Raw genomic sequence first — 288,358 nt, 5'->3', positions numbered from 1 at the left:
TCTTGTGAACTAGGGGTTCACAAGTAAGTAGGTGGGAGAACGGGTATTGATCCCTATTTAGCAGACGAAGAGAAGTTAAGTGACTTGCCCAAGGTCACAGAGCAGGCACATGGAGGAGCCGGGTTTAGAACCCAGGACTTCTGATTCCCAGGCCTGTGCTCTTTCCACTAGGACTCACTGCTTCCCTTTCAGAGCAGTTACATCCCTTTGGGAGGAAGATTTCTCTCAGGCTCAAACTTGAAAGTGGTTGTGGGCTAGGCACCAGCCAATTCAACCCAGGCACTACAAGCAGCACTGGATGCCCTAGACCCAGACCAAAAGCAGTGTCCGGTAACAGGGAATATAAGAAAGACAGAGTTGCTAAAAAAAAAAAAAGGCAAGTTTGTGTTGTAGATCATTCAGTTACTCCATCGTTCATAAGCTGTTAGTCCCAGATCCATATGGAACCAGGATTAGTCAGAAATGGCTTGATGTTTCGTTGCTGCTAGTCAGAACAGTTAATTTGATATGAAATCTGATCGTCTCCCTTGCCCTCGGTCTATAAAAGGCGAAAGAATTCCTCCGCTTTCTCCCCTTCTCGTGTTTATTCACATGAAGTGGATGTGAGGCTTTTTCATAAATCATTTGGATCTTTCAAAGTAACATGGGAATGAGAACTGGCACCACTCTGTACTCAGAATAATAACGCCCTGGCATTGCCCCTGGCAATCACGGCCGAGGCCGTCCATCCTTTTGTTATGTTTCCAGCCAGAGGATTGGTGGTGAGGGCTCTGTCCAGCCTGGGCCCTGTTGGCAACCTGAGGCCCAGATCCACTCAGATACCGTGGGAAAACCCAAGCTTGGCTGCTGAACCACCTCCTCACATGCCCGACACTTGGGTTCCATCCCTGGCAATCTCGCCATCCTGGGTCTCTGGAGGGGTGACAGACTGGTGGCAGAGGTGGTAGTGGTGCTTGGGGGGCGGGGGGGGGGGGTGGTCTGTGCTCCTGCAGCTGTGTAAATTCATGTTCCTAATGGTATTAACTGAATGCTTACTATGGATAGGACACTGTACTAAGCACTTGGGAGAGTTCAGTACAGTGAAGTTAGTAAACAGATTCCCTGCCCACCTGGAGCTTACAGTCTGGGATAATAATAATAATAATGATGATGGCATTTGTTAAGCACTTACTATGTGCCAAGCACTGTTCTATGTGTTGGAACACTGTTCGAAGCTCTGGGTTGTCCAGATATCACCTTGATTATTGTTATTAAGTGCTGACTATGTGACAAGGACTGTTCTAAGAACTGGGGTAGATTCAAGTTAATCAGATTGAATGCAGAGGGAAGAAAAGCCTCTCTTCTTTCTGCTTCCTTTTTACATTTCTTACTTTTCTTTCCTGGCACCCTCCCCAACCTAACCTGAGAATGACTATGGATAATGAGCACGAGCAAACTAAGAAAGCATGTCTTAGTGCGTTTACTATGTTTGCATTCTACCTCATCACCCTGGGTAGTCTCTGGCCCGAGAATTTCACAGATCTGTTTCACCTTGAATAAAATTTTGATGGATTGTTTTCTGTTCTAGAATAAAACCCCTGAATAAAAGGGTGGAAACACTGAACTCTAAAGGGAAGTGTATCATTGATTTATGCTTCATTATCTCCCATCATTAGATTATAACCTCTTCAGGGGGTAGGAACTGTATCTTACTTCCATTGTGCTCTCCCAAATGCTTGGTGTGGTGCTCTGCCACAGCAAGTGCTCAGTAAGTGCCACTGATGATGGATGACTCTGGAAGGCTTCAGAATCTACCAGGAAATCAGCCAAAACACCAGGTCCCCTTTCTGGCAAGAAAAGTTTCTTAGCATCTCTTGGTCTCACTTTTCTTTAACAATAAAGTAGGAGTAATAATTTCTATATTTATTTATATTAATGCCTGTCTCCCCCTCTAGACTGTGAGCTTGTGCGGGCAGTAAATGTGTCTACCAACTCTGTTCTAACATCATGTCTCTGTGCCTCAGTTTCCTCAACTGTAATATGGGGATTCAATACCTGTTCTCCCTCCTACTTAGACTGTGAGCCCCATACAGGACAGGGACTGTGTCCAATCTAATTAACATGTACCTACCCCAATGCTTAGAACAATATTTGACACATGCTCAACAAATGCCATTAAAAAACCCCAAAACTAAATGAGTAACCAAGTAAATCCAGGTGTGCCTAAGAGGGATGGGTTATAGGAGAGCCTGACTAGGAAGGTTAGTTTATCCCAACTATCTGCAGCATGATATTTCTGGGATAATCCTTCATCTCACCCAATCCACCAGAGGTTTTGGTTTTAACGGATGTATCAGGCAGCTACAGATAGCCTCTCCCATTGGCCTCTCCCATTTAGCTGGCGTTGTGCTTTGGAGCAGCCAATGAGCTTGATCTTGTTCAATTTTGCCTGCCATCTAAAACTCAACATGTCCAAGACTGAGCTCCTTATCTTCCCTCCCAAACCCTGTCCTCTCCCTGACTTTTCTGTCACTTTAGACAGCACTACCATCCTTCCCATCTCACAAGCTCGCAACCTTGGTGTCATCCTTGATGCCACTCTCTTTTTCACCGCACACATCCAATCCGTCACCAAAACCGGCTGGTCTCACCTCCACAACATCACCAAGATCAGCTCTTTCCTCTCCATCCAAACCACTACCTTGCTGGTTCAATCTCTCATCCTATCCCAACTGGATTACTGCATCAGCCTCTTTTCTGATCTGCCATCCTCCAGTCTCTCCCCACTTCAGTCTATACTTCACTCTGCTGCCCGGATTATCTCTGTAAGAAACGCTCTGGGCATGTCACTTCTCTCCTCAAAAGTCTCCAGTGGTTGCCTGTCAGTCTTCAAATCCAGCAAAAACTCCTCACTGTGGGCATCAAAGCTCTCCATCACCTCGCCCCCTCCTACCTCACTTCCCTTCTCTTATTCTACAGTCCAGCCCGCACACTCCACTCCTCTGCCGCTAACCTCCTCTCTGTGCCTCATTCTCACCTGTCCCGCCTTCGACCCCCGGTCCACATCCTTCCTCTGGCCTGGAATGCCCAACCTCCACACATCTGCCAAACTAGGTCTCTTCCTCCCTTCAAAGCCCTACTGAGAGCTCACCTCCTCCAGGAGGCCTTCCCAGACTGAGCCCCCCCTTTCCTCCCCTCCTCCTTCTCCCCTCCACATCACTCTCCTCCCTCCCTCTACCCTACCCCCTTCCCTTCCCCACAGCACTTGTGTACATTTCTACATATTTATTACTCTATTTTATTTGTACATATTTGCCATATTTATTTTGTTAATTATGTTTATATAGCTATAATTCTATTTTTTTCTGATAGTATTGCCACCTGTCTGCTTGCTTTGTTACTTGTCTCCCCCTTCTAGACTGTGAGCCCATTGTTGGGTAGGGACCATCTTTGTATGTTGCCGATTTGTACTTCCCAAGTGCTTAGTACAGTCCTCTACACATAATAAGTGCTCAGTAAATACAAATGAAAGTATGAATGAATAAATTTTGTTAATTTTTTTGGTGCCCAGGCAGCCTGCCCATGGGAGCCGTGGTTTGAAGCGTATTGGATTAGTACCTTCCTCCTCTGGCTAGACTCCTCCCCTTATGTTATTTTGCCATCCTCTGCATTTAGCTTCTTCCATTCAGTGGGAGAAACACGCCACCTCCTTTCTCCAGATGGGGCATTTTGGCTTCATCTTTTGGTGTTTTCCTTGCCAGAGTTTCAATCTGGTTTCCCAGGCAAATTCTCCCCTTAACCTCCTACGCCAACAGTTTGCAATTGCTGAGGCTCACCCGGATTATGTCGAAAGACAGACAGACAGACAGACAGATGGACTCAGAGAAACAGGAAAAGAGACAGGGACACACAGAGAGAAACAGAGACAGAGAGTGCAAGAGGCAGAAAGACAGATGCACAGAGAGGAAAGGCAGACAGAAACAGAGAGACAGGAAGTGAGGTAGTCAGAGAAACAGCAAGAGACAGAGAGTGTGAACGAGAGACAGTCATGGAGAGGTAGGATGGGAATCAGAAAGAGACAAGGAGAGAGTGTTGCCATTTGGGGTTCTGATAATAGGGTTTTAGGGATTAAACTCTTTTCTCCTTTGGTTTTGGGAGCAATTTATATCAATTTCTGTAAAATCCTAAAGCCTTGAAGTTAACATCAATTGATCAATGGTATTTGTAGCAGTGTGGCTTAATATATAGAGCATGGGCCTGGGAGAGTCAGAAGGACCTGGTTTCTAATCCAGGCTCTGTCATGTAATAATAATAATAATAATAATTGTATGTGCTAAGTACTTACTATGTGCTAGACACTGTACTAAGCACTGGGGTAGGTCTGCTGTGTGACCTTGGGCTAGTCACTTAACTTCTTAGGGCCTCAGTTACCACATCTGCAAAATGGGGATTAGGAGTGAGAGCCCCATGTGGGACAGGGACTATGTCCAACCTGATTTACTTGTCTCTGCTCTAGTGCTTAGGACAGTGCTTGGCACATAGTAAGCACTTAACAAGTACCATTATTATTATTATTGTTATCACGTCACACTGCTCAAGCCATTCTCCTTCTTCTCCTCCTCCACCACCTTGAAGCCATGGCCAAAGCCTCTTCACAGCTGGCCCCTTTGACTTCTCTCCCACCCCACTGTGCTTACTTGCTTTTGCTCTGCCAGATTCTTATCCTGCCAGGAAACCGGTCTTGGTATTAGAAGGCCTCCTGCCTGGCATCCAGGTCTACTCTGCTGCTCCACCACTTCAGCAAAAGAGTCCCTTCCTTTACCTCAGGTGGTACAGAAAGTTTTGGTCTCTGTCCCCTTCTGGCTGGGGTCTTCCTGAGAGCAGGAGATGAGCTAAAGGGAAAAGAGAAGGCTTCATTGTGGGGGTTTGGGGAATGTTGGCAGTCCCCAGTGGAATTGGTTTTCCCCAGCAGGGAGTTCTGGTGGGTGTCTGTTGCTCACTAGAGTGAAAAACCTTGCTCGGGCCATGGGGACCAGGCCAGAGAGACAACGAGAACTTGTGAGCGAGACCTCACTGCCTAAAGCCCAGAGCCCTGGCTGTTCCTGCTCCCCATCTGCCCAGGACCTGCTCACTGGTAGATTTTACCAGACCTCGGGCAGGGGGAGGGGAGCTGGAGGGGATCCCACATCTATCCCTCACCTGCTGGCTTCTTCAGAGAAAAAATGGGCTCGACTCCCCCTTTTAGACTGTGAGCCCACTGTTGGGTAGGGACTGTCTCTATATGTTGCCAATTTGTACTTCCCAAGCGCTTAGTACAGTGCTCTGCACATAGTAAGCGCTCAATAAATACGATTGATGATGATGATGATGATGACTCTTGGGTTGCCCATTTCCTACCTGTCACCAGCTGGTGATGAATCACTTAAAAGTACGAGAAATGGCCACGTCAGTCAGTCAGTCAGTCAGTCGTATTTATTGAGCATTTACTGCATGCAGAGCACTGTACTAAGTGCTTGGAAGAGTCCAGTATAACAATATAGACACATTCCCTGCCCACAACGAGCTTACAGTCTAGAGGACTCAGCACCATACACTCTTAGAGTGGCTGGAAGGGAAGTGAGGCCCTGGGGAGCTGAAGGAGCAGCAGTAGGAAGTGCCCTCACTCATCGTTGCCACCCGCTCCCTCTTCTGAGCCCCAGGCGGCTGCCCTCTCTGTCCTCTCCAAAGCTCGGGGGCTCTAGTAGCCATTTTTCCTGGGTTATTTAGAGGATTGGTTGGGAGCTAAGGCAAACTTAGAATTGAACCAACCATTACACCTAGTTTTAGTCTTTTTTAAAAACTAATAATGTGAGAGAAAAACTAGAGAAGATTTTGCTGGCTGAAAGATTTTTTGAATCTATCTTCAAGGTTGGATCAATTACTAAGAAGTTTGAGTTTCTGGCAGAGGGGCAGGACAGGGGGTGGGCACAACTTTCTGGGAAGTTTGCTGCCTCCTCCACTCCCTCCATAGGCTCAGGAATGAATGCCCTTTGGAAGCCTGACATTCTGATGTGGACTAGACTGTGAGCCCACTGTTGGGTAGGGACTGTCTCTATATGTTGCCAATTTGTACTTCCCAAGCGCTTAGTACAGTGCTCTGCACATAGTAAGCGCTCAATAAATATGACTGATGATGATGATCCTTGCAATCTCTATTCCGTTAACTCCAGGCAGGCTTTCTTCAATCGTTCTAGGTGAAAATTTTTTCAACAGAAATTTAGAAGTTCTGAAGAAGATTTGGTAGGAAAATGTGCAATGACTTTTTAATTTTATAGGAAGCCAATGGATTAGAATAATTTATTGGAAGAACAGATTGCCAAAATGGCCTCTATTTAGCTAACGGATGCCAAGAACTTTCCTTGGAACTAATCCTGCTCAGGTATTACACAATTTCCTGGGGTAGGATGTTGACTGGATGAAGCAAGGGAACCGCACTATTTAAAATCCTTTATGGGGCTGCAGTGATATGAGTAGGGTTCTTGTTTCTGCAACTCCTGTGGTTCAGCACTTAATAATGGCTCTAGTGGAACTCACCATTCTCTGAGGCAGCACAGCACTTATGTACATATCTGTAATTTATTTATACATATTACTGTCTGTCTCCCACTCTAGATTGTGAGCTCCTTGTGGGCAGAGATTGTGTCTGTTTATTGTTATATTGTACTCTCCCAATCACTTAGTATAGTGCTTCACACACAGTAAGTGCTCAATAAATGCTATTGAATGAATGAAAGAATAAGTGGAGCACCCAGCCACCAATCAGGCTATTTCCTGGACAGTCAGGTGCAGCAGGAGAAGATAATCACATGGCTAAGAACCGCATTGTTCAATCCAACAATTATCAGTTGATCTGGAAAACTTATAGCAAAAAAAGAAACAATAACTGGAAATCTCCCTTCCGTTGAATTAAAAATGAGACCAGAAGAATTCCTAATTACTGTGTCTCATTCTCATCTCTCCTCCTGCTCACACTCTTCGTCCTGGTTGGAACTCCTTTTTCCTTCCCATTTGTCAGAACACTCACTGCTCTCCCCATCTTCAAGGCCCTTCTGAAATCACATCTCCTACAGGAGGCTTTCCCTGACTAATCTCTCATCTCTCTATCATTCACTCATTCAATCATATTTATTGGGCACTTACTGAGTGCAGAGCACTGTCAGCTGTGTGACTTTGGGCAAGTCACTTAACTTCTCTGGGCCTCAGTTTCCTCATCTGTAAAATGGGGATTAATGTGAGCCCCCCATGGGACTACCTGATCACCTTGTAACCTCCCCAGCGCTTAGAACAGTGCTTGGCACATAGTAAGCACTTAATAAATGCCATTATGATTATTATTATTATTATTATTACTAAGCGCTTGGAAAGTACAATTCAGCAATAAAGAGAAACAATCCCTGCTCACAACGGGCTTACTATCATAGCCCTCCCCCTCCAACTGCCACATCAGCACTTCAAGCATTAGGGTACTCACACCCACATCCCCCTAAGCATAATGTACACATCTTCAAACTCAATTACTTCCTCCTATCTGTAATTCATTTTAGCCTCTGTCTCTCCCATTACATCCTAAACTCCTTGAGGGCATGAAACAGTCTCTGCTAATTCTATCGCTCTATCTGCACACAATAGGCACTCAATAAATACTATTGATGGTTAGCTGATTGATGGATTTCCAAGGAAGACTTAGTTGGCCCTGTGTTTTCATGGCCATTCACATATGGTCAAGCCACAATTTATCCCCAGGAATGTTCAACACCATCGTGGATGCCAGTCATCCCAATCTCGAGTTGAGCTACTGCATGGTGGGGGCACTGCAGGACTCTATGGAATTACTTCCTGATTAGTTTCAACATCATCATCTAAAGCGCCATTAGCTGTAATAGTTCTTCCCAATCTGAATCCTTTTCCATGGTCCAGACCTCCTATTTGGGATGCTTGAGGTGCTATCTTCCTCCTGTGCTCACTATCCTGTCACCTTTCTTTGCTGCAGAGGTGAAAAAGATTGCTGGGTGGGCAAAGCAGGAATTGAAGTGAGCCCTTGCTCCTCTCAGATGTCGCCTCCTGCTCTCCATTCCATGCGCTCCTTCCCCTTGCCTGGTGACATTGGGAGAACCAATGCTGGGCTCCCCAAATAGCAATAATAATAATTCTGGTATTTGTTAAGTGCTTAATATGTGCCAGGCACTATACTAAACACTGGAGTGGGTCACAAATTGAACATAGTCCCTATCCCATGTAGGACTCACAGTATCAATCCCCATTTTACAGATGTGGTAACTGAGGTATAGAGAAGTTAAGTGACTTGCCCAAGGTCATACAGCAGACAAGTGGCAGAGCGGGATTAGATCCCTTGAACTTCCAATTTCCAGGCCCTTGCTCTACCCACTGCACCATGCTGCTTCCCATAGTGTGGTTGCTCCCTATAACTACCACGTATGCTGCACCCTGAGTGCTCCTTCCCACTCCCACCCCAAAGTTGCATTCAGCCTGCCTGCCATTATGACTGCCTAAAGCCCTGCTGACACAATTGGAATTCTCTCTTGACCCCTAAACTGGACCTGGAGTGGACATATGAGATACTCAAAACCCCAGGCTGCCACACCTGACTCCAAAAGTATTAGCAGGGATCGGTGTTCATCCCTTTCATTTTCTTGCCTCTCTGGACCTGATCACGTTTAATGTGGGGCTTTATCTGACATGGTGGTGAATAGGGAGCCTGTGACATTTTTGAAATGTGGTGTTGGACGGACTGTACAGACCAAGTGAAAAAGCCTCTTTGCATTTCCCAGAGTTTCAAGTGCATTTCTCATTTAGACTGGGAGGCCATTAAAAAAGGTGTGAAAAAGGAATGAAGATGCCTGTTTAGCATCTCACAACAAAGGCTGCATATACCTTAACTCTTATGGCCACGGAGCACAAAAGAAACAACAGTTCTTAGCTGCTGGTTCGTTGAATTTACCATAAGAAAATCATGTCAGTTCTTTTATGCCCCAGATGTAACATGTTTTTGAAAATGCACTAGCAGAAAATAAGCTTTCAGATCTGTGGGTTTTGAAAAAAACAGCTTTCCATCCCTGACTGGCTTTTAAGGAAGCTGTGCAGGTCTTATTTTTCAGGCTCTACACACGGCGGCAGCATGGTCTTAAAATCACCCAAACACTTAAACTCCAAGTCAGGAAACCTGGGCTCTAGAGTCCTACCCACGATGGTAGAGTCACTCTCTGTTTAACCTTCTCCATTGATACGCAGGGGATTGGAACGCTGATTCCTTTGCTCCTAAGGAGATTGTGGGATTGGAGGAGATTAGGTCCAAAAGCACTGAGTACCTGGGAAGAAAAATGAGGTTATTACTAGCTTGTCTTTCCTTCTGGTTCAGAAGTTTTTGAACCAATTAATCATATTGATTCAACTGAATCAATCAATCATAGTTATTGAGCACTTACTGTGTGCAGAGCACTGAACCAAGTGCTTGGGAGAGTATAATATAACCGAGCCATTCCCTGCTCACAATCTACAGTCCTGTGCACACAAGAGACCTTTGTGAAAGGGAATGCCATGACATGGCGGAACAAAGAGTTAAGGTTATTTCTGGGCAACTTGCATGGAGAAACTCAAGTTCACATAATTCTTTTTTGGAGAAAGGACAAAAGATAGAGACAGAAATAAGGGCCAGCCTTATAACAGCTGAGTTGATCTTAGTGAAGAAAATTGATTTATTTCTACTTTTAACTGGAATTCCAATTCTGGAGATTGATTTCTACAACAAAATCATCCACACTGATTTAAGGACTGTGTAAGGGTCCAGGAAACCCTTCAGGTCATAGAACTACCTGTCTGCTGCCTTGTGTTTACTTGATATAAAATTAATTTAGACATGAGCAAGCTGACTGTGAAATAACAAACTTCTAAATTTAAGATGTGATTGAAATTTGATAAAATGTTTTTTTCCTGGTTCTGAGTGTCTCAGAAACTCTGGGCTTTAGGCAGGTTGTAAGTGCTAGCAGTAAGTAGCATATCAGCACATAGAACAGTGCTTTGCACATAGTAAGTGCTTAACAAATACCATCATTATTTAGTGATTTTACTATTTATTGAGCACCATCTTGGTGTAGATGCTTGGCAAGTACATTCTCAGTCCATAGGGAGCTTCCACTCAGACATATAAGTATTTCAAACTAGAACAGTTAAAATAAATAATTGAGGAATCATGTCTGCCTATTCTACTATAATTCCTCAAGCATCCTCAGTCTACAGTAATCAATAAATGCCAGGGATTGATTGGTTGGATGTACAGTGGTACAAACTTATATATACAAGAGTGCTGAGAATGGATATAAATAAGTTTGTAAGTGTTAGAACTGGCTCATGGTTTATTCATCTAAGGGTGATGAGTGATTAATTGGCGAAGGCTTGTTGGAGGAGATGGGATCCTAGGAGGGTTTTGAAAACTGCGGGAACAGCTGTGGTCTGTTAGATTTTGGGGAGAGAGTTGGTGGCACCAGCATTACACCTGCAATCACAAAACAAACCCACTGTATTTACGGGGATGGTATAATGGAAAAGGCTGCAGCTTGCTCCCCACTTTTTCCTCCTTGCAACGCACAGAGAAACTGCTCACGATCACTATAATAATAATAATAATAATAATAATAATGATGATGGCATTTATTAAGTGCTTACTGGGTGCAAAACACTGCTCTAAGTGCTGGGGAGGTTACAAAGTGATGCGGTTGTCCCACGGGGGGCTCACAGTCTTAATCCCCATTTTACAGATGAGGGAACTGAGGCCCAGAGAAGTTAAGTGACTTGTCCAAAGTCACACAGCTGACACACAAAGTCACACAAAGTCAAACTGTCACACAGCTGACAGTTGGTGGAGCTGGGATTTGAACCCATGACCTCTGACTCCAAAGCCCACTCTCTTTCCACTGAGCCAAGCTGCTTCTCATAAAACCAGCAATATCTGCACTTATATCAAAGCCTATATCTATATTTGCTCCTTTCTTTATCATTTCAGTGAATTTGGATCCATCTTTGTTATCTCCCTATAGATTGACTTCTCAAATTCACATATCTGAGAGGCCTTCCCCAAATAAGTCCCTCCCTCTCTACATTCTCCAAGCTAGCTCTCTTCCTCCCTTCAAAGCCCTACTGAGAGCTCACCTCCTCCAGGAGGCCTTCCCAGACTGAGCCCCTTCTTTCCTCTCCCTCTCAATCCCCTCCGCCCTACCTCCTTCCCCTCCCCACAGCACCTGTATTTATGTTTGTCCAGCTTTATTACTCTATTTATTTTACTTGTACATATTTACTATTCTATTTATTTTGTTAATGATGTTCATCTAGCTTTACTACTGTTTATTCTGACGACTTGACACCTGTCCACATGTTTTGTTTTGTTGCCTGTCTCCCCCCTCTAGACTGTGAGCCTGTTGTTGGGTAGGGACTGTCTCTATATGTTGCCATCTTGTACTTCCCAAGCGCTTAGTACAGTGCTCTGCACACAGTAAGCGCTCAATAAATACAATTGAATGAAGGAATGAAGTCCTCATTTCCCCTACTTCCTCTCCCTTCTGTGTTACCCTTTCATTTGGATTTGTAGCCTTTATTCACCCCACAATCAGCCCCACAACACCTCTACCAATTGTCAGCTGTGTGACTTTGGGTAAGTCTCTGTGCCTCAGTTACCTCATCTGTAAAATGGGGATTAAGACTGTGTGCCCCCGTGGGACAACCCGATCACCTTGTAACCTCCCCAGCACTTAGAACAGTGCTTTGCACATAGTAAGCGCTTAATGAATGCCATTATTATTATTAAATACATATACCCACATACTCATACTCCCAGGCCTATGTTCTTTCCAATAGGCCACACTGTTTCTTCCTACAGTGCTCTGCACACAGTAAGAGCTTAATAAATATGATTGAATGAATGAATGAATGACAACATGAGCCTGATTAGGTTCAGCGAGTCAGGTTATTGGAAGAAATTGCTTGTGCGCCTGCATGGGACATAAAGCAGTGTGGCTCAATGGAAAAGAGCACAGGCTTTGGAGTCAGAGGTCATGGGTTCAAATCCCAGCTCTGCCAATTGTCAGCTGTGTGGCTTTGGGCAAGTCACTTAACTTCTGTGTGCCTCAGTTATCTCATCTGTAAAATGGGGATTAAGACTGTGAGCCCCCCGTGGGACAACCTGATCACCTTGTAACCTCCCCAGTGCTTAGAACAGTGCTTTGCACATTGTATGTGCTTAATAAATGCCATCATCATTATTATTACTACAGTGGGAATGTGTCAATGTGAGATTTTACAAGAATGCAACTCTCACGTTATAGGAAATTTGAGAGTACATTAACAAAAAAATTACTATTCTTCGGTTTGATAAAGACAATCATCTCCTCCAGTTCTGACTCTCCTCCCTCACCCTTCACCAGAGTAACTCTTCGGCTGCTTTGGGAGAGCCCCTTTGGGACCCATCTCCACTGACCCCTCTTTGAACCAGTGATTCTCTCTTTCTCCAAGTGCGTGTGACTGATGAGAATAGACCTGGCTAAGAAAAGCATGCAATTCCTCTTAAATACACGCTGCTCTAGCATTTTCATAGCCTAATTTGAACAATTCTCTTCAGAACCCGTTTTCAGCACAGTTTAGTCTGAATTGGAGAATATTTGATTGTATCCTATTGTTCTTGAGGAGACAATCAATCATTCAAGAGAAGCAGTGTGGATGAGAGGAAAGAGCATGGGCCTTGGGGGCAGAGGAGCTGGGTTCTAATTCTGACTCAGCCACGTGTTTGCTGTGTGACCTTGGGTAAGTCATTTCACTTCTCTGTGCCTCAGTCACCTCATATGTAAAATGGAGATTAAGAATGTGAGGCTCCCATGGAACATGGACTGTGTCCCACCTGATTAGCTCGCACCTACTCCAGTACTTAGTACTGTGCCTTGCACATAGTAAGTGCTTAACAAATGCCATTAAAAAAATCAATCAATGGTATTGAGTGGTGTCAGAGAACAGAGCACTGTACTAAGCACGAGTCCAAGAGTATTTCAAGTACAACTATGGGGCCATTAGAAGTCGATCCTTTCTCAGCGTGAGATCTTAGAGCTGAAAGCAGAACTGCCAGTGCTGCTGTCTTTCACTGAAAGCATTGAAAAAAGGGATTTTTGGCTTGATTTGCAAACCATCCCTGGTGTAAAACTAGCAGAACGTGAGAGTGGAGCAGTGCTGCCGCCTTCAAAGTGGCAGGCTGACAGTTCCAATTTAGCAAATCATTTTCATAGAGATCGAAACAGCAACATCAACAATGAAAAACCTCGAGCATTTGTTGGTACAGCAAGTATGAAATGTTTGTAATTGAGAAGCAACTTAACCAACACCAGGGGAAACAATTGTGACAATATCCATACCAAATATTGATATTAACATATTTCAGTTTGGGTGAAAATATGGTCCCTCCTTATGGAATATCAAGCTGTAAGAAACAGAAGAACAAGCAACACATTGAAGAAATGCTAAATGAAGAACTGCTTTTTGCATCCCAAGCATTTTCATTCAGTTTCTTTTCAAGAAGATTCACCATGGCGGCCAAAGTTCATTTGTAGCCATGGAGAGCAAAATTCCTTTTTAGATCTAATGAGAGATTTTCATACATTGGCTGCAGGTGAAAATTATTGTGTTTAGGGCAGGTAATGTAAGATTAATCAGCTCACATAGCACATTCTGGAAAATTCCAAATGGGTAGTACTTTTTTGGGAAATTGATTTTAGGGGAAGCAGAAAGACCTCATGGATAGAGCATGGACTTGGGAATCAGAGGACCTGGTTTCTAATCCTGGCTCAGCCACTTTCTTGCTGTGTGACCTTGAGCAAATCACTTAACTTCTCTGTGCTAGTTTCCTCATCTGTAAAATGTGGATTAAATAACTGTGGATTATATAACTCCCTCTGCTGTAGATTGCGAGCCTCACGTGGGACAGGGATCATGTCAGACCTGATTAACTTGTATCTACCCCAGAGCTTAGTACAGTGCTTGGCACAGAGGATGCCCTTAACAAATGCCATAATTACTAATATTACAAGTTTTACAAGCATCAGATATTGGTCTTCTGAAGCTCTTCTCCTTTTGGCTAACCAAGGGCAAAATTGTGAGCTCCTCATTGCCAGTACAACCTCTGTGCCCAGTAAGTGCTTAATAAATACGATTAATGAATGAATGAATGCATGAATGAACACTTGATCTACACTCAAAATGGAATTTTGATCATATTTTCAAGACTTCTGAGTCAGAGAGTAAATAACTCACTTTCCCCCGATAGCTGCTTAGCATAACCTTAGAGTACAGAATAGCCCAGGTGTATGAGTTGATGTTTTCTGAAAAGAGAGTTTGATTACTGATCTCAAAGAATAATTTGCTTTTCTTTTCAGGTATCACAATTATTACAAGTCAAATTGGAAGTCAGAGGGGAAGTGCTAGAGAAATGAAAAAAAAAAACACGTCTATCTGTTTCTGAGGAAGTCAGAAATTTCTTTTCCAGTCATTTCACTTCTGGCTTTGGATATGAAAGTCTGAAGTCATTAAATGGAATCCTAAATTATGAAAAGGCCTGGATTTACCCAACCCACTGGCCAAGGGGATGCAAGTGGTGGGAAAGAGAGAGGGGAATCAAAGATTCAGAGCACACAGTCTGGCAACTACGATTGAGACCTCGGCCTGTCACATCACGTTGTTCTAGTCAGATGAGATCTGACAATAAAATTACAGATCCCTTCCAGCCATGGGCACCTACACCCAGGAACTCTGTTTATTCTCACTCCATATCGGGACTATCATGTCAGGAGGGTGATGATGAGAAGAAACTCAAGATTCAGAATCCTTAAAGTTCACTCCTCTCTTAGGGAAAGGGAAAACAACTGACATTTAAACTGATTTTCAAATAAAGACTCACTTTCTATGGCAGGCATGCAGACCATACTGGATCTCCAAAAGTTCCGGAGACAATGTGTTTTCCAAGCTGCAATTGAAAAGTGCTTAACCAAAGTCTCGGAAAGACTTTTCACTTCATCCCAGCATTACTCATCGTTATGGGAGAGTAATGGCTTCTTGATGCTCAGATTAGAAGGTAGTTTTGAAGAGAATAAAAGTTGGCCTGGATAAAATATATGCATTTCCAAATCCTGATGTTTTTTTCTTTTCTTTTTTGGACCATGCAGCTATGAAAAAAATGTTCCTGGTAGATTCAAAGGGTTTTTTTGGGTTTTTTTTTTTTTTACCACTTTCTAGGTTTAAAATAGCTCTCTGTTAATAAAATAAATAGAATGAAATCTGGCAAGCATTCAGTCCTAAGCACTGACTGATTTATCTTATCTACCCATGCTGTATGCTTCTACATCCTACATTATATGCTTAGTTGATTGCCTATGAGCTTAGTCTTTATCAAGATCTCTTTAATGAACACAGTGAACTTTTGTCCTATGCTCTTATAAAGCAATAGTTGATATTCTTTATTTTCACACTTTGGAAAATATTCTTCTTAGATCACCAGGCATATTGCTGAATGTCCACCTTCTAGACTACAACCTTGTTGTGGGCAGGGTACGTGTCTACCAACTCTGATACATTGTCCTTCCCAAGCATTCAGTATAATGTTCTACACCCAGTAAGAGGTCAATAAATGTGATTGATTGATTGAGTGATTGAGGTCCTCTAAGGTAGTCTGACTTTCTTAAGGCATGGTAAAATTTTAAATCTATGAGGCAATCTTTTTGAGTACAGTGCTCTGCACAAAGTGAACGCTCAATAGATACCATTGATTGATTGAAGAAACAGATGTTTTTGTGCCAATTGGCAACTTCCCATTGAAATGTAATTAGCATTATTTGACCACTCTGTCTAGATTGACTAGTGGGTTAGGAAATTTTGATAGCATTTGCTGACCTCATCTAAAAATAGGTTGTCTCTATTTCAGTCAATACTATGGGGTAGGGATTGTCTCTGTTGCCAGATTGTACTTTCCAAGTGCTTAGTTCAGTGCACTGCACACATTAAGTGCTCAATAAATACGAATGAATGAATGAATGAGTCATTGTTGCTTAATTGCTCTTCTATATTATTATCAATGATCGGTTTCCTCAATGATATTGTAAGATCCTTGATGGCAGGATCATCTCTACTAACTCTATTTTCCTTTCAACATGTTTACTTGTGCTCTGAACGGAGTAAGCACTCAATAAGTACTCTCAATTAATTGGTTGAAAAACATTTATTAAAAGTTTGCCTTTGTATAATCCCTGTTTAGATGTAGTACAAATTAAACAGACATAGACCCTGCATTCAAGGAGTTTATAATCTAGGCTAGGCAACTGATAACTGCTATCAGACATATAAAGACAGGTGACAAACATTAAAGAAATAGTACATTAAAATGACAAAGTACATGCAGTTCTATTACAACGTGCATTTTCATTATGCACTTTGGCTAGAATGCTGTTAGGGAATTAGAAAATGTTAATCTGATGTGAGCCTGTTTTAGATATAGCATCATGTGGTGTCAGAAGAATCACTTATGTGTCTGCACGTTGGATCAGACCCCAGAAGTGCTACAGCATGAATTTCCCTTATCATTATTGATAATAATAATGGGGCATTTTAGTAAAGCATGCACTATGCCCAAAGTGCTGGGGGTAGATAGAAAGTTATGAGATAACAGTAATAACAACTGTGATATTTGTTAAGCACTTACTATGTGCCAGGCACTGAACTAAGCGCTGGAGTGGATACAAGCAAATCAGGTCAGACACAGTCCCTGTCGCACATGGGGCTCACAGCCTTGATCCCTATTTTCCAGATGAGGTAAATGAGGCACAGAGAAGTGGAGTGAGTTGCTCAAGTTCACACAGCAGACAAGCGGTGGAGCCGGGATTAGAACTCAGGTCTTTCCAACTCCCAGGACCGTATCCTATCCACTAGGCCACACTGCTTCTCTGAGAGATGAAACCCAGTCCTTGTCTCACAAGGTGTGTTTAGTCCGTATCGTTCCCATTTTACAGGTGAAGAAACTGAACCTCAGAGGGGTTGAATGGTGAATGACTTCCCCAGGATCACCCTTAAGGTCAGCGACAGAACTGGGCCTTAAACCCAGGTCTCTTGGCCTCCTGGTCAGTACTCTTTCCAATAGGCATAATGTAGGGTTTGCATAGATGCAGTCCCCACCTTAAAAGATAACTGTGTGAAATCATATTACACAATTTCGAGTGGTGAGTGGAATAGAAGCCATGGGGTTGCATTTTTTTTTTTGGATGGGGGTGAAAAGAGGGTTGTTCACACATTTATGGAGCTGAGCAAGAATAGGGCATTCACTCATTCATTCAATCATATTTATTGAGCATCTTACAGTGTACAGAGCACCTGTGGAGAGAGCGGAGTCGAGGATGACACCAAGGTTGCGGCTTGTGAGATGGGAAGGATGGATGGTAGTGCCATCAACAGTGATGGGAAAGTCAGGGAGAGGGCAGGGTTTGGGAGGGAAGATGAGGAGTGTTTTAGTGTCAGCTTTGTGACTTTGGTTAAGTCACTTAACTTCTCTGGGCCTCAGTTACCTCATCTGTAAAATGAGGATGAAGACTGTGAGATCCCTGTGGGACAACTTGATCACCTTGTAAATGCCCCCCAATGCTTAGAACAGTGCTTTGCACATAGTAAGCGCTTAATAAATGCCATTATTAATTAATTCCAGGACAGAGGCATTATGTGGGCAAGGGGCTGGGTAGTGCAGCATTCTAGTGATGGGCTTTGGGTTCTAGAGAAGGGCTGCAGAGTGGCTCCACCTTGAAAATGAAAACATTTGAAGTCCAATACAGGACGATTCATTCATTCATTCAGTCGTATTTATTGAGCGATTACTGTGTGCCGAGCACTGACTAAGCACTTGGGAAGTACAAGTTGGCAACATATAGAGATGGTCCCTACACAATAGCGGGCTCACAGTCTAGAAGGGGGAGACAGACAACAAGACAAAGCATATTAACAAAATAAAATAAATAAAATAGTAAATATATACAAGTAAAATAAATAGAGTAATAAATATGTACAAACATATATACAGGTGCTGTGGGGAGGGGAAGGAGGTCAGGCAGAGGGGAGGGGGAGAGGAAGGAGGGGGCTCAGTCTGGGAAGACCTCCTGGAGGAGGTGAGCTGTCAGTAGGGCTTTGAAGGGAGGAAGAGAGCTAGCTTGGCGGATGTGCGGAGGGAGGGTATTCCGGGCCAGGGGGAGGACGTGGGCCAGGGGTCGATGGCAGGACAGGCAAGAATGAGGCCAGGTTCCAGGAATGGACTGGACTCAAGACATTCCTGCCCCTTTTCTCTTATTGGAAGGGAAAGGAGAAGTCAAGTGTGAACTCCCAGAATCAGAGATAAGGTAAGATGCAAATGAAGTACACTAGGCATAGTATACTTCAATTAAGCAGCTGTCCTGATTACTTTAGTTTTCAATTTAGCATGGAAGGGGCACCGAGACCACAGACATCCTTCCTCGTTGGGACACAAGGCCTACACAGATGTGGATTTGGATTTGGCAGTGCTACAAGGAGCAAGCCCCTGAGCTCCCCGCCTGAGGCTCATCATAAGATATTTTCAAATGGCTAACTGATGCTTACATTTTCACATCCCAGTCGGCACCAACTACCTTAAAAGCAAAATCCCATCCCAACAAGTCTCCTCAGGAAAAAAGACTCAACAATTTGTTTTTCTCTGTGCCTGTTGATGGAGGACTGCTATTTATTTTCCCCGGGATAGAATAGGTCACTCTTCCACCTCCCTTGGATGGACTGTGGTCCCTCCACATTGGGTTCAGTCTCTGCCTCACACCCTGGACATGGGCAGGGCCAACTGAGAGCAACACATATCACCCAGAGACCTTTCCTGGAGTCGTGATGCTCTGCGGTCCTGGTGCCTAATCCAAATAATCCGGCTGAAGTGGATATCCTTTAGAGCAGAGGAAACATCCATTGTGACCTTTCATTGTGTATTCTGACCATTCATAAAACCCTCACTGTGCTGAGAGTGACCGAAGATGGCCCTGAGCCAGAGGAAGGGAAGTGTCACCATATTGTTGTCAGAGTGGATAAGCAGCAGAGCTCATGAAAGGGAAGTGCTCCAGGTTTTCTGGACCAGCCAGGCTCCAAAGGGGCTCTGCTCCCTAGTGACCTACCAGCAACTGAAGGAAGCACTAATAACTTCATTTTACTAGTGACTCCGGGGAGCAGAATCTGGGAGAGAAGCCTGCTGGGAGATAAACCAACTGGAGCCACCTTTGGAACAAATGTTGCTGTCTCCCTTTAAGGTTCAGTGTATCTCAAGAGCAGGTACCTCGCTGATAAAAGATGACAAGGGAAATGCCAGATGACTGCATGTTGTTCTACACTAGTATTTTTTAGGATATGCTTTTGTTTCAAAGAATTTTCCAGTTCACTAAATAAGCTGATATTTTTACATGCTATGAAACTGCATTCAGAAAAAGAATATAATTGAGGCATTTGTTAAGCACTTATTATGTGCCAAACGCTATACTGAGCACTGAGATATAATGCAACCAGGTCATACACAGTCCCTGTCCCACATGGGGCTCACAATCTAATGGGGAGGGAGAATAGGTATTTAATCTCCATTTTATAGATGAGGAAACTGAGACAGAGCAGTTAAGTGACTTGCTCAAAGTCACATCAATCAATCAATTGCATTTATTGAGCGCTTACTTTGTGCAGAGCACTGTACTAAGCACTTGGGAAGTACAAGTTGACAACATGTAGAGACGGTCCCTACCCAACAGTGGGCTCACAGTCTAGAAGGGGGAGACAGAGAACAAAACATATTAACAAAATAAAATAAGTAGAATAGATATGTACAAGTAAAATAAATAGAGTAACATTTACTGTATTTATACACATTTATACACTCTATAATAATACTCTATTTATATACATTTATACACTCTGTAATATACATGGCAGGCAAGGTGTCCCACAGAGTCATCTTACAGTAATGAACTTGTTTGGAATAATGCTATCAGGTCATTCTTCAAAAAATTTCAGTAAGGGGGGATTGAATCGTAGGGCCTGATTGTGCCTCCTCCAACCCCATGTTGGCCATAAAAATCCAGACAGCCAAGGCTCTTCTAAAGGCTGTTCTTCTCCTCTCCATTTCTACCTCCTCTCCCACATTTCTTTTATATCCCCTGGTTTCGTTTCATCATTTCCATCTTTGCATTTGTCAGATCAGTTTAATAAGCTTAGAAGAGCTTCCTTTAATATTTTTATGTTTGTGTGCCTCACTGGAGTGTAAGTTCTTTCTAGGCAGGGAACATGCCACTCTGTTGTTCCGTCCTTTCCAAGTGCTGAGTACAGTACACTACACCCCGTGTTATTGTTATTGCTACTATTACCTGACAAATTACCCCCAATTTCCTCTATGATCACTGTCTTGGAAAATATAGGGAAGCAACTTAGCCTAGTGGATAGAGCATGGGCCTTGAAGTCAGACGAACCTGGGTTCTAATCCCAGGGCTATCCCTTCTCTGCTGTGTGACCTTGGGCAAGTCACTTAACTTCTGTGTGCCTCGGTTTCCTCATCTGTAAAAGAGGGATTTAATACTGCAAGCCCCTTCGGGACTCAGACTGTATCCAACCCGATTAGTTTGTATCTACTCCAGAGCTTAATACAGGGCCTGGCACGTAGTAAGTACATAAAAATGCCATTATATACATATATATGATATTTTAAACATATGTAGTAATGCAGCATGGTGTAGTGGACAGCGCACGGCCTGGGTGTCAGAAGGTTGTGGGTTCTAATCCCGGCTCTGCCACTTGTCTGCTGTGTGACCTTGGGCAAGTCACTTCACTTCTCTGTGCCTCAGTTTCCTCATCTGTAAAATGAAGATTAAGACTATGAGCCCCATGTGGGACAGGGACTGTGTCCAATCTGATTTGCTTGAATCTACCCCAGCACTTAGTACAGTGTCTGGCACACAGTAAGTGCTTAACAAATACCAGAATTATTACTATTATTATTATTACATACACATACACACACATATAAGATCCAATTCTTGCATGAAGTTGGGCTAGGCCCTGTTGTTGTTTTCTTATGTTGTACAGTCATCTCCGACCCATAGCGACTCCATGGACACATCACTTCCAGAACGCTCCACCTTCACCTGCAATTGTTCTGGTAGTGTTTTCTTGGTAAAAATATGGAAGTGGTTTACCACTGCCTCCTTCCACGCAGTAAAGTCTCCTCCCTCGACTCTTTCCCATGCCTCTGCTGCCCAGCCCTGCTGAGTTTTGACTTGTAGCAGATTGCCTTCCACTCTCTAGACACTGCTATGGAATGGGTATGCTTTCTTGACTCTCCCTCCCATAGTGAAGACTGGTAGAGTACTGGAAACTCTCCAGGTACAACCCTGAGAGGGGGTTAGGCCCTGAACAAGACCATATTACCAGAATTCAGCCTTAAGAAGGGTTTCTTTGGGAAAACCCGACAAAAATTAGAAATGCTGAGATCAGTCTGGCAGGTTGGCAAAAAAATTAATGGGCCCAGAGGTTTTCAGAAGCTCCTCTAAAGCCTACCACCTTGCCAGAGTTTCCTCTATGTATTGTAGTATTACCAGGACCAGAAAGAAGCAGTTAATTAGTTTCATATTAGGGTTGCAGCTTCACTGTGCAGTTAATTCATATGCCACCCTGCATTTGCACTAACCCTGACAGTTGGTTTTACACCTTTTATGCACCTCTCCCTCTGTTCCACAGCTCTTATGTATGTATCCGTAATTTATTTATTTATGTCTGTCTCCCACTAAAGCTAGACTGTAAGCTCGTTGTAGGAAAAGAATGTGTCGACCAACTCTGTTATATTCTATTCTCCCAAACTCTTAGTATCCTCTGTGTAAGTGCTCAATAAATATGATTGATTGATTAATTGCCACCTAATTTACCTTTTTCCCATGATTTTATATTGTTGCACTTTCCTGAACACAGAGGGTCCTCACGCTAAACAACTATTATCCCATCCATTTGATTTTTCATTTTAACTGCACAAGCCAGTTGGAATTGTAAATTCTTTTATTATTATAATGTGCCAGCCAGTCGTTTCTGATTCATAGCAACTCCATGGATATACTTTCTTCAGAATGTCCTGCCCTCTGCCATAATCCGTAACCTTTCTAACGGTTCTTCTGTTATCATTGTTATGGTCTCTATGAATCGCGCTGTTGGTCTACCTCTTCCACATTTTCCCTGGACTTTTCCTAGCATTAGTGTCTTCTCCAGAGAATTAGTTCTCCTGATTATGTGTCCAAAATATGCTAATCTAAGCTGAGTTATTTGGCCTTCCAAAGACTGCTTTGGTTTAATTTGCTCTAAAATCCATTTGTTTGTTTTTTGAGCATTCCATGGCATTCACAAAAACCTTCTCCAACACCACGTTTCAAAAGAATCGATGTTCTTTCTATCTTGTTTTTTCATTGTCCAGCTTTTGGATCCATACATTGTCATTGAAAACACCAGAGAGTTGATGAGGAGCCGTATGCGAATAATCACAAAAGCTTGCTTCGATGGCCCGCAAAATAGTAGTCCATTATCACTTAATCCTTTCAATCTCAGTTTCAAGCACCTGTCTCCCCACTACCTACATCAGGTATCAGGCAAAAGTCTGAGAAGACAATATATTGTCCTTGCCTTGAGGCCAACAGGCTCTGGTGACCTAAGCAAAGGTTTAAGAACTCTGCCAAGTCTTTCCTGGCCCCAGCTATTGGGGGTGTCCCACTAATCTCCTCTGTAAGGAAAAAAGACAATTAGGACCCCAGACAGGCCAGCTTTTTGAGGTATATACCCGGAACTGGGATATGTCTCTCTGACAACTCCATGCCGGAGTCCGATTCAACCAGGCCAAGCATCATCCTTCTAGAGGAAATGTGGCTTTCTTTGGTGGCTGTTCAAACCATGAGAGTTAGTTAGAAGCCAAGCAATCGACTTCTCCAAACTGTTTTGGTTGGGCAGGGAACTAGCACTGTATTCTCATTTTGGAAGTCATGTGACCCTGTGACAACGTGATCGATGCCTGTCTACTTGTTTTGCTTTGTTGTCTGTCTCCCTGCATCTAGACTGAGAGCCCACTGTCGGGTAGGGATTGCTTCTATTCGTTACCAAATTGCACTTTCCAAGAGTTTAGTACAGTACTCTGCATACAGTAAGCGCTCAATAAATATGAATGAATGAATGAATGACTCCCGAGCCTTACTGAAGGCACATCTCTTCCAAGAGGTCTTCCCTGACTAAGCCCTCCTTTCCTCTTCTCCCACTCCCTTCTGCATTGCCCTAACTTGCTCCCTTTAGTCATCCCCCCCTTCCAGCCCCACAGCACTTAGGTACATGTCTGTAATTTATTTATTTATATTCATGTCTGTCTCCCCCTCTAGACAGTGAGCTCCTTAGGGGCAGGGAATGTTTATGTTTATTATATTGTATTTTCCCAAGTGCTTGGTGCAATGCTCTGCACACAGTAAATTCTCAATAAATACTACTGAATGAGTGAATGAATGAAATTCAGGTTCAGAGGAGTTGGAGGCCAGAGAAGCAGAGGGCAGAAAGAGCTCTGCTTCCTCTCAATTTGAATGATGCTTCTGCAGAGAATCACTGCATCCCCTGTCTCTTCATCACTCTGCATTTCTGGCAAACTCTTGGGATTTTGGAATGGCATGCTCCAGCTCTGGGTAAGATTTGCCTGCCTCAAATAGCCTGGTGAACCACCTGAAAATTGGAAGTCTAATAACCATTATTATTACTACTTCTTTACCGGCCCATATGCTTTAACTCTGTTTTCTGTCTCGGTTCTGCTTTTCTAGCATTTGTCAACATTCCCCACCCTTTGGGACCATCTCTTATCCTTTTCTTGCCCTTCCTGGTCCCCTTGGTCTTCCCAGCCCCACTCTTAGTCTTCTCAGACCCTCAACATTCTGGATATCCAACTCTTCCAACCTCCCCCTCTTCTGGGACCCCATTTTCTGTTTTTTGGGCCCTGGCCTTTTTCTCAGCTCTATTTAATTTGCTCTGAGCTCTGGTTCAAACCAAACATACTCAGTTAATAATGTTTGTCAATTCCGTGTCCATCCTTATTATCTTATATCCACCCCGCTGTTTACTACAGTGCCTGGCACCTAGTAATCAAGTAACAAATATTGCTAAAAGAACAAAATCCCTCACCCCTGAACCTTCATCAGCTGCTGATGTGTACATCAAATTTCTGTCAGATAATTTTAGGAATAATGATCATCAATCAATCAATGGCATTTATTGTGTGCCTAGTGTATACAGAGCACTCTACTAAGCACTTGGGAGAGTATAATACAACAGAGCTGTACAGTGCTTAGTACAGTGCTCTACACACAGTAAACACTCCATCAACATGATTGAATGAATGGACACGTTCCCTGCTCACAAGGAGCTTACAGTCTAGAGGACTCCTGAAAGTATCTATCAGGATGACTCCATGAGGACAACTCAGGCTCTTCTTGTTGCCATTGTGGCAAAACAAATGCACTGATTTGAAAAGTCAAAGAATTTCAACCCCTGAGCCTAGTAATTAGGGGTGGGGATCATAAGTAATAATAATAATAATGATGATGGTATTTGTTAAGCGCTTACTATGTGTGAAGCACTGTTCTACCAACTCTATCGGGGTTTGAGGGGGCAATGGCTCTTCACAACTTTTTGAATTGGGCTCCCTGTCTCTTTCCCAGGACTCTGATAAGACTTGGTAGCTTTCTGGTCTGCTAGCCAGAAGCTTTAAAGTAAGAAGTAGTGTAGCCGAATAGATAAAGCACGGAACTGCATGAGGAAACCCAGCTTCAAATCTTGAATCTGCTATTTGTGTATTGTGTTACCTTGGCCAAGTCATTTAAGTTCTCTCTGTGCCTTAGTTTCCTCATCTGTAAAATGGGGATTAAATACCTCGCTCCCTCCTTAGACTTTGAATCCTGTGAGGGACAGGGACTATATCAGATATGATTATCATTGTATCTACCCTAGCATAGAGCACAAAGCTTGGCACATAGTAAGTAAGCTTCTAGAGAACAGGGATCATGTCTACCAACTCTACTGTGCTCTTTGAAATGCTTAGTACAGTATTCACACATACCACTGATTCACAACTACTGCGTGTTATTATTGTTACTGGTATTGTTACTGTCTCTATAGGTTGCCAACTTGTACTTCCCAAGGGCTTAGTACAGTGCTCTGCACACAGTAAGCGCTCAATAAATACGATTGATTGATTGATTGATTTTGGAAGTCTGTCTACTCCCAGTCCCTATCCTCCCTAAAACCCTTGCCCTCTTTTCACCTCCACATTCAAAATGAGAAGTTTATAACTTCGGTTGTGATTGAAAAAGATGTGCAACTCTACCTTGGAAATATGAAGTAGGGGGAAAGGAAACAGGAAAAAATGAAGAAAAGTGACACCGAATGATGTTTTCATTGCTTCCCTTTCTCTTTCCCTGAGGACCTAATAAACACACCCTTGAAACTACAACTAATTGGAGTCTTAGGACAAAATTCATATTTTGATAGAATTAAATGTAGCATCACATTTGACAAATCTTTTGTTTAGTCAATGGCATTTATTGAGCACTTAACTGCCTTTAGGCAGTTGTACTAAACACTTAGAAGAGTACAACTATGGTAACAAGTTACATGTTCCCTGCCTTCAGGGAACTTACAATCTAAAGAGACAGACAAAAATTGCTTAGAGATAGAGGAAGAACAAATATAAAGCAGGAAGCAGTCCAAAGACATCAAGATGAAACAGCCAAACAAATGGAATATAGACAAATATGTACATTTTATATCCATAAAATATAAAAATATTAAAAAGCTGAAAAAATTCAGTTTGGGACATATTTAGTTTGAAGTGTCAGCTGGACATCCATATGGCTACGTCCTGGAAGTGGGAAGAAATAATAACAATAATAATGGGAAGTAGCATGGCTCAGTGGAAGAGCCCGGGCTTGGGAGCCAGAGGTCATGGGTTCAAATTCCGGCTCTGCCACTCATCAGCTGTGTGACTTTTGGCAAGTCACTTCTCATCTGTAAAATGGGGATTAAGACTATGAGCCCCGCGTGGGTCAACCTGATCACCTTATATCCTCCCCAGCGCTTAGAACAGTACTTTGCACATAGCAAGCACTTAACAAATACCATCATTGTTACTATTACTTGTTGAGCACTTATTTTGAGTCAAGCACTGCTCTAACTGCTGGGGTGGATACAAGATAATCAGGTTAGACACAGGTCCATAGCACTTATGTATATATCTGTAATTTTATTTATTTGTTTTGATGTCCATTTATGAGTAATGATGTCTTGTTTCCCCCCCTCTAGACTGTCAGCTCGTTGTGGGCAGGGATTGTCACTCTAGAAAAGCAGCGTAGCTCCATGGAAAGAGCCTGGGCTTTGGAGTCAGAGGTCATGGGTTCAAATCCCAGCTCCACCAATTGTCAGCTGTGTGACTTTGGACAAGTCACTTCACTTTTCTGGGCCTCAGTTCCCTCATCTGTAAAATGGGGATTAAGACCGTGAGCCCCACATGGGACAATCTGGTCACCTTGTATCCTCCCCAGCGCTTAGAACAGTGCTTTGCACATACTCAGGGCTTAATAAATGTCATTATTATTATTATTATTATTATTGTGTTGTATTTTCCCAAGCACTTAGTACAGTGCACACGGTAAGCACTTAATAAATACGATTGAATGAATGACCCAGCAGTTAGTAGAGTGCTTGGCACATAGTCAGCATTTAACAAATACCAAAATCACTATTGAAAGCAGAGAGGAAGGAGCCATTTGAGAGTGAGAGGCTGAAGATAGCAGTAAGGGAGGGGTCTCTGCAGATTTCTGAGGTGGTGAAGAGGAGGAGTGAATGGCCCTGGACCAGGTCAAAGATGAAGAGTGATTATCCTAAGATATAGCAGAGGATTCTATTAACCACAATGAAGCTGTGTCATGAAAGGGGAGGGTGGGAATGCAAGAGACAGGGGGGACTTGGGGGAAAGGATGTTTAGAGGGTGGAGAGTAGAACATGGTTGTGGAAAAGGGGAATCCCGGCTCCGCCATCTGTCAGCTGTGTGACTTTGGGCAAGTCACTTAACTTCTCTGGGCCTCATTCATTCATTCATCCATTCAGTCGTATTTATTGAGTGCTTACTGTGTGCCGAGCACTGTACTAAGCGCTTGGGAAGTACAAGTTGGCACATAGAGAGACGGTCCCTACCCAACAGTGGGCTCACAGTCTAGAAGCCTCAATTACCTCATCTGTAAAATGGGGATTAAAACTGTGAGCCCCCCCGCCCGGACAACCTGATCACCTTGTAACCTCCCCAGCGCTTAGAACAGTGCCTTGCACATAGTAAGCGCTCAACAAATACCATCATCATCATTATTATTATGGAGAGGACATGTTTGGGAGGGCAAATCCTTAGGTGCATGATTTTCCCTCAGGGCAATGCACAGCTGTGAGCCTACATTCTGAACATCCTAAAGGGTAGTTCGCAGGTGGGTGGGATTCAAATCAGTTCATCACCATGACAATGTCCTGTCGGGCCACGTGGTACTGAAGGTCAAGTGGTTGGGGTTTAGCTTAGAGTCACCAGGCCCTTAAGGCTGCATCACAGGTGGGAGGGAATCGCTCAGCTGGTCTCCATGACAGTTGATTTTCTGCCGGGGCCACGAGGTTCTGAAACTCAAGAATCCTTGAATAGTTGCAGTTTCCTGTTTGCCTTTATAGACAGACCTTCGGGTGTCTTTTTGATTTAAGATGGTAGCACTAGGAGCATCTTGAGCTATAGAACTGGCTCCCACCAAGACAGTCCTCAAGATATAAGCTTGAATAGCTCCATTAAAGAGCCCATTCAGGGGCTGTGAGCAATGCCCGAGTTCCTTCCCTGGTTTCTTTTTCTATATGGGAAATGTATTCCCAGAAAATAGGCCCCGCCACCTCAGGAATCTATAGTCATGGGTGTAGGAATTCCAAGGAGCATAGAAATCCAGCGTTTTAGTTATTCCTTGAAAAATGTTCTGTAACATTCGGAAGCACAGTTAATAGGCATGCTGTAGTGGAGGTAGTCTTCGTGTCCTCTTCTCTTGGAGACCTTCCAACTCAGGAAGCCACAGAACAGGTATTCTTCCACTTCTGTGAGAGGATGGAGTTTATAAAATAAATGCATCTATACTCTGTTAAAGAAGTTTTTGACCTCTAAATAGCAAGTATCACAAATGTGTTCTGGTGATGCAACCAACAACACTTAATTATCAGTTCTGCAAGCAAAGTAGGTGAGAAAATTATTTGCTTTTTTATATTTTATTTGTAAAAGAAATTTAATGCTATTTCTTGTATTGCCCCAGCATATTCCTCATGAATTTCTTGTCTATCTTATTTTTATTTTAGCCATCATTCCATAGGGTCTCCATAATTGGGTGTCTAATGCAATTACTTTATATCTATCCCAGCACTTAGAACAGTGCCTTGCACATAGAAAGTGCTTAGCAAATACTGTTATTATTGTAGATTTGTTTCACTTTATTAGTCCCTTGTGTATGGATGTGTAATAGGGGAATTTGTGCACTATTTTTTTTTTTTAGAAAAACCTACTGGCTATGTCTGAAAGTTGGAGAAAAAACAGATTGCGGTATTGATAGTTGTAGCCTCAGGGATGAACTAATAATCTTTCTCCCTGCAGTGAGAAGTAGTGAGTCCTACAGGATAGATTACAAGTCTGGGAGTCAGAAGGACCTGGGTTTTAATTCTGGCTCTGCCACTTGTCTGCTATGGGACCTTGGGCAAATCACTTGACTTTTCTGTGCCTCAGTTACCTCACTTGCAAAATGGGGATTAAGACTGTGAGCCCCATGTTGGGCATGGACTGTGTCCAACGCAATTAGCTGGAATCTACCCCAGTGCTTAATACAGTGTCTAGCACACAGTAAGTGCTTAACAAATGCCATAAGAACAAAAAGCATCTGTGCTCCTAATGCCCAGGATTCCATAGTTATGATTATTTCTAGGCTGTAGGCATTTTGTCAGCATACAGTTTATCAGGGCCAGCCTGAGGATTATGTGGGATATGTCCAATCACAAGCCCCTGAGGTCCATCAGGGAGTGATGTCTCCCTCCCAAGACAGTAGTCCCTGATGCTACATGGAACCAGACCTGAAAATAACTCTGTGGAACATGCAGTGTAAATGAATGAATGTTCTGTGTCCCATATCAAACTTGGTTCAGTGTTTGAGAGATGCCCAAAACTGTGGGAACAGAGGATTTACCTTACATCCATTATAGCCATGATGGGAAGGCAGGGTGGGAAGATTAATCAGGGGTGCTGTCACAGAGCTGAATGTGCCCATTTCTTGCCTCTGCTCCCCCTTGCAACTTCCCCAACCCAAGAAGGGTTAAGCCTGCTCATCACCAACTGCACATTTTATTCCTCTGAAGCCAGCTAGCCGGCTTCCTAGAGTCATCTAGGCTTCTGCAGAGGTTGGCTCTGCCAGGCTGGGTTCTAGAGCTGTGAGACCTGATCTATTCCTTTCCTGAGCAGATAGAACAAGACCCGGGGCGGGGCGGGGGGATGTCCAATCCCTTGAGGGGTGATGCTGCAGTGCACGTAGAGGGCAGTTACTTCATGCACGCATGGTGGTATCTCTGGACTGTCCTGTATTTTAATTCCAGCAGCTCGTGAGCAGGGGCTGGTGATGGCCCAGATATTGGTTCATGGACCCCCGCCAAGATCCAAAGACAGAAAGGGGAGGGCAGGCAAGACCCCCCAGTCCCCAGGCTGGATACCTGACAGAATGATCTTTGGTTCAGCCAATGTGGCTAGGAGCCTATGCTGGTTTATTTTGGGTCTGCAAGATCTTTATAATTTGTGGTTTTTACTGGGTTCTCATTGTGTGCAGAGCACCGTACTAAGTGTCTTGCAGCCCTGATTGCTGTGGGCATGTCCCGGCTTCTGCTCTGGGCCTGACCTTATTGGTGACTCCCAAGCTCTCCTGTCTATGAACCACATGGAGCCACTGCCAGTGAGAGGGGAGAATAACCTTCCCCACCTCCAGATGGTAAAAGGGCCCTGCAAGCCAGAATCACTGGGGGCCTCACTCGGAACAGGGCCTCCTGGAATGAGATCATGGGTTCAAATCCCAGCTCTGCTACATGTCTGCTGTGTGACCTTGGGCAAGTCACTTAACTTCTCTGAGCCTCAGTTACCTCATCTGTAAAACTGGGGTGAAGACTGCAAGCCCCACGTGGAACAACCTGATCACCTTGTATCTCCCCTGTGCTTAGAACAGTGCTTTACATATAGTGCTTAACAATGCCAATATTATTATTATTGTTATTATTATTGTTATGTGTTCTGGCCTATGCTGATCCCAGCAGTGTGGCCACAGTTTGAAGAGAAACATTTTGTTGTGCTTTTCAAGGCATTATTTCTGACAGCTGTGCCTTCTGGTCCTTACTCTCCTGAAACCAGAGATCATTCAGAACTGTACAGGGAGCTTTGTGAGGATACTCACAAGTGAGAGCTCATTGGGTACTTATGACTGCCCAATTTCCTTCTTCATTTTCCATTCTGGAAGTGGAGAAGAACACAAGGATATTTGCTTTTAGGCACTTCTGGCTGCCCCTTCATAGGGGGCCCCCACAGAATGAGCATAAAGGATTTCCATCCCTACAAAACCCTTCAACACAAATCTTGCTCTAATTTCCTTGGGTTCAGCAGCTCTTGACCTTGGTTGTAGCTGAGCATAAGGCATTAATTACATGCCACTCCAAAAAGAGGAATTTGATTTCTGGTTCAAGGAGGGAGAGAAGTTGCTTCAGCTTTTTTGTTCTGGGTAGGGCTAGAGAATCCTTCCTACCCTCTTGCATTTAGCTTCACCATCCTGTGGCCACCAAATTCATGACATTTATCATAGCAGGTCTGAGCCATTCATTTGACAATTATACATCCTCTGGGGGCAAGCTCTGGGCTTTGGTATTTGTATTTGTTGTTTTTTGTTCCAATGTGTAACCCTTTGTTTTCCTTAGTGCTTACAAACTGCTGTTATAAGGTGGCTGCTCTGAGGTATACAAGTTAATCTGTTCCAAAAGAATCTAAATTCAGGTGCCTCTAGCAAGGACACACAATGGAGAAGCAACATGGCTTAGTGGCTAGAGCACGGGCCTGAGAGTCAGAAGCACCTGGGTTCTAATCCTGGCTCTTCCAAATGCTTGCTGCGTGACCTTGGGCAAGTCACTTAACTTCTCCATGCTTCAGTTCCCCTTTTCTCCCTCCTACTTAAACTGTGAGCCCCATGTGGTACAGGGACTCTGTCCAATCTAATTCACATAAAACAGTGTTTGACACATAGTAGGCTCTTAACAAATACGCTAAAAAAACCCCAAATAGTTGTGCCCTCTGGTCCTTACTCCTTCCTGAAACTGAGGAGATAATTCAGAGCTACAGGGAACTTTGTAGGATACTCACAACTGGGAGCCCATTAGGCACTTAACTGCTGCCCTGTTTCCTTCCTCAGTTCCGACAGTGGAAATGGAGAACACAGGGATGTTTTCTTTTTGGAACTGAGGAGGGAAAGAGGTTCAAATATAGGGTTTGAGCACCACCAATTTAATAGCATGGGTAGGTAGAAGGGAAATAACCTCTCTTTCTTTTAAAACCACCTCAATTGCTTGCAAGACAAGAGACCAAGTCAGGTGCTCTACCTGAGCCAACCTGCCATCCTAATGTCCTCCTAGCAACTTAAAGAACTGTAAAGCCTATGAAGACAGTTAGGTGTATTTGTCCTGGAGAAGATAAAGGAAAGAATAAGCCACTCTTAGAAGAGTTATACAGAAGACAGGACAAGAAGAAAGGGGCTTTGGTTGGGAGAGAAGATGAGACACAAGAATAATGTAGAAACTTATAAGGAGTTGTAACATTCTGAACAGGTTAAATGATTGGATCTTTAGCATTATTCTATCAATCAGTTATGTTTGAGCACCTATTGTATGTAGACCACTGTATTAAGTGCTTGGAAGAGTACAATATAACAGAGTTGATAGATATGGTCTCTGCCCACAAGGAGCTTACAGTTTACAGAATTTTTAGTGGCCCAGGACCAGATTACACCCTCTCACTCCTCTCCCTGTGGAATTGGATTGTTCAGCTTCTCCTTTACCTTCCTTCAACACTCCCCTCCTTTAATCTTCCCCTTCTTTTGCTCCGCCCCTTTCTCCTATGAGGTTGAGGGTTGGGTAGGTATCAAGTGCTCAAAGGGTCAGATCCAAATGCATAGGCAATGCAGAAAGGGGAGGGAGTAGGAGTAAAGAGGGCTTAACTGGGAAAGGCCTCTTGAAGGAGATGTGACATTAATAAGGCTTTGAAAGTGGCCAGAGTGGTGGTCTGGCATCTATGGAGGAGGAAGTAGTTCCAGGCCAGAAGGAAGATGTAACAAAAGCGTCAGTGGTTAGATAGATGAGATAATAATAGCAATAATAATAATATCATCATCATGCTTATCAGTAATATGATAAAAGTGGTTGTGACAAAGATCCAGTAAATAATGTAATCATAAGTCTATTCATTTGGCTTTTCTCCGTTTCTGGGAGTTCCCACTCTTCACTGTCTTTGGTCTCTTGACCATCAGATTATCTTCCTATAGAAATGTTCTGGACATGTCACTTCCCTCCTCAAAAGTCTCCAGTGGTTGCCTATCAACCTCCGTATCAAGCAAAAACTCCTCACTATTGGCTTCAAAGATCTCCATCACCTTGCCCTCTCCTACCTCACCTCCCTTTTTTCCTTCTACATCCCAGCCCACATACTCCACTCTTCTGGTGCTAACCTTCTTATTGTGCCTTGTTCTCGCCTGTCCCACCGTCGACCCCTGGCCCATGTCCTACCTCCAGCCTGGAATGCCCTCCCTCCTCAAATAGGGATCATCTCTATAGGTTGCTGACTTGTACTTCCCAAGCGCTTAGTACAATGCTCTGCACACAGTAAGCTCTCAATAAATGCGATTGAATGAATGAATGAATCGGCCAAATAATCACACTTCCCGCCTTCAAAGCCCTACTGAAGGCTCACCTCCTCCAAGAGGCTTTCCAAAATTCAGCCCCCCTTTTCCTCAGCTCCCCCTCCCCTCTCCATCACCCCAACTCTCTCCCTTTGCTCTACCCCCCTCCCTGCCCCACAGCACTTGTGTATATACATACATATCTATAATTCTATTTATATTAATGCCTGTTTACTTGTTTCAATGTCTGTCTCTCCCCTTCTAGACTGTAAGCCCGCTGTGGGTAGGAATTGTCTCTATTGCTGAATTGTACTTTCCAAGTGCTTAGTACAGTCCTCTGCACATAGTAAACACTCAATGAATAAGATTGAATGAATGAATTAATGAATGAATCCCCCTTCTCTGTAGACTGTGAGCTCCTCCTCTAAGCTTCTTGTGGGTAGGGAAAATTTCTGTCAGCAATGTTGTTTTGTACTCTACCAAGTGCTTAGTACAGTGCTCTGCACAGAGTAAGCATTTCAGAACTACAACTGATGGTGCTAATGCTCTCCTTTTGAGGTACCTGAGTGCTCCTTAATTCCTGAGATGTCACCACAGTCCTTGTCTCCTGACCTGCCACTCTTTTCAGCCTGTTAATAGATTTTGTTTAATGTTCTATGGATGGCGTGAGACCAGCCCATGTCCATTTGATGTTCAATTTTAGACAGTTCTTATATTGCCGCCCAAGCCTTTGACTTCAGTAATCCTCCAGCTTCATTCATTCAATCAATCGTATTTATTGAGCACTTACTGTGTGCAGAGCACTGTATTAAGCACTTGGGAAGTACAAGTTGGCAACATATAGAGACGGTCCCCACCCGACAATGGGCTCAGCATCACGTTTAGCTAGCTATGGTGTCTGTTGTCATGTTATGGATTTCCATCTCCTCCCTGGAATCTTAGTGACATTATGGAGGTGAAGTATTGTAATGGTTTTCACCCTCCATAAACACCAAAGCCTGCTCAACAACTCACAGCTTTTGCAACTCCAGCCTTGGAAGCCAGTTTATACGGATTGTCAACATTTCTTCTGCCCTCTCTTTCTTGCTTAATGTATATCTCTGTGGTTTGTTAAAAATGCCTGTTCACAACCATTAAATATTCTCTTATAACAAACATCTAGAGGGCATGTTTGTTAGGCTTGTTTTGTCTAGTGTCCAGCACAAGACCATATGTCTGTGTTCTCAATTATTACTTGATGATGAAGCTGATGATCAGCCCATTTAAGATCAGAAACTAACCAAAAAAAATCCATTATGGGTTAGTTTGTACATTTCTGAATATTCCTGCCACATCTTCTAGTCAGAGCATCTCATTATGCTTCCGACATGTATTTTTAAGGAGTTCATTCCCATGTTTTGCCCTGTGAATATTAAAATAAACAGTCAATCATCTCTATTTACCTGATAATAAGATAGCAAGCACCGTTTGAAACTGCCCAATGGAAAATGTCAAACTCTGCTCCTTGTCATCTGCCCCCGAATTCAATTCCAGCAGCGCCACAACCGCTATTTGCAGTGGAAACAGCCTCCCCAGTTTCTGTCTCATGGTCTGGGAACCACTCTCATCCAACACTGCCTGAAGGTGTGGAATGTTGATTGAAGCATGTTATCTCCGAGGCCCGTGTCAAGGACGATATGTCAGTAAACCACCCTTGAATCACCATTTGAGAAACACTTTGAAATAGTGGCCTAATTATGAATAAATGTGCAGTTGCATTACTAAAGGGAACTCATTTGATAATCTCATAGCGAATGCTGACATGTAGAGATTCTCTAACAGAGCATTCACTAACAGAGCATTCAACCAAAAGGATTTAAAGCATAGATCTGGTACCCAAAGGGACATCAACAATAATAACTCCTTATTAAACCCAATATTGATTAAATACCACCCATGTCCTGGGTCCATAGTGAGATCTCTCCAATAGCTAAACTTTCCGAGTGATGTTTCTCACCCATGGAAACATTCACCTAAGAAGAAAGCAACCTGGACCCCTCACCCCCTTGCCACATCAAATGTGAAGTCCTTCAATTAGGCTAGTGATGCCCGGTCTAATGGATAGAGCACGGTCCTGGGCATCAGAAGTTCATGGGTTCTAATCCAGGCTCTGCCACTTGTCTGCTGTGTGACGTTGGGCAAGCCATTTTACTTCTCTTGGCTTCAGCTACCTCATCTGTCAAATGGGGAGTGAGATTGTGAGCACCACATGGGACAGGGACTGTGTCCAACCCAATTTGCTTATATCCGCTTAGTATAATAATGATGGTGTTTATTAAGTGCTTACTATGTGCAAAGCACTGTTCTAAGTGCTGGGGGGGATACAAGGTGACCAGGTTGTCCCACGTGGGGCTCACAGTCTTAATACCCATTTTACATTCATTCATTCATTCAATCGTATTTATTGAGCACTTTCTGTGTGCAGAGCACTGTACTAAGCGCTTGGGAAGTACAAGTTGACAACATATAGAGATGGTCCCTATCCAACAACGGGCTCACAGTCTAGAAGGGGGAGACAGACAACAAAACAAAACATGTGTACCGGTGTCAAGTCATCAGAACAAATAGAGATGAGGTAACTGAGGCTCAGAGAAGTTAAGTGACTTGCCCAAGGTCACACAGCAGACATGTGGTGGAGCCAGAATTAGAACTCATGACCTCGGACTCCCAAGCCCGTGCTCTTTCTACTGGTGCTTGGCACATAGAAAGTGCTTTACAAATATCACAATTATTAATATTATTATTATTAGGTGAAGAAGCAGGCCTGATTCTGGACAGCTTTCAGATGGCTCTACAATCTGAGCTTCGAAGCCCTCCGTTAGATGGCTCTTTCTTACCTCATTTCTCACTTCTTCCGCTTCAGGCCTGGTTGTGCTCTTCTTTCTTCCCATGCAAAACTTCCAGCTGCCCTCACACTTGACTCTCCCATCTCTGATCTCTTCCTTATGTCTGTCTTCAGATTGGAATGCCCTCCCTCCTCAGCTTCACCATACCACATCTCTCCTTTCCTTGAAAGTGGTCCAGGGAATGCTCCCTGTATATTCCCTGAGTAAGCTCCTCTCCTTCTGGGTCATGTCCACCAACCAGCCATCATATTATTTGTGGATTCATCTATTTATTTAATAATATCAATAGCTACAATAATAGAATCTGTTAAGTGCCTACTATGTGTCAAGTACTGTTCTAAATGCAGGGAAGATATGAGTTACAGTCCCTGTCCCATGTGGGGCCCCCAGTCTAAGAGAACAGGTATTGAATCCCCATTTTACAGTTGAGGAAACTGAGACACAGGAAAGTTGTGACTTGCTCAAAGTCACTCAGCAGATGTGTGGCAGAGTTGATATTAGAATCCAGGTCCTCTCACTCTTAAGCCTGGGCTCTTTCCACTAGCCACACTGCTCCTAACTTCTGGTGGGTGAATATCTATGGTGTGTTTATTTGCTTGTTTATGTATGGCATCCTCCATTTGAGCTGTTTGCACTGTCAGATGCAAGATTCCTCTGATGCTCCCTTTCCATCCTGTCCATTTCAGCCTCCTCTTGGAGGGAAAGAAACACTCTGACCATCTGTGGGGGAAAGAAGAAGGAACTGGGTATAAGAATGATCCTTGTTAGGGGTGCAACAGTGCCTTGTCTCAGTCATCTGCAGCCACGAACCAAACCCTACAACTTCCCATGCTGCTCCACTACTTCATTCAATCATATTTATTGAGTGCTTACTGTGTACAGAGCACTGTACTAAGTGCTTGGGAAGTACAAGTTGGCTCCCTTCTCTCCTTCTACAGCCCAGCCTGCACCCTCTGCTCCTATGTTGCTAACCTCCTCATTGTGCCTTGTTCTCGCCTGTCCCGCCATCAACCCCCGGGCCCACGTCTTTCCCCTGTCCTGGAATGCCCTCCCTCCACACATCCGCCAAGCTAACTCTCTTCCTCCCTTCAAAGCCCTACTGAGAGCTCACCTCCTCCAAGAGGCCTTCCCCCTCCTTCTCGTCCCCCTCTCCATCCCCCGCATCTTACCTCCTTCCCTTCCCCACAGCACCTGTATATATGTATATATGTTTGTACATATTTATTACTCTATTTTATTTTACTTGTACATATCTATTCTATTTATTTTGTTAGTATGTTTGGTTTTGTTCTCTGTCTCCCACTGTTGGGTAGGGACTGTCTCTGTATGTTGCCAACTTGTACTTCCCAAGCGCTTAGTACAGTGCTCTACACACAGTAAGTGCTCAATAAATACGATTGATTGATTCCCAGACTGAGCTCCCTTTCTCCTCTCCTCCTCCCCATCTCCCCCGCCCTACCTCATTCCCCTCCCCATAACACTTGTGTATATTTGTACAGATTTATTGCTCTATTTATTTTACTTGTACATATTTACTTCCTAAGTTAGCTTTTGGAGTGGAGTGGTTGCAGGAAGATAAATAATACCTACATGGGAAGAAATAGCCGGAGACAAACGCCGGGCGATCTAAATGGTAGCTCTCCCTCTCAGACTGTCTGCCTCAGTGCCCTGTGTTCCCTGCAGAGTTGGGCTCAGTCAAACTGGCAGTTCTTCTTCTGGTTATATCCTGGCTGTCTTTGAATTTGTTTCATATTTGAGTTTTCCTGTTTTACCACCTGTGAAAGGAGGGCACTTGCACTCATGTGATTGTATAAAATAGAGGAACTAATACTACAGATGAGGCCCATTTGGGGGTATGACAATAATAATAATTGTGGTATTTAAGTGCTTACTAGAGCTGGGGTGGGTACAAGTAAATTGGGTTCCCTGAGTATAATTTATATACATAAATCCAGTGCCACCATTCATTTTGGAGGAAAGCCAAGGCTGAGCTTGCGACTGTGATTTGATTTCTCTGTTTGTCCAGGATGTTTCCACACTCAAAATATTATTATTACTGAATATTTCTTGTGAAACTCCTGAGAATATTGACCGAAGACAAATGGAGGATTTATCAAAATGCCATAGAAAATAGCAGCCCTTTTACATGCAATTCTCTGAATTTGTGATCACCTCATGGTTCCTGGCATTTTCACAAATCTTCAGTCCACCAGGATTGGAATCGTCCAAGACAACTGGAGAGCCTGCCTGCTGTGGCCTCTGATCGCTGTTGACCTTCCAATACAAAGAATTTTGGGTTCCTCTAAACTCAGAAATCACCTCTGCTCCACGTCATCAAGGCAGTGTCCAGGCTGCTGTTTGCATCTTCTCCGCAGATACTGGCCCTATCAATCAGTGGCATTTTTTGAGTGCTTACTGTGTGCAGAGCACTGTAATAGGCATTCATTCATTCAATTGTATTTTTTGAGCGCTTATTTTGTGCAGAGCACGGTACTAAGTGCTTGGAAAGTACAATTCGGCAACAGATAGAGACAATCCCTATCCAACAATGGGCTCACAGTCTAGAAGGCGGCAGAGGGGTACGGGGGCCACTTGGGAGAATACAATACAGTAGAATTGGTAGGCATGTTCCCTGCCCACAACAAGCTCACAGTCTAGAGGGGGAGGCAGACAATAAAATAAAGTAATTATGGATGTGTACATAAGTGCTGGTGGTGGGGTGAATACCAAGAGCTTCAAGAGTATGGATCTAAGGGAGAGGGAGCTGGGGAAAAGAGGTATTAATTGGGGAAGGCCTCTTGGAGGAGATGTGATTTTTAATAAGGCTTTGAAAGTGGGTAGAGTGGTGGTCTGTTGTATATGGAGGAGGAAGGGGGTTCCAGGACAGAGGGAAGATGTGGGTAAGGGGTCAGCAGGCAAGATAGAAAACATAGAGGTACAGTGAGTAAGTTGGCATTAGAAGAACAAACTGTATGGACTGGATTGTAGTAGGAAATCAAAGAGGTAAAGTTGGAGGAGGTGAGCTGATTGAGTAGTAAGGAGTTCCTGTTTGTTATGAAGTTGGATGGACAACCCCTGGAGGTTCTTGAGGAGTGGGGAGACATATCCTGAACTTTTTTTAGAAAAATGATCTGGGCAGCAGAGTGAAGGACCAGGGTGGGGAGAGACAGGAGGCAGGGAGGTCAGCAAGGAGGCTGATGGTTGCACACATACCAATAAAATGTCTTGCCCAAAGTCACAGAGCAAGCAAATGGGGGAAGCTGGATTAGAACCCAGATCTCTTGACTCCCAGTCCTGTTCTCCTTCCACCAGGTGACAATGTCTATTGTTGAAAGTCAGAGCAAGCTGGAGAAGTAGACATTTACAAGCAGACAGAGGTCAATCAAGTTGTAATTGGCTTTAAATGTCCCAAGGGCTTTTTATTTTACCTGCTAGTGGCACTTAAAAAGGTGTGAATCTTTCCCTGAGTTTGAAACACAAAATACATCTAAGTTAACCTCATCTTGGAAGCAGAAAATCCATCTGAACAGGATCACTCAGGCCTTAAGGAATAGCTTTTTGGGGAAAAATATTCATCTAAGAAAGTTTAAACTTTCTCTCCTGAAATTGATAGTTATAAATGATTTCTTCTGTGTTTTTCCAATCGTTCTTTGCAGCAGTCACCTCTTCGGAAGAAACCAGCAACAGAATTATTGATTATATTCGATCCAATTTTTTTCTTTTCTGATCAGAAAATAGCAGAGAACAACTATAATAGTGGATTTTTCAGTCTTATTGGCCAAGCTGCACTCAGAGGCTATCTCAAAATTTCGAATACCCAAAACTTCCATTTTAATTTCCTTCAGCAATTTAGCGCCTCTTTGCAAGTCACACATAAAGAAGAACAGAAAGATATCTTAACACCCCTTTGGCAAGTCATTTGGAGAGAATCACCACAGAACTTTTTATTTTCAGGATTCTGAGCAAACTATTCTCAAAGAAAAAAGCACAGACTCCAAAATCAAAGTATAATATTGATTTTTTTCTAATTCCTTTTAGTGGCAAACACCTATGGGCAAGGTGCCTTGCAAAGAACCAAATACATTTAAAATTATTTTACAGAAACACGAATATGAGGAAATGTATATTGGAAATAGTACTGGTTAATAATGCATCGTACTGGATGCAGTATACAGTTTAGTTTTCTAATAATAATGATGACATTTGTTAAGCGCTTACTATGTGCCATCACTGTTCTAAGCGCTGGGGGGATACAAGGTAATGAGGTTGTCCCACAAGGGGCTCACTGTCTTAGTCCCCATTTTACAGATGAGGTAACGGAGGCCCAGAGAAGTTAAGTGACTTTCCCAAAATCACACAGCAGACAAGTGGCAGAGTCAGGATTAGAACCCATGACCTCTGACTCCCAAGCCCGCCACTGAGCCCCAGCTTCCCAGGGCTTTGCTCTCTTGCGTCCATAATGTTCTTTGGAAAAGATAAACAATCCGAGTCTTTGGGAGAGTAAAATAGAAGTCATGACTGCTACTCTCAAGGACCTTATAAATCTAGTGCAAGAGGTAGACACTAAAATAAATTAAAGGTAGGGGGAAGCAACAACACGTAAAGATGTGCACCTGTGTACTGTGAGGTACAAGAGGAGATAATCCAAGTGCTTAGTGGGTGAGGCCTCGGTACATAGTTGATGCAATGGGTGGGGAGATGAGGGAGTAATCAGGGAAGACTTCGTGGAGGAGAAGTGATTTTTAGAAAGGCTTTGAATATGGAGAGAAGAGACTGGTGGTCAGCCGGATGTGAATTGGGAGGGAGACCCAGGCTGGAGGGAGGATGTGAAGAGGGGGTCGAGAGCAAGGCATAGTGAGTAAGTTGGTATCAGAGGAGAAAAGTGTGCTGGCTGGGTTGAAATGGTTCATTCATTCAGTCGTATTTATTGAGCGCTTACTGTGTGCAGAGCACTGTACTAAGCACCTGGGAAGTACAAGTTGGCAACATATAGCGATGGTCCCTACCCAACAGTGGGCTCACAGTCTAGAAGAGACTTGAGGAGAGGAGAGAGCTGATTAACTGCCTTAAAGCTGACTCGGTGGAGTTTCTGCTTGATGTGGAGAGTAGATTGAGGTTTCAAAGAGTAGCTCTGCTCATGCCACCCCCCCACAGGTGCTCAAAGCCCCTCTCGGACCCTCATCAGGTCATCAGGATCAACTCTCTTGGGGAATTCATTCATTCAGTTTTATTTATTGAGCACTTACTGTGTGCAGAGCACTGTACTAAGCACTTGGGAAGTACAAGTCGGCAATAGAGACGGTCCCTACCCAACAACGGGCTCACAGCCTAGAAGGGGAAGACAGACAACGAAACATGTAAACAGGTGTCAAAACTGTCAGAATAAATAGAATTACAGCTATATGCATATCATTAACAAAATAATTAGAATAGTAAATATGTACAAGTAAAATAGAGTAAAAAATCTGTGCAAATATATATACAGGTGCTGTGGGGAGGGGAAGGAGGTAGGGCGGGGGGATGGGGAGGAGGAGAGGAAAAAGGGGGCTCAGTCTGGGAAGGCCTCCTGGAGGATATGAGCTCTCAGTAGGGCTTTGAAGGGAGGAAGAGAGATAGCTTGGAGGTTGTGTGGATGGAGGACATTTCAGACCGAGAGAAGAACGTGGGTCAGGGGATGACAGCGGGACAGATGAGAATGAGGCACAGTGAGGAGGTTAGCGGCAGAGGAGCGGATGGTGTGGGCTGGGCTGTAGAAGGAATCTTACTCCTAGTTCCTCCCACCTCTTTTTCCTTATCCTCTAATTGTGGGGCAAGGAGAGAGATTCTGTAGAGATACAATGTGTTCTCATATGCATGTCTTTTCTTGGTGTCTGTGCCTAGACAGTATAGTTATATTCTTTAGTTTTTGATAGGTGCAAGTTGATATTCTGAAGATTTACAGTCTTTTTGGAATCTTCCCAGTGTTTCCAGATTTGAGCCTTGAACAAAGCTTTTGTGTGGATGTGTGTGCTTCTACAGCTGTCCTTATAAATGGGATTTCTGGGTAAAGAAAAGACAGTGAAAGTTTGACAATGAGATTTTTATAAGATTAATTTAATTCCCATCTCTTCCCCTTTCATCTCGCCATCACCCCCATGTGAGGGTGGGGGACAGACCACATAAATCAATAATCAGTGGTATTTATTAGAGAAGCAGCATGGCTCAGTGGAAAGAGCCCGGGCTTTGGAGTCAGAGGTCATGGGTTCGAATCCCAGCTCCTCCACGTGTCTGCTGTGTGACCTTGGGAAAGTCACTTAACCTCTGCCCCTCAGTTACCTCATCTGTAAAATGGGGATTAAGACTGTGAGCCCCACGTGGGACAACCTGATTACCTTGCATCCCCCCAGCGCTTAGAACAATGCTTTGCACATAGTAAGTGCTTAACAAATGCCCTCATTATTATTATTATTATTATTCAGCACTTACTATGTGCTGAGCACTATACTAAGGGTTTGGGAGAGTACAACAGAGGTGGTAGGCATCATCCCTGCCCAGATCAAAAATAAAACCCATACAAAGTAAGTTGGATTTAATACCTGACAGAGCTACATGTAAATCACATCTGTCACCAATGATGGAAATGCAAGTCTGTATAATACAGAGACATTGATGAGTGTTGGAGATTCCTGGAGTGATTGGTGTGATTAGAATCAAGTGGATTTTCATAAATCAAATTTGGTTAGCTTTGATCTCCAGCTTCCTGCCAAACAGCCAAGTGGGGTAACCAGATGGTGAGTTTCCTTGCTGCCAAACTCCTTTGGCATCCCTCTGCTCCATCCTAACCACTGAAATGACGACAGAGTTGGCTCTCCTTTCATTCGATCACTAAATTTCTTTTTAAAATCCAAATGCAATTTCACAAAAGCTTGGATTCAAAGGAGGCAGCAAATGCCTCGGGAGACCCCCTGAACAGCCCCAGCATCAGAGTAAGTGAGACCCAAACTTGTTAAAAATTACCACCCCTGGTCACATCAACAGGCTCCTTAGTTATTTTGAAATATGTGGGTCAGTTTGAGAGCTGAAATGTTTGCTGAGAAAGTTCCTACCATACATAGGGAAAGCAGCAATTTCTGTTTGTCCCCCCACCCCCCCCACAACATGGGCTTTAATCCCAGAGACACACACACACGGGCCTCTTTCATTTCTCTCACCTTCTCTTCCTTCCAGAGACTTTTTCTGCCAAACAGCACAAATGTGAACTGTGCTCAAACCTCCTTGTCTTGTGATTCACTCAGGTCCTGGACATGTACCATAAAACAAAAGGGGCTTCAGTTGTGTGAAAGCCTGACTTGCATCATCATTCGGCTTAATCGTAACCAAGCCATATTCTAGATACAGCCTGAAATCACACTGGATAATTAAATTATAGGCTCAAGAATCTTTGAGCTGGAAGAGATGTCAAAAGGTAATCAATCAATCAGATGGACCGAGCTTTTTCTCTGGGCAGAGAATTGTACTAAGCGTTCAGGAGAACACAGTAGAGTTAGACATGATCCCCTGCCTCAAGGTGTTTACAGTCTCATGGGTGAGACAGATGCTAAAATAAATTACAGGTTGGTGGAGCCAATTTAGTATAAAAATATGTACATAAGTGTTTAGGAGGTGAGAACACAAGTGCAAAGGTAATGCAGTATTGGGGGAAATGAAAGATTAGTCAGGGAAGGCCTCCTGGAGAAGATGTGATTTTAGGAGGGCTTTGAAGATGGGGAGAGTGGTGGTCTGCCAGAGAAGGAGTGCCAGGTGGCAGGGAAGTCGGCAGCAAAAGATCATGAGGGAGAAAGATGAGATTGAGTAATGGTGAGTAGTTTGTCATTAGAGGTGTGAAGATTAATAGTAATAACAATAATTATAACAATAATAATAATAACAATAATGGACAGCTTCAAGGCTGTCCATCACCTCGCCCCCTCCTACCTCACCTCCCTTCTCTCCTTCTACTTCCCAGCCCGCACCCTCCGCTCCTCCACCGCTGATCTCCTCACCGTACCTCGCTCTCGCCTGTCCCGCCATTGACCCCCGGCCCACGTCCTCCCCCTGGCCTGGAATGCCCTCCCTCTGCCCATCCGCCAAGCTAGCTCTCTTCCTCCCTTCAAGGCCCTACTGAGAGCTCACCTCCTCCAGGAGGCCTTCCCAGACTGAGCCCCTTCCTTCCTCTCCCCCTCGTTCCCCTCTCCATCCCCCCATCTTACCTCCTTCCCTTCCCCACAACACCTGTATATATGTATATATGTATGTACATATTTATTACTCTATTTTACTTGTACATATCTATTCTATTTATTTTATTTTGTTAGTATGTTTGGTTTTGTCTCCCCCTTTTAGACGGTGAGCCCACTGTTGGGTAGGGACTGTCTCTATATGTTGTCAATTTGTACTTTCCAAGCGCTTAGTACAGTGCTCTGCACACAGTAAGCGCTCAATAAATACAATTGATGATGATGATGATGATAATGGCATTTGTTAAGCACTTACTATGTGCCAAGCACTATTCTAAGCGCTGGGGGCGGGGGGGGATATAAGGTAATTAGGTTGTCCCACATGGGGCTCACAGTCTTAATCACCATTTAACAGATTAGGTAACTGAGGCCCAGAGAAGTTAAGTGACTTGCCCAAAGTCACACAGCTGACACGTGGCAGAGTCAGGATTAGAACCCACAAACTCTGACTCCCAAACCCATGCTGTTTCCACTGAGCCACGCTGCTTCTCTAGATTAGAGGAGAGCAAATCGAGTGCCTTGAAGTCTATGGTGAGGAGTTTCTACTTGATATGGCGGTGGATTGGCAATGATAGGAAGTTTCTGAGGAGTGGGGAGAAGAGCACAGAACAATGTTTTAGAAAAATGGTCCTGGCAGAGGAATGAAGTATGGCCTGGAAAGGGAAGAGCCTGGAGTCGGGCAGGTTAGTGAGCTTCACGCGTAGGGCCGTTCAGGTTGCCAGGTGACTAACATAGATTCCCCAAGATATGCTTCTTTTCTAAGGTCATGTTGCTTGTTTATACTACTTGATCAATTTTCCATTAACTTTAGAAAACGTTTTTCCAAGTCAATTGTGAGCACCGGGGCATGGAGTTCATTCAATCGTATTCATTAAGCAGTTACTATGTGCAGAGCAGAATACTAAGCGTTGGGAAAGTACAATACAACAATAAAGAGTGACAGTCGCTGCCCACAGCAAGATCAAAGTCTAGAGTGGGGAAGACAGACATCAGTACAAATAAATAAAATTACAGATGCATACATGATCTGATCACCTTGTATCTCGTCTGGAGCTTAGCACAGTGCTTGGCTCGCAAGTACGTAGTAAATGTCATTATTCAGGGTAGTTCCCCTGTTAGCCTATTTGTTTCTCAGAATGCAGGCGAGAGGAAATAGGACTAAGCATACGTGATAGAGCTTGATTAGACACAAAAGAGAAGTTGCTGACTACATGAGTACCTAAACTGGAACAGATTATACTGAGAGAGTTCTTGGAATTTCCCCCCATCATTGGAGAAATTGGCCTCAAACATGATGACAGAGTCTCCAGTCTCACCCTGGGAAGTGGCGTGGTCTAATGGAAAGAGTGTGGGCCTGGGAAGTCAGAGGAGAAGGTTGGATCAGGTGGCCTTTGGAGGTGCCTTCTTGGTTCAAGTTTCTATGAAAACACCGATGAAGACATCATCCCCTGGAGGCGTGTAGGATCTCTGGGAGAGGAGTATGTCTCCTGCTTCTGTTCTTCTTTCCCAAACACTTGATAATGCGCCTGGCACCCAGGGGGCGCTCAATAAATAGCAATATTATTACTTCTGGTATGTTTTTCCCTCCCATCTCTTATTTATCCTGTACATATCTATTCTATTTATTTTATTTTGTTAGGATGTTTGATTTTGTTCTCTCTCTCCCCCTTCTAGACTGTGAGCCCGCTGTTGGGTAGGGACTGTCTCTATATGTTGCCAACTTGCACTTCCCAAGCGCTTAATACAGTGCTCTGCACACAGTGAGCGCTCAGTAAATACGATTGATTGATTTTCCCCATTTACTTGATTCCCTACCAAAAAGCCCCCCAGGTTTCTGTTGGGAAAATGGACTTCTAGTTCACCCTGAACCTCTTCCCCTCTCCCTAGAGAGGAGGAAACCTCACAAACAACCTCATCCTCCTCTGCTGTGGAAGCTAAGAAGAACGGAGCTCTGCCGGTGTCTGAATTCATTCAATCATATTTATTGAGCACTTACTGTGTGCAGAACACTGTACTAAGTGCTTACTGAATCCCGAGGAACTGGGGCCCACTGGCTTCCGTGTCAGTGATGCCTCTTGCCGTAGCATAATGAAGCTTCTCCTGGTTGGGTAGACATTAGATTAGATCAGATCAGATTTGGTTAGATCAGAATTAATTCAGGAGGGTTGCCTTATCTCTGTCTCTCCCTCGCTCTGGCTCTCGCCAGGACCATCACTTGGTGCTGCTGTTGGAGACAGCCCAAAACATCTTGTACTTGTGTAAAGCAGAAATACATTTGCATCCCTTTCCCTATTTGCAATTTTGTTGTTTAAAGATTTAAGAGGTGTCAGAGAAGTGAATCCAAATTAACTCCTTGGTCGTGACAAATGAATTACCAAAGCAGTTGGAAGTGCTAAATGACAGTGTCACATGGAAAACGGGGAGAATGCTAAGGCCAAAAGAATAAAGCCTGAATAAGTAAATACTGCAAGCTTTGTGCTTCTGCCAGGGGAACACCTTTAAACATCACCACCCTCCCCTCTGGTCCCAGAAAACCTTCACCTGCTGCCCCAGACCTTTAGCAATAGAATGTTCTTAACCTGGAAAAGTTGCTCTCTTCCTGGTAAATATGATGTTAGCTCAATATAAAATTCAGGGATCATCCCTGCACCATGATTAACATTTCCTGCTTGTTAACATTGTGTACATCGAGGGCTGAATGATTACACAGCAGATTCTGGCTTTATTAGTTCTCTCCCCATCTTTCCTCTGCTTAATTTCATATTTTGTGTATTTTAGTTTTCTACAAGAACGGCAGTCATTTAAAATTAGATTATATGCTTCCATTTTTGTTTAGGCTCTGAGAGTCCCTGTTAGACTTGTAAGCTCCTTGAGGGTAGGGATGGAGTCTACCAATTCTACTGTGCTCCCAAGCACTTAATACAGTGCTCTGCACCAAGGAAGTGCTCAATAAATACTAATGCTTGAAGAAGTGATTGAATTATGGAGTGAAACAGAAGAGAAGCATTTGTGACAAGTGGCCCTGATTATTTTCTGCACCAACCATTCCCTCTTATCCTCAAATTGAGCTTCTGCCCAAGCTGAATAGGACAGGAGGAAGGGGATGAGAGGAGGAAAAGGAGAGATGATTGTTTTTAAAGCTGTGGAGAAAAGATGGCAGCCAAACTTTTTTCTGCTTCCTTTAAAGCTTTTCCTAGAAAAGACTGGAAATCTTCTAGCCCAATTAGGCTCGACTCTATATGAGATGGTAAAATTTAGTTCATAGTAGGGAAATGTCGGAGGTATGGAGCATCCCAACTTGCTGGTTTTGTCAATTTAAAAAAAAAAGGTATTTAAGCGCTTATGTACCAGACACTGTACTAAGCACTAGGATAGATACAAGATAATCAGGTTGGACACAATCTCTGTCCCACATGGGGCTTACAGTCTTAATCCCCATTTTACTGTTGAGGTAACTAAGGCAGAGAGAAGTGAGGTAACTAGCCCAAGGTCACATGACAGACAAAGCTGGGTTTTTAACCCAGGTCCTTCTGAGTCCTAGGTCCAACGCTGTATCCACTAGACCATGCTACTGAAGTACTACTACCAATAATAATAATTGTGGTGTATGTTAAAACCTTACTATGAGCCAAGCTCTGGGGTAAATATAAACAGGTCAAACACAGTCCCCCCGCCCTTCTTACTAAGCATTTACTATGTGTCAGACATTGTACTAAGTGCTGGGGTGATACAAGACAATCAGGTTGGACATGGGTCACGTAGCACAATGGGGCTCACAGTCGCAATACCCATTTCCCAGATGAGGAAACTGAGGCACAAAGAAGTGAAGGTGACTTGCCCAAGATCACACAGCAGGCAAGTGTCAGATATGCGGTTAGAACCCAGGCCCGTGCTCTTTCCACAAGCTATGCTGCCTTCTACATGCTCAGTACAGTGGTTTATGCATTATCAGCACTCAGTAATTAAAAAGCTGATCCTGGTATTCTAAACTTCCTTCCAAACACTTCATCATCATCATCACCAGTATTTTCTGGATGCCAGGAATGAATATCCCAAGGAACTATTTCTTGTTTCTTTGCAAATTTCCCTTCCAATGACTAAAGTGGGTCTATCCCTTCTATGAAGGAAGCCCTTTACGCAGTAGGTGCCAACTCCTAGGGGCCAGGACAGCAACTGGCCCAGTGAGCTAAGTTCCAGACACTGTACTAAGCTCTGGGGTGGATACAAGTAAATCCAGTTGGACACAGTCCCTGTCCCACATGGGGCTCACAGTCTCAATCCCCATTTTACAGTTGAGGTCACTGAGGCACAGGGAAGCAGCATGGCTCAGTGGAAAGAGCACGGGCTTTGGAGTCAGAGGTCATGGGTTCAAATCCCGGCTCCGCCAACTGTCAGCTGTGTGATTTTGGGCAAGTCACTTCACTTCTCTGTGCCTCAGTTCCCTCATCAGTAAAAGGGGGGATTAAGACTGTGAGCCCCCCCGTGGGGCAACCTGATCACCTTGTAACCTCCCCAGTGCTTAGAACAGTGCTTTGCACATAGTGAGCGCTTAATAAATGCCATTTAGAAAAAGTGAAGTGACTTGCCCAAGGTCACACAGCAGAGAAGTGGCAGAGTCAGGATCAGAACCCATGACCTTCTGACCTCCAGGCCCGTGCTCTATTCACTAAATCAAGCTGCTTCCCAAGTGCTTAATGGGGAAGCAGCACGGCTTAGTGGATAGCGCACGGGCCTGGGGGTCAGAAGGACCTGTGTTCTAATCCCACTCTGCCACATGTCTGCTGTGTGACCTTGGGCTAGTCACTTCACAGAGTAACAGCTTAACAAGTACCATAATTATTATTGTTATTATTGAATCTTGCCTTGAAGGTGCTGAGCTTCTGGCAGAGAGGCGGGACGGGGGTGGGCACAACTTTCTGGGAAGTTTGCCGCCTCCACCTCTCCCTCCATAGGGCATCTGTCCCTGGCTCAGGAATGAATGCCCTTTGGAAGCCTGACATTCTGATGTGGACTAGACTGTGAGCCCACTGTTGGGTAGGGACTGTCTCTATATGTTGCCAATTTGTACTTCCCAAGTGCTTAGTACAGTGCTCTGCACATAGTAAGCGCTCAATAAATACGATTGATGATGATGATGATGATGACCGTCTCTATATGTTGCCAACTTGTACTTCCCAAGCGCTTAGTACAGTGCTCTGCACACAGTAAGTGCTCAAATACGATTGATTGATTGACTGCCTGCAGACTTCCTTCTAAGCCCACTTCACCCAGTTACTTCACACTGGCCCCCAGGAAACACAGTGGATCACTCTCTATCCCGCAGGGGGTTGCTTGTTAAGCACTTACTATGTGCCAAACACGGTTCTCAGCACTGGGTTAAATACACGTTAATCAGGTTGGACACATTCCCTGTCCCACGTGGGGCTCACACTGTTATCCCCATTTTACAGATGAGGTAATTGAAGCAAATGAAGTGACTCACCCAAGGTCACACAGCAGACAGGTGGCAGAGCCGGGATTAGAACCCAGCTCCTTCTGACTTCCCAGCTCGTGTTCTATCCAGGGAAAACTCCTATTGAAGCCTCAGCTTCCTCTCTGAGAGACTTCTCTCTCTTACTTCCAATATAGGCAGCAGGGAAGTGAGCACTGGGGAAGAGATAGAGTTGGGTAGGAAAATGGTGATTTCTTTTTTTCCATCTGTAAGTCTGGTTGAGACCTGAAGCATGTTCATGACGCACAGTCAAAGTATTTCAGAGGGTGACAAGTCGGATTGGTGGGTGTCACCCTCAGTGTATTAGTTGACAGTTCTTCGTCTAGCACTCCAGTGTTCAAGAAGAGGATACTAGTCAATCTGGCGGAAAGGAAAGGAAGAGCGCAATTAACCTTGGCAAAATCCCTATGAAAAGAAGTGAAAGACGAGTGTGTGGCCTATATCAAATAGGTACCTATTTAATCCAAGTGATGGAGTTTCTGGAAAAATCCTAAACTAGGGCAAGAATCAAGAGGCGCTGATTGAGTAGATTATTTTGCAATCAGCCTATCAGTCCATCACTTGGTCTACAAGCAGTTAGCGTGATCATTTCCAGGTAATGGATCCTCCACAAATACACACAGTTTTGCTGTTTCCCCTGCCCCAATCCGACTTGGAACAAGTACGTTATTAGCCTGGGTTTGCTATAAGGGCGGGACTCCTGGGCAGTGGTACCAGTGTAATAATAATAATTGTGGCATTTATTAAGACCTTATTATGTGCCAAGCACTTTATTAAGTGTGGGGCAGATACAAGATAATCAGGTTGGACACAGTGCCTGCCTCACCTGGGTCTCACAGTCTGAGTAGGAGGGCGATTACCTATTGAATCCCCATTGTACAGATGAGGGAACAGAGGCCCAGAGAAGTTAAGTGATTTGCCCAAGATCACACAGCAGGCACGTCTACATGTTTTGTTTTGTTGCCCGTCTTCCCCTTCTAGACTGTGGGCCCGTTGTTGGATAGGGACCGTCTCTATACGTTGCCGACTTGTATTTTCGAAGCACTTAGTACAGTGCTCTGCACACAGTAAGCGCTCAATAAATATGATTGAATGAATGAAAGTGGCAGAGACAGGATTAGAACCCAAGTCCTCTGACTCCTGGGCACAGACTCTTTTCTCTAGGCCACACTGCTTCTCAGCTAGGCATCCAGGGTCTTATGGTGGCCCCGAACCACACAGGAGGGTGTGGACAGTTCCTTGCTGCTGGGATGCTGAGAAGGGTGGCCTATTTGAATGAGCACGGGCCTTTGAGTCGGAAGGACCCGGGTTTGAATTCTGGCTCTGCCACTTGTCTGCTGTGTGACCTTGGCCCAGTCATTTTATTTCTCTGTAACTCCCTTAGCTCATCTACAAAATGAGGATTAAGACTGTGAGCCTTATGCAGGACAGGAACTGTGTCCAACCTGATTTGCTAGTATCCACCCCAACACGTAGTACCGTGCCTGGCACATAGTATTTTACAAGTATTTTGCTTGTATATATTTATTCTATTTATTTTATTTTGTTAATGTGTTTCATTTTGTTGTCTGTCTCCCCCTTCTAGGCTCAATAAATACAATTGATTGATTGATATGTATATATGTTTGTACGTATTTATTACTCTATTTTATTTGTACATATTTATTATATTTATTTTGTTAATATGTTTTGTTTTGTTCTCTGTCCCTTCTAGACTGTGAGCCCGCTGTCGGGTAGGGACCGTGTCTATATGTTGCCAACTTTCATTCATTCATTCATTCAATCGTATTTATTGAGCACTTACTGTGTGCAGAGCACTTTACTAAGCGCTTGGGAAGTACAAGTTGGCAACATATAGAGACGGTCCCTACCCAACAGTGCGCTCACAGTCTAGAAGGGGGAGACAGACAACAAAATAAAACATATTAAAATAAATATAATAAATATGTACAAATAAAATAGAGTAATAAATACGTGCAAACATATATACATATCAATCAATCAATTGTATTTTTTGAGCTCTTACTGTGTGCAGAGCACTGTACTAAGCACTTGGGAAGTACAAGTCGGCAACATATAGGGACGGTCTCTACCCGACAGTGGGCTCACAGTCTAGAAGGGGGAGACAGAGAACAAAACAAAACATATTAACAAAATAAAATAAATAGAATAGATATGTACAAGTAAAATAAATGGAGTAAAAATATATATACAGGTGCTATGGGGAGGGGAAGGAGGTAAGGCAGGGAGATGGGGAGGGGGAGAGGAAGGAGGGGGATTGTACTTCCCAAGCACTTAGTAAAGTGCTCTGCACACAGTAAGTGCTCAATAAACACAATTGAGTGAATGAAGTGCTTAGCAAATACCACAATTATTATTATTATTATTATCGTTACTTTTGGGTGCTTGTGGATGAAGGAATGGGTGACTTGTGTTGGGTCCCTCAGTCTCTTCTAGGGATCCTGCTGACTGGCCTAGGCTGCTGAGTTTAACCTGAAGTCCAGAAGAGATCTGGAATATTTAAGAGAGTAGGCTGAGAGAGAATTTGTTTTGTTATCTGTCTCCCCCTTCTAGACTGTGAGCCCGCTGTTGGGTAGGGACCGTCTCTATGTGTTGCCAACTTGTACTTCCCAAGCACTTAGTACAGTGCTCTGCACACAGTAAGCGCTCAATAAATACGATTGAATGAATGAATGAATCAATGGAGCCAGCTATGCAGAGCTGAGCCAGACCGATTCCAAGATAGAGCCACTTAAATAGGACTGTGTCCTTTTGCTGTCAGAATTTGAAGTTTCCCTTTCTATTTTTCAACCTTGTTACATTTCTTATGATACCCAAGACCCAAATATCTATTGAAAAAATGAGAAAAACAGAATCCTCAGAGTTTTCACTCATTTCTCATAACGTGTGGCACAGGTTCCTCAGATTCCGTGATTTCCAGTATCTGATTGATGTTGGGAAGGCATTTTACATTTTTCTGATACTGAGACGTAAAAAGTAAATTTGGTGCCCTAAGGAATTAAAAAACGGAGAAGAAAAAGAAAGAATTTTTCAATTTCATTTCTTCATGAATCAATCAATCAATCAATCAATCGTATTTATTGAGTAATGAAGTAAATGAAGTAAATGAGTATCAGTAATGTACTAGAGTTTCGTGAGTACCCATTTGTGGGCAATGCACTGTATTAAATGCTTGGGAGGTAATAACAAAGGGACATGTTTCTCTCCCCACAAACAGCTATGCTGTAGCAGAGGAGGCAGACACAAATCCATTTATAACCAAAGCATTCAAGATCAATAACGGTTTGTACAGTTGAATCAGTTTCCATACAAAAATGCTAAGGGTGGGTATTTTTTTTTTACAAGTGCTAGAGATGGCTGATAGAGTTAACAGCAGGGACGAATGGCAGACTATTTGTCTTGTATTCCAATAGTCTTCCCACTGAGTGAGCTCCTTGTAGGTCAGGGCAATCTCTAATATTTTCTCAGCATATCCCCATATGCTTAGCTCAGGGGCTGTGCTGTCAGGGCACTTAGTGAATAACTTGGATGATGATGATGGGGGTAGTAGTGATGCTGCAAGCCATGTCAAAGCATTGCATCTTTGGAAGGTAAGTGTGGAGGAGCTGGATAGAACTTTGTGTGTGTGGCCATTTTTAACCCTAGGAAGCTCATGTAAGTAAGTTCATGTGAGTAGGCTCCCTGTTCACATCTCGATCCTTCTTTTCTGGGCCCACAGCTGAAGAGTGGTGAAAGTTCCCAATTTGGGGTTGTTTTGTATATATGTATATATGTTTGTACTTATTTATTACTCTATTTATTTATTTTACTTGTACATATCTATTCTATTTATTTTATTTTGTTAGTATGTTTGGTTTTGTTCTCTGTCTCCCCCTTTTAGACTGTGAGCCCACTGTTGGGTAGGGACTGTCTCTATATGTTGCCAACTTGTACTTCCCAAGCGCTTAGTACAGTGCTCTGCACACAGTAAGCGCTCAATAAATACGATTGATTGACTGATTGATTTTGCATCAGCCTTGTAGAACCTTGCCCCAAAACCATCCAACTCACCAACATGGGCAATGGCTTGATGTTCTCGGAACTGCTGTTGCCCCCGGACTGACCCAGAATTCATTGAGTGGCACTCTATTTTGCAGCATACACCTAGCAGAGGGGAGTGGAAGGTGATGTAGTGATGCTCCTTATTCCTGTAGTCGACAAACAGAATTGCAGGGAAAGCACAACCCCCCCTTCAGAAGACTCCATAGAGGAAATTAAAGGCAGCCTGGTGGAAGGTTTGGGAGTCCAAGGATCGTGAGCAAGAGGTTTTTTTACAAGGATGTTTGCACTTTGGAGGTAGAACCCATGAGCAATAGTAGGCTCATCTCTCATGATAAGAGCTGCTGTCTCCCATGAAATCCTAGGCAACAACAGGAAGGACACAAAAACCAAAACAAAATCTCAGTTCGGGCCTTTTAGGAGGATTACAGTCAGTCCTGGTTACTACTTCCTAGGAACAACGTGATAGAATTGAAGAAGTTACTGAGAAAAGGAATCAAGACCTTCGTTGGGAGGGAGGAGGAGACTGCAGACATAAAGACTCTTCAGTCTGGATGATGATGGCTAAGAAGAGACCTGGTTGAAGTTTTCAAACCCAGGAAGCTGTGGGCAAGGTGAATATGAAATTATTCAGTGCACCAAACGCCGGAGTGTCAGGATAAGGGAGCAACTCTGAAGCTTGTAGAGGGTAAGTTCAAAACAAACAAAAGGAAGGAAGCACTTTTTCACACAGTGGGTCAGCATATGAAATGTGATATTACAGGAAATGGTTCAGGCAGAAAAAAATCAAGCGGTTCGAGAAGGGTTTGGATAAATTTGGGAAGTAGATGTCCTAGTGGAATGAGCACAGGTCTGGAAATAAGAAAACCTGAGTTCTACATCTGGCTCCATAACGTGTCTGTTGTGTGACCTCGGGGAAGTCACTTAATTTCATCTTCATCTGTAAAATGGAATTGTGAATGAGAGCCCCATTTGGGTCAAGAACTGCATCCAACCTGATTATCTTGTATCTACCCCAGTGCTCAGTACAGTGCCTGGCACATAGCGAGCACTTAACAAATATCACCAAAAACAAGGATGAGTGGTCCATAATGGGCATCCTTTTACCAGAATGGTGAATGGTTGTCTTGGATAGGGATGGGGGTGATGTTGAAGAGTGGCAGAGAGCAGGCATATTTGGGGGATGGCATTTCTGGGGATTCCTGTGGAGAAGAGGAGAGTGAGCATCAGCGATGAGAGACAGGTGGGGAAGGGTCCAGGGGCAGGACCTTAGTGTGGGGTGGGCAGCTGAAGCCCCTCCATCTCTTTGGTTCATGTGGAGCCGCTGCTGCCACTGTGGCAAAAACATTTTCATACCAGATGGCTGTTCTGACTATTTTCATTTTCCTGGAAATGAGGTATGATCTGTTCAGGTTTATTTCCTCTCCTGGTCAGAAGGAGAGAATAAAAACAAGCCTGAGAAAGAAGAATCTCATAGTTTCTCCTTTTCCCTCCCCTTATCTTCCTCTTCTTAATCCATATTTTCCAATCTCAGGACAGCCTAGAGGGTGATATTAATTCTTGGCAATGGAAAGAAATGTCAAAAATGCTGCCTTGTTGGCTGATTCCAGAACGTGCTCTAGAGACCCTCAATTGAAACATGTTGGCTTGACCGGCTGACGGACTGAATGGTGGCTGTGGAAAAACTAGCTGGCCAGTCTTCTGTGTGTGTGTGTGGCTGGCTTGGAACAAGAACGATGCAGAGCTGATTTGTGGACCAGTATATCTGACTGATGTGGTTTTCACCTAACCGCTACAGAAATTCATAGTTTGCCTTGGCCCCGGGCTGCTCTATAGCTTCTCACAGTCTGTCTGTAGAAAGACATTTTGCTGCATGTTTAAAGTGTGTGTACGTGTGTTTGTATGTGGTGTGTTTGTGTGAATGAGGTGGGAGGAGAGCTACATCAAAATGGACACTTGTGTGAGAGGCGAGGCACGCAGCACTAAGGCAGTGATCAGCATCCATACTTGCGGGTGACAGACAAGGTCAATCTCCTTGGGACCCCAGCCTTGGATCCTTGCTCAACCTCCTGATTACTCTTTCCTGACGCCCCCTCTGCCTCACCTCCTAATAGGTGGCAGGGGCCAGGAGGGGCCATTCAATCTATTCATTCATTTGATTGTATTTATTGAGCACTTACTGTGTGCAGAGCACTATACCAAGAGCTTGGGATTAAACAGACACATTCCCTGCCCACAATGACCTAGAGAGGAGGAGACAGACATAAATCTATATAAATAATTACTGATATTGTAAGTAAGAGAGGGCTGGAGAGGGCAACGCAGAAAGGAGTGGAAGAAGAGGAAATGGGTTAGGCAGGGAAGGCCTCCTGGAGGAGATGTGCCTTCCATGAGTGGGACTGTCTGTCAGATTTGAGGAGGGAGGGCGTTCCGGGCCAAAGGCAGGACATGGGTGAGGGGTCGGCAGTGAGATAGATGAGATCGAGGCACAGTGAGAAGATTAGCATTAGAGGAACGAAGTATGCCGGCTGGGTTGTAGGAGGGGGCAAGGTGATGGAGTGCTTTAAGGCCAATGGTGAGGAGTTTTTGTTTGAGGAGTGGGGTGACATGTCCTGAATATTTTTGTAGAAAATTGATCCATGCAGCAGTGAAATATGGACTGGAGTGGGGGGAGACAGGAGACTAGGGGTTCAGGAAGGAGGCTGTTGCAGTAGTACAGGTGCGATAGGATGAGTGATTGTATTAACGTAGTATCAGTTTGGATGGAGAGGAAAGGGCAGATTTTAGCGACGTTGTGAAGATGGGACTGACAGGATTTGGTGACAGGTTGACTATGTGGGTTGAATGAGAGAGAGGAGTCAAGGATAACCCCAAGGTTACAGGCTTATGAGACAGGAAGGATGGTGGTGCCATCTACAGTGATGGGAAAGACCGGGGCAGGACAGGGATTAAGTGGGAAGACAGGGAGCCCTGTTTTGGACATGGTAAGCTTGAGGTGACGGGAGGATATCCGAGTAGAGATGTCTTGTAGGCAAGAAGAAATTCAAGACTGCAGAGAGGGAGAGAGGTCAGGGTCTGAATCCAGAAGAGTCATTGTCAGCAGTGAATCAGTGGTATTTACTGAGCACTTTACTAAGCACTTGGGAGAGTACAGTACAATAGAGTTGGAAGACACAGTCCCTGTTCTCAAGGAGCTAACAAGAAGACAGGGGCTAGGGAAGCTGCAGAGTGTAAAGATGTGGATATAAGTGCTGTGGGTTGGGGATAATCATCATCATGCAGAACACTGTACTTAGAGCTTCGGAGAGTACAGTACAAGAGTTGGTGGACACATTCCTTGCCTTGCCTTGTAAGTGCTTAGGGGGTATAGATGTGGAAGAAAAGAAGGGTAAGGTTGAGAAATGAAGGGCTAGAGTCTGGAAAGCTTACCGGAGGAGAAATAATTTTCGTAGCGCTTTGAAGATAAGAAGAGTGGTGGTCGCCAACATATATCCCTCTCCTCCTCACCTCTAGAGAGGCCTGGTGACTGGAAAAGGTTACTGATGCCTGCCCTTCAGGAAGCTCCTCTGTCTTGGTTCTGCCAGAGCAGGGCATCGGAACCACAGCAGAGCCTAGCAGCACGACTAAAACATCTCATCTTTGAGGATGATGTTAGTGCTTGTTATTGCTCTCTAAGTGTACAGTTTGTCAGAAAGGGCCAATGAGTGATCAACACTCCCTCCTATGTTGGGTATATACTTAGTCTTTTGGTCTAGCTGCAGGTGCAATAAGATATCTTCTACCCTGTTTCTTAAGTTCACCATCTACCCAAAACATCTGCTTGAAAAGCAAGCTCTTCCATATTCCTGAGTGCAGTGCCCCAGCTGGGTTTATCTGCCACTGTTATCTTCCAGAAGTTCATATGAGAAGCAGTGTGGCTCAGTGGAAAGAGCCTGGGCTTTGGAGTCAGAGGTCACAGGTTCAAATCCTGGCTCTGCCAATTGTCAGCTGTGTGACTTTGGGCAAGTCACTTCACTTCTCTGTGTCTCAGTTCCCTCATCCGTAAAATGGGGATTAAGACTGGGAGCCCCCCGTGGGACAACCTGATCACCTTGTCACCTCCCCAGCACTTAGAACAGTGCTTTGCACATAATAAGCACTTAATAAATGCCATTATTATTATTATTATATGAGTCTGAGAATCACTAAAGATAGTGATTATCGTTAAATGATATCATTAGTGATATCATTAAAGATAGACTTTCCTCCCAATACCTAGTGAGGGCCTAAAACCCAAAAGGGACTCATTCATTCCTTCATTTATTATTATTATTAGTAGTACTAATAATGATAACAGTAATAATGGTATTTGTTAAGCACTTACTATGGGCCAAGCACTGTTCTAAGTGCTGGGGTAGATACAAGGTAATCAGGTTGTCCCACGTGGGGCTCACAGTCTTAATCCTCATTTTACAGGTAGGGTAACTGAAGCACAGAGAAGTGAAGTGACTTGACCAAAGTCACACAGCTGACAGGTGGCAGAGCCGGGATTAGAACCCAGGACCTCTGACTCCCAAGCCTATGTTCTTGCCACTAGACCAAGCTGATAGTCTTTATTGAGAACCTGCTATGCGCAAAGCACTAGTGCGCACTTGGGAGAGTCCCTGCCTTATATAATCGAATGGGAGAGACAGGCAGATTTAACTTACAAATAGAGTGAGCAGGAGAACAAAGATATAATAGCTCCGTGAGTTATTTATTATCATTTTTATATACTTTTGAACAAAAGGTGTCAAAGTAGACTATGTTGCTGGAGTGTATGGAATTTTGTTTGGGTTAATAACCTCCCCACTCATTCCAAGATCTTAAAGTTCTGGACTTACAGACAGCAGGTCTTGGAGACAGTAAGAAGTGTGTAATTGAAAATAGCATAGGCAAGCACAGAATTGATTATAAGACCCTTAGGCACGAGTTCTCCTGGGCCTAAGGCTGGTTCTGACCTAGGTTCTAGTGCAAGAAATAGAAAAGAAGATGTACTTGGCAGGTATTTTTTCTCCATGGTACCTAGGACCTGGTTTCTAACTTCAGCTTTTCAGGGACTATATCTGACCTGATTAACTTGTGTCTACCTCAGCACTTAAAACAATGCTTGATTAATAGTAAGTGCTTAAAGCATTCTATATATGTGTGTGTGTGTGTGTGTGTGTGTGTATACACAAAGTCTGTATTAGAACTTAGTAAATAAGTTGGGAAAGTAAAGATTGACCCTTCTGCTCAGGGCCTAAAATTCATACAGTGGATCTAATAGCAACTTAACATAATTAGGCTTTTTCTTTCCATTTTCTTTTTGTTTTGTTCCAGCGGTATCCTCAGAGGAGCTCTCCTCCCTCCTCTCAAGTGCTACTCCGGCCACCTGTGTTTCTGACCCCATTCCCTCTCATCTCATGAAATCTCTCGCTCCATCCCTTCTCCCCTCCTTAACTTCCATCTTCAACCACTCACTCTCTACTGGTTCCTTCCCCTCTGCCTTCAAACATGCCCATGTCTCCCCCATCCTAAAAAAACCCTCTCTTGACCCCACCTCACCTGCTAGTTATCGTCCCATATCCCTCCTACCATTCCTTTCCAAACTCCTTGAACGAGTTGTCTACACGTGCTGCCTAGAATTCCTCAACAACAACTCTCTCCTCGACCCCCTCCAGTCTGGCTTCCGTCCCCTTCATTCCACGGAAACTGCCCTCTCAAAGGTCACCAATGACCTCCTGCTTGCCAAATCCAACAGCTCATACTCCATCCTAATCCTCCTCGACCTCTCAGCTGCCTTTGACACTGTGGACCACCCCCTTCTCCTCAACACGCTATCTGACCTTGGCTTCACAGACTCCGTCCTCTCCTGGTTCTCCTCTTATCTCTCCGGTCGTTCTTTCTCAGTCTCTTTTGCAGGCTCCTCCTCCCCCTCCCATCCTCTTACTGTGGGGGTTCCCCAAGGTTCAGTGCTTGGTCCCCTTCTGTTCTCAATCTACATGCACTCCCTTGGTGACCTCATTTGCTCCCACGGATTCACCTATCATCTCTACGCTGATGACACCCAGATCTACATCTCTGCCCCTGCTCTCTCCCCCTCTCTCCACCAGCCTTCTCTCTGATCTCCCATCCTCGTGTCTCTCTCCACTTCAATCCATACTTCGTGCTGCTGCCTGGATTATCTTTGTCCAGAAACGCTCTGGGCATATTACTCCCCTCCTCAAAAACCTCCAATGGCTACCAATCAATCTGCGCATCAGGCAGAAACTCCTCACCCTGGGCTTCAAGGCTCTCCATCACCGCGCCCCCTCCTACCTCACCTCCCTTCTCTCCTTCTACTGCCCAGCCCGCACCCTCCGCTCCTCCGCCGCTAATCTCCTCACCGTACCGCGTTCTCGCCTGTCCCGCCATCGACCCCCGGCCCACGTCATCCCCCGGGCCTGGAATGCCCTCCCTCTGCCCATCCGCCAAGCTAGCTCTCTTCCTCCCTTCAAGACCCTGCTGCGAGCTCACCTCCTCCAGAAGGCCTTCCCAGACTGAGCCCCTTCCTTCCTCTCCCCCTCGTCCTCCTCTCCACCTCCCCATCTTACCTCCTTCCCTTCCCCACAGCACCTGTATATATGTATATATCATTGTACATATTTATTACTCTATTTATTTATTTATTTATTTATTTTGCTTGTACATATCTATCCTATTTTATTTTGTTAGTATGTTTGGTTTTGTTCTCTGTCTCCCCCTTTTAGACTGTGAGCCCACTGTTGGGTAGGGACTGTCTCTATATGTTGCCAATTTGTACTTCCCAAGCGCTTAGTACAGTGCTCTGCACATAGTAAGCGCTCAATAAATATGACTGATGATGAAGAGTTCTGTTGCAGGGGCATTCAGGATTTTAGCAAAGGGCTGAATGTGTGAGCAACAGTGGGAATCAATCTATTTAATATATTTGAGTGTTTGAGAGAGGACAACAGAGTTGGTAGACATGTTCCCTACCCAGAAAGAGTTTATAGTCTAGAGGGGGAGACAAACATTAAAATAAATAATTATTGATAGTCACCCCAGCTTTGGAGAGGTTAAGATGGTCAATCAGTCAATCAATCAATTGTATTTATTGAGTGCATATTGTGTGCAGTGCACTGTACTTAATCCTTTGGAGAACAGAGTTGGTAGATGTATTCTCTGCCCACAAGAAGATTTTGTTGCATTCTCCCAACCTCCTCTCATACTGCCCTTGCCCCTTATTCATCTGCAAAATGGGGATTTGATGTTTGTTCCCCCTCTTTTTTAGACTGTGTGAACCTCAGGCCCCTCCCCATTTTAATTTAGGCTCAACTCAGGACAATGATCTGAGAGTTACTGAACCAGTACGATTATCACAAAACCACTTTATATGCAGAGGCATTTTCAGGAATCAGCGTGGTCAGGGGAAGGAGTGTGGTCTAGTGGACAGAGCATGGACTTGGGCATCAGAAGGACCTGAGTTCTAATCCCAGCTCTGCCGTGAATCTGCTGTGTGTTCTTGGTCAAATCACTTCACTTCTCTGTGTCCCAATTACCTCATTTGTAAAATGGGGATTAAGACTGTGAGCCCAATGCGGGACAGGGACTGCGTCCGACCCGATTACCTTGTATCTACCCCAGCGCTTAGTAAAGTGTCTGGCACATAGTAAGTGCTTAACAAATACAATTATAATTATTATTGTTATTAAGGAAGTGATTTCTATGCCAAATAAATAGGGAATTATTTTTCTCTTCCTAAAATTTCAGAGCCCAAATTAAGAGTGACTGTGGTATTTGTTAAGTGCCTACTATGTGCTAAGTATGATAGCAGAATGGCCTAATGGGTAGAGCCTAGGCCTGGGGGTCAGAAGGTCATGGGTTCTAATCTCGGCTTCAGGCTTGACTGCCATGACACCTTAGGCAAGTCACTTCACTTCTCTGTGCTTCAGTTCCCTAATCTGTAAAATGGGGATGAATACTGTTAGCCTCATGTTGGTCAGGGTTTGTGTCCAGCACGATTATCTTGTATCTACCTCAGCGCTTAGAATAGTGCCTGGCACTGAGTAACAAATACCATAGAAAAAATAATTATAATTACTATTACTAAGTATTGGGGAGAGGCACTATAAGCAGTTTGGACACAACTCCTGTTAGAAATGGGCTCCTAGCATGAGGAAGGGAGAACAGATATTTAATTGCCATTTTTCAAATGAGGAAACTGATGCACAGAGAAGTGAAATGCCTTGCCCAGGGTCACAAGGCAGGAAAGTGTGGAGCTGTGATTAGAACCCAGGCCCCCCGACTCCCAGTCCTATGCTCTTTTTTTTTACTAGGCCACGCTGTTTCTTGAAGGCTCATTGCTTCATAAGTCCACATTTTTCTCTATTGCCCACAACATTCATTTGATCAAGCACATTATTTAAAATGACCAAAGCAGTTTTTTTAAATTTTGTATTTCCACAACAATGTTTTTTCAGTCACGCAACCTAAGGAACTATACAAATAATATAATAATAATAAAAAATTATGGTATTTGTTAAGCACTTACTACGTGCCGAGCACTGTTCTAAGCACTGGGGTATATACAGGGTGATCAGGTTGTACCACTTGAGGCTCACAGTCTTAATCCCCATTTTACAAATGAGGTAACTGAGGCACAGAGAAGTTAAATGGCTTGCCCAAGGTCACACAGCAGACAAGTGGCGGAGCTGCGATTAGAACCTAGTCCTCTGACTTTCCACTAAGCCACGCTGCTTCTGTATTTATTAAGGGCCTACTAGGTGGAAAACACTGTACTAAGCGCTTGGGAGAGTACAACACAACAGAGTCAGCAGACACTATCCCTGCCCATAACGGGTTTACAGTCTAGAGGACAAGCTTACAGAGCCAAATTCTAAAAACCAGAAAGCAGACAAAATGCTCAGCTTTCTTGACTAGACTTCAGTAAATGGCCCTAGTTCTCTAGACTGAAAGCTCTTTGTGGGCAGGGAATGTTTCTGTTTATTGTTGTATTGTACTCTCCCAAGTGCTTAATACAGTGGTCCACACGCAAAGTAAACGCTCAATAAATACGATCGAATGAATAACCAGAGGCTCTACAAATAACCCTTATCCATTGTTGTCTGGGAATGATTCAGCATTTTTAGTCCACAGCTCCAAAATAATTGGATGGAATATATTTGAACATTTTTCTACAAAAACTTCCAGTCCATGTTTCCCCATTCCTCAAGAACCTCCAGTGTTTGCCCATCCACCTCTGCTCAAGCAAATTCTCCTCTTAATTGGCTTTAAAGCACTCAATCACCTTGCCCGCCCCTACCTCACCTTGCTGCTCTCCTATTTACAGCCCAGCCCACATACTCTCCTCTTCTAATGCTAACCTTCCCACTGGACCTCGATCTCCCTGCTGACTTCTTGCCCACCTCCTACTGTGGCCTGGAATGCCCTTCCTCTTTATTTCCACCAGACAATTACTCTTCCCCACCTTCAAAGCCTTACTGAAGGCACATCTCCTCCAAGAGGACTTCCCTGGCTAAGCCCTCATTTCCTTTTCTGCCACTCCCTTCTGCTTTGCCCTGACTTTTTTTTAAAATTGTATTTGTTAAGCATTTACTATGTGCCTGACACTGTTCTAAGCACTGGGGTAGACACAAGCTAATCAGGTTGGACCCAGTCCCAGCCCCTTGAAGGGCTCACAGTCTTAATCCCCATTTCACAGATGAGGTAACTGAGTCACAGAGAAGTGAAATGACTCACCCAAGGTCACACAGCAGACAAGTGGCAGAGCTGGGATTAGAACCCAGGTCCTTCTGAGCCCCAGGCCCGTGCTCTATCCACTAGGCCAAGCTGCTCCCTTTATTCACTCCAGCCCCACAGCACTTATATACATCTCCTCCAAGAAGCCTTCCCAGACTTAGCCCCCCATTCCTCTTCTACCATTCCCTTCTGCATCACCCTGATTTGCTTCCTTTGTTCATCCCCACCTCCCAGCCCCACAGCATTTATGTGCATATCTGTAATTTATTTGTGTTGATGTTTGTCTCCCCACCTCCAGATAGTAAGCTCCTTGTGGGCAGGAAATGTCTGTTTACTGTTGTATTCTCCCAAGTGCTTAGTACAGTGCTCTGCACACAGTAAGTGCTCAATAAATACAATTGAATGAATGAATGTACATATCTGTAATTTATTTATTTATATTAATGTATGTTTATTATTTATTTAATATTATTTACCAATATTATTAATATCTGCTATTTATTTATATTAATATCTTTAATAATAATAATAATAATGGCATTTGTTAAGCACCTACTATGTGCCAAGCACTGTTCTCCGCGCTGGGGGGATACAAGGTAATCACGTTGTCCCACATGGGGCTCACAGTCTTAATCCCCATTTTCCAGAGGAGGGAACTGAGGCACAGAGAAGTTAAGTGACTTGCCCAAAGTCACACAGCTGACGGCAGAGCCGGGATTAGAACCCATGATCTCTGACTCCCAAGTCCGTGCTCTGTCCTTTGAGCCATGGTCACTGTGGGCAGGGAATGTGACTGCTATACTGTACTCTCCCAAGTGCTTAGTAAAGTGCTCCGCACACAATAAGGGCTCAATAAATAAGATTAATTGATTAAGCATATGTGGTTAAATGCATGTAAACTTTATTTTCTTTGGCCTTCGTGGCCTTCATCTACAGAGAACCCTATCCCAGGCTTGAAAAATAGTAGTTTCATTTCTGATGGTAGTTTCATTTCTCTATGTGAGCGTGACTGGAAAGATTCTATACCAGTGAGTTAAATTACGAGATCAGGTTTTGCTGCAGTCCTAAAATAGGTGTCATGGTTAGTCCATAGAGTGTCATGTAAAAGTTGCTGATATTGAAAAAGAGTGGTTAGGCACTATGAAACATGAAAACACAAACCAGCACTGAAGTGAATCTTTAATTCTCCTGGTATGCAACAATAATAATGATAGTTCTGGTACTTGCTCAGAGAAGCAGCATGGCTCAGCGGAAAAAGCCCGAGCTTGGGAGTCAGAGGTCAATCAATCAATCGTATTTATTGAGCGCTTACTGTGTGCAGAGCACTGTACTAAGCGCTTGGGAAGTACAAGTCGGCAACATATAGAGACAGTCCCTACCCAACAGCGGGCTCACAGTCTAGAAGGGGGAGACAGAGAACAAAACCAAACATACTAACAAAATAAAATAAATAGATATGTACGAGTAAGATAAATAGAGTAATAAATATGTACAAACATACATACATATATATAGGTGCTGTGGGGAAGGGAAGGAGGTAAGATGCGGGGGATGGAGGGGGGATGAGGGGGAGAGGAAGGAAGGGGCTCAGTCTGGGAAGGCCTCCTGGAGGAGGTGAGCTCTCAGTAGGGCCTTGAAGGGAGGAAGAGAGCTAGCTTGGCGGATGGGCAGAGGGAGGGCGTTCCAGGCCCCGGGGGATGACGTGGGCCGGGGGTCAATGGCGGGACAGGCAAGAACGAGGTACAGTGAGGAGATTAGCGGCAGAGGAGCGGAGGGTGCGGGCTGGGCTGGAGAAGGAGAGAAGGGAGGTGAGGTAGGAGGGGGCGAGGTGATGGACAGCCTTGAAGCCCAGGGTGAGGAGTTTCTGCCTGATGCACAGATTGATTGGTAGCCACTGGAGATTTTTGAGGAGGGGAGTAACGTGCCCAGAGCGTTTCTGGACCAAGACAATCAGGGGAGCAGCATGAAGTATGGATTGAAGTGGGGAGAGACACGAGGATGGGAGATCAGAGAGAAGGTGGATGCAGTAGTCCAGACGGGATAGGATGAGAGCTTGAACGAGCAGGGTAGCGGTTTGGATGGAGAGGAAAGGGCGGATCTTGGCAATGTTGCGGAGCTGAGACCGGCAGGTTTTGGTGACGGCTTGGATGTGAGGGGTGAATGAGAGAGCGGAGTCGAGGATGACACCAAGGTTGCGGGCTTGTGAGACGGGTAGGATGGTAGTGCTGTCAACAGAGATGGGAAAGTCATGGAGAGGGCAGGGTTTGGGAGGGAAGACAAGGAGTTCAGTTTTGGACATGTTGAGTTTTAGGTGGCAGGCAGACATCCAGATGGAGATGTCCTGAAGGCAGGAGGAGATGCGAGCCTGGAGAGAGGGGGAGAGAGCAGGGGTCATGGGTTCTAATTCCGGCTCTGCCACTTGTCAGCTGTGTAACTTTGAGCAAGTCACTTAATTTCTCTGTGCCTCAGTGACCTCATCTGTAAAATGGGGATTAAGACTGTGAGTCCCCCGTGGGACAACCTGATCACCTTGTCTCTACCCCAGCACTTAGAACAGTGCTTGGCACACAGTAAGCGCTTAACAAATACCATTATTATTAATATTATTATGGGCCAAGCATTGTATTGAGTGCTGGGGTAGGTACAGATTGATCAGTTTGGATACACAGTTCCTCTCCCACATGGGGCTCACAATCTCAGTAGGGGGGGAGTAGGATTTAATTCCCATTTTACAGTTGAAGAAACTGAGGCCCAGAAAAGTTAAACCCCAGGTCACACAGCAGACCAGTGGTAGAGCTGGGATTAGGCCCTAGGTCTTCTGAATCCCAGACCCATGCTTTTACCACTAGGTCAAACTGCTCGATCTTGATTCTTTTTAAGCAGATTTTCCCATTGGCAGTCAACAGTACCAGCTGAGTTGATAGAAAGTATGGGCAAAGGAAGGAACTGGCTTCTCAGAATCCCTCTCTCCTCCTCCACTGTAAAATTGTGTCCTCCTTGTGCCCTTTTCTTGGTGCTCGCTCTCTTCCACCACTGCCCTGCCTGGCCCTCCGGGAGCAGACGAGGTAGAACTGAGCGCTTAGAACAGTGCTTTGCACATAGTAAGCTCTTAATAAATGCCATTATCATTATTATTATTAACTGAGGAGAAAAGACAGGTCCGCTGTCAGTGACCCTGCCAAGGTGACCTGTGTCTACCCCAGTACTTAATATAGTGCCTGGCACATAGTATGTGCTCAACAAATATGAGTATTATTGTTATTATTGCTACTAATAATAAGCCAGTGTCCTCTAGGTCTGAACCCCTAGAAAGAGTGATGAGCTGATAAGTATTTATGCAGTGCAGAGGGAAAATTATCAGTCTAATCAATCAGTGGTATTAAGCAGCTATTGTGTCCAGAGCTTTGTACTAAGGGCTTGGGAGAATACAATAAGATTAGTTGATGGGATCCCTGACCTCAGGCATTTTTATAATCTAGTGGTGGGGGCCAGCATTAACACAATTTACAGGTAGAGGGATGTAATAAAGTAATCAGTGGTATTTACTGAGTGCTCACCATGTGCAGAACACTGTACTAAGTGCTTGGGAGAGTATAATACAACAAGTTGGTAGATGCCTTTCCTGCCCACAGCAAGAGAAGCAGCCTGGCCTATTGGAAAGAGCACAGGCCTGGGAGTAAGAGGACCTGCGTTCTAATCCTGGCTCTGCCACATCCTCTGTATGATCTTGGGCAAGTCACTTCACTTCTCTGTGCCTCAGTTCCCTCATCTGTACAATGGGGATTAAGATTGTGAGCCCCATGTGGGACATGGACTATGTCCAACCTGATTATCTTGTATCTACCCCAGAGCTTAGTACAGTGCCTGGAACATAGTAAGTGCTTAACAACAACAACAAAAAAACCCAAACTAGCTTAAAGTCTAGCTTATGTAAGATATGTGAGTAAGCGATTTAGGGACTGTTGTGACTGTTCAAGTGCTCACAGGGTGCTGAAGTGGCAGTCGGAGAATATGAAGAAGGGAGATGAGAGAACAGGGGCCTCTAGAGGAGAGCACTTCATACTCTGAAAAATCTCTAATTTCCCCATCTTATCCCTCACCTGCCACTTCAGCCCTTGTGACCTTAGAGGAGATAGCGGATGCTAGGATGACCTACTTCCTAGGATGAGTTAACCTACATGCCCTTTGATGGCCCCTGGACTATATTCAAGGCCCGGTAGATCTTAAGACTGGACTGTAGGTTCCTTGTGGGCAAGGATTGCGACCACCAACTCTGTGGTACCGTACTTTCCCAAGAGTGTAAGACAGTACCATGCACCAAAGTAAGCACTTTATAAATACCACTGATTGATTGTGGAGATGGGATCCCACTTCTTAGCTCGTATATTTGGTTTAAGGATTAATTGAACTGTTGGTAAATCATTTTGTAAATGTATACAAGAGATCAATATAAGTAATAAATATTTTGTATTTTTGTACATATTCAGTGCCGTACCCTTGCAAAGCACTGATCTCCTGTAGGAGCACTTTTGGCTTTTGTTAAAGGTTGAGGAAGCTTCCTCTGCCTCCTTCCTTGTTCCCCACCTAAGCCAGTTGCTTCTATTGACTCATTGTGTGGGCAGCAGTATCCTGCTTCACCACCCGCCCTGCAGGCCATTTTGAGGGGGGCCTTGGTAACTTCCAGGAAAAGCTCACGGATGCTTCCCCTGGGACCCTCCTCCACTGACGTCTGCTGCTCACTTTCCCCCTAAGCAGGAAGGAGAAAGACTGGTTCAACATTACGGTTGGTTTTCAATAATGGTCAAGATGATAAAGCACGCAGCAGTGAAAAGAACAAAAATAACGTGTAGGCAGTGAAATCATCCTGCACCCTTTTTAGATGGCTCTATTTTCTCTTCTTCACTATCTCTTTCAGTAATTTGAAGTGGAGGGTCCATCTCAGAGGATTTTTAATATAAGTGGTATTTCCACAGCTTGTTAGGCTGGATTTTTTTTTCGATGAAAGGAAACCTATGTTTGATCTCCACATCTCACCTACTCATAACCTTTTTTAGGTGCCCCAGTGAAAGCACATGTGAAAATTCAGTAGTGTGAAACCCCCACCGAACAACCCACATGTGTTTTCCCTCCAACTCTGCTTCATCTTTTGGAGACAGTTTTTCACTGGTTTTGTCTTTCATACTTTGGCTGTCTGTCACATTTTGTGTATTAGGACTCTTTGAGTTTCTTGCTGCTTTTTTCCAGAGTATGGAAAGAAGGATAGAGTACCATAAGCAGGTCTTTCCTTCAAAGGGCCCAAAGAGACAGACAAACTCTTAGATATGTTAATCGCTCTAAAGCGGTCCTGTGGGTCTTTAGGTCAATAATGGCCCCTGGGGCTCCCCTCTCTTTGGTCGTCACCTGAAAAAAGCATTTATAGAGTGTACCTAAAGGCTGGCATTTCCTCCTTTATCTTCAACAGATCTCTGTTGCCTATGGAAGATATGTACAAACACCCAATCAGTTGTATTTACTGTGTGCAGAGCACTGTACTAAGCACCTGGGAGCATACAATACAAAAGAGTCGGTAGATATGTTACCTGATCTCAAGGACCTTACAGTATAGAACAAGAAGCTTACAGCCTGGTCTTAATGAGCTGCGACTGGCACCATTCTCCTGTTTAAGAATCCTGGGAGTGCAGTAACCTCGCTTAGGTGCTCTACTCACTAGTTGTGGAAATTATCAATAGATGACGGGCAAAAAGTCACAACAAATTAAAAAGGGTTAAATTTCTCGTTGCAAGATGTTTTATCCATCAATCCGTGGCATTTATTGAGTGCTTACTATGTGCAGAGCACTGTACTAAGAACCTGAGGGAAAGTACAATACAACAGAGCTGGTAGACAAGTTCCCTGCCCACAGGGAGCTTACAGTCTAAAATGATGCATTAGAAATGTATTATCGCCTCATTGTCCTTTTCTCTAATATTATGAGAATTTACAAATTGTGAAGTGAAGGAATATATTACATGGTTCTTGTTCTCCTAATCAGTCACTTCTGTAAGTGGGGTCATCACGTCTCCTGCCAACACATGTGTGTGTATGTGTGTGTGTGTGTGTGTGTGTGTGTGAGAGAGAGAGAGAGAGAGAGAGAGAGAGAGAGAAGAGAACAGCATGCAGTTTTATAGAAACTCACATAAGACCCCTACAACAAACCAAAATAATTCCCACTTCCTGCTTTACATCTCCCAACTGAACATGAGCAAGAGGGTACTAAAACATTTCCCCCTTGATTTGCAACATATGAAAAAAATATTAAACAGTTGAGAGGTACGAAGGATGAAGCTGTCAGGGCTATTTGCTTACTGGAAAGTACGCTCTGTTCTTTAATGGTTTGGCTTGTCTTAATTCCTTGTGCACTAAGTCACTCCCTTGGTAACATAGTCATCCCTTCTAGGCTCCTAAATTAAAATCCAGGGTATACAGCTTGGGGAAATCTACTAAAGCCCCCTTGGCCTGCAAGAGATGTACATGGTCATCTGCCTTGATAAGCCTTTCCCCTCATCCTCAGGCAAGAAGCATCACATGCTTTGAAGTTTCCGTTTTCCACATATCTTCCTGGGCACTTATGCACTGTTTTGGCATTTTCCTTATTCCTCTTCGTGTTAGAGAGTGTACTTGGAATTCCCTCCATCAGGCAGGGAATACTGCAAAGTCATAATTTCCGCTTGAGGTTCTTTCCAAAGGTTTCCTTAAGATGCCAGAGCTATGCTTCTCTCATTGACATCACCATCATACCATTATATCCAACATCCTCTATTTGGATGACATATTTATGGAGAGTCTCACCAGTAGGCCTGCTCTATTTTAGGACAGTTTAAAGGAACTTCTTTCAGGCTTTTTTTTCTTTCCTCCCCTCAACCCGCTGGCTGATGGAGAGGCAATGTAATTATTAAACTTGTGCCGCAGAGAATTTTTTTTTAAATCCTTCTTGTCACTAATTTGCTCTTTGATTTTCGGTATTTTTCAGCTTCTTTAGGCCTCAGCATCATGATCTGTAAAATAGATGTTGCAGTGAAGCTCTGTCTGGATTTTCCAGGGAATACTAATAAAAAATGAACATCTTTGGGGCCTATATGATCCTAAAAACCTCACTCTATGCCAGACTAAAAAAAATGGAAAAACTCTCCTTAATCTTTAGTACTATTTTTTTTTCAGTCACTCTTTCTTCTCTTCCTCTGGGGGAAAACTTCCTTCAGAGAAGCTTTAGAGGTGAAAGAAAAAGAAACACCCTTTCACAAAAAGACTACAAACATATTTCCTGTAGCATTCACAACCAACTTTGATGATGGGAAAACAAGTTATTACCCATTTCCTAACTGCCCTTCATCCTGAAGGAGCCCAGAGCACTTTAAAAAACTCCAGCAGGGATCACCCCCACCCAGCAGATCACTCCAGCAGCCATTGAGATGCAGCGGAGGTCCTAGTGAAATGTAACAACTGTTAAACAAGGCCTAGAGATGCAGCAGCCCGGAGCAGGAAATGAAGAATCTCCTTATCTAATTAAAGCTGCAGCGGTGGTTATTGCGGGGTGGGGGTGGGAGGGGGAGAGAAGGAGAATGTGAAGTCAGGAAATCCAGTGGGCCTGACTAGAGTTGTCTTATTCTTAGAGGTCTGTAGTCCGAGACCCTCAAACCATCCAACTTTCCATGTCTCACGCTCTCCTGAGACTGTTGCTAGCAAAGACAAAAAAAGAAAAAGAAAATCCCTGAAGATTTCCCCAAGTAGTCTAGAGGCTAGACTCTCCATTCACATTCCAAGAGTGGTCAAAATCTAGCTACATGTTACTGTTTGGCAGTTACTGAGACTCAGGAAAGTTGTCTGCCACCCCCTGGGGCTCACCTGAATGCTGATTCAAGTAAGGGATTTATTCCTTTATTCACCCCTCCCTTAGCCCCACAGCACTTATGCACATATCCACAATTTACTTATATTAATGTCTGTCTCCCCCTCTAGATGCAAATAATGTGTCTACCAACTCTGTTGTATTGTACTCTCCCAAGTGCTTAGTACAGTGCTCTGCAGTAAACACTCAAAATACTATTGTTTGGTTGATTGATCGACAGGGGAAAGGTATCCAAAAGCCTGGCACAATGATTCCAAGAACCACCTCGGCGGGAAATGTTGCTTTCATCCGCAGATCTGGGTTGCAGCAGCAAAACCAGAAACCTCATGTCAGTGTCCGTAAAGCAGAGACAAACGGCTTTGGCTGCCTGCTGGAATAAGTAAAGTTCTTTGGACTTTTCAGAAAAGAACGAAGACATAGTTTTCTGAGTAATATATGAATATGCATGGTAATAAGGCAGCATCTTGAAATACAAAGTTCCTGTTTATTGTTGTAGTGTACTCTCCCAAATAGTTCAGTGCTCTGCACACAGTAAGCACTCAATAAATATGATTGAATGAACAATGCACAAACACTATATATACATATACATACATGTACATACATACACTGTGCCTCGTTCTCGCCTGTCCCGCCGTCAACCCCTGGCCCACGTCGTTCCCCTGGCCTGGAATGCCCTCCCTCCACACATCCAGCACACACATCCTCCTTCAAAGCCCTACTGAGAGCTCACCTCCTCCAGAAGGCCTTCCCAGACTGAGCCCCCTTTTTCTTCTCCTCTTCCCCATCCCCCCCGCCCTACCTCCTTCCCCCCACCACAGCACCTGTATATATGTTTGTACAGATTTATTACTCTATTTTACTTGTACATATTTACTATTCTATTTATTTTGTTAATGATGTGCATCCTACGGCTTTAACTATCACCTCTATGCTGATGGCACCCAAAGCTACATCTCCGCCCTTGCTCTGTCTCCCTCCCTCCGGGCTTGTATCTCCTCCTGCCTTCAGGACATCTCCATCTGGATGTCTACCCCCCATCTAAAATTCAGTGTGTCCAAGACTGAACTCCTTATCTTCACTCCCAAGCCCTGTCCTCTCCCAGACTTTCCCATCACTGTAGACAGCACTACCATCCTTCCCATCTCACAAGCCCGCAACCTTGGTGCCATCCTCGACTCTGCTCTCTTGTTCACCCCACACATCCAATTCATCACCAAAACCTGCTGGTCTCACCTGCACAACATTGCCAAGATCCACCCTTTCCTCTCCACCCAAACTGCTACCCTGCTGGTTCAATCTCTCATCCTATCCCGACTGGATTACTGCATCAGCCTCCTCTCTGATCTCCCAAACTCCTGTCTCTCCCTGCTTCAGTCTATACTTCACTCTGCGGCCTGGATTATCTTTGTACAGAAACACTCTGGGCATGTTATCCCCCTCCTCAAAAATCTCCAGTGGCTGCCTGTCAACCTATGAATCAAGCAAAAACTCCTCACTCTTGGCTTCAAGGCTCTCCATCACCTCGCCCCATCCTACCTCACCTCCCTTCTCTCCTTCTACAGCCCAGCCTACACCCTCCACTCCTCTGCCGCTACCCTCCTCACTGTGCCTTCTTCTCACCTGCCCTTCTGTCGACCCCCGGCCCACATCCTACCTCTGTCCTGAATGCTCTCCCTCCACACATCTGCCAAACTAGCTCTCTTCCTCCCTACAAAGCCCTACTGAGAGCTCACCTCCTCCAGGAGGCCTTCCCAGACTGAGCCCCCTTTTTCCTCTCCTCCTCCCCATCCCCCCAGCCCTACCTCCTTCCCCTCCCCACAGCACTTGTATATATTTGTACAGATTTATTACTGTATTTATTTTACTTGCACATATTTACTATTCTATTTATTTTGTTAATGATGTGCGTATAGCTTTAATTCTATTTGTTCTGACAATTTTGACACCTGTCTACATGTTTTGTTGTCTGTCTCCCCCTTCTAGACTATGAGCCCACTGTTGGGTAGGGACCATCTCTATATGTTGCCGACTTGTACTTTCTAAGTGCTTAGTACAGTGCTCTGAACATAGTAAGCCCTCAATAAATATGACTGAATGAATTGAATGAATGACTATAACTATAATTCTATTTGTTCTAACGATTTCAACGTCTGTCTACTTGCTTAGTTTTGTTGTCTGTCTTCCCCTTCTAGACTGTGAGCCTGTTGTTGGGTAGAGACCATCTCTGTTGCCAACTTGTACTTCCCAGGTGCTTAGTACAGTGCTCTGCACACAGTAAACACTCAAATTTGATTGGATGAATGAATATATATATACATATATGTACACAGAGAGAGGGAGAGAATATAACTGGTTTATATGTTGCCAACTTGTATTTCCCAAGCACGTAATACAATGCTCTGCATACAGTAAGCGCTCAATAAATATGATTGATTAAATGAATGGTTTATTGTTGCTATGCTATATGTTGCATATATAAAACCTTACTTAGTGTTACTATACACAGTTATCCAGGAATTTGCAAATTCATTGACACCCACTTGGCCTATACTATATATAATAATAATAATGGTATTTGTTAAGTGCTTACTATGTGCAAAGCACTGTTCTAAGCACTGGGGGGATACAAGGTGATCATGTTATCCCACGTGGGGCTCACAGTCTTATTCCCCATTTTACCGATGAGGTAACTGAGGCTCAGAGAAGTTAAGTGACTTGCCCAAGGTCACACAGCAGACATGTGGGGGAGCCAGAATTAGAAGCCATGACCTCTGACTCCCAAGCCTGTGCTATTTCCACTGAGCCACGCTGCTTCTCTATATAATCCACTACACCCACCCATCAAATACCCTAATAAGCAAATAGCAACAACATCACAGATGTTACAAAACCCCAGAACTCCACAGTGATCAAATTAAAAATTTTAACCCACTTCCACCTGTGGAAACTTTGCTTCATTCTTAAACAACATTTGATTATAGTAATCATTTCTATTTGATTCTTTAACTTTTCTAAGTCAGAAGGAAACAAAAGCAACCATAACCACAGTGCACCTGCTTCAGGGTATTAAAAAAAAATCAACACAAAGCCCACAAAAGCCAAGAGAAGCAGTTAGAGCTGAAAATCTGGCTTAACACTTAGTCCTTAACTCGCACCCTGGCACCTCTGTCTCTTGTCTTTTTTTAAAAAAAACTGCAGAGTGCCAGCCTAGAATTTTTAATGCTTAACTCTGAATTTCTTGAGTCTGTGGGTTTAAGATAGACTGTGTTACTATTTTGAAGGCGCTTTCAGTCGGGAGAGTAGAGGGAGAAGACAGGTTTCACTCATCTGAGCTGGGCAGAAGCTGCAAAGCCCTGGTTGCCTCTCTGTTAAAAAAAAAAAAAAAATCTGCTGACTTGAGAGGGATTTCTGCCTTAGTGTCTATTTCTCATCAATATGACCAAGACCCACTATGGTAACACTCTCTCAGTTTTCACTGGTTGGTTCCTTGAAAAACATCACCTGAGAGGAAGTCAAGGGATTAAAAATGGAAATTATGCCCAGCTGGTCATGGCCCAAAGGAAAATGCAGATGTGGGGGAGGTAACAAAGGAGATAGAGAATGCCCAGACTCAGCTCTATCACCCCTCAGCCGGTCAGTCACTTCCCCCACAGTTTTGCATAGATTCCCAGTGCCAATGGGCACTGACTTGTTTTGCCCCAGTAAGCGTTGGAGGGCATGGCTCAGGGACCAGAGGAATAAAATGCAGCAGTAGCAGCAGAGTTTACTGAATACATACTAGGTGCAGTATGCTACGCTAAACTTGATGCTTGGGAAGGACAGAATAATTAAGTGTCACATTTCCTGCCCACAAGGAGCTTACACATTTACAGAAAGCACCAGCAAATAAAGTGACTTGCCTAAAGTCAGCTGGCAGGGATCAGCCTTCCCAATTTCTCAGTTCTTACACCATTGATTGACCAGGTCTCTCTACTGTGATGTCCAGATTCCCAAGGCACCAGTGGTTCATCTGGGCTGTGGTGACTTTTTCCAAGAATCCGTGTCTTTCTTGATCTTCGCCATCTAGTTTCCCATCTTTGGGAGCTCTGTCTGCAGCCTCTTGTCTGTGCTTTCCCAAGTTTTGAAAGAGTTGGGGAAGCTACCTAGAGAAAGTTCTGTACTGTTGTACTCTTCTAAGCATATATTTACTACAATACATGGCCTTCAGTAGGAACTCAATAAATGCCATTACTACTACAACCATTAGAAGGAAGAATTCTTCTGGGTTTCCCCTGCTTTCATGCTATGTATTAGGAAATATCTGTAATTAAGGAAGCCATGGTTATTGGTAATAATAATAATAATAATCGTGGTATTTGTTAAGCACCTGCTTTGTGCCAAGCACTGTACTAAGCGCTGGGGTGCTTACAAGAAAATCGAATTGGACACAGTCTCTGTCCCAATAAATATGATTGAATGACTGACTGAATGAATATTCCACATGGGGCTCACATTCTTAATCTCCATTTTACAGAAGAGGGAACTGAGGCACAGAGAAGTGAAGTGACTTGCCCAAGACCACCCAGCAGACAAGTGGCAGAGCTGGGATTAGAACCCATGACCTTCTGACTCCCAGGGCATGCTTTATCCACTGAGGTAAGCCTAGGACCTCAAAGTAAACATTCCAGTCAATTAGCTTACTATTTTATTGGGCTCTCCTATTCTTCTTTTTATTGGGTTCTCCTATTCTACTTATTTCAGTCTTCTGGTGTTCCCTGGCATCAAATGCATTTTCTCTCTGACCCAGGGTAGTTGGTAGGAAAAACTGCAGTAATTTTGCAATCTGGCAAAATTCTTACCCTCCCTGAAGATTGCTGTCCTGGGCATCTTTCTAGTTTTGCCACCCATCCTCTTTATTTGCTGTCTGTTCAGTCTGGCCCCAGCTTCAGGGGATAAAGGGCTGATGGGAGGAGCCCTGCCTTAGGGTTCTGGCTTGGAAATGCAGTAGCCGGAGAAGAAGATCGTTGGGTTCTGCAGTATTTCAGACCTTGGGGGGGAGGATGGGAGCCCTGGCTCCAACCCCCTCCTTTTCCTTGCCACTGCTGTCCAGCAGCAAGGCAAAGCTGTAGAAAACAAGGGAAGTCAATGTGTACTAACCTCTTCTGCCCCTTCCATCCCCTGTACATCCTAAACGAGCTCGATCTCCTGAGGGGCAGAGTCAGCCTCCTCTGGCCACAGCCTTCCTTCTCCCACATCTCCCCCTGCAGCCTAGATGTGTGGGGCCATGTTCCTGCCCACCCATCTTGGGTCCTCTCAGCCCCCGCTTTCGATAGCTTCACTTATCTCACATAGAGTGGCAGGGCTTGTGGCTGGTAATAGACTAAGGAACGGTGGGGTGTGGGGCCTTGGGAATGAGGCATGATCGTCTGGTGCCACACGTATCATCAGCCTGTGCTGCCTTGTACTAAAACAATATCAAGATGTGTCCATCAGTATGGTCCTCACTACAGGCCTTCTGGGAGCCAGGGATTCCTATGAACATGTCAGTTCCTCTTCTCTTCTCTAACTCCTCTTCCCTACTTCCAGAATGGAGAGGGTGATACTCTCGTGTGAGCATTCTACCTTTCCTTTCCTTTTCTTTTTCCCTTTCCCTTTTCCTTCCTTCCAGATTTTCTGTCTGCTTGACTCCATTCTGCTGGCTTAGCAGCATGCGAAATAAGCAATTCTGGCCTCGTCGGTTTTTGCACTACAAAATTACAACCTGTGTCAGAGACCAGTCTCGAGTCTGAGCTGTGGTTTTCTCAAGAACCCAGGAGGACTCCGACGAGTCACAGATAGTGATTGGGCAGGGAATGTGTCTACCAACTTTGTTATATTGTACTATCTCAAGCGCTTTGTATAGTGCTCAGAACACAGAAAACACTAAATAGATACCATTGATGGATTGATACTTGGCTATGGAAGGGCGGGACAGGATAAGGAAATCTAGGTGACCCAGCCGACCTCTTTGTAGTTGTACATCTCACATCTGGGAGTTGAGCTCCTCGGTTAGCTTAGCTCTCATTTCCAGGGCCCCTTGGAAGACTATGTAGGAGAAAGTTGCCTCAGGACCGACCTTTCTTACCTGACCAGAATAATGGCACACACCTGGGTTCTGAAAAGGTTGAGCAGAGATTTCCATTTTTTCCCCCTGTCTTCTGAGCACCAAGAAGAGATGGGAGGAAAATGGGAGAGGACGGGAGGGGAGGTGGGTGCTGTTTACGTTGTCGATACTTGAACAGTCTTCCGGTTGGTTCCTTGGCAGCTGAGCAACTTGGTTGGCTGTCGGAGGAATGGGGGCTGGGGAGAGGACAACAGGCATTTCCCATCGCTTCCACCTGACACCCAGATAAGCTGTTGAAACAATTTTTTTCTTTTCTCACCCCATCCTCCCCCTGCCTTCCCAACTCTCCCACCTCCCAACCTCGTGAGTCTGGTCCCATCCTTGCTCTGTGGTTAGAGAGATTCCATCAGCCTGGACCAGAAGGAAACCACATGGTGATGAGGGAGGAAAATGTTTCAGAAAGGCACAGTGGGGCTGGGGCTTTAAGGCATAGGGTCAAAACAGCCCAGTGTAGCAGTGTGGTCAGAGAGCTGCAGGGACTGAAGATAAATAAAGGAGGTGGGGGGCAAGGGATGACAGGCAGACAGAGTTTGAATGGCTCACCTGGAGACAGTTGGTTGGGTAGAGAGCCTTTACATTGAGTTTACCAGAGGCAGCCAGTTAAGAACCTGTCTGTCACTTAAGTTTTGATTTCCTTCCTCTCTCTGTAGCCACTCTCCAGTCCATTGGTGGTCACTGTGGGAAGGTCGGTGGATTTGTTCTAGTGATGAGCAGCCTTAATTGCCAATTTGTATCTAAAGTAAGCAATCTGGGTGTTTTCTTTGATCCTGAACTTACCTTTGTTTCTCACATTTCCTGCCTTGGTAAATCTGCTTATTATCACTTTCTCTGTATGGCCCCATATTCAACACTGTCTCATCACACTTCTGCTGAAAATCTTATTCACACTTTTGTCTCCGCCTGTCTTGATTAGAGCAATTTTCTATTTCTACCACCTCCCTGCCTTTGCTTTCTTTTGAACCCCTGCAAAAAATCATGTCAAAACCTCTAGCAACCTCCCCTCTCCACACCCGCCAGAGCACCCTGAGGAGGGGATGGGGCACTAAGAGACTTGACTTTTCTTCACTTCTTCCCTAGCTTCTACAGCCCCTTTGCCTGAGAGCTCCCAGCCCTCAGAGTCATGAGTGAAGAAGCTTCTTATCCACTCCAGGATGAAGTCAGTGATAGAGTTTTCAGAGCAGTAATCTGAGGTCCAAAGAGGCGAGAGAGCCATCTGGCAACACTGCCAGTGCCACAGTTGGGAATAGGCACTAGAAGTCAATCAATCAATTGTATTTATTGAGCACCTAATGTGTGCAGGCAACCTCCTAAGCTCTGCAGAGAATACAAACAGAAGACAATAAAGATATCCCTGCCCAAAGGGAGTTTACAATCTACCTAGGGAGACAGACCTAAAGTACTTTGCAAATAGGATGCAGACGGGCTATTTTAAAAGGATATGTACAAAATTACAATGAGAAGCAGTGAATACAAAAGAGTTAAGAGGTGGAAATGGAGTCAGATGGTAGTAGGGAGAATGTGCCTGGGGAGTAATAATAATAATGGTATTAAGTGCTTGCTGTGTGTAAAGCACTGTTCCAAGCACTGAGGTAGATACAAGCTAATCAGGTTGGACACAGTCCCTGTCCCACATGGGGCTCACAGTCTTAGGATGTGGCTATTTTACAGATGAGGTAACTGAGACACAGAGAAGTTAAGTGATTTGTTCAAGGTCACACATCCTCATTTTATGGATGAGGAAATCGAGGCACAGCAGACAAGTGGCAGAGCCAGGATTAGAACCCAGGTCCTTCCAACTCCCAGAGCCGGGCTCTGGAGCCCAGGCCTGCCAGAGCCCAGGCTTAAGAAGAAAAATTAATTGGAGTAAGTCTTTGGAGATGTGATTTCAGAAGGGTCTTGAAGATGAGGAGAGCTGTGGTCTGGCAGGTAGGAAGTGGAAGGAAGAGTGATTCAGGGACCTGAGACGGGAGATTGAAGGATGAGGAACAATGAGAAGGTGAGCCGGGGTGTAGAAGGAGAAGAAGACTGTGGGTAATTAGGAGAGAGGGAACTGATGGAGTGACTTAAAGCCTTTCCTAAATTTTGAGTCATGTCTGTCCAAGTCTATTCTGCATTCCTGAGTTCACTTCCCTCCTTTCCTCTTCCAGTGTGGGAATGAGGCTTCTGTCCCACAGTTCCTTCTTTTTTTTTTTCCAAAATGACGTTTGTTAAAACCGCTTACTATGTGCCAGACACTGTACTAAGCATGGGGTGTAAACACGATAATCAGGTTGAACACAGTCCCTGTCCCAAATTCATTCATTCATTCATTCAAATGTATTTATTGAGCGTTTACTGTGTGCAGAGCACTGTACTAAGCACTTGGGAAGTACAAATTGGCAACATATAGAGATGGTCCCTACCCAACAACGGGCTCATTTATTCATTCAATCGTATTTATTGAGTGCTTACTGTGTACAGAGCACTGTACTAAGCGCTTGGAAGTACAAGTTGGCAACATATAGAGATGGTCCCTACCCAACAGCGGGCTCACAGTCTAGAAGGGGGAGAATGGGGCTCACAATCTAAGAGGAAGGGGGAACAGGACTCCTCATTTTATGGATGAGGAAATTGAAGCACAGGGGATTGTAATTGTAGCATTTTTTGAGTGCTTGCTTACTGTAAGTGTCAAGCACTGTACGAAGCTTGTACTAGATACAAGATTAGCAGGTCCCATATGGAGCTCATTGACTAAATAGGAGGGAGAATGGGTACTGGATCCCCATTTTGCAGATGAGAGAACTAAAGCACAAAGAAATTAAGTGACTTGCCCAAGGTCATTTAGCAGGTATGTGGTGGAGTAGGGATTAGAACCCAGATCCTCTGACTCCCTGTGATCTTTCCACTAGGCCAGGCTGCTGCCCTAAACCCTGCCATTATTTATTTGTATATTTTATTTGTACATATTTATTCTATTTATTTTATTTTGTTAATATGTTTTGTTTTGTTCTCCGTCTCCCCCTTCTAGACTGTGAGCCCACTGTTGGGTAGGGACCGTCTCTATATGTTGCCAACTTGTACTTCCCAAGCGCTTAGTACAGTGATCTGCACACAGTAAGCGCTCAATAAATACAATTGAATGAATGAATGCCATCTAAAACATTGTCCAGAACATTTCTGCTCCTTAATCTTTGCTTCTCCTTCTCACTCTAATTTTATTGATTGGATTGTTTGCCAAGTGGCTGGCTAGGCTCCTGCTAGACTCTAGGGGGTTTTGAAAAAGTTGAGGAGGGAAAGGAGTCCCTGATATTCGGCTGGGTTTTTAGCTGACAATAAAGCTAGTACACTGGACAGACGGACACACCGTCTCCTCTCCAGGCCCTATTAATAAAAAGGAGAATTTGTCATGGGCCAAAACACCTTCTATCTGTGAAGAAATGGAGGGGCAGACATTAAATTTGAGTATGGTCAGGGTTCCATCCGTCCTGACTCCTGCCAAATGAGGGCAGTAGCAGCCCCAAGAAATCCTAAACTACCCCACTTGGAGCAAATCAACAATAGCAGGGAGAATTACGTTTTTAATTCCTTTGTGTATGCCCAGAGAATAGGAAAGCCATCTTATGCACTGTCTAACGGTGTTGTCTCTGCATTTGGATCTGGACCCTTTGGGCACTTGGCATTCACCGCCCCCTCAGCACTTATTCATTCATTCAATCGTATTTATTGAGCACTTACTGTGTGCAGAGCACTGTACTAAGCGCTTGGGAAGTACAAGTTGGCAACATCTAGAGACGGTCCCTACCCAACAGCGGGCTCATTGTCTAGAAGGGAGAGACCGACAACAAAACAAAACATATTAACAAAATAAAATAAATGGAATAAATATGCATTACCTCCTTCCCCTCCCCACAGCACCAGTATATATGTATATATGTTTGTACGTATTTATTACTCTATTTTATTTGTACATATTTATTCTATTTTATTTTGTTAATATGTTTTGTTTTGTTCTCTGTCTCCCTCTTCTAGACTGTGAGCCCACTGTTGGGTGGGGACCGTCTCTATATGTTGCCAACTTGTACTTCCCAAGTGCTTAGTACAGTGCTCTGCACACAGTAAGTGCTCAATAAATACGATTGAATGAATGAATAAATATGTACAAATTAAATAAATAGAGTAATAAATACGTACAAACATATATACATGTGCTGTGGGGAGGGGAAGGAGGTAAAGGCGAGGAGGAGGGGGAGAGAAAGTAGGGGGCTCAGTGTGGGAAGGCCTCCTGGAGGAGGTGAGCTCTCAGTAGGGCTTTGAAGGGAGGAAGAGAGCTAGCTTGGCTGATGTGCAGAGGGAGGGCATTCCAGGCCAGGGGGAGGACGTGGGCCGGGGGTCGACAGCGGGACAGGAGAGAACGAGGCACAGTGAGGAGGTTAGAGGCAGAGGAGCAGAGGGTGTGGGCTGGGCTGGAGAAGGAGAGACGGGAGGGGAGGTAGGAGGAGGCGAGGTGATGGAGAGCCTTGAAGCCGAGAGTGAGGAGTTTCTGCCTGATGCATAGGTTGATTGGTAGCCACTGGAGATTTTTGAGGAGGGGAGTAACATGCCCAGAGAGTTTCTGCACAAAGACGATCCGGGCAGCGATGTGAAGTATGGATTGAAGTGGGGAGAGACAGGAGGATGGGAGATCAGAAAGGAAGCTGATGCAGTAATCCACTTATGTACATAGTCACAATTTATTTTTATTAATGTCAGTCTTTCCCTCTAGACTGTAAGCTCACCTTGGGCAGGGACTGTGTCTACCGAGGCTGTTGTATTATAGAGCTTACTGGCTTGGGAGTCAGAGGGTGTGAGTTCTAATACTGACTCCACCACGCATCTGCTGTGTGACCTGGACAAGTCACTTCACTTCTCTCTGGGCCTCGATGACCTCATCTGTAAAATGGTGATTAAGATTATTGAGCCCCTTGTGGGTCATGGACTGTGTCCAGTCTGATTAGCTCGTATCTACACCAGAGCTTAGTATGTTCCTGGCAGTAGTAAGTGCTTAACAAATACCATTAAAAAGCAAGCACTCAGTAAGTACCATTGATTTATTGATTGATTGAGGAAGAGGTGAGAGATCCTAGGGGAGGAGAAGCAAAAGGAAGGACTGTTGACAATCCATTGTCTCACTGCTACCTGTGGGGTCCTCGCCCCTAGACCTCAGAGTTGAGGGGACACGAAGGCCTGGAGAATTCCCCAAGTTTGTGCTGGAAGTCAATGACTCCCACCACAGGGGAGACCTCAAGATTCTTGACCTAAACTCATGGGTCTCAGTTTCCCCTTTCATTTTGGAGACACTGCCCCAGCAAGGTCATCTGGCATCTCGAGGTACCGGTCCTAAATCCTGCAACCTTTTTGCTAGTGTAGCAGGGTGACTTTGAGGTCTGTTGCATAGATACGCAGCGTGGCTCAGTGGAAAGAGCCCGGGCTTTGGAGTCAGAGGTCATGGGTTCAAATCCCAGCTCTGCCAATTGTCAGCTGTGTGACTTTGGGCAACTCACTTACCTTCTCTGTGTCTCAGTTACCTCATCTGTAAAAATGGGGAGTAAGACTGTGAGCCCCCCATGGGACAACCTGATCACCTTGTAACCTCCCCAGTGCTTAGAACAGTGCTTTGCACCTGGTAAGCACTCAATAAATGCCATCATTATTATTATTATAGATGTCAGGATCGTATTTCATGAAGGATAACACTTTGCAGAAGTGAGAGCAACTCCAAACCCCAGGAGCAGAAAAAGTTTATATTCTCACCTCAGCGATGGTTACAAATAAAACAGAAAAAGGAGGGTGAGGGAGGGGAGGGGAGATGGTAGTATTAACCTCCCTAGGCTACTGTGCAGACAACTGGGGTAAGATGTAGCTTTCTCTCCAGAAATCTGCAAAAGGTGCGAGACATCTTGACTCTGCAGATAGGGGAGTGTCTGCTCAGCGCCTCTCTCCTTTTCCCGTTCCTTTCCCCTCTATTTTTGTTTCTTAGAGGAGAACAAGAAAAGATGTCTGAAAAAGAAATAACCTGAAGCAGCAGGCTGTACCTGGTGTCATGGAAGTCCTGCAACAGGGCTCAGACAGGCACCTCCTCTTTAATCACAGCTTCAGCTCTCCACCTTGGATGTTAAAAAAAGAAACAGAAAGTTGCTTTTACTCTGTAAAATGAAGGCTGCAGAAATAACTTTTGGGGCTTGAAATCTCAGAAACTGAGCAGATTGTCGTAGTTCATTCATTCATTCATTCAAGCATATTTATTGAGCACTTACTGTGTGCAGAGCACTGTACTAAGCGCTTGGGAAGTACAAGTTGGCAACATATAGAGGCGGTCTCTACCCAACAACGGGCTCACAGTCTAGAAGGGGGAGACAGACAACAAAACAAAACATGTGGACAGGTGTCAAGTCACCAGAATAAATAAAAATAAAGCTAGGTGCACATCATTAACAAAATAAATAGAATAGAATAGAAGAATCCTTTCTTCTGTGTCTCTGTCTAGCCTTTGCCAGATACTTAGGACACATCTTAAAAACAAATGCCCAGCAAATTTGGAGCAGTCAAATTTGCTTTACTCACATGAATTATGAAAGAAGAAAAAATATTTTTTTCAAAGGTATTTGTTAAGCGCTTACTATGTGCCAGGCAATGTTCTAAGAGCTGGGGTGGATACAAGATAATCAGACTGGACACAGTCCATGTCCCACATGGGGCTCACAGTCTTAATCCCCATTTTACAGATGAGGTAACTGGGGCACAGAGGAGTGAAGTGATTTGCCCAAGGTCTCACAGCAGTCAGGTGGAGGAGCTAGGACTAGAACACAGGTCCTTCTGACTCTCAATCCACTCGGCCACTCTCCTTCGGATTTGGAACTTTATTAATAGATACTACCAGAAGAACACACTGGGTTGCCCAAGCACATTTTTCTTCCATGTGTGAATGCACCTTTATTACTAACAAAATCAAGTCTGCTCCATGTCTATCTTCCTTTGTCTCCCTCCCCAAACCAGAGCCTGCCCATTCCACATCATCTGTTCTCCAGGACCATTTCCCAAGAGTGCACATACAACCCTCACAGGGTATTTTAGTGCCCCAGGCATGGTGCTGTTGGGGCACCAAATGTCTTTTTGCACAACTGCCCAGGTGGGCAATGGTTTGCTTAGTGGGGTAATTGTTGTCTCAAAAGATATATTGAGTCTTCTCTTCCTCAGCATACGTGAGTACACTTGCTGCTCACAATAAAAAGATCAATGGTCTTTTCTGAGGGCTATACTGTGCAGAGCACTTGTTTGGCAGAGTACAATATGATGTAGCTGGAAGATGCATTCCCACAAAACTTTCAGAATGCCTTTTACAATGCTGTTTCGGGTTCTCATCTGCCCAGCTGATGGGGGGCAAGCTCAGAATTCATGGTAATAATAATAATAATAATGGCATTTATTAAGCGCTTACTGTGTGCAAAGCACTGTTCTAAGCCCTGGGGAGGTTACAAGGTGATCAGGTTGTCCCACGGGGGGCTTACAGTCTTAATCCCCATTTTACAGATGAGGTAACTGAGGCACAGAGAAGTTAAGTGAGTTGCCCAAAGTCACACAGCTGACAATTGGCAGAGCAGGGATTTGAACCCATGACCTCTGACTCCAAAGCCCGTTATCTTTCCACTGAGCCAGAGTCCTGCACACCCACAAACAATCTGACCTGGCCCACGGTACCCACAGCAGTTGTGGGTCAGAGCAAATAATTAGGGTTAGAATCAATCAATCGATCAATGGTCTTTATTGAGGGCTTACTCTGTGCAGAGCACTGTACTAAGTGCTTGGGAGAATGATAATGATGACATTTGTTAAGTAAGCGCTTGCTATGTTCCAAGCACTGTACTAAACATTGGGGAAGATACATGATAATCAGAACAGACCCTTTACCATGTCCCACAGGCTGAGAGGGAGGAGAATAAGTATTGAATATACTACAGTAGAGTTAGTAGACACAATCCCTGCCCTCAAGAAGCTTACAATCTACCCAGGGGAGACAAGTGCTAAAATAAACTACAGATCCAGGGAAGCAACCGTGTTTAAAGATACGTATGTGAGTGCTGTGCATACTTAAAGGGGGAGAACTGAAGTGCACAGGTGATGCTGCAGAGGGAAAGGGAGATGAGTGATCAGTCAGGAGAGGTTCAATCAATCATTGTTGTATTTATTGAGCGTTTCCTGTGCCGAGCACTGCACTAAGCACTTGGGAGAGTACAATAGAGTTGATAGACACATTCCCTGCGCACAGCGAGCTTACAGTCTAGAGGGAGAGACAGACATTTGCATAAAGAAATAAATTACAGATGTGTATATAAGTGCCGTGGGGTTGCAGGCATAAGCTGAGTGCTTCCCTTCAAAGCCCTACTGAGAGCTCACCTCCTTCAGGAGGCCTTCCCAGACTGAGCCCCCTCCTCTCCCTCCCCATCCCCCCGCCTTACCTCCTTTCCCTCCCCACAGCACCTGTATATATGTATATATGTTTGTACATATTTATTACTCTATTTTATTTGTACATATTTATTCTATTTATTTTATTTTGTTAATATGTTTTGTTTTGTTGTCTGTCTCCCCCTTCTAGACTGTGAGCCTGCTGTTGGGAAGGGACCGCCTCTATATGTTGCCAACTTGTACTTCCCTAGTGCTTAGTACAGTGCTCTGCACACAGTAAGCGTTCAATAAATACGATTGAATGAATGAATGGATGGATGAGCAGTAGCCTCTGCCCCATTGCTTCCAGTGAAGGCCCAGGAGAAACCATGGCTAGGACTGCGTCATGGCCTACCCTGAGAGAGATCTGCCTCTCCTCTCTTTCTTCCCCTTCTTCCTCTTCTTCCTCCCCATCCTGATCTGGGCCTGGCCCATACCACTCTGTCCCAGAGAGGGCAACAAGGATGGCAAAGTGGCCACCCAGTTCAGGAGAAGGGACAAGTGCACAGTGGCCATCCCATCCACCTTTCCTTAGAAGATCTGCAGTTGCAGCAATTTACCCAACCCTACTGCAGGTACCCACCAGAGTTTTGAGCAGGGCCACGTTGGTGGGTAGTCTCCTTCTGCCTTGACTGGGCCCCTCATCATTATCCTGAGAAGCTGGTAGAGATGGAGGAAACGGTTTTATCCTGACCTGGAGGGTGCCGCCAATGTGACCAAACCTTGGATTGGTTCTGGATTGTCAGTCCCCAGGGCTGCAATGGTGGAAGTGTCAAAGAGACCTGGACCTTGACAGTGAGTCTGGTGGGCTGGAAAGCAGGGTTCTCTAGAGCCTGTGTACATATTTGTAATTTATCTGTAATTTCTTATTTATTCATATTACTGTCTGTCTCCCCCTCTAGACTGTAAGCTTATTGTAGACAGGGAATGTGTCTGTTTATTGGTATATTGTACTCTCCCAAGCATTTAGTACAGTGCCTAAGAGAAGCAGCATGGCTCAGTGGAAAGAGCCTGGGCTTTGGAGTCAGAGGTCATGGGTTCAAATCCCGGCTCCACCAATTGTCAGCTGTGTGACTTTGGGCAAGTCACTTCACTTCTCTGTGCCTCAGTTACCTCATCTGTAAAATGGGGATTAAGACTGTGAGCACCCCATGGGACAACCTGATCACCTTGTAGCCTCTCCAGCGCTTAGAACAGTGTTTTGCACATAGTAAGCACTTAATAAATGCCATTATTATTATTATTATTACACACAGTCAGTGCTCAATAAATGTGATTGAATGAATGAATGAATGAGTGAATGAAGCAAGTGCCTAGGCTTTCCCTCAATGGCTTCCCGGGGTGGGGGAGATGAACAGTTGGGCAACAGTGTGAAAGGGAAATGTAGGGAGACAGTGTGGCTGTAGGTCAACTGAAGTTCCCAATGTGCCTGGGAACTCAAGCCTTAGAAATGCCACCAGAGAGATGGCAGAAGGCCGCCCATTGATGTGGCAATGTGATGAGACATGACCAGGGAAGCTGTTAAAGCTGCATCATCTCTGAATCACTGAGAGTAGCTCCCGGCCACAAGCTGGAGAAGGGGTCCCTTTGAACATTTTGTTTTAAAATGGATATATGAGGCACCCGAGTTCAACCGGATTCACCTCCGCAGACCACCGAAGGAGCTCGGCACTAGTACCCTTAAATGTAATTTAGTTATTTCTGGTGCTCTTAACCTGTCCGGTGAAATCATGTTGAGTATTTTCTGTGACCCATCTGGTTTCATTGTTGATGTTGGTTTTTTTTCCTTGAACAAAAGCTCTTTCGGTTTTACCTTTAACCCACTTCTTTACCAGAAGTCATGAGAACACTGTAAAGGTCACCTTTGAAATTTCTCCTGTGGTGGTTTGTGGTCCTGTTATCAATTAACCTACAACCTTGAATCTTTGTCTGATTTCAGGTGGCCTGCTCTCCACTTTGGGGGTCTTTGCTGTGTCTTGTCTCCAAATGCAAAATGCAGCCACTCCAACTTGGGGGGAAGAGGGGCCTCTGGGTCTCTTTGGACCTGATACTTGGTCAGTGTGCTTATCCAGAAAGGACTTGGCTCTTGTTCAAAGAGGGGCTGAGCCTGGCTTGGCCTTAGAGGAGGAGGGATGGGGAGGGAAGCGAGGGAAGGAAAGGGAGTGGGGAGGAAGAGGAGAAGGTGAGGAAATTGGGGAATATTCAGGATTCCCTCAAATGGGGGAGGAACTAGAAAAGCCGTTATTTTTGACTCATCTGTCTAATTCAATCTGCACATTCAATGTCATGAAATCCTGTCAGTTCTTCCTTCACAAATCTCTAAAGTTCATCCTTTCCTCTCCATCCACACTACTATTACAGTGATCCAAGGACTTATTCCCACCTTGACTACATCATCAGCCTCCTCTCTGCCTTTTATCTCTCCCCTCTCCAGTCCATACTTCACCCTGCTACCCAGGTTGTTTTTCAGAAAAATGGTTCAGTCCGTATTTCCCTATTCCTCAAAAACATCCAGAGATTGCCCATCCACCTCCACATCAAACAGAAACCCTATACCAGTAGTTTTAAGGCACTCAATCAGCTCTCTCCCGACTTACCTTACCTCACTACCACCCAGTTCACACACTTTGCTCTTTTAATGCCAACCTATTCTCTGTACCTTGTTCTTATCTATCTCACCTCCGACTCCTTGTTCATGTCCTCCCTCAGGCCTGGAATCCCTCCTTTTTCATACCCGCTAGTCTACCACTCTGCCTATCTTCAAAACTTTCCTAAAATCACAGCGCCTCCTCCTCCCTAAGTCCCTATTTCCCTATTTGCCCTTCCCTCAGTGTCAACTCTGCATTTGGCAGTGTATCCCTTAAGCACGGTGGTAGTCACCCCAACCTACAGCACTTTTATACCTGCCCTTATTCTCTATTTCCCCTGTCTAATTTATTTTAATGTCTGTCTCTCCTGTAGACTGTAGGCTCCTTTTGGGTGGAGACTGAGTCTACTAGCTCTATTGAACTGTACTCTCCCAAGCCCTTAGTACAGTGCTGTGCACACAGTAAACACTCATTAAATACTGTTTTTAATGTTATTTGTTAAGCGCTAAGCACTGGGGTAGATACAAAGTAATCAGGTTGGTCACCGTCCAGGTCCCACATGGAGCTCACAGTCATAATCCCCATTTTACAGCTGAGGGAACTGAGGCACAGAGTTGTTTGATTATAATGTATATCCACGTTGAAGTGTCACAAGTAGGTTGTGTAATGTCCTATCAGGTTATGCAAACTCAGCAACATTTCTTGGATGTTGATTGGTGCCACAACATTTATTCGTAACCTAGAAATACAGTTCAAGTCAGACGGTCTTTAAAGAGGGTAATGTGTCCAAATCACCGTGGAAGGGTATTGAGAAGACAGACAGGAGAATGCTCTTCACCCAGAGGGAGCCCACTAAATACCGATGATGATGAGGGTAGTGGTGGACTCCATCCTTACTAATTCCGGGCCTCTGTTAAAACCCGAGCACTTCTAAGCTGGTTGAAGAGAGCCAGGGGCTTTTGAATGGGACTCAGAGACCAACAGTTGGCTCTTTAGAGTTATCTGCCACTCCCAAGCCTCATCCTGTTTGTTCCCTCCTGAAGAGAGCTTCTGAAAAAAGCTCCCCCTTTGCCCCTGAACTTAAAAATGAAAAGCTGGCAGCCGGCCCATATGTCACTGACTCACCAAGACCTTTGGGCAGCTTGAGGTAAACTAAATCAAGAGATTCATATTCTGCAGCAGGTGAAGTCTGTTTCCTGTTGCCCCTATCCTCTGCACAGCTGGAAAGCAGTCCATTTCTTCTTCTATTTAATAGTCTTTCACTGATGGTATTTGTAAACTTATTAAGGTGCCATTTTGTCATCTCTTCGTGGCTCAAGTTGCCCCAAGGCCTCTGGAACTAGCAAATCAGTCCTAAATCACATTTCTCACCTACGACTCCCCCTCTCACACCGTTTCCCTACTCCCCTGCTAAAAAACTTTCACTACTCCACTCTAAAGTTCAAATTAGTCACAGTGAGGTTTAAGATTCTCCACCTACTTCTATTACATCTGTAATCTCCTCCTGTTCGCCTGTCACTGCCCACTCCCTGGTACCAGCCCAACACGCGCTGTCTCTTGCTTCCCTTTCGATGCCTTCACCCTCACAGACCCTCATCCTGAAACAGCTTCCCACTTCTTATCCACCCACCCATGTCAGGGTGCTTTTTCAAAACTGGGGCTCCAGGCTGGCTCGGGGACGTGTGGACATAGCCCCCGGTCCTTGGCCTCAAGGACAGGTTTCCAGGATACCAGTTCATTCTCCCTCAGCTCCCTCTTCCCTCCCTTGCCACTCCTTCCAATGGCCCAGATGGGTGTGCGTCGTAGAAACGACCGTTTATTTTCTGGCTTTTAGGAGACATGACTGTGTCTCCTAATTCAGGAGATGGGGTGGGGCCCAGAGTTTGGGCCCTGTCCTGATGACACTGGGAGTTTGGCTCATTTCATTCCTGAGTCTCTCTTGAGCTGGATTTCCTCAGTGAACACAACTGTGCCCATGGTCACAGTCCCGGGTGTTCCAGGAAATGCGGTTTCTATCTTGACTTTGTTGGGAGAGCCACCATGTCTCCTGTATGACCTTGGGCAAGTCACTTAACTTCTCTGGGCCTCAGTTACCTCACCACTAATATGAGGATTATGGGTGTGAGCCGCATGTGGGATAGGGAATACGTCCAACCTGAATGACTTGCATCTACCCAGTGCTTAGAGCCATGTTTGGCATATAGTAAGCTCTTAACAAGTACCATAATTATTATATCATATCATAAGTGGGTTTTGTACTTGGAGTTCTTGTGTCCGCATTACCACAGTGGGCTCCCTCCCTACCCACTGGTTGGATCCTCAACCCGGCAGGGGTGAGGTTATCCAGCGGGTGTTGAGCAAGCCTCTGGCACTATAATAAATCAGTCAGTCAGTGGCATTTATTGAGTGCTTACTATGTGTGGAGCACTGTATTAAGTGCTTGGGAGAGCACAATACAACAGAATTAGCAGACACACTCCCTACCCATTGAGAGCTTACAGTCTAGAGACGAGCTTACAGTCACACGGATTCTTGGGCCAGAAATCATCATGACTGGATTGGAGCTCAGCCACTGTTCATGACGGGAACAGTGTTGCCGACTTGTACTTCCCAAGCGCTTAGTCCAGTGCTCTGCACACAGTAAGTGCCCAATAAATACGATTGAATGAATGCATGAATGAGATGCCAGCACCAGGTTTCTGAAGTGTGAGACAGGTGGGATCACCGGGGCTGTAGAGCGATCAATCATTAGTATTTATTGAGAGCTCACTGTGTGCAGAATTCCGTACCAAGCTCTTGGGAGAGTACAAGGACGGCAGTTACTTCATCTGTAAAATGGGGATTGAGACTGTGGGTCCCTCCTGGGCTGTGCCGAACTCAATTTGCTTGTGCCCCACGTCGAACGGATAGGATTTAGTAATGGATTGAATATGTGGGTTGAGAGAGAGGAGTCAAAGATAAACCAAGCTTACTGGCTTGTGAGACAGGAAGGATGGTGGTGCTCTCTAGACTGATGGAAAAGTCAGGGGGAGGACAGGGTTTGGGTGGGAAGATGAGTTCTGTTTTGGAAGTGTTTAATTTGAGATGACCGCGGGATATTCAAGACATCTCTATGAAGGCAGGAGAAAATGCGAGACAGCGGAGAGGGAGATCAGGGTTAGAGACATAGATCTGAGAATCATCCACAGAGAGGTGGCAGCAAATAATAATGATGGTATTTGTTAAGCGCTTACTATGTACAAAGAACTGTTCTAAGCTCTGGGATAGAGGCTGTTGGATTGGTCAAGAAGGAAATCATTTGTGATCTTTGAGAGGGTGGTTTCTGTAGAGTGAAGGGAATAGAGGTCAGATTTGAGGGGGTCAAGGAGAGAATTGTAGCAGAGATCCTCTGACTCTAAGGCCCGTGCTCTTTCCAGTAGGCAATATCGCTTCACTAATTAATGAATGGTATTTATTGAATGCTTAGAGAAGCAGCGTGGCTCAGTAGAAGGAGCACGGGCTTGGGAGCCAGAGGTCATGGGTTCTAATCCCGGCTCGGCCACTTGTCAGCTGTGTGACTTTGGGCAAGTCACTTCACTGTGCCTCAATTCCCGCATCTGTAAAACGGGGTCTACAATTGTGAGCCCCATGTGGGACAACCTGATTAACTTGTATCTACCCCAGCAATTAGAACAGTTCTTGGCACACAGTAAGGGCTTAACAAATGCCATTATTATTATTACTATTACTAGGTGCAGAGCACTGTACTAAGTGTTTTGGTGAATACACTGTAACAGATTTGGAAGGTATGTTCCCTGCCCATCCCCTTGAAGGGCACCGTGTCTCTTGGGATTGCTCAAACAGCGTTTCCCTGCCAGTGATACAATTATCGATCTCTTCAGGGGAGACACTATTTCCCTTAGATTTGGGATTTGGAGCAGAAAGGAAAGCTGCAGGTTCTGCAGTGGCAGTAATGAGGGGTGTCAAGTCAAGCACATGCATTTTTCCTGACACTTTGTAACAATAATAATAATAATAATAATAATTCTAGACTGTGAGCCCGCCGTTGGACAGGGACCGTCTCTATATGTTGCCAACTTGTACTTCCCAAGCGCTTAGTACAGTGCTCCGCACACCGTAAGTGCTCAATAAATATGATTGAATGAACTGAATGAATAATAGTGATGGCATTTGTTAAGCACTAACTATGTGCCAATCACTGTTCTAAACACTGGGGTAGATACAAGGTAATCAGCTTGTCCCACGTGGGGCTCACAGACTTAATCCCCATTTTGCAGATGAGTTAACTAAGGCACAGAGATGTGAAGTGACTTGCCCAAAATCACACAGCTGACAAGTGGCAGAGAACAGTGCTTTGCACATAGTAAGCACTTAACAAATGCCATCATTAATATTAGAACCCACAACCTCTGACTCCCAAGACAGTGCTGTTTCCACTAAGCCACACTGCTTCTCACATGCTTCTCACTGGTGCTTTGTAGGCAAGCAAGCAATCTCATTAGTATTCATTGAGCTTCCAATTGGTTTCAGAGCAGTCCTAGATTTAAGAAAGATGATCCCTGACCACAAGGGATAGTGGAACTGGGAGGGCTGTTTTCTTATCTAAATGTAAAACCAGCCGACTTTGGTGAACTCTCTTTGCATTCATACTTCTGCGAGAGCAATCTTCAACTGGTTATAACTTTAAGGTTAAAAGACCTGTCATTTTAGTTTTTATTTCTGCTTTTGCTTCAAGATTAACTTTTTTGAGCTATTATCTGTCTTCAACTTGCTTTCATATCCTCCTATTCTATTTCCCCTACCTGTAATCATTTTAATGTCTCTACTCCTGAAGGGTGTAAGCTTGTTTTGGGCGAGGATCGTGTATATCAACTCTATTGTTTTCTACTTTCCCAAATGCTTAGTACAGTGCTCTGCACAAAGTAAGTGCTCAGTAAGTACCACTGATTGATTGCAGGTTGAAGGAAAAAGGACATCCGCCAAGCTAGCTCTCTTCCTCCCTTCAAAGCCCCACTGAGAGTTCACCTCCTCCAGGAGGCCTTCCCAGATTGAGCCCCATTTTTCTTCTCCTCCTCCCTACCCCCCGCCCTACCTCTTTCCCCTCCTCACTGCACCTGTATATATGTTTATACAGATTTATTACTCTATTTTACTTGTACATATTTACTATTCTATTTAATAATGATGTGAATCTAGCTTTACTTCTATTTGTTCTGACAACTTGACACCTGTCCACATGTTTTGTTTTGTTGTCTGTCTCTCCCTTTTAGACTGTGAGCCCGTTGTTGGGTAGGGACCGTCTCTATATGTTGCCAACTTGTACTTCCCAAGCACTTAGTACAGTGCTGTGCACACAGTAAGCGCTCAATAACTACGATTGAATGAATAATACTAATAATGGTATTTGTTAAGCGCTTACTATGTGCAAAGCACTGTGCTAAGCGCTGGGGAGGTTACAAGGTGATCAGTTTGTCCCACGTTGGGCTCACAGTCTTCATCCCCTTTTTACAGATGAGGGAACTGGGGAAAAGAGAATAATGATGGCATTTATTAAGTGCTTACTATGTGCAAAGCACTGTTCTAAGCGCTGGGGAGTTTACAAGGTGATCAGATTGTCCCACGGGGGGGCTCACAGTCTTAATCCCCATTTTACAGATGAGGGAACTGAGGCCCAGAGAAGTTAAGTAACTTGCCCAAAGTCACACAGCTGACAATTGGCGAAGCAGGGATTTGAACCCATGATCTCTGACTCCAAAGCCCGGGCTCTTTCCGCCGAGCCACGCTGCTTCTCTGAATGAATGAATAAAGATTATTGAGTACTAGAATAATAGGATAGGAAGCTGATTAGTAGTTCAGAAGTGCTGCGGCGTAGGGAGGAGGTGGGAAGGGGATCTGTGTGTAGATAACTGCTGATGTGATGAAAAAGTGCCCAGAAGGGAGTTGAAGGATATAACCTAGGGTGGAGGAGGTAGATTTCCTTAAACAGCCCTCCCCATTCTTAGAAGCTTCCAAGCTCCTCTCCCACTCCCAGCCTTTTCTGCCAACTCCGTGGACTCCATGCTCCCTATTCTATGGCACAGCGGACGGAGCACGTGCCTGGGAGTTGGAAGGGCATGTCCTAATCCTGGCTCTGCCACTTTTCTGCTGTGTGACCATGGGCAAATCACTTGACTTCTCTATGCCTCAGCTAACTCATCTGTAAAATGGAGATTGAGACTGTGAGCCCTGTCCTAGGACATAGGACATAGGACAGGGACTGTGTCCAATGTGATTTGCTTGTACCCACCCCAGTGCTTAGTACAGTGTCACATAGTAAGTGCTTAGCTAATGCCATTATTATTATTACTATATTTTAAGCCGATATTCATCCATATATTTTTCTTTTTTCCTACGGGTGCAATACATCATCATCATCATCAATCGTATTTATTGAGCGCTTACTATGTGCAGAGCAATGTACTAAGCACTTGGGAAGTACAAATTGGCAACATATAGAGACAGTCCCTACCCAACAGTGGGCTCACAGTCTAAAAGGGGGAGACAGAGAACAAAACCAAACATACTAACAAAATAAAATAAATGGAATAGATATGTACAAGTAAAATAAATAAATAAATGAATAGAGTAATAAATATGTACAAACATATATACAGGTGCTGTGGGGAAGGGAAGGAGGTAAGATGAGGGGGATGGAGAGGGGGACGAGGGGGAGAGGAAGGAAGGGGCTCAGTCTGGGAAGGCCTCCTAATACAGTGGCTCTCATTGTTGATACCAGTGCTTAGAACAGTGTTTTGCACATAGTAAGCGCTTAATAAATGTCATCATCATTATTATTATGATACCTGGCCCTTCCAGATCCAGCAGTCGTCAACCACTGGGGCTGCGGAGTTGGGAGGTTGGTGCTGGGGCAGAGCTGGGACGGCCAGAGAAGGAGCAGACAGACAGGGAGCTCAGAGGAAGAGGCCCAGGGCCGGAAGCGGTGGCCACCAGCAGTAGGTGAGAGAGATTGCTCTTCCTCCCTCTCTGGCATCCCCGTTGCTGCCGCTGCCCACTCTCTGGATGTAGCAGTGGTGGGGAGGGCAAGAGACAGTCTGAGCTCACAGCCCAGGTGAGAGGGGCTGGCAGACTAGGAGTAATGTTGCCCTTACTGCCACAGTTGCCTGCTCTTGGAGAGCAAAGGCTTTTGGGGTTGTGGTGGTGGGGCTGGGGCAGGTTGGGAGGGGGTGGGGGGCCAAGGCATGGAGAATAATAATGATAATAATAATAATGTTGGTATTTGTGAAGCGCTTACTGTGTACCAAGCACTGTTCTAAGCATTGGGGTAGATACAAGGTAATCAGGTTGTCCCATGTGGGGCTCACAGTCTTAATCCCCATTTTACAGATGAGGGAACTGAGCCCCAGAGAAGTGAAGTGACTTGCCCAAAGTCACACAGCTGACAAGTGGCAGAGCCGGGATTTGTACCCCTGACCTCTGACTCCAAAGCCCGTGCTCTTTCCACTGAGCCACACTGCTTCCCCAATAATTGTTAATTGATAATCAATTGATAATTGTTGCTAAGTGCATACTATGTGCCAAGCCCTGACGATTTTGACACCTGTCTACATGTTTTGTTTTGTTGTCTGTCTTCCCCTTCTAGACTGTGAGCCTGTTGTTGGGTAGGGACCGTCTCTATATGTTGACAACTTGTACTTCCCAAGAGCTTAGTACAGTGCTCTGCACACAATAAGTGCTCAATAAATACAATTGATTGATTGATTGATTCCCTAAAGCAGTTCCAAGGCTGGTGGTGGAGAATGGGAGAGTGACACACATAAAGGAGTCTCCTCTCTTTCCCCCCACAATGGAGTGGCAACAACAGCAGAATGCCAAAGAAGATGGGCTAGAAGGCAGGAATTACACTGCGCTCGGACACAGCTATCTTTAACTAGTTCCTCAGTCCTCTAGACTGTAAGCTCATAGTGGGGAGCAGGGAACATGTCTACCAACTCTGTTACATTGTACTCTCCCACGGTGCTTAGTACAGTGCTCTGCGCACAGTAAGCACTCAATAAATACGATTGACCGATTGATCGATCCGCAGGAATTGGATCGAATACATTATTTTTGAGGCTCCCTACGAGAAACATTTGCTACTGTGATGTTTAGCTGGTAGGAAGACAGCTGGCTGCAGGAATGGGTGCGATTGTGCTGAAGGAACAGAATGCTCTGGAAGGGGCTTTTCCAAATGGAGGCCCTTCCCTGCTGAGTCTTGGGGCTCCAGCTCGAGTCTCCGAAGCAACAGAGCTTGGAACTCCCTTCCCTGGACAGCCCCTCCCATCATTTTCTAAACGATGAAAACACTTTCTGACCAGCTTCAATGCGATATTAAATCTGTGGGTATGACCTAAATGCAGCCCAGTGAAGCCGTGGCACTGCCATGGGCCGGAACAGCTGAGGTCCTTGACTCAGCGAATCGGCACCCAGGCTCACAGCAGCTTCCTTTCTCGGGCAAGGGCCGCTCGGTGCCACTGCACGGCAAACATGAACGTTGTTGGGGTATTCACTACCTAATTGACTTGCTTTTGGGAAAAGAAGTGAGGCAAGGCACTGCATCGTTCTTCGGCCTTGGCGATACCATTACTAGGAAACTCGGAGAAATGGTCTGGAGGCTCTGCTTGGACTTCATGGCGCTTGGAGAACTACAGCTGCAGACAGTAGAGAAGAGAGGGACTAATATCAGGGTTTGCAGGCAACAGCCCTGCAGAATAAATGGATTCCAGCAGAGAGTAGTGTGAACTTCACCCCACCCCCACAATTAACCTCAAAGAGGTGCTAACTTCACAGCCCAACTGAGGACCATTTTGTGACAGGCAGTGCAACATACAAGCATTTCTTTTTCATTCTCTGCACCATTGGTTTTCCCAGGAACAAACAGGAGGCAGCTCTCCCTTCCTCCAGCTTCCTGTGTCGCCTGTTCACTAGATGAAACTGCCGTGGGGGCCAGCTCCACATCAGGGTGAGTGCAACGGTATGCACACAAGTACACAAACACACACATGCAGCTCAGTGGATGATGGTTACCGATAGGTTCAGAATTTTGCCTGGAAGAAGGACTCACCAACGTCTCCTTCTGGGCCTCTCATCCCAAGGCCTCATTTTTCCCTTCACCCCTTGAACAGGCCCTCCGCCCCCCACCCCACTTGCAAGTTTTGGTCATTGAGAACCAGAATGCCCAAATGGAAAGAACACACAGGTCTGATAAATACGATTGATTGATTGGGAGTCAAAGGACCTGGGTTCTAATCCCATCTCTGCCATTTGTCTGCTCTGTGACCTTGGACCAGTCACTAAACTTTTCTGTGCCTCAGTTTCCTCAACTGTAAAATAACATTAAATCCTACTCCCCCCTACTTTGACTTTGAGCCCCATGGAGGAGAGGGACTATTTCTGATCTGATTATCTCATATCTACCCCGGTACTTATTACAGGTCTTGGCACATAGTTAGTGCTTATCAAGTGCCATTAAAAAAAAACATGCTTGTGGAAGGCCAAGAGATGGCTCTGTTTCTACTATGAATTTCCAGTCTGAATCCTTGAGTAGCAGGAACCCAGTTCACCTGGGTTGAATGGAGATGGATATTAAGAGTATTAACCCCTTTCCATTTACAGTAGTCCTGGTTTCTTAGCTTTCATCCTCTGGCCCTGCCTGTGAAACAGGAGCTTGCCCTGAGTAACAATGGTTCTTTTGGAGAAATGTGTGGAAAAGCTTGATTCTCCTCAGCTCTCCTGAGCAATCTGGAAGATTCCGGAAGATAGCACCTTTCACTACTGAACTGTGTCAGCTGGAATCTCCCCCAATCACTGGTTCCCCAAACAATCATACTTCATTCTTATTCCTTTCATCTTCATTTTCACTCTTGGCTACACAGATTTTTCACATCAATTTAGAGGAAAGAATTCATCTTGTTTAGCTGCCACACGTGTTCAATTAATTATGGAGAAGCAGGGTGGCCTAGTGGATAGAGTACAGGACTGTGAGTCAGAAGGACCTGGGTTCTAGTCCCGGCTCCTCCACCTGTCTGCTGTGGGACATTGGGCAAGTCACTTAACTTCTCTGGGTCTAAGTTACATCATCTGTAAAGTGGGAATTAAGTCTGTGAGCCCCATGTGGGACATGGAGTCTGTCTAACCTGATTATCTTGTATCTACGCCAGCGCTTAGAAGAGCGCCTGGCACAGAGCATACATTAAAAAAAAAAGGTATTTCTTGAGCCCTTACTGTGTGCAGTAAGCACTTCATCAAAGACCAAAGTCTTGACTGCCATGGTAGTGTTACCGCATGTTGAACTATCCTAAGCGCTTAGTACAGTGCTTTGCATACAGTAAGTGTTCAATAAATACAATTAAATGAGTGAATTAATTGCCTGGAGCAATTACTCTGGAGCTTCCGAACCACAGTTAATAGTCTGACTGTGCACTGGACTCTGGTATTTCCTCCCATTGGCTCTGCCCTTTACTAAGTGAAGAAACAAAATTATTGGGCATCCTCTGTCCCTTTCAGCTGTAAAATGCAGGCTGGAAACAGGATTCAGAGCAGCTTGTTTGAGCCAGCCCCAGTGGGTCATAATTTCAGGTCACGGTGGAGACGTAGTCAGCGGTTTTAATAGTGCCTCTCTTTCCAGGGCCTCTATTCCTCAGAGTTGTGCTGAGGGTATATGCCAACCACAGGGAGGAGATCAAAGAGGTAAGCTCGATGCGGGCAGGGAACCTGTCTACTAACTCTGTTGCATTGTACTTTCCCAAGCATTTAGTACAGTGCTCTGCACACGGTAAACATCATCATCATCAGTGATGTTTATTAAGTGCTTACTGTGAGCAGGGCACTGTACTAAGTGCTTGGGAGAGTGCAATACCACAGAGCTGGTAGACGTGTTCTCTGCCCACAATGAGCTTATCGTTTAGAGGGGGAGACAGACATTAGTATAAATAGATAATTTATAGTAATTATCTATATTTTATAGAGAAGCAGCATGGCTTAGTGGAAAGAGCACGGGCTTGGGAGTCAGAGGTCAGTGGTTCTAATCCCGGCTCCACCACTTGTCTGCTGTGTGACCGTGGGTAAGTCACTTCACTTCTCTGGGCCTCAGTTCCCTCATCTGTAAAATGGGGATTAAGACTGTGAGCCCCGTGTGGGACAACCTGATTACCATGTATCTATCCCAGCACTTAGAACAGTGCTTGGCACATAGTAAGCACTTAACAAATACCATTATTATTATTATTATTATAGTATATAATTTCTAGATACATGCATAAGCGCTGTGGGATGAATATCAAATGCCCAAAGGTCAGAGATCCAAGTGCATAGACAGTGCAGAAGAGAAGCTCTCAATAAATCCCATTGATTGATTGACTGATTGGAGGGAGGAGGGGTGTGTGTGTGTATTTGTGTGTGAGAGAGAGATGCTTCTGTGCACTGACACAGTTCTTCATCCTATCAGCTCTCTTGCCTCTGTCACACAGCTGGAAGTCAGTCAAGCAGCTGCAGAAAAACTGGATTCTTGGAATATTTGCCCTATAGGTGAAAACTGCAGGTTATTTGTCTACCAAATGAGTGTTTAATAACTACTGAATTCATTGCCTTAGTTGTTAATTGCTGGAAAGACAGTGGAAAGCAAAGAGAGGACAGATAATAAAATGGCAAGGAAAATTTGTAGTGGAAAGAGCACAGGCCTGGGTTCTAATCCCCCGCTCTGCCTCTTGCCCGCTGAGAAGCAGCGTGGCTTAGTGGATAGAGCAAGGGCCTGGGAGACAGGAGGTCATGGGTTCTAATCCCGGATCTGCCACATGTCTGCTGTGTGACCTTGGGCCAGTCACTTGAGTTCTTTGGGCCTCAGTTACCTCATCTGTAAAATGAGGTTTAAGAATGTAAGCCCTGTGTGGGACAGGGACTGTGTCCAACCTAACTGGAGTATCTACTCCAGTGCTTAGACCAGTGCTTGGCACACAGTAAGTGCTTAACAAGTACCATAGTTTTTATTATTCTCCAGCCTACATAGTCTGTGAGCCTCATGTTGGAAGAGACTATATCTGACCTCATAATGTTGTATCTACTTCAGTGCTTGGGACGTAGTAAGCATTCAGGAAATACCACGATTATATCACATCTCCTCCAGAATGCCTTTCCTGATTAATCTCTTATCTCCCCCGCCTAGGTTTGCTCTCCAAAGGCCATTTCAGCACTTCCTCATAGCTAAGCCCTTGGTACTCCACTTATGTACATATATTTATATGCCGCTTCTTCCTCCTACCTCTAATTTATTTTGATGTCTGCCTTTCCCAGTAGACTGTAAGTTCCTTGAGAGCAGAGTTTTTGTCTACTTACTCTAGAGTACTCTCTCAGGTACTCAGTACAACACTCTGCAAACAATGGATGCTTAATACATTGAAATTCCTTGGATAGGGGTCAAAACATGATGATGATTATCATCAAACATTTATTGAGATCCTAGTAATAGTAACTGTGGCATTTGTTAGGTGCTTACTATGTGCCATACTAAATAGTGAGGTAGTTACAGGATAATCAGGAAAATCCCTCTCCCACCGGGGGCTCACAGACTAAATTGGAGGGAGAACAGCTATTTCAGCTCTATTTCCTCTATGAGGAAACTGAGGCACAGAGAAGTCAAATGCCTTGCCAAGGTCATTCAGCAGGCAAGTAGCAGAGCTGGGATTGGAACCCGGATCCCCTTATTCCCAGGCCCAAGCTCTTCCACTAGGCCTCGCTGCTTCTCTTCCAGGTATGCTGACATTTCGAATAATAGTAATTACCGTATTTGTTAAGCACTTACTATGTGTGCCAGGCACTGAACTAACTGCTGGGGTGGATACAAGCAAATCGGGTTGGACACAGTCCCTTTCCCATGTGGAGCTCACAGTCTCAATCCCCATTTTACAGATGAGGTAACTGAGGCCCAGAGAAGGGAAGTGACTTGTCCAAGGCCACACAGCAGACAAGTGGCAGAGCCCGAATTAGAACTCATGACCTCTCGACGCCCAGGCCTGTGCTCCATCCACTACGGTATTCAAGGTTTAGGCACGGGCCCTGATCTAACACTTTTGAAGGGCATACAAAAGGAGCAAAATCTGATGCAATTCAAGGAATAAACAAATTTCATGGCTAAGATAATATTTTGACAACCCTAATTACAAAAAGATATAGATAGTTCTTCACACAAACACGGGGAGGAGGGCCTGGATTCAGTGCCATAAAATGGTTAAGGTTGAATCTGGTTAAGGCTTCCTGGAGGAAGTGAATTTTCATTTTTTTTAAAGGACTGGAGTAAAGTGGGATCAGTTGGTCAGCAATATCAACTGAGTGCCTCCTGGGAACAGAGCCCTGTACTAAGTGCTTGGGAGAATACAATAAAGGTAGAGGACACAAAGCCATGGGATGGTAATGAGGAAGTGCCGTGTTGTTGAAGACATGGGGACCGTTTGAGTAAGCAAAGCAGGAGGGGAGAGTCATACGCAGGAGGCTTGTGTGAGTGATCGAGAAGCGGCGTGGCTTACTGAGAAGCAGCTTGGCTTAGTGGAAAGAGCACGGCCTTGGGAGTCAGAGGATGTGGGCTCTGCCACTTGTCTGCTGTCTGACCTTGGTCAAACCGCTTAACTTCTCTGTGCCTCAGTTAACTGATCTGTAAAATGGGGACTGTGAGCCCCACGTGGAACAACCTGATTACCTTGTATCTACCCCATCACTTACAGCAGTGCTTGGCACATAGTAAGTGCTTAACAAATACCATAATTAGTTGTTATTGGAAAAGAGGGGAAGGGAGGGCTTTATCTGAAGAAAAGTATAGTTAGAAGGGGTAGGCAATAGAGCTGAGGGGCTCTGAAGCCTTTGGTTGTGAACTTTTACCTGATCCCATGATTGGGTCTGGGTGAAGTGCGGCTGGTTTAAAAATAACACAACTCCCTCCACCCTGCTGTCGACACATTTCAAAGCAGCGCAATCAGTCCAGCTTTATTTTCCAGGGATCAGATGGGGATTTACAGTTCATTTATTTGGTCAGTATGCTTCAGAATCAGCTGAGAGCCATTTGATTGCATGGGAACAGGCTGGGAGTTATGGCTGCGAACTTCCCAACGGGCCTCCCACCTGCCCTGGCATCCACCCGATTGATAACCGTTGTCTTGGGCCGTTGCTCCTCTCACCCTGCTGCCAAGTTGTCTGTACTCTCCGAGCGGACAGGTTGGTCGACCAGGGGGCGGGTTAGGGTCTGGATTTCTGGAGTGGCCTGGGAGGAGGGAACTAGTGGTCAGGCAGGGCTTAATGGGTCTCAGGGTAGGGGCAAGGCCCCTAAGTGCCAGCCCTTCTTCTGTCGCCCTCATCCTGGGCATGGTGGCCTGATGGGAATGGCCAAGAGACATTGTTGCCTCAGGTCAGTGCAGGGCTGGAGGTGCTGTTGCTGTGTTTCCAGATGCTGGGTCTGACACCCGACCAGGCCTAGATCAAGTGAAGCCTGAGGGCGGGCCCACAGCGTTACCCACTTCTCCACAGTGTTTGTCCCACGAAGCTTAGTGGTTCAGCTGGTTAGCATTTGTAAATCACCAGAAGCCTGATATTCTGCTCCTTTAGCCACAGCACCCTACTGACTTCTGCCATTTTTGAGTTTTATTGTTTCATTGCTCCCGTTGTGCCTGTCTCCAGTCTTCTCCCCGACCTATATTCCTAGATTGTGAGAGACAGCGTCTGTGTCTAATTCCTACCCGTGAACTCTTTCCCAGTGCTTAATACAGTGCTCTGCCTCCAGTAAGCACTTAATAAATGAAACAATTATAATAATAATAATGATGGCATTTATTAAACACTTATTATGTGCAAAGCACTGTTCTAAGTGCTGGGGAGGTTACAAGGTGATCAGGTTGTCCCACAGGGGCACACAGTCTTAATCCCCATTTTCCAGATGAGGGAACCGAGGCCCAGAGAAGTGAAGTGACTTGCCCAAAGTCACACAGCTGACAGTTGGCAGAGCCAGAATTTGAACCCATGACCTCTGACTCCGAAGCCCGGGCTCTTTCCACTGAGCCACACTGCTTCTCTACTACTAAGCCCCGAGATCACTGGATATGACACAGACCTTTCCCCACAAAGGGCTCATGACCCGAGAGGGAGAGGCAGGTATTTCTCCCCATTTTACAGATGCAGAAACTGAGGCTCAGAGAGACTAATTGACTGTAAGCTCCTTGAGGGCTGGGATCCCATCTAACAACTCTATTGTGTTATACTCTTCAAGCCATTTAATACAGAGCTCTGAACATGGTAAGTGCTCAATAAATACCACTGATTGATGATTGATTGATTGATTGACTTGCTTAAGGTTTTTTTTTAATGGTGCTTGTTAAGCACCTACTACGTGCCAAGTAAGCCATCCGTGGGGAAAAGAAACGACCCTTTCCTAAAGTGCTGAGCACTGCACTGAGAGCTTGGGAGAGTAGAATACAACACGATACAAAATAGGCATAAGCAGGAAATGGTGTGTTTATGGCTAAATCTGGCTGCAGGGAGCCTGGGGGTCTGAAATGGGCAGATTCCATAAGGAAGAGAATCTTTTGTTAAGGATCCATCTTCTCTTTGGTCCCTAGAGCTGAGACCAGTTCATTTCCTTGTCTGAATGCCAGGACCTTTAGAGGTTGGTGTCCCCCACTAAAACTAAGCATACTTCTCTCCATTCAATTCCTAAATTTAAAGCTTTCTAAACCTCAGCAAGTGTTGATTTATGAGGCCAGAAAGTAAAGGGCAACAAATGGATTGGCCAAGATGATAGCAGTGATGCCCGAGGTGGTAGAAAACAAATTTCTCCACCTTGAATTTCTCCAGTGGGTCCCCAGAAATCCCAGAAGCTCTTGGGGAGTCCTCATAGGCATCTAAAGCAGTGAAAGGAAAACTCACGTCTGTGCAGCTCAGCAGGATGGCTTTGGGTTCTGAACCTCGCTTGGCAACTTTCAGGAGCTCCCAACAGTGGACAAACAAGAAAGGAGGCATATGAAAATCCTTTAAGTGAGTGCTGTTTTCGGGCAGGCCATCCACCCGGCCCAGGCAAGCCCCAGGTGACTTTGGTAGTCACAGCCGGAGAGGCCACACAGGTCTCTGATGATTTGGAGCCGCATTTCCAGGACAAAAGCCGCTCCAGGCTTGGGAAAACTCTGACAGGGTTTGGCCTGCTTGGATGAAACCCAAACGGAGGGGACAGGAAGGCGAACCGAGCCCCTTAATCAGACCCTGCAGTAGAAGTTGTGTCTGCAACACAGGAAGCGTCTTACAGGCGAACTGAGAACTCCCAAGTTCAAAGAGGGCTAGCACAATCTGGGGAGTCTGTTCAGGCATCTTTCACAGATGCGAAAGAAAAGCTTTCTGTGTTTCAGTTTCCCTACCTTGGTTGACCTAAACTCTCTACAGGCCTTAGTGCTTAGTTTAGTGCAGCTAATCCCGGTGGAGCTAAATCAACCAGTGGTATTTATTGAGCGCTTACTATGTGCAGAGCACTCTACTAAGAGCTGGGGAGAGTACAATACAACAGAATTAGCAGTGGATAAGTGATGGTGGTGTGGATGATAACAGTCCAACAGATGCCTAAACAGGTCACTAGTGGACCCCTGGGGGGCTGATGGGCTGCTGTGTTTTCTGTCTGCAATATGCCCCTACACTTGTGGGTTTTTTTGAACGAAAAAGTGATCTGAGGTCATATGCCAAAGAAGGACTCAGTACCCAATGGAAGGGGCCCATTTCCTGACTGGAGAAAGCTCCCGATTAGCATCCGGATAGGGGCAACTTGGGGGTGGGGGGCGGATTCCTCTGACACTGGGGTGACTGACCGCAGTGGGTGTTCTGGGTTTCTGGGATCTTAAGGCAGCAGCTGACAATCTGGTGTACTCCCAGGCTAACTAGGAGATTCTCAAGAATATACAATCCCATCCAAAAAAATGCTCCATCTGCACAGACTGGGTTATTCTGAAGGAAAAAAAAAGTTGTAAGACCCATTTTTGCTGGATTGAAAATGAGGATTGCTTTCATTTGTACGTTTGTCAAAGAACATATTGTTTAGGGATTTTAAATTTAACAGTAGTTGCAGTAGTAGTAGTAGTAGTAGTAGTAGTAGTAGTAGTCGTAGTCGTAGTCGTAGTAGTAGTAGTAGTAATAATATTATGTTGAATTTGTAGGTTGTTTTTGTTCCTCCAAAGCACTTTCACATCAATTACCCTACAGTAGCCTAACCATAGCACTATGCAATAGGGGCAGATATTAGATATTAGATTATATTAGATATTAGAGAAACAGTGTGGCCCAGTAGAAAGAGCCCAGGCTTTGGAATCAGAGGTCATGGGTTCAAATATCGCTCCAACAATTGTCAGCTGTGTGACTTTGGGCAAGTCACTTAACTTCTCTATGCCTCAGTTACCTCATCTGTAAAATGGGGATTAAGACTGTGAGCCCCCCGTGGGACAACCTGATCACCTTGTAACCTCCCCAGCACTTAGAACAGTGCTTTGCACATAGTAAGCGCTTAATAAATGTCATTATTATTATTATTATTATTTATTATTATATTAATATCTCTATTTACAGAGGAGGCAACTGAGGCCAGAAAGGTTAAGTGACTTGCCCAAGGTCACACAGCAGGCAGTGGGAGAGCTGGGGCTAGAACCCAGGTCTTCTGGCATCAAGGCCCTTGCTTTTTCCTCTGAACCACATCTCCTGCTCCATTCCATAATGTTTCCCTTTCAGCTTGTAATTTTACCTGATTTATTACAGCTTAAAGGAAACTTGTTTTTGGAAAAGGGAGAAGATTGGATTTACTCATTTATGAAGTAAGTATTTTCTTATGAAAAACGTTCAAACAATTTGGTGCTCAAACAATTTACAATATATAAAGCTCGAAACACAGGGCCAAAGTGTGATCATTACCACCTTCATCACCAGAAATAAAAATCCCTTCTAATGCCAGGACTTCAAGGATTAGAAAATAAAACCCCCCAAAATGTATGTGGTTCTTTTTCCCCTCCATACCAGGCTAAGATACATTTCCCAGAATCTCTTCCCCATGCTCACTAAAAAAGTTCTGAGTTTTAAAAATAAAAAGCAAAATCAAACAAAAAACCCCAACTCAAATCGTTTTGAGACTCTGCACTAGATAAATCGCCCAGCACTTAGAACAGTGCTTTGCACATAGTAAGCACTTAATAAATGCCATTATTATTATTATTAATCACAAGTTATTGTCATGTAGCATTCCAAAGAGTAAGGAGATCATTTGAATTATGAGAAGACATAGATAAAACATTCCACTTAGCAAAACTCATGTAATCACCTCTCCTTTTGGAAGGGCTCCAAACCAATCTTATTTCTGGTTCCAGGTGATTTGTAATATCATCATCATTATCATCAATTGTATTTATTGAGCGCTTACTGTTTGCAGAGTACTGTACTAAGCGCTTGGGGAGTACAAGTTGGCAACATATAGAGACAGTCCCTACCCAACAGTGGGCTCACAGTCTAAAAGGGGGAGACAGAGGACAAAACCAAACATACTAACAAAATAAAATAAATAGAATAGATATGTACAAGTAAAATAAATAAATAAATAGAGTAATAAATATGTACAAACATACAGGTGCTGTGGGGAAGGGAAGGAGGTAAGATGGGGGATGGAGAGGGGGACAAGGGGGAGAGGAAGGAAGGGGCTCAGTCTGGGAAGGCCTCCTGGAGTAGGTGAGCTCTCAGTAGGGGCTTGAAGGGAGGAAGAACTTCCTATCATTGTGGTGTGTGCATCAACATATGAGGGATGTAGAAATGAGGCAGAGAGTTTTCTGAGTCCCCTTGCGTGGCTGTGTGTCCTGTTTTATACTGGACAGTCCAGCTGGCAACTCGTCGGTCCCTTGTCCAGTGTGGATGTGATCTGAAGGGCCGTGGCTCTGAAGTGAGTGGGGGATGAGACTAGAGGGTGGGAGTCAGGGTCGCTTGGAGAACCCATTGCATAAGACATTAGTACATCTCACCGTCTTCCCGGCGTGACTCAGATGGTGGTGTTTGTGTCTCATCGTCCGGTTTTTTGACCTCCACGGGCCGCGGGGGCCCATCGCTTGGGCCGGCCGGCCACAGAAACTAACGGGGGTCCGACACGTCTCTAATCCCTTCAGAAAGAAGGGCTGCTAAACATTTTTTGAGAAACTTTTTAAAGTACCACATTCCCACAAACATGAAAGAAATATATTATTCACACATACCTATAACGTGCTAAGTGAAGAGACGGAAGGGAAATGAGTCTGCATGAAATGATGTGCAGAGTTTTTACTGTGAATCAGCAAGGGCTGGCTTGCATAGGTTCCCTAGTTTACAGGGTGAATTTCCACCCAGTTCACATAGCTAAGCCATCTCTCTGCTGCAGCACATGCAGCAATTTGGGGTTCAGTAAGGAAAGGGAGTAATTTCTGGATTCCTTAGTCCAGCCCCTCAGAGCTGGTGTTGGGGGTGGTGGAGAGTGCCCCCCACTTTGCTCACCCCACGCTGATTGTTGTGGGAGGCCAACGATCAGGGAAAAAAATCCAAGCCAAACCCCCACAAAAAAAAGGTCTGGATTGGGATGGATCTGGAAAGGAGGAGCCTGTACCTGCAGAGGAGGAGGAGGAAAAGGAGGAGCAGTCTGCTCCTTAAATACCCACCCCCACCCCCCGTAGGTGAGGGAGGGCCAGAAATCCCCCCTTGCTCAGGGCCCACCCTGTAGCTGGCTTTGGAGTCTGGTATCTTCAAAAAACAAAGGACATCACTCTCTTTCTCCTCCTGCTCCTCCCATAATAATAATTGTGGTATTTACTAAGGACTTACTCTGTGTCGAACACTCTATTAAGTGCTGCAGTGATACAAGATAATAAGTTTGGACACAATCCCTGTCCGACAAAGGGGCTCACACTCATAGTCTAAGTAGAAAGGAGAACAGACATTTAATCCCCAATTTACAGATGAGGAAACTGAGGCACAGAAAAGTTATATAACTTGCCCGAGGCCACACAGCAGACAAGTGGTGGAGCTTGTTTTAGAACCCAGATCTTCTGACTCCCGGGTCTAACTCTCCGACTCACAAAGAGGGCCTGTGTAGTCAAATCAATCAATCAGTGGTATTTATTGAGCACTTACTCGCTGCACAGCACTATACTAAGTGCTTTGGATAGTACAATAGAGTTGGTAGACAGGATCCCTGCCCTCAAGGAGTTTACTATCTAATGGGGGAGACAGAATCTAAAATAAATTGCAAGCAGGGGGAACCATAGAATTGCAAACTCCTCATTGGATTGTAAGTTCCTTGAGGGCAGGGAAGCAGAGTGGTCTAGTGGAAAGAATACTGGTGAGGGAAGTCAAAGGACCTGGGTTCTAATCCTGCCTCTGCCACTTGCCTGTTGTGTGACTTGGGGCAAATCACTTAACTTCTCCAGACCTCAGTTCCCTCATCTGTAAAATGGAGCTTCAAAACCCCTTCTCCCTCCTGCTTTCACTGTGGGGCCTGATGATCTTGTATGTACCCAAGTGCTTGATACAGAGTAAGTGCTTAACACATACCACAATTATTATTAATTATCATTAGCAATTCTATTGTATTCTCGCAAGTCCTTAGAACAGTGCTGTGCACACGGCAAGCATGCAATAAATATCACTGATTGATTGATGGACATATTTGCAACTGGGGGAAGGGCAGTTGTCAGAGGACTTAAATGACAGGTGCCGAAGTGGCTGAAGGGAGGGACATGGGGTGGGGAGATGGGAGAGTAATGGGGGAAAGCCTTCAGGAGGAGACATGATTTCAGAATCACGAGAAGCAGCGTGGTCCAGTGGAAAGAGCATGGGCTTTGGAGTCAGAGGTCATGGGTTCAAATCCCGGCTCCGCCAATTGTCAGCTAGTCACTTAACTTCTCTGGGCCTCAGTTCCCTCATCTGTAAAATGGGCATTAAGACTGTGAGCCCCCCGTGGGACAACTGGATCACTTTGTAACCTCCCCAGCACTTAGTGCTTTACACATAGTAAGCGCTTAATAAATGCCATCATCATTATTATTATTATTATGCAGAAGGGCTTTCAGAAGGAACGTGAATTGGAAACAAAGAGAAATCAAACAGCAGTGTTATAAAGACTGTGACTGTGAGCCTGCTGTTGGGTAGGGACCGTCTCTATATGTTGCCAACTTGTACTTCCCAAGCGCTTAGTCCAGTGCTCTGCACACAGTAAGTGCTCAATAAATATGATTGAGTGAATGAATGAATAAAGAAATTAGTCGGGTGCCTAAGAGGGAAATCAGTGTCGTCAGGAGAATCTGTTGTCTTAAGTTTGCTTGTCTGAACTAGTTAAAGGTGGCCATTCAGTTCTGGGCTCCAGCTGTGTAGACAAAGTCTCTTAGGCTTGTGTCATGCACTGACTGTAACATAAAGTCATCACCTTTCCCCTGCTCGTGAATTTAGGGCGAACAAGGAGCTTGCCCATGGATGTTTTAGGCCCAAACTCTTCAATTATGGGCATGGAAGCTCACAGAAGAGGCTGGAAACTCTAGGCCGCTTTAAAATCTTGTCTCCCAGTCACACACCTCACATTTGAAGGGTCTGTGCCGTGAGAGGGGGGATGCTGTAGGAGTATTTTCTGCAAGGGGGTCGGTTTGGTTTTGACAAAGGTGGGCTAGAAATTTCCCTGGAAATCTTGACTCAGATGTTTTTGTGGGTACAGGACACAGTTAGCTTCGCACCTAGGAAACTCTCTGATGCCACAGCACAGCTTGGTTAAATCGATGACTCAGAAGTGTGAAGATTCATATTTTAACACTTGGCAATCAGAAACAGCATTAAACCATTTAAAAATGAATACTGATGAAAACTAAGAATTTTACAAGTGCTCTAGGCCATGGCATACATACATTAGAATCCTGATGGCACACGAATGACTTAATTGCTTTCTATTTCATCTTTGACTAGTAGTGGAGAAATACAGAGGCAACTGTACTGTGGCAAAGGGGATTTTTATTTGGTCCTTTTAGGAGAGTCTATCTGAGGTCACTTTCTTTATGGCACAGTGGCCTGGTGTCCCTTAGAGGGGCAATCCTTCTCTGGATGTAGAAATAATAATAATGATAGCATTTGTTAAGCGCTTACTATGTGCAAAGCACTGTTCTAAGCGCTGGGGGGATACAAGGTGATCAGGTTGTTCCACGTGGGGCTCACAGTCTTAATCCTCATTTTACAGATGAGGTAACTGAGGCTCAGAGAAGTTAAGTGACTTGCCCAAGGTCACACTGCAGACATGTGGTGGAGAAATAGTCCTCAGAAATCAAGAAACTTGATTAAAAAAAAAAACCCACAGCATCCAAGCCTGGCTAATTTAGGAGATGAACATGATAAGAAAAATGATAATAATAAGGGCATTTATTAAGTGCTTACTGTGTGTTAAGCACCGGCGTAGGTACGAGTTAATTAGGTTGGACAAAGTCCCTGTCCCACATGGGGCTCACAGTTGCAGTAAGAGGGAGAACAGGCCTTTAATCCCCATTTTACAGATGAGGAAACTGAAACACAGAGAAGTTACATGACTTGCGCAAAGTCACACAGCAGAAAAGTGACGGAGCTGGGATTACTTCCCAAGTGCTTAGTACAGTGCTCAGCACGCAGTAAGTGCTCAATAAATATAACTGAATGATTAGAACCCAGATCATCTAATTCCCAGCCCTGTGCTCTTTCCACGTGGCCACTTGGCTACTTCAAGTGACTTTTGTACTAACGTTCTAATCCCGGCTCCCCCACATGTCTGATGTGTGACCTTGGGCAACTCACTTAACTTCCCGGAGCCTAGTCACCTCATCTGTAAAAATGGGCATTAAGACTGTGAGTCCCAGTGCTTTGCACGTAGTAAGTGCTTAGCAAATGCCATCATCATTATTATTAGAGAAGCAGCGTGGCTCAGTGGAAAGAGCCCGGGCTTTGGAGTCAGAGGTCATGGGTTCGAATCCCGACTCTGCCACATCTGCTGTGTGACCTTGGGCAAGTCACTTAACTTCTCTGAGCCTCAGTTACCTCATCTGTAAAATGGGGATTAAGACTGTGAGCCTTTATTTGGTTTATACGTTTTGTTTTGTTGTCTGTCTCCCCCTTCTAGACTGTGAGCCGGCTGTTAGGTAGGGACTGTCTCTATATGTTGCCAGCTTGTACTTCCCAAGCGCTTAGTACAGTGCTCTGCACACAGTAAGTGCTCAATAAATATGATTGAATGAATGAATGAATGAATATTTATTTATTTATTTTACTTGTGTATATTTCTTCTATTTGTTTTATTTGGTTTATATGTTTTGTTTTGTTGTCTGTCTTCCCCTTCTAGACTGTGAGCCCGCTGTTGGGTAGGGACCGTCTCTATATGTTGCCAGCTTGTACTTCCCAAGTGCTCCCAAGTACAGTGCACAGTAAGTGCTCAATAAATACAATTGAATGAATGAATGACAACCTGATCACCTTGTATCCCCCAGTGCTTAGAACAGTGCTTTGCACATAATAAGCGCTTAACAAATGCCATTATTATTATTATTATTATTACTAAGGTGGCTTTTGCAGAGATTGAGTTCAAAGAATGAGAGATAAACACAGGTGTTACCTATGATCCTCCACAACTCCCTCTGGCTCTTTTCAACCCCCTTCTTTGGAGACTCTTGGCCAGGTCCAAACTTCATTAGGTACATTAGGAACACTTTATTTTCAACAGTTCCAGAAGTAGCATGGCCTAGTGACTAGAATTTGGGCTTGGGAGTCAGGGGACCTGAGTTAGAATCTCCGCTCCACCACTTATCTGCTCTGTGACTCTGGGTAAGTCGCTTATCTACTCTGTGCCTCAGTTACCTCATCTGTAAAATGGGGATGAAGACTGGGAGCCCCAGGTAGGACATGGATTGGGTCCAACCTGATTATCTTATATTTAGCCCAGCACTTAGTACGGTACCTAGCACATAGGCGTTTAATAAATACCATTAAAAAAAAGTTCGAAAAAGCTCGGTTTGACTGCTAAAATAGATTGCAACAAAGTCTCAGAGCTAGGAAGTGAAGATGGATCCTTTAATTACAGCGCTCTTCCTCAAGTACTTCTCCGTTTATCCCCCCTTTCCATTCCACTGGCCCTCTTTACTGAGATAACGAGATTAAAGGAAGACCATTTACTTCTGTTTGACCTCTTGGTTACTCTGTGAATGGGAAAGGAGATAAGCAATGAATGTCAATGGCAGCAGAAAGAGAGGAAAGTCCTCCTCCTCCCCACCCCAGTTTATTCTGTAGCCCCAACCTCAATGGGGCCTTATTTATCTCTCCACCTCGCTCCCCACCCTCTGGTCCTAATCAGTCAATCAATAGCATTTATTTGGCCCTTACTCTGTGCAAAGCACTGTACTAAGTACTTGGGAGAGTGCAATAGGGTTGATGGACATGACCCCTGACCTAAATGAGTTGACAATCTAGGCCGGTAAAATAGGCAATCTAGGTAAAATAAATTACAGGCAGACTGAAGCAGCCTCTTGGAAAGAGCAGGGGCCCTGGGAGTCAGGGGACCTGGGTTCTAATTCCGGCTCTGCCACTCACCTGCTGCGTGATCTTGGGCAAGTCATTTCACTTCTCTGTGCCTCAGTTACCTCATCTGTAAAATGGGGACTAGGACTGTGAGCCCCATGTGAGACAGGGACTGTGTCCCACCTGGTTATCTCAGATCTACCCCAGAGCTTAGTAGTGTTTGGCACAAAATAAGCACTTAATAAAAACCATAACCTCCCCCCCGACAAAACTGTTGACTGAGAATGAGAATCAGCAGAAACTGTGTTTTCACTAACTGTGCTGATAGGATGGCAAGTACATCATATGGGAGCCTCTTACCACTGAGGGCCAACTCAACAGTAGAATGCATTCATTCGATCATATTTATTAAGCGCTTACTGTGTGCAGAGCACTGTACTAAGCGCTTGGGAAGTACAAATTGGCAACTTATAGAGGCAGTCCTTTCCCAACAATGGTCTCACAGTCTAGAAGCGGGGAGACGGACAAAAAAACAAAACAAGTACATAGGTGTCAGAGACCTGGATTGTTATGACCCGCAGCCCACTGAAACTAGGTACCGGGTCCCAATAATGATGAGGAGCAGTTCAGTGGGGAGGGACGAGGAAAGAGAGTCCACTGTGGTAGGAGCCTTGGTAGGGGTGGTTGTCCCAGTGGGAATACTGCTGAGCCACCATCCGGAATGTCCCAGATTGTCCTCCTTCTGACCACCTATTCCTGGCCCTGACTTTAATTGGTTGTGATATTTGTTAAGTACCTGATTCATGGCAAGCACTTCCCTAAGCCCAAGGGTAGATACAATACAGTCATCATCATCATCATCAATCGTATTTATTGAGCGCTTACTGTGTGCAGAGCACTGTACTGAGCGCTTGGGAAGTACAAGTTGGCAACACATAGAGACAGTCCCTACCCAACAGTCAAGATCAGACTCTGTCCCTGACCCCCAGTGGGGCTCACAGTCCAAGAGGAAGACAGGTCAGGGATTGAATCCCCATTTTACAGATGAGAAAAGTGAGACACAGAGAAGTTAATTGACTTGCCCATGATCAGCCAGCAAATAAGTGACCGAGCCAGGATTAAAAACTGGGATTGATGATGCCCAGTCCTCTGCTCTTCCCACTAGGTCACCCCATTTCTCCTTTAGGAAGTCCCACACATATACAGTTGTTTTGGCTAACCAACATCCATCCTGCATTCATGTACTAAACATTTCCCTCCAGAGACCAGAATTTTCAGGTTGGCTGGGGATTTGGGGGTTAGGGTCACTGTAGGACAGGAATTTGACCGTTATGTTGTATTCTCCCAAGCACTTAGTACAGTGCTTTGCACATGTTAAGCAATCAATCAATCGTATTTATTGAGCGCTTACTGTGTGCAGAGCACTGTACTAAGCGCTTAATAAATACGATTGATTAGGGGTCACTTTTATGAGGACTATCCTCGTGCACCACCACTATGGGCTTGGGAGTCAGAGGATGTGGGTTCTAATCCCAGCTCCATCACTTGTCTGCTGTGTGACCTTGGGCAAGTCACTTCACTTCTCTGCGCCTCAGTTGCCTCCTCTGTAAAATGGGGATTAAGACTGTGAGCCCCACGTTGGACAACCTGATTACCTTGTACATACCTCAGTGCTTAGAACTGTGCTTGGCACATAGTAAGCACTTTAACAAATGCCATAATTATTATTATCACTGATGCCATATTACCCAAACAGCTCTGACTTTGCATTTCCTGCCGATAAGGTATTTCACAGACCCTGCAACTTCATCTCCCCCTTCTAGACTGTGAGCCCACTGTTGGGTAGGGACTGTCTCTATGTGTTGCCGGCCTGTACTTCCCAAGCGCTTAGTACAGTGCTCTGCACACAGTAAGCGCTCAATAAGTACAATTGATTGATTGATTGATTGATTGATTGATTTCCATGATCATGTGATCACATGATTAAAAAGTCAAAAGCCACTAGAATATTGTGGCCAGGGTAGGAGGATCTTGACGACTTAGTCATGTGATCATACGATCATGAAAACACAGTACAGTGCAGTACAATGTGGTGGCTAGGCTCATGTTGGCCAGAGATGAGAATAATAATAATAATAATAATAATAATAATAATGGCATTTGTTAAGCACTTACTATGTGCAAAACACTGTTCTAAGCGCTGGGCAGGGTATACAAGGTGGTCAAGCTGTCCCACATGGGGCTCTCAGTCTTAATCCCCATTTTACAGATGAGGTAACTGAGGCTCAGAGAAGTTAAGTGACTCGCTCAAGGTCACACAGCAGACATGTGGGGGAGCTGGGATTAGAACCTGTGACCTCTGACTCCCAAGCCCGTGCTCTTTCCATTGAGACACACTGCAGCTTTGGTCACTTGGTAGAGAAGCAGTGTTGCTCAGTGGAAAGAGCACGGGCTTTGGAGTCAGAGGTCATGGGTTCAAATTCCGGCTCCACCAACCGTCCGCTGTGTGACTTTGGACAAGCCACTTCACTTCTCTGGGCCTCAGTTACCTCATCTGGGAAATGGGGATTAAGACTGTGAACCCCCCGTGGGACAACCTGATCACCTTGTATCCCCCCAGTGCTTAGAACAGCGCTTTGCACATAGTAAGCACTTAACAAATACCATCATTATTATTATTGTTAGTGAAAAAGTTCAGCCACTGCAGACTACTCTCCAGATAAAGGAGAATGAAAGTCATGATTTGATTTTCATATATATTTAGTGTGATCAGGGGCAGAAGGGGAACGGAGTGATATTCAGTGTCCTTTCTGGATTGAGAGAGGACTGTTAACCTTTGTCCATAAACATTCAAGGCTCTTTCTGGATTGAGAGAAGACTGCTAATCTCTGTCTACTCTTATTATTGATTTTCCTCTCCAAAAATACACCCAATCATTTCATGTAGTTCAGTAATAATGATAGCATTTATTAAGCACTTACTATGTGCAAAGCACTGTTCTAAGCGCTGGGGAGGTTGCAAGGTGATCAGGTTGTCCCACGGGGGGCTCACACTCTTAATCCTCATTGTACAGATGAGATAACTGAGGCACAGAGAAATGAAGTGACTTGCCCAAAGTCACACAGCTGGCAATTGGCGGAGCCAGGATTTGAACCCATGACCTCTGACTCCAAAGCTCCAACTCTTTCCACTGAGCCACGCTGCTTCTCTGCAGTAGGACCATAAACCCAAAGGAGAGGTTGAATGTGGGTTCATTAATCTTTATTGGCATCACTTCTCATTGGAAAGAAGTCTCAATTTGAATTTGGCAACAACATTGAACACTGTTTTCCTCATTACACCCCCATTCAGTGGATTTATTGCTGTTTGACACACCATGGAAAGAGAGCATGTTGAAAATAATTATTTGGTTAAGTAATAGTGCAACAATAAATGTTGTACGTCAGAAAACAGAAGTGACATGGCCTACTGGAAAAAGCATAGGCGTGAGAATCTGAAGAACTGAGTTCTAATCCCAGCTGTGCTACTTGTCTGCTGTGTGACTTTGGGCAAGTCACTTAATGTCTTTGTGCTTCAGTTTCCTCATTTGTGAAATGGGGATTCAGTACCTGTTTTCCCTCTTACTTAAAGAGTGATCCTCATGTGGGATAGGGACTGTATCAGGTGGAGCTAGTGTGGTGCTTGGCACATAGTAAGCACTTAACAAATTCCACAGCTATTATTACTCTTAGTCTTACAGTTGTTCTCATCATCATTCATTCTAGACTGTGAGCCCATTGTTGGGTAGGTATTGCCTCTATTTGTTGTTGAATTGTACTTTCCAATACATTCATTCAATCAGTTCATTCAATCGTATTTATTGAGCCCTTACTGTGTACAGAGGAACAGAGACAATCCCTGCCCACAAAGATGTCTCAGTCTAGAAGAGGGGAGATAGACATCTAAACAAGTAAACAGGCATCGATAGCATCAATATAAATAAATAGAATTAAAGATATATACACATTAGAACAAATAATGATAATAATGATAATGATGGTATTAAGCGCTTACTATGTGTCACACACTGTTCTAAGCGCTGACTAATAATTATGACATTTGTTAAGCACTTACTGTGTGCCAGGCACTATACTAAGTGCTGGGGTGGATACAAGCAAATTGGGCTGGACACAGTCCCCTGTCCCACGTGGGGCTCACAGTCTTAATCTCCATTTTACAGATGAGGTAACCAAGGCACAGGAAAGTTAAATGACTTATCCAAGGCCCCACGGCAGACAAGTGGCAGAGCCTGGATTAGAACCCATGAACTTCCCATTCCCAGACCCATGCTCTATCCACTACGACGTGCTGCTTCCCCTGTCTGCTGTGTGACATTGGGCAAGTCACTTAACTTCTCTGGGCCTCAGTTCCCTCTTCTGTAAAATGGGAATGAAGACTGCGAGCCCCATATGGGACATGGACTCTGTCCAACCCTCAGACCCTTGAGAAAACTCAACCTCTTGGATGGAGAAAGGCTGGCAGGGCCTGACAAACACTCACTGCCATAATAAATAATGCAGGACAAGTTGAAGGAAAGCATGAGCTGTGGGAAATGTGATAGCTCAATTCTGGGACCCAGGTGGACTGGTATGGCAGCCTGGGATGGAAACAGAATAAGTGTGAGAAATCATTCATCCCTAATAAATAGTAGTTTCATAGATCTTGCTGGTCGTGAGAAGCATTCAGCCTCCACAAGTTATAGACAACAAAATGTGCATTTTTTCACTTCAGAGGGTTTTAGTCAGTTGATTAAATACAAAAAGAAGGAGTTGGGTGGGTTAAAGGTCCGGCTAGCACTTCAGGGAATTCAGGTTGAACCCTCCATGAAATGCGTTCATGTGTCAGCTCTGGGTCTCTCGTGGATAATAGCTCACATCACAAAACCACTGAAAAGCCCAAGAGGGCATGGTGGATGGGCCAAAAGAGGGGTGAGGAGTTTAGGATAGGAAAAGCATTTAGTCCTCTTCTTCTTACAGAAACTGTAACTCCTAAAATCAAGGTAGGGTGTTTAAGGAATGAAGGAATGCTGGACTCACCCTGCCTAGAAATCACCCAGTACTCATGAGAACAACAGTGATAATAAGACTGAACACTTACTGCTATTCAAAGCCAAGACTGATGAGACGACCATGTATGCGTATGTGACTGAGTTTATTCCTCCATTTTCTCTCTCTCTCTCCCCTTCCCTCTTCTGCTCCCACTTTCTCTCCCGGAAAACAGAATAAAGGCAATATATTTTGGCAAAAGCCAGATGCTGACATGTGGATGGTTGAGGCAAATAAGCCATTTTTAACCTCCACTGGGCTTAGCAATTTACCCTTAACTCAATTTTCAGTGGTCTGATTTGTTAAGTCTGTCAGTTTAGACAAACCAGACCATTGGTCAGTTTGTCTAAGGAAGTCATGAAATGCCATGCAGTAATTTCCAGTTTGAAGTTACAGCCATTATGATATTGGTCAGTAAGTTCCAAAGTGTACTAACATAACTTAGTTGCCAATCAGTGAAAAATAAGAAACTAGTTTTAAAGATTCTTTAAAAAACCAATAAAGAGAGAAAAAACCACCCAAACCACATTGTTACGGGCATCGACAGGCCAACCCGAGAGTGAGCAGAGGACTCTGTCCTCCCTCTCTCCACTCCCTGTCCAAGAATTCCCTCGGGGAACTCTGAAGAGAAAGTCTTATTAAAAGCACATCTCCTCCAAGAGGCCTTCCCTGACTAAGTCCTCATTTCCTCTTCTTCCACTCCTTTCTTTGTTGCCCTTGCACTTGGATTTGTGTGTTTATTCACCCCTCCCTCAGCCCTACAGAACATAAGCACATATCTGTAATTTATTTACTTGTATTAATGTCTGTATCCCCCTCTAGACTGTAAGCTCGTTGTGGGTGGGGCAGGGTGTCTGCCAACGCTGTTATATTGTATGCTCCCAAGTGCTTAGTACAGTGCTCTGCACACAGTAAGTGCTCAATAAATATGACTGATTGATTGCTTTTGATTGAACGTGCCAGCCTGATAGCATTTGTAGTTTTTCCAAGTCCTCCATGGCAGTTCTGAGAGTCCAGGGAGGTTGGCAGAGGTGAGTGGAACAGAGCAGAGGTCCTTGCACTCCCAGGCGGCACCTGCCAATCAGGCTGACTCACAGACCTGAAGGGAGGACACCCAAAAGAAAGCATTCCAATAACTAAAGTCCTGATCAGCCCAGCCTAAAACAAATGGCTTTCAGCCAACCCCAAAATATTACGGCAAAATCGACAAAAGCCAATCTTCCTGTGGATGGATTGAAAACAAAACTGGAAATGTTTTGTATTATTAAGGAATATGTGGGTTTATTGTCGTCTCATCAGAATGGCTTTGAACTTGTACTTCCCAAGTGCTTAGTACAGTGCTCTGCACACAGTAAGCGCTCAATAAATATGATTGAATGAATGAAAAAGTAAGTGTTCAGTCTTATTATCACTGTTGTTCTTGCGAGTATTGGGTGATTTCTAGGCAGGGTGAGTCCAGCATTCCTTCATTCTCCAAACACCCTACCTTGATTTTAGAACCTCCACTTTCTGTAAGAAGAAGAGGACTAAATGTTTTCCCCATCCTAAACTCCCCACCCTTCTTTCAGCCCATCCACCAGGTCCTTCACAGGCCTGAAAGGAGGACTCACAAAAGGAAGCATCCCAGTGACTAAAGTCCCTATCAGTCCAGCCTAAAATAAATGGCTATCAGCCAACCCCAAAATATTTTGGCAAAATTGACTAAAGCCAATCTCCCTGCAGATGGATTGGAAACAAAACTGGAAATGTTTTGTATTATTAAGGAATATGTGGGTTTATTGTATTGTACTCTCCCAAATGCTTAGTTCAGGGCTTTGCACAAGCATGCAGTAAGCACTCAATAAATACGATTGGATAAATGAATGAAGAATGAATATGAGAGGTCCCTTTATTCATTCTCCCTCCCAGTTCCATGGCAGTTATGTACATATCTGTAATTTATTTATATATTTATATTAATGTCTGTCACTCCATCTAGACTGTAAGCTCATAGTGGGCAGGAAATGTATCTGTTCATTGTTATATCATACTCCCCCAAGCACTTAGTACATGCAGGGTTTTGTACACAGTAAGCGCTCAATAAATATGATCGAATGAATGGGGAAAGTCCACTAATAGGGGTCACTCTGGAGCCCGCTTGAGGTCTAAACCTTTTTTTTAATGGTATTTGTTAAGTGTTTACTATGTGCAGAAACACTGAGATATATGCAAGCTAATCAGGTTGGACAGAATCCACGTCCCACACGGGGCTCAGAGTCTTCTTCCCCATTTTACAGTTGAGGCAACTGAGTCACAGAGAAGTTAAATGACTTGCCTAGGGTCACATCGCAGACAAGTAGCGGAGCTGCATTTAGAATCCCAGTCCTTCTGATTCCCAGGCCCGTGCACTATCCAATTGGGCGTGCTCCTTTTCAACTTCTTAAGTCAGAGTCTTTGTTCCAGAAATTTGGGATTCCCCGGGAGCTAGAACCCAAGAGAAAGCTTCTTAACCACAGTCCCTAGTGCGACTAACTTCCACTGTGTTTTTCCCCTCGGTCGCATTTATAGTGTTGTAATCAGAAAGAAGCCGGCTCCATAAGAATGGACACCCCTGAGCAGTCTTTGAACTTCTGATATCTGATAGACCCATCACCTGACAGACTTGTTATCCAACTCTAACACAACAAATAAGTAGGGCAAGTATTCCTCAATTTGCAGTGGAGATACAGAATGAGAAAAGTCAGTGTAAAGCGAACCCGGAATGATAGTGTACAAGAGAGATTATGTTCTTGACCAGGGACATCATGTGAAAGTGAATCAGTGTAAAAAGAACCCAATCCTTTTAATGTGTGGGACACCTGAACTTAAGTAGCAGATCTGGTGCACTGAGTTACAAATGAGTTTACGAATCTGGGATCCTCTGTTATAGAATTTTTGGTTATTATTGTTATTAATAATAAGAAATATAATAATTTGGGTAGTTGTGCAGTGCTTACTATATGCTAAGCACTATACTAAGCACTGGGGTAAATACAAGATAGTCTGGTTTCATGTGGGACTCACAGTCTAAGTAAAAAGGAGAGCAGGTATTCAATCCCCATTGATACTATGGAAAGACCTGCAACTGCCAATGAGCTCCACATATGAGGATTATTTTTTAATTAAAAAAACTATTTCAGTAAATTTCCTTAAGGCGTTACCCTACTTTAGCCAGCCAGGAGAGGGTTATAGTGGCTGAATCCTGCCTCTGGCCAGGATGGGGAAAGAGAAGGGAAGAGGGTGAATTGTTTGCAGTGCATTATATGTGTGTAATGTGTATACATATATATATCCACTAAGTGGTGGGCAAGAAAAAAAAGTGAGAAAAAAACCATCAAGATAAATGTCATTCTGGAAATGCTAACTAAATACTCAAACCTCTCACAAGGAAGACTTTAGAAGGCCTCATACTAAAACGCAACTTTGGTGGTGTTTTTGAGGTTTGGTTTTATATTGCTGTTACCCTGCACACACAAAATGTCTTATTAACTACTACAATTTAGTTTCAGTTTTGGCTTCTGATAAAAATATTAAGTTGACTGGTGAAAATATTGGTGTATTTGAATGTTCTGAGTGATATTTGACTGGAAGTCGGGAGCCTGTGAATCGGGGTGAGTCACTTCATCTCTCAGCACTTCATTTCCCTCATTCGGAAAATGGGGGAGAATCAGCGTCTGCTTCTCACTGTGAGGTGTAGTGAGGACAAGTGAGAATACATGTGAAGTGCTCTGAGAAAATGACAGAGGAACTTTACAGATGAGGTAACTGAGGCCCAGAGAAGTCAAGTGACTTGCCCAAAGTCAACAGCAGACAAGTCGGGGAGACATGAATAGAACCCACGATCTTCTTACTCCCGGGCCCATGCTCTAGCCAGAAAGTTCCTCTGTCATTTTTTCTGCCTTTATGCACAGCTATAGCTGTCTTTTTCGGGGGAATCTTAGGACAGGCCTCAGGGGATTCTACTATGCTTCTAAGATAGGCATCCTGGGAGAAATGAGATAGAAACTTCAGGGGAGCTCAAAGGAAAGCCATGTCCGGAAGCCTGACCTAGAACCCAATTTGGTGAACTCATTCGCTCCCACGGCTTCAACTATCAACTGTACGTTGATGACACCCAAATCTACATCTCCTCCCTTGTTCTCCCTCCCTCCCTCCAGGCTCATATCTCCTCCCGCCTTCAGGACATCTCCATCTGGATGTCTGCCCGCCATCTAAAACTCAACACGTCCAAGACTGAGCTCCTTATCTTCCCTCCCAAACCCTGTCCTCTCCCTGACTTTCCCGTCACTGTGGATGGCACTACCAATCTTCCCATCTTGCAAGCCAGCAACCTTGGTATCATCCTTGACTCCGCTCTCTCATTCATTCATTCATTCATTAATTCATTCAGTCATATTTATTGAGCGCTTACTGTGTGCACAGCACTGTACTAAGCGCTTGGGAAGTACAAGTTGGTAACATATAGAGACGGTCCCTACCCAATAGCGGGCTCACAGTCTAGAAAGGGGAGCAGACAACAAAACAACACATATTAACAAAATAAAATAAATAGAATAGTAAATATGTACAAGTAAAATAGATTAATACATCTGTACAAACATCTATACAGGTGCTGTGGGGAGGGGAAGGAGGTAGGGTTGGGGGGATGGGGAGGGGGATGAGGGGGAGAGGAAGGAGGAGGCTCAGTGTGGGAAGGCCTCTTGGAGGAGGTGAGCTCTCAGTAGGGCTTTGAAGGGAGGAAGAACGCTAGCTTGGCGGATGTGCGGAGGGAGGGCATTCCAGGCCAGTGGGAGGACGTGGGCCGGGGGTCGATCGTGGGACAGGCGAGAACGAGGCACAATGAGGAGGTTAGCGGCAGAGGAGCAGAGGGTGCGGGCTGGGCTGGAGAAGGAGAGAAGGGAGGTGAGGTAGAAGGGGGCGAGGTGATGGAGAGCCTTGAAGCCGAGAGTGAGGAGTTTTTGCCTGATGCGTAGGTTGATTGGGAGCCACTGGAGATTTTTGAGGAGGGGAGTAACATGCCCAGAGTGTTTCTGCACAAAGATGATCTGGGCTGCAGTGTGAAGTATAGATTGAAGTGGGACTCACAGAGAAGGGTAGGGAAGGGTCGCTTTACTTCTCTGGGCCTCAGATCCCTCATCTGTAAAATGGGGATTGAGACTGTGAGCCCCACGTGGGACAGGGACTGTGCCCAACCCGATTAGCTTGTATCCACCCCAGGGGTTAGTACAGTACATATTCTTTTTATGTAACTCAATTATTGGTCAAATCCACTCCCTTCACCAACTCACAGAAAAACACAGAATATTAAATCCAAGTGTTTTGAGTGTGTCGTTCATGCCACACATCCAATCCATCACCAAAACCTGTCGGTCTCACCTCCACAACATTGCCAAGATCCACCCTTTCCTCTCCATCCACCTGCATCCGATTGCTGGTTCAATCTTTCATCCTATCCCGACTGGATTACTGCATCAGCCTCCTTTCTGATCTCCCATCCTCCTGCCTCTCCCCGCTTCAGTCTATACTTCACTCTGCTTTCCGGATTATCTTTCTACAGAAACGCTCTGGGTATGTCATTCCCCTCCTCAAAAATCTCCAGTGGTTGCCTATCAACCTTTGCATGAAGCAAAAACTCCTCACTATGGGCTTCAAAGCTTTCCATCACCTCACCTCCCCCCACCCCCCCGCCTCACCTCCCTTCTCTCCTTCTACAGCCCAGCCTGTACACCTCCTTCTCTGCTGCTAACCTCCTCACTGTGCCTCCTTTCACCTGTCCTGCCATCAAATCCTGGCCCAAGTCCTACCTCTGGCCTGGAATGCCCTCCCTCCACACATATGCCAAACTAGCTCTCTTCCTCCCTAAAAAGCCCTACTGAGAGCTCACCTCCTCCAAGAGGCCTTCCCAGACTGAGCCCCCCCTTATCCTCTTCTCCTCCTCCCCTCCCCATCACCCCCACTCCCTCCCTCTGTCCTACACCCTTCCCCTCCCCAAAGCACTCATATAAATTTCTACATATTTATTACTCTATTAATTTTATTAATGATGTGTATAGCTCTATAATTCTATTTATTTTGATAGTATTGACACCTGTCTACTTGTTCTGTTTTGCTGTTTGTCTCCCCCTTCTAGACTGTGAGCCCATTATTGGGTAGGGACTGTCACTATTTGTTGCCGAATTGTACTTTCCAAGTGCTTAGTACAGTGCTCTGCACACAGTAAGCGCTCAATAAATGCGATTGACTGAATAAATATGATTGAATTAATTTTAGAATGGAAGATTCCATGTAATTTGGAAAGTGATATTTTAAAATTCAATATATACCCATATAATATATAGCAGAGGGGAAGGCAGCTCCCTACTCATTTTTAGAGACTGGAGTTTCCCTGGGTAACTGCCTCATGGGTACCAATTGCACAGAATCTCAGTCTCAGTCATTCTAGGTTTTCAACCAGACCTGAGCAGAATTAGAGCGTTTCGGGTTGCAGGGGTGGTTATAAATGGGTTCTTCTGACCCATTAGTTCTTCTAAGCCCATCTGTCATCATTATCATCCTCATCAGTGGTATTTATTGAGCGCTTACTATGTGCAGAGCACTGTACTAAGAGCTTAGGAGAGTACAATACAGCAGAGTTGGCCGACATTAGAGAAGAAGCGTGGCTCAGTAGAAAGAGCACGGGCTTTGGAGTCAGAAGTCATGGGTTCAGATTCTGGCTCTGCCAACTGTCAGCTGTGTGACTTTGGGCAAGTCACTTAACTTCTCTGGGCCTCAGTTCCCTCATCTGTAAAATGGGAATTAAGACTGTGAGACCCACGTGGGACAACCTGATCACCTTGTATGTCCCCAGCACTTAGAACAGTCTTCTAGACTGTGAGTCCACTGTTGGGTAGGGACCGTCTCTGTATGTTGCCAACTTGTACTTCCCAAGCGCTTAGTACAGTGCTCTGCACACAGTAAGTGCTCAAAAAATGCGATTGAATGAATGAATGAACAGTGCTTTGCACACAGTAAGCGCTTAACAAATATCATCATTTATTATTTATTTATTGCCCACAACAAGTTTACATTTGTCCCATTCTTTTTGCTCCCCATGACACACAAAGTAGCCCGGCCACCTCTTCTAGCTCTCCCTCAAAATGGAGAGTTGGCATGCATGGTTAAAAAAAACCTGGTGCCTAGACTCTATTTTTGATTGTCTCCTGTAACAGTGAGGCAGCTGGGTTCAGTGGAACGCATGTCAGGTCAGGAGGATGCAGGTTCTGGTCTTACCTCTGCTTTGCCTGTTGCGTGGCTTTGGACAAGTCACTTGACCACTTCATGCCTCAGTTTAACCATCTTCAAAATGGGGATAATAATAATAGCAATACTTAGTAATTACTTTGACTGTGAGCTCCATGTGGGACAGGGACTGATTAACTTGTATCTACCTCAGCACTTAGAACAGTGTTTGACACATAGTAAGTGCAGCATGGCATAGTAGAGCTTGGGCAGGGCAGTTAGAAGGTCATGGGTTCCATTCCTGGTTCCCCCATTTGTCTGCTATGTGACCTCGGGCAAGTCACTTTACTTCTCTGGGCCTCAGTTCCCTCATCTGTAAAATGGGGATTGAGACTGTGAGCCCCACGTGGGACAGGGACTGTGCCCAACCTGATTAGCTTGTATCCACCCCAGGGGTTAGTACAGTACATATTCTTTTTATGTAACTCAATTATTGGTCAAATCCACTCCCTTCACCAACTTACAGAAAAACACAGAATATTAAATCCAAGTGTATTTTTTTTTTGTTTTTTTTTAGTGTTCATCAGCTATAATAATTCAACTCAGTGCAACTTTCAGCCCCTCAGTGATGAGTGGTAACATGACCAAGTCAAAAGAGCATGGGATTGGGACTCATGAAACTCAGGTTCCATTTCTGCCACTGACCTGTTGGGTGACCTTGGGCAAATCACTTAACCTCTCTGGGCTTTGGTTCCTTCACCTGTAGATGAAGACAAGATACCTGCTCTCCTCCCTCTTCTACTGTAATCCCTGTGAGGGACAGAGACTGTTTCCGATCTGCTTATCTTGAACTCCTTCAACACTTAATACATAGTACACACTGAGGAAATGCCCTTAATAAACCAAAGTCAAGTTTATATTCTAGACCTCCTAGAGAGGGTGTGTTGTAGTTGCATATTGGAACATTCATTCAATCAATCAGTGGGATTTATTGAGTACTTACTACATGGAAAGTACTGTACTAAGCATTTGGGAGATTACAATACAACAGAATTAGCAGACTCGTTCTCTGCCCATAATGCACTTATAGTCTAGAAGGGGATACAGACAATATAAATTAATTTTTAATATATAATTTAAAGATTTGTACATAAGTGCTGGTTCTCTGCCCATAATGGACTTATAGTCTAGAAGGGCATACAGACCATATAAATTAATTTTTAATATATAATTTAAAGATTTGTACATAAGTGTTGTGGGGTTGCGGGTGGGGTGAATATCAAATGCCCAAAGGTCACAGATCCAAGCACATAGATGACACAAGAGGGAGAGGGAGCCAGAGGAAAGAGGGCTTAATTGGGGAAGGCCTCTTGGGGGAGATGTGACCCTTAGGAATGCTTTGAAGGTGGGAAAGTGGTGGTCTGGCATATGTGGAGGGGGAGGGAGTTCCAGACCAGGGGGAGGATGTGGGAAAGGGGTCAGTGCTAAGATAGAGGAGATTGGGCACAGTGAGTAAACTGGCACTAGAAGAGCCAAATGTGTGGGCTGTAGTAAGAGATCAAGGAGTTGAGGTAGGATGGGGGTGAGTTGACTGAGTGCTTTAAAGAATTCACCGTTTCACGCTGATAAACCTAAGCAGAAAAGTCAAGCAGAGTAATCCTGGTGTTGCAGCTCAAAATACTCAACAAGGATATTTGAGAAGCAGCATGGCCTAGTGGAAAGAGCACAGGCCTGGGAGTGAGAGGGCCTGGGTTCTAATCCTGGCTCTGCCACTTTTCTGCTGTGTAACCCCGGGCAAGTCACTTGACTTCTCTGTGCTTCAGTTACCTCATCTGTAAAATGGGGGTTAAGACATGAGCCCCATGTGGGACTGGGACTATGTCCACCTGATTATATTGTACAAAGCCTGGAACAGAGTAAGCACTTAACAAATACCATAAAAAAGGATGAAAGAATCAGTATAAATGGTACATTGGAGGTACCTCTGTCCTCAGGTGATGGTGGTAGCATACAATGCCCCAGAACTGGAAAGGAAAATGCAAGAAATTTATTTGTCATCAGTTATTGCTCCATTTCCCTCCTACCATTCCTCTCCAGTCCACTTCCTCTCCTCCAATTCTCTCTTTGACCTAATCCCACAACCTCTAGTCTCTCATGGGGAATAGGAAGACAATTAATCAATAGCACTTTATTTTTTAATGGCATTTAAGCACTTACTACGTGCCAGACACCATACTAAGTGCTGGGATGGGTACAAACTAATCAGGTTGGACACATGAAGTTCGCAGTCTTAATCCCTATTTTAACAGATGCAGTAACTGAGGCACAGTGAAGTTAAATGATTTGCCCAAGGTCACACAGAAGGCAACTGGCAGAGTCAGAATTAGAACCCAGGTGCTTCTTTTCTTCCTTTTTTCCATATTTTTTCTCACCTCCTTACTCAGAGCTCCATCCTTCAGTGTCCCACCCAACGTTTATTCCAGAACTCAAAGTGAAAAAGGTGGAGCCTTTGAGAATGCATTCAAAACAAAGGAATTAGGAAATTAACAGGTGTTGTAGATACTGGGCTAGCTATATAAGAATAATAATAATTACGGTATTTGTTAAGTGCTTACTATGTGCCAGGCACTGTTCTAAGCGCTGGGGTAAATACAAGGTATTCAGGTTGCCCCATATGGGGCTCACAGTCTCAATCCCCATTTTACAGATGAGATAACAGACACAGAGAAGTGAAGTGACTTGCCCAAAGTCACAGAGCAGACAAGTGGTGGAACCGGGATTAGAATCCATGAGCTCTGACTCCCAAGCCTGTGCTTTATGAGGATTATGTGCTTAATGAAGCACAATGAGAATGGGTGGGCTAGGCAACTCATGGTGGGGGAGCAACAGATGGACCTCCCATTTAACAGAATAGACCCTAAAAAGCTGACGGTGCCTGGGTGAAAAATTGAGAGGTGGGTGAAAAATTGAGATGTGCTAAGCTGACCCAACGGAAAAACCTTTTTAACAGAGTTTGAAGCAATAATTTTGAAATAGAATTGAATTGTATGTTGTCGTCTTGTACCTGTAGAAATGAATGAGGATGAGCAGGATAAATTAATATGCAGGAAACTGCTTTTCGAAAGGAAAATTAAATGTGACCTAAATATAATAGGGTACCGTTGTTCACAACACAATCAAACCAAGTATGACTAAAGGAAGGCGTAAGAAAGACATTTTCACTCAAATCGCATTCATTCGTTGTCTTTTTTTCCCTCTGAGATGATCAGCCATAATAATAATAATAATAATGGTATTTGTTAAGCGCTTACTATGTGCAAAGCACTCTTCTAAGCCCTTGGAGGATACAATGTGATCAGGTTGTCCCGCATGGGGCTCACAGTCTTAATCCCCATTTTACAGATGAGGTAACTGAGGCACAGAGAAGTTAAGTGACTTGCCCAAGGTCACACAGCTGACAAGTGGCGGAGCCGGGATCTATCTGAATGTTGAGAAGCGGAGAGTGGAGGGTCTCTGTTTTTGGCCAGTGAGGAGTGCAAAGATGTGAGCCCACTGTGGGCAGGGATTGTCTCTCTCTGTTGCTGAATTGTACTTTCCAAGTGCTTAGTACAGTGCTCTGCACACAGTAAGTGCTCAATAAATATGATTGAATGAATGAATGAATGGAGTTCCAGCTTAGAATTTAAAGAGCCAGAGAGCAGATTGGGTGCTCATTTTGCAGCCATTTCCTAGCAACTGCTGATTAACTGAGGTAAATTCTCCAGTGAGTGGATTATCCGAATCTTTGCTCCTCTTCCTCCTCATTCTCCCCTCCAATCTTTTGGCTGCTTCTTTGCTCATTAGCACTAGCACCAGAGGAGAGGGAAGGGCTGGGAGAGGTTGTGAAACTAGTCAGGTGAAGAACTGTTACAGTTTTGTCCTTAGTAGCTCTTGCAGAGGTTTATTGGAGGGACCGTTAGAAGCGGCGTGGCCTACTGGGTAGAACATGAGCCTGTGAGTCAGAAGGGCTTTGGTCCTCATCCCGGCTCTGCCACTTGCCTGCTGTGTGACTTTGGGCAAGATACTTCACTTCTCTGTGCCTCAGTTCTCTCATCTGTGAAATGGGGATTAAGACTGTGAGCCCCATGTCGGACAGGGACTATGTCCAACAGGATTAGTTTGTATCTATCACAGTGCCTGGCACATAGTAAGCGCTTAATAAAAATGATGGTATTTGTTAAATGCTTACTATGTGTCAAGCACTGTTCTAAGAGCTGGGGTAGATACAAGATAATCAGGTTGGACACAGTCCTGTGAGCCTGTTGTTGGGTAGGGACTGTCTCTGTCTGTTTGTGAATTGTACTTTCCAAGTGCTTAGTACAGTGCTGTGTACACCGTAAGTGCTCAATAAGTACAAGGCCCTAATGAGAGCTCACCTCCTCCAGGAGGCCTTCCCAGACTGAGCCCCTTCCTTCCTCTCCCCCTCGTCCCCCTCTCCATCCCTCCATCTTACCTCCTTCCCTTCCCTACAACACCTATATATAGGTATATATGCTTGTACATATTTATTACTCTATTTATTTTACTTGTACATATCTATTCTATTTATTTTATTTTGTTAATATGTTTGGTTTTGTTCTCTGTCTCCCCCTTTTAGACTGTGAGTCCACTGTTGGGTAGGGACTGTCTCTATATGTTGCCAACTTGTACTTCCCAAGCGCTTAGTACAGTGCTCTGCACACAGTAAGCGCTCAATAAATATGATTGATGATGATGATGATGATGAAGTACAATTGAATGAATGAATTTAGGGCTCACAGTCTGAATCCCCATTTTACAGATGAGGGAACTGAGGCACAGAGGAAGTGAGTGACTTGTCCAAGGTCACACAGCAGACATGTCGGGGAGCCGGGAATAGAACCCAGGTCCTTCTGACTCCCAGGCCCATTCTCTATAATAATAATGATGGCATTTATTAAGCGCTTACTATGTGCAAAGCACTGTTCTAAGCTCTGGGGAGGTTACAAGGTGATCAGGTTGTCCCTTGGGGGGCTCACAATCTTAATCCCCATTTTACAGATGAGAAAACTGAGGCACAGAGAAGTTAAGTGACTTGCCCAAAGTCACACAGCTGACAATTGGCGGAGCCGGGGTTTGAACCCATGACCTCTGACTCCAAAGCCCATGCTCTTTCCACTAGGTCATGCTGTTTTTTAAATACCTTAATAAATACCTCAACAAATACCTTAAAAAATGGTGAAAAAATGGTTTGAGGATTATCTGATTGCTCTGAGCAGCCACTTAGGACCCCATCCCAAGATTTCCAAAATATTTGGAAACATGCATGGTGTACAGTGTGGACTTTCCAGAACTCTTTTTCTTCCTGACCCCAGGAAGCAGGAATTTCAGCTATTCAACAGCCCGCTGTGGTCTGCTCCAGGAGAATCCCTTTGCCAACCCAGATAGCTTCCAATCTGACTCTGAATCTGATCAAATATGAAATTTGGGATTTGATAGAAAGTGACAGTTTTTCTCACCTGGAGAATGAGCTTTCATTTTCTTGAAAAGTTCAAGAGGAGAAAGGAGAAAGGCCGTGGTTTCGGGGGGAAACTCCTGGAAACGTGATGCCCGCTGGTTTAGCTGGCGGAGAGAACCTTTAGTGAAGTCTTAGCCTTAGATCCAAATTAAAACCTTCAGACTGTGCTGATTGTGATGTGGCCATAGCATTTCACCACATTAAATGTGTGATAACTTTGTGCTGGCGGGTAATGTGATCTGACAACATTCGTTGTGGGAGGGAATGGCCATGGCTAAATTCCTTCTCTGAATTCCAACATTTTGATATTCACCCCCAAACTTCCCCTGATCTAAGCATAAACCAAGGTGAAAAAATGCTCGGGGGTAAGCTTAGAATTCATGTCCTGGCTTCCTCCCTTCACTCTGACAATGGTAATTTTAAAAATGGTTGTATAGCATCCATTCTGTGCTATTCTGGGCCTGAAGGTTGAAAAAGACAGAAAAAGATAGCCCTGGCCTCCAAGAAGCTTATTCAGTTGTGTTTCAATCATATTTATTGAGTGCTTACCATGTTCAAAGCCCTGTACCAAGTGCTGGGGAGAGTATAATATAACAATAAACAGACACATTCCCTACCCACAACAAGCTTACAGTCTAGAGACAAGCTTAGAGTCTAGGGCTCAGACTGTAAATTTGGGGCACCATAAACATGGATGCAAAATAGCAGACCCCTCTGCACAGATGCAAAGAAATAAATGAATAGGGTTAGACACACAAATGTAGAGCACCCTGGCCCCAGAAACCTAAAACCCCAATGGGAAGAGAAGGGGAAGAGTAATTTATTGGGGGCAGATCCAAGGGGAGGAGGTATCCCAAAGCTGCACGTTGCAATGAAGCAGTCTTGCTCTGGGATGAACCTTTGCTAACTTGGTTCCCATGAAACTGATTTCCTGTTTTCTGGGCTAGTTCTCACCTTGGGGGTCGACACCTGTAATTTGAGGTTGGGGACGAGACATGGGCAGGATCATTGATCTTTCCTTCTGCATTGGCTATGCACCTGGCTGGGTGCCTCTTAAGCATTTTGGTACCCCAACCCCACAGCACTTAAGTACATATCCTTTTATACTAGTATCTCCTCTATCTGCAATTTATTTTAACGACCATCTCCCTCTTTAGACTGTAAAATCCCATGGGCAGGGATCGCATCTATCAACTGTATTATATTATACTTTTTTCAAGTGCTTAGTATAGTGTTCTACATACAGGACGTGCTCAATAAATACCACTGATTGATTGAACTGGGCCTGAGGGATGGGGAAAGAGAAAGTACCAGTTCTGTAAAAATACATTCCAGGGAAGCAATCAGTCAATCAATACATGGCATTTATTGAGTGCTTACTATATGCAGAGCACAGTTCGAAGCTCTTGGGAGAGTACAATACAACTGAATTAGCAGATATATTCCCTGCCCATAATGAGCTTACAGTCTAGAGGAGGAGACAGACGTTATTATGAATAAATCATTTATAATAAATAATTTTAAGATATGCACATAAGTGCTGTGGAGTTGGGTTGAATATTAAATGTCCAAAGGACACAGAACCAAGTACAGAGGTGACGCAGAAGGGAGAGCGAGCTGGGGAAAAGGGGGCTAAGTCGGGGAAGGTCTCTTGGAAAAATATGACTTGGAGAGAACGGTGGCCTGGGATATATAGAGGGAGAGTGAATTCCAGCTAGGAAAGGGATCAGCGTCAAGAGAGATGAGATCGCGGCACAGTAAACTGGCGCTAGAGGGGTGGTGCATGTGGGCTGGGCTGTAGTGGAAGATTAGGGAAGGAAGAACATGGGAAATAGTAAGGATGCTCACTTGGGAGGAGATGCAGCTTCTGTTGGGTTGAGTTAGTGGCTTTGTTCAGGGCCAAATTAGCCATTGGGTACTCGATACATTACCTAGCAGGGCCTAGCACCTTCAGGGTCCCCTGAGACTGAAAGCGGAAGTCACCGCAGTTAAGCAACACTTCACTCCCACATTCCCGTTCCATCTTTTTTGTGCTATTGCTCCAATCTGAAAATAGCTCCTGAACAGCTGGAGAAGGGCAGAAATGCTCAAGGAATAAGGGTGAACTGTGGAGAAGGCCCTGGGCACACCAGCCTGTTTCAACTGTCCCTATGTTGCCAACGTGTACTTCCCAAGCGCTTAGTACAGTGCTTTGCACACAGTAAGCGCTCAATAAATACGATTGAATGAATGAATGAAAGGTTGTGGTTGATGCATCACCCAGCAGCTGCTTGGAGATCCTGCTGTCGTCCATCCTCCTTCCACAGCCTATCTAATGCAGTGTGTGCCTGTGAGCATTATGTGCCATGGCTTCTTCCACTCTTATTTGCCCATGATTTAGAGGAAGGCAAAAATGTCATCTAGTACTTGACATCTGGCTCGAAGCGTGCCACACAAAGACATATCCCCACAAAGATAACCCAGATGGTTTTTCTTTCTTTCTTTTTTTTTTACTTCACGGTAGTGGCACTGCTTCTGATGACCAGCATAATGCCACTGCTACACTAATAGGGGGGTAAGGGCCCCTCAGGTTGGCAGTTACTCCACGGTTGTGTTATGAAGGTTGACATCTTATAAATAATTATTTTAAAAATCTGTTCATTTCTTTTTCCCTGACCCCAGATGGGCAGAGCAGTAAACAAAGATGTTCATTCAAAATGCCAAGGAAACACCACATTTTTAAAAAGGCTGGATTTTATCCTGATTCAGAAATAGGTTAGCAGCATAATATTTGTGGGGATAATGTAAAACCTCTCTCCCCTTCTCTGTCCTGCACTCAATTGCACATCACCACTTTCCCCATCTTCAAAGCCCTGCTGAAATAATATCTCCTTCAGGAAGCCTTATTAATAATAATAATTATAACAATATTTTTCAGTGCTTACTACTAAATGCTGGGATAGATATAAGAAAATCCGATTCCACATGGGGCTCCCAGTTTAAGTGGGAGAGAGAATAGCTTTATTTGTTCTGACGACTTGACACCGGTCCACATGCTTCGTTTAGCTGTCTGTCTCCCCCTTCTAGACTGTGAGCCCATTGTTGGGTAGGGACCGTCTCTATATGTTGCCAACTTGTACTTTCCAAGAGCTTAGTACAGTGCTCTGCACACAGTAAGCACTCAATAAATACGATTGAATGAAATGAATGTATGAATGAATCCCCATTTTGTAGATGAGGGAACTGAGGCCCAGAGAAGTTACATTCATTCATTCAATTGTATTATTGAGCACTTACTCAATGCAGTGTGTAAAACACTGTACTAAGCACACAATACAACAAAAAATGGACACATTCCCTGCCACAGTGAGCTCACAGTCTAGAGGCAGAGAGACAGACGTTGACATAAATAAATGAATTATAGATATGTACATAAGTGTTGTAGGGCTGGGTGGACGGGGATGAACAAAGGGAGCAAGTCAAGGTGACGCAGAAGGGAGTGGGAGAAGAAGAAAGGAGGATTTAGTCAGGGAAGGCTTCTTGGAGGAAATGTGCATGGTGTAGTGACAAGACCACGGGTTTGGGAATCAGAGGACGTGTGTTCTAATCCCAGTTCCACCATCTGTCTGCTGTGTGACCTTGGGCAAGTCACTTCACTGCTCTGTGCCTCAGTTACCTCATCTGCAAAATGGGGACTAAGACTGTAAGCCCCACATAGGACAACCTGATTACCTTGTATCTACCCCAGCACTTAGATTAGTGCTTGACACATAGTAAGTGCTTAACAAATACTATGATGATGGTTATTATTATCATCGTTATGTGCCCTCAGTAAGGCTTTGAAGTGGGGGAGAGTAATTGTCTGTCAGTTTTGAGAAGGGCATGGATCCAGACCAGAGGTAGGATGTGGGTGAGGGGGTGGGAGCGAGATAGACGAAATCTAGGAACAGTGAGAAGGTTAGCATTAGAGGAGCGAAGTTTTCAGATTGGGTTGTAGTAGGAGAGAAGCGAGGTGAGGTAGGAGCGGGCAAAGTGCCCAAGGTCACCCAGCAGACAAGCGGCGGAGCCTAGATTAGAACCCAGGTCCTCTGACCCCCAGCCCCGTGCTCTTTTCCACTAGGCCGTGCTGCTTCCCTGATTAACCTCTCATCTTCCCACCCTATTCACCCTTCCTTCTGCATTGCCTAAGCATTTGGGTCAGTATCCTCTAAGCACTTTGATATTTACTCCATCTCCTCAACACTACCTACCCCTCCTTCCATTCTGTTTGCTTCCCCCACATAATTTACCTAATGTCTGTCTTCTCCAACTAGATTGTAAACTCTTAGAGGACAGACATTGTGTCTACCAGAGAAGCAGCGTGGCTCAGTGGAAAGAGCACAGGCTTTGGAGTCAGAGGTCACAGGTTTAAATCCCAGCTCCACCAATTGTCAGCTGTGTGACTTTGGGCAAGTCACTTAATTCCTCTGGGCCTCAGTTCTCTCATCTGTAAAATGGGGATTAAGACTGTGAGGCCCCCATGGGACAACCTGATCACCTTGTAACCTCCCCAGCACCTAGAACAGTGCTTTGCCATCATTATTATTACCAACTCTATTGTATGCCAGTCTTCCAAGCACTTAGGACAATGCTCTGCACTCAGTAAGGGCTCAAGAAATACCACTAATAGATTGACTGATCATCACATAAAGAGGGGTTAACATTAACTAGCAATGATGTCAATAGATTTTCAGATTTTGAGGAGGTGGGTTCTCTAGCTTGGCCATTATCTGTGGCTCCCTAAAGATGGAATAAGCTTCCCTGTTTCAGGGGGACCAGAAATGGTCTTTGGGACCCATCCAGTACTCAGGGAATCATTCCAGTTTCCTCCCTCACCAACAGGAGAATTGTTACTCTGGTGGGATTGTCGGGGGGATATCTGGCCCTCTCCCTCCCCACCTCGTGGGGCCCCAAGGCCGAGCTAGTCCCTGGGGGTGTGAGGACACCCTGACTCTTATTCCCAGAAGCACAGGCAAGGCAGTTTCATTGTTAGGGAGGGCAGCAGGAACTCACGTGGTTTTGCTGCCTGGCAATACCATGCTTCTGGGGTCACAATGGAGGGAAGGAACCCAAGATGACCCCATCTTAAAGGGAATGAGCCGGACCCCAGGCAGCCTGAGGTAATACATCAGGTGAAATGACTAACAAAAACTATTTGTGCTGAAGACATGTGGGATTATAACTTTATTTAATCCAAGACTGATATCAAGTATATTGTAACATTAATCAGTCAATCATATATAATAATAATACTGATACTAATTATGGTACTCGTTAAGCCCTTACTATGTACCAAGCCCTGTTCTAAGCACTGGAGTAGATAAAAGTCAATCTGGTTGGACACAGTCCCTGTCCCACATAGGACTCACAGTCTTAATTCCCATTTTACAGATGAGGTAACGGAGGCCCCGAGAAGCTAAGTGACTTGCTGCCTGGCAATACCATGCTTCTGGGGTCACATTGGAGGGAAGGAACCCAAGATGGGGTGGCTTAAAGGGAATAAGCCGGACCCCAGGCAGCCTGAGGTAATACATCAGGTGAAATGACTAACAAAAAGTATTTGTGCTGAAGACATGTGGGATTATAACTTTATTTAATCCAAGACTGATATCAAGTATATTGTAACATTAATCAGTCAATCATATATAATAATAATACTAATACTAATTATGGTACTCGTTAAGCCCTTACTATGTACCAAGCCCTGTTCTAAGCACTGGAGTAGATAAAAGTCAGTCTGGTTGGACACAGTCCCTGCCTCACATAGGACTCACAGTCTTAATTCCCATTTTACCGATGAGGTAACGGAGGCCCCGAGAAGCTAAGTGACTTGCCTAAGGTCACATAGCAGACACGTGGCAGAGCCGGGATTAGAACCTAGGTCCTTCTGATCCCAGGCCCTTGCTCTATCCACTAGGCCATGATGCACTTTGAGTGCTTAGTGTGTGCAGAGCACTGTACTAAATCCTCAGGAGATTACAAAATAATAGAGTTATAGACACGATTGGTACCCTCTAGGGGCTTGCGGTCAAGAGGACCCAGAGCATAATACAGGGGGGGGTGCAGGAGCGTGATGGGATACTTTCCTTTGCATGTAGGGAATCACTGGGCTGGGGATGGGCGAGGGTCCAGTCAGCCTTCGTGGTGACTGCCGCTGCCCCACTCCCATCATGACGCTTTCTCAGGGCCGCTGAGAGGGCTCTCCTGGGATGGAACAGAATGGGTTGCTGACAGACCACCATTGCTCAGTCACTCCTCTTACCCCTCTGAAGCAGAAGGAGGGAGGCTGCTCTCGCCTCGGGGACTCCTGGAGGGGCCTGGCTGTGGGCCTTGGCAGCCTCAGATGAGAGTCAAGATCAACACGGATTACAGTTGAGCACAACTCTTCTTCCTTGCCTAGGGGAAGTGCGGGCTCTTGTCAGACCTCGGACAGATGCCTCATGAACTTGAGTCATTAGGGGAGGACGTGTCTTCCCTACTGCCCTGGGCTAGCCTCTCCAAAGTTTCCCTTTTCCTTTCGCAGTCTTGTTTCTTGAGGCTCTTTTAATGCTGTTATTGTCAAAGCAAAACTGGGACTCTACTAAACCCACTTGTTACATTCAGAAATTTAAATTAGGACATGCATCCTGGCACAGCTTTTGTTTTTTATCACACCATAGTGAACTCATTTGTCCTCCTCCTCCTCCTCAAGATGACAGTCAAGGGAGCCAGAGGCCAACCTGTGGAAAATGGTTTCTGGAGGTAGCATCTGCCTCCTCCCACAAGTCCTGAGGCGGTAGCTAAGGATTGGAGGCCTCACAGCTCCCTCTGGCTCTGACGTGCCGTTATTTAGTCACTCTGTGGGCTCTCCCAGCTGTCCTGACTTCCTCAATACCAGCCTGCTTGGATCTAACTTCTGAGCATGGTTCTTTTGGCTCTTCTTAATTCTTTTGTAAACTGGAAACACCCAGAGATAGAAGGATTTTCCACTCCTTCCCGCCCCCACACGCCAGCCGGCCTCCTAAACTTTCTGGGTCAAGCGGGAGGTTTGGGCCTGAGACAGATCAAAGCTTGAAGGATACGATCAGAGTGTCTTTCAAATGTGCCTTTCGGAGCAGGTCCCAACCTCTACTCTTTCCAAAGCTGCTCCACAGACTGAACTTTAAACTCCAGGCGAGGTGAAAGTTTGGACCAAGATTAGCAGAGAAACAGTAGAGAAGCAGCGTGGCTCAGCGGAAGGAGCATGGGCTTTGGAGTCAGAGGTCATGGCTTCAAAACCTGGCTCCGCCACTTGTCATCTGTGTGACTTTGGGAAAGTCACTTAACTTCTCTGTGCCTCAGTTACCTCATCTGTAAAATGGGGATTAAGACTGTGAGCCGCACGTGGGACAACATGATCACCTTGTAACCTCCCCAGCGCTTAGAACAGTGCTTTGCACATAGTAAGTGCTTAATAAATGCCATTATTATTATTATTATTATAAGCACTTCACATCTTAAATTCTACTCAGGGTGGGTAATTGGGTCGGGGAAGAGCACTATCTGTTAGAGCTGTGAATGGGAATGGAAATAAAAACAAGGAGGGATAGTTAAATAAACATATGCACAGGCCCTTTCTTCCCTTCCCCCTTGCAGATGGTAAGTGAAGAATTCTCATTAATTGGGTTCCAGTCAGACGCTTTAGTATCAGTCCCTGGGATTCTCTGACCCTGGTCCTAGCTCAGTCTCTAATCTGGAACCATCCCCCTCCATACCCTCACTCACTCTTTCAGTCCCCAAATCCATCAGACCACTGCTCTCTTCATCTTTAAAGCCCGTCTAAAAAATTCTGCCTCCTCCAGGAAGCCTTCCTGATCAAGTCACATCACCTTAGTCACGCTAATCCAGCGTGCTAACCCTTAGCATTTACCTATTGAATTCCCAGTCTCGGAATTTGAGTCACATAGATATTCATTCATTCAATCATATTTATTGAGCACTTATTGTGTGCAGCGCACTGTACTAAGCGTTTGGGAAGTACAAGTTGGCAACATATAGAGACGGTCCCTACCCAACAACAGGATATCAATTTGCATATTTAATTACTTCTTCAGCTATTTCATCTTAGCCAGCACCTACTGCGTGCAGAAAACAATCCTGCCTGAAGGAGCTTACAATCAAATGGGGAGACAGACATAAAGTAATATTCGAAGAGGAGGAAGTGATAAAATAGTCGTATGCAAACATATAAAGTGCAGCAAAAATTAGTGTGAAAGTGTTGAGATGAGCTTTTAAGGAGGATGTTACAGCATTTTTCTTACTCCTGTTCCCTCTCATTGTAAATGCTTTGTATCTCTTTCCCCCATTAGACTATAAGCTCCTTGAGGAAAGAGAATAAGTGCTTTTCTTCTGTTGAACTCTTCCAAGTGCTGAGTTTAAAGCTGGGTGCTCAATTCTTAGTAGTGATTAATTGCTGTATCCAATGTAGTTGCTCAACAAATATTAGTGATAGAAATAGACTTACATATACTGTCGTTGAAGACAATTATTAAATCATCTTCAGTTTCTCTTTAGGTCTATTACTCTGATAATTCTTAAGGGAGTATTAGCGGATCCCATGCAAAACTAGCCATACATTACAATGAAATCAGGAACTTGGATTGTGTCTAAAGTGATCAGCTGTCCCTCTCTCAGTAAGACCATTTACAAATTCTGTGGCTTTGCCTCTCATTTCCCAGGGGCACCAGAAAATATTCTACTTTTCCATGGGACAGGAAGCTGAGTTGCTGGGAGGGGCCGGACAGGGCTGGGTCTACATTTGAACTGTTTCTCCTGACAGGGCCTGCTGGAAACTATCTTCCCCAAGCCCCCTTCCCTGTTGACCTCCTCTCCCCACTTTTCAGAATGGCCAAGCCTAATGCACTCCTTCCTTGGAAGCTTGTCAAGGGGGCAGGGTGTGTTTGTGAGCATGGTTGTATTTGTGTCTTCCTTGCCTCCGTGTCGGGCGCCATCTCTCTCCCCAGGTCTGGCTCTTCCATAGAAACAAACGATGGTTGGAGGCTCCTTTTTTCGCTTTACGACTTCTGTTTCTCACCTTGTGAGAAGCAGTGAGGCTTAGTGGAAAGAGCACAGATATGGGAGTCATAGGACCTGGGTTCTAATCCCAGCTCTGCTACTTATAATACTAATATTACTACTACTACTAATAATAATAATAGTATTTGTTAAGCTCTTACTATGTGCCAGGCACTGTTCTTGCCTGCTGTGTAACTTTGGGCAAGTCACTTAACTTCTCTATGCCTCAATTACCTCATCTGCAAATGGGGATTCAATACCTGTTCCCTACTCAGACTGTGAGCTCCCTGTGCAAGGGGCACCTGAAAGAAAATGGTGATTCTAGCCAGAGGGGCTCAGCCTCAGAACAAGTTACTCTGTTTATTTGTGACAAGTGTGAAAATGATCATCATCATCATCACCAATCGTATTTATTGAGCACTTACTATGTGCAGAGCACTGTACTAAGTGCTTGGGAAGTACAAATTGGCAACATATAGAGACAGTCCCTACCCAACAGTGGGCTCACAGTCTAAAAGGGGGAGACAGAGAACAAAACCAAACATACTAACAAAATAAAATGAATAGATATGTACAAATAAAATAAATAAATAAATAAATAGAGTAATAAATATGTACAAACATATATACATATATACAGGTGCTGTGGGGAAGGGAAGGAGGTAAGATGGGGGTAAAATGATCCCTAGCCCCCTCCCCTGCTGAATAGGGGCTTCCCTTAAACCAGTGCTCGAAGCCCGACTTGGATAGTCAGTCTCGTGGATGAGACTGAGATGGTACCATCTGCTGGCTTCCTGAAAATGCTTCAGCACTGAGCCATGGTAATAATAATAATAATAATAATAATAATAATAATAATAATGGCATTTATTAAGCACTTACTATGTGCAAAGCACTGCTGTAAGCGCTGGGGATGTTACAAGGTGATCAGGTTGCCCCACGGGGGGCTCACAGTCTTAATCCCCATTTTACAGATGAGGTAACTGAGACACAGAGAAGTTAAGTGACTTGCCCAAAGTCACACAGCAATGATCTACCTTCACCCTTATTCTAGCTGGCTGGAGGAGGGGCTTAAGCACGAGGAAATACTGGAGCTCTGCTTTGCCCCTTTCTTTTTCTGTTGGTGGGGGAAGAGGTCCCAGGTGGGAGACACCTATACTCCCATGGAGAGGGGAGTTCAAGTGGACAGACTGGCCCGTCCTACTTTCTGGTCCCTCTTCATTCCAGCTACCCACTGAGCAGTGTCTTCTCAGCTCTGGCAGGTGGTAGGATGGGAGCAGGTGCAGGCCTGGTGTATTTCAGTTCTCTGTTATCCCATTAAGTCCCCTTAGTTTGCTCTTCTCTTCTCCTAACCTTGCCAGTTCCCTTTGTGTTGGCTTGGGTTGGCCCAACTTGAGGTAAAGGAAAATTTGGATTGGAGTGAATACTTTTGGGGACTTGGTTTCATTGCTGAAGACTGTTTGAGGGCCAGGGCAAGAAGCTGCTGATTTGGAGGGAGGAGACTACATGAACAGATGAGGAGTCCAGTTTGCTCTTCTCTTCTCCTAACCTTGCCAGTTCCCTTTGTGTTGGCTTGGGTTGGCCCAACTTGAGGTAAAGGAAAATTTGGATTGGAGCGAATACTTTTGGGGACTTGGTTTCATTGCTGAAGACTGTTTGAGGGCCAGGGCAAGAAGCTGCTGATTTGGAGGGAGGAGACTACATGAACAGATGAGGAGTCCAGCATAGGAAAAAATGGTAGTGGGAGTCAGGGATCTGCCTGGATTTTCTGTCCTTGTCCCAGGGGCAGAAAGAACAGCTTGGCCTAGTGGAGTCAGCGGTCCTGATTTCTAATTCTGACTCTGCCACTTGTGTGCTATGTGAACTTGGGCAAGTCACTTAACTTCTCTGGGCCTCAGTTTCCTCACCTGTAAAATGGGGATTCAATACTGTTCTCCCTCCTACCTAGACTGTGAGCCCCATTTGGGACAGGGGCTGTGCCCAACCTGATTGCCCTGTATCTACCTCAGCACTTATAACAGTGCTTGACCCATAGTAAGCACTTACCAAATATAATGATGACAATAATGGTAACAATAATCTCCATTTTTACAGCTGTTCCCCTTTACCTTCACTCTTTTCTCTCATTTCTACAGCCCACGTGGGCAATGGTTGTGGCAGTATCTGGTGAAGACTTTCATGGATTCAACTAAGGGTTTAAATGTACCTATTTCTAAAGTCATTTTGCAGAATCAAATCATCATCAGTGTTTACTGAGCACCTATGTGCAGAGTACTGAACAAGAATAATAACAATACTATTTAATAATAATTATGGTATTTGTTAAGTGCTTACTATGTGCCAAGCACTGTTCTGAGCACTGGGGTAGATACAAGATAATCAGGTTGTCCCACGTGGGGCTCACAGTCTTCATCCCCATTTTCCAGATGAGGTAACTGAGGCAAAGAGAAGTTAAGTGGCTTGCCCAAGGTCACACAGCAGACAAGTGGTGGAACTGGGAGCCCTGGCTAGAACCCTGGAGCTCTTCTCCGAAAGAGCTTGCATGCTACTGGAGTACCTTAGTGCTGTGACACTTCCGTACTAGTCCTGCTTATATTTGGAATCCAAAATGGGACAACAAAAAGGTTGCCAGTACAGATCGCCAACCAGTAGTTTGTTCATTCAATTGTATTTATTGAGCGCTTACTGTGTGCAGAGCACTCTACTAAGCACTTGGGAAGTACAAGTTGGCAACATAAAGAGACGGTCCCTACCCAACAGTGGGCTCACAGTCTAGAGTGTTGTTATAATAACAGTAGTTATTATTGCTTCAGACTGGAGACCCCCTTCTGTACAATATGCTTATAATTGATCATCTATGAAAAACATTCACATTTTGGGACCATTTTTCTGGTGTCCCGTGAAATTCGAGATTTAGGGCTTACCGTCAAAGGTACACTCCCAAGTTAGTACCAAAAGCCTGAGGGGGCCACATCACCTCAAAATGACTGACATCCCAAATGTCTAACCTCCTCTCTTTAGGTCATCTTTTCATTGAACTTACTGTCAGGGCTGGCTTCAATCAATCAATCGTATTTATTGAGCGCTTACTGTGTGCAGAGCACTGTACTAAGCTCTTGGGAAGTACAAGTTGGCAACATATAGAGATGGTCCCTACCCAACAGTGGGCTCACTGTCTGGTCTAGGCTTCAGTCGGTAGGTGAGGGAAGCCCAGTCCTTCTTGAAGATGGTGTCTACATGGCTGCTCCCAAAGATGGTGCCAGGACAGATGTAACTCATGGAGGTGAAACCAGGGTGCTTGGTTGAGGGCTGGACAAATGCTCTTCCATGACATGTTCTTCATGACATCACTATGCTATGGTATGTGTGCAGCAGTGTGTTATGGCTTCAAACAGAACATGGGGATGGCTGAGTGGGTGAATAATAATTAATAACACCACTAATAACTGTGGGATTTGTTAACCGCTTACTACATACCAAGCACTGTACTTACCGCTGGGGCAGATTCCAGATGATCAGGTTGGACACAATCCCTGTTTCCCTGGAGCTCACAGTTCCAGTAAGAGGGAGAACAGATATTAAATAATCAATCAATCAATATCATTTATTGAGCATTTACTGGGTGAAGAGCACAGTACTAAGCACTTGAGAGAGTACAATATAACAAAGTTGATAGACAACTTCCCTGCCCACAGCAAGCCTACAGTCTAGAGGGGTAGACAGACTAATATAAATAAATGAATTACAGATATGTACATAAGCGCTGTGGAGCTGAGGGAGGGGTGAATAAAGGGAGCAAATCAGGGTGTTAAAGAAGGGAATGGGAAAAGAGAGAATGAGGATTGAGGGAAGGCCTCTTGGAAGAGATATGCAGCTTTGAAGGTGGGGAGAGTAACAATGTCATATATGAAGAGGGAAGGCATTCCAGGTCAGAGGTTTGCCGTGCAGAGAGGTTGACGGCGAGATAGACGAGATCGGGGTACCGTGAGCAGGTTGGCATTAGAAGGGCAGAGTAGGCTGCATTGTAGTAGAAGAGCAGTTTGCAGATGAGGAAACTGAGGCACAGAGAAGTTAAGTGACTTGCCCAAGGTCACCCAGCAGGTAAGTGGCAGAGCCTAGATTATAACTCAGGTCCTCTGACTCCTGGTCCCGCGCTCTCTTCTACAACAAGCCACACTGCTTCCAGTTGAAACCAGGTCTGCTTTGAAAAGAATGGGTATGTTGGTTGCTCTATAAAATATTCATCCCTCTGACTATTTCACAATCCATAGTTTTCAAAGAAACGGAACAAGCTCTTTTGGTTACTGATCTTGATTACTGACCATATACTTAATCATTTAACCATGCACGAGAAACAGTGTGGCCTCATGGAAAGCACACACACTTGGATGTCAGAGGACCTGAGTTCTAATGCTGACTCCAGTGCTTGTCTTCTGGGTCACCTTGGGCAAGTCACTTAATTTCTTGGTTTCTGAGTTCCTTTGTCTGTAAAATGGGGATTCAATACCTGTTCTCCCACCTACTAAGACTGTGATCCCCACGTGGGGCCTAATTATCTTGGATTAAGCTACCTCAATGCTTGGCAGATAGTAAGTACATACATACCAAAGCACGTACATACCACAATTATTATTATTATTATTATTACTGGATTCTATTCAATACAATTATATTTATTGAGCACTTACCATGTGCAGAGCACTGTACCAAGTGCTTGGGAGAGTACAATACAATAATAAACACATTCCCTGCCCACAGTGAGTTTACAGCCTAGAGGGGGAGACTGTCATTAATATAAAGAAATTACAGATGGGTACATAAGCATCCAACATACCAGTGAAAAGCTCAGCTCCCACCAGAACAGAAGTGGTATGTTCCTCCAGAAATATTATGATAATATGATGGTTACTTGCAAGGAATTAAATAAGCTGCTGGGAAAGGGAATAAGAACATAAGAAGACAAAGCGAAGGCGAGTACTTCTTGCGGGAATCGGCTGCCCGCAGCCTTCGGATTGGTGTTAAATCCTGAACTTTAGTGAGCAGGAGATGAGCGGGGTTCACCGGACACCAACAAACATGAGATAGCTGCAGGGCCTTTCACCCTGGTTAAATACCAGATGAATTAAAGGCCGGGGCAGGCAGCTGTGACGACTTTCCTTAGGATGCGGTCTGATTGCTCGCCGACTGCGATGAGTGAAGTATGTCGGCTCCTTCTCCGTTAAGGTCAGAGTACATTCCTAATGGTTCAGCTGCTCGGCTTCGCTGGAGGCACCGACACGAGCACAGGTGCCGGAAAACGTTTCTCCCATGGAACACGGATCGGAGCAGGAGGGGCCACCCACTGTCAGGGGCGATATCGCCCGGCCAGGGAGGGCTCGTAAATCTGGGCTACGCAGGCAGCCGGCCCCGGAAGGGTCGGGTCTGAGTGTGACTTACTTTGGCAAGAGGGTCTGTTTTTTGGCCTTTATTCACCTGGGGACTCCCTGCACGGCCAGGCAGCCTTTAGAAAAAGGTGTGAGAAATCCTCTCTCCTCACCTGCCCAAGGCCTCTCTCAGGCGTGAGTGTTTTCAGGACTACTGACTTGGTTTGGCCGAAGGCAGGGAGGGTGCCCTTTCCTTAGCCTGTTGATCCATTTCCCTGGGTTACATTCATTTCAGTCCAGTGGCCTGCTGGCTTAGCCCTGCCCTATCCCACCCTGCCCCACTGAGAGGTTGAGCGAAGTTCACCTACTCAGGCCCGCCCAATTCGATGACCCACCCGTTCCCTCCCCGTCTGCTCAAACACCACTGAAAGAGGAACGATTCGTCCTTCCCTAGGTTCGACCCCAAGGTCAACTTCCTTCAATTCCACATGATGGACCAAGGCCTATTTCTTTCTTTTCAGAGGAAGATGGGGAGGTGGAATGGGATTCTGCGCCTGTTTGGATTAGGTTCAGTTTTAGAAAAAAGACCTAGAGGCAATCTAAAAGAAAAGCTGTGGTGCTGCTGAAATAGTGACAAGGCAAGAGCTCCCTGGAGAAGAGAGAAGCCGGGAAAGGCCACTTTTTGGCGATCGGGTGATCTCGAACCAGGAGGGCACAGCCTCTGCTCAAAGACAGTGGGGGAGGTCTAAGATTTAACAAACATCACAGTGGATCAGGTGAGGGGCAAAGGCCCCTTTATAGGCAAATTGCTGAGTTACGAATTTCCAGAAGGGGAAACCTGTAACTATCACCAGAACAACCTGATGAAACTTAATGTGCTTTTTGCCTGGTCGAATGCTTTAGCCTGTGGAGAAGTTCTGGCTGAAAGAGAAGCTTTTCAATCCATCTCTTCATGTTAGGCAGGAATTCCAACGAACTGGAGTTGAACACAGGAAGCACATTCTAGTCAATAAGGAAGTTTCCAGAATCTCTAAAGTAAGTGGATATAAAAAATACAGTTGGGAATTGGCAGAAAACACTAATGGTATTGCCCTCCCCTGAGCGCTTAGTATAGTGTTGTGCTCACATTAAGCATTCAGTGAGAAGCAGCGTGGCTTAGTGGAAAGAGCACAGGCCTAGGAGTCAAAGGACCTGGGTTCTAGTCCCAGCACTGTCATTTTTTTAATGGCATTTGTTAAGCGCTTACTCTGCATCATGCATTGTTCTAAGCCCTGGGGTTAGATAAATGATAATCAGGTTGGACACAGTCCATGTCCCACCTGGGGCTCTCAGTCTTAATCCCCATTCTACAGATGAGGTAACTGAGGCACAGAGAAGTGAAGTGACTTGTCCAAGGCCACACAGCAGACAAGTGGCCAAGCCAGACGAGAACCCAGATCCTTCTGAGTCCCAGACTTCATCCACCAGGTCATGCTGCTTTCATAAGCAGTGAAGAGACAAGGACAAGAGATAATATCATCAACAAGTCACACTTGTCTACTGTATGTTCTTGGGCACAACTGCCCTAGTGTTTAGCACAGTGCCTGGCATATAGTAAGTGCTTAACAAATATCATTAAAAAACGAATACCACTGACAGATTCTAAATTGACTGACCATTCAGTCATTCATTCAATTGTATTTATTGAGTGGTTACTGTGTGCAGAGCCCTGTACTAAGTGCTTGGGAAGTCCAAGTTGGCAACATATAGAGACGGTCCCTATCCAACAGCGGGCTCACAGTCTAGAAGGGGGAGACAGACGACAAAACAAAACATATTAACAAAATAAAATAAATAGAATAAATATGTACAAGTAAAATAAATAGAATAATAAATATGTACAAACATACAGGTGCTGTGAGGAGGGGAAGAGGTGAGGAGGGGGAGAGGAAGGAGGGGGCTTAGTCTGGGAAGGCCTCTAGAGAGATGGGGAGACCACTGAAAGGTGTTTTGGCGAAAAGATGAAAAATCCTTACAGCCAAGTCTATGTTGCATGTTCATGGTTCTCCCTGAAGTGGGGAAGGAAGGTGGTCTGGGTATCTTCTGGAAATCTTCATTATCCTACTGATTTTACAGTCGTTGGACAAGCTGGTTTAAAGCATAATCAAATCCTTATTTTGTTTTAAATATCAAACCAACAGTTTTCTAATGACATGCCCAAAGCAATCAAACAGAAGGAAATGCCTGGGTATCAGCTGAAAGCCATTTATTTGAGCCTTTGAAGGCAGGTTATTGGCTAGCTGTTGGGTCCTCAGGTGTACTTCTTTGTTAGCATAAGAGCCTGTCCCATTAAAAGCTTCTGGTGGGAGGAGTGACTATCTTTTTGAAGCCAAAATCACCCCAGCAGCTTGCCTGGCCTTTGGGCCCTGCTATGGGCTTCCCTGAGATGGCACTCCTGCCTGCTTTCTGGATGCCAGTTGTCTATAGCTGGTGGTTGTACTGCATCAGAATACCCGGGGGCTGGTCTTAAGGTAGGTGGGATTATGGTTTGTAGCTGTAAAAACACTGGTTTGGGCTGTTCCTAAGAGTTCACGTGTTTGGCATCTGAGTTCTGGTCTTATATTTAGGTCAGAAGTGTATGTGTCTACTTAACAGTGGCAAAATAGTCTTCAAAAATATACTTGCTCCATGTGGATTTGGCCATGGACTCTCTTGTGTCTGATTACAGCAGGAATTCACTGGGTGATGGGGCATATCTTTGACATATTATAAATGACTTGTTACATCTGTCTCCTTCTCTAGACTTTAAGCTTGTTGTGGGCAGGGAATGTGTCTGTGAAGCAGCATGGCTTAGTGGATAGAGCACGCGCCTGGGTGTTAGAAGGACCTGGGCTCTAATCCCGGCTCCACCATATGTCTGCTGTGTGACCTTGGGCAAGTCACTTAACTTCTCTGGGCCTTAGTTACCTCATCTGTAAATTGGGGATTAAGACTGTGAGCCTCATGTGGGAAAGGGGCTGTGTCCAAACTGATTAACTTTTGTATCTATCCCAGTGCTTGGTATAGTGTTTGGCACATAGTCAGCACTTAACAAGTGCAACAATAATCATAATAATAACGATGATTACTATTAACGCGTGGTATTCTTTCAAGTGCTTAATACAGTGCTCTGCACATAGTGAGCACTTAATAAATACCATTGGCTGGTTGACTGTCTTTCTAAGGAAGATCTATGGCACACTTGGTATGCTCCACCCCTTCGTTGCCCAATGAGATTGAAAGTTTCTTGGGACCTGTGAAGACGGTGTTTTTTCCTTCCACCGTTTGTCCCAAATTACCTAGAATAGTGTTTTCCCCTTAGTAGGGATCAGTCAGTGCTGCTGCAGATGCAACAGGGGCTTATTCCCATCACCACCAAATTATTTTTTGCTGACTCAAACCAAAAGCGGTTCATCATAATTAGGGGAAGGTCAAAGTTCATACTTGCTGGCATGACTCACTCTTCAGAGTAATCCTATTTGTGGGATTACCACCAGCCTCATGAAATGAGAGGTGTTGGGACAGAGAATGAATTTATGTAACTATTAGTGGAAGACTTGAACCAAAACAAGACCTCCTAAGGACCAAAATGAGGTCTTGTGTGTTCAGATTTGCTAGAGGGGGAACCAGATAAATTTTTACCATTCAAACAGAGGGGGGAAAATTATTATTAAGAGTTTGAGCCCTGTGTGGGACAGGGACTGTGCCCAGCCTAAGTTGTATCTACTACAAGTGGCAGATGTGCACCAACATCTACCAGAATTTTTAAAATATTTGCTTTTTTCTGGTATTTAGGAGCTTATTACGTGCCAGGCACTGTAGTAAGGGCTGTCGTAGATGCAAGCTAATCAGGTTAGACACAATCCCTATCCCACATTCTCTATTTCTGCACTGCCATTTGTCAGCCATGTGACCTTGGGCAAGTCACTTCACTTCTCTGTGCCTCAGTTTCCTCATCTGTACAATGGAGATTTAGACTGTGAGCTCCATGTGGGGCAGGGACTGTGTCCAACCTGATTAACCTGTGTCTACCCCAGTGCTTAGAACAGCGCTTGGGACATAGCGCTTAACAAGTTCCATAATTATTATTATTATTGTTCTTAATAATAATAGCAGAAGTAGAGGACTTCCGCATAGGTGCTGTCATTTCAGACAGAATGTACATCTAGATTAAAAACTCCTGGGGGGCAGGGCCTGCATCCTGCTTCTGTTCTAAGTGCTTAGTATGGTGCAGGCAGTCAGGAGCTCAGTAAATTCCTCTGAATGTTTTTTCCAAACCTTTTTTTTTTAAATGACATTTGTTAAGCGCTTACCTTGTGTCATTTGCTGTTCTAAGCACTGGGGTATATACAAATGAATCATGTCAGTGGTATTAAGTGCTGACTGTATGCAGAACACTGGACTGCTCTGGATAGAACATAATGGCAGAGGTAGGGTTAGGGAGTGTTTTTCCAACTATGGGCCTGAGTCTGAATGCAGCATGTTGGAAGAAGTGGTTGGTTGCATGAATGTGGCATTGGACACGAGGTGAGTACTAGAAGAGTTTCCTTAGCTGGAGGTTCTACAAAGATCAACCCCTGTCTGTTTCAGAAGATCTGGGAGTGTTTGCAAGGAGTCTTTCACCCCCGCCTTTTCTTCCTTTAATTTCATGCTAGGTGCTTTGGGCGTTAAAATTGCTTAATGCTCAAGCCTGTGCCCTGTCCCTTCTCCCTTAAGCAAAGTGTCAACATTAGTTGACTAATCGATGAAGCTGCTTTGAGTTGTTCTGAACAAGACACCAAGTGGAATTTCAGAGTGAAAAGTCCCTGTTCTTGAGGAGCCCCCAATCTGGTGGCAGAGTGAGGATAAAGACAAACTTACAAGCAAGAATATAGGAACCCAAAAGCGGGACAGAGATATAAGCATTCAGCAGAGCTGCATTTTTCAGGTGCTGAAGAGTTTAACAGAATAACTGCCCTGCTCCCCAGGAGTTTACAATCTAGATGCACATTCTTTCAGAAATGACAGCACCTATGTGATTAATAATAATTATGGTGCTTTTGGAGCTTTCAAGGATGAGGTTTCTGGGGATTGGTGACATTGGATGTTTCACAGGTGGTGCTGCTGGTCTTTGACCCTTTCCTCCATATCTGTCCACTCTTGCCCAGCCTTTGGAATGTGCCTCTCATCCGCGAGGCTGCCAAGGAAAGGCTTGCTGGTCCGCAGGGATAGTTGATTTTTGGACAACCAGAGAAGAGAAAATGCAAAAAGTGACTTGTATTTTTCACTTGAAAAGTGTCTGAGGTTAGATTACCTGTAGTCCTATGATAGGCCACAAACCTCTGAACTTGGGTGATGGGAAATGGAGATGCATGATATATAGCAAAAGGGGCTTGGTGCTCATTAATGCAATGGTGGAACGTACTTTGGAGATATGGACTCTCTTGGATTGATCCCACAGGTCAAAAGTGAGTGAGGACCTTCCTCCCAAGAGGTGGCCAAGTCTTACTGAGAACGATAAGATCTTGAGAGAAGATGAAAAAGTGTGTTGCTACACTCCCCCAGGGATGAGCCTAGGAGTCACATATTGAAGCAAATAACTTACAAGTTCAAGGCTCCGCCCTGCCCCAAACCATGGGAAAGATTTAGGGATGTTGACCAGTTATTGATTCTCCCGCAGTTCAGTGAGTGGATTGGGGAAATTGGTTGTCCATGGTCAACAGCAATTCTGCAGATGAGTCGAGTGAAAATAATAATAAGAATTGGGTTATTGTTAAGCACTCTATTCTAAGCACTGGGGTCGATAGACACTAACCAGGTTGGACACAGTCCCTGTCCCACATTGGGCTTACAGTTGAAGTAGGAGGAGGACCAGGTATTGAATTCAGCTTCAAAGCTCTCCATCACCTTGCCCCCTCCTACCTCACCTCCCTTGTCTCCTTCTACAGCCCAGTCTGCACACTTCAATCCTCTGCCGCTAACCTCCTCACTGGGCCTCGTTCTCACCTGTCCCGCCTTCAACCCCTGGCCCACATCCTCCCCCTGGCCAGGAGTGCCCCCCCCGGCACACATCCACCAAACTAGCTCTCTTCTTCCCTTCAAAGCCCTGCTTAGAGCTCACCTCCTCCAGAAGGCCTTCCCAGACTGAGCTCCCCCCTTTTCCTCTGCTCCTCCTCCCCTCCCCATCGCCCCCACTCCCTCCCTCTACCCTACCCTCTCCCCCTCCCCGCAGCACTTGTGTATATTTGTTCATATTTATTACTCTATTTTATTAATGATGTGTACATAGCTATAATTCTATTTATCTGTTCTGATGGTATTGACATCTGTCTGCTTGATTTGTTTTAATAATAATGGCATTTGTTAAGCACTTACTATGTACAGAACACTGTTCTAAGCACTGGGGGAAATACAAGGTGGTCAGGATGTCCCACGTGGGGCTCACAGTCTTCATCCCCATTTTCCAGATGAGGTAACTGAGGCTCAGAAGTTAAGTGACTTGCCCAAGGTCACTTAACAGCAGACAGGTGGCAGAGCCGGGATTCGAAGATGAGGAGTTAAGATTTGGAATGATCTGATCTTGGCCGTGACCATCATTCCAGCGGCTCTGGATAGATTAATCTCACACTTTTGCTATAGCCCATTTTACCTGTGCCCAAAATGACTCAAGTCATACTAAGTAAATCTCTTTTATGAGCTAATAATGAAACTCATTTCCCCTTCTCTGATTTTGATTAGCGTATCTGCAAGAGCTCAATTTGGTTTCGTGTTTCCAATGTCCATGGAAAGTATCCATCTTCCTATAGCGGGCAGTTTATACGTCATCAACTGTGCCCTGGCCAAATCAGACTCTGTCATTGTTGTCGATTAGAATTTTTTAAGCACCCTCCAAGTGCTGGCACACTCCTAAGGCTGTTGGTTAAAACGGTCTCTACAGTGCCTGCCAGCTTTTTGTGTCTGTCTGCCTTCAAATCTTTTGGTATATCCCCTACTTCTATGGGGAATTACATTTAAAATTAACCACTAAAGTGAAAATAAGAACTTATTTAGAAAATAAGAAATGAAATTAATGGACTTTGGGGGAAGTTTAAAGAACAATTTTGTTTGGGAGAGCTGAAATCCTTTTCTGTTTCAGTGTGAAAGCTCCCAACACACCATCTTGTTAAATGTCACATCCGATCAATTGGTGGTATTTATTGAACACTTACTGTGTGCGGAACACTGTATTAAACATTTGGGAGAGTACAATATAAGAGTTGGTAGACACATTTCCTGCGCACCACAAGCTTACAGTCTAGATGCGTAGTGAATAGATGCATTCTATTGAAAAATGCTTCCATTGTGTCCTGTAGGGTCTAGGAACCCTGAGCTCTATTACCATCAGGGCTCTTTGAAATTTACAGGCCTAATACTCCTTGCATTAACCCACCAACTGATTGGACTATATTAGTTACAGCAGGGTCTGACAGTTCTGCCTGAACTTCAAAAAGTGTCATTCTGTTTTCCCCTGATGCTAAGGAAATAACTTAGACATCTGCATTTCTCCACCATGGGAGGTTAGGGCTGGAGAGGGTCGATGACAACTGCTAGTCATTGCATTTCGCCTGCTGTTGCAAATGTTGACGTCTAAGTTAATTACACTAACGAAGGAACACTGAAAGGAGGAATGGGGCTGCTTGCAATCAGAGGAGAAACTGTACTTTTTGATGTATTCATACTGCATCTTTTTCATTTGCTTCTGGCAACTGTGAATTTGGCTCAGGCAGTTGAGTTGTAGGTAAGCATTTTCTCCCCTGACCAAATGGGAGGGAAAGGAAGTCTTGCTTCCATGGCAGAAGAGCTGGGAGAAAATCCCATCTCTGATAACAAATTAAGGAATCTCCTCTGAGTTTTCAGACATCAAGCCTTGAGCTGCCACAGGATCAATTGCAGATATCGAGAAAAGAAGATGCATTTGAGAGGGAGGGGAAATGAGGAAGCAGCGTGGCTCAGTGGAAAGAACACTCGCTTTGGAGTCAGAGGTCATTGGTTCAACTCCCAGTTCTACCACATGTCAGCTGTGTGACTCTGGGCAAGTCACTTAACTTCTCTGTGCCTCAGGTACCTCATCTGTGAAATGGGGATTAAGACTTTGAACCCCACGTGGGACAACCTGATCACCTTGTAAACTCCCCAGCGCTTAGAACAGTGCTTTGCACATAGTAAGCACTTAATAAATGCCATTATTATTATTATCTCGTTAGAACCAGAAAGGAACATTGTGCAAGTGCTCTTCTTGACTCTTTCCAACTTGCCACATTTAATCTAATACTTAATAAGCATAGTGCTGCGCACTGTTCTAAGCACTGCAGTAGACACAAGAATCAAGTCACATACCTTTTCCCTCATGAGGTTCATAATCTAAGAGGGAGAACAGGTATTTCCCATTTTACAGATGAGGAAGCTGAGGTACAGATAAATTGAGCGACTTGCCCAAGGCCACAGAGCATTAACTCATTCAATTGTACTTATTGGGCGCTTACTGTGTGCAAAGCACGCGCACACATATACACACATTAGTGAGCTAGATTTGAGAAGAGGACAAAGCAACACCTTTGGAAAGCTCTAATTCTCAACACTATTAATGATAGAACAAGATGGCAAAGACCCCAGGCTCTTCACTCGAGACATCCCTCTCTCCTCCTTCGATTTGAATCATTTTGCCAAGGAAGGGAGAAATCATTGCAGCAGCTCCCAGTGGCTTAGTCCCGACAGCCAACACCTTTGCCCTTCCAGGCAGAGAACTATCTGGGACAGAGACTATGAAACACAGAGAATTGTACAGACTGTGAAATATCACTTCCTATTAAGGGTATAGGGATGTTCAGACTACTTCACAAACAATAACTCCAATAATCCATCGTTACGAATCTTCTGCCATTTGTTCAGTTTCCGTAACGCTGAGAGATGAGAGCCACACGGAAGAAAACAACATGCATGTTATTTGTGAAGTTTCAGGAGTGCTCTGTTTTTCCCAGCTGTTAGGATACGAATGGGTAGTCGCAAGCCAACGTTTTGTCAATATTTTTTGGTAAATGGGAAAGTCATACCAAGCTTGTTAGTACTGTTATCTGTGAGTGGAAATGAGTCATTTGGAGGTGTTGGAAGGAGCCATAGTTGTGCAAAAATCCATCGCAGAATGAGTATGTAGGTTATCAAAACTTCCACTCAAATCCAGAGCCCCTCTGTTTAGCTAGCTAAAATGAGAATGGTGAATGTATTAATCCAAGTGTCATCATCCTTACCTTCTGAAAGAATAATGCCACTGAAAAATTGGAAGGCAGTGTGTCTTAGGGGACCTGGATTCTAATTGTGGCTCTGCCACTTGCTGTATTATGACCTTTGACGAGTCTCTTAACTTCTTTAGGTCTCAGTTTCCACATCTATAAAATGGGCAGAAAATGTCTATTTTTCTTCCCTCTTAGACTGTGAGCCTCATATGGGATGGGCTGTGTCCATTCAGTTACATTTGAGCGCTTGCTTTGTGCTCCCGAGAATGCAACATAATAGGGTTGATGAACATGCTTCCTGCCCACAACGAGCTTACAGCCTAATAAATGCCATTATTATTATTACTAGCACATGGCCATCTGGATGGAAAGGAGGGGGGTGGACCCTGGGAATGTGGAGGAAAAGGACCTGGGTTCTAATCACAGATCTTCCACTTTTCTGCTATGTATATGTGTGCGCACGTGTGCATATATGTATGTATCTGAAACTTATATATGTGTATTTATCTTTCTATATCAATGACTGTCTCCCCCTCTAGACTGTGAGCTTGTTGTGGGCAGGAATGCATCTGTTGTACTTGCCCACGTGCCTAGTACAGTGCTTTGCACACAGTAAACGCTCAATACAGTGAATAAATTAATGCTACGTGACGTTGGGCCAGTCACTTAACTTGTCTCTACCTCAGTTTCCTCATCTGTAAAATGGGAAATATCTGTTCTCCCTCTTAATTAGATTATGAGCCCCATGGGGGGAAAGGAATTTGACCTGATTCTTGTGTCTATTGCAGTGCTTAGAACAGTGTGCAGAATTGTTCTTAATTATTAGATTGAATGTGGCAATAGTTGGAGAGGAAAGAGTCAAGTTTGTGTGTTTCAGAGCCTGGGGAGGATGATGGGGATGTTGCCTGTGATAAGCAAGTTATGTGTGAGAGAGGCTTTGGGAGGGATGAAGGTTGAGTTTGATAGACACTGAGCTTCAGGTGCCAGCAGGACATCTATGCAGAGAGGGAGGCTGGTAGACATATGCAGAAAGGAAGAGGCGAGGGGCTGTTAAGGTAGATTTGGGAGGCACCCAAAAAGAGGCGGTGGTTGAAATGGAGGTTGATTTTTTTCCCCAAAGAAATGAGCATAAATAATAATTATGGTATTAGTTAAGCGCTTACTCTGTGCCAAACACCGTTCTAAGCACCAGGGTAGATACAAGGTAATCAGGTTGGACACAGTCCCTGTCATTCATTCATCAGCATTTATGGAGCTCTTACTGTGTGCAGAGCACCAAGTGCTTAGCTAAATACAGTAGCTAAGCTGTAAGTAGCTGTACTAAGCTAAGTGCCGTTCCACATGGGGCTCACTGTCTCAATCCCTGTTTTATAGATAAGGTAACTGAGGCCCAGAGAAGTAAAATGTCTTAACGTTGCACAGCAGACATGTGGCGGAGCCGGGATTAGAACCCACGACCTCTGACTCCCAAGTCTGTGTTCCTGCCGCTAGGCCATGCTGCTGACCGACAGAACTTTGAGGAACCCCCCAGTTGGAGATAGGGAGATGGAAAATGAGCCAGTGAAAGAGATCAAAGAGTGGAAAGAGAGGCACAAGGAGAACAAAAAGAGAACTGGGTTAGTAAAACCAAGGCTAGCTAGCATTTTCGGGAGAATGGGGTGATTTTTAAGTAAGCGCTCAATAAATACGATTGAATGAATTTATCCTGTTGAAAGCAACTGAGAGGTGGTGGAGGATTGGGACAGTCTACTAGATAAGGGTTGAGAACATAGGTATTAAAACTCTGTTATTTTAATCGTTGTTTAATGAATGGATTGTTTGAAGCAATTCCTATATGAGCAGGGATAATCCCATTACACTTCTTTCCTTTCCTTGATGCCCACATGTTTTTCATCTCCATCTTTCCACTGGCTTTAATGAAAATGGATTTGCCAATGTTTCTGCCTTTTTTTTTTTTCTTTTTAAAGAAAAAAATTAGGCAGCAATTGCCAGGAGGGTTTTTCCCAGCTTGAGAAATAATGCAGCGTTCCTCAGAATAAGCAAGTGTGTTGCAAGAATTGGAAGCCAAAAGATGGGGGGGAAAAATTCAAACATCTGCTTAGGTACCCACTGATTCACAAGAGATAAAATCGAAACTCAAATCTGTTATATTTGGCCAGACTTTAAACTACAGCACTTAGGGGCATTAGGTATTGATGATCCCGGCTCAGGGACCATGAGGGACCAAGGTTGTGGCAGGTATGGGGAAGTTACCAGACTGCATCAAACTTATAATAATATTTAAGTGCAAACAATGCATCAAGCACTGTTCTAAGTGCTGGGGTAGGTAGAAGATCATCAGGTTAGACACAGTCCATGTCCCACTTGGGACTCAGTCTTAATTGTTTTGTTGTCTGTCTCCCCCTTCTAGACTCTGAGCCCATTGTTGGGTAGGGATCGTCTCTATATGTTGCCGACTTGTACTTCCCAAGTGCTTAGTACAGTGCTCTGCACACATGCTGCTTCCCTAGTCAGGAAAACATGGTGGTGGTGTCCATTCTTTCTAATTTCATGGCTTCTGCAAAACTCTTCTCCTGGGGAAAGCTATATGAACAAAAAATGAAAGATTGCAGACTTTGGCCTTTCCAGACATAATCATTCTCTTGGAAAGCAGCATCTTCAGCAGTGGAAACTTCAGACAGTGCAAAATAGAACTGATGAGACCAAGAAAGACAGCTCACTTGTTGATAGAGCCTGCCAATCTAAACCCAGCTAAGCAGAATTCATCACTTGTATTTGAGGGCTTACTGTATGCAGAGCTCTGTATTAAGCTCATGGGAGAGTACAATACAATAGAATTGGTAGACACATTCCCTGCCTACAATGAGTTTATAGTCTGGAGGGGAAGACAGATACTTAGGTACATATCTGTAATTTATTTGAGTGCTGTGGGGCTGAGGGGTGAAGTTAAATAAAGGGAACAAAGCGGTGTGATGTAAAAGGGAGTGGAAGAAGAGGAAATGAGGGCTTAGGAAAGATCTCTTGGAGAAGATGTGCCTTCAGTAAGGCTTTGAAGATGGGGAAAGTAATTGTCGAATATGAAGAGGGAAGGCATTCTAGACCAGAGACAGGATGTGGGCGAGAGGCCAGTGGCAAGGTAGATGAGATTGAGGTACAGTGAGTAGGATAGCATTGGAGGAGCAAAATATGTGGGTAAGGTTGTAGTAACAGAGAAGCGAGGTGAGGTAGAAGGGGGCAAGGTGATTGCGATCTTTAAAGTCGATTTTGTAAGGAGATTAAACAGTGATATTTATTGAGCACTTGCTGTGTTGCACAGCACTGTACTAAGTTTTTGAGAAAGTAGAGTACAATGGAGTTGATAGATGCGATCCCTGCCCACAAATAATTTACAAGTTACAGGGGGAGACCGACATGGAAGTAGAATATAAGACTATTTACATAAGTACTGTGGGGCTGGGGTGAGTATAAGAGTGCTTCAGGGGTACACAGTCAAGATCATAGTTGATACAGAGGGGAGGATAGATAGGAGAAATAAAGGGGCTTAGTATGGGAAGGCCTCTTGGAGGAGATGTGACTTTTATTTATTCATTCAATCATATTTATTGAGCACTTACTGTGTGCAGAGCACTGTACTAAGCGCTTGGGAAGTACAAGTTGGCAACATATGTTGTGGGCAGAGAAGGTGTATACCAACAGCATTGTGTTGTACTCTTTCAAGTACTTAGTACAGTGCTCTGCACATAGTAAGTGCTCAATAAGTACTTCGGATTGATTTAGGAGGGTTTTGAAGATGGAAAAGTAGTGGACTGTTGGTTATGAATCGGGAGAGAGTTCCAGAGTAGAGGGAGGGTACTCTGGAGATTGGGATTCAGATTCAGAGAGTAGGTGGTTGTTAGCAGAATGGAGTATGTGGGTTGAGTTTTAGTAGATCAGTTAAGTAGGAGGGAGAGAGCTAACTGAGTGCCTTAAAACTAATGGTAAGGCTCCTTTATTTGCAGAGGAGGGTGGACGATGATTGGAGGATTTTGAGGAATGGGGATCTATTGTAACTGGTTTTTCAGAAAAGTGGTCCAGGCCGCAGAGTGAAATATGGATCGGAGAGGGGATAGATAGGAGGCAGCGAGAGAGCTGTTGTAGTATTCAAGGTGGGAAATAAAGCCCTTTGAACAGCATGGTGGCACTTTGGATGGAGAGGAAAGGTAGATTTTAACGATATTGTGAAGGTAGAACCGACAGGATTTCGTGACAGATTTGTAATGGAAGAGGTAGGTTTATATTATCACAACATCCTTTTCCAAAAGCTCCCATGTTCTTCCTGAACCTGCCAGTTAATTGTCACCCCATGTACGAGTGACTGTCCCATCCAGTCCAAATGGGCATTATTACAAATAAGTAATTGCATTGCCTTTCATCACTCCCCTAAATCATTAGAGCACAAGATTATTAAACCAAGGCCCCATCAATTCAGCTCCTCCTGGATGGAGTTTATTAGACCATCTGCTACCTTAATACTGAGCAAAGCCGGTCCATGGCAACTCTATAGGTAACATCTATGATAACGGCAGAACAATTCTTCAAGCTTATCCATATAGCAAAAAATGTGTTCTTTGTATTTTTTTGGGGGGGAATGGAGGGAGGGGAATGTGGGAGAGAAGGGCTTTTCACTGGTGATTGTTTGGACTTTTTTGTTGTTGGTTCTTTGTAGTTGATAACTTCAGATAACAAGCCATGTCCACAAGATCTTTTAAAAAGGACTGTCAGAAAGTCATCTTACATTTAGGGTTATTTCACATTTAGATTGTTCTGGCTAGATTATTTAAAGCCTATTTTCAGGAACTCAGGAGAGTTTCTAAAATGCAGAGTTATATTCTCCATTTCCTTCGCACTTCAAGGATCTCTCAGGATACAGAAGCTCCATTGATCATAAAGAAAGATACTTGGCAGAAGAGACATTGTGGATGAAATTTTCTTTGTGGTCAAAAAAGACCTCACAGTCTTAAGTAGGAGGGAGAACAGGTATTGAATCCCCATTTTACAGTTGAGGAAACTGAGGCACAGAGAAGTTAAATGACTTGCCCCAGGTCACACAGCAAGTGATGGGCAGAGAGCCTGGATTAGAACCCAGGTCCTCTGATTCCCTGGCCTGTGCTCTTTCTTCTTCTCCTTCCTCCTTCCTTCTCCTTCCTCCTTCCTCCTCCTTCCTCCTCCTCCCTCCTTCCTCCTCCTTTCTCCTTCCTCCTCCTTTCTCCTTCCTCCTCCTTCCTCCTTCCTTCTCCTTCCTCCTTCCTTCTCCTTCCTCCTTCCTTCTCCTTCCTCCTTCCTTCTCCTTCCTCCTTCCTTCTCCTTCCTCCTTCCTTCTCCTTCCTCCTTCCTTCTCCTTTCTCCTTTCTTCTTCTTTCTTCTTTCTTCTTTCTCCTTTTTTCTTCTTTCTTCTTTCTCCTTTTTTCTTCTTTCTTCTTTCTTCTTTCTTCTTCTTTCTTCTTCTACCAATGGCATTTGTTAAGCACTTACTATGTGTGAAGAACTGTTCTAAGCGCTGGGGGGGGGGGGGGGGGGCGGATACCAGGTGATCAGGTTGTCCCACATGGAGCTCACAGTCTTAATCCCCATTTTACAGAGGAGGTAACTGAGGCTCAGAGAAGTTGTGACTTGCCCAAGATTACACAGCAGACATGTAGCGGAGCCGGGATTAGAACCCATGACCCTCTGACTCCCAAGCCTGTGCTCTATCCACTGAGCCACGCTGCTTCTACTAGGCCACACAGCTTCCCGTGGACTCTAATAGGCCTGGGCACTAGGGTGCCCCTTGCCTGCCCAACACAAGTCTCTGGCACGTGACTGTGTGTAGGGTGGGTGCTACTAACTTTTGGGGGAATGACTTTAATGAACAGCCTGCTCTGGATAAAAGATCCACCAGTTCTCACTAACCACCTCCCTCTAGGCCTTGACGTTCCCGTGTGATCTGCCTCATCTCCGCCCCTTCACGGATCCAGTGGGCTCCAGCCTTTGATTGGGATTTTTAAACTCCACCTTGCTTGAAAGTTTCCTGTAGCAGTTAACCTGATGTGTGACCTCAGTTTTCTTAACTCCAATTGCCATGAGTTTATAGAATTTATAAATGTATTTATAGTAGATGCACATTCTAATTCTATAGTATAGTAATTCTATAGTAGATGCACATTCTAATGCAATTTCAGGGTGTTGGGGAAGCTTTGTCATAAATATTATACCCACTTCCCCCGAAGTCATAGTCCCAGTAAATGTAAGCCCTAATGCTGAAATTGGTGGATCCTTTCAAAGTCTGTGGTTTGTAAGGTGAGCTACTCAATATCTATATTTTTACCGTTAAGAAAAAGGTTAGAAAAATAAATCGAGGCCATGTCTAGTGCCCAGGAGAACTTGTGGGATAAAGTGACTAGCCTCTTCTTAGAAGTGAAGGGGTGTTTCTAGATACGGGGACTACGTCTGGCTCAGTTGGCTAACCTGTGCTCCAGGCCAAATGTCTTGAGTGTTTTGCACTCAGATGTCTTGAGAGTGAGAAGCAGCATGGCATAGTGGATAGAGCACGGGTCTGGGTTCTAATCCTACATCTACCACATGTCCATGTGATCTCGGGCAAGTCCCTTAACTTCACTGTGCTTCAGTTACCTCATTTGTAAAATGGGGATTGAGACTATGAGTGCCGAGGACTGTCCAACCCAATTTTCTTGTATCCACCCCAGAACCTGGCTCAATAGTAATTAAGTAAGGGCTTAAAATTATTATTATTATTTCTGGATGTTTGACCACTGTAGGGATGTGGGAAAAGCAGAGGAGGGCTGGGCTCTCTCCTTTGAGAAACCAAAATAGGGATGGGGCAGATCTTTTCAATAACAAGAAGATCCCTTTAGGTGCATGAATTTATTCATTTCTTTCATTCAATAGTATCTGAGTGCTTACTGTGTGCAAAGCACTGTACTAAATGCTTGGAAAAGTACAATAGGACAGTGACATTCCCTGCCCACAGTGATCTCACAGTCTAGAGCAGGGGAGACAGACATCAATACAAATAAAATTACAGATATGTACATAAGTGCTGTGGGGCTGGGAGGGTAACTGTCTTTATATGTTGCCAACTTGTACTTCCCAAGCGCTTAGTACAATATTCTGCACACAGTAAGCGCTCAATAAAAATAATATTGAATGAATGAATATCAGTGCCAACATGGCTGCAGTTCCCTCCTTCCCAACCCTTCCAGTTGGAGGGCACCTGTTAAAATGGCTACTTCCACTATTCAACTGGGGGAATGTTCCTGAATGGCAGAGGGGAGTTGTGTTTAGTTCTCCTCAATTGGGTGAAGTTGGGTGCAATGGTTTCTGCTACTCAGAATTTCAAGGAGTTGTTTATTCAGTTTCCAGAGCCCTGAAGTTAGGTGGAGGCTGGACCTCCTCCCTTCACAGCTCTTTCTCTTAATCTAAAAATGACCACTTAGCCATTTTCCTGAGGGGTGGGAAGAAAGCAGAATGAAATGGGCCCTCCTGGTGTTTTCTATTGACTACCTGAGTCCTTGGGAGCCTAAGATACCACTCCTTCTGCTTTGTCTAACCTGACTGCATCACCATACTGACATGTGACCAGGAGAGGAATTGGTCAGCATGATCCAGCCCTACAGATGTGCAGACACAATCAGAGGCCCCTTCCTCTTTTTCCCCTTCTCCTTCATGCAAGAGACATGGTAATGATGTAGTTACTTGCTCTTCAGAAATAGGGATCCTGCCTTGATGTCAGTGAGGATTTTCTATTCCATTTCCACCTTTGCAGTAACAGCAGTGTTCATTGGCACCTACTGTGGGCAGAGCGCCATACAAGTCATCTGGAGAATAAACAAACATTCATTCATTTAATCATATTTATTGAGTGCAAACTGTGTGCAGGACACTATACTAAACACTTGGGAGAATACAATACAACCATCAACAGACATATTCCCTGCCCACAACAAGCTTGCAGTCTGGAGGAGGGGGAGACAGACATTAATATAAACAGAAGAGATTTGAGAGAGAATCCCTATCGAGTAAATTATAATCTTCATTACTCAGTGCTGGATTGTTATGGCCAAATGATTTAAGGAAAATAAATTTAAAGCAGCATGGTCTAGTGGATAGAGAATGGGACCAGGAGTCAGAAGAACCTGGGTTCTAACTTGTCAGCTGTGTGACCTTGGGCAAGTCACTTAACTTCTCTGTGCTTCAGTTACCACATCTGTAGAATGAGGATTAAGACTGTGAATCCAATGTGGGACAGGGACCGTGTCCAATCTGATTATCTTGTATCTACCTCAGCACTTAGTACAGTGCCTAGCATATAGTCAGTGCTTAGCGAATACCATAAGAAAAATTTGCTTTTCCAAAAAGGGGAACATGCAGCTGGTCTGCTTGGAAAAGAAAAAGAACAACCTGCCACAACTTTGGCTAAATTCCTTTACCTGAGCAAATGCAAACTGATTCTGTTTTGCTACGCTAGACATTTTTCAACAAATGCAATCACATAATTTCCTGGAAACCTAGTCCCTCACACTCTGCAGCTGGAAGGGAAGTAGATTTCCCATAGGTAAACTGGACAAACTGAAAATGGAGAGGTTTGTGGGGGTCCACCTATTTGTGTGCTATGTATCTTCATGCCTGTCTTATTTTATTGCCTTTTCAGACCTTATTAGCTTGGGGGAGGGTTTTCAGCCAACTGTCTGTCAAATCCCACTTTTACACCTTTCCGATCCCCTCCAGGGAATGCTCAAACAGATTCCATAGTCAGAAAAAGCTCACTCCCAGCTACCAAGCCAGTCATCACAGCAGTGACTGAAGATGGCAAAGAACTTAACTCATGGCTTCAGTACCCACATTCGAAACAAACTAGAACAAGCCTGCATGTAAGTTTTTAGGGAATTGAAGTGCACGCATTCTTATACTGCCGCTCTCTCCCATTCTACCCGTCCTCCTTAGCAGGCAGGATATTGTATCTTTTTTTAAGTGCATCAATTAGTCATTTACTTTGTGCCCAGCATCATTCATTCATTCAATAGTATTTATTGAGCACTTACTGTGTGCTGAGTACTGTACTAAGTGCTTGGGAGAGTGCAGTACAACAATAAGCAAACATTCGCTGCTCGCAACGAGCTTACAGTCTAGATGGGGTGGAGACAGACATTAATATAAATAAATTACAGATTTGTACTTAAGTGCTGTGTGGCTGGGAGGGGGGATGAACAAAGGGAGCAAAGGGTGATGCAGAAGGGGGTGGGAGATGAGGAAAATGGGGGCTTAGTCAGGAAAGGCCTCTTGGAGGAGCTGTACCCTCAATAAGGCTTTGAAAGGAGGGGGAGAGTAATTGTTGAATTTGAGGAGGGAGGGTATTCCAGGCCAGAGGCAGGATGAGGGTGAGGAGTCGGCAGCGAGATAGACAAGATCGAAGCAGAATGAGAAGGTTAGCCTTAGGAGCAAAGTGTGTGGGTTAGGTTGTAGAAGAGTAACTAGGTGAGGTAGGAGGGGGCAAGGTGATGGAATAATTAAAAGCCAAAGGTGACACGGAGGACAATGGGCAATGACTGGAGTTTCTTGAGGAGAGGGGAAACATGCCCGTAGTGTTTTTGTAGAAAAATGATCCAGGTAGCAGAGTGAAGTATGGACTGGAGTGGGGAGTGATGGGAGGCTGGGAGGTCAGCCAGGAGGCTGATGCAGTAATCCAGGCGGGATAGGATGAGTGATTGTATTAACCTGGTAGCAGTTTGGATGGAGGGGAAAGGGTGGATTTTTAGTGATGTTGTGAAGTTGGAACCAACAGAATTTAGTGATGGGACTCCTAATCCCATGCTCCTTTCACTGGACTGCACTTGCTTTTTAGATCCTTTTTGATCACAAGCCTCTTGTGGGCCAGGGAATGTATCTTATTCAGTGGCCTTGTACCTTTTCCTTGTGCTTGCATAAAGAGCTCAATAAATAATGATAATATACCAATTTTACTCAAAGATTAAAATCATTTCTACAAAGTTTTCAGTAACTCACCAAATTCCCAGCAATCAGCAAGTATTCAATGACCCCCTCACCCAGAGACCATTCAGCTTAGAACAGTGATTGGCACATAGTAAGCGCTTAACAAATACCATTATTATTATGTGAGCTTCCAAGAGGGGAAAATGAGTGCCAAAGGTTTCTTAACCCAAGTTGAGTGTAGCAGCTTCAACTTGCTTGAGGAGATCTTTTTCAGTCACACAGGTGTACTTAAATTTAAACCTACTAGTCTAAAATTCTGAGCCACAGGAAAAATTTTTCTTTAACTTCAGAAAAGTGGAAATAAGGATTAGAAAATCACTGTTGCATGATTCTTGCCTCAGGATGCACACATCAGGGTTGAAATCTAAAATTTATTTTTATAGTGTCTATTTTATGGCCGTTTTTACACATGGGTGACTTTAGCCAGAACAAAATACAATGTCTTGAGTCATTACTGATAAGGAGTAGTGCTTTTAATTCTACTAAGTCTAGGCCCCAGAAGGATCAATAATTTGACCAGGGTTAAAATAGTGCCAGAAGTAGAATTTAGAGATTGACTTCAATTCCTCAACTCAAGCTACTAACCCCTATTCCTCAATTTTTCTTAACTCAGACCTTAAAACAACATCACGCATCAAGGAATTTTGCAAGTAAAATATGAAAGACAGAAGCATAAACTAAGCAAGACATCAATTAGCCAAATCATCATCATCAGTAGTACTTACTGAGGGCTATGTGCAAAGCAGTGTACTAAACGCTTGGGAGAGTACAATACTACAGAGTTGGCAGATGGGTTCCTTGCCCTCAATGAGTTTAGTCTGTGGAGGAGCCAGATATTAATATAAAATAATTTATAATATATAACTTAAAGATATGTATGTAAGTGCTATGGGGTTGAAGGTGGGTTGAATATCAAATACCCAAGAGTCACAGATCCAAAAGCATAGATGATGCTGATGGGAGATTGGCCCCAAATTAGGGAAAAGAGGGCTTAATTGGGGAAGGCTTCTTGGAGGAGATGTGACCTTAATAATGCTTGGAAAGTGGGGAGAGTAGCGGCCTGGTATATATGGAGGGAGAGGGAACCAGGTTAGGGGGGAGGATGTGGGAAAGGGATCAGCAGCCAGGTAGATGAAATTAGGACACAATGAATAAGATGAAGCTAAATGACAAAAGTGTGGAGGCTGGGCTACAGGAGATCTACTACGCGCTGGTGAAAGGTAAAAGCATATTGATACCTACACTGTCCCTGGCCCACAGGTGGCTCAAAGTCTAAAATGAAGCAGGGTCTCTCAATATGCTAAAAGCATCCAATAATGGCTTGTCTCTCCAATTTAAAATATGTCCTCTTGCCCAAAATCCAATTTATTTCAGGCTTGACCTGGTTTCCTACAAATCCCAGGCCTCCAAATCCAGGCTCATTTACCCACTAGAATTGTCTCAGGCAACAAAGTCAACTGCCACATGGCCTTCAGAGACTAAATTGGCTTCCCACTGGGGTGGCAGAACACCCCTCAAGGAATCTTGGAAAGCTATTGCCGTAGACCAGGTGCCTCAAGTTGGTGGTTGGTGCCAAGAAAAGCTCTGGACAAAAGTAATGGTTGTATTTGTCGTCTTGGAATAATTGCACAGAGCTTGGATCTGGCTTGCCTCAGCCCGATCCCATAGTCCTTTGTGGCTGGTGAATAGCCCCTTGAAGACCCACCTGTTTGGCAGGGAGAGGAAGGACAGAGCTGTGGTCATAAAACTGAAGCAAGGAGCGTGCCAGGGACAACCAGATAGCACAGGTTCCGGGGAAAGATTAGAGAGCTGTGGCAAAATATTATTGATCAATAACTCGAGAGGATAACAACCAAAACACAAAGTTAGGCAGCAAAATCTCAGCCTAGTTGAACATGAAAAACAAAAACATTCTAAGGGGTGGTAGGTTCTATCCCAAACTGATCAAAATACGCAAAATTATCAAACTGTTACCCCACCCCTTCCCTTCTGAATCCAAAACCAATTTATATAATTATAGTAATAATTGTGATATTTGTTAAGCTCTATGTGCTATGCATTATACTAAGTGCACCATGCTAAGCACAGGGATTGTTACAAGATAATCAGATAAGGACATAGTTCCTGACCCACATAGGGACTTGCAGTCTGTTTGGGCGACTAGGTATCTAAATCTTGTTTTCAGAGGGGGAAACTGAAGGAAGTAGAAAAGTTAAACAGCTTGCCCAAGTTCACCCAGTTGGCCAGTGGAAGGTCTGGAACTAGAATCCATGTTTTCAGATTACCCATCCCGTGCTCTTTCCATTCAATCATGTTCTCTCCCTTTAAAAAAAAATTTACTCAATCTAATTCATGTAACCTGTAGTGGGCTAGAAACAGATCTTGAGAAGCAGTGTGGCTCAGTGGAAAGAGCACGGGCTTTGGAGTCAGAGGTCATGGGTTCAAATCCCTGCTCCGCCAATTGTCAGGTGTGTGACTTTGGACAAGTCACTTAACTTCTCTGGGCCTCAGTTCCCTCCTCTGTAAAATGGGGATTAAGACTTTGAGCCCCACATGGGACAACCTGATCACCTTGCAAACTCCCCAGCGCTTAGAACAGTGCTTTGCACACAGTAAACGCTTAATAAATGCCATCATTATTATCCAGCACTTAGAACAATGCTTCGCACATAGTAAGCACTTAACAAATGTCATCATTATTATTATCTTGGGGTGAACATTGCCAACCATTTTAAGTCATACTTTTTTACATAAGCTTCCCTCACCTATCCAACAGAACAAACATGTAATTTTGTCCTGGCTTCTCTGCCTCAAAGGTTTTGAGTCCAACTTTCTCCCTAATTTTCTGTGGGGAGGCTACCTATCTGTGGTCCAAAGAGGGCCGCCTCTTCTTGTTTACATGGCGAGCTGAGAATTCAGTTCCTCCTCTTTGCCCAGGCAAGGTCCTTGTGGCTTTGTTGAGCCGGGCATGCCCCTCAGTGAACCTGGTGAGATTTGGAGGGGTAGAGAGAGGCAGGGCAGCTGGCCAGGCTGGTGGTAATTCTTCTCTCAGTGGAACTCTTATCAGTCAACTCGCCTGCACCCGCTTTCTCAACACTCTTCAAAGGGCCTCAGTGGGAGGGAGCAGAGAGGGAAGGGTTAGGAACACTGCTGCTCTGATGATGCTGACGACAATGCCTGTTAGAAGTAAGTCGATTGGAGGCTGTTGCTCCACTCATGGGAGCTTTGCAAGTGAAAGACAGATTCATTAACAAATACAGTAAGGAAGCAGCATGGCGTAGTAGATAGACGACAGGCCTTACTCAGAAGGTCATAGGTTCTAATCCCGGCTCACTTGTCTGCTGTGTGACCTTGGGCAAATCACTTAACTTCCCTGTGCCTGTTACCTCATCTGTAAAATGGGCATGGAGACTGTGAGCCCCACTTGGGCAGGGACTCTGGCCAACTCAATTTGCTTGTTCCACCCCAGCGCTTAGTGCCTGGCCCATAGTAAGCCCTTCACAAATGATGCCATTATTACTATTAATAGTAATCATCACTATTACTTTATTACTATCACTATTATTAATAGTAATAATATGATAATATCAACTATCAACTAATATCATATTAATTATGTAGTAATATACAATAATTGTAATAATTACCATTAATAATAGTGATAGTAATAATAGTAGTAGTAATAGCAATAGTAATAATAATAATAACTATTTAAGTAATTAAGTAATAGTAATAATGGCATTTGTGAAGCGCTGTGTGCAAAGCACTGTTCTAAGGAGGATACAAGGTGATCAGGTTGTCCCACGTGGGGCTCACAGTCTTAATCCCCATTTTCCAGATGAGGTAACTGAGGCACAGCAAAGTGAAGTGACTTGCCCAAAGTCACACAGCTAAGTGGTGGAGCCGGAATTTGAACCCATGACCTCTGGCTCCCAAGCCCATGCTCTTTCCACTGAGCCACGCTGCTTCTCTTATTATTATTCATTCATCTTACTGGACTTTGATGGCAAAACCTCGGCCTAAAACGAGAAGCAGTGTGTTCTAATGGAAAGAGCACAGGCGTGTGAGTCAGAGTACCTGAATTCTAATCCTTGCTGTGTATTTGCTGTGCGACTTTGGGCAAGTCCCTTAACTTCTCTGTGCTTCACGTCCCTCATCTGCAGAATGGAGATTCAGTATCTGTTCTCCTTCCTATGTAGACTGTGAGCCTCACGTGGGATCTGGTGATCTTGTATCTACCCCAGTGCTTAGTACAGTACTTGGCATGTAGTAAGCACTTAAATACCACTCTTACTGCTATTATTAAGCAATAAGAGTATGGAATGGAGGCCATAAAGAGACAGCTGGTTTAGGAAAGCTAAGGAGAAAACAAGACAGCGGGAGAGTAGCACCTGTAGACAAACTAGGTTATCTTGGTCCACACATGCACAGCTTAAACTCCAACTTTGAGTGCCAGGCTAGAGTTAATGAAGTTTGCGCCAGTAGACTGGGTTCATTTTTTGTAGTCCTAGTGCCCGCTCCCCATCTACTCCAGAGCTCTGACATCAACAGGCCGGGTTGACTGACGGATAGACTTGCAGATCTCCCACATCTTTGGCCTTGTTCCCACCCTCTGCTGCTACTGCTGCCATTGTGTCTTCGTGAGCTTCATGGCAATCCCTAGAATCCAGGCAGCCTGATGGGGGTGGAGGTAAGAGGGCAGGCCTGTCTTGTGTCTGGACGTTTTTATTTTGAAGCCGAGACTGGAGCACTGTAAACTCAATGTGAGCAAGGAACCTGTCTACCAATTCTTATGTTACTCTCTCCCAAGGGCTTAGTGCAGTGCTAAGCACACAATAAAGGCTCAATCGGTACCATTGATCGATTGAGCATTGTTAACATCTGTGTATTCTTTCATCCCCACCGTCTCCACCGCAGAAAGCTCCAGAATTGACGGTCAAAAGTTATACTTGGAAACTTTGAATGTGCTTTATTAGCACCGTAAATTGGCTGATTACTGGAAATTCTGGTATGGGCATCAGAAATTTCTGACCAGTGTCCACTTTGCCACATCCTAAGGAACGGCATAATCTCCAGGCTGAGCTGTTACTCTCCTGCTTCTCTTGTTTTCTCCTACGCTTTCCTAAACCAGCTGTCTCTGTATGACTGCCTTTCTGACACCTCCATCACAGCTTCCATTAGCGGTGCCTCTCCCTTTTCCTCACCTCTGACTGCTTTTCCAGAAGACACATCTATAAAATGCTGTGCGGTAGATGAAGCCGTCCCTTACTGAGCATCCTTCCCCACATTAGCATGGAGTCTGAAATTGTATTTTAGCCTGCCTCCTCCTGGGTTGGCTACTTAGCAGGTAATCCCTTTCTTCAAGGATGAAATTTTTGCTGCAGACACACCTAGTCCCTCAATTCTCCTTTTCTCCCAGTGCTGAAATCAAACCAACTCCTCCACAGTTTGTCAGGTGCTAATGAGGCCAAGAGGCAGTGCTATTAAGAGCAACCAGCCCTGTAAAACATGGTTTTGGCTTCTCAGAGGTAAACAGACATCATGGAAACCCAGGGGGAAATGGATGGCAGGTTATGAGTCAAGTTTCAGTCACCCTTGCCATAGGAAACCCATTAAGCTGCACTATCTAGACATAAACTCACTGTGGGCAGGGTATTTGTCTACCAGCTCTGTTGTAGTATGCTCTCCCAAACAGAACAGTGCTCTGCTCACAGTGAGTGCTCAATAAATACTATGGATAATGATGATATCTCTGAATATGAAGGAACACAATTCTATAGTATTAGGATTCCCTAGACTGTAAATTCATTGTGGGCAGGGGATGTATCTGTTATATTGTACTCTCCAAGCGCTTAGTACAGTGTTCTGCACCTACTAAGCACTCAATAAATATGATTTGTTTAGGATCAAATAAAAGTTTCAGCCTTCACATTTCTGGTTTAGGTGGAAGAATTTCCTGAAGAGCAATTCTAGCCTGGAGTTTAGCTGTGTCTTCCTTTATTGGGGTGGAAGGGATGTGGAGGATTTGTCTGCTACTTTACTATGAATGGGACTATATAACCCATAATCCCACACACCATGCTTTCCCTCCTTCAGTGCCTCTGTCAAAACATGGTGGGTGTGGTCACAGTGGAAAAATAAAATGGAAGATTTGTACTACTGACATAAATGGTCAAGGGCTGCCATCATATAGCGTTGAACCTGGGGCTGATTTGTGAGGAAGAGTGAAATCATGGCCGGGATGATTAAGCATGGATCTTGTTTTTGCAAGGTAATCAAATGAATCTTTGACATTCCCGTACGCATAATGAAGGGATTCCATTGTATGTCTGCAAAATGTGATGTAAGCCATAGCCTGGAAAAACCAACCCCAGGCAGTTCCGTCACTGGCTAGTATCCATTTTACTCATCAACCTCTGGGGTACTCCAGAGATCTAGACAACTCTAGGAGACCGAAAGATTCCCAAGACCACCCTTAAGAGCCGGGAGACTCGAAGCATTTAACAAAGAGGGTCCAGGCAGAAGCATCCAGTGCAATGGGCTCCCTTCCCACTTGCTCACTACAGATGGGGTTTCAGTAAGACACCACAAATGTGTCACAGCACCACGTTGCATATTCTGGGTTGGGGAGGAGGACAGCCCAATCGCCTGTTTAACCTGATACGTTTTCTGAAAGATCCCCACACACTCCATCCTCTGTCTTCTCCCACCATCCTCTCCTCCTTCTTGCTCTAGTCCCCCGCCGCTCTCGGCCACAATGGACAACTCCTACTGACCCGGGAACAATGCCCTGTGCTCCCAGGCAGGAGGGTGACCGTTGAGTACCCTCGGATTTTTAAAAACTGTCATATGGCGAGATAGTAGTGGGTTTCAATGCCGTCACCTATTCAGTCAGCCCAGATGAACTAGAATCACCATTTCAGTTATATCATAGCTTAGGGCGAGAACATGTCACCTTCTTTATTTCCAGCTCCGAACAAGCTGCTTAGGCAGATGCTAACTGTGGTCCTTCCTGCCATGTTCGGTAGAGTGGCCTTTGTGTGGGTTAATTGAGCCCCCACTCCATTTAATAGGCTGTTGAAGTCTTATTGAAACAGAGCTAATGCCGCAGGTTAAATACATTGCAGTGCTCTTGTTAATCCCCTCATTAACGGAGCTGTAAAGCTTGTTGGGAGCTGTGAGTTTGCATATATTATCAGAGAGCTCTTCACTCAAGTGCTATCAATAAAATGACAAAGCCAGTTTGCAAATAGTGGAATCAACAGTGACACAAAGCTACATACCTTTTAAAAAAATAAACAGCTTAATAATTGATAAATCTTCCTTTCACACTGGAAGGATCGAAAAAATCGGTTGGGAAGGGATGTCTTTTATTGGGTCAGATTTAAGACGTGACTTGGATCTTCGTGGTCTGGCAGAGGCCAGTTGATGAAGCGGTGCAGTGAAATGACTTCCTGAGCCATGTCGTCTAGACTGCATTTATCAGAACTGAAGAAAACAACTGTACTGAGTGCTCCTCCCCACCCCCCCCAACCAAAAAAAAATTAGGGGGAGAGAATCTTAGCTATACCTAGAGTGATAGTGACAAAAGAGTAGCAGGAACTAGTATGGCCAATTCAGAAACCGCGTGGCTTCAACTAAGTTGTGGCTATTGCCTGCCAGGATGGGGAGTGGGAAGAGGAGAAAGGAGTTCAGAAGCGTCCGTGATGCTCAGCTACAGATTTATTACTCTATTTATTTTACTTATACATATTTACTATTCTATTTTGTTAATGATGTGCATCTAGCTTTATTCCTATTCATTCTGATGACTTGACACCTGTCCACATGTTTTGTTTTGCTGTCTGTCTCCCCCTTCTAGACTGTGAGCCCGTTGGTGGGTAGGGACTGTCTCTATATGTTGCCAACTTGTACTTCCCAAGCGCTTAGTACAGTGCTCTGCACACAGTAAGTGCTCAATAAATATGATTGAAAGAATGAATAGTGTGAGTAAATGCAAAGGAAATACTAAAAAGAAGGCTCGTTTCAGGGTCTGGGGGCAATTGGGGTAGGGGCAGTAAAGGGGATGGAGGAGTGTCTTGGGGTAGTTGAGCATTTGTCCCAAAAGGGAACCATGGTCCCTTAAACCATTTTCGGCAGCTGAACTCATAGGGGGAAAGGCAAATGAGGTGCTGGAAGAACTCAGTGAGTTATTAATGATGGTATTTGTTAAGCATTTACTGTGTGCCAGGCACTTTATTAAGCGCCAGGGTGGATACAAGCAAATCAAGTTGGACACAGTCCCTGTCCGTTGCGGGGCTCGCAATCTCAATCCCCATTTTACAAATGAGGTAACTGAGGCACAGTGAAGTGACTTTCCCAAGGTCACACAGACAAGTGGCTGAGCCTGGATTAGAGCCCATGACCTTCAAATTGGAATGACCTCTGATCTAATTCTTGGATTATGGGGGTGGGTAAAGAGACATAAAAGATTTACAGGTAGAGTGATCAGAGAAAATAGTTGACACTCCTTCCCTTCCCTCCCACTGTCCCCTCTTTCTCCTCCCGCTGCTGGGGCTATGTTTTACAGCAGAGGTTGTGAGGAGAAAATGAGTGAAGGATGTGTCCAGGATGGTCCTAGTGGGTGCTTTCCTTCTGAGAATTGCCCAGGGACAGTAGCCCATTTTTCACAAGGGTAAAGAAGCCCTCCACATGCATAAGATGTATGGAGTCTTAGTCACTGGGCCTGAAGCCGGGGCCTCTGAGCTGGAGCCTGGCACAGCTATTTGGACCCTATGGGATTGGCATACTGGGAGTTCCGTTCCCGGTAGAAGCGTCACCAACCTCCTCCACCTTTCTCTTCTCCCTGCCTTTAGGCCTCTGACATTTTTGTTTCACTTTCAAAAGTGAGGGGACATATGTTCTTCCTTGGAAACCGGGACACCAAACGGAGGCTGTGGGGAGCCACCTTGCCTGGATCTTTCAGTGAGTCTCATCAGCCTCCAAGATTTCCAGGGCAGCTGATCGGGGAATTCTTCCTCCTCCCGGGTGGGCCAGGGCCCATGGCCATTCCTTGGAGCTTCAGTCTCCAGGACACCCTCTTCCCTGAGCCCTCATTCCCTGCAGGGCAATTGTCCTTAGCCAATATGAGTGTTAGGCCCTGCTAGCAAAGATGGTTCTGCTCCCATGGTGCTTTTCTGCTTGTTCCTTCTTCCCTAATCTTTCTCCTGCTTCTACCTACCAGCTCACCAGAAGGAAGATCCTTTGCAACAATGCCAAATGTTCTCAAACAGCCTTTCAGTGGATCTTCTCCATGGCAAGAAAATGGCCCTGTTAGTCCGAAATCTTCCCCAAACTATATTCATGTTTTACTTGTCTTCCTTCCCCCATGGAAGTCCCACCAGGAGAACAATGGAAGGCAAGCAACGGGACACTCTGTCCAGTAGAAATTGTTACTTGCCTGGGCTCTTTTTAAGTCTCTGTTTTGGCCACAGTTGAAGGTCTACTGCTGGAGCAAATGGCCCCAATCTTATTCCACCCACTTTCTCATCTTATAAAAAGGCTGTCACTGGTCCCCAGTCCTGCTGTGGTGGGAATCTAACCCAATTTCCCAAAAACTTTTGCCTCCATTCAATTATAAGCTCCTTGAGGATGGGGGACTGGTTTTGCTTCTGAGGTACTCTCCCTAGTGCTTAGTGCAGTGCTTAGCCATCACTAAGAGACGGCTATGCCACACAGCCTCAGAGAAGCAGTGTGGCTCAGTGGAAAGAGCCCGGGATTTGGAGTCAGAGGTCATGGGTTCAAATCCTGGCTCTGTCACTTGTCAGCTGCGTGACTTTGGGCAAGTCACTTAACTTCTCTGGACCTCAGTTCCCTCATCTGTAAAATGGGGATGAAGACTGTGAGCCCCCTGTGGGACAACCTGATCACCTTGTAACCTCCCCAGCACTTAGAACAGTGCTTTGCACATAGTAAGCGCTTAATAAATGCCATTATTATTATTATTATTATTATTACTAGGTGTCAATGAGTATCCAGTCCAGCTATGGAAGAGGTGCCACCCCACTACGTATAAGACTAAAACGTCTAGTACTGATCACCAGATGAACCAGACTCTCCAGACTGTAAGGGAAGAGGAATCTGCAGAGAATTATTAAGAAAATCAAATCTGTCAGGGAATTTCCTAGGAGAAGCAACTTGTCATTTCACCCCTTTAAGACAACCCGTGGAATCCACGAGGGAAATTCTACCTCCAGAATTTCCCATTATCTGCTACCCCAAGTTGAAACTGATCAAATTTATCAAAGACTATACAAGTGCTAATATTATGCACTGTTATCCTCAGTTAATGCAATCGGGAGAACTTCTTCTGCACTGTGTATGTGGTGGGGCGGGAGGGGAGGGGGGATGGGGAGGTGTGGTGTGTACACCGACGCAACAACCCTGCCCGGTAGGGTAGAGATGAGGGCATATGTTGAAGATGAATCATTCCAGGGCATCCCTGAATAGATTTGCATTCTGATACTCACGTTCACTGTTCCTCAGTTCCAAAAGTAAAAACAAATTTTAACTGTAATGCCAGTGACTCCTGCCACCATGGTGAAGGAGGAGAGAAAGGGGGTGGGAGGGACTGGGGGATGACAATGACCATGGTGGAGGTGGGGGAAAGAGGGAGGGGAGAACCAGCCAACCACTGAAGACGAAGCTAGGCACACAGCCCGTGGCTCTAGGGTGGAGTAACAGTATGACTTAACAGCATGGACACGTTCTCCAGTAAAAATTGTTTCTTGCCTGGGCTCTTTTTAAGTCAATCAATCACTCAATCGTATTTATTGAGCGCTTACTGTGTGCAGAGCACTGTACTAAGCACTTGGGAAGTACAAGTCGGCAACACACAGAGACGGTCCCTACCCAACAGTGGGCTAAGTCCCTGTTTTGGCCACAGTTGAAGGTCACAGGCCTGGGAGTCAAGGACCTGGGTTCTAATTCTGGCTCCCTGATGTGCGTGCTGTGTGACCTTGGGCAAGTCACTTCACTTCTCTGTGCCTCAGTTACCTCATCTGTAAAATGGGGATTCAATACTTGTTCTCCCCACTACTTAGAATGTCAGCCCTGTGTGGGACAGGGACTGTTTCTGACCTGATCATCTTGGTCTTCCCCAGCACTTAGAACAGTGCATAACATATAGGAAGCAGTTAAAAATACAATTATGATTATTATTAAAATGGGAGAGGAGGGGCTGTAGTTGTTGGTGACCGGAGTCATCGGAGAGCATGGCCTGGTGGTTCAGCCCTTCCCAGAATCCCCCTGATGTGGATGTGGTTGCCCCATACTGCCATACAGGAGCACCTCTTCTGGGCCATCGTCTTGTGATGTATCTATGTTAATATTACTCTATTCATTTATTTATTTATTTATTTATTTTACTTGTACCTATCTATTCTATTTATTTTATTTTGTTAATATGTTTTGTTTTGTTCTCTGTCTCCCCCTTCTAGACTGCGAGCCCACTGTTGGGTAGGGACCATATCTATATGTTGCCAACTTGTACTTCCCAAGTGCTTAGTACAGTGCTCTGCACACAGTAAGCACTCAATAAATACGATTGATTGATTATCCAAATTTAGCCGGTTCCAGCTTACTTCCCGCGCTGTTTATCCCACACGTTTCTAAGGCAGCAGTAGTTATGCCCCTGAACCTTTCAGCCCCAACTGTCTTTTACTGGTTTGGAAAATTCCCCCCGGCAACTATGGGGAACCTGGCTGGAGAAAGCACTAAGGGCAAAACTCTAGCTGCAATTGTTTCAAAAATGTACAAGTAGAATTAGAATGCTTGGAAAGTGTCCACATGATCTGTGAGATCCACATGAGGGATTTTCAATTCTGCCTAGAGTCTGACTCTGTATTCTTTATTACAGTGTCAGAGGTGCAAACATACTGTAGTTGATATAAAGATAGAGATAATTTCTGAAGTAATTTTTTTCTTGAGGAATAATGAAGCAGGACTTTTTTTATATGTCTGTCTTGTACATGAACAATTGTAGCCACTGGGTAGACATACTACTGTAGGTAATTTTCAATCAACCATATTTATTAAATGCTTATTGTGTGCAGAGCACTGAACTAACCTCTTGGGAGAGTACAATATAACAGAGTTGGTAGACATGCTCCCTGCCCACAAGGAGCTTTCCTCTAATGACATTCATTTCTTGAATGGTTTGTGCACTGCCCTACCAATTGAATTTATTTGGAGCTGGTTGGATGAGGATATGGACAATTGCTTACTTTTAATAGAAGAATTCAGTTCTGCTGAGTGCTGGCAGCCAATTCAACTACAGCACTAGGGCTAATTTAACTGCTCTTTAATTGGATGTGGGGGAATTTTATTTTAAAATGTATTTACCCTCCAAGCTGGAGATCTGAATAGATCTTCCTACTAGATTTTGTGGCACTTGATGTGAGGTTCTTCCCTCAGGGGGATTTCCTTTGAAAACTCTTCCTGTGACCCAAATACTAGTTTCTCAGCTTTTTCATTCCAACTGTCTTTGGACTTGGCCACACCAATGTCATTATTTGCAGTGTGGGCATCCCTGCTAGGCTTCAGATGAGCCTGGACTCTCTGGTCAACAGGATTTGGCTGCTATCACTTCTTCACTCTCCTTAAGTAGAAGCAGGAAGTCTGCAATCTTGAGGTCCTGTCATATGGACTTCAGAATTTGAAGCCAAGATCATGGAAAGTCAGCTTGGTGAAGCAGGGCAAGTGAGAGCAGATGATAACATAGTGTCTTAATGGCCTGGCTGAAGGAGGCCAATCAGATCGGACAGAGCATTCATGGAGTCACTGAAAATTAATCCAAAACAATGCAACATCAGTAGACAAAGAGTTGGTCTTCGGTTTGGAGATTATACCAGTTCTTTCACTCCCTCTTGAAGCCCGCTGTGATCCTACCTTCCCCTCTCTGTCCCCCTGATGACCTTGCCACTTTGACAATAAATCAGTGGTATTTATTGAGCACTGCTCTAAGTACTTGGAAGAGGACAATGCAACAGTCGGTAGGCACATTCCCTTTCCACAAGGAGCTTTACAGTTAATCAAATCCACCAGACATGAGCTCCCCAAATCTCCCTCCTTAACCCCCCAATCCCTCTCTCCTCTACATCTCCTCTCTCATCTTCCTCAGCTATTTCTCGAGAAGATCACCTTCTTGCTTTCAAAATCCACTCCCTCTACCATGCCTCTAGCCCGGATCCCTCTCTCCTAAAACACTTTCACTCGTTTTTCTTCCTTCTCTGACAACCAATTTCTACCACTCACACTCTGATACCCACTTCCCCTCTCCCTCATTTATGTCATTCTGCAAACATCTCCCCCATTCCTCAAAAATCTCTAGAGGTTACTATTCCCCTCCACATCAAGCATACCTAAATAAGCATTGGCTTTAAGACATTTAATCAGCTTCCTCCCTCTTATTTATCCAGCCTTTTCCCCTCAACACCCCAATTCTCACTCTTCATTCCTCTCAAGCTAACCTACTTACAATGCCTTGTTCTCATCTCTCCTGCTTCACACCTCTTGTTCATATACTTTTCCCATCTGAAGTTACCCCGCTTCAAATCTCTCCATCTTCAAAGCCCTTCTGAATGTTTTTCTCTTGCATAAGGTCTTCTCCGATCAATTTCTGGTCTCCCCAGGTTATACTAGCCCACAAACTACCATTTCAGCACTTGTGTACTTATCTACCTGTAGCAATTCTGTACATCTCTTGCCTTGAGAAGTATGGTGGCCTAATGGAAGGACCATGGGAGTCAGAGGACCTGGGTTCTAACCCCAGCTCCACTGCTTGTCTGTTGTTTGACCTTGGGTAAGTCACTTTACTTCTTTATGCCTCAGTTACCTCACCTGTAAAATGGGGATTAAGACTGTGAACCCCATGTGGGATGTGGACTGTGTCCAACTTGATTACCTTAGCTCTTAGTAAGCACTTAAATACCATTTTAAAAAATTCCAATTACTTTAACATTGATTTATATACATAGCCAATTCTTCTTCTTCATCCTATTTGTAAATTATTTTAGTGTCTGTCTCCCCATTTTAGTGTCTTGATCCCCTTGAGGATGGGGATCAAGTCCATGTCACTTGAGCATTTAGTCTAGTTTTCTACTCACAGTAGGTGCTCAAATACTATTGATTGTCTGATTAGTTTATCAATGATGCTAATGGTAGAGATGACTGGAAAACAACTGTGACTAAATGATCTTCAATCAATGGTGTTTCCTGAGAGCTTATTGTGTGCAGAGTATTGTATTAAGCATGTGGGAGAGTCCACTATAATAGAGTTAGTTAGGAATGTTCCCAGCCCCCAGTGCTTCCAGACCTTTAGTGATGACCTGTTTCTAAATGGGTGCCAAGTACCCAACATTCATTCATTCAATCAATCATATTTATTGAGTGCTTACTGTGTGCAGAGCACTGTACTAAGCACTTGGGAAGTACAAGTAGGCAACATATAGAGACAGTCCCTACCCAACAGCAGGCTCACAGTCTAGAATCAATCAATCAATCAATCGTATTTATTGAGCGCTTACTGTGTGCAGAGCACTGTACTAAGCACTTGGGAAGTACAAGTTGGCAACATATAGAGACGGTCCCTACCCAACAGTGGGCTCACAGTCTAGAAGGGGGAGACAGAGAACAAAACAAAACACATCAACAAAATAAAATAAATAGAATAGATATGTATAAGTAAAATAAACAGTAATAAATACGTACAAACATATATATGTATATACAGGTGCTGTGGGGAGGGGAAGGAGGTAGGGTGGGGGGGATGGGGAGGGTGAAGAGGGGGAGAGGAAAGGGGGGCTCAGTCTGGGAAGGCCTCCTGGAGGAGGTGAGCTCTCAGTAAGGCTTTGAAGGGGGAAGAGAGCTAGCTTGGCGGATGTGCGGAGGGAGGGCATACCAGGCCAGGGGGAAGATGTGGTCTGGGGGTCGATGGTGGGACAGGCGAGAACGAGGCACGGTGAGGAGGTTAGTGACAGAAGAGTGGAGGGTGCAGGCTGGGCTGTAGAAGGAAAGAAGGGAGGTGAAGTGTGGGGGGTGAGGTGATGGAGAGTCTTGAAGCCGAGAGTGAGGAGTTTTTGCCTGATGCATAGATTGATTGGTAGCCACTGGAGATTTTTGAGGAGGGGAGTAACATGCCCAAAGCATTTCTGCACAAAGATGATCCGGGCAGCAGCGTGAAGTATAGATTGAAGTGGGGAGAGACAGGAGGATGGGAGATCAGAGAGAAGGCTGATGCAGTCCAGTCGGGATAGGATGAGAGATTGAACCAGCAGGGTAGCGGTTTGGATGGAGAGGAAAGGGCGGATCTTGGCGATGTTGCGGAGGTGAGACCGGCAGGTTTTGGTGACGGATTGGATGTGAGGGGTGAACGAGAGAGCAGAGTTGAGAATGACACCAAGGTTGAGGGCTTGTGAGATGGGATGGATGGTAGTGCCGTTAACAGTGATGGGAAAGTCAGGGAGAGGGCAGGGTTTGGGAGGGAAGATAAGGAGTTCAGTCTTAACATGGAGGAAGAGGAAACTTGAGTAGTGTAGCCTTTGTATAACAAGGTTGGCAGTGAGCATGGGCTATAAATTGGTTGGCTTTGGCACATAGAAAGGTAGCATTGCCCGAAAGCATCAGGAATTTTAAGCATCAAAGTAGGTACTGTTAAAGGTTATGGAATCACTACCCCTGAAGAGTTTTAAGAATGAGGTAAATTTCATTTTCCTACAGTGATGTTGCTCAGAGGCAGAGGGCCTGTTAGATGACCATTTAAGCTTGTGTCCAGCCCTATGACTGAGTCTGAGAGCCTGAAGTGTAGACACTAGAAGATCAGTTCCTGCTTTACCCTGTAACTGTATGGAAAAAAATCTGAGATGGAAATTTTCATTTTTAATCAAAAGCAACACCGAATGTTAAATTGTGGGTGGTATATTCAAACTATGACATGAGGACAGCAGATCTGCTCTAAGTTGACAGGGTATATGTGGAAAGAGAGAAAGAGGAAGAGGCAAAATTTTGTTGTGCAAACCTCCTAGATTTCCTTTGGATGTGATTAAAAGTCACTGTACTTTAAGAAGTTAATTTTCAGGTAAATGAGTCTCAAGCTTCACTACATCTTTCTGAGCTTTTTTTCCCCAACAAACGATCTTGCCGACAAGATTCTGCAGGTTCTTTGGAAACTACAAAAGACTCCTCAATTTATCTTCACTAAAGTAACACAATGAAAAAAATGAAATGGAGAGAGCTTGTTATAACCTTAAGTGATTTGAAAAGTCTAGCTCTGATCACTTTGCTGAGGCACAGATAAGTTAAATGACTTACCCAAGATCACACAAGGTAAATTCATTCATTCAATTGTATTTATTGAGCGCTTGCTGTGTGCAGAGCACTGTACTAAGCGCTTGGGAAGTACAAGTTGGTAAACGGCACAGCTGGGTTTAGAACACAGGTTCTCCAACTCCCAGGCCTGTGCTTTTCCCACTAGGGCACACTGCTTCTCCTAATTTCTCCCTGGTGCCTCTTCTCTTTAGAACATTTCCAAAGCTTCTGAATCATTTATTCATAAAAACATATTTTTTTACTCTATTTATTTTACTTGTACCTATCTATTCTATTTATTTTATTTTGTTAGTATGTTTGGTTTTGTTCTCTGTCTCCCCCTTCTAGTCTGTGAGCCCACTGTTGGGTAGGGACTGTCTCTATATGTTGCCAGCTTGTACTTCCCAAGTGCTTAGTACAGTGCTCTGCACACAGTAAGCACTCAATAAATACAATTGATTGATTGATTGATTTCAAAACAAAACAAAACAACAAAAAAACCCAACAACCAACCAAACAAAAAACCCTATTGCTTCTGGGAGTGCAAAACTGTTTTCTCGTGCTGTTGCTCATTTTCCACTACTAATCAAACGAATGCATTTTGATCAGAAAAGTTTATTTTCCAAGGTTATTCAGTATATAGGGTTTTCTGTTTACTTATGCTTTTAAGGCAGTGTTATTCAATACATAAAAAAGAAATCCTTGGGTTTCTCCCTCTTCCTACTGAGACTAGTATTCCACTGACATCAGGCCACACAAAGTTGTAGGCTTTTTTTTATAAAACAGTGTCTCTAATTTTTGTGATTTCTGGGATCTTCTGATAATAATGATGATAATAATAACGATAAAATAGTGGCATTTAAGCATGTGTGTCAAACACTCTGGTAGATACAAGATAATCAGGTCCCACGTGGGGTTCACAGTCTAAGAGGGAGAACAGGCACTGAATCCCCATTTTACAGACGAGGGAACTGAGGCACAGATAAGTTAAATGACTTGCCCAAGATCACACAGTAGGAAAGTGGCAGAGCTGGCCCGTGCCTGTGCTTTTCCCATTAGGCCCCACTAATTCTCCTGATTTCATTCATTCATTCAATCGTATTTATTGAGCGCATACTGTGTGCTGTGCACTGTAATAAGCGCTTGGAAAGTACCATTTGGCAACAGAGACAATCCCTACCCAACAACAGGCTCACAGTCTAGAAGGGGGAGACAGAAAACAAAACAAGTAGACAAAAATCAATAACATCAAAATAGAGAAATAGAATCATACATATATGCACATCATTAATAAAATAAATAGAATAATAAATATGTACAAATATATACAAGTGCTGTGGAGAGGGGAAGGCGGTAGAGCAGAGGGAGGGAGTAGGGGCGATGGGGAGGAGAGGAGGAGCAGAGGAAAAAGGGGGGCTCAGGCTGGGAAGGCCTCCTGGAGTAGGTGAGCTCTCATTAGGACTTTAAGGAGGGGAAAATAGCTAGTTTCCTGAGCACCAGGAGTAATGCTCTTCTCTTTAGAACATTTCCAAAGCTTCTGAACCATTTATTTAGAAACAAAACAAAAAGCCAACCAAACAGGAAAAAAACCCTGTTATTTCTAGGAGTGCAAAACTGCTTTTTCATACTGTTGCTCATTTTCCACTACTAACCAAATGAATGGATTTCGATCAGAAATGTTTAATTGCCAAGCTTATTCAGTATATATAGTTTTCTGTTTGGTTGCAAGACTGACAATCCTTTCTATCAGTGAATTTTTAAAGGAAACTTTGGCCAGCAAAAATATTGTCCTTCAGTCTTATTTTCGTTGCTTTTCCCAGGGTATAAAGCATTCCTCAGTCAATCCATCAATAGTATTTATTGAGCTTGATGCAGAGCACTGTATTAAGTGTCTATGAGACTAAGTAGACCTGATCCCTGTCCTCTGGGACCTTACATTCTAGTTAAGATGCCCCTGCTTTTTTACCTAGGGTTTTGTGATTTCACACTTCATACTTCAGATTTCACTTCCTGAGAGAACTGCACTTTCTCACCTTATAGCTTTCTTACAGAATCAACATCAGTGGTATTTACTGAGCACTTACCATGTGCAGAGCACTGTACTAAACACTTGGGAGAATACAGTACAACAGAATTGGTAGACACGTTCCCTGCCCACAGTGAGTTTACACTTGAGAGAGAGAATGTAGTTCCTATAACTCATAATGATTTCAGTTCAATAAAACTCATGAAGCGTAGTTTTGGGGCTTGGAGAGAAACAACAAAGTGAAATTAAATTTTGTACGACAAGACTTAGAAAAATGGGTAAAAATGCCCAGCTGAGGAAATATCCATAACTGCTGCAAGTTCCATTCATGTTCATCATGCAGTTTTTCATCTGACAGTTCCAACTAAAAACCACAATCCAAATCTACTATATGCTACCCATTTGCTCAAGAAATGTTCCAGATAGTCTTCGTGTTAGGACAGTGCAAAATGAAGCAGATTTAAATTAATTCTACAAGGCCCTTTTTTTTTTTTTTTAGTGTTCATTAAGCACTTATCATAAGCCAGTCACTCTACTAAAGTGCTGAGATAGATACAAGCTAACCAGTTTGAACAGAGTCCATGTCCCACATGGTCTGTAAGTCTTAGTCCCCATTTTGCAGATGAAGTAACTGAGGCACAGAGAGGTGAAGTGAGTCATCTGAAGTCACACAGCAGGCAAGTGGCAGAGCTAGGATTAGACCCCAGGTCCTTCTCACTCCCAGGCCCGTGCTCTATCCACTAGGCCATTTTGCTTCTTATGAAAGTCCTTCAAATGAAAATCCTTTTGGGAACTGTGCTTTTTTGAGCTATCAAGGCAAATGATTCAGAGGCAATGTTGCTTATCATCATCATCATCCAATCCCGGCTCCGCCACTTGTCTGCTCTGTGACCTTGGGCAAGCCACTTAACTTCTCTGTGCCTCTGTTGCCTCATCTGTAAAATGGCTATGAAGACTGTGAGCCCCAACATGGGACAACCTGATTACCTTGTGTCTATCCCAGTGTTTAGAACAGTGCTTGGCACGTAGTAAGTGCTTAACAAATAGCATTATGATTATTATTATTATTGAGTAGTAAGTGCTTAACAAATAGCATTATGATTATTATTATTATTGAGTACTTACTGTGTTTAGAGTCCTGTACTAAGTGTTTGGTTTATCTAAGGTTCTGGTTACCACCAGACCATCTATAAGAGTGAAAATGGACCTAGAGTTTTCCCCAAATTTCCTATGCAAATAGGAAATTTCCAGTTGTCCTTCTGAAAGGTAGTCCTGAGCTCAGCGTCCACAAAAATTATCGGGGCAGCCACAGCACACCTGACCTGATACTGGATGCTGAGCCTGGAAATGTTGAGGCCAAAGAAAAGCTCCTAAGGGGAAGGCACTCACTAACATGACATCATGCAATCATTAACATGTCTCCTAATTCTGTTGTACTCTCCCAAGCATTTAGTACAATAAGCTTGTTGTGGGCACGGAATGTAGCCGTTATGTTCCCTCTCCAGTGTTTAATACAGTGCTCTGCACACATTAAGCACGTAAATACAATTGACTGACTCTGCTCAAAGTGCCCAATAAATACAGTTGATTGATTGATTGATTCAGACTGAAGCCCCAGACTCATCGTTTCTATGCAAAATTCAACCAAGGCCTTTCTTCGATCAGGGGGGAAAAGAGCAGCAGAAACACAACACGAAGAAAGTCGGGATTTGTTTAGCACGAGGCCTTCACTTCCGATAGTCTGGAGGATGGATCCAAATGAAATCTATGTTGACCACGCACACGGGGGGAGGTCACTGCAAATTATTTTCCCTGTCACTTACGGCAGAAGTCATAAAGTGATCCGTATTGATTGCAGTGCTCCACACAGGAATAATCAAGTTGGGATTGTAACTGACAAGCCCAGGCTTCTCCTCATCTCTACTGGGAGTCTCGGCGGACAATGCGCCCTGACGGTTCTAATTGCCCGTGGCCAGTTTCCGCTTTAGAAGCCCAGGGCCCCAGCAGACCCTGTTGCAAAACATGACAAAGGCCTTGACTCCCCATCTCTCCATTACACTTGAACAAATGTGTTAATAGAGCTAACGCCATCTTATTTTCTCACTTCGGTTCGATAGAAGGCGACCAGACAGGAAGGCTAGAATGGGCGGCGAAGGTGGGGGATGAGGAGGAGGGAGGTGCTGGGCTGAGGGTCACCAAGGAGGCAAGGTGCAGAAGTTCAGGAGCTTGCCTTCTGGAAAAACTCAAGTTCACACTCTCCTCTGTTAATTTTGGTAGATTTTGAGGGTGGGGTTCTTTTCCCTCCCCTTGATTTACCACCTATCCTTCCGAAAACTCACTGTGGTCAGAGAACATGTCTACCAACTATGATATATTGTACTCTGCCTAGAGCTTCGTACAGTAAATACCGTTGATTAATTGATTGCCATCTCCCTCCAGTTCCAGGCGTGGAAGCTGGTTCGGCCTGTCTGTGGTAATTGACACCTGGTGGAATTCGCAACCAAGTTTTATGGATATTGTTAGTAACATTAGGCAGAGTGTGCCCAAAATGTCTGGCACAGCTAACTCAATGCCTCAGTTCTGTAGCCGTGTTTGTACTCTTAACCCCAGGTCAGTTTTAAGGTTTGGAGTTTGGATTTTGTGTATTTATAGTTAGAGGCCAATACGTTCTCTCAGAGGTTCTGGGGCTTTGAATAGTCAAATGAATAGTCAAAGCACACTGAAAAGTTCCTGTTTTTCAATTAGTGGTATTTATTGAGTATTACTGTGTGCAGAGCGCTGTACTGGGCGCTACCACAGATGTTCCAAAGTTCATCTTTCATTGCTCAGTAAACTGCAAAGCGAAGGTGAGTATTCTGATTGTTTTAACTGGTTGCTTGGGAAGGAGTGGGTAAAAAAGTAATGGAAAGAAATGGGGGAGGTGAAAGACGGAGGCCATCACCTCCTTATCAAAACTCTTCCAATTCTCTTTTTCCTCTGTGGAACTTGCTGGAACTTTCAGGTTTCTAAAGAAGTCTCCAAATGACTCACTCAACACTTGGTCTTTTTAAAGTTGCTAGCCCTTCAGATTATGAAAATTAACCTCTGGAATATAAACCAGTGCGGCTTTCCACAGCAAGACAGACTCAACAGTGGCACATAGCAATGTGTGAACTTCTCCCATTCATCTCTATGGGGTGTCACCTCTGCAACCTAATTATAACCCTTAAATCATGACAGCGCATGCCACTTTGTTGTCGCTTGCAGTGAGCCTTGACGCAACGGGCTAACTTCTCTGTCTGGATGGGTGGGAAAGGCATGCCAGTGTCCGGTAGTCTGCAGAACCAGGGGTTGCCTGTTTTAAGATTCAAATACTTAGATGGTCAGCCTCATGTGGACTTGGTCTACCAACTTGGTTGTATTCTCCCTAGCACTTAGTACAGTGCTGTGAACACAGTAAGTGCCCCTCTAGACTGTGAGCTCATTATAGGCAGGGGATGTGTCTACCAACCCTGTTGAATTCTAAGCATTTAATCGAGAGTTCTGCACGCTATAAGAGCCCCTATGGACAATAAGTTCTTTGTGGGCAGGGAGCATGTCTACAGAGTTTGTATTGTATTCTCCCAAGTGTGTAGTACAGTACTGTGTGAAGTGCCTCTCTAGACTGCAAGCTCCTTGTGGGCAGGGAGTGTGTCTACCAACTTTGCCTTATTCTCCCAAGTGCTTAGTACAGTGTTCTGTACACAGTTAATGCTCAATAAATACCATTCCTAATGACGATGAAGAGTCAGTCTTTATTGAGCACTTCGTGTGTGCAGCGCACTGTACTAAGCACTTGGGAGAATATAAAACAGCAATAAATAACATTGATGTGGGACAGGGACTGTATCTGCCCTGATTAACCTCAATCTCAATCGTATTTTTTGAGCGCTTTCTGTGTGCAGAGCAATGAACCAAGCACTTGAAAGAGTGTGCTTAGACCAACATTTGACACATAGTAAGCACTTAACAAATAACACAGCAATAATAAATAGGTCAGTGGTTTCAGGAAGGTGGTTTTTGGCCGTCTGTTTTTTCCCTAGTTGTCAATAGACACGTCAGCCCTCCACCCATCCCCGCTGGCCTTGGCAGAGGGGAAAAGAGAGAGACGCATCTCGAGGTCTGCCATGAAACCCAGGTGTCCCTTAATGCAGCACAATGTACCAACTGCAGGGCCACCACGCCCACCCGCACGTATCCTCTTGAGCGTTCAATTAAAAGGGACATTTGCTGACGTCCTCAGGTCCTGGCAGATACCACGCGCTGGCTTCCAACTGAACAGTTGACAAGATCTGGGGGATTTCCACCCGGCAGCCTCAGCAGTAGCCGCCACCAAGACAGCATAGGGCGCTCGCTTCCCTGCCCTCGCTAATGCTTTCAAAATGTTCTTCTTGGGTCACCTCGGGCCATTTTATATTTCATACAGCCTGAGATACAGGGCACAGTGAATAGAAAATGAAAACACACCTCTCAGAAATGTGTTTGTCAGGTCTCCATCCGTGAACCAGGCTGGTAAGATGAACACGGATATCTCAACTTAGAGCAAGATCCTCTCTTTCTACCATGCGTGACATCAGTGAACTCATGGGATTCAGCAGGTCTCATGGGGACCAGCTTTTCATTTTGAGTGTGGGGGAAATCCCGGGGCAGGGATTTTGGTTGGGGGGGCGGGGGGGGGGGGGGGGATGAGGCTTGGAAAGGGAAAAGCTTCAGAAAGGCACCTGGCTGGAATGTCTTAGATCTTGTCCAAGATGTGAGAAGCAGCATGGCTTAGTGCAAAGAGCACGGGCTTGGGAATTAGAGGACGTGGGTTCTAATTCCGGCTCCGCCACTTGTCTGCTGTGTGACCTTGGGCAAAGTACTTAACTTCTCCGTACCTGTTACCTCCTCTGTAAGATGGGGATTAAGACTGTGAGCATCACGTGGGACAACCTGATTACCTTGTATCTACCCCAGCGCTTAGAACAGTACTTGGCACATAGTAAGCACTTAACAAACACCATTATTATTATTATTATTATTATTATTATTATTATTATTATTATTATTATTACCTGAGAAGGGCAAAGCCAGGAATCCAGATCACAGAAGGTCGGGGGACATTCCACCACTTATGGGTCAGGGCCCCCATCCTTCGGTTCAAAGGTGATAGGCTGCTAATGGTGAGATGGTATCCATGAGTGTGAATGTCTGAGGTTGCCTATTTTGATGGGGAAAATACAATAGTGCACCTTTACTTGCCCTTTTCCATTTGGGTGAGTATTGCTCAGACACCCATGGTTAAGAGGGGAAAGCTTTGTCCCCCTGCTGTAGACACACACTTAAATTGTCTTTGCAGTAGCGGTGATGGGTTGTGCTGAACCATCCACACTCTCCCGCACAGTCCCCTTGTGCTCAGCATTATGCATTTTGAAGTAGCTGGTAGGTATAATGGGCTGCCTGGGTTTACAGAGCAGCAACACCAAGCACCAGTGGGCCTTCACCCATCTGGACAGCAATCACTGAGGATATTCACAGTGACTTCATAAGAGTTAGTGGGTCTTTCTGTTTTTCTTGGGAAAATCAGGGGGGAAGTTCTCAGGAAAGTTTCTTGGAAAGGGGTCAACAAAGTCTACAAAAGTCGAAGTATTCTGGCACAAGATGCGTGCGTGGTTATTGGAGGGTGGTATGCAAATGAACATCTGCCCATCTTCCCAGATGTGTGGAATTAACACCCTGCTTTCCAGCATACACCTATCTTCTATGTGAATCTAATTGCCCAAATGCCAAATATGCTTAACACAATTAAAAGTGTAAAATGACAATCACTGGCTCCCCGGGCAAGATGGAGCCCTCTGGCAGCAAAGTAACATAGTAGTTTACTACCTGGTAAGAGCTGTACTTTGTACTAGGCTGAATACAAGATAATCGACTGAGACAGAGTTTCTGGCCCCCTTGGAGCATACAATCTAAGTAGGAATAGTAGATATATGGAATGATAATGGTGAATCATGAAAAGTAATAAATTCCAAACGCAGCAGACCAAAGTGACAGGGGTGCAGGAGGGCAAACCAGTCAGCGGCTCGCCACTCAGGAAATGTTCATCATCAATGGTATTTATTGAGCATTTACTACGTGCAGAGAAATGTACTATGTGCTTGGGAAAGTAAAATATTACGGAGTTGGCAGCGCCCGCAATGAGCTTACAGCCTAGGTGGGGAGATGTATATTAATATAAATAAATAATGTATAATATATAATTTGAAGATAAATATACATAAGTGCTGTGAGGGTGAGGTGAATATCAAATGCCCCAAAGTCACAGATCCAAGTAGAAGGGAGAGACTGCCAGGGAAAAGAGGGCTTAATTGGGGAAGGCCTCTTGGAGGTCTATCAATCAATGGTATTTACTGAGTGCTTACTATGTGCAGGGCATTGTTTTAAGCACTTTGGAGAGTATAATACAAGAGAATTAGCAGTCATGTTGAGATGTGATCTTAATGCTTTAAAGGTGGGGAGGTGTTGGTCTGGCATATATGGAGAGGTAGGAAATTCCAGGGAAGGGGGAGGACATGGAAAAGAGTTCGGTGACAAGATAAATGCTCCAAATGTTCTGGAAGCGTCTAACCCACAGTGGTGGGCAGCAGCTGAGAGGCCACTCCGGGCATCAGCCAGACCTCTAAGGACCTTGGAGTTCTGATGCATGAGGGGACCAGTTGGTTTCCCAGGGTCTCTTGGGCATTTTTGGCCTTTGGAGGGCATTTCTAGGATAACTGACTTACTGGAAACATTTTGTACTAAGTAAATGAGGAAGTTGGTACCTGGCATTCTAGAAGCCATCTTTTTTTCAAAGTTTACACTTTTTCCAATTAGATTCCTAATAGACTATTTCATCTTAACCTGCCTTGGTCTGAATTTTCTCTTTCTGGTAAGAGCCACCCTTCCCAACATCAGGCAGCTTTTGAAGTATGCATGTTTAGAGCAGTGGTACTAATGTTAACCTGTCCATTGACTTGAAGGGATTCAATCAGCTCTCTTCCCTTATTTATCCTCGCACCTTTCCTGCTACACCCCAGCTCATACACTTCATTCCTCAAATGCCAACCTGCTCATTGGACCTCTTTCTCATCTCACCTTCTTGCCCTCCCTCCATCCTTCCTGGAAGGAACTCCCTCCTCCATATGCTGCGGACCAATCAATAGTATTTATTGAGCATTTACTGTGTACAGAGCACTGTACTAACCCCTACTCTTCCCATCTTTAAAGCCCTTCTGAAATCTCAGCTTCTTCGGGAGGCCACTTCTGGTATATCTCTCACTTTCCCACTCTATATCCCCCACAATTCTCACTTTACCACTTCTAACTCACCTAATCCTTAAATCCAATAATGATGGCATTTATTAAGCACTTACTATGTGTGAAGCACTGTTCTAAGCACAGGAGAGGTTACAAGGTGATCAGGTTGTCCCTCGGGGGGCTCACAGTCTTAATCCCCATTTTACAGATGAGGTAACTGAGGCACAGAGAAGTTAAGTGACTTGCCCAAAGTCACACAGCTGACAATTGGTGGAGCCGGGGTTTGAACCCATGATCTCTGACTCCAAAGCCCATGCTCTTTCCACTGAATCACGCTGCTTCTCAGGTAATAGGCAATTACCCTCCCACCCTTCAAAGCCTTATTGAAGGCACATCTCCAAGAGTTCCCCACTAGACTGTAAGCTCCTTGAAGTAAAAATTCTGGTCAATTAATTGCATGGTACTCTCCCAAAGGCTTGGTACTGTGTCCTGCACACAGTTGATGCTCAATAAAAGTACTATTGATGAACAAAAACATGATTGATATTAATCAATCAGTAGTAATTAGTGCTTACTATGTGCAAAGCACAGTACTAATTACTTGGGGGAGTTCAACAGAGTTAGCAGACATGGTCCTTGCCCACAACGAGCTTATAGTCTTTATTATTCATTCATTCATTCAATCGTAATTATTGAGCGCTTACTGTGTGCAAAGCATTGTACTAAGCGCTTGGAAAGTACACCGGCTATAACACCATCTTGGATTTACCTGCCACCTTCCAAAGAACCTGGGACTCTTCAAATACATGACCTCTTTTGTCTTCATGACTTCTCAGTGATCCCGGTATTCCCCTTTTACCAATTGGGAAACAATCCCTAGGAAGCGGAGGCCACACAGTGAATTGGCTTTGATGCGGCGACTTTTCTAAAAGTGAATCCAGGGACAAGTCTGGGTAAAGATCTGAAAGGGTTAGTCCATTCTTGTGGGTGTGGTGGCGGGGGAGAGGGAAATCAATGGGACCCAAATCCTTCCAACTGATTATCTCTAGAAACCTTCTGGAATGAGTGTTAAGTGCCCCGGTATGCAGGCTACTTCCAGCTGGCGGAAAATTGAATGACAAGACCATTTCTCTGCAAGTTAAAAGTGTGTGTGTGCTTGTATTCCTTGGTTAAAAAATGAAATATAATTGGTCGGAACAAAGCTATCGATCTACTTTGGTGCCTCAAATCCTCTGCTAAAATGAACTTGACACCTGTCCACATGTTTTGTTGTCTGTCTCCCCCTTCTAGACTGTGAGCCTGTTGTTGGGTGGGGACCGTCTCTATACGTTGCCAACTTGTACTTCCAAAGCGCTTAGTACAGTGCTCAGTAAGCACTAAGTAAATACAATTGAATGAATTAATGAAATAACTTAGTGCTGATTGTAATTAGCTGTTTCATCACATTCCTAATCAATATTCAGTCAATCGATGGTATTTGAGTGTTTACTACATGCATAGCACTGTGCTAAGCCCTTTGAGAGAGTTCAATATAACAGGGTCGGTAGATGCATTCCCTGCCCACGGTGACCTATTTATAGCCCTCTACATTCTGTATTCTGCCTCCTGTATGTTTTTGCCCCTGTTCTCCCTGGAAAGCCCCATACACCTATAGGGCACCCCATGAACTGAGTCACGGGACTATTTTTCAGGTTTTGGTGTTTAAATTAATTACTGGTGTTTCTACCATTTCACCCACAGAGCATGCCAATTAAGAAGAAAGAAGAAATCAAGCCAGCCGTTTATCAAATTTTACCAGCGGCTACATTAACTGCTGAGTGACTATACCAGAATGTGTGTTTAAAGAAAAGACAAGGTAGGAGGGAGATAATGCATAAAAAATCCGTTTATCAAACCCTCCCCCGTGAAGTTTCTTTTCCAGCACTTAAAGGATTAAGGCAGAGGGAGGAAGTTTCTTCTGAGATTTTTTTCTTTAAATGGTATTTGTTAAGCACTTGCTATGTGCCAGGCACTGTATTCATTCATTCAATCGTATTGAGCGCTTACTGTGTGCAGAGCACTGTACTAAACGCTTGGGAAGTACAAGTTGGCAACATATAGAGACGGTCCCTACCCAACAGTGGGCTCACAGTTGCAGACACAACTGTGTCTGTGCACTAGAAGCACTGGGGCAGACACAAGCTAATCAAATTGGACACAGTCCTTGTCCCACTTGGGGCTCATAGTCTAAATCCCCCCCACCCTTTTTATGGTATTTGCGGAGTCCTTACTATGTGCCAGGCACTGTACTAAATGCTAAGGTAGATACAACGTTGGACACAGTACATATCCCATGTGGGGCTCATCGTCTTAATCTTCCTTTTACAGATGAGATAACTGGAGCTCAGAGAGGTAAAGTGGCTTGCCCAAGGTCACACAGCAGACAAGTGGCAGAACCTAAATTAGAACCCAGGTCCTTTCTTCAAGGTTCATGCTGTCTCCACTAGGCCACACTGCTTCAATGGGCAATGTGTTTGATGTCTTGGGCTCGGGTGAGAAATGGTCCCTTGAAAGAGTTAAGCCACATTCTTAGGAGGAATAGGGTGGGGAGGTGGAGAGCTGGGCTGGGGTGAAGAAGGTGTCCCAGTATCTTAGATGTATTATCTTTAAAGGCAAATTAGCACTTTAAAAAAAAAAACATATTGTTCTGCCTTCCATTTCTTTTTGGTTTCCTCTATTTACTTGGCTTTTATGTGGGTTTGGTAATTTGGGGTTTTTTGAGTTTAGATTTTCCACTGGTTCTTGTAAGAAGGTGAAGAAGCATCTCCCACCTCCCCATTTTCCCCAGTCCTTTCTGAACCCTAGCCAAGTGCCAGACTTAGCGGTGGTTTATGGAACGTGTGCTGGAGCCTTGCACTTCTGCTGCGGTTGGTGGGGGTCTTACAAAGATCTCCTACTTCAGTCCACAGTCTACATGCACTATCCTCACCAGTCCCCCACTCCCCGCAACCAAAAGCGTGGGCTGCTGGACCCAGGCAGACCAGGTGGCTCAGCACAACCCATCACCTTTCCTGCAAAAATGACCCAAACATCCAAAACGACTGTAAGCAAAAGGGTAGCAACCCTTTCCCCTTCTTTCAAACCCAAACAAAAGCCCTATAAAGTGCAGGAGTGCCATTCGGATTTCTTGTCAAGGAAACATTAGCAGTGTCAACTGACGGGCCTGCCAGCTGGGTGCTAGGGCACCCCCTGCTAAAGGATGCAGTGTTCAACCTGCGTGGTGAGTGCACAGGCCATTTTCATGGGCACAGTAGACGAAGATTGCCTCTCAATGCGCTCACACTCCTACCTGCAATTTCACTGCAAGCTACAGCATCTTTGGATGTTAAGGACAGCTATATGTTTATATATGTGTGTGTGTGTGTGTGTGTGTGTGTGTGTGTGTGTGCGCGTAAGCATGTATATTTAGAATTATATATAAGTATGTTGAAAATTGTATTTGGTTCACCCACTTCCTAACCTTTGTGATAAGCAGTGGAGGCATCATTGCCAGCCACTGTAAATCAATGTCATTTTAAAATTTTCTCAGTCACCTCTCCATTAGTTTCTTCTGGTAGACTCCCGAAAAGCAGAAATTCATCATCTCTTCTCTTGTGCACATGAGTGCCCCTTCAATTATTCACATGGCTCTGGAGATTTTCATAAGGTCCTTGGGTAGTTATCTTACCCGGGCAATACGCAAGCAGTGAAAAACTTTCACATCCATTCAAGAGTAGTGGAAAAGCAAAATCTGTGGCAGGCACAGGTCTCACACGTTGCTTTAACCTAATCCCAAACCTTGTACATGGACCACAAGGATTCTAGGTATTCTCTAGATACCCCTAAATCGATCAATCAATCACTTTTTTTAGCGCTTACTATGTGTACAGTGCTGTACTAAGCACTTGGGAGAGAACAATGTGACAGAGTTGGAACCCCAGTTTTACTTTTGGCTTTTGCTTGTTGTTGCTTTGTTGTTTTCAATTAGACTAATGACACAAATGACCAGACTGGATACAAAGATATTCTGGATAGATGATTTTTTCCATCTTGTTACTGAAATACAATTATACTTATTGATCACCTGTAAAAATGATGGCAAGCAAAATGTGGACAATAGAAAGTACTACCCCGTCTCAGGGTCGCACCTGGAGAGTTTCCAGTACTCTACCAGTCTCGACTATGGGAGAGAGAGTCAAGCCAGAGGAATACCCATTCCATTCCCAACTAGGCCAGTGGCTATCGAGTGGAAGGCAATCTGCTACAAGTCAAAACTCACCCATGCTGGGCACCAGGGGCAGGGGAGAGATTCGAGGGTGGAGACTCAAGTTTACTGCACAGGAGGAGGCAATGGTAAACCACTTATGTATTTTTACCAAGAAAACTGTATGTATACACTACCAAAACGATTTCAGATGGGCAGTGGGATGTTCTGAGAGAGATGTGTCCGTAGTGTCGCTATGGGTCGGAAACGAGTCGACGGCATAAGACAAGACAATAAAGTACTACACACCATATTTAGGTACTTGTGTCCATTTTATATCATCACCAAGCCCTGCAGTAGCTCTCATTTGCCCTGTGGATTCGCTGATCACTTAGAGTATCTAGCGTGTCCACAGTCAGGCATTTTGAGGCCAGCAAGAGCACGTAAAATCCAACTTTATAAGATAAGCAAGGCTATCCCAGGACTATAAGGTAACTGAATTGCCTGGATGGGATTCTCAAGGTCCTTTGAAGAATGTGTAACCTGGGACACACAGCATCTGAGGCCGAGAGGGCCAAGGCCGGCATTTCCCTGGGAAACACTGAATTGGGTTTGTTTCCCCATCTTCCTTTAATAAGGACTCTGTTTTTCAATGGTAAAATACATTTGAAATGCAACAGTGAAAGTTGCAGGAATCTGAAATGCTGAGCTAAGGCCCTCTGTTTTGGAAGACTGATCGGAAATAAAATGCTCCCGAAGGAAAGCTGCTTTAAGCGTCACATGGACATTAAATGTCCACATGCATTATACTACTTAGCTATAAGATGATGGAAGTGTTAGGGAACATTCTTCTCCCAGCTTGAGTCTGTACTGGCATAACATGATCTAATCTATCAGTGATATTTATTGCACACTTATTATATGCAAGCACTGTACTAAGTGCTTGTCTTATCTTTTGTTGTGGAGTGGTCTCCAACTTATAATGACTCCATGGACATATCTCTTCCAGAATGCCCCACCTCCATCTGCAATCATTCTGGTAATATATCCACAGAGATTTCTTGGTAAAAATACCGAAGTGGTTTACCATTGCCTTCTTCCGTGCAGTAAACTTGATTCTCCTCCCTCGACTCTCTCCCCATGTCGCTTCTGCCCAGCAAGGATGAGTCTTGACTTGTGGCTGATTGCCTTCCACTCACCAGCCACCTCCCAATTAAAGAATGCCTCTGTTTGACTCTCCTTCCCAAAGCCGATTCTGGTAGATTACTGGAAAGTCTCCAGGTGCCATTCTGAGAGGGGACTAAGTGTTTGGAAGAGTACGATGTAAAGATTGGCAGACATGTTCCCTGCTCACAAGGAGTTGGTTGGGGTTTTAGGGAGAAGTAGTGTGGTGTTGGTAAGGCGATATGCTGATCTGCTTCCCAGGGCTTAGCCGTACTGGTAATGAGCATCATGAATGGTATTTATTGAGCACTTACTATGTGCAGAACACTGTACTAAGCACTTAGGAGAGTACTGTACAAAGGAGTTGGCAGACACGTTCCCTACACAGAGTGAGCTTACAATCTAGAGGGTCTGTACTGCACAGTACTTTGACCTTATGCAACTTCATGGTATTTAATGTAATCCAATAACATGGAATAGCAAAGGTGCAGAACATGCATAGCAGTACTATTAGAAATTTGTACTTCAAAACATCTTCCCTTTAGCCTGTTAATTCCTATTCAGTCAATGGTTATAGTAGTTTTTTTTAAAAAAATATGTTTCTCAAGAACACTACCCCCTCATTAGAGAATTCCCTGCATTTGATTAGCGGCACCTTCCAACAATAGGGGGAGAAAGGATTAGTCAATCAATCAGTGGTGTTTACTGAGCACTTACTGTGTGCAGAGGCACTATACTAAGTCCTTAGGAGAGTACGCGTTGGTAGATATGTTCCCTGCCCACAGTGAACTTACAGTCTAGAAGGAGGAACAGACATTAATTATTAATTACGGATATGTACATATGTGCTGCGGGGCTAAGGATCAGTGCTTAGAACAGTGCTTTGTACATAGTAAGCACTTAATAAATGCTATTATTATTATTAAAGTGCTCAGAGGTTATGGATCCAAGTGCATAGATGACACAGAAGGGAGAATTTTGTCTCCTCTTAGGCTCTTCCCACTCGTGTTTTGTAACCTCACATCAGTCTACTTGCTGAAAAGCCCTGGACATATTGATTCTGACTAAAGCAAATCATTAATCATAACAGTGAAAATTGACCATCATTTTGAAATCATAAATTTTGGTAATACTCTTTATCCTTTCCTGTCACCCTCAGCTGCTACTCCCAGTGATTTAGCTAAGAATAGGAGCTTTAAATCTAAAAAGTACCCCAAATTTTCCTCAAATTTTTCTCCAGCCTTCCCATATGGACTAAGTCAGAATTATTTTATGTCCCTTTAGACTGTAAGCTCCTTATGGGCAGAGAACACGTCTACCAACTCCGTTGTAAAGCATTTTCCGAAGTGCTAAGTACAGCGCTCTGCACACAATACTTGCTCCGTAAATGCCATCGATTGATCGATTGAATTATTCCAAAGGATGTTCTTCTGGTATTGCTGAGTGATTATTATTGGGGAAGATCATTCCAGGGGCTCAACCACTTCCTGGGAGATGCTTAGGAAAGTTACATCTGGCCTCTGACCTCTTCCATGTTCTTAGGTTCTTAGGCTGCCTGTTGGAAACATATGAACAAAAATTTGGCTTTCCCTATGCCTCACTCCCAGAAACTTCTCATAGTATTAGAAGCATCTGGCTCATTATTTTGTAGCCCTAGAGAGTACTGCACACCTCAGGGTAGGTCTTGATACTGGCTATCTCTTAAGGTGCGATTTGCTCTAGAAAGCTCTTAGGTTAGATACGAAAGGGAAAGTTTGGGCACATTGTTAAAATTTCAGTTTTCAACTCAAAAATGTACTCTGGATCATTACAGAACCATTGGGTGTTTTTCTTTTAACTTGAAAACTAGCGCGGCAGTAGGTGAAACACCCCATTGTCTGTGGTATGAGAGGGAAGCTCAGCTTTCTGGCTCTGTCTAGCTGCGCACCTGCAGATAGCTTCAAGAAGGGAATTACCATTCATAGGCTAAATACTTAAGCAGGAGTTGAGGTAAAGAGTACTCTAACAATGTTCCACAAAAGGTATCTGAGATAAGGCCCTTCTTGATAAAGAAAGGAATTAACCTTGAATAATGATGTTTGCAGATAAAGACTGGCAACCGTTATCCGTTATCCTCGAGACAGATAGTGTGACTCATCACCAGCCAGAATCTATCTGCACAGCAGCATCACATCTCAAGTCACCCTACCATTTGCCAATTTACTTCTTCTCCTCCTTGAGGCCCATCCCTTTCAAGTGTCTTTGAGTCATACACTGTGGGTTAACCTTTGCGTACTAAGGTAAGATCAACATCATGGCTTGTTCAGCTGGGGAATACACACAAACCCTCAAAGCTTTCCTGCCAAACAGAACTCTATTGCTTTTTCTGAATAGCTCCTCCTCAGCTTCCACTCTTATGAAGAACACAGCACACACAGCTGATTCTGAGGTGTTCTGAAATTTTTCACATGGACCAGTCAGCCGTAGGCCCACAGCTCTTACATCCTGCTCCTACCAAAGGGTAAATGGGAAGTTTCCTGCCCTTGGGAATCCGACGTGGACTGGCATGGTGCTCGTTCCTTGAAAGAGACCCATGAGGCTACTTAGATGACTACTGATAAAATACAAGTGGTTCCAGCTTGTTATTTTGAAATGAAATCTTAGCAAAACACGATTCACTGCCATGTGAGAGTTCCTCTAGGTACCATCAGCTTTGGTCTCAGGCCCACAAAGTGCAACAGTTTTAACTTGGCACCTAGAGTTTAACTAAACAGAAGTTACAAGCAAAAGCCCATCTGAACTAAGGAAACGGGAAATAAGGGTTTGCAAAGACGGGAACATTGTATTTCCCACACTTTTGGTTTCTATGCCATGAAATGATGAACCCTCACCCATTTTGCCCTCGTTTATTTCTGAGACTGGGAAACACGGACCGTTCCTATTGAAACAGGAATGAATCTATCAGAAGTACTTATTGAATCCCTACTGTGTGTCAATCCTGTACTGAGCACTTGGGATATTACAGTAGAAGTAATAGATGCCATTCCTGCCCTCAAGGAGTTTATGCCCTAATGGGTGAGACAAATAGACGGACACAAACTTATTTAGAAATGGAAGGAGCAAGAGGGAAGACAAAGAAACCAGTAATATCAAGAGTGTTGATAGATGAGTAAATAAGTAGAGCATGTAAATTGATGTATGCATAAGTAGTAAGGATTTAGTGGGGATAGACTGAGAAAGTTGGGATGAGACCTCCTTACCCCAACCTACTTACTCCCGCCTCATCTTTCCCCTGCTTCCCAGCTGTCTCTCAAGAGGAGGTCTCACACCAACTTTCTAAATCCACTCCCAAGGGGTGGAGACCACCTTGGATGCAGTGACAAATCCTTACGTATCATTTCCACCTGAATCTTAACTTCTTTTCTTCCTCACTTACTGGGGAGGAAAAGCCATCGTTTAGCCACAGGACTTTTTTCACATGAATCTTTTGCCTTGGGGCCGAACTGGCCCCTTTAAGGAGGAAGGAGGCTGTGGCATATTGCTGGCAGCTGGGCCCTGCAACCTCTCTCTCTGTCCCAGTGACAAGATGAGTAGGCCAATTCAATGAAGTATTACTTACCAATTACATGGGTTTCAAAGGAATTTACTAGGAAAAGGTGTGAATTGCACAAACATGAAGTCAGGTCCATAGCTTTGCTCTGCACTTAGCGTCTCTGCGTATGCTGCTGCCGTTGCCATGCTCAACACAGCACTGAGGTTTCAAAAACAAAAACAAACCACAAGCAAAAAATGAAATCTGTATCTCACACCATCTGCCTGATAGGAACACAGCTCATGTGATTTGATCTTTCTCCGTGCGGGAATTTATCATTTTTGGAATGTCCCGAGATCACTGTGGGCAGGGAAAGTGTCTACCAACTCTGTTGTATTGTGCTCTCCCAAGGGCTTAGTACAGTGTTCTGCACTCAGTGAGTGCTCAATACATACTATTGATTGATTGGAAACAACAATCTCTCTCTGACAAATATGGTGGAATTGACCCTCTGCTAAGCATTTACTGGGCTATTATTGCCTCTCATTCTGATCATCCCCATATGGGCTCAAGCCTCGCAGTCCATGTATTGCTAATATACACGGCCCTCAATTTTAGGATGTGGCAAAATTTAACCCAGGAAGCCATACAACCTTTAGACATTCCCTTGGTTGTACTGGGTACAGTACAGCACACCACAGGCATAACAATCAACTGTATTTATTAAGTGCTTATTATGTTCAAAGCACTGTACTAAGAGCCCGCATCGGCCAGAAGCCTCCTCGGTCTTTGGGAGCTTGAATATTCAACTGGACCCATGCATACCTAGCCGTTGGCGAGCACGCTTTGTGAAGAGCATCTTGTTTATGATAGGAAAAAACTACAACTCTATTGGTTGTCCATTCCCCTCTTCATCAGGCAGAAATTCTGGACCGTTGGCTTTAAAGAACTCAATCAATCAATAGTATGTATTGAACACCTAGAGTGTGTAATAAGCCATGGGAGAGTACCATAGAATTAGTAGACATTGATCCCTGCCCTCCAAGAGTTCACGATCTAGCTCTATCCTTCCTAATTTTCCATTCCCTTCTCTCCCTACTTCCCAGTTTGCATTCTTCATTATCAAGAACTGTGTCACATTGTTGTCTGGGAAGCAGCGTGGCTTAGTGGAAAGAGCCCAGGCTTGGGAGTCAGAGGTTGTGGGTTCTAATTCTGCTTCTGCCACTTGTCAGCTGTATGACTTTGGGCAAGTCACTTAACTTCTCTGGGCCTCAGTTCCCTCATCTGTAAAATGGGGATGAAGTCTGTGAGCCCTACGTAGGACACCCTGATTACCTTGTAATATCCCGGCACTTAGAACAGTGCTTTGCACATAGTAAGTGCTTAACAAATGCCATTATTATTATTATTATTGCCTCTCTTGTGACCCGCCTCTCATTCATAAACTTCTTCTATATAGAACTCCCTCCTACATTTTTAAAATATTTCTTCTTAAAGGTTTACTATGTGACCGGCACTGTACTAAGTTACAGTCTAAGTAAATCTTAGTTACAGTTTAAATGGGAGGGAAGAGCATTTAATCTCATTTTACAGCTAATGTAACTGAGGCCCAAATTATACAGCAGACAAGTGGCAGAGCTGCGTTTAGAACCCAAATCCTCTGATTCCCAGGTCTGTGCTCTATCCACTAGGTTATATTGCTTATCTGACAGACCACAACTCACCTTATCTTCACAGCCTTTCTCCTCCAGGACGCCTTCCATGATTAATTTTCATCTTCCTAGTTCATATCCCCCGATCTGCCACTTCAGCTTTTCTACGCCACATATTCTGTTTATTTATAATGATGCTACTGATGCCTGTTTACTTGTTCTGATATGTCTCCCCTCTTCCAGACTGTGAGCCCGTCGTGGGCAGGGATTGTCTCTATTTGTTGCTGAATTGTACTTTCCAAGCACTTAGTACAGTGCTCTGCACACAGTAAGGGCTCAATAACTACGATTGCGAATGGCAAATTAAAATACGCACAACCCCACATCGCACTATGTACACATCTCATAGTTCTCTACTGGTTTTTCCTGTCTGTAACTTATATTAGTGTGTGTTTCTCCCACTGTACTGCAAACTCCTTGAGGGCAGGGATTTCATATGCTAATTAATTTTGTTACTTTCCCAAGAACTTAGTGCTGTGCACTGTATACACTAGCCACTCAATAAATACTTCGAAGACAACGTCAGGCAAAAATAACCTGTCGCCATGAGCACCCTTGTTGCTTTTTAGTCCTTATGTGCTGAATTGTGACAAAATGTACAGTATGAGAACCAAACCTCACTATCGTTAACTGGTTAATGAGTCAGATTTTCCCAGGCAGATATAGTCTGCTTGCTGGGTCTCCCCAGGGTCAGTTGTTTGTTTTGGAAGGGATTTTCCATTCAGTAGTAGTAAACTTTGTGAGATTAGGGACTATGTCTAACCCTCCTTCTTTAAGATGGAAGGGGAAACCCTGAAAGTTCTTCGGCATATGATTTTGTTTGCTCTGGGCAAACATGGGCTCATATTTTCCCTTCTGGTCACAAGCCCCCTCGGGGGAACCCTCTTGATAGCCCATCCTCTCATTTGCCACTGATGGAATTGTTGGATAAACGTAGAAAATCCAGTGTGAAAAAGCCACTGCATTTTTTTTTAACAGAACAATAGCAAATCCTATTGGTCCAGATAGTTGAGTCCAGTTTTTCATGAGAAGGGAATCCTAGATGGGTTTAGATTTCTTGTGAGGAAGTGTTTAACTTCACCTTTATGGGTTATCTAGTTACGGCGTCTGTTAAAAACTTGCTACGGCCAAATGCTGGCTTAGGTGCATTTCAAGTTTTGTAAGCAAGCAAGGGAAAGATGTATTTTCTTTTAAATTACCAGCTTAATTAAAGCTCTCATTGCTCATTGAGAGCAATGAACCCACGTATGGGTCAATCCTAGTTCTACGCCAACTTCAAAACAGCAAGATTTTTTTCTTCAAAAGAAGTATAAGAGCCCAAGGACACAAGGGATACCATTTTAGGGTAAGATCAATAGAAGGTTTCTATCCCCAGCTGTGGTAACAAAGGATGCCGGGAGGAACAGGATGATCATTTGCCTGCTTGAAGACCTCACTCGTGATTGGGGATGTGCTTCCTAACATCCATAATATCTTCCCTTAAGTAATTCATCATGGTCCAGTCATCCTTAAATCTATCCAAATGTTTCCGAAGCTATCCAAATGTTTCCTCTCAAACCTCTACATTTTTTTCTCTCTAATAACCTATAGTGGCCCTATTGTCCTTGAATATACCCAAACCCTACTTGAATTTATTTCTCCCTGCATAATTTCCAGTGGTAACTAATTCACCAACCACTGTGTGAAGTTGTTTCCTTTTGTCTTGAAACTATTGCTGCCTTCAAGTTTCAATGGGTGCACCTCAGTCAAATCAGTAATGATGACATTTGTTAAGGTGCCAATGTCTTTGCTAAACTCTGGGAAGAGTTACAGGATTTAGATCGACATGACCTAGCTCCACAATTCCGCGAAGGATCAGGGTGGTGGGGATGGGTACGTTTAAGAACAGACACACAGGGAAATAACCACTGAGTCTATTCAGCAACAATTTTTTTAAAAAGCACCAACAAGAAGAGTGATAATACATTCTTGCTGGAAGGGAATAGTTCTAGGTTTCCTCAGCACCCCAGAAATGGCCACCCTTAGTCCAAACTACCTGAGTAATTTGAATGAGTGAATGAGTCTGTGTTCATCCCATCGTGATTGGTTGCGCTGCAAGACTTGAGGTCTACTCCCAACTTTGTCTTTCCAAATCTGAAGAATCCTAAACTTTTTCAGTTTTTGTTATCAAATGGGATCTTCCCCAACCCCCACTAAACCCTATGACATCTCCAGCTCTATTGAGTCTTCTCAAGATGGGTTGACCAGACCAGAGGGCAGACTATACATATGTGACGTGTGCAGGGAATATGTCTGTTTATTGTTTTATATTGTACTCTCCCAAGTGTTTAGTACTGTTCCTTGCACACAGTAAGTGCTCAATAAATATGATTGAATGAATGAATAATGTACCATTGCTTTAAATAATGGTAAAGCCATGCTTTTAGATTGTTCCTAGGGGTTTTGCAGACAGAAGGAAAATGCAAAAAAGGGCACCGCGAGTCATCTCTTTTTCACAATGGGCTCAGTGTTTGAGTCACTATTGTCATTTTCCCATACCAACTGCCCAAATTGAATCATAGTAGATTTTCAACCTTTCTCTAGAGTTAGAAGCATCAGGGCTTTGAAGTCAGTATGACATGCATCTCTGTTATTTTATTATTTAATTACTTGCTTTTTCATGATTTGTATCTAATTTCTCACTCCATTATTTATGGTACATTTGACAGTTTGTGCCCACTTGTCTTCCATAAGATTGTAAACTCTTCAAGGGCAAGGGCAGTGCCTCTTATTTCTGTAGTATGCTCCCAAACACCTAGTTTAATGAGCTGCATGTAGTAGGTGCTTAATAAAAACAGTTGATGATGAGGGACTATGAAAGAAAAAGAATTATTAAGTTCTTCAGGAGGTCACATCAGAAGCTCTTTTCATCTTTTTTCTTTTACATACTTTTCACATCTTCGTAGCAGTGGAAGGAAGAGAGCAAGAGAATTGGGATAGAGTTAGACAAGTCAGACCAGTAGACTCAAAATAATAATTGTACCTCACACCTTCAGTGGGCAGTCCATGTGAGTAGACCAGTGACCACAGGATACCCAAACAGTGACTTCAAGGTAAGCAGAAATGGGGTGAACAGAAGTAATACTTTAAAGTTGCAATCAACCAAACTTCAGATGATGTAGCAGAGTGCTGGGAGTTGGGAAACCACACCAGATAAATCAACCTGAGATACGGTAAGAAGAGCGAGCTCGACTGCTTGGGGCAGTGGCTTTAGGAAGGTAGTAACAACAAGAAAAAGTCACAGGGTCAGGTGCTTTGGGAGACAAGTGAAAGAGAGAGCAAGTGACATATTATATATGTGTGTATGTCACTATATATGTCATATGTGCATGCACACACACATATATGTATATTGCCTACACACAAGTTTAGATTCAGTGGTCCTTTGTATACAAAGATGATGCTTCTGGCAGTGAGATCTTATCCATGTATGTGAGTGCGATGGAAAAGATGGATGCGTGCATGACCAGCACTCTTTTGTCTGTTCTGTGCTAATGTATTTGTTTCGTGCAAGGCCCCATCCACTGTGTTAAAGGCTCTCCAGCATCGATCTCCTTAATTATGAGAAGCAGCGTGGCATAGTGGATAGAGCCCGGGCCCGTGAGTCAGAAGGTCATGGGTTCTAATCTCGGCTCTACCACTGGTCTGCTGTGTGACTTTGGGCAAGTCACTTAACTTCTCTGTGCCTCAGTTCCCTCATCTGTAAAAAGTGGAGATTAAAAGTGTGAGCCCAATGTGGGACAGGGTCTGTGTCCAACTGATTGCTTTGTATCTACAGTGCTTGGCACATAGTAAGCACTCAACAAGTACCATAATAATAATAATAATGGCATTTATTAAGCATTTACTGTGTGCAAAGCACTGTTCTAAGCGCTGGGGAGATTACAAGGTGATCAGGTTGTCCCACGGGGGGCTCACAGTCTTAATCCCCATTTTACAGATGAGGTCACTGAGGCACAGAGAAGTTAAGTGACTTGCCCAAAGTCACACAGCTGACAATTGGCAGAGCTGGGGTTTGAACCCATGACCTCTGACTCCCAAGCCCAGGCTCTTTCCACTGAGCCACGCTGCTTCTCTATAATTCTCTCATAATTATTATTATTATTATTATTGTTATTATCCATTCTCTTTGGCTACTTCCCAGCTTTCCCCCTCATTACCAGTGCCTCTCCAGGATCTCAGAGTTATCTCTTTCTGCCCAATGTGAAATTCCCTCCTCACTTAAATCCATCAAATCACATCCCTCTCTACCTTCCAAGTCCTCCCCAAAAAGTCTCCTCTGAAAGGCACTCCCCAATTAATCCCTCCTTTCTTGATCATCCTATTCTATTAGCCACCTTGACACCCATCTGTTGGTTTATCTAGTCAATGGCCTATTTTTCGTATTTGTCATTTGTTTCCATGCTTTTATTCTTTCACCTATGTTTGCAATCTGTGTCAGCTTGTCTCTCTCTGGATTTTAATAAGCTTCTTGAGTGCAAGAATTGGGTCTTTTATATCTAGGGTACGTTTCTAAATTAGTGCAGCCTCTACAATTAGTAATGCTATTGCTGTTGCTATATTATTGACATCATAGGGTTGGTCTTAGAGACAGACTTTGCTGGATTGGTTTACTATTTCTAGTAAGAATGTAAAGACTGTGTAAATATAGTCATTTTGAGAGTAAGTGTAGGAAGAAGGCAGTTGAGATAGATACATCATGATCCACAGGCTTGTTCTGTTTTCTGATTTATGGAAACATGGCCATGAGTTATTAGATGGATTTCTTTCCACCACAGCTGGTATCGAACCCCTTAAGTACAAACCATCCTCCCAAATGGCCCCCACCAGGTTTGCCAAGCACCTTTATTGGACTGAGGCCAATTACTCCTTAGGTGGTTGATTATTAAGAACAAACGTTCAAATTAAAAATGGCCCTAAAATTGTGTTTCCCAAAAGGAAACCTTTACAGTAGATGTAAATACTATCTGCATTTATGTACGAGCATCAACCCCAACCAAGAGCAACATTTGTAACTTGAGTAATTAGCACCAGGGCTGTTCTTTCTAAATTGCAAGTGAGTATCTCTCTGCTCTGCTGTCTCCCCGCCCTGCCCCCCCCCCCTTAATTAATGCTAATATATACTGTCCTACAAGAATTTGCAAGCTGTACTGAAAAATAATGCAGTGTTAGTTTTATGTGCACAGAGCACATTTGTGCAAAAAGCTTTGTAAACTGGGCCTGTGGTCAAAAGGAGCAATTAGCACTTTGTTAGTATGCAATGATGTACTAATCTACGCAGTCCCCAAAAGCAATTGTCTCTTCCATTTTGCTCTCATGTGCAAATTTTCTACAGTACATCCAGGACTACACCAAAAATAACACTTTGTGGCACAGTGTTATGAATTGGGTTCACTGTGATTAGTACATATCAATTAGAAAAATATTTGCCAGAAAAACTCACACTACACTGCCTTGGTCTGAATTATACTGCTTAGCAAAATTGTTTATATAGAAAAGAGTCTTGAGGTGGATATTATACCATTCTGCTTTCCCACTGTCTTATCCCACACAAAAGAGATATATCCTCAGAAAAGGCCACGTGCAGGATCTTTGATTTGCAACTTTAAACTCAAATACACAAGAATAACACTGTTTCAAATGGCCAACTATTTTTTTTTTGACATGCTCAAGTGTTTACTCAAACTCTTTTATGTTACTCAAATAGCATGTAAGAAACAGAATAATCTTCCTATTATTTTCCTTCTCTGGTCAGTCCCTTATTGAAGTTGGGGTTCCACAACTCAAGGGTGATTTTAGGGAACTTGGAGAACATCCTGAAAAGAGCAGTGGAAATTGTTCGGGATTGGAGAACTGTATAGAATTTTTGAAAAGTAGACTGCAGGAATTGAATGTTAGCTTGGAGGTGGTAATAGTCTTAGTAATCAAGGGAGAAATCTCATTTTAATGTCAGGGCTGGAAGGGGAGTAAGGATTTTAGGGGATATGAGGGCTACGAGGGGATAAACTTCAGAGAGCTTAGATGGCCACATAGCCATCATTTTGAATCTTTTCTGTGCCACTAGAAATTCTCAGATCTAATCAAAGACCTGGGATGAAAAGGGGTGAGCTGTGAGAAGGAGCTTGGCCTAGTGGAAAGAGCACAAGCTTGGGAGTCAGAGACCTGGGTTCTAATCTCTGCTCTGCCAGTTGCTTGCTGGTTGACCTTTGGCAAACCACTTAAGTTTCCTATGCCTTGTTTTCTCCAGCTGTAAAATGGGGATTAAATACCTGCTCTCCTTTCTAACCAAACTGTCACCCCATGAGGGACAGGGATTGTGTCTGACCTAATTAACTAGTACCTACCTCAGTGCTTAGAAAAATGTTTGATACAGAGTAAGTGCTTAACACTGCCACTTGTCTGCTGTGTGACCTTGGGCAAGTTACTTAACTTCTCTGTGCCTCAGTTACCTAATCTGTAAAATGGGGATTAAGATTGTGAGCTCTATGTGGAACAGGAACTGTGTCCCATTTGACTGTCTTGTATCTAGATATTTAGCATATAATAAACACTTAACAAATACCATGAAAAAACAAACGACAACAACAAAAAACAAAATCGCATTAATAGGAGTCTGGAAACTCAGTTCAGAACACTCTGGGAGACCATCACCCCTAGACTCTATGAAGTGGGAACTCAGATTTGTAATGCAATTATTGACCATTTACTGAGTACAATGCACAGTACTAAGCATTTGGAAAAGAAAAACTGGAGCAAAAAGACTCAACCATCCACAAAGAGTTTACAATCTATGGAAGGGAAAATGTGTACATTATTTATTAATAGTAATTGAATCAATCCATCAGTAGTGCCAATTGAGTAATAATAATAATGGCATTTATTAAGCTCTTACTATGTGCCAAGAACTATTTTAAGTGCTGGGGAGATTACAAGGTGATCAGGTTGTCCCACAGGGAGCTCACAGTCTTAATCCCTATTTTACAGATGAGGTAACTGAGGCCCAGAGAAGTTAAGTGACGTGCCCACAGTTCCACAGCTGACAATTGGCAGAGCTCGGATTTGAACCATGACCTCTGACTCCAAAGCCCGGGCTCTTTCCACTGAGCCACACTGAGTACTTACTGTATGCAGAGCACTGCACTAAGCGCTTGGGAGAATACAAAGTAAATGCTATGGGGCTGATAGTGGGGTGAATAAAAAGTAGAAATCCAAGTGCAGAGATGAAGCAAAAAGGAGAGAGAGTAAAGGAAATGAGGGCTTAGTCGGGGAAGGCCTTTTGGAGGCGATGTGATTTTAATAAGGCTTTTAAAAGTGGAGAGAGTGATCATCTACCAGGTATGTATGGGGAGGGAACTCCAGGCCAGAGGCAGCTTGGGGGTCATTCATTCATTCAATCGTATTTATTGAGCGCTTACTGTGTGCAGAACACTGTACTAAGCACCTGGGAAGTACAAGTCAGCAACATATAGACACAGTCCTTACCCAGCAATGGGCTCACAGTCTAGAATGAAACAAGAATCCTGTCTATTATCAATCTTACCAGTCTTCAACTAGCTGGGCTAATGGTTGGCCTGTCTGTCTTTTTTTTTTTTTTTTTTTGGCTGGTGTTGGTTTAGAGTCAATCAATGGTGTATATTGAGTGCTTACTGTGTGCAAGCTCTGTACTACCCACTTGGGAGAGTACAACGCAACAGAGTTGGTAGACACGTTCCCTGCCCACAGTGAGCTTACAGTCTAGAGGGTGAGCTGACTACAGAATGATGCTTCCATGCCCTTGATGATCTTGTATTCATTCATTCAATCGCATTTATTGAGCGCTTACTGCATGCAAACCACTGTACTAAGCACTTGGGGGAGTGCTTGGCACATAGTAAGAGCTTAACAAATACTATCATTATATAACAGAGTTGGTAGGCATGTTCCCTGCCCACACAATGAGTTTACAACCTAGGAGACGTCCTAGCATATCTTCAAATTTTTGAGCCTTACAGTTGGAGATTGGTGTTAGGAAAGGCCGGTCTCATTTCCAAACAGAAGAGCATCAGCTTCTCCATTTGTCCTTTGCCCACACTCAACCCAAGAATACCAGAAATATCTACTTAATCCCTTAGAGACTGTGACCATCTCAGACCTAGGCGTTTGGCCCCAGATGACTGCCTTCCCACCACTTCTAGGATTCATTTGCTACAGTTTTCTTGTATGCAGGTTTATTTTTTTTTCAACCTAATCTTTTGGGTATTGCATAATAATTTTAAGTTTAATCTTTCTGCACTTGTTTTCCTCTTCTTCACCTGTCCCTTGCCCAGTCCCACTGGACACTCAGACTCCTCCAGCGCCTGGCCCGGCCAAAAATGTCATATGTGCCATTGGTCACTTATTGAATCGAGTTGGTTCGGAGGGTAACAGTATATACTCAGAGTCTCATATGTAGCCACAGCTTACTGGGTGCCATCCACAGCTGTCCTTCTTTCTGATACCCCCATTCCAGAGGCTGGGGTTTCCACAGTGCTCCTTCAGCAGCCCCCTTCCTTTCAAACCTCTCGCCCTCACCCCTCAGGTCTTATCCCCTTTTCCATTTCCTTGCTCGTCAGTTAGAAGGCACAGAGAAAGAAGAAAGATCCCCCTCCAGGCAGCAAACCTACTTCAAACAGAAGTCAGGTCAACAGAAGGTTATGGGTGGGCGGGAGGAGCAAGTGAGAAAAAACGGGGGAAGAAGCGATGACTAAACAAATGGGGATGTTGGTTAGTGGCTCTGCTCAAAATGGCCCACATGCTAGGCCCGTACCTGAGTAACGAGACATTTTAGCAGTCTAAACTGGTAGGACAAGGAGTAGGAAGTTGAGGTCGATGACACTCTACAGACCAGCTGGGGGGAAACTAACTGGCTGAGCTGAATCCACAGCTTCACAGTTTCTGAGCGGGCCCAACATACCCTCTGATTTTTGTGGCATTTGGAAAAGTTAGACTCAAATCATTAATTAAAGTACAAAAGCAGCACCTTAGTCACTCACCCAGAGAATTAATCTCTGAAACCCTGTTGTTTCTACTAAAGTTTAAACTTACAAACGTTTTGATAGTTCGTTAAAAATAAATTCTAAATATTTACCAATTGGTTTTGAGCAAACTATCTTGGTCAGTTTACACTAACAGCCGGGGGATTTAGCACATTTATTTGAAATTGGGAACAGTTTAATAAGCTCAAATGCAATGCCACTGCAACTACAGATAGATGTGTTTGTGCACATCTCTACATATATTTGACTAGATTCCTTGCCCTGTTATTAGGAAGATTCAGTGGTACCCCATTGAGATAACATGACATTTTGTAAATATAATGGAGCTCTAGTTGCATGAGACCTCATTACAGCTGTTGGCTCTGAAATCTTGGTTGAGAAGCAGGGTGAGACTGCTGGGTTTTCCGTGAGAAGTACTGAGTTTGTGGATTATTAAGAAGGTGAGAACTAGTGAATGAGTGAGGTTATGCTGTACAGCACCTTTTCAGAACCTATCCTGTCTTTAAGGTTCAAACTGTGAGAGACACACGAAATCTATCAGGCCACCAGGACTCAGCTCTGAAGATGTTTTAAATCATTTTAAAACCCATTCCTGATGTTGAGGCAGAGGTTTTACCTCAGTTTTCCACAGAATGAGGACAGAGCTAGGAGCCCCCAGAAATGATCTAGTCTAATTCCTTAAGGAGGACCACACTTGAACCATCCCAGGCAGATGAATGTTTACTTGATGCTGAAGACCTCCAAGGCGGGAGGTAGAAAAACATTTCTTCACATCCCCTCCGGTATCTCTGATGGGCATGTCTTCTTTATAGCTAACCTATAATCCATCCTGCTGCAATTGAAGATGATTTCCTCCTGTCCTCTGCAGAGTTGGAAAGCAGGTCATTGTTGAGGTGCACACTCCATGGAGGTGGTGGAGGACAATTTTTTTAATGGTATTTGTTAAGCACTTACTATGTGTCAAGTACTGTTCTAAGTGCTGAGTTAGATACAGTCTTTTAGACTGTGAGCCCACTGTTGGGTAGGGACTGTCTCTATATGTTGCCAATTTGTACTTCCCAAGCGCTTAGTACAGTGCTCTGCACACAGTAAGTGCTCAATAAATACAATTGATGATGATGATACTAGTTAATCAGGCCAGATACAATCCCTGTCCCACTTGGGGTTCATAGTCTAAGTAGGTATTGAATCCTCATTTTGCATTTGAGTAAACTGAGGCACAGAGACGTGAAGACTGGTAAACTGGTTATGGGCAAGGAACGTGTCTGCTAATCCCAAACACTTAGTACAGTGCTCTGCACGTAGTAAGTGCTAAGTAAATACCACTGATTGATTGATTGATAAGTGACTTGCCTTAGGTCGCACAACAGGCAAGTGGGGATTTGAGGTTAGAACCCAGGCTCCCAGGCCTGTGTTTTTTTTTGTTTTTTTTTTTATAATGGCATTTATTAAATGCTTACTATTTGCACTAGGCCACACTGCTTCCCAGCGGAGCTGGGCTCCCAGCCTCACTAACTGAGGTCTCTAACAAGACTTGAGACTTTTCAATGAGGGCAGAAAGGATACAAAATGATGGCCTTTTGACCCAATAGCCTATGAAGCCTGCCCCCTCCCAGTCCTCCTTTCTGCTAAAATCCCTGCTACCTTTTCACTCAAAGTGAAAAGTTGGCACCTGTGGCTTATCACCATATTCCTTGTAACTCTCGCATTCTTGAACACAATTAAATCTCAGCAGGTCTTCTCCAAATTGGATAATCCAAATTCCCTTTACCTTCCCCCATACACTACTCTGAATTTTCCATCCTCTAGACTGTAAGCTCTGGTGGGCAGTGAAAGTGTCTATCATCTCTGTTGTAGTGAACAAGAAGCAGTATGGCCTAGTACACAGGCTTGGGAGTCACGGGTCATGGGTTCTAATCCCACCACTGCCACATGTCTGCTGTGTGACCTTGGGCAAGTCACTTAACTTCTCTGTGCCTCAGTTCCCTCATCTGTAAAATGGGGATTGAGACTGTGAGCCCCACGTGGGACAACCTGATCACCTGGTATCCACCCCAGCGCTTAGAACAGTGCCTGGCACATAGTAAGCACTTAATAAATGCCATTATTATTATTACTATTCTCCCAAGTGCTTAGCACAAAGTAAGAGCCCAATAAGTGCCATTGATTGATCCTTTTAATGACTCTTATTGCTCTGCAGGTCAGTTTTCTGGGTAGCATGTTTCCCAGTCAAATGGATGCCTTGAAATGGGTTTCAAGTGACTAAGTGTAATTATAATAATAGTAATAATAATAATGGTATTCCTTAAGCACTTACTATATGCCAGGCATTGTACTAAGCGCTGCAGTGAATACAAGCAAATTGGGTTAGACACAGTCTCTGTCCCAATCCAGGCATTGGGACCTCTAGATGGTAAGCTTGTGGTGGGTAAGGAATGTGTCTGTTTATTGTGTTGTACTCTCCCAAGTGCTTAGTAAAGTGCTCTGCACACATCAGCGCTCAATAAATGTGATTGAATACATGAATGACCATAGAGGCGGTTGCCCGAGGGCCCTGGGGTTTTGGGTTTTGGGGGTGCAGGATCCTGCCTGTGCTGCTGGCCTATGTGGGATATTTAGGAAGGGGTGGATGTAACTCTTACGGCTCAGGATAGACTTCGATTCCACAGTAGAGAAGCCGAAGGATGGAAACCCTCCCTACGTCTCTGCCTGGCTATCGGGGTGCCCCAGCCACCTCTCTGCTCCCTGGCCTCTAGACAAAATCAAGCTATTTTTTTCCAGTGTAGTAAATATTAATATCATTTTATATGCTAGCATACATTTTTTTAAGTGTTAAATTTCAAGTCGTGTTTGGGTTCTCTCGGAACTCCAGTTCACCCTCTAAAGGTATCCTACTCTTACATTATTTATTCCTCTAGGATAATAGCTTTGTCCTTCATATTTTCACTTGTTCACTTCTTCATTGCAAGTTATTCTTTTCCAAAGCTGTGTTGTCCCTATCTGTTGCTTCATGCGACTCGCCTGGTAATAGTCGGATATGATTTCTATTCCTTTCATAGAGCTGTCACTTTTCTATTTCAACCTTATACAATTTGGGGATCACCTTTTGCAGTTTTTTCCCTTGAATAGCTAACAAACTATCTTCCTTCAATTTAGGCAAATTCTAAGGAAGCTTATCTTACCAAAGCCAATTGTCTCATTTTCTTGCTATCATGTCTCTATTCATTGACCTACCCCTCTCTGGTTTCACTTCCAAATTTGTTGGAAGTCCAGTTCAGATGACTGTCTCTAGCTGAAAGCATGGTTTGGTAATTTCATATCAGAGGAGTCCCCTCCTAAATCTTTTATTTTTGTGTATCATAGCTCAAATATTTTGACTCGGTTTTCAACTAACCCATTCAAAAAAGGGACATATAAGAAGCTTTGATTGTAATAATAACAATAATTGTGGTATTTGTTTAGCATTTTCTATGTGCCAAGCCCTATACTAAGCTATGGGGTGGACAGTAGCTAATCAGGTTGGATGCAGTCCCTCTTCCTCATTGGGCTCAAAGACTAAGTAGGGAGAATCAGTATTCAATCTCCATTTTACTGATGAGACACTGAAAAGCTACGTGACTTGCCCAAGGTCACACAACAGTCAGGTGGAAGAGCTGGGATTAGAACCCAGGTTCTCTGATTTCTAGGTCTGTGCTCTTTCCACTAGACCACACGGCTTCTCAACAAAGCTCTCCTTCAGTGCAAATTTCTTAAAATTCTGCCCTTCTAAACTGACGTCCATTTTCTGTCATAACCTTACATTGTGTCTTTCAAAATAGCCTTAATTTCAATTCTTGCATTTGATATTATGATAGTCATTGTAACAATTTCTGGAAAATTTAAATAATAATTGTTCACATTACATGCAAACAAGTCAATATCCACTTTTGACTACGTGTCATTATTTCAAGATCCACCAAAAATGGTCGACTATTATGACTGTCTAATTTTTAACACTTCACAATATTTCAGGGTTTCCTCTATTCTATGATACTTGCATAGTCAATACTTAATACCCCTCAATCATCTCCTTCATTCAAGCAATGGTATTTATTAAGTGCTTCCTGCATGCAGAGCACTGAACCGAGCTCTTGGGAAAGTATAATACAACAGAATTAGTAGACTTCATCCCTGTCCACCAGGAGTTTACAGTCTAGCAGGGGAGACAGAGATTAAAATAAGTTATGGTTTGGAGAAATAGTGTACTATTAAGATTATTTACATAAGTGTAAGATTATTTACATAAATACTGTGGGGTTGGGATGAGAATCAAAGAGGAATACAACCAAGTGCACGGATGACTTAGGGGAAAAGTTTTTCAGCTACAACTTTTTATTCCCTTTCAGTGGTTTGTGAGATGCAATATCCCTTATGAGCAAATGCATGTTGTCTTGTCTTCCCCACTTTCCCTAGTTTTAACCCACCTTCTTCGCTTCCCTCTCACATATGCCTACCACAAGCCATTTGCCAACAGTCAAATCCAATTTGCTTCTGCTTAAAGATGGACATAATCAACCCACATATTGCTGAATTTCGATTTGCCAGATTTAGTTACACCTATCATAAAAGCACTTGAAAATCTGGATCTTGTATCGATCTTAACCTGGCCTTGCTCTCCAATAGCCTTGGAACAACATCAATATTTCAGTGGGAAAAGCTAGTTCATGTGTGTCGATCATGGGCAAAGCACAGATATTTTAAAATGAAAAGAAATCATTTTCTGTGCAGGTTTGTCAATGCCATTATCAGAGGCGCAACTGATGGATGACTGGAAATTATTCAGTACTCATAGCTAGGTAGTACAGTTTCTACACTGGGCACTACCTCAACGGAAGAGAGCTAGCCCTTGCGGGAGAAATTGCAAGGGGTCTATATTCCACTAGATTATCCTTCCTATCTGTGATCTTTGTGATTAAAGACACAATAACTAAGATGGCAATATCCTCCAAAACCAACTTGGCACATATCAACCTCCCATTGAGATCACTGAGAAATGGGCATGAGCTCACTGAAGGGATCCCGGCCAATAAATCTGGAGAGTCTTGGTAACCTCATACTTGCCGAAAAGAGAGACCCCTGCCAATTGGTGTCAAGGCCAGAAGGAGGATTTTTGGATTTCACTCTTTCCTTCAAATGAGGGTACTTGTTTGGTACCTTACAACTCTTTTACCTCTAGCTAAGCCGCCATTCCTGCTACTAGATTTGCATGACACCAACTTGGGCTGCTGCCAAAACCCCACTGGCCCTTAAAGCCAACTGGTCAATCCGTTAATTAGTGATACTTACTGAGCATCTAGTATATTGTTCTAAGCACATGGGCAAGGATGGTTTATAAAATAACGTGCATACTCCCTGTCCTCAAGGAGCTGAAAATTTATTCTGACAGCAGCAGCATCACCACCTTAGCTGCTCATGTGCCCGGCTGGGGGCTACCTGAGGACTCATTTCCCTCGCTCCCCTTTTTCCAAGAGGTGCTTAATCAGGGTTTTGGGAAAGGTAAGTGAGTGTAAACCTCATATTCCTCTTACAAAAGCAAAATCCCAAAAAATAAGATGCATGGCTGAGAGAACAAATCCAAACTCCCATTACCATCCAAAAGAGCACAAAAGATTTTTGAATCAGACCTTCAGGCCCGGTCAAGTGTCTCTAAGAAGGAGAAGAGAAATGGAACAATAAAAAAAAAAACCCACAAAAAGACCCTTCAGTTTTGTTGTTTTTTTTTTTAAGCTGTGGTGCAGCACCTGCCATTAGCTGTGGTGGTTCCTATTTTCATATTGTCTGACAGTAGCAGTTGGAAGGAGCCAAAGCGAGGGAGATGGAGAGGCAGAGACTCCCTGCCTCCACAAAGCTGAATTTAATAAGATGAGAACAGTTTGCCAAGATGGTGAGCTCCCTCCCCAGCACTTATCATGACACTAGTCACTCAGCGGGGCCCTTATTGCAGCAGTAATCTGGGTGAGCCTGGCAGAGTGTCCTGCTTACAAGTTCAATATAATAGAACAGCGGGATGCTAGGGGGCCTGGCAAAAAAGCTTAGCAAAGTTAAAGCCTATTACTCTATGCTTGAGGAAAAATGGCTCACAAAATATTATACCCCGAGTAAGATGACCCGGCCATGCCAAGAGCAGAGACACGCTAAGCCTTGTCCATAATGGGGCATTCATTATTCTATAGTCGCCGGCGATGCGGATTTAAATGTCTTTAACCCTGATGGAAATGTATATGCAAATTTCCCCCATTCTTTTGCCCTGTTTGAATTTAACAGGCAAAGCTACTGTATACTGTATACGTAGCTAAAAGAAAATTATGCCTTTTTAATCTTCTTTTAGTTACAAGATGATAGCACGAGGCTGGAAAAAAAAATCTTAGTGTTGCACATGGTCTCTCTACCCCTCTGACGGTTTTGCATTGGAAAAAATAATGGGAGCAACAACAAAACAACTTGCGAGCAAACCCAGCCGCCGGCACTCAGCCCTCGCTAAGGCTGATGCCAGGCAGCCCTAAACAGATTTGCCCAGGCACTCTCAATAAGTTAGCGCCGGTGAGCCTATTCAGAAGGCAGCATCTTTGAAAAGCAGCCTGCGTTTGCAGTGGTGGGCAGACCCTTGAACGCAGGAGTCTACTGAGGGATTGGGGTTGTCTCAGGAAGGTGTGGATGGAAGACGTTGGAGTGAGAGCTTTAAAAAAAGTCTTGCTCACCTTCCTTTCTCCCAGAAGCCACCGTTCTCCTCCGGGCTTCTTGTTGGTGTGAGCGGAAATTTGGGGTTGAAATCCCCCAAGAGTATATCTCCTACTTGTGTGGAAACTTCCCATACACAGCACCATCTATATAGAGACACCCCCAACAGAATCAATTAATGGCATTTATTGAGCACTTACTATGTGCAGGGCTATGTGTCGCAAACACACAGAGACAGGATTTTACCAGTCGTAATTGTTCAAAAACTGTGAGTGTGTTTGTGTGTGTGTGTGTACACACGCCTCACCGTGGGCAAGGAACACGTCTGCCAACTCCATTGTGTTGCACTCTCCCAAGCATCTGTAAAATGGGGATTAGATCCTCTCCTCTCCGTGTTAGACCATGAGCCCCATGTGGGATAGGGATTGGGTCCAACATGATAAACTGTATCTACCCCAGATAGCTACCCCAGTGCTTGGCACAAAGTAGGCACTTAATGAATACCATAAGAGTAATAATGATGATAATGCAACCAGATAAGCTTATCGAAGTAATTGAGTCTCCACTGGAGGTCATCTGGACTGTTTACTTACTATACAACTCTCTGATAGTGGGCCCACAGCCTCTTTTCCATCTCTCTTGTCAGGAATAAAACTGTCCTGAAGCAAAATGTAAGATACCAGCAGCAAGTAATTTAATCAGCTGTCAATTTCATAAAAAGCCCTAAATTTTGATTCAAGCTAAAAGTAACCAAAAAATACTGTCCTAGAGTAGTTTGGAAAAAAAAACCCCAAACATTTCCAAAACTAATACCCACCCCCTAATTTTCCCAAAACTTTTCTACTACAATTGAGAACGGAGATGATATTAGACTTGTGTTCTTAGTCCTCTCACCTTGAAAACAGGAAAGTACCATGGATGGTACTTCTAAGTTAGAGCAAAAAAGTACCGCATTAATGTGGAAATTATGAGGCATACAACTGGAAAAACCTAAAATGTGCTAATTGAGTGCCCTTGAATCCCATTATCAGTGAAGCCCCTCTGGAGCAGGTGACATAGGCATTACTTTAAAGTGGAACCAACAGCAAAGGGAACCGTCTTGATGAGCGAGTACTATTACAGCGTGCCTGAGTCAGCAGCTGACTTGGAAGAGTCCTTGTGGTCTGGTTGTCAGAATCTGTAACTCATGCTGAGGCAAAGATCACCTTTGGCTGCATTTGCCATGCAATGTTTCAACCCTGAAAAATAGGGAGAAGTGAGATTTCTTTTTCTTAAATAAGCTAACAGACTATAAAAAGAAAGACCAAAATTTTGTAAATTTGAATCGAAACACACAGCAGGGCCCTAGTGGAAGGGGAAAAAAAAAGATGCCAGATTTTACTAATAGAAGCACATAGGCAATTTGTTATAGACTGGCTGATTTTAGAGGATGAAAAATCACGTGGGATCTTAGGGACTGGAGGGTAGCCAAGAGGCTTAACTGTAAGTTCACTGTGGTCCGGGAGCATGTCTACCAACTCTGAAGTGTACTCTCCCATGGGTTTAGTACAGTGCTCCGCGTACAGTAATCTCCCATCCTGTCCCGACTGGATTACTGCATCAGCCTCCTCTCTGATCTCCCATCCTCCTGTCTCTCCCTGCTTCAGTCTATACTTCACTCTGCTGCCTGGATTATTGTTGTACAGAAATGCTCTGGGCATGTCACTCCCTTCCTCAAAAATCTTCAGTGGTTGCCTGTCAACCTATGAGTCAAGCAAAAACTCCTTACTCTCGACTTCAAGGCTGTCCATCACCTCACCCACTCCTACCTCACCTCCCTTCTCTCCTTCTCCTGCCCAGCCCGCACCCTCTGCTCCTCTGATGCTAACCTCCTCACTGTGCCTCATTCTCACCTGTCCTGCCGTTGACCCCTGGCCCACGTCCGCCCGGAATGCCCTCCCTCCACACATCCGCCAAGCTAGCTCTCTTCCTCCCTTCAAAGCCTTACTGAGAGTTCACCTCCTCCAGGAGGCCTTCCCAGACTGAGCCCCCTTATTCTCTCCTCCTTCCCACCCCCGCGCCCTCCCTCCTTCCCCTCCCCACAGCACTTGTATATATTTGTACAGATTTATTACTCTATTAATTTTACTTGTACATATTTTCTATTCTATTAATTTTGTTAATGATGTGCAGATAGCTATAATTCTATTTATTCTGACAATTTTGACACCTGTCTACATGTTTTGTTTTGCTGTCTGTCTCCCCCTTCTTGACTGTGAGCCCGTTGTTGGGTAGGGACCATCTCTATATGTTGCTGGCTTGTACTTCCCAAGCGCTTAGTACAGTGCTCTGCACACAGTAAGTGCTCTATAATTACGACTGAATGGATGAATGAACGAACAATAAGCCCTCAGTAAACCCCACTGACCAGTTGATGAGGCAGTAAATTTTGGCTGGTCTAGGGATGCAGAGTCTTACACTTTTTACTGTTGGCCTCTTTGTTTCTAAAAATGAGCACTACCTAATGGTGTGAGCCATCTTTATGGGATGAGTCAGTTCAGTCTGGAATTAGAAGTTGTGGGGGCCGTGGACTGGACATCTACGGACAGCAATCACTTCTACCAACTTTGCTGTATTGAACTCTCCCAACCGCTTAATGTAGTGCTCTGCACATAGTAAACGCTCAGTAAATACCACTGATTGATTGGGTAGCTAGCCAGTGTGGATCTCCTAGGGCCAGGAAGCACAGTTTGGGCTATGGAAAAAGTGGTAGAAGCAGATGTTTGAGTTGACTAGAAACAGTGGGCTTTATACTATTCTCTATTATACATTTTCTGACCTCAGTCCAACCTGGCCTCAAGATGGATCATTTGAGATAACTAGGATTGCAGTTGATATTAGGAGTGTCCAAGGATCTCAAGCTTAGTGTAGTGACCTTTTTTAATTTCCAAAGTCCCCCTTGACCTCGCCAAGAAAGTCACCAAGAAAGTCAGTGGGTGTTATGAGTTGGACAGAGGTGTTGGCAGCAGCATTCAGGAGATGGTCAAGGTTAGGGCTCTTGGCCTTTCCAGTGGGTATGGTACTGATCCTCTTTTAGTTTAAATACCATACAGTATCTGGAATCGTTGTGTCAGAATTTAGAAGATGAATCTAAGTGTTCTGTGTGGAGAGGTTTTTTTTTAAAAATGGCATTTCTTAAGCACTTACTATGTGCCAGACACTGCACTAAGCACTGGGGTAGATTCAATATAATCAGACTGAAAAGAGTTGATGTCCCCTAAGGGGCTCACAGTCTTTATCCCCATTTTACAGATGAAGTAACTGAGGCCCAGAGAAGTGAAGTGACTTGCCAAAGGCAGACCAGTGGAGGAACTGGGATTCAAACCCAGGTCCCCGGACTCCCAGGTTCGTGCTGCTTCCACTAGGCCATCCTGCTTCTCATTTGCTTCTCCAAGTTAGCATTTGTTTAAAATGCCCAAAGTGGTCATCTTCTGAAAAGGAAATTATGCCAAGTTCATGGCGTTTTTCACTCAGACTGTCCAGAATACTTTGGTGCATAAGGATAATCCAGTAAGGTACTTTTGAAGTTATTAAATAGTTTGCATTGGCTTTCACTGATCCAGTTCATTTTCATTCTTTTTTATGGTAGTTAAGTGCTTACTATGTGTTAGGCACTGTTCTAAGTGCTGTAGTAGATACAACCTAATTAGGTTGGACACAGTTCCTGTCTCATATGGGGCTCACAGTCTTAATCCTCATTTTACAGAAGAGAGAAACAAGGCAAAGAGAAGTTAACTGACTTGCCCAAGGTCACAGAGCAGACAAGAGGCGTAGTCAGGATTAGAACCCAGGTCCTTCTGACAATTAGGGCCATGCTCTAACCATTAAGAAACACTACTTTTTATTGTCTTCCTTTCTCCAAGGATGGTTGGTCTGTCTAAATTCACATCCACGTGTTCCCAGAGTTTAATACAGGGCTTTTTAGGTTTAAGTACTGGGTAAAAGTTGTTGTCTATTACCGACAACTGATCATACTAGCAGAGTGTGTTAGACGGAGCTTCAGTTTTCTTCCTCGATCCATGTGCCATTTCCTTTTCTGTTTTCTCCATTTCCCCCCCATGACTTCCCTCCTCTCCCACTACGCCTGTCAACTCTTCCATTGGTCAGTATCTTCCTCTCTCTATCTCTTTACTATCTGTCCCTCTTTATCCCTGTACTTCTGACTCTGTCTCTCTTCCCTTCTAGTACTGCAATGCCTCATTTTCCTTTCTCTTTCTCCTCTTCTTCCTTCTCTTTGTTTTCCCACACACTTGGAATTTATTACACACTGTCCCATTACTGCCTTTCTGTCCTTCTCTCCTTCTGCTGTTCAGTCTGCCTGGACTTTGTTTATTCTTCTTCCTATCTTTTTTAAGCCGCTCTACTCTCTGCCTCTTTCCACCCCTCTCTGCCTCTCCCAAATGTACTAATTTGGTGGGATATATGGCTGAAAGCAAGCAATGTGGCTTCTTGGGAGTCAGAGGTCATGAGTTCTAATTCCGGCTCCACCACTTGTCAGCTGTGTGACTTTGGGCAAGTCACCTAACTTCTCTGTGCCTCAGTTACCTCATCTGTAAAATGGGAATTGAGGCTGTGAGTCCCACGTGGGACAACCTGATACCCTTGTATCTATCCCAGCGCTTAGAACAGTGCTTGGCACATAGTAAGCACTTAACAAATACTATTATTATTATTATTATTTTCAAGGAGATGCCTTCAGGAAATATGCACTCCACTAAATTACTAGACATCTTCTGTACAGATAAGATGCCTTTTCTAATTTGAGGAAGAAATAGAGGGGTGGAAATTCTGAAACTTGCTCAAGGCCATTCAGAAACTCAGGTAACTCTCCAGGCTCTGAACCGCTTCTCACATTAGCTAAGGTAGAAGCTGGAGGGACCGTCTTTCAGGGGCATTAAAAGTGCCAAGATGGGACCAGAAGGGACTGCCAAGTTTTGCCTTAGCTTCTAACAGAAGAACAATCAGCACATCTTTCATCTGTTGCTTGACTCTTTCATTGGCAGGCGTTAGGGTTCACTATTCAGCTTCTCGGATTGGTTTCCCTTTTTCTTTAGAAACTTCTGTTCAAGGTATGTAAAAAGTGACATGAGTGTATTTGTGTGTGAGAATGTGGTCATATTCACCTGGCCAAAGAGGATAGGAAAAATTTATATGATGCTTTGCATCACTAATTCCAGCAGCTATAAAATGGGCCTAATGAAATGCTCAACCTGACAGAACATTAGCTCATGGAGGGACAATAATAAGAATAACGTGGCATTTAAGAGCTTGTTAGGTGCCAAGGACTGTCCTAAATGGTGGGGTAGACCCCCTCAGATCTGACACAGTCCCTATTCCACATGGGGCTCACAATATAAAGAGGAGAGAGAGCAGGTATTGAATACCCGTTTTACAGATGAGGAAATGGAGGCAGAGAGAGGTTAAGTGCCTTGCCCAAGCTCACACAGCAGGCAAATGGCAGAACTGGGATTTATAACTCAGGTCTGTGCTCTTTCCACTTTCTGAGCTGCTTCCTATGGAGGGTTAAATGGTCTTAGTTTGCAGGACAACAGACCCATAAGCCTCAGCAATGGCTCCAAAAGGTTGTGGGCATCTCTTTCTAGGCAGCACTTGCTAGAAAGTCCACAGCTATAGAAACATATCAGTCAGTCATATTTATTGAATGCTTACTGTTTGCATTGCACTGTACTAAGCACTTGGGAGAGTACAATATAACAGAGTTGGTAGACACGTTCCCTGCCCACAACGAGTTTACAGTCTGGGGGCGGGGAGACAGACGTTAATATAAATGATGAGTATATACGTAAGTGATGTGGAGTTGAGGAAAGGATGAATAGATGGGTGCAAATCTAAATGCAAAGGTGATGCAGAAGTGAGTGGGTGAAGAGGAAGTTTGGGCTTAGTCGGGGAAGGCCTCTCGGAGGAGTTGCGGTTTTAGTAAGGCTTTGAAAGTGGGGAGAGGGATTGTCTGATGGATTTGAAAAGGCAGAGTGTACCAGGCCAGAGGCAGGAGGCAGAACGTGGGCGAGGGGGTCAGTGGTGAGGTGCAGCAAGTAGGTTGGCACTAGAGGAATGAAGTGTGCGGGCCGGATTGTAGTAGAAAATCAGGGAAGTTAAATAGGACGGGGTAAGGTGATTGAGGGCTTTGAAGCCTTTGGTAAGGAGCTTTTGTTTGATGCCGAGATGGATGGGCAACCACTGAAGGTTCTTGATGGGGGCGGGGGGGGGGGAATGATCAGTAGAAAAGTGTTCTGGGCGGCAGAGTGAAATATGGACTGAAGTGGGAAGAGGCAGGAGGCAGCGAGGTCAGCAAGGAGGCTGATGCAATAATCAAGGTGGTATAGGATAATTCAGGAAAGTTTGCTTTCTTGAGCTGGAGGGGATGGGGGTGAAGACAGAGAAGGAAGAGTTTTGCAGCCCCTTCCCACATCTGTCATGGTCTACAGCAAATGTCCGCAAACTGACAGTTGGAAATGCACATGAAGAAAGTATTTTCAACCAAAACAGGCCAGATGCCTTCCTGAGCTGTCAGCTATTGAGGTGTCAGAAAAATATCAGCCTAAATGTTGGTTGAGCTGCTTCATTATTCCTCGTAGCGGAGCCTGCGTCAGGAAAAGCTCGGAACGGTGATTTCAGCTATTCACCCGACTGAATGGCAAGGAAGAGGGACGTCACCAACCATGTGCCCGAAATCGAACCAGTAAAAAGAGATGGGGGATGCTTCGTGCCCATGTTATTGTGGAAGGATTGATTTAGGAATAAAGAGTCAAACTCTCAGCTGGCTTGGAACTCCTGAAAATTTTGCACATACAATGCACTCGTTTGTGGATGCAAATCTGGTAATTGGGGCCTTAATTACCCTATTTGCACACACAAATGAGAGGTGTGCCTGCGTGAAATTAGAGCCCACTCCTGAAACTTTGGGCCCAAGGAGTGAAAGCGCAAGCTTTTGTCAACAATTAAATTGATTAGAATTTTGTTTATTTCTGTGCATGTGAAGCCACAAGTATTTTCATTGGAGCCTGATGTCTATTGAGTTAAAAGCTTGGTAAATGACATTGTGCGCAAAACCTAGAGGAAAAACTGCCAACTAAGTGCCAAGGATCCTTTCATTTCCATTAGAGAATGCAAACGCGGAGAGAAAAGAAATATTCTTTGCAACTTAGTGCTTGGACAGACCCAGCAGTCCCTTAGCCATAATAAGGACAGAAGGGCTTTTTAAAGGAGTACTTTTCGAAGAGTGATTATGCCTTCTTAGTCCAGCCTCTGCTTTGAATCACCCCTTTTCCTGGGGGCAAGGGGCAGGTAAATGAGTGAGTTCGCTCTGAATGTTCCCTGGCTTGTGGGTTGTCGGAGCGTTTCGCTCCTGAAAGGACACTTCGTGAATTGGAAACATGTGGTGTTGCCTGAATCTCCTTATGGACCCTTTCCCTTTCCTTGCCAAGGGTTTTTGAAGAATTGGGACACATGTCCTGAGGGCTAATGCCACCTCCTGATTATGCCTACTTATTGCCATCCCTCATCCTTCTCCCAATTCAGGGGACGCACCAAAGAGTTCCCATCTCCAAAGTTCTTTAAGATTAGAGCATTGGTCTTCGCGCTTACTGTTCTCAGTAGCATCTGGTTGAGCAGATGCTCTTCTCTCTCCACACTTGCCCCCATCGTTTCAGCTCCCACCTCTCAACAGATCGCTCTCAAATCTCACTAGCCCAGGCCCCCCTCACCTCCTCCATCATCTCGCATTTCCTCTTTCCTCTAGGAAATCTCCACATGAATTTCCTGCCTCTACCTCAAGCTTAATAGGTCTAAAACTCTACTGACACTACGCCCCCACCCCCGACTTTAATCCTCTCCTCCACTTAACTTTCTTCTCTCAGTCTATAACACACCAAACTGGCCATCTCTCACACCTACAGCCTTGGGATTATCTTCGACTCCTCCTTGCCCTCTAACTCTCATATTCAATCTGTTGCTGGATCCTGTCAGTTTTCCTTCTATAACATTCGATTCAAATGGCAACTACTCTGATTCAGGCACTTGTCACATAACCCGACTTGACTATCATAACTGTTTTACCATTCTCCCTGCCTCCAATCTTTCCCATCTTCTGTCTGTACTTTGCTCTGCTGCCTGGACCATTTCTCTAAAACATCGCTCTGTATAAATCTCATCATAACTTGAACACCTTCAGTGGTTATTCATTTCTCCCTGCATCAAGCAGAAACTCCTGACTACTGGCATTCAATCAGTTCTCTTTCCCTTATGTATCCACCCGCTTATCCCATTACACCCCGGCTTGTACTCTTCATTCCTCTCAAGCTAATCTATTCCTTGTGCTTCATTTCACCATCTAACTGTACCCTCTAACTGCCCCCCTGCCCTGCTTACTCATGCTTTTCCTTCTCCAGAAACTACCTCGTTTCTAAAATCCACTTGACTACAGTTTTCCCATCTTCAAGCCCTTCTGAAATCACCTCTCTTCTGGGAGAGATAAATTTTTCTTCTCTCTAGGTCATCTCTTTCCATCTGTCGGCTCTTTTGTATGGTATTTGTTAAGCACTCACTAGGTGCCAGGCATTGTACTAAGCATTGGGATAGAAACACGTTAATCAGGTTGGATACAGTCCATGTCCCACTTGGGGTTCACAGTCTTAATCCCCATTTTACAGATGAGGTAACTAAGGCACAGAGAAGTAAAGTGACATGCCCAGGGTCACACAGCAGACAAGTGGCAGAGCTGGGATTAGAACCCAGGTTCTTCCGATCCCCAGGCCCGTGCTGTATCCACTAAGCCATGCTGCTTCTCTGTGCCAACTGTTCCCTTATTCACTCACACCCATTCTAGCATTCTGATCATATCATATGTAAACACTCAATCACCTATGTAACTATTTTTATTTTCTCTTCTACCTGTAAATTATTTTGTGTCTGCCTACCCTGCTAGACAGCAAGCTCCTTGGGGTCGGGAATGATGACTTCTACCCAGCACTCAATACAGGGATCTGCATACAGGTGCTCAACCCATCAATTAATGGTATTTATTGAGCACTTACTACATACAGAACACTGTACTAAACACTTGGGAGAGTACAACAGGTACAATTAATTGACTGGTGAGTTTATATCTCAGCTAGTCATAGAGCAGTAGACTGGAGGGCTAGACCTGTGGACTATCTCATTCAATAGTTTTCCAAGAGAAGATGAGTCCCCACTATAGGGAGAAATATGCATCTGAATTCTGAACAGTGTTAGGCACTGAGTTTCACCGGGTAACATTTTTTTTTTTATTGGTACTGTTAAATGCTTCCTTTGTGTCAAGCACCGTTCTAAGTGCTGGAGGAGATAAACGTTTAACAGGTTGGACACAGTTCCTGTCCCACTTAGAGCTCATAATCTAAGTCAGAGTTGTTTGTTGGGGGGGGGTCTAGGACTGTGATAAGAGGAAGATACCCTGAGCACTACAGTCCCCCTGCTTCAGCCCTCACGCCTCCCGCCCCTCCAACAGACTACTTATTGCCATCCCTCATCCTTCTCCCAATTCAGGGGACACACCAAAGAGTTCCCATCTCCAAAGTTCTTTAAGATTAGAGTATTGGTCTTTGCGCTTGCTGCTTCTCAGTAGCATCTGGTTGAGCAGATGCTGGGGCCTCACCTCTTCTCTCTCCACACTTGCCCCCATTGTTTCAGCTCCCACCTCTCAACAGATCGCTCTCAAATCTCACTACCCCAGGCCCCCCTCGCCTCCTCCATCATCTCGCATTTCCTCTTTCCTCTAGGAAATCTCCACATGGATTTCCTGCCTCTACCTCAAGCTTAATAGGTCTAAAATTCTACTGACTGAACTAGAGAGAAGACCTGCAAACCACACTAGTGCCCACCTGGGAAGCCAGGGCCCCAAATCTCCTCCACTCCTCTCCCCTCACCACCAGAGACCTAGGATTGTTCTGGAGGTACACCGTAATGTGTGCCATGATGGGTACCAATCAATCATTAGAAATAAGGAAAACACTTTGGCCTAGTGGAAAGAGCACGAAACTGGGAGTCAGGAGACCGGGACTCTAATCCCAGCTCTGCCACTTATCTGCTGTGAGACTCTAGACAAGCCATTTAACTTCTCTTTGCTTCAGTTCCCTCATCGGTAAAATGGGGAATAAATACCCATTCTGGCTCGCTCTTGTGCTCTCTCTCTGTCTCTTTCTCTCCCCCTCCCTCTCTCAGATTGTGAGCTCTTATGAGCAGGGACCATGTCTGATCTGATTATATGTATCTACCCCAGGGCTTAGCCCAGTCCTTGGTATAGACTAAGTGGTTAATGCATCCCATTATTATTGATAATAATAATAGTAATAATTATGGTATTTGTGAAGAGCTTACTTTGTGGAAGGCACTGTATTAAGCACTGGGGTAGATACAAGCAAATCAGGTTGGATAGAGTCCCTGTCCCTCGTGGGGCTCACGGTCTCAAATCCCACTTTACAGATGACGTAACTGAGGCCCAGAGAAGTGAAGTGACTTACCCACGGCCACACAGAAGACAAGTGGTAGAGCTGGGATTAGAACCCATGATCTTCTGACCCCCAGACCCACACTTTATCTACTAGGCTATGCTGATTATTATTATTATTATTATCATTATTCTCTGTGCCTCGGTTTCCCAACTTGTAAAATGGGGAGTAAATACATGCCTGTTCTCCCTCCCTCTTAGACTGTCTCCAATCTGAGTATATTGTATCTAACCAGTGTTAAACTCAGTGCTTGGGTCATAATAAGTGTTTAATAAATTGCTCATTGTGGGCAGGAAATGTGTCTGTTCACTGTTATATTGTACTCTCCCAAGTGCATAGTACAGTGCTTTACAACAGTAAGCACTCAGTAAATACAACTGAATGAATGAATGAATGAAATATCACAATTATTATTAGTAGTATTCATTGTCTGGGGAGTGCAAAGCCCAGTACTAAACGCTTGGGGAAGTGAGTACAAAACATCAGTGACTCAGAAATTTTGGGAGGGAAGAGAAGCAGTAAATGAAGGCTTCATTGATGCCACTCCATTTTTTTATGGTTCTTGTAAGGCACTTACTATGTGCCAGGCACTGTACTAAGCGCTGGGATAGATACAAGATAATCAGGATGGACATGGTCCCTGTCCCACGTGGGGTTCACAATCTAGGTAGGAGGGAGGATTTAATCCCCTTTTTACAGATGGGGTAAGCGCTTAGTACAGTGCTCTGCACACAGTAAGCGCTCAATAAATATGATTGAATGAATGAATGAATGAGGCAGAGAGAAGTTAAGAAAAATGGATGAGCCCGGATTAGAGCCTAGGTCGTCTGATGCCCAGGCCCATGCTCTTTCCATGAGGCCACACTGTTTCCTCCACCCGAAATGCAGTCTTTCTAGTCAGTTCTGGAGGTTTTCTTGGATTGATGATTGATATTCCGGCACTCACCAGCCCCTCCCACAGTTCTGGAATCTTAGCGTTGTCCTCTACAACTTTCCAGCTCTCCACACTCCCAATCCTACTCTGTCAATTCGTTCGGGATTAGGAAGCACCTAGATCCCGGCGTAGGCGAACTACAGCTCTAGTGGTCCTTCAGGCTCCAAGACATCCCCTAATGACAAAGCATGCGTGTGTGGCTGGAAAGGCCAACACGGGACCCCAAGTTCCACTATTCACACTGCTCACCTCCAAAGACAGCCCTGTGCGGGGCTGTCAAGTTTGCAATACCTGGCGTTGCTCTTCCCTTCCCGTCACATAATCCCTGTGAGGATTATGTTAGAAAAGGGCAGCGCTTTTCCTGATTATAGTGCACCAGCCTGGGCTCTCTGCATTAGCTGACCCCCAGTTTTCAGCCGGGACGCAGCATTGTCTGAGGCTTTGTTTTTCTGCGTCTTTGAAAGATTTCCTCCGACCTCCTCACTTCGAGTATCTCAGTTCCAGCTCACTGGATAGAGGCTGTTCAGGTGTCCTATTGTGCAGTTCTCCCCATAGGTTCCCCCCACGGCAGCTGGGCTGAGGGACTGACTTCATTCGCTGATGGAGTGGCTCAGGGGATGAGGCGGGCGAGGGTTAGATGTGGGGTCCGGGTCTCCCAACCATAAAGAAGGCCGGAGAACACTACAGCTCTGCGGATTTTTGTTTAATCTGGAGTCCAATACCATAGCTTAGATATGGGGTCCGGGTCTCCCAACCATAGAGAAGGCTGGAGAACACTACAGCTCTGCGGATTTTTGTTTAATCTGGAGTCCGATACCATAGCTGCTGCCACACTCGGCCTGCTGTTCTCCCAAAGGCTGTGCTAATCATCTTGATTTGATTTTCTACTTCTGTGCCTTCCACTGCATTATTGGCCAGTGCCCTTCCTCAGTAATATCAATCTGTGAGAGCACTTAGCTCTGCATTGTAAATGAAGATTTGGCTTCTCTGATGCAGGCCAATACATAACCACAGTTTTGCTTCTTGTCACTCTCTAACCCTTGCCGATTTGGTTGGCGCATCTGCCCGTCGCGGTTCTTGAATGACCGCCTCTATGACTTGGGATGATTCTGTTAAATGGAAAGAGTTTCCCTGAGGAGTGGAAGCCTCTTAACATCAGCTTCCAGGTCTGCTGTTGTAGAGAAGCAGCTTGGCTTAGTGGATAGAGCAAGGGCCTGGGAGCCAGAAGGATCCGAGTTCTAATCCTGGCTCTGCCACTTGGCTGCTGTGTGGCCTCGGGCAAGTCACTTAACTTCTCTGTGCCTCAGTTACCTCATCTGTAAAATGGGGATTTAATCAATCAATCAATCAATCGTATTTATTGAGCGCTTCCTGTGTGCAGAGCAGTGTACTAAGTGCTTGGGAAGTACAAGTTGGCAACATATAGAGACAGTCCCTACCCAACAGTGGGTCACAGTCTAAAAGGGGGAGACAGAGAACAAAACCCAACATACGAACAAAATAAAATAGAATAGATATGTACAAGTAAAATAAATAAATAAATAGAGTAATAAATATGTACAAACATATAGACAGGTGCTGTGGGGAAGGGAAGGAGGTAAGATGGGGGGGATGGAGAGGGGGATGAGGGAGATTTAACTGTGAGCCCCATGTGGGACAGGGAGTCTGTCTAACCTGATTACCTTGTATGTAACCCAGTGTTTAGTACAGTGCCTGGCATATAGTAAGCACTTAACAAATGCTATAAAAAAAAGAACCCTCTAACTTGTCTGAATATAATAGATTCAATGGGACTGATCCCATTACACATCCCTGCTTTAACCCCAAGCCACCCAGAATCGGACAGGGTGCCCACAGTCTGGGGGAGCCAGCCGTGCTGTAGTGAGTTCCTCTTAGAAGCTTAATCAAATTTTCAAGGTAGACCAGTTTCCTGAACAATTAATTCCAGAGTCCCAATCCAGTGATTGGGATCAAATGCTGTCATAAAGTGTGTGGAGACCACATAGAGGTTTTGTTACAGCTCCTTGTGTACATTATGTTGCAAAGATTATGTCCACTGGGCTGGACTGTGTGTGATCTGAAGTCACAGTTTGATTCTGGGAATGATAGGTTAACAGTGTTCATTAGTAGATTTTGGAAAACTCTTTCTAGCCGAATCTGATTTTTGGCTTTTCTTCTTGATGATGGTGGCATCTTTGAAACTCTGGTGCTGCTCCTCAGGGTTCCCAAGCCTGGGGTTGGGGTGCGGGGATAGGTTTCAGCACGGTGTCTCCTCCGTACTTGTCAGCACTTAGAACAGTGCTTTGCACATAGTAAACGCTTCACAAATACCATCATCATTATTATTATTATTATTATTATCTCAGTGGTTTTGTCATGGGGTGTGGTGCTCTGGCATTTTTCACAGGATTGCCTGGGACGAGTGCCAGGCTACGGCAGGTTTCCTATTTCTTGAAGGACCTCATCTTCCATACTATGTGTGTGGTACTGTACTGAAGTATTGCCACCATCTTTTGAGGCTTCCCTTCTTATCTGAAATGAGGTTGGCACCATCTTTTTCGGAAGGCATGTAAGGTGGAGCCATAGACCTACCAAGAGGTGACAGAAGTGGCTGTATTTTCACTATGGTGGCTCCCAAGTAGCTTTCGACCTGATACAGGGATAGAAATCTCCACTGGATCCGCCATCTCTGGGGTCTTGGCATGGGGGGAGGCTGGCTGTGCCCATGGTAGACTGACAGCTCCTTAGGGGAACCCCAATAGGCAAGGGAGTCGCTTGTTGCTTAACCCCAATCGGTCGATCAAACAGTGGAATTTGCTGAGCGCTTGTTATGTGCAGAGCACTGTACTAAATGCTTGGGAGAACTCAATGCAAAAGAGTAGGTACAGATGATCCCTGCCCGCAGGGAGCTTCTGTACTCTTTCATGGTAGTTGTTAAGCCCCTACTATGTGTCAAGTACTGTACTAAGCTCCGGGGTAAACACAAGCTAATCAGGTTGGACACAGTCCTTGTCCCACATAGGGTTCACCGGCTTTGTCCCCATTTGAGAAGCAGTGTGGATTAGTGGCAAGAGCCAGAGTTTGGGAGCCAGGGGTCATGGGTTCTAATCCCGGCTCCACCACTTATCAGCTGTGTGACTTTGGGTGAGTCACTTAACTTCTCTGTGCCTGTTACCTCATCTGTAAAATGGGGATTAAGACTGTGAGCCCCATGTGGGACAACCTCATTACCTTGTATCTCCCCCAGCGCTTAGAACAGTGCTTGGCACATAGTAAGTGCTTAACAAATGCCATCATTATCATTATTATTTTACAGATGAGGTAACTAAAGCCTGGAAAAGTTAAGGGACTTGCTCAAGTTCACAGAGTAGACAAGTGGCGGTGCCGGAATTAGAACCCAAGTCCTTCTGACTCCCAGCGCTGTGCTCTAGTCTAAAGAGGGAGACAGATTTTAACAAATTACAGATGGAAATGTATGTAAGTGGCTTGGCAAGATGTTCAAAGCTATTAAATGGCCAGGCAGATGAAATCATTGCCCCTATGACATAAATGATGCCTCTGGCTTATTGGCTTTAGGTGAAAAACAAGAGTAGTTCCTTTTATTCTCTAACTGCTTTGTTTTTTTTTGAATGGGACTCACTTCCCATCATTGAAGCTTCCAATTCATGCCAAGAATACTTTCCAAGCCTGCTGGAATTTCTGGACTTAGCCTCAGAGAGAGGGTTATCCATCTCCCTCCCCCATAGTCCATCCAATCCCCAATCTACTCCCCGGACCTCCACCCCCAACATTGAGAGAACCATCCTTCTGCAAAAGGCAGATTTTCAAACCCACCTGTGACAGTGAAACTTTTTCCACGCTTCCTGCAGGGCTCTCCCATGGCAAAGGAACCAAAACAATGAAGGGAATGTGGCAAGGGTGATGATAAAATGCCTTCGCCATTAAGATCTTCCCACTAAAGTCACTTCTAAGGGCTTTTCTGTATTTCTTCTAGTTTCCTCGCTCACCTCAGGCTAGTACTGCAGTATTCAAGCTGCCTCCTAGAAAAAACATCAACTGAGAATTGAAGCAAGGACTGGAGGGAAAGTTGGCCAAGAAACCCTAGCTCACCAGCTAAAAACAAACCATCTAAAATCTATCATCAGTACACGTGCTTTGCAGACTGCTAGAAAAATATATAGACCTAGGAAAGCCAAAGGCCATGAGGAAGGTGGGCACGGCACCTTTGAAGAGTGTGGTTGAGTGGAATTTTGACCATTGCTTAGTGGGAGGAACCAGACAGGGGCAACCAGCACCCATCCATTTACTGGTTAAGCTTTCCTCCAGCTGTTGAGAGATTTGAGTAGCAGAAGTACTGCTACTTCTCCCAGCAGTGGCTCCTAAACTGGTTCCAAGCCCCTGCTCGGGCACCTGAGAGTGGCTTTGTCCTCCCTCTCATGGTTGCAGACACAGTCAGGACTCTGCCCCACTTGAGCCTAAGGATAACCCCTTTTAACACAGACCATGCTGTGTTCTTAGACTTGGAGTGCTTGGCACATAGTAAGTGCTTAACAAATACCATTATTATTATTATTATTATTATTATTATTATTATTATTATTATTATTATTGTTATTATTATTATCTGGGACAGGGACTGTGTCTGACCTGGTTTTGTTGTATCTATCCCAGAGCTTAATACAGTGCTTGGTAGACAGTAAGCACTTAGCAAATACCATTATCATCAGAGCCAAAGGGGAAGAGAGAGAGGTATTGTTCTTCTCTATCCCTTCCTCCAGTTCCTGTCCCCCCTATGATGTGTGCTTGCCTTTCTCTTCTCTCTCTTCTCTGGGCTTTCCCTCCAGCTAGGGTTTCAGGGACCTTTGGATATTTCTCTGGCTGCTTTTTTCATTCCTGCCCTTTTTTCCCCTCTGGAAACTCTTCTCCTCCCATCCCAGCCAACGTGCAAAGTTGGCCCCTCTAGTGGCACCCTATTTGCGCAAGTTTCTGGTAATCAATGGTTGTATTTACAAAGAAATGATCAGAACAACCACACTGCTCCTTCCATCTGGAAATGATCTCTTCTAAGTTGCTTCCTCCTATTCCACATTCAGTCCTCTGCTCCCACTTCAGTGTATATAGTGTCATTCATTGCCTTCCACCTTTATCGGCTCACTTTTGAGGATAGGAAAAGAAGCACTAACGCTTCAGGAGGTCTGTCCTTTTGATTTTACTCCTCTGAAAGCTATTTTCCCTGTTGATAAACGAATGTTTATTGAATACATATGAGAGTGTCTCTTCATATAAGATCCTCCGCTAAGCCAATTCATTGTAAGTGAGCAGCATTCTACCACTTGTAAGGCTATAAAGACAAACTTATACCAACTCTCCCAAATCCTGGCAGTTGTTGGACTAGGCAGATTATTTGGGAGCAACCTCTATGCCCGATTTGCTATTTTCCCCCTTCAGGAGACAGGCAATCTATCTGGATCCTTGAAAGGGGCCACGAGGATCCCCGTCTAGCTGGATGGAGACCCCAGGGAGAAGGGCTTGGAAGCAGGTCCGTACCATCTTAGCAGGCTTGAGTTCTTTCCCAGGAAAGTCCACATTTTGAAGACTTGGCTCGTGTAGCACAATTCCTAGTAGAGATTTTGGTGGTAAAATGTAGAGAACTGTAGAAAACTGCAGTGTTGTCTAGTGGATAGAGCATAGGCCTGGGAGACAGAATTATCTGGGTTCTAATCCTAGCTCCACCATTTGTCTGCTGCGAGACCTTGAGCAAGTCACTTCACTTCTCTGTGACTCAGTTCCCTCATCTGTAAAATGGGGATTAAGATTGTGACCCTCATATGGGACAGGGACTGTGTCCAACCCTATTTACTTGTAACCACCCCAGCGCTTAGTATAGTGCCCAGCACATAGCAGGTGCTTAAGAAATTCTATAATTATTATTATCATTATTATTCTCCATGCCTCAGCTCAACTGTAAAAATAGGGATTAATAATGTGAGCTCCGTGTGGGGAAATGGACCATGTCCAATCTGATTAGTTTTTATCTACTCCAGCGTATAGTACAGTGCTTGGCACATAGTCTTTAACAAATAACATTAAAAAAAACACCCCACTGACCAAATCCCAGTTTACTTTATAAATCTACTTTGGTAGATTTTGTGACATGGCTTCTTTTTCGAAGCTTCCGGAGCCTATGGCTCCCGGATAAACATGTGTCAGCACCAAGGCATCTGAAGCTCAGAAGCAGCTGGCCCCGATTGCGTCAAAGGGCAGAATGGCTAATGGCCCTAGGTAGAGAACAGCTAATGGTTCATGGGCATTATAGGCCCATTGCAATCACCCCGCCCAATGTCTCACTTTTACATGGTAACTTTGTATTGGAAGGGCTCTCAAGAAAAAGTTCAATATGTAGAGAAGCCGATACTTGGCCAATTTCCATCTAAAGCTACGCAGCCTCTTAGATGTGAAGACGGATAAGTATGAAAAGCCCAGTGTCAACAGCCTGGAACAAAACAGGCTCAGGTTACATTAGACTTGGTTGAAAGTGAAGGTCTCGATCTGCCTCAGCAGGAACGGTCATTCCAGTTGTACAATTATGCTTTTAAAATTCAAACAACCTTGAATATTTCATACTGAAACTAGTGTTTAGGTAGAATTCTGCCTGAGGATTGTCTTGCCACATTGAATGGATTCAATTTAACTTAAAAGGATGATGAAATTATGCATACCATATACTGTGTCATTTTCTCTGGCCTTTCACTGATTTTTTTTCTATTATGAAGATTATAAAATGGACAGTGAATGGTTGTGAAATTTATCAAATTAAACTGAGTGAAATGAAAATGTCAGCCTGTGGATAATAATAATAACAACAATAATATGAGGTTTAGATGCTTCCTGTGTGCCAAAAGTACTGTACTAAACCTTGGGGTAGGTGCAGATAATCAGATTCATTCATTCATTCAATCATATTTATTGAGCACTTACTGTGTGCAGAGCACTGTACTAAGCGCTTGGGACATACAAGTTGGCAACATATAGAGGTGGTCCCTACCCAACAGCGGGCTCACAGTCTAGAAAATCAGATGCAGTCACTGTCCTACTTGGTGTTCAGACTTTATGAGGAAGGGAGAGCAGGTATCTTAAGCTCTCTCAGCCTCGGTTTATTCATCTGTGAAACGGGGATAAGTGACTTGCATAAAGCCACGCTGTGGGTCAGTTGCAGAGTTGGAATTAAAACCCAAGTCCACTGTCTTCCGGTCCTGTGCACTTTTCATTAGGCTACACTGCCATCCCATGCTGCTGGGTGTGTTTCTATAACCTTCCATCCTTAATTCCAAATAATGAAGACTGAACCCTGGTATTCCTTTAATGCCTAGAGCTATAGAACTTCTCAGGAGAAATATACTAGTAATCAGAGTCATACTAGTTAGTTTGTGTTAGCTCAGCATTTCCAAATCAAGCAATCAGTAGTATTTGAGTGCTTACTGTGTCCAGACCACTGTACTAAGTGGTTGGGTGAGGACAACATAACAACAGCCCACAATGAGCTCACAGTCCAGAGGGGGCAAAAGACATTAAAATAAATAGTTCCAGAGAAACAAGTCCAAGAAGGAACGCTAAATCTCTAGTAGCTCTTTGATCTGTACACTTATTTTTTTATGGCATTTAAGTGCTTACTACATTTAAGTGCTTACAAGAAGCAGTGTGGCTCAGTGGAAAGAGCCTGGGCTTGGGAGTCAGAGGTCATGGTTTTGAATCCCAGCTCCACCAATTGTCAGCTGGGTGACTTTGGGCAAGTCACTTCACTTCTCTGGGCCTCAGTTACCTCATCTGTCAAATGGGGATTAAGACTGTGAGCCCCATGGGACAACCTGATCACCTTGTAACCTCCCCAGTGCTTAGAACTGTGCTTTGCACATAGTAAGCGCTTAATAAATGCCATTATTATTATTATTATTACATGCTAGGCACTGTACTAAACACTGGGGTAGATACAAGATAATCAGGTTGGACACAGTCCATGTCCCACACGGGGCTCGCAGTCTTAATCTTCATTTTTACAGATGAGGCCACTGAGGCACAGAGAAGTGAAGTGACTTGCCCAAAGTCACTCAGCAAACAAGTGGCAGAGCCGGGGTTAGAACCCATGACCTTCTGATACCCAGGTCCGTGCTCTACCCACTACATCATGCTGCTTCATTCCATTTAAAGACACATTAGTGGAACATACTTCATGGCTGTTTACATCTATAGTGGAATATACTTCATGGCTGTTTACAGCTAAGTGTTTTGATGCCTTGTCTGCATTCCTAGCTTTCTCTGGATAGCTGCTGGGCCAGATTTACGTCCAGTGGCCCAGATCTACTCAGTCTTTTAAGGCCCCCCTCCATCCCCACATGACATGTGACATCATTACATTCTGCTGAGCGCAGTACATTGGGATGATATCACCACCCTATGCAGCTACTTCTTAGCAACTGCTGTTGCTGCCAGTGGGGAAGGGAAAGGACAGAAGAGAAGAAAGGGGAAGAAAAGATAAGGAGGATGGTGGAACAGGCATGCAGTGCCAGAGATGAGTCTTTCAGTCTTCCCTCCTTTTCCCTTCCCATGTCCCCTTCCCTCCCCTCCCCTGGGGATGTGAGAAAGTGGTGCCCACAGGCCTGGGCACAGGTAGCAAGCAGTGCAGCCCGTCCCTTAATAATAATAATAATGGCATTTATTAAGCGCTTACTATGTGCAAAGCACTGTTCTAAGCACTGAGAAGGTTACAAGGTGATCAGGTTGTCCCTCGTCTTAATCCCCATTTTCCAGATGAGGTAACTGAGGCACAGAGAAGTTAAGTGACTTGCCCAAAGTCACACAGCTGACAATTGGCAGTGCCGGGATTTGAACCCATGACCTCTGACTCCAAAGCCCGGGCTCTTTCCTACCGAGCCACGCTGCTTCTCCCCTTGATGCTCAGATGCACCATGAGGGGATGGAGCCCCTTGCCCTCCTCCATAGGTGGGAGAACCCAGATCTCCAGAGACAGGTGGGTTCCCCCCCTCCCAGCTTGGAGACAGACTCTAACCTCCGCACCTTGCGGACAGTTTCAGTGAGGCTGCCCGTGTGTATGTTTGTGTTTGTGGGGTGAGGAGGGAGGGATTTAAGTCATGCCCCTGCCCCTCACCCTGGCTCCTGTTCCTCCTGTCCTGGCCCCTGCTCACAGTCCATCGCCTCCCTCCTCCCCTCTCCTGCCCACGAAGGGTAGCTGGCCTCTGCTTTGGCCCACACTTGACTTGTTCTCTTCACGGTGACACGTTCTCATCTTTCTTTGGAAATAAAAAAAAACAAAAAAGCCCTCAATACTTTTAAAGTACTGATGTCCTTTATTTTTTTTTTTTTACAAACTCTGATTTCTCCTAATCTTACTTAAATGCAAAATTCCAGTGAAAATAGGTCAAAATTTTAATCCTCTATTTTTAGAGAAGTTCACGGCACTAAAATCCCATATATAACATATACGGTAAACCTGTATGAGTGATATCATATGCGATTACATAAGTGGGTAGTCCTATACACATGTACTGTTTCTACATACCCTTAGGGTACAGTTCTTGCCTCGGCACTCTCTTTCCTCCAGCGACATTTGTATCTGCCTTGACTGGGCATATTCTTCTACCTTATACCAGTGTTTCCCGATTTGACCGTGATTTAGAGCTGCTACCTCTGGAGATTTCCCCCGGTTTTGTTTCCTTCAAGGCAAGGTAAACAATTCAGACCTTAATATTATTTCCTCCCTGTCCACCCATCTGTTTATTTTAGCTGCTTCTTCCTCTCTGTTGGGTTTGCTTTAGAAATCCCATCTCTCTTTCCTCTCCCCTCCCCTCCCCTGTCCATGGCTTTAAACTCTCTCCCACAGCTCTGTCTATCCTCTCTGTCAGTATACTGGGGCCCCTTCTGTTCAGATGGAGCCTCGCCCGCCTGTATGGGCTCCATCTGTTCTAAAACGGGTCCCGGTGTCTCTCAAACCTGGTGGAGGAAATTCTCCTCTGAAGAATTGACGTCACGAGGTGTTCTCCTGAGAGTTGTGCCACGAAGAATTAGTTATGCTAAAAAAGAACAAAGGGCATTTTGACACTGAAGGAAGCTCATCGAAATAACATTAATAAGAAGGATTCAGGGGTGTCTATTTCTTTTTTCGTGCCACCACAGGCAAGAATACACGGGTTTTGTGAATTCGATGTACTCAAGGGTGTAGGATGGGAAAGTTGGAATCTTAAAAATAGGGAATTCCCTTCAAAAATGGATCCGTTCAATAGGATTTATACTCAGAGGTAACAGCATCGAAGAAATGCAAACTACTCCAAAGACTCATAATACGGCAACAAGCATATAGGTTACTTAGGGTCTTGATTAGATTCTATTGCTTGAACCTCATATAAAGTTGCAGAGGGGAAGGTGGCAGGGAGGGGGGAATCTCTTTTGTGACCTATGTGCTCTTCTTGGTGTGCCACCTGTGAAACAACAGTGAATTTTCAAATAGTTTCAAGGAAAAAAGAGACTCTGAAGGCCAAAGGCCAATGCAGGAAAGAATACGCCCATTCAAATGTGACGATAGCTCTCATCTCGAGAAGAAACAATCTTGTCTCCTATTGAGTAGTCGTTTGGAGTCAGAAGAGAAAACTTGTGCTAGTGAAACATAACAAAACCTAAAATCATTTTGGGGTTTTTTTCCCCTAAATAAACCTTTTGTGATCACCCAGATTTCTGTACTGGTTTGCCGTGACCAGAATGCCAGTGATCAAAGGGAATGGTGATTTGGGTCAACTTTGGACTTCATTTCGATGCTTACCGTAACTGAAATCTATAGATCATAACTCATTTCTTTATAAGACCGTGCCTGGCTGCGATGCTCTCGCTCGCTCTCTCAGTAACCACAGGTCCAAGAGTGATTGCAGCCTTGTTTATCTGGCCCCCACGCAATATTGTCAGGATGCATTTCCATTTTCCAAGTGACTGCTGCCACTGGGCCACAATCTGTGCTCATTTCTCGAGCAGCTAAACCCTTTGACACTGTGGTTTTTAATTAAAATTACATTAAAGTTAATCAGCCAGAAAGAGGCTGCTGTAGAAAGCAGGTTTGATTGCAACCTGCAAAGGGCACTGGGGCTGCCAACTTGCTAAAGATGTGCCGGCAGATGCCAGCCCGTCCCTGCGAGCCCCATGGTTACCGAGCCGCGAGGAGAGGTCAGCTCTGTTTGCGTTTGCCCCGCGACTGTCACGAAACCACACTGTGTGATGTCTACTTCTGAAGTTCAAAACCAGAGAAACAGTTTCCCGAGACCTTGGCTACGGAGTCTCTGCTGTGCTCAGGAGAGCCCATCTAGCCACCTGAGATCAGAAGGGAGATCCCGGGAGGGTTCAGGATCTCCCCTGGAGTTGCTTTATTCAAATACTACAAAGATTTCCTGGAAGATTTGTCTTCATCTAGGGATCGTCTCTAAATGGACACCAAATGGGTTCAGCCTCCTGGAGTCTGGGATGCTAGGATATGCATTAGAGACATGTTGCCCACAAGGAGCCAGAGCTTCAGCTGATGACACCAAAACCTCTCCGTGCAATCTTAATTCCCTTAGGGCAACTCTGAATGCAAATAGAAACGCACTTGCTACTTACAGCTAACTACCTTCTTGTTTAATGTTACCCTGATGCCAAATGCCTCGTAATTTAAAATCGATCTGGCCTAGTTAGTTGTACAGAAGGGACAAAGACAGTGCCGTCAAATAGCATCATCACCACCCATATTGTGTAGAAGCAATGTAGTCTAGTGGCTAGAACATGGGCCTGGGAGTTGAATGACCTGGGTTCTAATCTTGGCTCTGCCACTTTACCAGCTGGGTGACCTTGAACAAGTCACTTAACTTTCTGGGCCTCAGCTCCCTCAGTAGTTCAATACCTTTTCTCCCTCCCGCTTAGACTGTGAGCCTCATGTGGCTCCTGATTAGTACAGTGCTCTGCACACAGTAAGCGCTCAATAAATATGATTGATTGATTGATTGATTATCTTGCATCCACCCCAGTTCTTAGTACAGTGCTTAGCATAGAGTAAGCCCTTAACAGATACAATTGTCTGATGCTGTCACCACAGACACCATGGACACATCTCTCCTAGAACGCCCCACCTCTATCTGCAATTGTTCTGGTAGTGTATCCATAGAGTTTTCTTGGTGAAAATGCAGAAATGGTTTACCACTGCCTCCTTCCGCACAGTAAACTTGAGTCTTGGCCCTTGATTCATTCCCATGCTGCTGCTGCCCAGCACGGGGGAGTCTCGACGTGTAGCAGATCGCCTTCCGCTCGCTAGCTACTGGCCAAGCTAGGAATGGAATGGGTATGTCTCCGCTTGACTTTCCCTCCCGTAGTCGAGACTGGTAGAGTACTGGAAATTCTCCAGCTGTGACCCCAAATACAAGTATTACCATGTTATTCTCTGAGACATCCCAAGAATCATTCACACAGAAACCTGGGAAGCCTGGTTTTTCCTTTCTACTCTGGTTTCTGACTCATTAAGTCTGGTTCTCCTAGGACCTGTTCTTGCTGTAAATCAGCTATTGTGTGATACCTGATTATCTTGTATACAACCCAGTGCTTAGTACAGTGCTTGCCACATGTAATAACAATAATAACAGTGGTGTTTGGTAAGTGCTTACTACCTGCCAGGCACTGTGCCAAGTGGGGGAGTCGGCTTTAGAACCCAGAACCCAGGAGCAGAGTTGGGAGAAGCGTTATTGCCTAGTGGATAGAGCTCAGGCCTGGGAATCAGAAGGACCACGGTTCTAATCCCTGATCTGCCATGTGAATTTGGGCAAGTTGCTTCATGTCTCTGACCCTCAGTCACCCCATATGTAAAATGAGGATTAAGACAATGAGCCCCACATGGGACAGGAACTGTGTCCAACCTTATTAGCTTATATTTACCTCAGGGCTTAGAACAGTGCCTGGGACATAGTAAATGCTTAACAAATACCATCATCACCATCATTATTAGACTGTAAGCTCCTCGTGGTCAGGGAACATGTCCACCAAACCTGTTTTTAGTACAGTGCTCTGCGTTCAATAAATACCATTGATTGAGTGAATAATTCCAAGGATTCTGCTGTCTCCATCACGAGGATTTGAAGCTCTTCACCATCCGGTTTTGTATTTGATGAGGTGCAGCTTTATTCATGAGAAATGATCTAGGGGGAGATTCCTCTGAAATTTGCCTAATCCCCTAGTTCTAGCTCAAAGTTTTTCCCCTGGAGGCCGAGGGGCTGTGTCCAGATGCAACTTTAACCAGCTGCCATTTTCAGCAAATTATTTGAAAGCGGGGGGTAGAGGTGGGGGGGAGTCACTGCTTTTTTGAGTACCCATTTAAATCACTGCTGCTGGAAGGGCAGGTTCATTCAATCGTATTTATTGAGCGCTTACTGTGTGCACAGCACTGTACTAAGTTCTTGGGAAGTACAAGTTGGCAACATAGAGAGACGGTCCCCACCCATCAACGGGCTCACAGTCTAGAAGGGGGAGACAGACAACAAAACAAAACATGTGGACAGGTGTCAAAGTCGTCAGAACAAATAGAATTAAAGCTAAATGCACATTAACAAAATAAATAGAATAGTAAATATGTATAAGTATAATAAATGGAGTAATAAATCTGTACAAATCTATATACAAGTGCTGTGGGGAGAAGAAGGAGGTGGGGCCAGGGGGATGGGGAGGAGGAGAGGAAAAAGAGGAGGAGAGGAGAGGCAGATGGGCTCCAGAGTTTGAGAGATGGGGCTATCTAGGCTTGACCTAAATCTGAGGCCTCTATACTGACCACCTCAGTAAAGACACCTTCCCTTTTGTTTGCAATTTAGCGAAAGTAGTCTTTTAGACTGTGAGCCCACTGTTGGGTAGGGACTGTCTCTAAATGTTGCCAACTTGTACTTCCCAAGCGCTTAGTACAGTGCTCTGCACACAGTAAGCGCTCAATAAATACGATTGATGATGAAAGTACTTTACTATGTCAGTCTAGCTTCACTGACCTCTGGTTACATACTGCCATGTTGCCTTTCTGCTAGCTCTCAGTGCATGGGTCCGCAATGTTTTTAAGCAGGAAGGCAGGCAAAAATGAACCTTAGCAGTTGGTATGTCAGAGCTGCAAAGCACTGTGCCTGCTGTTATTGAAAGTGACTCACCCTTGCCTGAGGCCCAGCTGCTGTGCCCGGGAGGTGAATCATTTCTCCCAGCCCCTGTGGGGAGTATGGCGCCCAGTACTGTGGGGGATGCCCAGTATGGTAGGGTGTGTGACTCTTCTCTTTCATTCAGCACAGATATTCAATCCATCACTAAATCCTGTCAGTCCCACCTTCACAACATTGCTAAAATCCTCTCCATCCAAACTACTGGACTGTGAGCCCATTGTTGGGTAGGGACCATCTCGATATGTTGCCAACTTGTACTTCCCAAGTGCCTAGTACAGTGCTCTGCACACAGTAAGCGCTCAATAAATACGATTGAATGAATGAATGAATCACTCGTCCCATCCCACCTGGATTACTGCGTCCTTGCTGACCCCCAGTCTCCTGTCTCTCCCCACTCCAGTCTATACTTCACTCTGCTGCCCGGTCATTTTTCTTCAAAAATGTTCAGGATATGTCACCCACTCCTCAAAAAACTGGTGGTTCATCCATCTCCGCATCCAACAAGAACTCCTCACCATAGGCTTTAAAGCACTCCGCCACCTTGTCCCATCCTACCTTACCTAGCTTCTCTCCTTCTACAACCCAGCCCGCACACTTCACTCCCCTGGTGCTAACCTTTTCACTGTGCCTTGGTCTCTCCTCTCTCGCCACCAACCCCTAGCCCACATCCTGGCTCTGGCCTGGAACACCCTTCATCCTCAAATTCAACAGACAATTACTTTCCTCCCTTTCAAACCCTTATTGAAGGACATCTCTTCCAAGAGGGCTCCATATTTCCTCATCTCCTGCTCCCTCTGCATTTCCCTGACTTGCTCCCTGTGCTCTTCCTCCCTCCTAGCACCACTGCAATTGTGAACATATCTGTAATTTTATTTATTTGAATTGATGTCTGTCTCCCTCTTTCTAGACTGGAAGCTCATTTTGGGCAGGGAATGTGACTATTGCTATATTGTACTCTCCCAAGTCTTAGTATACAGAGCTCTGCACACAGTAAGCACTCAATAAATATGATTGAATGAATGAATGAGGGGGAGATTCTCTTGCCCTCTGCCCCCTGCAGCCCCTCATGACCACACCTAATACTGTACCAAGCAGGGAGTAGTAATTATTACTACTTAATTGAGTAATTGAGAAGCAGCGTGGCTCAGTAGGAAAGAGCCTGGGCTTTGGAGTCAGAGGTCATGGGTTCAAATCCTGACTCCACCAATTGTCAGCTGTGTGACTTTGGGCAAATCACTTAGCTTTTCTGTGCCTCAGTTACCTCATCTGTAAAATGGGCGATTAAGACTGTGAGCTCCCCGTGGGACAACCTGCTCACCTTATAACCTTCCCGGTGCTCAGAACAGTGCTTTGCACATAGTAAGTGCTTAATAAATGCCATTATTATTATTATTATTATTAACAATGGCAACTTGACTACGCATCTGTCTCCTCTCAGACCTCCCTGCCTCTCTCGTCTCCAGTCCACACTTTACTCTGCTGCCTGCATTATTTCCCTAAAACATCACTCTGCTCATTGATTCATTCATTCAATCGTATTCGTTGAGCGCTTACTGTGTGCCAAGCACTGTACTTAGCTTGGGAAGTACAAGTCTGCAACATATAGAGATGATCCCTACCCAACAATGGTCACAAACCTCCAATTGTTGTCAAGCCAAAACTCCTGACCATCCATTTTCAGTTCTCTCCCCCATTAAGCCTCACTCCTCTCTCACGAGAACCCAGCTCTCACACTGTGACCTCAAGCCAACCTGCTCACTGTGCCTCATTCTCCTCTCTTCCATCATCAAACTTTTATTCATGCCATCCTCTCTCTTCATATCTAGTATACCTCTGCTCTATAACTTCATGAACTTTCTGAAATCCCGTCTCTTTCAGGAGGCCATTCCAGATTTGCTTCCCATCTCCAGACCCAATTTCCCTACCCTACTTCTATGTCACCTAAGCACTTGGGTACTTACACTCCCACACAGCACTTATGTATATACTTTTATATTCAATTGCTTCCCCCACCAGCTAGACTTTAATCTCCTTGAGTGCAAGAATCATGTCTGCTACCTCCTTTGTATCCTCCCGAGAGTCTGCTTACTATAGTGCTCTGCACAGAGTTAGTGCTCCATAAAAGCTATTGCTTGATTATTTACTGAGTTTTAACTAGGTGACAAGCAACTAGTGGCTATTTTGTGCAATCTGATTTAGCCTGGTGGCTAGATCAGACACAGGGAATCCCTTGGAGCTCATAATGTTAATAGTAGGGGGAATCAAGTATTTTATCCCATTTTATGGACAAGGAAGCTGAGGCCCAGAGGAGTTAAATGTCTTGCCCAAGTTAAATGACTAGCAGGCAAGTAGTAGAGCTAGGTCTAGGGTCCAGATCTCCTGTTTCCCAGTCCCATTTTCTTTCCACTAGGCTACCCTACTTACCCCAAGAGAGACCCTTAATGCATTCTTATGAGGTTGAAAGCTTATCCAAAAGAATGAATGAGTACCTAACCTGGGAAATCTAGATTTCCTGATTTCTAATCCACTGCTTCCCCAATGTCTCATAAGCCATGTAAAAATACACTAAATAAAATTTAAAAGGAATTGTCATAGAATTGAAACACCCTCCTGTCCTCAGATCAGTTCAACCTTAAATTGATCTAGCCTCAGACGAGAAAGGAATAATTTAGAAAAAGTGAAGCCTTTACTCAATCTATTTACATTTAAAACAGATTTTGAAGACTGATTTGACTTTCAACACATTTCATTCGTTTTGGAAAGGGCTATAGGCTATGTGAAAAGGCTGTTAATACTGAATTCATTGAAGATCATTTCCACAAAAGTACTTCTCTATGTAACAGCTGAAAGGAAGACCTACACACGAACCAAAAGTTCAATGACATGGTGGTAGAGGGTTTGTACCCCAGCTCCTCCACTGAGACGCCAGAAGAATATCTGACATTTCTCTAATCGACTGAGTTATCACAGAAAAGACCGACCCGTATCAGTTCAATTTAGTGGGCAGCCTCACCTACAAGGAAAAGCTACGGAAATGCCCGCTAAAGGCAAAGAGGTTGGCTGATTCAACTCAGTAGCACCTCCTGCCCTCATTCTAACACATTTCTTGTGAAGTAAAAATATCTTACGAATTATGAACTGTGCTTGGGTTATAATAGTTTTGGCACTGAGATTTCATGGTAGTGGGGAGCAAGCTACATTAGTCATCTGATTTATCTTTACCACAACCATTTTGGTCAATGAAGAAGAGGGCCAGGAAGCATCTTTAGATTAAAAATGTACTATGTGCTGAAAATGTACTGTGAATACCTAGTAGATCAGCCTACTAATAAACTTGGTTTGGACAGGGAAAACAACGGATCATCTAGTTTCAAAAAGCTGGGTTAATCCTTGGTAAATTCCAGTTAACAACTGTTGGCGGGGGGCCTACATATGCTATTATCCAGGCTTCCACTGGTGGTGGAGCTGAGATCAAAGGGCTGAGGGGAAGTAAGACTTTTACCTGGGCACAATATTCCCCAGAATCCCAAAAGCCTGCATCTCTAGGCTGTAAGCTCATTGTAGGCAGGAAATGTGTCTACCGACTCTGTTAAACTGTACTCTCCCAAGCACTTAGTACAATAAAAGTGACTGATGATGATGATGATGATGATTTCCTGGAGTCGTTTCGGAATGAGAGCCAATCAAGCTGATGGGGTCTCCAGGAGAGGGTCTTGAAAACTTTCTCAGTCTCCCTTCTCCTCTGCCAGTCTTGCTGCTGAGCCATGCTAACAGCTGTGTTCTAAATCCTGCCATGTGTCGTTAGTGAGTATGTCTCAGTCTTCTATAACGCGGAGGTCTCATTCTATCACGGCCTAGAGCTGAGAAGAACTCGTGCTAAAATGTTCAGTAGTTCCAATGTCACATGCATGTGGGGAAACAGTTCCTTCTGACACTGTGGCACACTATATCCAAACAGGCTGAAGTTGTCAGGTAAACATTCCTGGAGTCCCTAACAATGTTGAAGCCAAAATGTGAGGTGAAAAATTCATATTCTGGGGCAATGAAGTATAAATAATTGTGACAAGAGATGTTTTTATTGGGATCTGATTTTTATTTTGAATAGAACTTTTGAGGACTTGAGTGACACGGACTGAATATTCTTTTAGAAAAATGATCTGAGCAGCAGAGTGAAGTATGCATTGGAGTGGGGAGAGAGAGGAGGCAGGGAGGTCAAGGCGAGATAGAATAAGCGCTTGGGTCAGCGTGGGAACAGTTTGGATGGAGAGGAAAGGGCAGATTCAAGAGATGTTGTGAAGGTAGAACCAATAGAAAGAAACTGCATGGATGGGAGGGTCCCTGGGGAGGGGGGCACCCAGACCTCTGTAACCCCTAAGCCAGCTAAAATTCCACATCTGTGTATTCAGTCACACATAGCTGCCCAGTCATTTTCAACCACAAAGGAAATTAGTTATTGAAAACTGTTGCCACTTCTTGTGGGCTATTCACTGAGATCCCTACTTGGGAGATGCTTAAACACCCAGGGCCAACCACAGTTTGCAGTGATTAATTTTGACCAGTTCTGAATTTTCTCCCCAGGGAGGCAGTCTTGTCTAGGACTAGGCTAATTAGAATGCTTTTGATGATCAGTCTCCGCTTCCATGATGCACTTTAAACGTGCTAATGAAAAGCCAGTCTGACCTGACTGAAATTCTTGTGGAAAAAGAGAGAATGAGTGCAATCCTCAGATGGCCATTTCAGCACTCACTGGTAGATTAAGTGGTCAATAAATGCAATTGATCGATTGATTGGAGATTTTTTATTTCCTAAATGAACAAGAGTCCTGGGGCTTTGTTAAAATAATGGCAACTCTCAAAAAAAAATGAAATGCCTATGAATTTCAGTTTCCTGAACTTGATTAGACCTATACTTGATTTTCTTCTGGGATTGTTAACCCAATTCATTTGCAAGACGATCCCTAACGTGATACTTACAGATACTGTAATCAAGGCTGCTTTCCCCTCCAAGTCCCAGATCCCTCCCCAAGAATCCTTCTGAACTTACTCTAATTACTGCCACCTGGCTCGCCTCCTGCTACATTTTCTGGGTAAGACCCGTGGCAGGGTGAATGCGAGCAAGGGTGGCAGTGGCCATCAGCCCTCTTCCTCACCAGGGATGGCCACACGGCATGGGAGGAAAAGTGAGCTCGCTAGTACCAGCCTGGAACTCTTATTTTAACAAAGCAGCACCTTATCTGTGATTACAGGAGCTACTGGTAGTTTCTGGGGCTGAAAGATCCAAAGTTGACGTGCTCAGAAAAAAGCGCGTGCCCTGATATGTCTGCTACCAAGATTGCCCAGAGGTTAAATTCAGATTCTGAGCGATAACGAGGAAGATTAAAGCATTAGACAGAGCGTTTTTAACAAGCAGTTTTAGTGATGATAATAGTAATTGATAATTATGGTATTTGTTAAGCACTTACTATGTGCCAGGCACTTTACTAAGCGCTGGGGTGGGTATATACGAATTGGGTTGGACACAGTCCCTGTCTCACATGAGGCTCACAGTATCGATCCCCATTTTATAGATGAGGTAATTGAGGCATGGAGAAGTGAAGTGATGTGCCCAAGTTCACACAGCAGGCAGATCTCAGCCTTATGTAATAATAATAATGATGGTATTAAGCACTTACTGTGTGTCAAGAACTGTTCTAAGTGCTGGGGTAGGTACAATTAATCACTTTGGACATAGTCCCTGTCACACATGGGGCTCATAGTCTAAATAGGTGGGATGACAGGTATCAAATCCTCATTTTACAGATGAGGAAACTGAGGCACAGAGAAGTAAAGTAATTTGCCCAAGTTCACACAGCAGGCATTTGGCACAGCTGAGATTAGAACTCAGGTCTTCTGACTCCCAGGCTCTAATTCTTTCCTCTAGGCCAAGCTGCTTCTCTTACATGCCCTTTTATTTCTGTTTTGGCTGGAATTGTTCTAGTATCTCCGGCACTTTCTTTGGCTTTTCCCTGTAAAGTTATTTTGGAAATAGCTTGTATCACTGGCACGGAAAAGGCACAGTCAACTAGTAGCCATTGACACAACCGGCACCTAACATCCTCCAAGGAATCATAATAATAATAATGATGGCATTTGTTAAGCGCTTACTATGTGCCAAGCACTGGGGAGGCTACAAGGTGATCAGGTTGTCCCAGGTGGGGCTCACAATTTTAATCCCCATTTTACAGACAAGGTAACTGAGGCACAGAGAAGTTAAGTGACTTGCTCAGAGTCACACAGCTGACAATTGGCAGAGCTGGGATTTGAACCCATGCTCTTCCCACTGAGCCATGCTGCTTCTCATCACCAATCGATCAATGGTATTGACCTCTTTTCAGCACACCATGGTTTTCACTCCATTGTAGATGGAGCTTGTCATGGGCAGGGAAAATGTCTACCAGCTCTGTTGTATGTGTACTCTCCCAAGCGCTTAGTACAATGCTCTTGCACACAGTAAGTGCTCAATAAATTCCACTGATTGATGGGAAAGACGTGTTCATTCTTGGCCTGAGAAGTGCTGGCATGTGAATCTCACAGGGTTAATTAAATGCTGGCATTTAATTTTCTTCTCCGACATACTTCTTCTCGTATTATTACTTGGTCAATTAGCAAGCTTTAGGCCAGAACTCTGTTTATACTCTCTGGATTCCTGTCAGCATTTCTTATTCATTCTCCAGCAACAGCCCTATGATTGAAACCTGCTTTGGCCAGGCTAACCGAAAGACAAGCTGCCCTTTCCACCGTCGTACAGAATCTCCTATCGGCAATAAGGCCGCAGTTCTAGCACAACTGCTCAAAAGGCAAATGTGAAGTGACGGTTCAAGAATAAGATGCCATCTGAAACGGGGGGGAAGGGGCAGCTCATTTGACAGAGCTGTTCACACTTTTCCCGCACAGCTGGGAGACAGTAGCTTGAGTTTCCAAAATTGGTGTGGGTTCTGGCTGCCAACAGCCTCCAAGGTTAATGCAGGGATGGGCGTATACGCATTTATGAGCTTAATCACTAAAAGTCGCATTCCAAATTTCATATAGAGCTGAATGCTTTCCTATGGCAAATAGTTCAACTAGAGTAAAACAAGGAGTTTAAAAAAAAAATCTAAAAATCCGACTGTAGATAACATAGCCTTGGTAGAAAGCTGCCCTTTCCAGCTCAGAATGGTGGAATTTTTATCAAAGTACATGAGAGATTTCCTCAACTCAGGGTGGGAAAGGAAGAGGGAAAAGTAATATTAAGTAGGTGCCCAGAATCTTTTCATATGCATGCGGGCCTCTGCACATTCTTACCACCTTAATAAGTGATTTGAAATAAGGCAGAAAGAAACTGTGAGTTTTTAATAAGCACCTGATGTTCTTTAAAGAAAATTCAGCATTTCAGGAGAGTTTCAATTCATACTCATTTGCAGCACTCTAGTGGTGATTGGATGAGTCTAAAAAGGACTCACTCCTAAAAATCAGTTCATTCCATCAAGAAGTCTTAACTTTAGCATGATTTTTTTATTTTGACATGAAGGAAATACCTATCTCTATATAAGTGAGTGTATTAGTGCTCGCCATTCCTAACCATCACCCTAATTAATTGTGGTATTTGTTAAGTGCTCACTAGGTATCAAGCACTGTTTTAAGCTCAGGGGTAGATACAAAATAATTAGGCCAGACACAGTCCCTGTCCCACAGAGGGCTCAGAGTCTAAGTAGGAGGGAGACCAGGGATTGAAGCCCTATTTTACAGATGAGGTAACTGAGGTAGAGAGACGTTAGGTGACTTGCCTAAGGTCAAAAAGCAGGTTTATGTCAGAGCTGAGACTAGAACCCAGGTCCTCCAACTCCCAGGCCTTTGCTCTTTCCACTAGGCTATGCTGTTTCTCCTTTAGTGAAAAGATCCCAGGCTTGGGAGTCAGAGGTCGTGGGTTCTAATCACGGCTCCGCCACTTGTCTGCTGTGTGACCTTGGGCAAGTCACTTCACTTCTCTGTGCCTCAGTTCCCTCATCTGGAAAATGGGGATTAAGACTGTGAGCCCCACGGGGGACAACCTGATTACCTTGTATCTACCCCAGTGCTTTGAACAGTGGTTGGCACACAGTAAGCGCTTAATAAATACCATCATTATTATTAAGGCCTCTTTTCCCTTATTCCCTCTCTCGTCTGCATCCCCCATGCACTTAGATCTGTAGGCCTTAAGCACTTCATATTCACCTCACCCTCAGCCTCACAGCACATCTGTAGATATCCATAATTCATTTATATTAATGTCTGTCTTCCCCTGTATGCTCTTTCATGGGCAGGGTACATCTTTACCAACCCAGTTGTATTGTAATGATAATGATAGCATTTATTAAGCGGTTACTATGTGCAAAGCACTGTTCTAAGCGCTGGGGAGGTTACAAGGTGATCAGGTTGTCCCACTGGGGGCTCACAGTCTTAATCCCCATTTTACAGATGAGGGAACTGAGGACCAGAGAAGTTAACTGACTAGCCCAAAGTCACCCAGCTGACAACTGGCGGAGCTGGGATTTGAACCCATGACCTCTGACTCCAAAGCCTGGGCTCTTTCCACTGAGCAACGCTGCTTGTACTCTCCCAAGCACTGAGTACAGTGCCCCACACATAGTAAGCACTCAATAAATACCATTGATTAATTGATCACCTTCAGTAATTTCTAAGAATTCAACCTGGGCCTCAATTTGATTTTTCTTTAATAAGTGTGCTTTGAGGAAAGGAATGCAAGGAATCTGATTTAATTAAGATGTGCCACAGAAGTCAGTATTAATAGTTTGGTAAGTTTCTCTGGCTCAGAGCTTCCTCCCTTATAGCTATGTGTCAGTTGTCATTACCAGCAGAATCAGCTAGGATTGCCAGCCAGTATCTATAGCCCCCTTTGGGGTTGGTATTATAATTTCCACATGGAGATAATAATAATAATAATAATGATGGCATTTATTAAGCACTTTCTATGTGCAAAGCACTGTTATGCTATGGGCTCCATTTTTCCTGTCAGTTTTGGTGCCATCTTCTTGCATCATGCAAAGAATGAATTAAAAACTGAAGTCATTCTAGATATGGAGTGGATAGTCTCAGCTTCAATAAAAGACAGCCTGACAATTAGGGTGGCATCACATTAGAATAGACTTCTAAGAGAGGTGGGGTAATGACTCTTTCTGGAAATCTTTAAGAAAAGGATAGCTACCATTTACCTAGGATGGTTTGCATATAGCCCTGCTTGGAAGCAAGGGAATAGACTCTGGAGATCTTTGCTTGACAGACCGTTTTCAGTTTCCTTAGCAGAGTTTTGACCGGGTGTTGTGACTCCAGGGTTTTGTATCTATTCTCCCATCTTTCGATTTCATCATTATCATCATCATCAGTGGTATTTATTCATTCATTCAATTACATTTATTGAGTGCTTACTTTGTGCAGAGCACTGCACTGGGTGCTTATTATGTGCGAAGCACTGTACTAAGCGCTTGGGAGAGTACAATGCAACAGAGTTGGCAGACACATCTCCTGCCCACGACAAGCTCAGTTAAATAACAAATACACTGTCTCTGTCCCTCCATCTTTCTCTCAGTGCCTTCCTCAATCATCTACCTCTAGAACAATACCACCTGTCACTTTCCCAAGTGAAGATCCAGACTTTGTTCCCTTTCACCTACGGAAGCAGCGAGGCCTAGTGGAAGGAACACAGGCCTGGGAGACAGAGGACCTGGGTTCTAATCCCAGACCTGACAACTGGTCTGCCAAACGCTAGCTGTTTGACCTTGAGCAAGTCACTTAATTTATCTGTTCTTCAGTTCCCTCAACTGTAAAATGGGGGTTCAGTACCTGATCGTCCTCCCACTTAAGATTGTGAGCCCTGTGAGGAACAGGGACTGTGTCTGACCTAATTAACTTGTATTTTAGCACTTAGAACAGTGTTGGATTCATAGTAAGCACTTAACAAGTACCACAAAAAGGCAACCAAAACACAAAGGAAAACGAAACCCTAATCTTTATTATTCTGCCCCTGAAACCTTCCTCTGCTCTTCCCATTCCTCTACATCCCCGTGACACAGCCTCCTGGCCAGATGCTCTGCTTGTGGATTCTCCCTTATCCCCTAATCTCTCCTTCAAACAGGAAGAAGGATCATCCACCCCCTCATCAGTATATATTGTGATTTATCAGTTTAGCTTTTCTCCTCAAAAAGCAGTTTTTGCAACTTTGTTGTCACAGTCCTGCTTGTCGAGGCAGAAGGAAATGCACGTGGAGGCCTGAGGTTCTTTCAAGATGTGTGTTGGATTCTGTACAAGTTTTATTTATTTAAAACTTTGGCTCAGTAAGAGAGTCTCATGAGATGTAACACCTCATTCCCCTGACGGTCCTAGAGAAGGGGAAACAAGTCATACACAGCAAATATCATTTACACTATTCTAACACATTCTGAGCACTCTAGCCAAATCCTAATGAAGAAAGAGAGAGCTCCAAAGTCAGAAAGAGTCATTTTAAGAATCTAAAATCCAGAGAAAGAATAAATAAATAATTTTTATTTCTGAGATAAAAAATATGAGACTGTGCATTTCAGAAGTCAACAAAATAAAGGGAAACTGAAAAAAAAAATGTATCAGAAGCTCCAGGGTCAGGAAACATAATACTCTGGACATTTTAAAAATAGCTATAATCTGAAGACTTCTTTATTATCTGTTGTGTTCCATGGTCAGGTTGGCTACACCATCGGCACTTCAACCTGGAATATGTCCAAAAGTGAACTTCTCAACTTCCTTCTCAAATTCTCTCCTCAAACTTAATTTCTCAATCATCATCATCATCATCAATCGTATTTATTGAGCACTTACTGTGTGCAGAGCACTGTACTAAGCGCTTGGGAAGTACAAGTTGGCAACATATAGAGACAGTCCCTACCCAACAGTGGGCTCACAGTCTAAAAGGGGTAGACAGAGAACAAAACCAAACATACTAACAAAATAAAATAAATAGAATAGAATCAAAGTCGACACCACGACCATCCTCCCTATCTCTCAAGCGGGTCACCTTGAGGTATTTTCTTTGACTCCACCTATTCTTCTCCCACCCCAATATGCTAAATGCTAAATTCAGTCAGGTCTTACCCCACCCCTTCCTTTCCATCCCAAAAGTCACCAAACTGGTCCAAGCACTGTCATATCCTGTCTTGACTACTGCATCAGCCTCCTCACTGACCTTTCTCTATCTTCAGTTTATATTTCACTCTGCTGCCTGGATTATTTTTCTAAAACAATGTTCTGCACGTCTTGCCGCTTCTCAAAAATTTCCAAGGCTGCCCATTCTTTGCCGCATCAAGCAGAAACTAATTGTCAGGATCTTTCTCCTCATCTAATCCACTCTCTTCTCCTGCTATATCCCAGCTCACATTCTTTGTGCCTGTCATGGTCACCAACTCACCGTGCTTCATTCTAATAATAATACTAACGTTTGTGGTATTTGTTCAGTGCTTACTATGTGTCAAGCACTGTACTAAATGCTTAGGTTAGATACTAGTCCCAATAGGCCTCACAGCCTAAGTAGGCAGGGGAATGGGTATTGAATCCCCATTCTGCAGATGAGGGAACTGAGGCACGGAGAAGTTAAGTGATTTGCCCAAGGTCACCCAGCAGACAATCAATCAATCAATTGCATTTATTGAGCGCTTCTGTGTGCAGAGCACTGTACTAAGCGCTTGGGAAATACAAGTTGGCAACATATAGAGACAGTTCCTACCCAACAGTGGGCTCACAGTCTAAAATGGGGAGACAGAGAACAAAACCAAACATACTAACAAAATAAAATAAATAGTGACCAAGCTCCCATTGCTGCGATATTGCTCACGACCTTATCCCTTTTAGGCACTCCCTCCCCCTTCATGTTCAGTAGACCACTGCTTACTACATCTTCAAACTTCTGAAATCACATCTCTACTGAGAGTGAAGTATGGACTGGACCTAAGTGTAAGTATGTTGCACGTCCCCTTAGTTACACATGTTGTGAAATCTTCATGCTGGAGTTTGGTTGAAGGGAAGCAGAATAAAATTACCCCTTCCATCTCCCAGCACAAATTCGGTTTGGGGGAAAGACTACCAGAGCTGACTAGATGAAAGAATTAGCTACTTGCTGGAAGGCTTTAAAAAGAAGACATGCACAAATGTATGGAAAAAAATTCAGAAGAGGTCAATAAAGGATCTGTGCTTTTAAACTCACAGGTGTGTGCTTGAATCTGGCTTTTGTCAGAATTAGATAGTCTGCAAGCGAATGCTCATTCCAGGTTGGCGATAGTGGTGAACCCAGTGGGAAGTAAGCTTCTTAGAAAGGCACAACTACACACAAAAAAAGCTCTCCACTATCTCTCCCAATCAATATGGTTGATGATGTAGGCCTATACTTTCACATTGACTGTGAGCTCCAAATACGTTGACCTAGGTCTGAACCTTAGTGCCCTGCAATCTATTTATATATCCTCTGCTCTGAGCTCTAATTGGTTTATGGACTTGCGCACAGAGGCGTGAAACACTCGTAATGCTCGGTCACAGCAGGAGAAGTCCACAAGAAGGTATTTATAGTGACAGAAGAGAGAGGGAAGACACAGGAATGAGAGTGAAGTAATGCATGTCCCTTTGGAGTAGAGGAACTGCAGGGGCCTAGCAAGTAAAAGTCATTTTTCCAACGCTCGCGGTGACTGCCATGTTGAAAGCCTATAGATGAATACGGAAACCATTTTAACCAACCAAGTAGGCGAAAGAAAGAAGAAAAAAAATATGATCACAACCTAGTGAATCTTTCGAAAGAGCGCTTTTTGCAAACGGCGCAGTGATTTCTTAGTTGATTCACACCTGGGTACCATGTATTTTTAATGATTCTAGAGGTGTGCTGGTTTGATCAAGGGAATGAATTTTAGTACAAGTAAAGAGGAACCGGTCCAGAATGAGGCTTGGTAAAGATTGTGTCAGTGTGTGCCTGCCTTAGGGAGAGGAAGGGAAGTTTGCTAGGTGAAGATCCACCTATTTGATATTTGGTGAAGTGAAAGTCGGTCACCCTATTGTGGAATTTCTCTGACTCAATTTAAATACATTACTATGCCTATATTAGTCATCTACGATCGAGTGCATACACAAGTCTAGGAAACTGACGAAAAAGAGGGTGTTCAACTTTGTCTCATTCATTCGTTCATTCAATTCATTCAGTTGTATTTATTGAGCTCTTATTGTGTGCAGAGCACTGTACTAAGAGCTTAGAAAGTACAGTTCGACAACAGATAGAGGCAACCCCTATTCAACAACAGGCTCACAATCTAGAAGGGAGGCGACGGACAACAAGGCAAGATCTGCCCTTTGTCTTCTGGGTGACCTTGGGCAAGTCCATTTCTGTACCTCAGTAGCCTCATCTATAAAATGGAGACTCCTGGGCACCCCCTGGGGGGCCACTGACTACACTGGGCCCAACCTATGTCCTTTGAATGTTTCCCAGTGCTCGGTACAGTGCCTGGTGCCCAGCGAGCACTTTAACGGAGGCCCTTGAAAAGATCCGCAGAGCCCAGCATTCCCCCTCGGCCAACCTTATCGCTGCGCAACTTTCCCTCCCCGCCTGTCCCCCAGCCACTTTCATTCATTCGATCGTATTTATTGAGAGCTTACTGTGTACACAGCACTGTACTAAGCCGTGACACGTTAAAGTCACGAAGTGAAGGTGAAACACACGAAAATGGACAAACGCATGTGGAAAATGCGGAAAAATAAAGGAGCAGAGAACAGCCCACGCTACCCATACTCACCAAATTCCCAGCGATGAAACAGTCTCACAAACTAATCCCCATGTACACATGTTCCCGCAAGAAAAGAGGTTCCAACTTATGGTATTTTGACCAGAAGTGTTTTTTGGAAACCAATTTTGCTGTGAGTCCAAGGACTTGCCTTACCTGGGAGCAGTTGGGAGACTATCAGTTGTCAACAGCTTGTTGAACTGAACAACCCAGTTGTCTTAATTCTCACTAGCCCCTCAGCCACCTCCTGTTTGCAAGTGAGCCACTTAGGCAATTTGATTCTGTTTCACTATGAGACCTTCGAGTCCTGGACCAGAGAAAGTATCTGCAGTTGGGCGAGCAGAGAGCTCTCCTGGGACACGGGATCCAGTGTCCTGCTCAGGGAAGAAGATACACATGGGTGGGTGGGATAAATGGGACTTCCCTGAAGATTAAACAGGGAAAGCCAGGGCAGGCTATTAATTGAGAAATTGCCTGTTTCAAGGTATGACCTTACAGATTGAAGAATTGCAACTGAGATGTCTAGCATCATATTCTCCTCTTGTTAACTGGCAATGAAGGAGATTTCATCAAGAATCATTGGGATTCTAGAATTCTTTTTAAACTGACATTGTTGGGTCCTTCATTTTTGATGGTATTTAAGCACCTATAATGTGCCAGGTATTGTACTTAACACTGGAGTAGATACAAGCTAATCAGGTTGGACACAGTCTCTGTCCCACCTGGGGCTCACAGTCTTAATCCCCATTTTACAGGTGGGGAAACTGAGTTCCAAAGAATTTAAATGACTTGCCCAAGGTCATACCACAGATAAGTGGCAGAGCTGGGATTAGAACGCAGGTCATTTGAACTCCATGGCCCATGCTATACCCACTAGGCAACACTTGGTGTGGGGTTTTAGAAATTTCTGCTGATTAGTCAACTTTGGACCCTGGCTGTTTCCTTATTAATGTGTAGGCCAAAACTGGGCTCAGTTCTCTAATAAAGGTCCCACTAAGGAGAAAGATTATTTTCTAGCTCTTGAATGCGAGGCTTTGATAAAAAGTTCCCCATGCCATGTTGACTTTATAACAGCCCTATATTTGAAACTGATACTCAGCTAGGGATCAACTAGGACCTTTACATCCTTTTCTGATGTACTTGTCTTTAGCCAAAATTTCCCCAGCCTGTATCTGTGTTGTTTTTGGCCTGAGAACTGCTCTCTGCTTTATACTTACCTCTTTGAATTTTATACTGTTATGTAGTACCAGTTTTCCAATCTAGAGCCTGTTTGAATTTGCATTTTATTTTCCAGAATGGTAGGATCTCTGCCCTATGTCTAATTTTTCAGCAAATTCGCTGAGCAAATTCTCAAATCCTTTGCCCAGGCCACCAGTGAATACCCTGAATGGAACTGATAACAGAACCAATTCCTGAGAGATTCCATCCATAAATCTTACCTGGATTGACTTTACCCCTCGATGACTTCTCTTGAGTCAGATGTGGTAGAGTACCATGACTACATTTTTCTAAACTATTAATGGAAATGGCACGAGGGAGGGAATCCCTTGCTAGAGACTGCATACATTCAATCATTATTTCCTCTTGTCTATGAGGCCTTTCACGCCCTCAGTGAAGCAGTAACCACCTATCTGGGTTTGCTAATCGTGTACTTCCAAACTCAAGGCCTGATCTGTTGGCTTCAGCTGCAGAGCAGGTGGTCTGGGGGTTGAAGCTGGGCATAGACATGGACGTGGACTCATGTGAGCTGGACCTACTGAGCCTGGCCCTCCTCACAGGTGAAATCTCCTGCCTAAACTTTGTCTCTGCTGTCTCCTTTAAATTCACTCTCCCTGCCAATGTTAACGAACCTCCAGATCAGGACTCACCTCTGTAGAAAAGGAAATTGAATTTTAATAACGTTGGTATTTGTTAAGCGCTTACTATGTGCCAAGCGCTGGGCTAAGCACTGGGGTAGATACAAGGTAATCAGGTTGCCCCACGTGGGGCTCACTGTCTTCATCCCCATTTTACAGGTAAGGTAACTGAGGCACAGGCAAGTGAAGTGACTTGCCCAAGGCCACACAGCTGAAAAGTGGCTGAGTCAGGATTCGAACCCACAGCCTCTGACTCCCAAGTCTTTCCACACTGCTTCTCAATTTATCCTTCAAAAAGCCATGTGAGGTGTTTCCTAACAATGGATGCTCTTCTTAGGTGATTGCAAATGGATTGAATGAAAATGTATTCTAGTATCTCCCAGAGATTATGGGACTCAACCAGGGTTATCCATTTTTTCCTTTTGAAACAGTTTGCCTTCTTCCAATTGTTTGGGACAGCTCCTTGACTTTTCAAAAGCAATGGCTAGCAGATCACCAATGACAACCGCCAATTCCATAAATGCTTTTGGATGAATGTTATCTTGTCTTGACTTAGTGGACAATTTTTTTTTTCACTTACAATGCACTATTTTTTCCCCACTATTCTGGTTTGGATTTCCAAATTTCTATTGCAACAGGGACTTGCCCTTGTCAACTCTTCAACTTTGACCTTATAAAGACAGAAAACGTCCCTGTTTTTTTAAACTTTGTATTCCTCTATAATAATGTGGCCTGATTTCCCAATTACCGTTCAGGTCTCTGAGTGTTCTAGGTTAGCTCATTTTCATCTCAAAACCCTTCCTGTCTCTGCATTCACACTTTCAGTTCTGACATAGCAAGTGTTTTCAATACCATAATTAGCTAGAATGAGATTAGGGAATTAAGGAACGTTCTTCCATCCAAACAACCCTGTTTGGGTTATAGTTAGGTTAGGGTTAGATGTGCTGTGTTATTGAAGAAACCACTGTACATGATCGGAACAGGTGAGTGCTACAGCGAGGAATTTCCTTATGTGAAATTTTGCAAGAAAGCAGCCCTCACATGCTAGAAAGACTCTTCAGATTCTTCCTGAATGAGCAGAACTGTCTTTTTAAAAAGCATAGTCCTCTTTTTGGACTTCTAGATTCAGTAGGATCTTTTCTACTAAATTTCTAAGCTTGTTAAAATTCGCTTTCTTCATTTTCTTTATCTTGCTAACAATTCGTCTTTTCCTTTGAATCTTTTATGCAGTGTTGCCATCCTCCAAAGATCACTATCTGATTTTTCCACATTAATAAGAATCAAATCAAGAAGGGTATATCTCCCAGGGCATTCCTCTAATTTCTGAATTAGAAAGCAGTCATTAACACAATCCAAAATTAGTGGACCAGTGAATTCCTTCTCTAGAAGATAGCTGGTTAGTTAGTCCTTGGAGTTGTAGGAGGACAATCCTAATGCTGCAAAATATACTTTTAATTTTTAGTGGAATTTTTCTCTACCCTTCACCTGACTTATTTTAGGTCCAAACTAAGATCATTCTGGTTTAAGTATGTGGGTACATCCTAGTTTGCTTGGTATGTTTAGCTAATCAATTAACTATTGTTAAGATGCACCTCTGGATTTTTATTTAAAGTCATATTTACCATAGGGATCGTCTCTCCCTCTGGCACCTGATAATATTGAAATCAACTTCAGTTCTCCTTTAAATAGCCCCACATTCTAGGAGTGTTTAATTGTGACATCTGTTAAGTGCTCACTATGTGCTAAGCACTGTACTATGAGCTGGGCTAGAAACAATATAAGCAGATCAGACACAGTCCCTCACCTGGGGCTCGCAGCCTAAGCAGAATGGAGAACAGGTATCTTCTCCCCATTTTACAGATGAGAAAACTGATACACAGGGAAATTAAATGATCTAGTCCAAGGTCACATAGTGCCAAAGAATGAGAACTGGGATTAGAACCCAGGTCCCCCGACTTCTAAGCCTATTTTTCCATTAGACCACACTGCTTTTCATTCCACTTCAACCAAGGCCTAGTTAGTTGACCTATTTATGGGTTTGAGAAGTCATTTCATTCCCTCATTTTGGGCATAGAGCTTTATTTCCTTTAAATGAGACTAGGGATTTTTTTAAGTGACAAAAACAAAATATTAAGGCAAATACTTTTAAAAGCGATTTCTTCCATAAGTCCTACTCCATCCACTCAAAAGGCCTTACTTGAGTCACCTTGCAACCCGTTCTGTGGTGGAAGGTGGGCTACCACCTCCTATGCTGTGCTGTGGCTCACGGTTTTAGGAGTGTGGTCTGTCAAACCCACACTGCCTCCCAAACAGCAAAGAAAGGCAGTCACAGCCTAGAGAAAACAATAAAGACCCACGCCTCCTTTCTCCTCCCTGGAACAGATTGTCAAAAAGACCAAGATTGGAGAGAATGCAGAAGGCCCGGTGACTGAAGACCAGACAGTGGAGGGTGCCCTGTGGGCGTGTTTAATTCCAGTGCAAACAATTTCCCACCTAGCTATGGAGAATCTGATAGTGATTCAAGGTTTTGGGGAGGGCATGAAAATAATGGCTCTGGCAATTGGACCTGTTATGGTAAATAGAATATTATCATTAACACTAACAACCTAGAGGAAACTTTCTTTCTGGGAAATAGTCGTAGGGGATCACCTGTCCCACAGCATCACCCCTCCCCTCCACTGAAAAATTAAATTTTTCTGCTGCATGGCCAGCTAGACAATATAAGCACAAACCTAGTTAGGTTTTATATGTCCCTCTGAATGCCGCCAATACATTTGCAAACCAGTGGCTTTTCTTTGGTTGAGTGGAGAGACAAATCCATTAGAGAAAGAGAGAGAGCAGCATGGACTTAAGCAGCATTTTTCTCCTATTCATCCTCCTCCTTTTATCACCTCTTTTTTGTTCCTCTACTTCATGCTTTAGCTACGCTTCTGAACAACAACAAAAAAGATACAACCTCAGGCTGTCGTTTCCAGATTATAAATTCAGGTACTGAACACCTAATTTTGACTTTGTGATGTAGACAGATTGATCACAGATTTTTTTAAAAAAATCAAATGGCCTATTTACTTTCTTGCATAGAATTTATGAATTAATACTTTGAAAATCTAGTAGCCCTTCAGTAGTCTAGTAGTCCGTTCTTTCTCTTGTGGCTCAAAAATTGTGCAGTACATCAGCACTTGGGAGAGTACAGTGCAGTAGAATTGGTGTGATCCCTGTCCACAAGGACCTTATAGTCTGATCCCTGTCCACAAGGACCTTACAGTCTGATTCCTGTCCACAAGAACCTTACAGTCTAGAGGGGGAGACAGACATTAAAATAAATTCTCCATCCCCCCCATCTTACCTCCTTCCCTTCCCCACAGCACCTGTATATATGTTTGTACATATGTATTACTCTATTATTTATTTATTTTACTTGTACATATCTATTCTATTTATTTTATTTTGTTAGTATGTTTGGTTTTGTTCTCCATCTCCCCCTTTTAGACTGTGAGCCCACTTTTGGGTAGGGACTGTCTCTATATGTTGCCAACTTGTACTTCCCAAGCGCTTAGTACAGTACTCTGCGCACAGTAAGCACTCAATAAATACGATTGATTGATTGATTGAAAGGGAAAATGGCAGTATGTAAGGATATATACACAAGTGCTCTGGGGCTGAAGGAGGGATCAAGTGCTTAAGGGGTACAATTCCGTGTGCACTGGTGACACAGAAGGAAGAATGAGTGGGGAAAAATGAAGTCTTAGTTGGGGAAGGCCTCTTGGAGGAGATGTGATTTTAGTATGGCTTTGGAGGTGAGGAGAGTGATGGTCGTCTGTCAGATATGAGGGGAGAGAAAACTCAAGGCCAAAGAGAGGATATGGTCAAGGGGTAAGCAGTGGGATAGACTAGATCGAGGTACGGACGTTGGCATTAGGGCAGTGAAATGTGTGGACTGGGTTGTAGTAGGAGATCAGAGAAGTGAGGTAGGAGAGGGAGAGTTCATTGAGTGCTTCAAAGCCGATGGTTAGGAGTTTCTCTTAGGCGTGGAGGTGGACGGGTACCGCTGGAGGTTCTTGAGGAGTGGGGAAATATGCACTGAACATTTTTTTGTAGAAAAAATGATCCAAGCAGCCGAGTAAAGTATGGACTGGAGTGGGGAGAGACAGGAGCCAGGGAGATCACATCCCAGTAGCCAAGGTGGGATATGGTAGTGTTGGATCAGCGTGGTAACAGTGTATGGAGAGGAAAGGATGGATTCTAGAGACGCTGTGACGGTAATCTTAATTTATGACCTGGAAGACTGTCTCCAGAGCAGAATTATTTTGCTAGCATAATGACATAGCAATGTTGGGTTCGACTAAGCCATGTCTCTCCCCACTTTGATAGTCTCCTAAAAAGCCCAGGCCTGGGAGTCAGAGGTCATGGGTTCTAATCCCAGCTCCGCCACTTGTCTACTGTGTGACCTTGGGCAAGTTACTTCTCTGTGCCTCAGTCCCCTCATCTAAGACTGTGAGCCCTGTGTGGCACAGGGACTGTGTCCAACTAGTTTACCTTGTATCTACCCCAGAGCTTAGAACAGTGCCTGGCACATAGTAAGCACTTAACAAATACCATCATCATTCATTCATTCAATCGTATTTATTGAGCGCTTACTGTGTGCAGAGCACTGTATTAAGCGCTTGGGAAGTCCAAGTTGGCAATATGTAGAGATGGTCCCTACCCAACAGCGGGCTCACAGTCTGGAAGGGGGAGACAGACAACAAAACAACACATATTAACAAAATAAAATAAATAGAATAAATATGTACAAGTAAAATAGAGTAATAAATACGTACAAACATATATACATATATACAGGAGCTGTGGGGAGGGGAAGGAGGTAAGGTGGGGGGATGGGGAGGGAGAGGAGGGGGAGAGGAAGGAGGGGGCTCAGTCTGGGAAGGCCTCCTGGAGGAGGTGAGCTCTCAGTAGGGCTTTGAAGGGAGGAAGAGAGCCAGCTTGGTGGATGTGTGGAGGGAGGGCATTCCAGGCCAGGGGGAGGCTGTGGGCCGGGGGTCGACGGCGGGACAGGCGAGAACAAGGCACAGTGAGGAGGTTAGCGGCAGAGGAGCGGAGGGTGCGGGCTGGGCTGGAGAAGGAGAGAAGGGAGGTGAGGTAGGAGGGGGCGAGGTGATGGACAGCCTTGAAGCCCAGGGTGAGGAGTTTCTGCCTGATGCATAGGTTGATTGGTAGCCACTGGAGATTTTTGAGGGGGGGAGTAACATGCCCAGAGCTTTTCTGCACAAAGACGGTCATCATTATCAAAGAATAATCATCATTATTATTATTACCTAAGTTGGACGAAACCTTCATTTAAGTTGAAAACCTACCACCACAGTCTGCAGGAAAAGCTTCAGCAGCTGAAATCTCCTTGTACCAACCTGTAATCATACTCCATTCTTATTCATTTACTCTAGTGAGAAGCAGTGAGGCCTAGTAGAAAGAACACAAGCCTGGATGTCAGGGGACCTGGTTCTAATTCCAGCTCCTTCACTTCTCTGCTGCCTGCCTTCGGGCAAATCATTTGCAATCTCTAGGCCTCAGTTTTCTCATCTGCAAAATGGGGATGAAATACTTCTCCTCCCTCCCCTTATACTGCATCTGACCTGATTATCTTGTATCACCCTAGTACTTAGTTCAGTGCTTGGCATCAATCAATCAATCATATCTATTGAGTACTTACTATGTGCAGAACAATCATATTTATTGAGCACTTACTATGTGTAGAGCATTGTACTAAGCACTTGGGAGAGCACAACAGAATTAGCAGGCATGTTCCTTACCCACAACTAGCTTACCATGTAGAGAAGCACCTAAAAAATACTTAAAGTATTATTATTATTGTGTGAATTACATTAATAAAAATGAAGTGATAGTTTCATGACACTTACCATTACAATCTATAGCCCATAAATGAATTTCATTTTATTTTTCCAGAGATTCTGGAAAGACCCTAATTTTTAACTTGTAAATCTAGGGAAAGCTCACATGCATTTTCAAAAAAAAACCAAACCATAATTTGTCACAGGGTATATCTCCAGTGTGTTTCCCCCACAAAGTTTCACTCATTTCTTACTTTTGTTGTCTTGGTTCATTCATTCATTCATTCATTCATTCATTCATTCATTCAATCGTATTTATTGAGCACTTACTGTGTGCAGAACACTGTACTAAGCTCTTGGGAAGTACAAGTCGGCAACATATAGAGACGGTCACTACCCAACAACAGTCTCACAGTCTAGAAGGGGGAGGTTAACTCTTCCAGGCTTTATTTTCTCTGATTCTTTATTAAAACTGAAGTCTTTGTGTTGGTGCTAGAACATCTTATATGATTAAGCAGAGAAAAGAAAATTCCGTAAGAACCTTGCCTGATCAACATCTGTCATAGTGTTTAATTATATGTGAGCAGCAACTATAAATATGCTGTAATTACTTTTACAGTCTTGATCTGCTCATCATGAAATCATGCAGCTCATATTGTGCAGTGAAGTTTTTGCCAGGAAAAAAAGTAAGTTTCCAACTATCACAGGAACTCTGTGTCTTAATTAAGCAATGAGACCCGACAAAGTGTGTATTACTGTAGATAACACACCTCGAGGGCATTGAGAAACTAAAGTCTGTTCTCTGGAAGTCAGTTACAATTTATAATGTCACATTGTCATTATAAAATGTCCCAAATTACAGCTGAAAATACCTCTTGTTGGAGTAGGCGGCTAGACGGATTATTAACCATTTCGAAGAAGCTCTTTGAAAGAGGAAGAGTCTTGGAGTCAGAGGATCTGGCTTCTAATCCCACCACCACCACTTGTCTGCTGTGTGATCTTGGGCAAGTCACTTAACTTCTCTATGCCACAGTTTCCTCTTTTGGGGATTGAATCCTACTACCTCCTACCTAGACTGTGAGCCATGGACTGTGTCTAAACTGACAACCCTGTATGTACCCCAGGGTTTAGAACAGTGCTTAAACAAATACAATAATTAAATATAATTATTTAGTTGTCAGAAGTCAAAAAGTCTAATGGGTCATGATGAGTTGGGAGCTTTGTCCATTAGTTTCTAATTTCACTATGGCAGTAACTTTCCCTGTCTTTCCTGGTTGCACAAATGCATGGCTGTGTGTATTGCAATTACTCTGCTGTACTGTTTTATGCTGCGTTGCACCTGGTAGCGTCGCATTGTCAACTGCAATGAAAGACGGGAACAAGATGCAATGTGACACATAACATGCCTCATCATACCTCAAGATATAAGATCTTATGAGTTCTAGTGGCTGTATTGAAATGAAGCACCTGGCATTGGAAGAGAAGATATTTGCCCAGAAAGATTTGTGATTCTGTTTGTCCCAATATAATACTGGTAATTGTGCACTGGTACTTCTGAATTTTAACATGGGTTATGTCTTGGGCCACCTTCCAATTCAATCTAAAGCGCATCTAACGTGTGTTTGAGTGGGTACCTATTGCTAGCTATCTTTCAAGTCTCCAAGATAGCTCTATAGATGGAGAGACCGGTCTACATAATGGGCATTTAAATATTGTCCCATGGGGTTTTTTTTTGTTTTTTTTTTTTTCGTGGTACTTGTTAAATGCTTACTCTGTGCCAGGCACTGTACTAAGAGCAGGGCTAGAGACAAGATCGTCAAGTTGGACACAGTTCATGTCCCACATGGGGCTCCCGGTCTTAATTCCCATTTTACAGATGAGGTAACTGAGGCACGTAGAAGTGAAGTGACTTGCCCAAGGTCACACAGCAGACAAGTGGTGGAGCCGGAATTAGAACCCAGGTCCTCTGACTCCGAGGCCTGTGCTCTTTCCATTAGACAACACTGCTTCTACTTAAGAGTGAAGCCTCCTCATGGAATTATGAAGACTCAAGTGCTTCGGCGTTGGAGATGGGAGGTGAATTGCTTCGTTGTACCTCAAAGTTTATTGCATGAGTCTTCATTCTCCAGGAGTTTGACATTCACTCTTCTGTATATTTTGGGTGCTACTTTGCAATACATTGACTTTATCATCAGGGAAAGTTTCTAATATCTCAAGACTAGGCTGTAAACTCATGGCGGGGAGGAAACGTGTCTACCAACTGTGTTATATTCCATCCACAGTAAGCAATCAATATGATTGATATCAAGCGATAGTCTGTTCCTCACCATTGTCCTGCATAGCAAGGATTAATATAATAATATGAACATCTTTGAAGTCTTACTGTCAGACAATGATTATCATTGATGTGTCATTGCTGTGATCTTGGGTGCATGCAAATGTCTTTAATCTGTAAATAAAATACAGGGTTGGAGATTGTGAACTGATACTTGGCACATTCCCCGAGTAGGAGTCAGTCATTGCTTTTTAGTGTTCCAATCCCAGGTAGCCTGGTAATTTTCCAGTAATTTTTTCCACATTTCAGCATCACTGCCTAAACGTGCATTGGAATCTCCCGTGAGAGTCAGCTTGTCAGATAGTGTTACTGCGGTGATGAATCCATCTAAATCCTTACAGGATCTTTCATTCTCCTCAGTGGTGTCAGTCTTGCTGGGGGCATATGCATTGATGATTGAAGCCTAGTGCTGCCATTTTAAAGGGAAGGGTAGGGTCATTTGACCCTCACTAATGCCTCGGGGCTTATTTGGAAGAATTTGAACAAGCAGTTGCTGAATTATGGAGCTTGGGCCTGGGAGCCTTTGTTTAAAAAGAGGGAAGACCATCTCCGGAGAAAGGGTTTCCAGAAATAATTGCTCGTACCATTCTTCATCAGGAAGTCTTGTTTCACTCAATGAGAGGCAGCATAGTCTAGTGGTTAAAGCACTGGCCCGTGACTCCGAAGGACCTAGGTTCTAATCCTGGCTCTGCCCCTTGTCTGCTGTGTGACCTTGGGTAAGTCAACTTCTCTGTGCCTTAGTTATCTCATCTGTAAATTGAAGATTAATCAATCAATCAATCGTATTTATTGAGCGCTTACTGTGTGCAGAGCACTGTACTAAGTGCTTGGGAAGTACAATTCAGTAACAAATAGAGACAATCCCTTTCCACAGCAGGGATGTAACAACACAGGTAATTTTAAGACTGTCAACCCCATGTAGGACACAGACTGTGCCCAATCTGATTATCTTGTTTCTACCCCAGTGCTCAGTACAGTGCTTTGCAAATAGTTAAGGGCCTAACAAGTAACACACACACCCATCCCACCCCACAATCCTCAGAATTACAAAGCTTACCCCATATCTAACTAGTTCGTGTGTAACATGGGACATTCTTATTGGACAAATCTGTTCTCATCACCATCTACTGTCCTGATATTCCATGATACAAACGTTATGCTTTTTATTCTTGGGAGACATTTTTGTACCATGCTGGGCCGCAGCAGCATGGGAAAGAGTCAAGGGTGGAGACTCGAGTTTACTGCGTGGAAGGAGGCAATGTTAAACCACGTCCATATTTTTACCAAGAAAACTCTATAGATACATTACCAGAAAGATTGCTTATGGAGGTGGGGCGTTCTGGGAGAGATGTGTCCATGGCATCACTATGGGTTGGACACGACTTGACAGCATAAAACAAGACAAAAATCCCTAGGTTAAGGCCCGTCAGTCAGTCAGGCAATTGATCAGTAGTATTTATTGAGTACTTTCTGGGTGTTGAGTGCTGAACTAAACATTTCAGAGCGTACAGTAGAGATGATCCCTGCCCACAGGGAGCTTACAAATACTGAAATAAATTACAGATTGGGGGAAACAACCAAGTACTTACTCATATTAATGCCTGTCTCCCCCTCTAGACTGTAAGCTTGTTATAATAATAATTCTGGTATTTGTTAAGCACTTATTATGTGCCAGGCACTGTACTAAGCGCTGGGGTGGATACAGCCAAATCCAGTTGGACACAGTCCCTGTCCCACATGGGGTTCACAGTCCCTGCTTCTCTATGGGCAGGAAATGTGTCTGCTAATTCTGCTATACTGTTCTGCTCATAATAAACTCTTAATCAATAGAAGCAACAAGACAGAGTGGATAGAGCATAGGCCTGGGAGTTGGAAGATCATGGATTCTAATCCCGGCTCCACCGCTCGTCTGCTGTGTGACCAGGGGCAAGTCACCTCACTTCTCTGGGCCTGTTATCTCATGCGTAAAATGGGGATTGAGACTGTGAGTCCCATGTGGGACAGGGACTGTGTCCAACCCGATTTGCTTGTATCCACTCCAGCGCTTAGAACAGTGCCTGGAACATAGTAAGCACTTAACAAATGCCATAATTATTATTATTAATGCCACTGAGTGATTGACGTACATAACTGCTGTGAGGGGAGGTTTCCTGGAGGAAATGTGATTTTACTAGGGCTTTAAAGATGGGGAGAGCAGTGGTCTGCCTGATTTGATGGAGGAGGAAGTTTCCAGCAGGAGGGAGGGTGTGATTAAGACGTCGATAGTGACGCAGATGCGCTATTTTTAGGGATACTTGCTTGTTCTAGCCCTTGCTCCACATTAGGAATGAGTAGAGAATTTCCAAATAAGAATGTTGAATATACTGCTACTGCTTCCGCGACTGACTAAATTTCCGGGGGTGCCTTTTTGCAGGGAAGCAGCATGGCCTAGTGGATAGTCCATGGGCCTGAGTATCAGAAGGACCTGGGTTCTGAAGGATTTGCCTTCTGTGAGACCTTGAGCAAGTCACTAAACTTCTGTTACCTCATCTGAAAAATGGGGATTAAGACTGTGAGCCCCATGTGTCCACCCTGAGTGGCTTATATCTATCCCGGAGGTTAGTACTGCACCCGGCACATAGTAAACACTCAACAAATATCATAAAAAATAAATAAATCAATAAACTTTGTTTATACTTTTCCACCATCAAAAGATTTTTGATTACATTTTGATTTTGATTCCACCATTACAGAGAAGCAGCGGGGCTCAGTGGAAGGATCCCGGGCTTTGGAGTCAGAGGTCATGGGTTCAAATCCTGGCTCCGCCAATTATCAGCTGTGTGACTTGGGGCAAGTCACTTTGCTTCTCTGGGCCTCAGTTACCTCATCTGGAAAATGGGGGTTAAGACTGTGAGCCCCCCGTGGGACAACCTGATCACCTTGTAACCTCCCCAGCGCTTAGAACAGTGCTTTGCATGTAGTAAGCACTTAATAAATGCTATTATTATTATTAATAGGATATGAGCATGGGTTATTTTCCCAGTAATAATAATGAGTGGCACTGAACCATCCGAACACATTCTGGCTGGCAGGGATCAATGGTTCAGTTTGGGCAGAGGGGTGTGTGTGTGTAGATTAAATTGAAAGTATACTAAACCGTTCTAGTATTCAACCTTCTTTACAGTCATGAAACCTCAAGCAGCCTATTGGAAAGAACATGGCCTCGGAGTTAGAGAACCTGGGTTCCAATCCCAGCTCGGCCACTTGGCTACTGTTTGACGTTGAGCAAATCACTTAATTTCTCTACACCTCCGTTTCCTCATCTGTAAAATGGAGATGCAATACCTGTTCCCTTTTTTCCTCTCCTCCTCCCCAACCCCCCTGCACTACCTCCTTCCCCTCCCCACAGCACCTGTATATATGTTTGTACAGACTTATTACTCTATTTATTTTACTTGTACATATCTACTATTCTATTTATTCTGTTAATGATGTGCGTCTAGCTTTATTTCTATTTATTCTGATGACTTGACACCTGTCCACATGTTTTGTTTTGTTGTCTGTCTCCCCCTTCTAGACTGTGAGCCTGTTGTTGGGTAGGGACCATCTTTATATGTTGCCAACTTGTACTTCCTAAGCGCTTAGTACAGTGCTCTGCACACAGTAAGTGCTCAATAAGTATGACTGAATGAATGAATGTTCTCCCTCCCACTTAGACCGTGAACACCATGCAGGACAGAGACTCTTTTGGACCTGATTATCTTGGATCTACTACAGCCCGTAGTGTTTGGCACATAGTACGTTTTCAACGAATACCATTCATTCATTCAGTCGTATTTATTGAGCGCTTACTGTGTGTGTGCAGAGCACTGTACTAAGCACTTGAGAAGTACAAACACAAATATATAGAAGTTGAAGATAGGCAAGTCTGCTGTTTAGAAATGTGCTTTGTTGGAGAGTGGAGATTTCGGGAGAGCAGGAGACAAAAACAGGGTCAAGCACTATGGCCAGTAAAACTGTCAAAGGTAATTTTTCCTTGCACAAGGCATGGAGGGGATTGTTAGACTTGCACACAGATAAAATTTCACCCTTTAAAAGACAGATACATATATATGTATATAAATCATCAAATCAATATCGCAATCACTTTCAAATTCATATATAAATGAGCGTGTCTCAAATTTGAAAGTGAATCTGACCTTCTAGACTGTGAGTCCATTGTTGGGCAGGGACCGTCTCTATATGTTGCTGACTTGTACTTCCCAAGCGCTTAGTACAGTGCTCTGCACACAGTAAGTGCTCAATAAATATGCTTGAAAGAATGAATGAATGTTGATTGGAACATATTTATACTGCTTTGTCCACTGTAAGCACCCTATAAAATGAGAGAATCAAGTTTCTTGATAAAGTTCCCTGCAAAAAACCCTCATAGTTGCAATGAGATAACATAGCAGAAAATGCAAAGTGAGCTGCTCTTCCATCAGTGGAAAAGCAGAATAAAACAGTCTGTTATTCTGCAGCATATACAAAGTCAAGGAGATGTCATCAAGGTGAACACACTATAAATTGTTAACTAGTGCTATAGAGTTCATTAACTGTTATACTGAGCAAAATAATGTCTCCCAAACTCACAAGCCATTGAGTTTAAATTTTCTGCTAGAGAAGAACATTTTTAAAATTTTTTAATTTACCATTTTTACCTAGAATCGTAGAACCTTAACCGTGGAAATACCTGTGATGCCGTCTAATCGATCCCCGCTTCCAGCTGAACTGCACTTAAATCTTTTGGCAGATGGATTAGAATCTAACTGAAGGAGATTTCATTATTTTCTTTGGTAACCAATTCCACTGACTAACCAACTTCGCCAACTAACAAACCAAATCTTTTGTGCTGCAGTTTAAGCAGATGTACCCTTTTTTTTTTGGAACTGCTGCCCCTGACTTTTAAAAAACCTATTTGTTAAGCCTTTACTATGTGCCAGGCACTGGGGTAGACACGAGCTAATTCATTCATTCAATTATATTTATTGAGTGCTTACCTTGTGCAGAGTACTGTACTACTAAGCACCTGGGAAGTACAGTTCAGCAACAAATAGCTAATAATAATAATGATGGCATTTGTTAAGCGCTTACTATGTGCAAAGCACTGTTCTAAGCGCTGGGGGGATACAATGTGATCATGTTGTCCCACGTGGGGCTCTCAGTCTTAATCCCCATTTTTACAGATGAGGGAACTGAGGCTCAGAGAAGTTAAGTGACTTGCCCAAGGTCACACAGCAGACTTGTGGTGGAGCCGGGATTCGAACCCCTGACCTCTGACTCCAAAGCCCGTGCTCTTTCCACTGAGCCACACTGCTTCTCTTAGCCACACTGCTTCTCTTAATCACAGGTTGGACACAGTTCCCATCCCACTTGAGGCTCAGTCTTAATCTCCATTTTCCAGATGAGGTAATTGAGGCACAGGGAAGTGAAGTGACTTATCCAAGGTCACACAAGGGGCAGAGCTGGGATTACAACCCAGGTCCTCTGAGTCCCAGAACCATGCTCTATTCACTAGGCCATGCGGCTTCTTCCCCTTCACATATCTGGCAGACCACCACTCTACCCATCTTCGAGACCTCCTGAATTCCCATCTCCTCCAGAAAGCCTCACCTGATTTCTACACCCCATTCTTCCCCAATCTCAACTGCCACTTCAGTTTAGTTTATCGCAGAAGGACTAGAATTTAAAACCAGCATCTAAGAAGCAGTTGGTATTGGCCCCCTACGCCCCACTCCCAATTTGGCCTTATGTACATAATTTTATATTATATTGCAATGTCTGTCTTTTGCTGCTAGACTGTAAATTCCCTGAGGGCAGGGATGATATCTAATAACTTTATTGTATTCCCCTAATAATACAGTGTTCTGCACAGACAAAATGCTCATTAAATACTACTGCTGATTGATAATCAAGATTATGCACACAATAAGCGCTCAATAAATATGATTGAATGAATGAATACCCTAGCCAAATGTCCAAAGCTGCTCACAGGGTCACACCTGGAGAGTTTCCAGTACTCCAGTAGCCTCAGCTATGGGAGGAAGAGTCAAGCTACCCATTTCATTTGTAGCTCGGCCAGTGGCTAGCGAGTAGAAGGCACAATGTGCTACAAGTCACAACTCACTCATGCTGGGCAGCAGCGGCATGGGAGAAATTCAAAGGCAGAGACTCCACTGCACGGAAGAGGCGAAGGTAAACCACTTCTGTATTTTTACCGAGAAAACTCTGTGGATACACTACCAGAACAATTGCAGATGGAGAACCGGGGCGTTCTGGGAGAGATGTGTCTGTGGTGCCGCTATGGGTTGGAAACAACTCGACGCATAAGACAAGACAAGTGTCCACGGGCACAACAAAGGGGACACCTGAGGGATTATCTGATAGAGTGCAGCCTGGTGGGTAGAGCAGGGGCCTGGGATTCAGAAGGACCTGGGTTCTAATCCCAGTTTTGCCACTTGTCTGCTGTGTAACCTGGGGCACACCACTTAATTTTTCTATGCCTCAATGAACTCATCTGTAAAATGGGAATTAAGACTGTGAGCCACATGTGGGACACAGATAGCGTCAAACCTGATTAGCTTGTACCTACCTCAGCGTTTAGTAAATTTCCTGGCTCATAGCGCTTCACAAATACCATATAAAAAACCTCAGGTAAAAATTAAACAAAGCCAAAATTCCCATTTATTTTAGCCATCTGAGCAAAGGCCTCTATCCATCCCTTGGCCAAGGGTGACATGGTCCCCCATGACTCAAAAGGACCACTATGAACAACTGATAAACTTTTCAGAGTAGTTAATTTCGAGCCACTGAAAAAAAATTGGGAAGTGTTTGCTCTCATCCCATTGGCCTTTCTGAGAGAAAGGTACAAGACTGGATCCAGTGCTTAGAACAGTGCTTTGCACATACTAAGTGCTTAACAAATATCATTATTATTATTATTATTATTATTATAAGGAACGTGGGGCATCAGTGTTGATGTCCTCTTTTTTTTGTTTCCTTTTCACCTCCTGCCCATTCTGGTGAGAGAAAATATTATTTGGGACAGATGCAGTCAACAAACTAAAAAGCCTTATCTAGGCAAATTAATGCAGTATTGAATCAAGCCCGTTGTTGGGTAGGGACTGTCTCTATATGTTGCCAACTTGTACTTCCCAAGCGCTTAGTACAGTGCTCTGCACACAGTAAGCACTCAATAAATACAATTGAATGAATGAATGAATGAAATGTAAACTAGTGGCCACAGTTAAAAGGGAAGAAGACAGCCAAAAATGATTTACAAAATGTGTACTATGACGATATTTCAGGAATTAGTCCATAGACACCAGGGTCAAATAGAAGAAGTAATTGAATATAAAAATGAAAATATAAACAGAGATATAATTATACACATTGAGTGCTGAGAATAGGAATAAAATGGAAACTTTAAGTGCCAAGGGTAATTGTGCCTAAGTCTGTGACGAGAGGGGTGTCAGCTAATCAGCAAAAGCTTCTTGAAGGAAGGGGACTTTTAGAGGCCTTGGGTTGGGTAGATTTGCCATCTAATTACTTAGGCTTCTTGACTTAGTCTAGATTAGACTTCTAGAATTAGAATTCTAGGTTTCTAAGCTAGAGGAAAAGCAAGGAGGGGTCAGGGAAGCCAGAGAGTCAAAAGTGAGGTAAAGTTGGCTGGTGAACTTGGGAGCAATGGAGAGTGAAAAGGAGGAAGGAGTAGGTAAAGAGGCCCAGCGTGCCAGATGGGGAGAGTTGTTGGAGACCCTTTTGCTTGATGTGGAGAAAATTGGGACCGACCCATTTGAGATGGAGATAAACTCCAGAGCAGAAATAATTGGACATTTTGGTGTTAGTTTGTATGGCTTTTTTCCTCATTAGGTTTCTCTCCATCCTTTTCAGAAGTCGCTCCTGTATTTTCGTAGTCATAGCTGGCAGTCTTTTGTCTCAAACCTCTAACCTACATTGGACTGGGTTCTGGGAAAAACTAGACTTTCCAATTACCTGGGAGTCTTGGGGAGGGAAAGAGGGTCATCTGGGGCAAAACTACATCAGTGCTGAGGAAAGGAATAAAAGAAAATTCCCAAGTGCTAAGAGCAGTTTCACCGTTCTGGTTCTCCTCCTCTATAGCCTTCTCTCTTCTGGGTTTAAGCCCCATTTTGATGAAAGGTTCAGAAGTCAAATCCTCTTAGCAGCTTTATGCAAAAAAAAAAAACCCAAAAAGCGAAAAACAAAAAACTTCTTCATATCCGTGTGCCCTATCTCTTGTCCATAGAAAGTCTGCAGCATTCACGATTATATTTAAAACAGGTCTTTACATAGTGCCCTCTTCATAATGGATTCAGAGACATGAATAAAACTCCTTAATTTTCAAGTATTTCTTTTTAAATTAATTTCTGAAAGAAAAATATCTTGTAAAGAAAGGAGTTTTTTTAAGGTTGCATAGAAGGATATAGTTTTCATGGCCTATCTTGTTAAAAATGTTCTAGTACCCATCTGATGCACACTTATTTATGGATTCTCAACTAAAAGCTCTTTTTTACCAGTTTTCTTCACAAGCACTTATCTCAACATCCTCATTAGGTGGTTTTTCTCTTTTCTTTTTTTTTTGAGGCCTACCCATGCCCTTGGTACTTTCTTTTGTTCCATGCTGCAAAAGGAATGGCTTTAAAGGATCTCTCTCCACCAGTTCCACCTTTTTTTTCTTTGTAATTAGCCTTATTTGAGGAGTAGAAAAGCAGAAGACCGGAAAGAAATACAAAAACTGTTGAACAAAGGAGATGATGTTCTGCACCGCAGCCATATGCTGTGCAGATCCTGTACAGCCTGGGTCGGATAACTTGCATATTTATCATGAAAAAAAACCAGCAAAAGCTCCAACTTACGCAGCAGTGCCTTTGGCATAGACAGGCTGGGAGTAAATATCACTGAGAAAGAAGAATCCTCCGCCGTGCTTTTGTGACAAAGTCGGTTTCCTATAAAGTAAGAACATTTTGAAAATGGATTCCAGATAATGAAAACTTTTCCTCGAAGGGGGATTCATGGTTGCTTGCAGACAGTTAATTGAACGGCAAATTAAAATCTTAGTGTACTTTGGGGAAGGGAGAGCTCAGTGTTTTTACTATTCCCAATCCCTGGGCCTTGTCCTACACACGCCAGGGACCTGAACTTGCCAGGGTCTTGCTAGAAAATGACTTGGACCTTGCTAATGAAAGTGACCAATGAGTAGGGTGTGCTTTTTTTTTTAACCCATCAGCTCCTTCCTTAGACGAAGTTCAAAAGTTAAAAGGGTACCCCAATTTTTGCAATAGTAGTAATAATAATAATTTGAATTTGCAGAGAACCTGTATGTTTCCCAAGCATTTTCACATCAAAAATCTCATTCTATTCTCCTAGAGCTGCTGTGCAGTAGGAAGAGCCAGGTAAATCAACTATTGCAAGGAAACATTGCTCCTTTGTTCCTGGCTCTGGAAATATAATAACAACAACAACAATAATAATAATAGCATATGTTAAGCACTTACTATGTGCCACGCACTGTCCTAAACACTGGGATAGATACAAGATAGATTCTAGACTGTGAGCCCACTGTTGGGTAGGGACCGTCTCTATATGTTGCCATCTTGTACTTCCCAAGCGCTTAGTACAGTGCTCTGCACACAGTAAGCGCTCAATAAATACGATTGAATGAATGAATGAAGATAATCAGTGCAGGCATAGTCCCTGTCCTACATGGGGCTCACAGTTTAAGGACGGGGAATGGGTTTTCTCATTGGACAGATGAGAAACTGAGGTATAGAGAACTCCAACTCCCAGATCTGGCATTTTTCCACTGGACTATGTTGCCTCCCATTAATTAACCCTTGGTACTTGCCAAAATATAAATTCCAGAAAGGACCAATTCTCCATTAACTGAGGGCAGTGGGCAATGGATATTTTGTATAATGACTGTATTGGGAGGTCTAAATCCCAAGCTCCTGGAGAAAAAAGAAACCTACAAGTTGCCTTCCAGAGAATTACAGCAGCCCCACTGGAGCCGGGAATCCTAGCTACAAGGACCAATGTGGACAGCCAGAAGTAGCTTGTCGAAACACTGTCAGACAATTTTCACGAGCGTAGATATGGCAAGGGAACACCACTAGTACTAGAAGCAGCGTGGCTTAGTGGCTTCTAGACTGTGAGCCCACTGTTGGGTAGGGACCGTCTCTATATGTTGCCAACTTGTACTTCCCAAGCGCTTAGTACAGTGCTCTGCACACAGTAAGCACTCAATAAATACGATTGAATGAATGAATGGAATAAGCCCAGGCTTGGGAGTCAGAGGTCGAGGGGTCTAATCCCAGCTCTGCCACTTGTCAGCTGTGTGACTTTGGGCAAGCCACTTAACTTCTCTGTGCCTCAGTTACCTCATCTGTAAAATGGGGATGAAGACTGTGAGCCCCACATGGGACAACCTGATTACCTTGTATCCCCTCCGGCGCTTAGAACAGTGCTTTGCACATAGTAAGTGCTTAACAAACACCATCATTATTATGATTATTAAAACGACTCAGATTTTTTAAACAACTTGCAAACAAAGCCCAAAGAGCCCCAACACCACCTTACATTTCCTCTTCATTATAACAAAAATACATTCTACCACAAAACACACAGTAGGTGAAAGTGGTGGGACTCCAAAACTGAAGTTTTGCCTAGTACAGTGCTCTGCATACAGTAAATGCTCAATAAAATATGATTGACTGCCATCAAAATAGAATTTTACTCATCCCTAAAGAAATTTATATGTCCCCATCTATACCACAACGTGGCTCAGTGGAAAGAGCCCAGGCTTTGGAGTCAGAGGTCATCGGTTCAAATCCCGGCTCTGCCACTTGTCAGCTGTGTGACTTTGGGCAAGTCACTTCACTTCTCTGGGCCTCAGTTCCCTCATTTGTAAAATGGGGATTAAGACTGTGAGCCCCCCGTGGGACAACCTGATCACCTTGTAAACTCCCCAGTGCTTAGAACAGTGCTTTGCACATAGTAAGCGCTTAACAAATGCCATTATTATTATTATTATTATTATTATTATTATTATTATTACCACCTCAACATCCACCACCACTCTCATTTCAGATAAAGAGGGAATCTTCCACAAATGGGAAAGAAAAAATCAATGATCTGCTGGATGTGCCTTCCACCACTGAGAAGAAGGTCCTTTGAAGCATAGAAAAATGGCCACAGTGGGAAAGGTAAGGACTCAGTTCTAACCTCTGAGGAACTCCCTATCACAGTTAAAGCCATGAAACATGTTGAGATACCTGGATTTGAGGGTATTCCTGCAGAAAGAGGAGCTCTTCCTCTACATAAGAAAGGAATACTGAAGAAATGTAGTGTCCTAGTGGAAAGAACACAGGACTGGAATCAGGAGACCTGGATTTTAGACCCAGCTTTGATCTGCTATGTGACCTTGGAAAAGTCACTTAATGCCTTGAATGTCTGCATGGTAATCATTCAGGAAGTTCTGTATGATAATGATATACAGGAAGATTTACAGATTATTATGAATTGCTTCAGAGAGCTGCACAGTTTTATGAACTGCCAGAAAATCTGGTAAAAACCTGCCTCAACCCACATAATCAAAAATTTTCATCAGCAATCCAGAGCTTAATACTGTCAATGAACTTTTCTGTCTAGGCAGTGCATTATCCAGCAACACGTGAATTGACAAGGAAATAGAAAACCAAATTTAAAAGTCCATGATGGCTTTTGGGAGAATAGCAGACAATTTCACAACAGTGGTATATTCTTCTTCCACTAATGGCATTTATTGAACCTCTATAATAATAATAATAATAATGATTATGGTATTTGTTAAGCCAAACACTGTTCTAAGCGCCGGGGTAGATACAGGGTAATCAGGTTGTCCCATATGGGGCTCACACTTTTAGTCCCCATTTTACAGATGAGGTAACTGAAGCACAGAGAAGTTAAGTGACTTGCCCAAGGTCACACGACAGACAAGTGGCAGAGTCGGGATTCGAACCTACATCCTCTGACTCCCAAGCCCGTGCTCTTTCCACTAAGCCATGCTGCTTCTCTATCATGTGCAAAGAATTATATTAAGCACTTACAAGAATATATCCATCAGTGGCATTTACTGAACACTTACTGTGTGCAGAGCACTGTACTAAGCGCTTGGGAGAGTGCAATACACGGAGTTGATAGACTTTGGAAGCAAAAAGGCTCATTCCCTGCTGGCAAAGAGTTTAAATTCGAATGGATCTGCATACCAAATCGAAGATATACAAAAGTTGGAGTAGTGTTCAACCGGATGATGGTATATGTATAAGCGCTTACTATGTGTCAAGCACTGACCTAAGCGCTGGGGGGGTGATACAAGCTAATCAGTTTGGACACAGTCTCTGTCCCACATGGGCTCACAATGCTCATCCCCATTTTAGAGATGAGGTAATCAAGGCATGGAGAAGTTAAGTGACTTGCCCAAGGTCACCTAGCAGACAAGTGGCAGAGCCAGCATTAAAAAAAAACCCAGGCCTGTGGTCTATCCACTAGGCCATGCTGCTTCTGTGCAACTCCTGGGAGCAGATTCTAATTCAAATGAAACAAATAATGGTAAAGAAAGGAGCAACCATATATATTGAATTTCTGTTAATATTGTTCAATTTCTTTTGGTAGTGGCTAGGTGCCTATTTTCTAACCATCGAACTCTGCCTTCATTCTCCTTGAATTTATCCTGAAGTTGTCCTTCATTTTCAAAATTGACATCTCAGTTGGTGATGGGCACAGCTGTAGCTGAAAAGCCCAAGGTGATGGGTTATTGCTTGTACACATTGTGTGTACTTCGGACATATTTGCTATTTTCAATCTGTCTCTATTTTGGAACATGGGGTTCCGTGAACAGTCAGACCAGTGTCACCTACGAGTTATAACGCAACACAAAATGGCAGGATAAGATCCGAAAGCGTGGAACCCTAACTCAGGAGGCCTATCCGTAGAGTGATCGTGCTCCTCACAAGACAGCTGGGCTAGTCAGGCTATTTGAGGAGAATGGATGATAGCAAAATACCAAAAAGCAGTTGCTCGAAGAGTGAACTGAAAGAGGGCTACACAAGCAGGAAGGTCAAGAGCAAAACTCTTTAAACTTATTATGAAGCACAATCTCAGACAATGCAATATATCAGAAAACTATTGGGAGACCATCACATCAGAGACACCAGTCTCCTGAATAGTCATCAGGAGAAAGTTCTCAAAGACCAAATAGATGAAATGCTATCTCCAAAACAGAGACAGGCTGAAAATAGCAAATATGTCCTAAGTACACGCAATGTGAACACACAGTTACCCATCCCCCCGAGGCTTTTCAGTTACAGCATAACGCATCACCAACCGAGATGTCAATTTTGAAAACGAAGGACAACTTAAGGATAAATTCAAGGAAAATGAAGGCAGAGTTTGATGGTTAGAAAAACAAGCACCTAGCCACTGCCTGAGGAAATCGGGCAGCATGAAGAGAAATTCAATAAATATGGTTGCTCGTTTCTTTACCATTTTGTTTCATTTGAATGGGAATCTGCTCCAGGAAGATGATTGTGCTCCCAGTTTAATGATGTGGGATCAAAAATCGTAGACCAGGAGGAGATCCTGAAAAAGGAGGAAGTGTAGAGAAGGTGGATGAGCCAATGCAGCTCGCGGGCTGAATCCAACTTCCATGGGCCTGGCCATTTTTAGAACTATTTGCAAAATTAAATTTTGGGAATACATTTTGGCCCTGCAGTTTAGAACTACTTAACCACATTACTCACCCTCATTTTTCAATACTCGTGAAAAAGAGATAACAGTCACACTTATAAATGCACTTGGTGTGCACTTATTTTGAAGGCACAGAATATCTTAACTATTCAAGAACCTTCCCAACAACTCTTTAATATGCTGTCCACAGGTGGAGAAGCCTGCTCGTTCAGGTCAAGATAGTTTATAGGCACAAGCTACTTCTGCTTTAGAAGATTTCACATGTCAATATTGTCTGCCATTTGGCATTTTTCTGTCACTCTAGGAAACTGATTTTCAAATATAGTACAATCAAAAATACACCCCAAGCTCAAATTGCATCAAAAATTGGGTTCACATTTCCTTTTCAATACCCTCCAATTTTCTAATGTCATCATATTCCATTTGTTATCCTTTCCCAAACTACCTCTCTTTATGCACTAATTAACGCCCTCAACACCGTCCTCTCCACTGAGCTCAGCTCCCCCGACCTTCCGTCTTTCTGCCAACCTCATAACACTAAGCCACAATGCTGAATCCCCTCCACTCCTGTGCATAAGCTCTGGTGTACTCCTGGCAGAAATGCCGACTTCAACTCATCTTCACCTTCTTTCATTCTATCCTCTCCTCCACCTGACAACAGTACTTCTCCATCCTTATTGATTTCCACACTAACTGTTAAAGATGTTTAACTCTCTCCTCAAACATCACCCTGAACCCCTCTCCCATCTCTTTCCCCTAACGGCCTGGCCATGTACTGTATTGAGAAAATTGAAACCATAGGGTGTGACCTCCAAAAAAGCACCCCTGTTCCTCTCAACCCTGCCTCCTCCTGTGCCTTGTTCAGCTCTCCCACCTTTCTCGGCAAAATCTCAAGAGGCCATTTCCTGCCTTCTCTCAAAATCCACCCTCTCCACCTCTGCCTCTTTGAACCTTCTCAAAACATTTGCTTCCCCTTCTTCTTTCCCTGACTGCCGTCTTCACCCATTCACTCTTTAGTGGCTTCTTTTTCACTGCTTTTAAGCATGCTAAAATGTCCCTTATCCTAAAAAAACCCTCCCATGACCCCACAGCATCCTCCAGTTATCATCCCATCTTCCTCTTACCACTGCTCTCCAAATTTCTTGAACAAGTTGTCTACACCCACGCCCTTTACTTCCTCTCCTCCAATTCTCTCCTTGGCAGCCTGCGATCTGGCTTTGGCCCCCTCCACTCCATAGAAACTGCCCTCTCAAAGGTCACCAATGACCTTCTTGACAAATCCAGTGATCTCTACTCCATCCTTATCCCTTGGACTTTTCAGGAACCTTTGACACTGTGGACCACCTCCTTCTCCTGGAAACATTATCTAACCTTGGCTTCCCTGGTACTGTGTTCTCTGGGTTCTTCTTCTATCTCTCTGATTGCTCCTTCTCAGTCTCTTTCACTGGCTCCTCCTCTGCTTCCAACTCTCTACCTATGAGGGTTCCTCAAGGCTCAGTTCTGGGTCACCTTCTATTCTCCATCTACACCCATTCCCTTGGAGAACTCATCTGCTCCCACAGGTTCAACTAAAATCTCTAGGTGAATGATTCCCAAATTTGCAGCTCCTGCCCTGACCACTCTTTTTCTTTGCAGTCTCACATTTCCTTCTGCCTTCAGGACATTTCTACTTGAATACCGCTCCAACCACCTTGGCCTTAACATGTTCAAAATAGACTTCCTCATCTTCCCTCCAAACCCTGCCCTCCCCATCACTGTAGACAATACCACCATTCTTCCTGTCTCACAATCCCATAACCTTGGCATAATCCTGAGTCATCACTCTTATTCAACCCACATATTCAATCTGTCACCAAATCCTCTCGGTTCTACCTTCACAACATCACTAATATCCACCCCATCCTCTCCACCCTAAATGCTATTACATTGATCTAAGCACTTATCCTATCCTGCCTTGTTTGCTACATCAGCCTCCTTGCCTCCCGTCTCTCCCCATTTCAGTCCTTACTTCACACTGCTGCCCAGATCAGTTTTTTTTTTAAAAAAAACCCTTTCAATCCATATCTCCCCGCTTCTCAAGAATTTCCAGTGGTTGCCCAACCACCTCCACTTCAAACAGAAACTCCTTACCACCGGCTTTAAGAAGCTCAATCAGCTCTCCCCCTCCTACCTAACCTTGCTGATTTCCTATTCATCATCATCATCATCAATCGTATTTATTGAGTGCTTATTATGTGCAGAGCACTGTACTAAGCGCTTGGGAAGTACAAATTGGCAACATATAGAGACAGTCCCTACCCAACAGTGGGCTCACAGTCTATTACAACCCAATTCTCACACTTCACTCCTCTAACACCAACTTAATCACTGTCCTTCAATCTCAACTCTCTTGCCACCAACCTCTTGCGCATGTTCTCTCTCTGACCTGGGACTCCTTCTCCCTCAATATATGAGACTACCACTCTCCCAACCTTCAAAGCCTTGTTAAAATTTCAGCCTCTCCCTGAGGTCTTCCCTGATTACACTTCCATTTCCCTTATTCCCTTTCCCTTCTGAACTGCCTAGGCATTAGAATCTGTACCTTTAAACACTTGATTGATATTCAATCAATCAATCAATTGTATTTATTGAGCACTAACTCTGTGCAGAGCACTGGACTGAATGCTTGGAAGAGTACAATATGACAATATAACAGACATAGTCCCTGCTGTCAATGACCTTACAGACTAGATGGGGAGGTAGACATTACTATCAATAAATTATGGATCTACACCTAAGTGCTATGGAGTTGAGGGGGCAGTGAATAAAGGGAACAAATCAGGGCAACGCAGAAGAGAGCGGGGGAAATGAGGGCTTGATCAGGGAAGGCCTCTTGGAGGAGATGTGCCTTCAATAAGACTTTGAGGGTGGGGAATGTAATTGTCAGTCAGATATGAAGAGGGAGGGCATTCCAGGCCAGAGGTAGGGTGGTGGCGAGTGGTCGGCGGCGAGATAGACAAGATTGAGGTACGATAGTAGGTTGGAGTGAAATGTGCAGTCTGGGTTGTCATGGGAGGGTAGTAAGGTGAGCAGGAAGGGGAAGGCTGATTGAGTGCTTTAAAGATGATGGTTAGGAGTTTAGCTGATGGTGAGGAGTCTTTACCCAACCCTCAACCCCACAGCATTTATGTTCATATCTGTAAGTTATTTATTTTAATATGTCACCCCATTTAGACAACAAGCTGCTTGCAGGCAGTGAACATGCCTTCCAAATCTTTTGTACTGTACTCTCCCAAGCGCTTAGAACAGTGCTCTGCACACCGTAAGCACTAAATAAATACTACTGGCGATATCTGTAATTTATGTATATTGCCTTCCCTTTCAGACTGAAGATCCTTGTGGATAGGGAATGTGTCCATCAACTCTGTTGTACTCTCCCAAACACCTAGTACAGTGCTCTGCACAGAATAAGTGCTCAATAAATACTATTGATGGATTGACTGATTGTCACAAAGCTAAAGAGCGCTTTAAGCACTTGATCCCTGTCTACTTGGAAATTTATGAATCCCAGGGAAGTTAAGTAGGAAAAGTTTGAGTTTTTTACTCTAGAATGAGTAACTTCATTTCTGAGGTCTGAACAAATAATTTAATAAGATCTTTCTGAAGTACAGTCAATCAAGTGTCAATACTCATTGTTCAAGTTTGGTACATCCAGAAAAATCTTATTTTTCCTTTCCCCACTCTCCTTTGCCAAAGAAAAATCTGAACATAGAATATGCGTGAACCCTGCGGGGTTGTTTTGCTTTTTTATAACAAAGTTAACAATTTATTCAGGCAATGGGTAGCCAGCAAACAATCATCCATAGCTTATGACTGAGTACCTATTGTGTGCAGAGTGCTGTAATAAACTCTTAGAAGGGTGCAATAGAATTAGAGAGACAATCTAAGCCCTCAGAGAGCCTATAGTTTAGCTGGGAACACAGTCATAAAAACTGCAGCTAGGAGGAAGAAAATGGAAGAACGGATATGTGGATTGCGAAGTGCTTAGACAGTAGAGGATGTAAGTAGATATATACAGAAACTCTATAGGATATGTACAGCAGCAGAAATAGGAGGCTGACTTGATGAGATGGAGGTTCTTAGGGGAAGAGAAGAAAAAAGTTTAAAGTTTTAGAAACAAAATGAGGGCAAAGCTGATCCTTTGTCCTCTCTTTCTCTGCCATCCCACAACTGAGCTCAACACCCCCATGGGATGAGACAGTGCAGTTTTCTGAGGTAAATCTCTCAGGAATCTGGACATGGTTTATCCACAGCAATGACAGTTGAAGGACGAGCATCTTGCTGTGTAAAGAGTACAGGTTCTTTGGACGAATGTCAGGTAAGCAAGAAAGAATGCCGTTTTCATGGCTTAAGTAGGACACAGTGCCGTCTTGATTATTTTTACCATTTACCCTGTAGAAGAGGCAGACACCCTTATAATACTCACTTCCTTTCTTATGGTGACATTTCCAGACAAAAGACAAATTTCGCTTGGTTCCTTGTCACTTTTTCTTTATCTTTTTTCCTTTCCTTTTTAGCAGGGGTCAGGAGGAAAAAGGAAATGGGAGCACACGTATTTCCACATAGGTATTCGAGGCTCCTGTTAAATCCAGGGTTGTTACCTGGTGCGTGAAATAGTTAGATCTAAAAGAAGAAAGGCGTAAGCTTAAAAATTTGCAAGTGCTTTAGTTGTTTCGGGATTCTGTGGTGTGTGGGCTTTTTCCCTGCAGGAATACAGAGGGATAAATTTGCAGGGATAAATTAGGGGGAAGTGAAAAAAATTCAGCTGCTCACTATATGTCCACAGAAAAAAGAAACACCTAGGCTAGGAAAAGATGAGCGAGAGAAAACATTTTCAAGGTCTGTTCTGTGCTCAGCACCACCAAACATCCAGTCAGAAATCTCCCCCATTCTCTGGTTTCCAGGACCAACAGAAAGGGATCTCCAGATATTTGTCAAGCTTGGACCTAGAAATTAATTGCTTATGTTGGGAAAAAAAAAGGACACTGGAGATGACAATAGGCAGGATTTTTATACATCAGCCTCCAAGATGAGGACTAAAAATTTACCAGCCAACAAAATTCCTTTTCCAGCTCTTTCTCTGCCTATGGTACCTGGCCTGTACTGTGCAGAGAGTTAAAAAAAAATACATTCCGAATTATTTACTCTATTCATTGCTACTGGTCTGGGGTTCATAAACAAGAAGCTATTTGTACTGTCGACATAGATTAGCATCATATCAATCAATCAGTGGTAAAGGCATGTGTGTTTGCAAGCTTGCCAATGATAAGGCATTTGCGACATTTATGAGTGTGTGTATATATGTGCGCGCGAGAGCATGCCCATACTCAAAGAAGATGTCTCTGATGGTGACATAAGTGTGCTCATATGAAGGAAAAGGCTAATTTGACATTCATAATGGCAACTGAATTTTATACCCATGGAGATTGCACCATGTGCTGACATGCTTGTTAATTATTCATTCATTCATTCAATTGTATTTACTGAGCGCTTACTGTGTGCAGAGCACTGTACTAAGCACTTGGGAAGTACAAGTTGGTGACATATAGAGACGGTCCCTACCTAACAACAGACTCACAGTCTAGAAGGGGGAGACAGACAGCAAAACAAAACATGTAGACAGGTGTCAAAGCTATATGCACATCATTAACAAAATAAGTAGGATAGTAAATATGTACAAGTCAAATAAATAGAGTAATAAATCCGTACAAATATATACAAGTGCTGTGGGGAGGGGAAGGAGGTAGGGCTGGGGGGGATGGGGAGGAGGAGAGGAAAAAGGGGGCTCAGTCTGGGAAGGCTTCCCAGAGGAGGTGAGCTCTCAGTAGGGCTTTGAAGGGAGGAAGAGACTTAGCTTGGCAGATGTGTGGAGGGAGGGCATTCCAGGCCAGGGGGAGGATGTGGGCAAGGGGTCGATGATGGGACAGGCGGGAACGAGGCACAGTGAGAAAATTAGCGGCAGAGGAGCGGAGGGTGCGGGCTGGGCTGTAGAAGGAAAGAAGGGAGGTGAGGTAGGAGGGGGCGAGGTGATGGACAGCCTTGAAGCCGAGAGTGAGGAGTTTTTGCTTGATTTGCAGGATGACAGGCAGCCACTGGATAATTTTGAGGAGGGGAATAACATGCCCAGAGCGTTTCTGTACAAGCTCCTGATTGTTTTGAAGCTGCCATAGAATTCATCCTTCAGTATCACTGCTGTGATTCACTTGGCTGAATTTCCTATCTGTAACTTTGCCTATTCTGCTACCAACTGTGGTATTTCTTAAATACTTACTATGTTCCAAGCATGGCATAAAGAGCTGGGGTAGGTACAAGATAATCAGGTTGGACACAGTCCCTGTCCTTCCTGGAGCTCATAGTCTAAGTAGGAGGGAGAACAGGTATTTAATCCCCATTTTACAGATGAGGCAGCAGAGGCACAGAGAAGTTAAGGAACTGCCCAAGGTCACACAGCAGACAAGTTGCAGAAGCTCAGTCCTTCGGACTAACGGGCCTGTACTCTGTCCATTAGGTCATGCTGATTTACTAGATTGTTGAACACAGGGCTTCCACGCGTGTTTTCCTGAGTAAGCGTATATGTTGGTGTGTCTGGGTGTTTTGACAGTGTGTATAGGGAAGAGGGCTTGGGCAACTGAACCTCCATGAGCCTTAGTTACGCCATCTGTAAAACAGAGATAAAGAGTGCCTGCTCTAGTCACAAAAGAGATAACGTACCTGAATTTCTCTGAACCTACAACAAAACTCAAGAAAAAATCAAGATATAATCCAGAGACAGAAAGCTAGATAGACGTGTCATATCAGCAGTCCTGCAGCGGATCATTTATTGAGAGCTTACTCTGTGCAGACTCTGTATAAAGCTCTTAATAATAGTAATAATAATAATAATGGCATTTGTCAAGCGCTACTATGTGCAAAGCACTGTAATAATAATAACTGTGATATTTCTTAAGCACTTACTACATGCCAGCCACTGTACTAAGCACTGGGGAAAATACACTGAAGCAGCGTGGCTCAGTGGAAAGAGCACGGGTTTGGGAGTCAGAGGTCATGGGTTCAAATCCCGTGTCCGCCGCTTGTCAGCTGCGTGTCTTTGGGCAAGTCACTTAACTTCTCTGTGCCTCAGTTGCCTCATCTGTAAAATGAGGATTAAGATTGTGAGCCCCACATGGGACAACCTGATCACCTTGTATCCTCCCCAGTGCTTAGAACAGTGCTTTGCACATAGTCAGCGCTTAACAAATACCAAAATTATGATTATTATTATTATTATTACAAGTTTATCAGGTTGGACACAGTCCCTGTCCCACAAGGGGCTCACAGTTTTCATCCCCATTTTACAGATGAGGTAACTGAGGCAGAGAAGTGAGCCCAAAGTCACACAGCAGACAAGTGGTGGAGCTAAGATTAGAACCCATTACCGTCTGACTCCCAGCCCGTGGTCTATCCATTATGGCATGCCCTATAACAGAGTTGGTAGACACATCCTCTTCCTACTGTGAGCTTACAGTCTGGAAGGGGAGACAAATAATGATATAAATAAATTAGCAATATGTGCATAAATGCCATGAGGCTGAGGGAGGGGTGAATAAAGAGACCAAATAAGGGTGAGGCAGAAGAGAGTGGGAAAAGAGGAAATGAGGCTTCAATAAGGCTTTCAATAGTCTGTTGCTATTGCTACAAGGTTTCAAGGTGCAAGAAGAAACCTTGGAACCCAGACGTGGAATTGAACTTCAGAGATAAGAGCAATCCAATGGTGGAAAACCCACCTCTGCCGCTGCTGTCTGGTGGCTGCTTTCTTTTGGGCAGCTTTTGAAGATACCTTTACTCAGGAAAAAAAATGTGGGATGAAGTGATCTGCCTAAGGGAGCTAGAAAGTGAGAAAAGAAGCCATGCTGGAGCCTGAACACCTCACAGTGGGAGGGGAGCACAAGGGGACATCTGTAGTTGTCTTCTTCCTGTGATCCCTCAGGGAGAGGACGGGAGGGTGAGACAGGCAGAATCGTCATCTTTCCTTATCCCTTTAGCTATCCTACTGCATCAGCCTTCTCTCTGATCTCCCATCCTCGTGTCTCTCTCCACTTCAATCCATACTTCATGCTGCTGCCCCGATTATCTTTGTCCAGAAACAATCTGGGCATATCACTCCCCTCCTCAAAAATCTCCAGTGGTTACCAATCAATCTGCGCATCAGGCAGAAACTCCTCACCCTGGGCTTCAAGGCTCTCCATCACCTCGCCCCCTCCTACCTCACCTCCCTTCTCTCCTTCTA

The sequence above is a fragment of the Tachyglossus aculeatus genome, chromosome 2, assembly GCF_015852505.1.
Source record: "Tachyglossus aculeatus isolate mTacAcu1 chromosome 2, mTacAcu1.pri, whole genome shotgun sequence".
In the NCBI taxonomy this organism is placed as follows: domain Eukaryota; kingdom Metazoa; phylum Chordata; class Mammalia; order Monotremata; family Tachyglossidae; genus Tachyglossus; species Tachyglossus aculeatus.
The sequence above is the reverse complement of the archived record's forward strand: the minus strand, read 5'-3'. Positions refer to the sequence as shown.